Source organism: Delphinapterus leucas, chromosome 19 (assembly GCF_059928025.1).
Source record: "Delphinapterus leucas isolate spDelLeu-1000000601 "Yukka" chromosome 19, BTC_Dleu_Yukka2, whole genome shotgun sequence".
NCBI classification, from domain to species: Eukaryota; Metazoa; Chordata; class Mammalia; order Artiodactyla; family Monodontidae; genus Delphinapterus; species Delphinapterus leucas.
In genome coordinates this window covers 19,089,149-19,327,638 of record NC_143147.1, presented here as the reverse complement: position 1 = coordinate 19,327,638, position 238,490 = coordinate 19,089,149, and the positions used below count along the sequence as shown (strand labels likewise).

General features: G+C 49.5%; 2 protein-coding genes and 1 pseudogene across 9 annotated transcripts in view; 1 reads left to right on the top strand and 2 right to left on the bottom strand.

Annotated features, from left to right (window-relative positions):
* Positions 1-9,010: 9,010 nt before the first annotated feature.
* On the bottom strand, positions 9,011-10,396 carry LOC111185892 (high mobility group protein B1 pseudogene; annotated as a pseudogene).
* Positions 10,397-28,155: 17,759 nt separating this feature from the next.
* Positions 28,156-215,066, top strand: RAP1GAP2 (RAP1 GTPase activating protein 2). 7 transcript variants are annotated; one of them, XM_022595921.3, is made up of 25 exons: positions 28,156-28,329; positions 31,425-31,460; positions 110,053-110,137; positions 152,941-152,976; positions 157,586-157,630; positions 158,367-158,399; positions 158,788-159,000; positions 160,209-160,312; positions 169,627-169,705; positions 170,491-170,544; positions 173,227-173,310; positions 178,648-178,748; positions 180,840-180,969; positions 183,421-183,576; positions 188,797-188,868; positions 189,385-189,471; positions 190,826-190,960; positions 200,161-200,298; positions 202,050-202,168; positions 204,690-204,803; positions 205,060-205,171; positions 205,437-205,563; positions 209,285-209,361; positions 209,755-209,793; positions 210,682-215,066. In XM_022595921.3, exons 1-24 carry the CDS (start codon positions 28,286-28,288, stop codon positions 209,761-209,763), a joined length of 2,190 nt encoding a protein of 729 aa, XP_022451629.1. In that variant the 5' UTR covers positions 28,156-28,285; the 3' UTR covers positions 209,764-209,793; positions 210,682-215,066. The 7 variants fall into 7 exon arrangements, 6 of the variants coding, with proteins under 6 accessions (XP_022451629.1, XP_089756729.1, XP_022451628.1 ...); XM_089900603.1 differs by lacking the exon at positions 157,586-157,630 and having other exon boundaries at positions 28,157-28,329; XR_016388881.1 differs by lacking the exons at positions 28,156-28,329; positions 31,425-31,460 and adding an exon at positions 71,324-71,489 and having other exon boundaries at positions 205,442-205,563.
* Positions 215,067-234,391: 19,325 nt separating this feature from the next.
* SPATA22 (spermatogenesis associated 22) overlaps positions 234,392-238,490 on the bottom strand; it is a 17,966-nt gene continuing 13,867 nt past the window's right edge. The window contains exons 7-8 of one of the 2 annotated variants that reach the window (XM_089900617.1): positions 237,552-237,649; positions 234,392-234,721 (exon numbers count right to left, since the gene is read on the bottom strand). In XM_089900617.1, the coding sequence (XP_089756743.1) occupies positions 234,530-234,721; positions 237,552-237,649 (290 nt within the window). In that variant the 3' untranslated portion in view covers positions 234,392-234,529. The remainder of the gene's footprint in view (positions 234,722-237,551; positions 237,650-238,490) is intronic. The other variant, XM_022595796.2, reaches the window with a different exon arrangement.

Sequence of the window (238,490 nt, the reverse complement as noted above, 5' to 3'; positions counted from 1 at the left end):
TATATTTTAGAACAGTTTTTTTTAAGATTTTTTTGATGTGGACCATTTTAAAAGTCTTCATTGAATTTGTTACAGTATTGCTTCTGTTTTTATTTTTATTTTTTTTTTTATGTTTTGGTTTTTTGGCCCATGAGGCATATGGGATCTTAGCTCCCCGACCAGGGATCGAACCCGATCCTTTGCCTGCATTGGAAGGCGAAGTCTTAACCACTGGACTGCCAGGGAAGTCCCTAGAACAGTTTTAGATTTACAGAAAAATTGAGAAGATAGTACAAAGAGTTCCCGTATACCCCACACCCAGTTTCCCATATTATTAGCTTCTTACATTAGTATGGTACGTTTGTTACAGTAATGAACAAATGTCGATATATTATTTTGACTAAGTTCCATAGGTTATTTAGCTTTCTTATGTCCTTTTTCTGTTATAGGGTCCCATCCAGATACCACCTTGCATTTAGTAATTAATGTAATTCTTCTTCTCGGCTGTGACAGTTTCTTGGACTTTCCTTGTTTTTGATGACTTTGAAAGTGTTAAGGAGTCCTGGTCATATTTTGTAGAATGTGCCTCAATTGGGATTTGTCTGATGTTTTTCTCATTATTAGATTGGGGTCATGAGTTCTGGGGGAAAAAGACCACGAGGATAGAGTACCATTGTCATGCATCATATCAAGGATACATACTATCAACATAGCTTATCAATGTTGACGTTGACTTTGATCACCTGGCTGAGGTAGTATTTGTCAGTCTTCTCCACTGTAAAGTTGCTCCCCTCCCCCTTTCTATAGTGTATACTCTTTGGAAGGAAGTTACTCTGTGAAGCCCATGTCTAAGTAGAGTGGAGTTATGGTTCACCTCTTTGAGGACAGAGTGTTTCCATATATTGTTTGGAATTCTTCCGCACCCGAGATTTGTCTCTTTCCTCCCCATTTATTTAGTTATTCAATCATTTATTTATATCAGTATGCACTATTAGATATTTGTTTATTTTAACAGCACTATTAGATATTTGTTTATTTTAACAACAGCTTTATGGGAATTCATGTGCCTCACAACTTACCCAAAGTGTAAAATTCAGTGACAATATATTCACAGGGTTGTGCAAATATCACCACAGTAAATTTTAGAACATTTTCATCATCCCCCAAAGAAATCCCATAACCTTCAGCAGTCCCTCTCCTCCATTTCCTCCCACCCCACCCTCCCCCAGCCTTAAGCAACCGCTAGTCTTCTTTCTCGCTCTATGGATTTGTCTATTCTGGACATCATTTCATATAAATGGAATCCTACAGTATGTGGTCCTTTGTGACTGGCTTCTTTCACTTAGCAAAATGTTTTCAAGGTTCAGGTTTCGATGCCTGCCTGACCTTCCCCAGCGTTCAACTGAAAAAATAAGTGTAACCTGTAAAGTGCCTGACCCTTCTCTCTTTTGGTGATGGGTTGCATCCTCCTGGAGGTGTCACCCACCTCCACAACTGGGGGACTCTTACTATGAGCAACTTCTACCCCTCCCCCCCCTTTTCTCATTCCTTTTGAAATGTCCCTGACTATGCCCATGTCTTGATGCCTACTTTTCCAGGGATAATCTGAGAAGCTGGTCCTTGCTAGTGTTTTTTTTAAATTTTTAAAATTTTTGGCTGCATTGGGTCTTGGTTGCTGTGCGTTGGCTTTCTCTAGTTGCGGCGAGCAGGGGCTACTCTTCATTACGGTGCGCGGGCTTCTCATTGAGGTGGCTTCTCCTGTTGCAGAGCACGGGGTCTAGGCACAAAGGCTTCAGTTGTGGCTCACGGGCTCTAGAGCACAGGCTCAGTAGTTGTGGCGCACGGGCTTAGTTGCTCCGCGGCATGTGGGATCTTCCTGGACCAGGGCTCGAACCCGTGTCCCCTGCATTGCCAGGTGGATTCTTAACCACTGCGCCACCAGGGAAGCCCCTTGCTAAAGTTTTAATGGCTGCTCATGCCTTACAAGGTTGACCCTTTGCAGTATTTAATCTCCTTCTGTGTACTGTTCAATAGAATTTCAGGTGCAAAACAGATTAATAGGGAAGATATTTGGGGATGGATGGTGTTCTGTTTTTCCTATATTTAATGAAGTGCAGTGCAGCAAATACACTTACTAAGTTAACAAATTGGATTCATTAATGGAGATCATCTGTGTCAGAGCATTCTGTGGAAGAAACTGCCCAAGAACGTAATGAGTTGATCACTGTGGCTGTTGTGATTTTTATGGAAACTGGCTCAGTCGAACAGGGTGCTGGGTGAGGGTGTGGCAGGGATTTCAGAGAAGATCAGACACAGTCTTTGCACTCTAGCAGGGAGACAGACAGGCACATAAATAACTCACGCAGGCAGAGAGCAACGTTGTGATCAAGGTTAAGCAAAGCATCCCTGGAACCTTGGAGCAACTTTGGATTCTGGCTGGGGGCATGGGGACAGATTTTTAGAGGCAGTGTGGTTTGAGCAGTTGGGGTGGGGTAGGGCAAGACTCAGATGGAGGGAGGGCGACTGAGATCTGAGCACAGCCTGAGCAAAGGCTCCGAGGTAAGAAAAGGCAGGGCATCTCTGGAGAAGGACAAACAGATGGCGAATGCAGGGGTCTGTATGCGTGAATGTGGGCTGGGGTGGGGGGAGGCATGTAACGGTGGGAAAGGCTGGCGGGGAGCAAAGTGGGGAAGAATTAAACCTCTCAGGTGAGCTGTTTGGAGGACAGTTGATATGTAGTGGGAAACCACTAACCTTTTTGGGCAGGGGAGGAGCTGACAAGATCTGTGTTGGGAAGTGGGGGCTGGTATGGAGGAGGAAAGGATGTGTGTGTGCACGGAGGGAACTGGATGCCAGGGGCTGAAGGTGCAGAGAAGGCCTGCCTCTGTTGCTTCCTGGATGTGTGACCTTGCACAAGTTCACTTCTGTCCCCTGAGCCTCTTTTCCTCATCTCTAAAATGGGATCCACCAGTTCTGAGGGGTTTGATGTGCAGCTTGGAGGAGAGAGTGCAGGGAGTGGGTTTGTCTGTCGTCGGTGAAGCAGGTAAAGCCAGTGACTGGTGAGGACTGATGGGGATGGTGGGGAGGAAAGGAGATAATGATGACCATGTGACAGAAGCTTCCCTGGCATTATCTCATTTAATCATCTTAACAACCCTTCAGAGTGGGTGTTATTAGTACTCCCATTTTCCAGATGAGGATTCAGGGACTCACAGTGGAAAAATCAGTCACCTGAAGCTGGGAAGTAGAATCCAGGTCAGGGTGCCTGCAAAGAGTGGAGGACAGTCCCTTACACCTGCCTTGGGGAAATGGGAGTCGGGGAGAGGAGGGATGGCTATGGCAAGGACGGGGAGCGCATATCGAGGAGCCCAAGGATGGGGAAAGGCATAGAAACTCATCCTCAGAATAGGATGGGATTAATCAGGGCAGGCTTCCTGGAGGAGACAAGTCTTGAGCCAGGTTTTATAGGACAGGAGTCATCTTGGGGCAGGAAGCAGGTCATGGAGGAAGGTCATGTCCCAAACTGAAGTCATAAAGTCAGGATCTTCCCTCCCAAACTTGTCCTTGTCCAGCTTGAATGGCACTGCAGCCAGATGCCCGCACAAACCAGGAACTCAGGAACAACTTTGTTGTCTGTCTCCCCTTCACCCATGTCCAACCCATCCCCTGGACCAGTGGACACTACCTCCTTCGCTCACTTGAGTCCTCCCATTTCTCTCCATCTCCAGCACTATCCCCTGTACAAACCAACACTGTCCCACCTGGACCCCTGCAGGAACATCTAACCTGGCTACCTTGCTCTTTTCCACCAGGATGATCTTACTGAAATGCCCATCAGATCATATCGAAGAGAGTGAAGGGAGACAGGCGGGGACCAGACGTTTTGGTTTGGGAGACCATAGGAGCAATGAAAGCCCTCTGCCCTCCAGCAACCTGCATTCTGGGAAATCTCCTCCCCCAGCAGATAGCCTGTGCCCCATCGGGCAATATCAGAGCACCTGCACAACTTTTTCTTTTCATAGCACTTTATGCAGTTTGTAATTTCATAACACGGACACACACACACAATTAAACATTTGGAATAATAGGTAATACCTCTCCTGTATAAAAAGACACACTGTTAAAAAGTCACTCCCCCATCCCCACCATTCCCCCAGCTCTCCCTTACCCCCACCCAGGTAACTACTTTTATTAGCTTTTGTGTCTCCAGAATTTCTACATATGAAGATAAGCAAATAGGAATTCCTACTTTATTCTCTCCCCCTTTTTAAACATAAAGTACACATACTGCCCTTTCTGCACTTGATTTTTATTCTCTTAACAACATATCCTGGGGCTTCCCTGGTTGCACAGTGGTTAAGAATCCGCCTGCCAATGCAGGGGACATGGGTTCGAGCCCTGGTCTGGGAAGATCCCACATGCCGGGGAGCAACTAAGCCCGTGCGCCACAACTACTGAACCTGTGCTCTAGAGCCGCGAGCCACAACTAGTGAGCTCACGTGCCACAACTACTGAAGCCCACGCGCCTAGAGCCCATGCTCCGCATCAAGAGAAGCCACTGCAATGAGAAGCCCGCGTACCACAATGAAGAGTAGCCCTTGCTTGCTGCAACTGGAGAAAGCCTGTGTGCAGCAACGAAGACCCAACAGAGACAAAAATAAAAATAAATAAAATTTTTTGAAAAAAGTGTTTTAATTGAGGGCATTCTCTGTGTGCTATCATGCAAAGAGCTCCAGGATACATTGTTTTTTAATATAAATTTATTTATTTTTGGTTGCGTTGGGTCTCCGTTGCTGCGCGCAGGCTTTCTCCAGTTGCAGCAAGCAAGGGCTACTCTTCATTGCGGTGCGTGGGCTTCTCATTGCAGTGGCTTCTCTTGTTGCGGAGCATGGACTCTAGTCGTCCAGGTTTCAGTAGTTGTGGCACACAGGCTCAGTAGTTGTGGCGCACGGGCTTAGTTGCTCCCCGGCACGTGGGATCTTCCCGGACCAGGGCTCGAACCCGTGTCCCCTGCATTGGCAGGCAGATTCTTAACGACTGCGCCACCAGGGAAGTCCCTAAAACACTTTTTATGTCTGCACACTGTTTTACTGTAAGGATGCACCATAATTTATTTAACCAACCCCCTGCTGATGGGTGCTTGGGCCATTCCCTGTCTTTTGTCATAAACAGTGCCACGGATTACCTTGTCCAACATGCTAGAATCTGTAGATAAATTCTCTGAAGGGGGATCGCTGGATTACAGAGGAATTACATGTATAATTTAGACAGATGTTGTCAGGCTATACAGCAGAGGGCTTGTACCAATTGACAATCCCACTGGCAATGTATGAGAGGGCCTGTTTAAAATGATATATTGTTCATGTGATTATTTGATGGCTTCTCTCCCCACAAAACTGTAAACTCCAGGATGGCAGGATTATGTATCTTTTGCTCATTGTCGTGGGCACTCAATAAATACTGAATTAATGGACAGATTTATGATTCTACCAGGAATGGGTGGCCAGGGTGGGTGAGATCCTTTCGTGTTCACCTTGCCCAGTTCAGCTTCCCCGATCCTTGCTCTGGGCTGATTGTCGATCCAGAGGGTGGCTGGGACCCTGTGAGTGACCCTTGAGGTTCTGGAAGATCTAATCCTGACATCTGACTCATGACCCCCACTCCAGAGCAGACTTTCTCCTGCTGTGAACTTAAGAAATCCAATGTCTCAGTCTTATAAAGGGCTTGGAGAATGGACACTTGTCTGATGCTTGAATCCCCTGCCCAGCCTCTGCTTACATACCTCTGGTGACAGGGAACTCCCTCCTTCCAAGTGACTCCTTTCAACTTCAGACAACTAACTTTTTTTTTTTTTTTTTTTGCGGTACGCGGGCCTCTCACTGTTGTGGCCTCTCCCGTTGCGGAGCACAGGCTCCGGACACGCAGGCTTAGCGGCCATGGCTCACAGGCCCAGCCGCTCTGCGGCATGTGGGATCTTCCCGGACCGGGGCACGAACCTGCGTCTCCTGCATTGGCAGGTGGACTCTCAACCACTGTGCCACCAGGGAAGCCCCAGACAACTAACTTTTTAAAAATAAATTTATTTATTTTGTTTATTTATTTTTGGCTGCATTGGGTCTTCATTGCTGTGTGTGGGCTTTCTCTAGTTGCGGCGAGTGGGGGCTACTCTTTGTTGCGGAGCACGGACTCTAGGCACGTGGGCTTCAGTAGTTGTGGCGCACGGGCTTAGTTGCTCCCTGGCTGTGGGATCTTCCTGGATCAGGGATCGAAACCGTGTCCCCTGCCTTGGCAGGCAGATTCTTAACCACTGCGCCACCAGGGAAGTCCCAGACAACTAACTTGTAAAAAGTTTTTCCATCTATTGAGTTGAAACCTGCTCCCTGTAGCTGCCTCTTCTTCAGGGAATTTTAACGGCGGCTCTCTGGAAACAGGGCTTTCTGGCAGACGAGCAGGGGGTATATTTGGGGACAGGTACCTCTCATCTATCATTTTCTAGCAAGTAGGGCCAACTCCCAAAGGATCCCTGCAGAGCCCCGCCTGCCCACCTCCTCACTCTCTCCTGTCTCGCCTGCAGGTATGTGCAGGAAGGGCGGTTCCGAATTGAGGAGAGGACACTGACAGCCTTCCAGTGGCTCTACAGCCCCCAGCAGCATCGCATCCTCAGCCGTGCCGACCTTGAGTCTCCCTCCAGGTAAGGGGACCCACTGCCCTTACTCTCATCCTTCGTCCAGGCCCCTCCAGTTGGTACTTATTATATAGCCAGTCCCACACTGGTCCATAAACTCCCAGTGGGGAACCACAGTCCTCAGTGGCAGAGAGGCCTTCCAGGGTCTTTGAAAGAGTCTGTCAGCCGGGGTGCTTGTCAAGCCTAGGATGCACTGAGTGATTTGAGGCAAATCATTTTCTTTGCTTTCTCCTCCGTAAAATGGGTATGATCCTATTTTCCCTGCCTTCTATCAGGAAGATCATGAATCTCAAGTGAAATGATGCCTGGAGATCGTCAGCTGGTTCCTTTTATTTTATATTTTTTGGCCGTACCGTGTGGCATGTGGGAATCTTAATTCCCGGACCAGGGATAGAAGCTGTGCCCCCTGCAGTGGAAGCGCAGAGTCTTAACCCCTGGACTGCCAGGGAAGTCCCGCTGGTTCCTCTTTAAGAGGGAGAGTGGCTGGCATATTTGCTGGGCAGTCCCTGCTTTGACCTGGGTAGAGCCAGCCCTTCCTTTCTTGTCGCTCTCCTCCGCCATGCCAGAGAACCCAGCTGGGATCCTGAGTCCAGGTGAGGGGCACCCAGCTTCCCGCTCCCAGGCTCCTTCCCGCCCACTCTTCCTCCACACTGTGGACAGACATGAGCAGTGTTAGCAGTCTCGATGGAGATATCCCCGGGAGCCCTGCAGCTGCCACACCCCTTCCCAAGGCTTCTGCTAGACCTGACCCAGGACCTTTCTTCCCACTTTCCCCATCAAAACTTCTTTGCACCAGCTTCTAAATTAGCAGGCCCCTTGAAGGCAAGAATGAACAGGTCTTTCCTCCCAGGGGTGGAAAAGAAGAATGGAAGTGATGTCATTTGGGGGTACACCACGTGCTGGCCAGCAAGAGAACAGGGACCATGCTCTTACCGCATCTCCCCAAACCGGCCCCAGGGATAAGGTTCAGAGATGATGGGAGACTTCACCTACCCAGACATCTGCCAGGAGTCCTGTTTAGCTAAGAGCAGTGCATGTGCTCTCTCTTGTCTCAATGACGATTTCTGAAGGTACAGGAAGCAGTGAGGGGACAGGTATTCTGGATCCAGTTCTGCCCAAAGAGGAAGAATTAATTGCATGATGATGTGACGTGACAGGAACCCTGGGAAAGGTGACTCAGGCCACCTGGGAACTCTTGATATTCAGGAAATGGGAGGTCAGACAAATGCCCTAAACTCTAGAGGGCAGATTTCAGATCATGCAGAGAAAAGGCCAAAAAGGCGCTAGAGCTTGAGGCAAGAGTATCAGGAAGGGCGCGGCGATGCGATCCTGAATGTACAGTTGTGAATGCTTGCAGGGACAGAGAAGGAGGCTGTCCTGGGAACATGCTGGTGAAGCACAGACATGAAGGGCACATGGTTGGAATCAGTTTCAGGCAACGTGCAAAGCCCTATTGTGAGCCAAGCACCATCTGACGTAAAGCAGCTTCTTCCTCACCTCCTTTCCTTTCGTCAAAAGCTCTCCATGACCTGACGTTATCTTATTTGCCTATTTGTTCATTGTCTGTGGCTCCCCCGGAATGTGAGGTCCATGAGGGCAGGGCCTTTTCCCTCTTCTGTATCCCGAGGTCCTAGCCCAGAGAAGGAGCTCATTAATCAGGCACCAGGTGAAGGACAAATGAACATAATGCAGGCTCACCGGTAGGAAGGCTGGAAGGGAAGCTAGCTCCAAGACTGATGTGGGCCAGCTATACCCGCCCAAGATAACAGCCAGGGAAGAAGAGGACGGTGGGACCTCCTGCCCATGCAGGTGGCTTGAGGCTAACCTTTTTTGAGCCAAAGAACAAGAATGCTCTTCAGAGTCACAGGAGCCCAGCTGAGTCCATGGCGGAGGGAAGCAATCATAAGATAGGAAGGATGGAGTTATTCAAAATAACTTCAGCTTTCATACCTGGGAAGGCTACCTCCCAGGAGACTTGAAGAGGAAGCTGCCATAGCTCTGTGACTCAGCACTCAAAAAATTAACTATTATTCTTTTTTTTTAATAAAAAAATTGTATTTACTTAGAAGCATTCAGAATGTCAACAAAACAGCTGCAACTTTTTTTCTTTTTTTTGCAATGACAGAGTGGTATTCAGTTAACAGAACAATTATTTCATATAAGCTGCATCACAGACAACTGAAGATGAAAAAACTACCATCCCCGTATATAACTAATTTGTGCTGTGCACCAACAAGTACCTGCCTTAAATTTCCATGCCAATTTACAACCCCCATACTGTACCGGGCAAGGTTAGTGGCTATTGAAAATACCACCAGGACAGGGCTATCTAAAGACACATTCGAGGGCTTCCCTGGTGGCGCAGTGGTTGAGAGTCCGCCTGCCGATGCAGGGGACACGGGCTCGTGCCCCAGTCCGGGAGGATCCCATGTGCTGCGGAGCGGCTGGGCCCGTGAGCCATGGCCGCTGAGCCTGCGCATCCGGAGCCTGTGCTCCGCAACGGGAGAGGCCACAACAGTGAGAGGCCCGCGTACCGCAAAAAAAAAAAAAAAAAAAAAGACACATTCGGTAGTGTGTTAACTATACAAAAAAAGACACTGTACAGTTTAAAAACAAATCTTACACAGCCTTACATTTCGATTTTTTTCTTTAAAAGGAGTGAGTTGTGTACAGGGGGGTTAAATGCTTTATAGACAAGAAAAAAAAAACTGCGCTGGAACCAACTTATTCATCATCATCGTCTGTGTCTTCCTCCTCTTCCTCCTCTTCCTCCTCTTCCTTTTTCTTGCTTTTTTCAGCCTTGACGACTCCCTTGTTTGCTGCATCAGGCTTCCCTTTAGCTCGGTTTGCAGCAATATCCTTTCCGTACTTTTCCTTCAGCTTAGCAGCCGTCTTCTCCTAAGGCTGCTTGTCATCTGCAGCAGTGTTACTCCACATCCCTCCCAGTTTCTTTGCAACATCACCAATGGATAGGCCAGGATGTTCTCCTTTGAGTTTTGGAGGACACTCAGAACAAAACAAGAAAAAGGCCGAAGGAGGCCTCTTGGGTGCATTGGGATCCTTGAACTTCTTTTTTGTTTCCCCTTTAGGAAGGATAGAAGTTTTCATTTCTCTTTCATAACGGGCCTTGTCCGCCTCTGCCATGTCTTCAGACTTTCCTTTCTCTTTAGCAGACATGATCTTCCACCTCTCTGAGCACTTCTTAGAAAACTCTGAGAAGTTGACGGAAGCATCTGGGTGCTTCCTCTTGTGCTCCTCCCGGCAAGTTTGCACAAAGAACGCATATGATGACATTTTGCCTCTCGGCTTCTTAGGATCTCCTTTGCCCACGCTTAATTATTTTTCCTCCGCGAGGCACAGAGTCGCCCAGTGCCCGTCCGGCTCTCACTTGCCCCGGCGCTGTCTCTCTCAACTATTATTCTTATATCACAAAAGTTGTACTAACTTCTGTGTGTTTATTATGCGTCATGTTGTAAATGCTTCGCAGGCATAAATTGATTTAATCTTCATAACAATGCTGTGATCTAGGTACTGGACTCCCCATTTATCAGATGACAAACCTGAGGCGCAGGGTAAGTGGCAGTGCTTGCAACCACCATGCGCACTGCCTCTCAGAGAATGAGGCATGGGCCCCAAAGTGGGAGATGGCGAGGGTAATTTTTATCAGCGCAGAGGAAATAAGTTCACGAACCATAAATAAGTGAGCTTAGCATCATTCCTGGTCAGGTTTCAGAGTCTGTTATTAAAGAGATGGTTTGGGGGTACTTAGAAAAGAAAGAGATAGAGGGCCAGCATCAGTGAGTGAATTCCCTGGGAACCTATCCTGCTGGGGGAAGCTTATTTGCTTTTCTGACTGGTCTTCTAGACTAGAAGGTAGGCTGGGGGTGGTAAAGCAGGAGACAGTGGTTCTGAGTTTCAGCAAGAAATTGTTCTTTTCTTCCCATCAAAGCCTGCAGGTGACACAGAGGAATGTGGGCTGGGGGAGGGCACAGCTAGGGAGGCTGACGAGTGGGCTGCCCTTGCTGAGTCTGCTCAGTGTGTTCATGAGGGACTTGGTGAGGAAGGATGTAGACAGCATGCCGGGGACATTGCCGATGGCAGGAACCTGGGCACCATCCCAACGGACAAGATGGCACAGCTGGACCCGAAGTGCCCTGGAGGCTTGGAGTCCAGGTCCAAGTCTAGAAGGTACAGTTTAACAGAAATAAAGGAGACAATCTTGTCTGCACCTGGGCAGCAGGCTGAGGGCATCAGCTGTCTGAGAGGTTCCAGTTGACCAGAAGCTTGGGTATGGCCCCATGTTTTAAGAAAATGCTCGTGTCTTGGGGCTGCAAGAGCTCAGGCAGAGTCCAGAGCTGAGAAGGAAAGTGCTATTTTGTCTCAGACTAAGAGGGATGCTCTATCATTTCCTCATTTATTTTGTGGACAGAGATTGAGCATGTTCTTCTGCTAGTACCATGCTGACGTTACCCTTGAATGGCTGAGCAGGTTACATTTTGGGGTGATGGGCTAAGCTGCTGAAGGGACTCAGAGGGTGGGTTGGCCACCCGCCTTCCTTTTTGCTTTCCACCCTGCTCCAGGTCAGGCCCTGGGGTTACGATGCCTGGTCTTAAGGAAGACAAGGGTCCTGCCTCCAAGGGACACACATTCTAGTGGGACAGACAGACTATAGACGCATAGACAAGAGAATATCTTGAGATGACCAGAGTACTGAACAAACTGAAACAGAGCATCAGATAAAGAGCAACCAGTGGGTGTGTGGGGAGTTTGGAAGAGGTGGATGGCCTCTCTGAGAAGGTGACATTTGAGCTGAGTTCTGAAGGACTCAGGGGGCAGACCTATGGAGAAGCTGCTGGTGAGGGGTGTTGAATAAAGGCTGGGGAGGGGCACAGGAGATGGGAAGTGAAACAGCAGTTAACAAGGCCCTACCTATGTTCCAGAAGCAGGAAGCTGTTGTGGCCAGAGCAGGGTGAGGCCATGGCCAGCAGATGGAAAGGATGCAGCTTTCCATGCAATTAAATGGAGGGCTTTTTAACATTTAGAGCTGCCCGAATACAGCGTGGGCTGCCCCTGAGGGACTGGGCTTCCCATCACTGAGATGTGCAAGCCATATTCAGAGGCCGCCCTCCGTGGAGGTTAGGGAGGAAGACTCAAGCGTCTCAAAGGCTCCCTAGGGCACCCTTCCTGCCTTCAACCCCTTCAAGTTCAGGAACACCCTTGGTTTGGCCAAAGCTGGGAGGATGGCTGTGCAACGAATGAATGAAAGCTCCCGGCTGCCAGGTCGAAGGCGAGGGGGTAGAGAGGGGACGACGACGACAGTTTCAAGGACTCTGGCAGTCCCTGAAACCTCCCACTTCCAAGTCCAGATAGCACTGAACCCCCTCTCCATCCCCACCGCACGACGAGCTGGCGAGAGCCCCGGTGTCTTCCTCAATCCACCAGGGACCCGCAGATCTTTCCTCACCTCCGTTCCCCACCGGCCCGGGCCCCATTCTCCAGGAACTTCTGTGGGCCGGTGGGCTGTCCCCTCCTCCGCTCCCCTGGGTCCCTTGGGCGCGCCTGCCCCTCCCCGCGCCTTTGTTCCCGAGGAGCCGCCTCGGGCAGTCCCCTGGCGGCGGCGACTGGAGCATCCCGCGGGCGCCGCACCCCGGACTCGCCGTACCGGCCCCCCACCGCCCCCGCGCCCTCTCCTGCCGCTCGTGCCCGCCCCTCCGTCTCCCCCCCACTTTCCGGCAGCTACGCGGCTGCGGCGCGGGGCGAATCGGGTGGGCACTGCCGGAACCGGGGCGCAGACACAGGCGGCGGCGTCGTGGAGGACGGCAGGAGGGCCCCGCCTCGGCCAGGCGCGGGCTTTCCCGCGGCGAGCGCGGCTCCGGCGGCTGGGGCGCGACTGCCAGGTGTGCGCGTGGCGGCGACGGCGGCGGCGGGCAGGGGGAGCCGCTTTGTGCCCGGCGAGCCGCGGCCGGGGTGCGCGCGTGCGCGCCGCGGTGACGGTGCGCGCGGCGGGGCGGGCGGCCAGGGCAGCCCGTCGCCGAGGAGGAGGGGGCTCGCCGCCGGATGGAGAAGGGGGACGCCGCCGCCGCGGGCGCACGGGCCGAGAGAGCCGCCGCGACAGACTGTTGCCATTCCGTCCACGTCGAGGAGTGAGCCCCGGGCGCCGGCTTCACAGAAGGTCAGCGGATTCGGGGCTGGGTGGTAATCCCGTAGTCAGCAGGGATCAGGACGCGAGTCCGGGGTGGGACTGAACCCAGGGTGGAATTGGGGTGTATGTTGTGAGTGCAAATGCAGGTGTTTGCAAAGAGAAATCAGCTCGTGTGGATGCGTGTGAGCCCTGCGCTGCGATTCCACGGAACAGTTCAGCGGAGTGGGTTGTTTGGGAGGTGGGGTGGCTGTCCTCAGACACCCCTACGGGTGGGTCATGGCGCACACACATCCTGTATAGAGTGTGTAGCTGACCGAGGTGGAGCTCAGAGGTGGGGTGTTTACAGGTGGTGGCGAGAGGAAAAAGCCAGGACCCCCAGGAGGACCCTGTAGCTAGGCTGGGTTGGTTTGTTTTTTTCCGAAAGGACATAAACCCCACCCCATGCCCACTCCAACCTGTGCCTGTTGCAGGGAGGGGAGAGGATGGTGGGGTGCTGTGTGAGAGGCCTTTGTGGACCTTTGGGGCCGGGCCAGGATCAGCCTGATGCTCATTTCTGGAGGCCCTGGGTGGATGAGCGTGGGGTGCCTGCCTTGGGTGGGGGTCCAGGGCGTGCTGGGTGTCCTGACCCGGAGCTGGTTCAGGGGCACGTCCTTCTTTCTCCTCATCTGTTTTCTATAGCTCCTCTACAACCTTCTTAAGAAACCAAAGGGCATTTATATGCAAGTGGGGTTTGGGCTCTGAAGGCGGGGATCTGCCTCTGCTGAGTGGCCCCCATTGGAGCAGCCTCCATAGGGAATAATAGGGTTGTCCTGGGCTGGGCGCCAGGGCCCTCTGGTTCTTTTCATGCTTTGTGACCCTGGGGCTGTCCCTTAAGCCCCACGCGCCTCAGTTTCCCATGGAGAGGGGAGAAGGCACCGCCCCACTCCGTTCTTCCTGCTGCAGAGTGAGGAGTAAACAGAGAGCTCACAGCTGCCTGGGGCTGGGAGGCTGGGAGTGACTCAGGGCATGTGAGGTCCCCAGCAGTGTTTTCCCCCTGGAAAGTCCCAGCACGTCTTTGAGACCTGGGCAGGAGTTGGGGGAAGCTCTGCCCTCACCTCCAAGCGAGTGTGTTGGATTTTCTAAGTGTGGGTCAGGGTGGGTATCTTCTAGACCTGGATGCTCAGGCTTCCAGAAACGACCTCATGTTCCTCCTCCTTTCTAAGATGTTGAGGAATGGAGGGCGGGGGGCAGGGTGTGGGGAGGATTGGATGGGATGGGGGACTTAGAGTCCCCAAATTTCTGGGCAGAGGCGGATGCTAAAGTTGAGTAGGGCCAGGGCACAGCTAGCTGGGAACCCCGCTCAGCCCGCTCAGCCCAGGCTGTTAGGCGACTTATCGGGAGGTGGCCTCAGTTCCAGAGAAGATGACCTTGCTGCTGCAGGCATCCCGTCCCCACGCCGACCATGATCCTGTCTGGATCAAGTGTGGCTGAGCCACTGTGGTTCAGAATGACTTGAACCTCGAGGGAAGGGGACCCCAGCATGGATGGTGATGGCAGCAGCAGAGCAGACCTGGGTTGAATCCCAGCTCCACCACTGTCTGTGTTTCCACCTGTGTTTCCCCAAGGCAGAACCCGAGGATGCATTCCTTTTATCTTACTACCGCCCTGTCCTGGGAGGTCTCCTGAGAAGCCTTAAGGGATGCGTTTCAGAACTGCCCGGTTGGGGAGAGAAACAGGGACGTGTTCATCCATCAGCTCTGCTCTGTCCGTGGACATTAACTCTCACATGCTTCCAGGCCCTACGTGTGAGGTCCCAGTGGGTTCGTGTGGGCACCCCGCACTGCGGCTTCGAAGACGGTCCCGCTGGGTCCTCGAAGAAGCATTGCCATGTGGCTGCTCTCAAAGCCTGCAGGGAACCGGTCATTGCAGAAGTCGCTGGAGTAGGAAGTGGGACCGAGAGTGTCTGAAGTACGCCCTGAGGTGACCGACACTGCGTGACCTTGGGCAAATTTCCTATCTTCTCTGGGCCTCAGTTTCCTTATCTGGGGGTTATGGGTATTAAATAAACTACTATCAAGTTTTTGAACATGGTGATGGGTCCATAGCGAGAGCTCTGTGAATGGAATATTTCCGTATATTTGGGAAGACAGCACCTTCTGGGTGGCCCAGATATTCATTCACTTAAGTGGAGGAGGGGGCTGGATTAGGTGACCTCTAAAGAACCCCCTCCTAGTCAGAGACTCTTGGGCTCAGGGGCCAGACACCTGACCTGGTCATTTCCTCCTGGAGCTGTGGCCCAGTCTCCCAGAAGCCCTGAACAGCTTTGCTTCGCATTCTGTGGATTGGAGGCAACAATGCCAGCTGCTCATATGTGCCTTTCCCTGGGCTGTGTCCCCTGGAGGACATGGGAGCCTGGAGGGTGGGCAGAGGGGCGAGGGAAACAGGCAGCTCGGAAGCAGGTGTTTAAAGGACGGGTGGCGAGAGGGCAGATGCTGGCGTTTGGAGCTGCCAGACGGTCATGGGCACTGGTCTGGGCCACAGTCAGTGGGGAGGACAGGGCACAGGGGTGGGGAAGGGCGAGAGAAAATGAACAGGAAGGGAGGGGAGAGCGGGTTGGCAGAGAGTGGCCCAGAATGATGGCAGAACCGGGGTTGTGGAGTGAGTCGAGGATTGGGGGGTGTCTGGAGTGGCAGGGACAGGCTGGGCCGGTGGGAGAGCGACGGGGTGGTGTGAGGGAAGGGACAGCACTGGTTGAGGATTAGTTGGGGGGGCCCTAGGGCATAAGCCGGGGCAGGTATCCTACTTCAGGGTACAGTACCTATAAGCTCCCTCCTTTTCCTTTTTCCAGTGCATCTACCTGCTCCTCCTGGGCCACCACCCACGTTGGCAGGTGAGGTGCTGTCGGCAAATACTTGGGTCCCGTTGTGAGCGGTGATTGGAGAAGGCGAGGATGTACCTCTGCCAAGACCCGTTGCCATGGTACCACGGTGACCCTTGTCTTCCTATCCTCTCCCATCTCTGGGCAACGTGGCCCTCCCCAGGGGGAGGTCGTACAGTGGGGAAGGTGTCCAGCTGCCTCTTGCTTATGCAGGGGCAGCTCAGGCTGGCAATACAAAGGTCATGGTGTCCATCCTTCTGCCTCAGGCAAGGTCACACCTAGCCTAGGCTGGGCGGTTGCAACAGCTACTGTCTTCATTTACAGTCATTTAAAGACTCCTCTGACCTCTGTAATTTGGGACTCCTTTTGTTTTTAATAAGTTTAGTAAAAAAAAAAGAATCAGTAATGCCAGCCTATCCATCTCCTCCCTTTTTATTTTTTATTTTATTTTATTTTATTTGGCCGTGCTGTGGCATGTTTTTTTTTTTTTTTTTTTTACTGTGTTTGCCACCACGCTTTAGGCCTTATAGATAAGTTAGAAAGAGATTCCACTCTATCTTCTCAAGATGCCAAGTAGCCATTGGGGCTCCCAAGGCAGGTGGGACACCAAGGCAAGGATTGTGCTCTGGGGAGCCTGGCCTGAGACCTGGTTTGGGTTCTGAACTTTCTCCTGATCTCCGGGCTGGCTGGTGTTCCACCCCCTTCCCTAGTTCAGATCCAGGGCTGTCAGCCTCCTTCCTGGGTCATGCTGGGTGTGCTAGCTGGGCCCTACCAAGGCTGGGTGGCATCAGGTATGGGCACCTGGGGGACCCTGCCAATTAGATGACTGGTAGAGAGCAAGAGCTGGGGGGGAGTGACAGGCAGTCGGGCACAGTGAGGCACACCTGTGCGCGTGTGCGCATCTGTACACGTGGGTCCCTGGAGGGCATGTTGCGGGATCACTGTGTCTGCACATGTCTCTGTGGTTACCTGTGGTCCTCTGAGCATGTCTCTGTGTGCATTGTGGTGTGCCCCGGCTTATTCGTTTTCTTTTCTCTGGGTGTGTGAGTTGGCCATGACCTGGCGCTCTCCAGGGTCCTTGAGGGTGTGCGGGTCTGATGGCTGGTGACATTTTACCCAGCAGGATTTCCTGGCCCCCTGAGGCCCCTGAGTCTTCTGCCCTGCCCAGCTCTGCCCTCTTTCCGGGATTCCTGTCCCTGTCCCTCCCTCTGACTTGAGGAAATTGCTTCTCTCCCACTGGCTGTGTGGGTGCCCGCTGCTGTTCAGGTGGGGCCTGGGGAGAGACAACCAGTCCGATCTCCAGCCCCATCCTTCAAGCTCTGAGCTGAGGGTGACGGGTGGGTGAGCCCTGGGTGGAGGAGATGAGTCAGGATGGCTGCAGCGGGTGGCGGAAGCCAGGCTATGTGTCAGCATCTTCAGGGAGGTGTGTGCACCCCCATCCACTTCACCCATCCTCAGAGGCTTGGGCACCAGTGCAGCGGTGGGAAGGCTCCCCCACCTCCACTGTCCATATTCTCTTCCCTCGTAGCCATGCCTGGCAGTTTCTGATGGGGAGCAGAATGGTCTCTGAGGCTCCAGGCATCCCACTGGCAGCCTTGGCCTCAGCATAATCATTTAAATTTATGGAGCTCTTCCTGTGCCAGGCCCTGAACTCACAAGATACATGTATTAGCTCCTTGGCTCCTCAGAACAATCCTATGAGGTGGGTTATGAAAGCATCCCCATCTTATGAGGAAGTGGAGGCTCAGAGAGGCCGGGTCACTTCCACAAGGTCACACAGCTAGTAAGTAGTGGAGCCAGGACATGAATCTGGGTCTATTCTTGACACTTGTTGCCGTGCCCTCCACTCTTCACAAAGCTGCATCCATCTCATCCTTACAGTCTCTCCTTCAGAGAGGCCGACTCAGATCATCCCCTCTAAACAGAGCTCCCCACCCACCCCCACTCCCCTTTGAATCACATCACCCTATCGTAAATACCTGTTGTAAAGTTATCCCTCTCTTGTCCTCCACCTCTCCACCCCTAGTCCCCCCAGGGATTTGTCTGTCTTGTTCCCTGAAATACCCTCAGCCCTAGCGGAGAGCCTGGAACAAAGTAGGGATGTGATAAACATTTGATGACTGGATGAACGATTGAACACATGAAGGTATGTCTGACTCCAGACCTAAGCTCTATACCCCTTCTCTACATTGTCTTCCACAGCAGGGACCACTGCAGGGTGGCCGGGAACACAGCTCTGGAGTCAGTTCGCTTGGTTCACTGTTCTGGTTATCTGATGCTGCATAATAAACCGTCCAGAAGCTTATGGCCTGAAACAACAGTGTTGTTTATTTTGCTCAGGAATCTGCAGTTTGGGCAGGGCTTGTGGGGATACTTGTATCTGCTCTGCCATTGTCTTCTGGGGAGGCTCAAAGTCCAGGGGCGGGGATTGTCTGAAGGCTCAGCTGCTCACATGTCTGGCATGTGGTGCTGGCTGTTGGCATGAGGTCTTAGTTCCTCGCCACACGGGCCTCTCTGTGTGCCCCCGCCTGGCCAGGGAAATGATGCAGCTTCACTTCTGCCAGAGTCACAGATCCACCAGGATCCAAGAGGGGGGAGCGTGTACCCCACCGCTTAATGGAGGGGTGTTAATGTCACAGGGTAAGAAGAGCATGTGGAATGGGGATATATTATGGGATGACGGGGCCATCTTTGGAAAATACAGTCTGCCACAGCCACTTCTTTGGAGTGTGACCTTGAGCTAATTGCTTAGTCCCTCTGTGCCCCAATTTCTCCATCTATAAAGTGGGAACACCGTCAGTATGTATTGGGTTATTTCGTACTCATTGGGTTATTTAGCGGTGACTACACTTCTACCCACGGATCCCCTTGGCCTCAGGTAAGGCATTGGTCCAGGTTTTCACCGAGCTGCAGGTTCCAGCCCCAGTTCCACCCCCAACTCTCATGTAATACAGGAGGCACCTACCTGTGCAGAGTCCTTCTGGGGGTGGGGCCGGTGATGGGGAAAGAAGAGGGGACCCTGAGTGGAAAAGGGCTTTTCTGTCTCCTTTTATTATGTGATTCTAAGTCAGCCCTGCTCTCTTCAAAGGGGCAAGGGGCAGGGTTGGTGGAGATGCCACGAAGCTGGGGCTTCAGCAGGATTCCTCTGGGTCTGGAGGCACAGATCCCACGAGGAACCCCATCTTTATCCAGGGAAGTCAGGATAAGTGAATATGCTGTGTTTGAGGTGCAGGCCTATTTTTGTGTGTAGCTCCCTCCTTTTCTCTGTGCCCCTTGCCTGCCTCCGTCTGAGTCATTGTTCATCTGCCAGAAGAATGGGTCCCCAGCCTGGCTTGCCAGGCCCAGGGAGGAATCTCAGGGTTTCCTTGTCCTGGCCCAGGTTGGGGTACTCCTCAGCTGGGCATTGGCAGGGAGCCAGGGGAAATCTAGGGGTTTGCTGGAGCCCAGCCTGGCTGTATCTCACATCTAGCACTGCCCTCATTCTCTATAGAAATGGCAGAATTGTTAAAAGCAGAGGCTCTGGGTTTGAATTCTGCTGCTGCCACCTGCCAGCCCTGTGACCTTGGGCACATCTCTTAACCTTTCTGAGGCTCCATTTCCTCACCAGGATGGAGGAATTGGTTATGGTAAGGATTAAATGAAATAAAATCATGGCGTAACTGGTTCATGGGAAATACTCAAGAAATGTTGGCAGTTATTCTTTATAGATGAACAAATTGAGGTGGAGGGAGTTTAAGCGATGTCCCCACAGCCACATTTAACGTCAGAATCAGGGCTGGAACCCATGTGCTCTGACACCAGGTGGTTGTTGCTTATCTCTTGCCATACAGAGAATTCCTCCATCCCTCAATCCCTTTTGCCAGGGGGCAGTATGGCTGCCATCCTGGAAATAAAAGCAAGAAGATGCCCCCTTTTCCTCCTTGCACTACCCAGACTTGCCTGTAGAGGGCGCCGACACCTACCTTCTCTCCCACCTGGGGAGGGAAGTATCCAGGTGAGGCTCTGCAGTAGTAGGGGAGGGTGGGGAGTGACACCGCTGAATGGGGGAGAGCGAAGAGCTGGCTTTGTGATCTCCTTTGGACAGCTCCTAGTGCCGAAGCTTTCCTACAGATAACTCCAGGGCCACCAAAGATAATGGGAGTATCCTAGTGGATTTCATTCCAGTGTTTCTCACTGGATTAGAATCATCTGGGGAGTTTGTTAAAGATGCAGATTCCATGACCCCACCCCAGAACGATGGGATCCGAATTTTAGCCATTGCACTGGCTAACAGGTGTATAGCTCTGTGCCAGACACCGCTCTGAAGGCTTAACACGTATTAACTCCTATACCCCTCCCAACAACCCTATGAGGTAGGTACCATTAGTATCCCCATTTTATAGATGGGAAGTCTGGTCTGAGGCACAGAGAGGTTGAGGAACTTGCCCAAGTTCACACTGCTTGCAAGCAGCAGGGCTGGGGTTTGAACCCATGCTATTCAAGCCCCAGGTGGGTCTCACACCTGGAGCATGTGAGAACCACTATTTTATAACACTGGGCCTGTCCCCTTTCTTGCCTCCTTTTACTTCCTTTTATTTGTCGTTATGTTAAATAGCATTTATTGTGTTTTTCTAATTATAAAAGCAAAACCTGCTTATTTCAGAAAACTTAGAAAGTTCAGGAAAGCACAAAGAAGAAAAAATCATGATCTTTAATCTCACCTCCTGAACAATATAGTCCTGAGCATATTAGTTCGCCTGTTGCATTCTATTCAGAGACTTACTGTACCTTGTTTGCCCTGGCATCACATATGCAGTCGTCCCTCAGTATCCTTGGGAGATTGCTTCTGGGACTACCCCCCACCCCGCTCCCCTCCAGTATACCAAAATCCTGTGATGCTCAAGTCCCTTATATAAAATGGTGTAGAATTTGCATGTAACCTATGCCATTCTCCCTTATACTTTATTTTTTAAATTAAAAAATAATGTAAGATTATACTCCATTTAAATTTATTATAAAATATAGTTTGTACCTCTTAATTCCCTACCCCTATCTTGTCCCCCACCACCTTCCCTCTCCCCACTGGTATCCCCTGGTTTCTTCTCTATATCTGTGAGTCTGTTTCTGTTTTGTTATATTCATTCCTTTGTTTTATTTTTAGATTTGAAATATAAATGGTAACAGTCTTTCTCTGTCTGACTTGTTTCACTAAGTGTAATACCTTCCCAGGTCCACCAAGTTGTTGCAAATGGCAAAATTTCATTGTTTTTAATGGCTGAGTAGTATTCGATTGTATACATATACCGCATCGTCTTTATCCATTCATATGTTGATGGTCACTTAGGTCTCCCATATACTTTCAATCATGTCTAGATTACTTACAATACCTAATACAATGTAAATGCTACGTAACTAGTTGCCAGCATGGCAAATTCCAGTTTTGCTTTTTGGAATTTTATGGAAATTTTTTTCCTCGAATATTTTCTACCTGTGGTTGGTTGGCTGAGATGAACTGTATTGTTGAGAGATGTTGTCTTTCTCTAACCTACTCCTACTGTTGGAAATTTAGATTGTTCCCAGCATTTCATAGTTATGACAACAACGAGCTGGAGACCCTCAAAAGTACAACCTGGCACACAGCTCTGATTTTTTCCCCTTGGGATTTCTAGGTCAAAAGGTATGCATATTAAAAAAAACTTCCTATTGAAGCATAATATACATACAGAGAAGTGCACAGGTTGTAAGTGTGCAGGTTGATGGATTTTCACAGGCTTGACATACCCATGTAAAACCAACACCCAGGGCTTCCCTGGTGGCGCGGTGGTTGAGAGTCCACTTGCCGATGCAGGGGACACGGGTTCGTGCCCCGGTCCGGGAAGATCCCACATGCCGCGGAGCGGCTGGGCCCGTGAGCCATGGCTGCTGAGCCTGCGCGACTGGGGCCTGTGCTCCACAATGGGAGAGGCCACAGCAGTGAGACGCCCGCGTACCGCAAAAAAAAAAAACCAAAAACAAACCAACACCCAGATCCCCAAACTGGCCATGATCTGCACTCTAGAAGCTTCTTGGCATGAAGGTAAGGATTCCGACGTGAACTGTCAAATTTCCCCCAACAAAGTGGTATATTGGTCTCCTTGGGGTTTTCTTACTTAAGATTGAGAGACAAACTATGCTTAAAAGCAGAGTGGATGGGGAATTCCCTGGTGGTCCAGCAGTTAGGACTCTGTGCTCTCAATGCCGAGGGCCCGTGTTCAGTCCCTAGTCAGGGAACTAAGATCCCACAAGACGAGTGGCGCAGCCAAAAAACAAGACAAAACACACACAAAAAACCAACCAGAGTGTATGGAAGAACCATCTGGAGTCAGATACTGAGAGAGAGAGAGACCTGGGTTCTATCTCTCTGGGGCAAGACAGACTTACCTTCAGGGTAGAAGAGGTGATCTCAGGACTGGAATCAGCAGTCAGTTTGAACTCTAAATAGTTTAAGAAGGTTTTAAAGAAATGAGCGTTTGTAGCTTCCACCCCTCTCCTCCTCCTCTTCTCCTTCATCTTCTTTCTTCTTCTTAGCAAACCATCTGTTTAACACTTTTTCTTTAAATTATAACATGTTCTTGGTAAAAAAAAAAAAAAAATCAAGCAGCACAGGAGGACATAAAGTGAAAAGTTTCTTCCACCCGGATTTCCAGTTCCAGTCCCATTCTTCAGAGGTAACCAGTCTTGGGCCATTGCTTATGTTTCCTTCCAGAAATTGTCTAGGCATATATAAGAATTTACATATTTATTTAAACGAATGAGATCCTATTATATGAGCTGTTCTGTCTTTTTTTTTTAAATTTTATTTATTTATTTATTTTTGGCTGCGTCAGGTCTAAGTTGCAGCACGTGGGCTCTCTAGTTGAGGTGCTCGGGCTCAGTAGTTGCAGCGTGCGGGCTTAGTTGCACCGGGGCATGTGGGATCTTAGTTCCCCAACCAGGGATCGAACCCAAGTCCCCTGCATTGGGAGATGGGTTCTTAACCACTGGACCACCAGGGAAGTCCCTGTTCTGTGTCTTTTTGTTTGTTGTTTTTTAATTTTTAAAATAAATTTATTTATTTTTGGCTGTGTTGGGTCTTCGTTGCTGCACGCGGGCTTTCTCTAGTTGCGGTGAGCGGGGGCTACTCTTCATTGCAGTGCGCGGGCTTCTCATTGCGGTGGCTTCTCTTGTTGCCGAGCTTAGGCTCTAGGCGTGCGGGCTTCAGTAGTTGTGGCTTATGGGCTCTAGAGCACAGGCTCAGTAGTTGTGGTGCATGGGCTTAGTTGCTCCACGGCATGTGGGATCTTCCTGGACCAGGGATTGAACCCGTGTCCCCTGCATTGGCAGGCGGATTCTCAACCACTGTGCCACCAGGGAAGCCCCTATTTGTTGTTTTTTTAGTTTTTAGGATACCTTTATGTAGTAACACATATAAATCCTACCTCCTTCTTTTCAATGGCTACACAGTATCCCATTGTATGCTTGTTCCACAATATCGTGAAATGATGGTTATTTATGTTACTAATTGTATTTGCTATTATAAACAATGATATAGTTAATATCTGTGTGCATAGATCTTGTCAGCTTGTATGAGTTTACCAGTAGGATAAATCTCTTTTTTTTTTACGGTACGTGGGCCTCTCACTCTTGTGGCCTCTCTCGTTGTGGAGCATAGGCTCCGGACGCGCAGGCTCCGGACGCGCAGGCTCAGCGGCCATGGCTCACGGGCCCAGCCGCTCCGCGGCACGTGGGATCTTCCCGGACCGGGGCACGAACCCATGTCCCCTGCATCAGCAGGCGGACTCTCAACCACTGCGCCACCAGGGAAGCCCAGGATAAATCTCTTTTTCTTCTTCTTTTTTTTTTGGCCGTGCCATGAAAATTGTGGGATCTTAGTTCCCCAACCAGGGGTTGAACCCGGGCCCTTGGTAGTGAAAGCGCAGAGTCCTAACTACTGGACCGCCAGGGAATTCCCCAGATAAATCTCTAAAAACAGAAGTGTTGGCACAAACAGTATGTGCACTTAATATTTTAATAGATCTTGCCAAATATCTACACACTAATGGTGGGGTGCCTGTTTCCTTACATCCTCACACCATTATCAAGGTTTTTTTTTTTTTAACTTATCTGATGGGTAAAAATACTTTATTATTATTTAAAAATAATTTAAAATAATGGTACATGTTGCAGCTTCTTTAGTTCACAACCACGTTTTGCTGGGAGTTCTTTTGGAAGATAGCGTTACTGAACAAATCAGAATAAATTGCACGACTGTCATATGTTGGGGTCCCGCTCTTGGAACCGAGTTTTCACAAGCGCTTCTCTTGTAATTTTTTTGGTCATCATCTTGCTTTTCAGAACTTGTGCAATGGGAAATTAAGTCTAGCCCTTGAGGCAGCGTGAGGGGGGAAGTGATCAGGGCACTGTAAATCACAATGCAGATGTGAGATGTCATTTTTTCTCCATCCCAAGGTGTAGATTCCCAACCAGTGTGGGTCTGCTGGCTCTGAATACCATGGCACCCTGTTTTCCTGGAGATCAGGAAATACCATGGCACCCTGTTTTCCTGGTCCTTCTCTGCCACTATGCTTTGTCCTCACCTGGTTTATAAAGGAAGCAGAGGCTAATCTAGCCTCCCCTTTGAGGCAAGGTCAACTGAAGCCTCCAAAGATCACGTGACCTGCTCAAGGTGATTCAGTGGTCGAGATAGGAGGAGAGCTGAGCCTTACGGGGTCGGTACTGATGCCAGCTTATGTTGTCTGGAGTGGGGGAGGATCCAGGCTGAATGATCTAGTGCCTGCTTCTCTCAGGACATCTGTTTCCTCAGCTTCCTGTAACTGCCTCATCCCCACGCCTGGGAAGGGAGCTTGTTTCATCTTTTACCTCCTGCTGGTGGCTGCGAGGACGGAGCTGCCGAAGTGGAGGAAACCACACTGTCTCTCCCTTCCCTCCTGCCCCCAAGGGACTGCAGATATGATGGAGGGGCTCCTGGCAGGGACCTGGGCTGCCTCTCCTCCTCTGATCCCAGCCAGCTTTCTCCGCTCCGTGTTTCTCTAAAATCCAGAGAACTGGGTGGGTTCCCTGGAGCTCTGTCCCGGAGTTGGAGCTCTGTTTGGTACTTGCTCCCTCAGCTGGACCAGAAATACCCACAGGCCTCCACCAGGGAAGCCAGGGCATTGTGACTTGGTGACCCAAAGTGGGCCCTTCCTCTGTGGAAGGGCAAGGAGCAACCTCAGGTGAGAAGGACTCAGGCACGTGCTCCTTCCAGCTTCGTTGTTCTCTCCTGGCTGTTGAGCTGAGCTTTGCCTTCAGGGCCTTCGTTTCCCCATCTGTAAAATGGGCGTTGCGTGAACTGGGCATTTCTGTAGGTTCCAGAGTCAGTGGGGCAGGTTTGGTCTGATGATGCAGATCATTGTATAGAACAGTGGCTGAGAACTTGGGCTCTGGAGTCAGACCTGGCTCTGCCACCATCACGCAGGTTCCTTAACCTCTCTGTGCCTCAGTGTCACCATCTGTAAAATGGGGATAAAGTGGTGCTATCTCAGAGGTGGTTGTGAGATTGAAAGGTCAGTTCTGACCCATAGCCAACTCACAGTCACAGCGCTTCCCCTGGCCCCCCTGTCCCCATAGCTTGTCCTTATCTCCACCCTGACTGCCCACATGCTGAATCAGCTGAGGTTTGGGAGGAAGCTGGGCTGTGCTTGGTGGGGCAGGAGGGCTGGGCCTGGCACACAGCATGCTTCTCTTTTCTCTTGACTTGCAGTCCTTCCCAGAGAGCCATGGACTCCTCACTGCCCACCACCACCCAGAAGAAGAACGGAGGGGTCAGAGCAGGGGCAGCTGGAAGCTGCGTGGGACCGAGGGAGGGGGTGGAATCATAATAGATAGTACATATAACAGCTCTGGTAATGGTTTGGGAGCCCTGTGCTGTGTTTACGTTCATTTATAATCTTGTGAGGTTGGTGGCAGCCACTCCCTATTATGGAGGAGGAAACTGAGGCCTAGAGAGGTTAGGTAAGTTGCTGGAGGTCACACAGCTCCAAAGCTTGGGAGCCTCAGCACTGAGGAGGGGAGAGTGGATGAGGCTCTAGAATGACTCTCACCTCCCTCCCGAGCTTATGCAGTAAAATTGAAAGCTACCTGGGAACTTCCCTTCTCTTGCTCTGGGCCCTTACTCTGGGGGGCGAAGATGGCACCGGCCCTTCTGGACTCTCAAGTTCAAGTCCAGGCTGTGAGCTCTGTGCCCTTCCTGCTGATGCAGCCAGGCCCTTGCCGCTCCTTGGCCAGGTGTCTGAATCCCATGACGTGGTGTCTTTTGTGGCTGCCGTGCAAGGTGGGAGAATCCAGCCTGGTCTTGAAATGCTCCTCCCTGCCTGGTCCTTGGGCTGCCCTTCGGACCTTCAGATGCTTGGGCTTGGGCCTGTGTCTCCTCTGGGTCTGCGAACATTTGGCCCAGGTGGCCTCCTACCTGGGTTTTATCTGGGTGTCTTTGCAGACTATGAGGGCCTGAATCAGAGCATCTCTCAGCTGTGTCTTCCCCTGGAATATGTTGGTGGACAGTAAGCACACATGGTCACATGTGTGTACAGATAAGAATAGATAAGACGGAAGGCCGGAAGTGCCCAAGCTTACTGTGACGGCAACCCCTCCTCTCTCTCCCACATGGAAGCGTGTCAGATGATGTGCTCCAATGATGGGCTCACTAGGAACTCCCTCTAATTGATAAAAAAAGTAAGCACTTTGCAAAAGGAATGTGGGTTATTAGTTATTAGTAACCCACGTGACGCCTGGGATGAGGCTGTGGGCCGTTTCTGGCTTACCCTGGTGATCCATCCTGTGGTTCAGCAACCCTGGGGAGGAGAGGGGGGAAGCTTTGTGGGAGTGAGTCCTACTGGGTCCGATTAGGTCTCCTGCTCACTCCCAAACCAGTCACTGCAGCCAGGAGGGTGAAGCCCTGGCTGGCCAGGCCTGGCCAGGTGTCCCCCCCTGGGAGCAGATGGAGCACAGAGCTGTCTTGCTCAGAGGGAGGCCAAAAGGATGCAGGACAGGCAGGACCCAGGGGGTCCGTGGTACCTGCTGAGCATCTCCTGAGTGTGGGGTGGGTGCAGTAGGGGTGACAGATCTGGGTGTGGAGTGGACGTCCAGCGGGAAGCCGGCGGTCTATGCAACCCTAGGGAGTGGACCGCTTGATCCTTCCTTTTCTGATCAAGGTGAGGGTGGAGGGTGCAACCTGAACCAAGGACCACCAGGCTCCTGCTGAGCAGCCGGGGGGCACGGGACCCCACACTTGCCACCCCTAGTCAGGGCCCAGTGCTGCCCCCATAGGGCCTGAGGCCCCTTGTGTCCCCTGCAGTGGAGGAGTCAAGAAAATAAAAATGCCTGTGCCCTTTGTCCACAGCCTGGGGGTGGCCCGCTGGCATCCCAGCGTGGATCTAACTCCCAGCTCCGGGGAAGGTGGGCCAGTGGGAAAGGCCAATGGTGGAAGCTTCTCCACTGCTTGGTAGGGGCGGGGACCTGGCACCCCGCCCGTGACCCTCTACCCTAGGCTGCTGTATGTATGTGCCGCACTCTTCGACGGGGCTCTCGTTAGTGAGCACCTGCCGTGTACCAGGCGTGGCAGCACTGGTGCAGACAGAGATTAGGACTAGCCTGTGGGTCCAGTGGGAAAGGCAAAGACGTGCACTTCGGTGCCACCTGCCACCTCTGCCACTGCCGGCAGGAGCTCAGCACTGCTGACCTCTGTCTAGACGCTCAAGGGCATCTGAGCAGTACAGATCTGTGCCTGTGCCTGTGCCTGTGTACGTGAGGGCGCCTTGTAGGCGTGTGTGCGATCTGAGCGTGCGCCTAGGTGTGTGCACGTATGTTGATGTGTGTGAGCGTGTGTTTGTTTGGGGAGCTGCGTGTGCACGAGGCGGATGTGCAGGTGTCTTTGTAAACGTCTGCGCGCACCGGCAGGTGAGTGTGCAGTACCTGCGCGCACGTGTGTGCCGGCGTCTGCTGACGTACGTGAGCACGCACGCGCCTAGGTGTACCCGTGGGTCCTGTGCATATATGTGTGCACGTGTGTGCGCCCCTGGGCCCACGTGGGTGCACGTATACTTGTGTCCACACGCGTGTGCGTGTGGGGCAGGTTTATCTGGTACGGTGGAGGCAGAAAGCCCAAGGTCCCGCCTCCGGCAGCCCCAGGGAGTCGGTGTGGGCCCGCGTCGGCAGGGCTCCCTGAGCCTTCCAGCCAGGTCTCTCCCCCCTCCCAGGCACAATCATGGTAATCCTCGGGCCTCCTTGGGTTCCGGGCAGCCTGGGCTGTGTGGGGCAGAGCTGCCAACCCGTGCTGTGGTGCAATCTGCCGGCCGAGCCCCTTCCGGTGCTGCGGGTTCCTCCGGGTGTGGGGAAGCTGCCCTCTGCGACCTCCCCTGCCTGTCTTGGTGCGTCCTGGGGGGCAGGACACCCCTCCCACCCCGCGGCCTCACCCACAGGAAGCCGGGCTGGGGGGCAGGCATTGGGGGAGGTGCCACACCGGGCACCCCGCCCTTTGCCGGTGGCTGTCGACCCCGCTGCTCCGAGGCCGCAGCAGTCTTGCCAACAGCCTCGGGGGCATCGCTGGACCAGGGGCCCCTCCGTCACAGCCATGTTTGGCAGGAAGCGCAGTGTCTCCTTTGGGGGCTTCGGATGGTGGGTAACAGATGGGAGGGCGGGTGAAGGGGTGGGAGCGAATCTGGCCGTGAAGCCCGGTTGAGCCTGTGGCTGTGACCTGGTCTGTAGGGAGCAGTGCGGGGGACTTTCAGATGCTTGGGTGGATGGAGATGGAAGATCCTGTGGGGGGGGCACCAGGCTTTTCCTCACTGTCCCTTGGGTACAGTCTTCTAGGGAATTCAGAGGTCGGAGCTGGAGCCAGTGTGAGTGTGACTCTGGTGAACGTGGGCCTCTGTGTCATGTGTTTCCATAAATGTGTATGTGCATCTGTGATGGCTGTGAACACGTGTGTATCTGGGACTGTGTGTTTAGGTGTGCATGTCTGTGCGGCCGGGTGTGAGGTGTGTGCCTGGCTGGGTGTGTGTGCCGACGCGTGACCACGTTTGCCCTCTGCGCTTCTGAGCGGATGCCGGTCTGCGCCTCGGAGCTTCTGTACCTGTGTGTGCTCTTGTCTGTGCATGTGTGTTATGCTTCTGTCTGGGTCATCTCTGTGACTTCGTGGCCGGGAGAGTGTGTGGCCTGCTCGGCCTTTGGGCTGTCTGCTCTCTTCAGGGGTGAGCAGTGAGAGGACCGGGCAGGCCTGTCGCCAGGGGCCCCTCCCTGCCCTCCCCCTACAGCCAGTCTGAGCAGCTGGGGCTGTGCTCCAGCCTCTTGCCTGACCCTCTGGGCCACCTTTTGCTGCTAAGTTTCTGTCTGGGACAAAGGAGAGGCTCTTTCCTCCCTATGGGGCCATAAAGTGAGGAAACTGAGGTCAAAGACTTGTCTCTGGTTACCAGCTGCCGGCAGCTTCTCCTCAGCTGGGGAACGGGGTCTAGTGGTTTTCATTATCAGTTTCCTTTCAGCTTCTAGCCTTGGAGCATTGTCAAAGAAGAGGTTCCCACTGCTGAGGGGGGGAGGGTGGCCAGGGCTGTCCTGGTGTGGAAGCTGGGTGGCCAGTAGTGGGGGGCATAAGAGGTGAAGGAGAGTGGGAGGGAGCACAGGGGCTGCAAGACATGGGATGGCAGAGCTTCCTGGTGGGGCTGGAGGGTTAGGGTGGCTATCATGCGGGGATGGCTTTCAGCAGGGAAGGGATCTTGCAGTTGTTTGAGGGCTAAATTACAGATTCCTGGAGCCCTGGTCCACTCCAGACAGTGAAAAGAGTCTTGGGGGTGGTATTTTCAGAGCTCCGTTGGATGCCAGGGTGGATGTCCAGTAGCGCTGGTGGGCAAGGTGATGAGGGTGAATGGGATGCGGCAGGGCAGGGAGGAGAGAGATGGCACCCGAAGAACCTGGGGACCTTGGTTTCCTGAAAGGGGAAAGCTCAGTGTCACAGCGCTGCCCTATCTCCCCATCTCAGCCCTGCCAAGCCATAGACCCTGCCCTCCGAGGCCACACCCCCGTGGGAGCCCGGTTGACTGAGTAGGTGTGGGCGTGGGTCCCCGGACTGGGGCTGCTGTGGCCCAGGGTGTGACCCAGAGAGTTGGTGGGTGGCGGGTGGTAGGGTGAGAGGGCATGCTGGGAGACCTGGGTTAAGGCGCCGCTCCTCTTCTGCTCTTTGAGGAGCCCAGATGGGACACTTCCTCTCTCCAGGTCTCAGTTTCTCCATGTGTAAATGGGGAATTTCTGCCTTACCCACAACAAAGGGATGTTGTAAGAATTAAAAAAGATTCCTTGGGAAAATATAAAATGTAAGGGCTTATTGATAGAGGTTCCAGTTGGGTTTCTCTGGGTAACAGATGTAGCAGAGTGCAGGGATCTGCTCCTGGGTCCACCTTACTCCCATTCAGTGAGTTGAATGGGAGAGGACGAGGATCTCCATACCAGAGGGGGTTAGGAACCCAGTGAGACCCCTAGGGGCCTCGTGGAAGCACCAAGGAAGGGCCCAGGGGGCCCGTGGGGAAGAAGCTTGGAGGGGGGACCTGGGCCAGGAACCTCGGGTGTGGCTTATTTTGCTGTTGGGAAGTGAGATCGGAAGGTGCTGGGAGTTGACTCAGGGTGGAAGGATCCCACCCCCCAGCTCAAGGGCTTGGTGCTGACTCGTGATTGCTGGGGCAGCTCTGCGTCCTCACCGTGTGGCCCCTGACACAGCTCCCCTCCTCCCTGGGGCCCCAGTAGTTGCGTGTATGGGGAGCTCATGGCAGAGCTGAGCTGCTGGGCAGAGGTGGCTATAAGAACTTTCCAGGGTTTCAAGCCTCCTGGAGGTGGTGGTGATTTTGGTGGCATTAATGGCAATGATGACATGGCGCAGTGGTGACACTGATGGTGATGTGACCCTGGTATTTGTGACCCTATACAAGAGGAGACAGAGAGTGGGAATCTCGCCTACCTTTCTGTCTCTGGAGAGAGGAAGGGGCCTCTTTTACCAGCCATAAGGGCTGGCATATGCAGAGGGTAAAAATAGAAGCCTAGCAGCCCTGCCTTGTCTTCCAGCAAGGGTAGGCGCAGGCTGGGGTGGAGTTGCTGGCTGCCGGGACAGTCTGCCGCAAACGTGATCTTCCGGGCTCTGAGCTCCTGTGCCCGACAGACCCCACCTCCTGTGCACCCTGGCGCCTGCTGTCAGGTTCTGTCTCAGGAGTGGCTTATGCCTCCTTAGAGGAACTGGCAGCTCCCAGAGCAGGAGGGTCCCTGGTGCTGGAGGTTGCGGCATCTTTGTAAAGCAGAATCCCAGGAAATATCCATGCATTGATTGTCCAGCCGCTGTGACCCATGAGGCTGGGTTGCAGAGTCCTCTTCTGGAGCTTGGGTAACGAAAGCAGAGATGGCATATAAAGTGCTTTAGATCCCTGGGTCTGGAGTCAGATACTGGGATCCAGACTGGGCCAGTGACTGTATCCTCCCGAGCCTGTTTCCTCATCTCTAAAATAGGGAGAATAACAGGACCCATCTCACTGGGTTATGAGTGGCTCCGGCCCTCCCAGAGCTCCCAAGTCCTCCCTTTCTGGGCTGGAGGAGAACTTCCTTCCTCCTGAAGCAACATTGTCCACGGCCCTGCGGGGCTGGTGGTCTGGGCTGGCCCCGGGACCTGTCCCCTGCAGGTGCTAGGTGGGAGCCCTCAGCCCTGGCACTGACGGAAGCCCTTGCTTTTCTCTTGGCAGGATCGACAAGACCATGCTGGCGAGCCTGAAGGTCAAGTAAGTAGCCACTTCCTGTTACGTAAAGGTCAGAGGTAATGGCAGATGGAGCTCTTCTGGGGCCCTCATTTCCCTCCTGGTTGTGGAAAACGTGAGCGGGACTGTTGCATTTGTCAGATTCTCTGTCTCAGTCCAGGGGCTTGTGGACTTGGAGGAGGCTGGACTGGGCTTTTGATTCCCGAAGTATCCGGGAAAAGGCAGAGGCTGGGAAGCAAGCAGGGGGACCCGTGTGGTGGAAATGTGTATAGCAGTGAAACTTTCAGGCCACAACTCAAGGGTATAAGAAAGAGAATTGTATTTTCCATCACTTTAATTTTTATATTTTAGTTTTCCATCACTTGTAATCATTTTGTTTTTATATATAATTTTTGTAGCCCCAGTCCCAAGAGGCTATTTTTTTTGCCGCACTGCACAGCATGCAGACTTCCCCAACCAGGGATTGAACCCATGCCCCCCTGCAGTGGAAGTGTGGAGTCTTAAGCACTGGACCGCCAGGGAAGTCCCAGGCTGTCTTTCTGACATTCCCACCTACCTGGAAAATTGTGCCACAGAGTTCTAGGACCTGGCAGAACACCCCAGTGTGTGTGTGTTTGTGGGTGGTCAGTTGGTCATCGAGTCATCTATTACCAGACACCTGTCGTCCTGATCAGCCTGGCCCTGAGGCTCTCTGAGAATTCCAGCACCAGATTCAGGGTCTGGGGATTGATTGTCTGCCTCGGTTTACCACGTGTCTGCTCGTCTGTCTGGGGAGCCCTGAGCAGACACCCCTTTGTCCTAGAACCTCTGACTGCTCCTCTCTCATCACCTTCGTTCTTTTCCCTCTGTGTTTCTGGCCAAACCATTTTGCCTGCGCCTGGATCCTCTTTCCCCCTTGAGACTTAACAAAAGTCGGTTCCCAACTGCATCCCTCCCTTGGGCAATGAGTACTGACCAACCACCTTCTCCAATTAAGTGAGTTAAAAAGGAAGGAAATTTTAGGAGGGAAAAACAGCATTGGTCACTAGCTCAAAATATTATCCTGCAACACGTGAATTGGCTCAAGCATGAAAAATTCCTCTACTAAGTGTCCTCCTTTGGAGGCAGCCCCACCTGCTTGTAACTCCCCCATCTCAGCTGAAAGGTTTTCCAGGCTGGCCTCTCTCTGCCATGCCATTTAGTTGCCAGCACTGCCTGTGCATCCCCTGGGTACACTTCCCTGGGCAGAGCACAGCCAGTCTTGCGAGTTGGCATCTAAGGGGGGGGGGTCAAAACAAGGAAGCTTCCCACTCAGGTTTGTTTTGCTCAGAAGGGTGAGGGTGGGCAGTTAGCAGGGCAGGGATGGATGGAAAACTGTCCCTGCTCTCTGAGAGCTTTCAGTCTCTCTGTAGAGTTGATGCCAGGGATGTAGTGGGAGCAATCTTGGAAGACTGACAGGAGGAGGTAGCTTCTAAAGTAGCTCTTAAAGATGGGGCGGGACAATGGGCCTGTCTGTGCCTGTGCTGATTGGCGTGGGGTGTGCATCAGGGCAGTCCAGCGTTTAGGGCAAGTCACTCTTGGGAAAGACACTTAACTTCTCTGGACTTCAGTTTCCGTATCCTTTGTCCAGTGGGCACAGCGATGTCTGGCCTTCCTAGAGCTTCCTATCTGCGTATTGCATGAGATGCTAGGTAGGAAGCTGAGTTACTAAGGGGTGTAGAGTGGTAGGAGTGGGTTTTTTTGGTACCGTCTTGGGACATCTAGTTCAATTTCACAAGCGTTTATTGAGGGCCTGTTTGTTTTAACTAGTAAAGATGATACATGTAACCTGCAAAGGAACTAGTTACAAGGTGGAGTGAAGGGCTGGGGGCATGGGCCAGTGTTGAGACTGGGACCCCAGTGGGCTCTCTGGGTATGTGGGGGACAGTCTGAGGTCTTAGGCCTTGGGGAGGTGGTGTTGAGAGGGTTGTTTGGGACAGTGTGTAGGACTGTGTTCCTACTTGCACTTGGTTAAGATTCTTTTGATTGCAAGAAACAAAAACCCAGTGTAATCTGGTTAAGCAAAAGATGGAGTTTATGGAAAAAAATCCCAGGTGCATCAGGGAACCCAAGGGGAGGAGGTGGAGCTAGAGCTCAGGGGGCATTGAACAGGAACTGGAAATGCATCCCCATCAAAATCCCAGCTGCCTTCCTTGCGAAGATGGATAAACTGATCCTAAAATTCTTATGGAAGTTCAAGGATAATCTTGAAAAAGAAGAACAAAGTTGGAGGACTGTACTTCGTGAGTTCAAATTTACTACCAAGTGACAGTAATCAAGAGAGTTTGGTAATGGCATAGAGATAGACATACAGATCAATGGAATAGAATTCAGAGTCCAGAAATAAACCCTCACATTTGTGGTCAATTGACTTTCAACAAGTACGATATGTCATGACAATTCAATGGAGAAAAATAGTCTTTCAACAAGTGGTGCTGGGACAACTGATATCCACATGCAAAGGATGAAATTGAATCCCTGTCTCACACCGTGTACAAAAATTAACTCAAAATGGATCAAAGACCTAAATGTAAGAGCCCAAAGTATCAAACTCTTAGAAGAAAACCTAGATGAAAATCTTTGTGGCCTTGGATAAGGCATTGGTTTCTTAGGTATGACACCCAAAGCACAAGCAACAAAAACAACGAGAACAGCAAACTGATTAATTGAACTTCTTCAAAATTAAAAACTTCTGTGTTACAAAGGACACCATTAGGAAAGTAAAAAGACAATGCCCAGAATGGGAGAAAATATTTTTAAATCACATATCTGATAAGGGACTCATATCTAAACTATATAAAGAACTCTAACAACTCAATAATACAAAGACAAAAAGAATTTAAAAATGGGCAAAGACTCTGAATAAACATTTTTCCAAAGAAGTTATATAAATGGCCAATGAGCGCATGAAAAGATGTTCAACGTCATTAGCTATCAGGGACATACACATCAAAGCCTCCGTGAGATACTACTTCACACCCACTAGAATGACTATAATCAAAAAGACAGATAATAGCAAGTGTAGGTGAGGATGTAGAGAAATTGGAAGCCTTACACGCTGCTGGTGGGAGTGTAAAAGGGCGCAGCTGCTCTGGAAAACAGTTTGGCAGCTCCTCAAAGGGTTAAACGTAGAGCGACTGTATGACCAGCAATTCCATTCTTGAGTATACATCCAAGAGCAATGAAAACATATGTCCATAGAGAAACTTGTATGTGAATGTTCATAGCAACGTTATTAATAACAGCCCCAAATGGAAATAATTTTTTTTTCTGGGGTGATGAAAATGTTCTGGGACTAGTTTGTGGTAATGGTTGTACAACCTTGTGAATATACTGAAAACCATTGAATGATAGACCTAGAAATGGTGAATTCTACAGTAAATAAACTACATCTCAATAAAACTGTAAAAAAAAAAAAAGAGGGAATCTGATTGGCCCAGCATGGTCCAATCAGTTTAGCTGGAGAGATGGGGTTTATGGATAAAATATGTCTGTGGCAGCCAGCTCTCTCTGTGGGAGGGGCTAGTTCTCAGAGAAGAAGGATGAGTTGTGGGCTGGGCAGATACCATAGGAGGTTTCATCCCGTCACCCCCATGACTCTTAGGACTAAAAGGAAGATCAGTAGCTGCTCCCTCATTCTCCTCCCCACTAATACCTAAGAAGAAATTCTGCCTGGGTGCCCAGGATATGGCTCTGCTTACTGACAGGTCCTTAGGCAGCCAACTGCATGTGCTAGGGCTCTTCCAGGTACCCAGATGCTGCCTTCCTTCGGCTTCTGCTGGGTGAGACATCTTTCTGTACTAATGCAGCCCGTTGGCTTCTCCACTGAGCACCAGATACCCCTGGACTGCAGCCCATGCTCCCGATGGCCTCAGCTTCTTCCCCAGGGACCTGGTGTCCTTGACACGAAGACAGTCAGCCATACAGCTCCTGGAAGTGTCCCTGAGCTATGCAGCTCCGAAGATGGGGTTCTGGCACCACCGTTACTGAGCACTTACTATGTGCTCACTTTTCATCAGAGTTTCCCTGAGGTTTCACAGCCATCTTGGGAAGCAGCTACCACTACTGTCTGCATTTTACAGAAGAGAAAGGGAGGCTTGGGAGGTTAGGAAACTGAGTCAAGGTCATCAGGGAGTAGGTCCTGCAGCTGGGATTTGAATCCAGGTCTGTCCTTCATGGCTGGTTCAGTCCAGGCTGGAGCTAAATAGTTCTCAGCACCTCTCTCCACCCTGCTTTCCCACTCTTTTCCCGATTTAGATAGAGAGTCTGGTGCTTTGGCCCCAGAATGCACCCCTGCCTCCACAACACTGTGGATGGGAGGGCCCAGCCCCCTGCTGGAGGCCCAGGTTGAGAGGGGTCTGGGGTACCTGATGATGAAGACCCTCAGAGGCAAGGGGTGCTGGGGACCTGGAGCCACACAAGAACACTGGATAGGGGGGTGGTGGCAGCACATAGAGGAGAAAAAATTGGGAGGCGGAGACTAACAAATTGTTAACCTCTCCAAGACTCAGTTTGCCCATCTGTAAAGTGGGAGGGTTGGGCTGGTGCCCAATCTGCTCTCTTCTAGCTTTGACTTTCTGGGAGTTCACCTTCATGCCTTTTGTCCTTTTGCATTTCTCTCAGGACCTTGATGATGGTAGGTGCTCGCTGTTGACTAAGCAAATGCATGCACGAATGAATGAGTGTCTTTGAGAGCAGAGGTTCTGCATACTTCATCTCTGGCTCCCCAGAGCCTTACACCATGCTTGGCATATAGCAGGTTCTCAGTCTATATTTGCTGGATGAATTAATTCTGGGTCATCATGGTTAGCCCATCACATGAGATGGAGGGCTGGAGAGAAAGAGGCAGGGACAGCAGGTGCGGAGCGCCGCTTCACCAGCCTGCTCCCAGGCCAGCTTGGGATACGGTCTGTATTGCAGTTGTTGAACCATAGTCTGACTGGATTCCCACAGGGGGAACCTAGGTTGGCAGGGCCATGTGTTTGCTCATGGAGGTCCTTGAAGCAGCATCCAGAGAGGACGACCTGAACTGGGAGCCTCTGATACTTTTCTCCACTCTTTTTTTTGCTGCCCCTTGCCCTCCCTCTCAGAGACTCCTGCTTCTTTGCTAAAGAAAGAGGTGTGTGTGTGTGTGTGTGTGTGTGTGTGTGTCTGCTGCATGGGCCGGTAAGCCATGTTCCAGCCATCTGAGATGACTGTGATACACAGGCACTGGCCATCGTGGGACGGCGTGAGCGTGGAGATGATTCAGTGCAGCTTGTCTCTACTGCTGGGGTAGGGCATCATGCACATTCCTGATGACCGGGAAGTTAGAACCCATTGCCCTGCAGGGAAAAGAATCCAACTTTTTAATTGATGGTCCCTGCTCTTGGTCACTAGAAGTGGGCATCTCTAAATAGAGAGAAAGTGCATAAGAGCGCCCAGAGGTCACTGTGCCGTCTTATTTCTTCCTCAGGAGAAGGAGGGAGAGGGCCTGGAGGAGCTGTCTTCCCAGCAGCCTGGCTGGGGCAGCAGTTCAGCTGTCCTGTGGTTTGGTCAGAAGACACCACACAGCCATCTGTACTCTAGGTTTCAGATTTCACCAGCTAAGATTTAAAATCTTAGAAGGGAGGAGAGCACGTAGGGCAGCAGCAGACGCTGTGTCTCAGCGTAACTTCCCTTTGGCCCTGGGGTCCCTGATGGCAGCTGCTGGAGCCATTGTCCATGCAAGATGGGGGCTTGCCACATCTAGAAAGCTCAACTTCTGGCTATGTCACAGCCCTTTTAAACTCAGGGCTTCAGTCCCTATCCTATGAGGATTACGTACAAAATCTGGGCGATTCCCTGTACAGACATCTGCCTCTCCAGGTTCTCTTGGTGTTGTTAGCAAGGCTACATTCTCGGGGGGTGCGGAGAGAGCAGAGTCAGGGCCCAGGCAGCTGTGCATCAAGTCTCTGCCTCAGCTTTCCAGCCCTACCGGAAAACCCGTCCCTCCACAGTCCACCCCTTGATTCCGATGTAAAGGCCTTTTTTTTTTTTTTTTTGGCTGCATTGCAGCACATGGGATCTTAGACCAGGGATCAAACCCACAACCCCGGCATTGGAAGCACAAAGTCTTAACCACTGGACCACCAGGGAAGTCCCTGTAATGGCTTTTTTTCATGCATCAGTTGAAGGTCACGATCGCCAATTTACTTCTCCCATCTTTGACCACCAGGTCTTTGCTTACTGCGGATTACAAGACTCTTTGAGGCACAAAGGTGTTTTAGAACCTTCTGAGGCTGCCCCATCTGAGCCAGCTCATCTCCTACATATCTAGGGTGTCTGCTGAGTTTGCTGGGGTTGCCAGAGGCAGGGGGAACTTGATGTTCTGTGGGGTTAGAAGGCTGAATCAGTTAAGCTCACATTTATTGGGCACCTGCGTTTGAAGCCCAGTGCTAGGCGCTGGGGCTGGTGGGGAAGCAAAGGTGAAAAAGACACAGTCTCGGGACTTCCCTGGTGGCGCAGTGGTTAAGAATCCGCCTGCCAAGGCAGGGGACGCGAGTTCAATCCCTGGTCTGGGAAGATCCAACATGCTGCGGAGCAACTAAGCCCGTGCGCCACAACTACTGAAGCCTGTGCTCTAAAGCCCGCGAGCCACAACTACTGAAGCCCGCACGCCTAGAGCCCGTGCTCCACAGCAAGAGAAGCCACCGCAATGAGAAGCCTGCGCACCGCAGTGAAGAGTAGCCCCCACTCGCCGCAACTAGAGATCCCGCGCGTGGCAACAAAGTAAAAAAAAAAAAGACACAGTCTCTGCTCATGAAAGCTTATAGTCCCATAGGGAGACAGACAGACAGACAGTTGCAATGGAATGTGACAAGTGCTAACAGAGATGTCCTCAGAGAGGACGGAGGAGGGCTTCCTGGAGACTTGGTGATGCCTCAGCCGTCTCCAAAGGTGAACAAGCCCAGCCCGGAGGGGAGAGAGGCACCCGGGGCAGCAGCAATAGTGCACAGGCAGTGAGATGTGAATGGCGTGGGCTGGGAGGGACCTGGGTGCGGTTATGACACCAGACAGATTACTGGGTGCGACTGCGGGGTCAGGCTGGGCCTCGTCTAGGAGCGTGGGAGGGCTGTGTGGAGGGCTGGGCTTGCCCCTCTGTGTGGCCGGGAGCCATGGAAAGGCTTTAAAGCAGGGGAGTAACGTGGCCAGATTTGAGTCTGAACTCAATCTGGCTGCCATCTGCTGACTCGTTGGAGAGGCTTGAGGCCAGAGCAGGGCCAGTGGGGTTGGGGAGAGTGGACAGACTGGAGAGCTCTTGAGGAGGCGGACTCCCCAGCCTGGAGCTGGTTTGGATGTAGGAGGCGGGAGCAAGGGGAAGGGGAAGGGTGAAGACTCAAGTTTCTGGGTGAGACTTTTTTTTTTTTTTTTTTAAATTTTGGCTGTGTTGGGTCTTCGTTTCTGTGCGAGGGCTTTCTCCAGTTGCGGCAAGCGGGGGCCACTCTTCATCGCGGTGCGCAGGCCTCTCACTATCGTGGCCTCTCTTGTTGCGGAGCACAGGGTCCAGACGTTCAGGCTCAGTAGTTGTGGCTCACGGGGCCTAGTTGCTCCGCAGCATGTGGGATCTTCCCAGACCAGGGCTCGAACCCGTGTCCCCTGCATTGGCAGGCAGACTCTCAACCACTGCGCCACCAGGGAAGCCCTCTGGGTGAGCCTTTGAGTGGATGTTGGTCCCGTGTACGGAGACGGGGAGTTTGGGTAGCTTGGGGGTAGAGGGAGGGAGTAAGGCCCTGTATTACAGTCTCTGCTCCTCATTTCCCCTCTCCCCTCCCAAGTGGCTGGCTTAGGTCCTGACCTTTATACCTGCCCCCCCACCCTCCCAAAGAAGGGTACAGAGGAGAGAAGCAGCATCCTGAGGGGTGAAGGGGGTGGTCGGCCGCCGGGGAAGCAGGCTGGGCGGTGCCCTCTCCCTGGCCTTGCAGGCAGAGCTGGTGGTGGTCCCGGGGGCTCTGCACCCCCCCTCCCCCCAGCTCCAGGTGTGCCTTGGCAGGTGAGCACCAGGTGAGCCCTAGCTGGTGCCACTGCTCTTGTAACCGACAGCTGGCCACACGAGATGTGCAGGGAACCCACTTGCAGACACGTTCCAGCTGGGGCTGAAGGGCACATCCCTGTTTCTGGCTAAAGTATCAGCCCTGGTTCATTGATTCTTTAGGACGGCCCCTGAGCCTGAGAACAGTGCTGGTGCGTGTAGGTGTGTGTCGGCGTGTGTGCAAGCTTGCCCGTGCAGGTGGACATGAGCTTTGAGGGCCCATGTGGGTGACTGTGTGGTGTCTTTTTTGGCTTTAGCGAGTTCCTATGGTAACCACGAACATGCCTGTTTTGGGATCTGGAGTCGTGGGGCGTGAGTGGCTACGGGGAGAAGCAAGGCAGGCGGGTGCTTAGCCGGCGTTTGGGCTGTGGCCTGATTTCATTGCCAGGCACTGGGAGAAGCACCTAAAGGTGCCATTTGCCAGGCAGCAAACCCCAGGGATTTGTGTGCTGGCCTCATACTGGCCGGTCCCCATCATGCCCAGGAAGCCCTGGTGAGTCCCTGTTCTGATTTCTTGATGGACAAGCAGCTCCCTGGGTCTCGACCAGGTCTGGTGGGTATCTGATGATGGGCAGCAGGGAGCTGGCTGGCAGCTCTGGCCAGTAGGTACTGGGCATTGGGGCTCTTCTGAGATGGGTGCGGGATGGTGGGCAGGAGGGGCTCTGCTTATTCCTGGGGCCCCGTGGGGGTTTTTCCTCGTGGCTGGTGAGCTGAATGGTGCTTGTTGATCCCGTGGGACAGGGCTAATGGCAACAAGGGCAGGGATGCGGGGGAGCAGAATGCAGATGGGGCGGCCTGTGGCCTGCCAGCCCAGGTCCAACTAACCTGGGGGCCCCCCCTCACTCCAGCTCCCTGAAAGTCCTTGTGGACGCTCAGGGCTCTGGCCATGCCCTTGAGCTTCTTCAGAGGCCTGCTGGCCTGTCCTGGTTGGGAAGTCTCAGGGTCCTGTGAGGAGGAGGCCAGAGGGCTCTGCCTGGCTCACCGGGAGCTGGATTTCGCCAAGGCTAGGGGAGAATTGCTCCCACTGGGCTTTGGCGAGAGGCTTTGACTCCCCACGCTGTGCATGCCTTGTGCTTCCGGTCCACACACTGTGGACCCTGTGGGTGTGTCAGGACCCCTGCATCCTCTTGGAGAGGCTCCTGATGGACAGGTGCCCGGGAAATACTCAGAGGGGTCTGGAGTTGGGGGAGTGCTTGCTTCTATCGCCTTCCTCCTGCTGGTTCCTCTGGGGCTGGGAGCAGGGAGTGGGGATGGAGGTGTCAGGAGGGGATGTAGATGGCCTCTCTGGCTTGTGCTGGGAGCCCCGCTCAGGAGCTAGCTGCTCCCCCTGCCTCTGAGGGGGTGCTGGGTGAGGCTGTGCTGGGATGGGGGCTGTGTGGCAGGGGTTGCTGGGGCCTGTGGTCCTGGTGAAGGGCAAGGGGAGCAAGGAAGTAGATGTTCTATGCTTTTTCCAGACCACCTCGGCCTTCCCTCTGGAAGAGTCTAGAGCCTAATCCCCAGCACCTTTCCTTGGGAGTGCTGGAAAAGGGAGAGGGGAGCCTTCAGGAGAGATCCCCAGATCTCTGGAGTCCTCGAATCTTAGGGCTTGAAATAAAAAGGTCAAATTAGCCACTATGTGAATCCCTTGTGCCCCTAAAACTAGTCACCCAGCCTGAGCTTGGTTACCTCCAGTGACGGGGAGCTCATTATCTTGTAAGGATATTATATTGCAATAGAGCTCTGATTGTTCAAAGCTGACCATTATTTTCATCTGGAATTTCTGTAACTGCTACCGCTTGGTCACTCATCTCCCACCCCTAAACAGGGCTAATAATCCTGCTTTCTCCCGAGAGCCCCTCAGAATTTGGAAGGTGGCTCCTGTTCCCTGAGTTGTCTGTGCCCCTGGCGGGTCATCCCTGGCCTCTTTGGCTCTGTTTGGGGTTTCTCACTGCCTGGCCTGATCTTTGTTGGAAGTGTTCAGGTTTTCTAGGCTTCATTTCAAAGCCTGGCCAAAGGGATTGGCCCTGGGCAGCCTGCAGGAGGCTGATGGACATGAGGATGGACAACGAGAGATCAAGGGCTTCAGCCACCTTGTTTACAGATCAGTACAATGAGACCCCAAGTGGGGATGTTCCTGACTTGAGACGGCCCAGCTCGAAGGCAGTGGGTGCAGGACCAGGACAGCGGAGGTCGGCTGTCGGCCTCTGTGCAGTGCCTGGCCCCTTTCCTGCTTTCCTGTCAGCTCCTCCATCTTCACCACTTTCTGACTTAGGACCTGGTCTCTTCTTCCTGAAGACAGACCTGATGCCCGCAGGGATCTGGCAGGGCCTAGTACAACTGCCAGGCGGGGCCTGGGGGCACCGGCAAGCACACATCTGTGCTCTGCAGGAATGCCGCCTGTCTCCCCAGATCTTCCACGTTACAGGAGAAGCTGGAAATCTGGAGTTTGGGCAACATCTTGACAACTAGCTCAAGAATTAAAAAAAAGAAAAAAAACCAAAGCCATATGTAACCCATCCTGCAGGCCAGATTCACCCCACCTGTGCGCCGCTTCTGCTCCAGGTGTGTCAGCCCTGCGGGCCTCAGCTCCTATCTCCCTGTGGCCTACTCCCTGGTCCCTTCTCCCCAGTTCACCCCTTCCCTGGTGCTCTCGCCACTGCCTTCAGCCACTGACTGGTCATTTCCTGCTCTGGCTCCAGACTGGACTCGCTCTCAATTAATCTTTTCTCTCTTCCTAATCCAGCTCTTTCTCTGTCACTGGGTTGTGAAGCCCCCGAGTCACGGGGATTGGTCCTCTCCTGCCCTCCTCCCGGTTCAGGCCCATTATCTCCTGCCCAGATGGTGACAAAGCCTCTCTAATTAACCTCCTCCTCGGGCCTCCGCCAACTCTAATTCATCATCCCCACAGCCATCTCTAACTTCTCCAAGGAGGCCTGTATCCACAGCACCGATGGTAGACCTTGTTAGTCCTGATTCTGCATGGGCTTGTCCCTGAGACCCTGGTTGGGGACTGGGCCGTCTTTTTTTTTTTTTTTTTGAATTAACTAATTAATTAATTAATTTTATTTTGGCTGAGCTGGGTCTTTGTTGTGGCATGCGGGCTTCGCTAGTTGTGTCGCGTGGCTCTCTCTAGTTGCAGCGCGTGGGCTCTAGAGCGCGTGGGCTCAGTAGCTGCGGGGCGTGGTATGTGGGATCATAGTCCCTGATCGAACCCAGGCCCCTTGTATTGGGAGCACGGAGCCTTAACCACTGGACCACCAGGGAAGTCCCCCTGGGCAGTCTTTGTTTGTGTTTACTCCCCAATGACGTCTCTTTCTGGCATTAGAAAAACTAACTGTCCATGGTCCACAGAAGATGGTTGGATCCTCTGTGCCCTCAACCAAAGCACTGATTCTCAAGCTTTTCTGCACTTTGGTATCACCTGGGAGGCTTAAAAAAGTTCTCATGCCCAGGTCGCACCCAATTCCAGGCTTGGAAAATCAGAGTGTCTAGGGTGGGACCCAGCATCAGCACTTTTAAAAGATTCCCGGGTGATTCCAACGTGCAGCAAAATTTGGGAACCCCTGTCCCAAGGGATAAACGAGTGTGATGAATGTCAACGGCTCAGGTGGGGCTGGATGTTAAAATGGGCCGTAGGTGGGTGAGTCTCTTTAGCCCAGGGTTTCTGTTGACAATTGGGGCTGGAGAATTCTTTGTTGTGGGGACTCTCCTGTAGATGTTCAACAGCATCTCTAACCTCTGCTCATGAGATGCCAGCAACCTACCCCCTAGTAGTGACAATCAAAAACGTCTCCAGGCTTTGCTGAGTTTCCAGGGCAGGGGTATAAGAGCTCCCCCGACCCACTGAGAAACATTTTTCCCAGGCCCACCTCTACAACATTCTAAAGCGCGTGCAGAAGAAAAGGCCACCAGCCAGTGAGCCCCGTCTTAATGGTTAATTCATTGGGCTTTGGAGTCAGGCAGCTTATGTTTAAATCCTGATTCTACCAGCTGGGTGACCTTGGGCAAGTTATTTAACCTCTCTGTGCCCCAGTACATATCTAGCTGTTCCCCCCGACCCCCTTACAACTGTGTCTCCTCTTGACCTTTAGCTCCAGCCGGGTGATGGGATTTGCTGTTTCCTGGCACTTTTCAGCCTGGATGGCTGCTTATGCAGAAATGCCCGGCGTGAAATGCCTTTACTTCCTCCTCTCCCAGCAGCATCATCCCTCCTGTCCTTCCAGGACCAGCTTAGATGCTGCTTCCTCCGTGAACACCCCCTTCCCTTTGAGGACAAAGCACTCCGTTCCTTGTGCTCCTGGAGCAGCTGGAACTTCAAGGGTTCCACATTTAGCTCCTCCTGCCCTGTGCTGGTCCAGTGGTTTCTGTCTGTGTCCCTCTCCCCTTGAGGGCTGAGGCTGTGGGAGCCTCTGGGGTGCCCAGCCTGGGCTCCGTCACCGTTTGTTGTCCAGGTGAGGCGACTGACCCCTCCCTGCCTCGGGCTGAGCTGTGAACGGGTTGGGTTACGGCACTGTCATCCTCCACCCACGGCCCAGCTCATTCTGAGAGGGTGGAGTGAGCGGAAATCCGTGCCCGGCAGGCCACAAAGCCACATAACTGAATTCTGGAGCCCTGCCCTGGGTGTGTGTGTGTGTGTGTGTGTGTGTGACAGCAGCTCTTACCTCTTTCTTGGTTGCCTTGCCACCAGCTGATGCCATCTGGAGTCGAGGAGCATTGAATCACAGACTTTCCCAGGACCATTTCAGGGCTGAGGAACAGCCCCTGACCCCACCCTGCCATGCCTTATACAACCCTGTCAGTCACCTCAACCCAGGGGACCACTAGTTGTCTACCCTGGCTGCAGTGCAGACCCACCCTGGGGACTCTGCTTCCTGAGGCCTGGGTGGGGCCCAGGAAACCTGTGCGTTGTCAGGGCCAGAGGTGGTGCTTCTGATGCAGCAGGTTTTGCAGCTGTTTGGGAGCTGATGACATTTAAAGATCTCTTTTCCCCACAGTACAGATTCGGTGGTTAGGTTCGTGTGCTCTGGGAGGTCTTGGTCAAGTTATATAACCTCTCTGTGCCTTGATTTCTTTTTCTGGGGATAATAATAGTACCTATATGAAGGTACTATTGTTGTGAGGTTTAAAGGAGATAATCCGGGTGAAGCATGGAGCACAGTGCCTGCTACATTGTTAGTGCCAGGTAAGTGTTCCCTGCTTTAATATTTCTGATATTGGTAATAATAGTCCTGGGCTGGGGAGATACACGTAACCACTTGACATGCCCGCATGCATGCAAGCACACGGCCATGGGCAAACCGGAGCGATGTGCACCCACACCCAAGCCTGCTGCTGAGGACAGACGCGTGCAGGTGACAGTCACCGCAGGCTCACGCACGAACACATGGTCCCTTGATAAATATATCAGCAGGGCAGAGGTATGTGTACGCGAGGCCCGGATGATCGGGGTTTTTATTTCATTCGCGCTCTGACATTATTCCTGGAGTTAGCAGCACCTGGGCTGAGCTCGGGGAGCTCAAGGTGCCCCTTGTTTCCATAGCAACCACAATGCAGTAAAAACAGGAGGACCAGGGAAGAGATGGAAGAGGCCTGAGCCAGCTGCGAGGCTGTGGGCCTGGTCTCCATGTCCTCGACCACACGGAGCCTCCTGTTCTGTTAGTTTTTTAGAACAACGACATGGCAAACCGCTGAGGACTCATGACCCAGAATTGACAGTTGTTAACATTTTGTTGCATTTTCATCAAATCTTTTTTAAAAAAACTGTGGTGAAATACATACAGTGGCATTAAGTACATTTATCATGTTGTCCAACTATCACCACTGTCCATTTCTCGAACTTCTTCATGATCTCAGATTGAAACTCTGTACCCATTAAACAGTAACTCTCCATTCCCCGCCTCCCACCAGCCCCTGGCACCCACCATTCTGCTTTCTGTCTCTGTGAATTTGACTACCGCAGAGACCTTACATAAGTGAAATCATGCAGTATTTGCCCTTTTGTGACTGACTTCTTTTTCTTAGCGTAACGTATTCAAGGTTTATTCGTGGTGTAGCATGTGTCAGAATTACCTCCCTTTTTAAGGTTGTTTATTATTTTATTGTATGTAAATGCTGCGTTTTGTTCATCTGCTCATCCGTCAATAGATGCTTGGGTTGCTTCCACCTTTTGGCTGTTGTGAATAATACAGCTATGAACAGGGGTGTACAAATATCTGAGTCCCTGCTTTCAGTTCTTTTGGGTTATACCCAGAAGCTGAATCGCTGGATTATGTGGTAATTCTATATTTAACTTTTTTTGTGTGTGTGTGTGGTACGCGGGCCTCTCACTGCTGTGGCCTCTCCCGTTGCGGAGCACAGGCTCCAGACGCGCAGGCTCAGTGGCCATGGCTCACGGGCCCAGCCGCTCCGCGGCAATGTGGGATCTTCCCGGACCGGGGCACGAACCCGTGTCCCCTGCATCGGCAGGCGGACTCTCAACCACTGCGCCACCAGGGAAACCCTGAGCTTTGTTTTTTTAAGAAAAGAAGTAAAGCATCATAAAGTTAAGTTCCTGGAATCACTCCTTCTTGGCCCTGTTACATTGCCTCTTCCATCAGCAGAGGTGAGCTCTGTCAGCAATTTGGTATGCTTTTCTCAGTCCACATTTTTAATACTTTCACGTTCATAAGATAGGTATCTAGAAACACGATATAGTTTTTTGTGTGTATTAAAGATTCACCTGCATGATGGCCTTTTGAATTTATACGTCATGGTGGTGTTCTGGCATCAGCCTGCCGGGGTTCAGGGCTTGACTCTGCCACTTGAGAGCTGTGAGACCTCAGGCAGGTTACTTAACTTCTCTGTGCCTCAGTTTGTTCATCTGTAAATGTGAATAAGGGTAGAACCTAAAACCTTCTTGTAGGGTTATTTTGGGGATTGTGCAAATTTACATATGTCAAGTGCTTAGAACAGGGTGGGCACGTAGAGTACACTAGATGTGTTAGTTGTTACCATTATAGTTCTGCATTTGTGCCACTCCACATGGATTTTGGAATCCATCCATGGTATTAGAGACAGGTGTATCTCCTCCTTTTTAATTGCCATGCAGTATTTTTTGTTTTTCTTTTCGCATAAACATCACATTTTTTGTTTCCCCCGTTATATCCCTACTGATAGAAACTTAATGTTGTTTGCATTTTCTGATGTTGCAAACAATGCTGCAGCCCTGTCCCCTCACCTGACCCTCTCTGCATTTGTGTGAGAGGTCACCTGGAGAGGGACGTGGTGGGTGGGGCTGGTGGGTTGCAGCTCTACGGGATGCAGCCAGATTGTCCTCAAGAGAGGTTTTACCATTGACACTCCTACCAGGGATGTGTGAGAATTCTCCTAGAGTCCTCTTCCCCACGTCCTCACTGATATTTAATTTTTACATTGATGTGATGGACCACAGCACATTTTATTTTATTATTTATTATACAAACATTAATTAATTAACTCTGAATAAGTGAATGAAAACTTACATGATCTCTTTGAGTCTCTCTCCACAGACCTGGATGGAGATGCTTCTGTCCTTTTTTTCTTTGTTGTAGCACAAGCATTTTCCCATATTGGTACAATCTTTTTTTTTTTTTCCTTTTAAAACTAGCATTTTTCCTGATGATAAAAATAAGTAAGGGCTCACTGTAGATTTAGAAAATACATACAAATATTGAGATGAAAAAATAAAAAGCCATTACCCACCACCTAAAATGTTTTCACTTTGATGTGTTTCTTTATAATCTTTTTTTTTTAACATCTTTATTGGGGTATAATTGCTTTACAATGGTGTGTTAGTTTCTGCTTTATAACAAAGTGAATCAGTTATACATATACGTATGTTCCCATATCTCCTCCCTCTTGCACTTTATAATCTTTTTGTGCTTTTTAACTTCCTTTTAAAACTTACTATATAATGACATTTTGAACACCATTAAATATTCTTTAAAAACATAATTAAAAATATTGCATACCATACTATCATTATAATTTTCCATAGTTAATCACTGTTTTATTTTAAAATTTATTTATTTATTTTTGGCTGCTTTGGGTCTTCATTGCTGCACGCGGGCTTTCTCTAGCTGCAGTGAGCTGGGGCTACTCTTCGTTGTGGTGCGCGGGCTTCTCATTGCGGTGGCTTCTCTTGTTGAGGAGCACGGGCTCTGGGCACGCGGGCTTCAGTAGTTGTGGCTCTCGGGCTCTAGAGCGCAGGCTCAGTAGTTGTGGCACATGGGCTTAGTTGCTCTGTGGCGTGTGGGATCTTCCCGGACCAGGGACTGAACCCGTGTCCCCTGCATTGGCAGGCGGATTCTTAACCACTGCGCCACCAGGGAAGTCCCTTATGTTAAGGTTGTTTTTAATTTTTTAAAGAAAACACTAAAAAAATTTTTTTTTGGCTGCACCATGTGGCTTGCGATCTTAGTTCCCCAACCAGAGATTGAACCCATGCCCACAGCAGTGGCGCCAAGTCTTAACCACTGGACCGCCAGGGAAGTCCCTGTTATTATTATTATTTTTTAACATCTTTATTGGAGTATAATTGCTTACAATGGTGTGTTAGTTTCTGCTTTATAACAAAGTGAATCAGCTGTACGTATACATATATCCCCATATCTCCTCCCTCTTGCGTCTCCCTCTCACCCTCCCTATCCCACCCCTCTAGGTGGTCACAAAGCACCAAGCTGATCTCTGTGCTATGTGGCTGCTTCCCATTAGCTATCTATTTTACATTTGGTAGTATATATTAAGTCTATGCCACTCTCTCACTTTGTCCCAGCTTACCCTTCCCCCGTTATTATTATTATTTTTTTTGCGGTACGCGGGCCTCTCACTGTTGTGGCCTCTCCCGTTGCAGAGCACAGGCTCCGGACGCGCAGGCTCAGCGGCCATGGCTCACGGGCCCAGCCGCTCCGCGGCATGTGGGATCTTCCCGGACCAGGGCACGAGCCCGTGTCCCCTGCATCGGCAGGCGGACTCTCAACCACTGCACCACCAGGGAAGCCCCCCCGTTATTAGTTTTTAACTATTTTTAATGCTCAAAAACGTCCTTGAATATAAATCTTTGTGTGTATCTTTGATGATTTCCTTTGGCTACCAATAAAGGTAAAATGTTTTCACACATTTATTTTTTAATTTATTTAAGAAAATAGTTCTTAATGACTCTTGCCTATTTTTCTATTGGTATATTCATATTCTTCTTGTTGATTTCTCTCTTTTAACTAAAGCTGTTAACTCGTTGTCATTCATATTTTTATTTACAAATAATTTTTCTCAGTTTACCCTTTGCCCATAAATTTGACTCTTGTTTTTTGTTGCAAAAGTTTTCAATTTTAAGGTAGCAAAATCTGTCAATCTTTTTATTTGTGACTTCTTTTTTTTACTTTTATGCTTAGAAAAGTCCTTCTCCATTCAGAAAGTTGGTGGTTGCCTGTATGTTCTTTTTTTAAAAAAAATAGTTTTATTTCCTTTTTACATTTAACTTTTTAATCCATTTGAAATTTAGTTTGGGGTAAGATGAGAGATAAACTTACACTTTCATTTTTTCCAAATAATCAGTCAGTTGTTCTAGCACTAGACTTTAGTTTTCCATTTCTACCACTAAATTCTTACATATCCAAAGATACCTTTCTGGGCTTCTGTTTTATTCCATTGACCTGTCTCTTGAATCTTGTACGGCCCAGAGGTGAAATAGAGCAAGTTTGCTCAGGGAGTCGGTGTGGCTGGGGTCTCAGAATAATGAGGATTCAGGTCCAAAAGGTGGGGGCCTGGTTGTGCTGGTGGGCCCTGAATGTCAGACTTCAGAGTGTGTGTTCAGTTTATTGAGCTATGGGGAGATAGATGGTTGGAGGTTTTGAGTAGCGGTCTGGAGGGTCACTGTGGCTGCTAAGGTAGAGCCAATGGGACCCCACTGGAAGCAGATGGACATGGACCAGTAACCGCTCAAGAGAGAGATGAAGGTGGCTTCAGGTGTGATGTGGAAACAAGATGCTCCACGGTAGAATCTGCAAAATGTGGAGACTGGCTGGACTTGGGTTGGGGAGCCAAGGACTGTGCCCTGGTGTGGCAACCCAGATAATTGTTCTATTAATTAGTTTTTGGTTTTTTTTCCAGGCTGTAAAAACTTAGGTAATGATGGTTTGGTGTAAAGCTATGTAGGACTAATAATTATTTTAGCAAACATTGAGTGCTTATTCTGTGCATCTGTACTGTGTGAGATGCTCTTATATGCATTTTCTTAACCCTCACCCGATCCCTGTAAGATATGTGCCCTGATTCCTATTGCACAGATTAGGAAAATTAGCCTCAAAGAGGTTGTCACTTGCTTCAGGTCACACAAATGGCAGTCTGGGAACTGAACCAGATTTATCTGTCTCCAAAGCCATGCTTGTGTCTGCAGTATAAAGACACAGAAAGGCCCTGGGTAGCTCTCCAGTCATGTGGGGTCCCAGCTCCTCCAGGATTGGGGTGTGCAGCATTCTGGAAGCGTGGAGCCCTGCCTTGTACCCACTAGCAGCTCCAGGGGCGTGGGCCCTCTTCTCTTTCAGTAATAGGCTTCCTTCCTCCTGCCTTCCCTGAATGTGTTTTGTATTCATAGGCCCTAGAAGAGGACCCAGTTGGGTCAATTGTTCATCATCTGGTTGGTCAGGACTCTCGGTGGAATTGGCCAGAACCCAGGTCTCACCAGCCTATGTGAAAAGGGGGTGTCTTGGTTTTCGTAACTGGAAGGACCAGGGAGCCAGTCTATCTGCCCCGAGGCATAGCTAGATTCCAGGTCTCAAACAATCCTCCAGACCAGTGCTGTCCAGTACGGTCACGTGTGGCAATTTAAATTACTTAAAATGAAGTGCAATTAAAAATTCAGTTCCCCAGTCACACTAGCCACATTTCCAGTGCTCAATAGTCACTGTGACTGGTGCCTCCTGTATTGGACAGCACAGATACAGAACATCTCCATAATTACAGAAAATTCTGTTGGACAGCGCTGGACAGACTCCCCTGGAGATCTCCAGACAAGCTCAGAGACTCTACCCAGTCTGTGACAGGTCAAATGCTGATGTTGGGAGATATTCCCAGATCTCCAGTTCCAGAAGATGTCTGCGCTCCATAAATCCGGAGCCACTAGGTGGCGCCAAGGAGGCGGCCACAAATTTGATCTTTGGAAGCTGAGAGCTCACACCCAGCTCTTGCCTCCCTGGGCCTGAGGACAGAACTGGTACGCACCCAGTTCAAGTGTATTAAGTCGTGGGTCCTGGCTTTTGCATTCTCATTCAGACACCCCAGCCCCCCCGCCAGCCACACGCGTGCACACATACACACACACACACACACACACACACACACACACACACTAGTCGCTCTGGGCTACACTCTGAGCAACACAACCCCTAAAAGGCATGAGCTTGGTCGATGCCACCTTATGTTATAACAGCAACAAAACCAGCACCGGCTTTGTTACCTCATTCCACCCTCACCACTGTCCTGTGAAGTGGCTCCTGCTGTTCTCCCCATTTTAAAATGGAAGAAACCAGGAATTCCCTGGCGGTCCAGTGGTTAGGACTCAGCGCTTTCACTGCCGTGGCCTGGGTTCAATCCCTGGTCGGGGAACTAAGATCCCACAAGCCGCTCAGGATGGTTAAGTGACCTGCTGGGTCACATAGCTGGTATGAGATGCAGCAGGTTCCAACCAGGGTTGTCTGACTCAAGGCTCTGTCATTCTCTTCTCTTGATCATACTTAATTCTGAGCACAGGCTCAAAGGCAGACCCAGTGATCACGCTCAAGACAGGTTCAGGCGTGGAAGGGTAGAACTGTGCTCTACACTCGCACAGACACACATCGATGCCGTTGGTCCCACTGAGACTCGAGGGGCACATGGAGTAATGGAGGGAGTAGAACGGGAGTGATGGCTGCTGCTTCCAAGGGGTGCAAGGCATGGTGTGTGGAAGGTCTCCTGATGAAGTGTCAAATGTTGTAAACAGTGGTGATTGTGCCTGGGTCCGAAGTATTCAGGTGTTATGGAGATGGAGGATGGGGGTGACCTCTGACACTTTCTCTGTTTACACTTGAATCCATGACCTCCAGGTGCAGCTGTGGAATCCCTATCAGCCAGGAAGCTGGAGCCGCTCCCTCTTTCTCTTGGGACCATGTTAGTTTTTGGTCGCGTGGGTCTGGGAGGGCTGTGTTACAGAAGACACGCAAGACAGCTATGTTTTACGTGGTGTGGTGTCCCGTGCGGGGGCCTAAGTTCCTCACAGTGAATGGGACCCAGGCTTTATCAGGGGAGCCCCAGCAGTGTCTGCACGCCTGTCCCCCAAACGGCGTGGGTTCAGGAACTTGTAAGTGTCTGAGACAGGAAAACTGTTAGGATCCTAAGTCCGTTAAAAAACCATTGCTGCCTGCATCTTTTTTTTTTTAAACTTTTTATTTTATATTGGAGTATAGTTGATTAACAATGTTGTGTTAGTTTCAGGTGTACAGCAAAGTGATTCAGTTATACGTATATCTATTCTTTTTCAAATTCTTTTCCCAGTTTGGTTGTTACAGAATATTGAGCAGAGTTCCCTGTGCTATACAGTAGGTCTTTGTTGGTTATACATTTTTAAAAAAAATTATTTTATTTAATTTTTATTTTTGGCTGCGTTGGGTCTTCGTTGCTGCGTTCAGGCTTTCTCTAGTTGCGGCGAGCGGGGGCTACTCTTCGTTGCGGTGCGTGGGCTTCTCATTGCGGTGGCTTCTCTTGTTGCGGAGCACGGGCTCCAGGCACGGGCTTCAGTAGCTGTGGCTCGCGGGCTCTAGAGCGCAGGCTCAGTAGTTGTGGTGCACGGGTTAGCTGCTCCGCGGCATGTGGGATCTTCCCGGACCAGGGCTCAAACCCGTGTCACCTGCATTGGCAGTAGGATTCTTAACCACTGCGCCACCAGGGAACCCCGCATTCGTTTCTCTAAAGAATATTCACTGGGCACCTATCTTGTGTCAGGTGCTGTTTTAGGTGCTGGGGATCCTGGCTCTGCCACGCAGTAACGGGGTTACGTTGGACAAACCTCGAACCTCTCTGAGCTTCCGCGTCCCCGTCTGGAAAGTGGATGATGAGAGTTCCTTCCTCATAGGGATGCTTGAGGATTAAATAAGCCAACACATGAAAGGCACTTAGGATGGTCCTTAGTGCTCACGATTATTGCCAATACTGAAGACACTGAGAGTGGTTAGGTGATTCAGGGCCTGGCCCCTGCACCCCAAGAGCTCACAATCTATGGAGGAGACAGACATTTAACAGCCACCCACAAAGCGCAAGGCATCGCCGGTAGAGACATGGGAGGAACAGTGAATATTTCCTGGTGGAAACAGGGAAGGCTTCTTGAAGGAGGTGGCATTTGAAGTTTGAAAAGGAACCTTCTAGGAGGGGAGGGTTGCAGGGGGCATTCCAGACTGAGAAAATGGTGAGAGCAAAGGCATTGGGTGGGGGAGTGTATAAAGCTGTTTGTGTAACAGTGAGTCAGGTACTGAGGCAAGTGGAGGGTGTGCTCAGAGAGGGTCTCAAGTGTGATACTGAGGAGGTGACAGGTGCCCTGAAGACTGGGGTGGGGAACTGTCTGTCTCCTTGGTGGTTGGGGAAGGCGTCTTTGGGAGTCCTGGAGATGGATTAAGGAGGTGAGGAAACTGTCACTCTTGAGGAACTGGGAGGTGGGGACTGGGCTGGGGAGCGAGTGGGGGGAGGTCCCTCCATGGTGGGGGGCAGCCCGGCCAGGGCCGAGTGAAGGTGGAATCTCCAGGTGAGGTGTCTGATCCATGTGAGGAGAGTGAGAGGAGGAGTCCCCTAGAAACCGGGGTTTCACGCCCAGAGGATTTGCAAAGTTGTCCCTTGCGGGCACGGAGCTGGGAGCGCAGGAGAGAAGCCCCGTTTGCAGGGGAAGATAATGACTTTGGCCTTGAACAGGGTGAGTTTTGAGGAGCTTGAGGGTCATCCCTGTGGAGTCTGAAGTTCTTTGTGCTCAGGAGAGCTCAGCTGAATGACTATGGAGAGGTTCAAACAACAATGCTCATTGCCAGGGCCAGTTCTGAGTGCAAGTCATACAAAAGTGGACCATTCAGACCTGGTGGGGCCTCATGGTACATTCTAATGGGGGAGGCAGACAGGAACAGAATAAAGAATTCAGGTGGTCTCAGATAATGCCCAGACTCGCTTGTGAAGGAAACAAAATAGTGAGGTGACGGGGGAGGGGCACAGGGGCTCCTTGAGGTGGGTGGTCAGGAGCAGCCTCTCCATAGAAGTGACGTTTGAGGGCTTCCCTGGTGGCGCAGTGGTTGAGAGTCCACCTGCCGATGCAGGGGACACGGGTTCGTGCCCCGGTCCGGGAAGATCCCACATGCCGCGGAGTGGCTGGGCCCGTGAACCATGGCCGCTGAGCCTGCGCGTCCGGAGCCTGTGCTCCGCAATGGGAGAGGCCACAACAGTGAGAGGCCCGCGTACCGCAAAAAAAAAAAAAGTGACGTTTGAGCGGAGACCTGAAGAAAGAGGAAGAGCCAGTCATGAAGATATTTGGGGGAAAAGGATTCCAAGTGGTGGTAAGAGCACATAAAGAGGCCTTGAGGCGGGAACAGGCTTGGGAGGTGTGAAATGAGGAAGGGGCAGGAGAGGGGATGGGAAGTTTGCATCCCCAGGTGGCGGGTAAGATGGGAACATAGACAGTTCTCCCCAGCACCAGCAGGTGGCGATGTCAGCCCAGGACTGCCAGCTCTTGGGTGTGGCCCTTCGGGCAGGTGGGCGAGCAGGTGCTTTGACTTGAGGTTTGTAACTTGGAATGTGTACCCCTGCCCTCTGGAGAGATTGAGGTGGGCACACGTGGATGCCCTGGCCAGGGCCAGCAGACCAGGTGATCATTTCCTGACTGTTCGGCTCCCTCGGCTGTATCGTTTTCAGTGTTTCTTCGCTCATCTCTCCTCTGGCTTCTGGGTATCTGCCTCTTTTCCCTCTCTGCTTCTCTGTCTTGCTCTCCCAGTCTCTGCTCCTCCCCTCTCCCATTGCTCCCTGGTGCAGCTGGTTCCTATCTCAAAGACTAATCACTTTCCTGATGGTAGCTCTGATGGAGGGCTTGTGAGTTAGAGTCAGGAATAGACTGTCCCTAGTCTCTGTGCCTGCCTCTCCTTCCTGGGGCTTCAGTTCTCCAGGGAAGGCCAGCGCTCAGGCAGTGACCTTCATCAGAAGAGAATGTTCCTAGGACTCCTCACTCCAGGACCCCTCTGGCCTGCCTCCCAGTGCCAGGCCTGTCTTACCTCTGGCACCTCCAGCAAGCAGCCCTGGCCTCACATCATCCCTGACAGTGGGAACCAGGGCTTGAGCTGAGACCGGAGATCTGGATAGTAAAGCAGATGGCGTCAGACAGCAGAAGAGCGGTCACCTTCAGGGACTGTTATAATGGGTCATTTTAGTCGGCAAAGAGAAAGCGTCTCCCTTACCCCCGTTAGGACGTGCTTTCTGAATTATTTCTCAGTGGAGACTGAACTGGCCACAGCCTGGAGTTGACCTCCTGGCTGCTATTATCAGGGTCAAGGCTGTTGGGTGAGCACACTGGTTAAGAGCTTAGTGTTTTAAAGCTTCCTGCTGGGGGCTTCCCTGGTGGCGCAGTGGTTGAGAGTCCGCCTGCTGATGCAGGGGACACAGGTTCGTGCCCTGGTCCGGGAAGATCCCACATGCCGTGGAGCGGCTAGGCCCGTGAGCCATGGCCGCTGAGCCTGCGTGTCTGGAGCCTGTGCTCAGCAACGGGAGAGGCCATAACAGTGAGAGGCCCGCGTACCACAAAAAAAAAAAAAAAAAAAGCTCCCTGCTGGGTGGGAAGTCCAGCTCTGCACCTCTGCACCTTATCGTGGGACCCCCAGCCAAATGCTTAACCTTTCTGCCCCTTGGCTGCTTCATCTGTAAAATGGGAGCAATAGTAGTAACACCCATGTAGATTGTCATGAGGGTTGAGTCAGCATGTGTAAAGTGCTTCCCACTGCAGACATGGTAAATGCAATGAAATTGCTTGCTCTCATAACTTCATCTTTTTTAAAAATAATAAATTTATTTATTTTTGGCTGCATTGGGTCTTCGCTGCTGTGCACAGGTTTTTTCTAGTTGCGGGGAGCGGGGGCTACTCTTCGTTGCAGCGCGCGGGCTTCTCACTGAGGTGGCTTGTTGCGGAGCACGGGCTCTAGGTGCGCGGGCTTCAGTAGTTGTGGCACGCGGGCTCAGCAGTTGTGGCTCGCGGGCTCCAGAGTGCAGGCTCAGCAGTTGTGGCGCATGGGCTTAGTTGCTCCACGGCATGTGGGATCTTCCCGGACCAGGGCTTGAATCCGTGTCCCCTGATTGGCAGGCGGATTCTTAACCACTGTGCCACCAGGGAAGTCCCTACATCTTTTTTTATTAATAATTAAGACTGCATTTTTACTTACAATATATTATTAATTAATTGATGTTAATATAACAACAGCAATGGAATGGTAACATATTATTAGTATAGTATATAGAGCTTTCCGGTCTACCCCCCAGTTAAGACTGAGACATTTGCTTCCAGCAGAACTCACTCTCCCATGCTTGTACTTACATATAAAAATCATTGTCCATGCATGTGGATATCCATGCATGTCAGTGTCTTTACTGGGACGATAACGTAACCCACTGTTGAAGAAAACATGAGACAAGTGAGCCAGAAAGCTCCTGTGGTTAATCCTCCCGCTCTAACACAGAAAGTATTTACAAGTTTGCATTGACACAGAGGACAATAGTTTTCAAAGTGAACCACCTGGGGTACTTGATAAAATTCAGATTTGGGGCTTTACCCCAGACCCACGGAAGTGGAATTCGGAGGGCGGAGCCGAGGAATCTGCAACTGTCACGATGACCCGTGGTTCTGCTCAGGCACACGGAGTGTGAGGCTCAGGCTGGAAACCCTGAGTGCTGGCGGATTTCACTTGTGCCGTCAGTTATTCCATTCACCTGCACTAAATTGTCACTGTGCTGACACCCATGTTTGGCCCGTGTGTGTGTGGAGGCTGGTGTGGAGAAGAATCCCTAGGGAGCGAGCCCTGGACTGTCCAGTGGCCTTGTCGCCAGAGCGTAAATAATAAGCTGATCCCCCACTAGTGGGCATTTAGGTTGCTTCCAATTCTCCGCTATCAGAAACACCGCTGGAACGACCATCTTGGTGCATGCAGTTTCTGCACGTGCAGGGTTGATTTCCTTAGGATATATTCCCGAGAATGCGATAACCGACCCCAAGGGTCTGGCCTTCTGCTTTTATGACTATTGCTGATTGTCTCCACGATGCGATCTAATGTATTGTGGGTATCCCGACTGGTCTATTTATTTATAATTTATTTTGAATAGTAGATTTATTTACATGTATTTGGTTCAGAAACCAAAGCGATTAAAAAATATATATGGTGAGAAGACTTGCTCTTCCTCCAATCCACCTGGTCACCTCCTTCTTAAATCCTCTTATCAGGTATTTCCAGTGCTTCCGTATTCCTATATAATACGAACATTTATTCTTCTTATCTCCATTTCTTACATAAGAAGTAATACCCTACGTAGCATGGTGTTACATCTTACTTTTCTCCCTGGAGAATATATCTTGCAAATCTTTCTATAGCCGTCCATTTAAAGCCTCTTCCCCCTCCCCCTTTTTCTTATAACTGTGTATCATTTCACTATGTGGATTTACTTTTAAAAATTGATGATTCCTTTAAGAAATTTTATTCTACATTACACAAGTAATGTAAGAATATATTTTCTTTAAAAAAATCAGAACATTAAAAATACAGTCTCGGAAAAAAAAATAAAAATACAGTCTCGGGCTTCCCTGGTGGTGCAGTGGTTGAGAGTCCGCCTGCCGATGCAGGGGACACGGGCTCGTGCCCTGGTCTGGGAAGATCCCACATGCCGCGGAGCGGCTGGGCCCGTGAGCCATGGCCGCTGAGCCTGCGCGTCCGGAGCCTGTGCTCCGCAACGGGAGAGGCCAACAGTCTCTGGGCCTCGGGGAGAGATAAATTAGGAGTTTGGGATTAACATATACATACTGCTATATATAAAATAGGTAAATAAGAAGGCCCTACTGTATAGCACAGGGAACTATACTATCTTTTTTTAAAAAATAAATTTATTTTATTTATTTATTTTTGGCTGCATTGGGTCTTTGTTGCTGCGCGTGGGCTTTCTCTAGTTGTGGTGAGCGAGGGCTACTCTTCGTTGTGGTGCGTGGGCTTCTCATTGCGGTGGCTTCTCTTGTTGCGGAGCACGGGCTCTAGGCGCGTGGCTTCAGTAGTTGTGGCACACGGGCTCAGTAGTTGTGGCTTTCGGGCTCTAGAGAGCAGGCTCAGTAGTTGTGGCTCACAGGCTTAGTTGCTCCGCGGCATGTGGGATCTTCCCAGACCAGGGATTGAACCCGTGTCCCCTGCATTGGCAGGCGGATTCTTAACCACTGCGCCACCAGGGAAGTCCTATACTCACTATCTTATAATAACCTATAATGGAAAAGAATCTGAAAAAGAATAGATATATGTGTATAACTGAATCACCTTGCTGTACACTTGAAACTAACACAGCATTGTAAATTAACTATACTTCAATAAAAAAATACATATGTTACAAAAAAAAAGAAACGGTCTCCTGTGGCCACAGTGCCAGTCGCTTGTTCTCCCCAGAGTAGCCACTGTTCAGAGTTTGGTACGTATTTTTCTAAATATTAAAAAATATTTTTCCATGTATCTTAAGTAACTGTCAATGTCCATACATATAGATTTAGTTCATTCCTTCTAAACATTGTATACTATCTAGCTTATGAATATATCACATCTGCTTAGCAGTCTTCACTCTAAATGGTTGCTTCTGGTATTTTTGACTCTTTTCCGAAAGTGCCGCAGTGAACAGCCTCAGACTCATCTCTCTACACACATGCGAGTGTTTCTCTAGATTTGAGTAAATCTTAGAGGTTACATTGCTGGGTGATAGGGTGGGTGACTTTTTATCTTAATAATACTGCAAAATTGCCCTCTGGCTTCTACGCCCACCGCTAGCAGGCATGTGCATTTTGCCAGTCTGTTGGGTGAAATGCCCTCTTTGTTGTGGCTGCATTTTTCTGATTGCTCACCCCTGAGTTTCTCCAGCTGTGCGTTGCCTGCCACACCCTCTACCCCTTCCGGCACCATCATCCCTAAGTCAGTGGATTGTTGCCCTCTGAAGTTCCTGCACCTGCCTGGGATCTTTGCAGGATGGTTTTTTGCTGAGAGTATCCTCAACCTCTCCTTTTTCAGAAGCTCAGGAACCCAGAGAGCTTTATTAACTGGAGGGGTGGCCATGGATTTGTCTGTGAGACTGAATGTACTGACTTCCCCAGCCAAGTTCAGAGGGGTTGGCCTTGGCTTTTCATTGATTCACACTTGTTAAGGCACTTCTGCCCTGAGGGTCCCTTGGGCACAGCTTGGAGCCCAAATGCATTTCCTTTGCTGATTGAACCGAGAGGCCAGTTCTCACTGGGCTGGTCCTGGATATTGCCTGCTGATCTCAAACCCAAGTTCAAATTCTAAGGTTGCTTGAGAGGCCTAGAACTGGGCAATTGGGTGGGAAGGGGGTGACCTTGGAGACAGTTTCTGTCACCTACACCCACTTCCTTAGAAAGGAACCTTAAGATAGAAAAGACCATCTCATCTAGGCCTCTGGCTTCAGTTCTTAACCCCTTCACAGTACTACTCCATCCACCTAAATGCTCATACTGCATCTCATGGGTGTATATAGCATTTTCAGCCCTCATTTTACAGCTGAGAAAATAGACTAGGATAAAAGGATGTATGGATACTGAGAGGACAGGTCTGCTCCAGAGGCTGGTTCTGCTGACTCAGGCCCAGTGCTCTTTGCACACCCATCTGTTGGGTCACAGAATGCATGTACGTGTGTACATGCACGCTCCCTGCATGCATGCACATATGTGTGCAGATGTGAGGGCACGTATTGGCAAGGGTGATGTAGTTTCTTTTCAACTTTTTGTTTTGAAAATTATCAACCTATGCAACAATGAGAAGGATAATGCAATGAGCAGCTGTATTCACCCAGATTCACCACTTATTAACGTTTGCACAGGTGTTCTCATTTTCTCTGTATAATGAGAGTAAAGTAGAGGAAATAAGTGGCAGACATCAAGATACTTCATACGCTAATATTTCAGCAGGTGTCTCCCCCAAACAGTATCATTTTCTGATAGAACCACAATACCATGATCACATGTAAGAAAGTGAATATTAATTTAACAATGTAACTTAATATACAGTCCATTTCCAAATATAGTTTTCCCAAATGTAAATGTGGATTGTATATTAGATTATGTTATTGGCTTATTATTAATGGTCACTCTTTGTACTTGGTTATCACATCTCTTTAGTTTCTTTAAATGTGGAACAGCAGACCTGGCAAAGTTGTTTTTGTAGAACGTCCCACATTTTTAGAATTGTCCAAATGTTCCTTTTTTTCAGTGTTTTCCTTGAATAGCCCTTGATTTTACTGAAGAAAGATAAAATGAGTGACCCACATGTTGACAGTGAGGAGGAAGGGAGAAATTCCCGTTTTATCTTCAGGGTGGGATTTAGGCCATTCTGCCTTCCCCGAGAGTAGGGTCAAGAGGATTGTCCCCAAGCCTGTCACTCATGGGCTGGGTTGGTGCCTCCAGGTCTGTTTGGTGTTCCTAGGGGCTCCTCCTGGAAGGACTTCCCTATGCATCACTTTGAGGGCTGCTCCCCTCGGGTAAAGGAGCCATGTGCTTTTCTTACTTGTCTAAAGCTATTATTTTGCATGCCCATTGGGTAGAGATCTCCTATGTTAATTAACTCATTTACTGGTGACAGAAATCTCACTCAAACTAGTTCAAGGGGAAAAAAAAAGACACCAAAAGGAAAAACAGATCTGAGCACTGACTTCAGGAATGGCTGGATCCAGGTGGGTCAAAAAATATCATCAGTCTGTTTGTCCCTATCCCTTGGCTCTGCTTTCCTCTGCATTCACTTCCCTCACAGGCAATTCTCCTCTCATAAGACAGTTTAAACATAAGACAGCCAGCAACTTTGGAAATCCCAGGGGATAATAAGCTACTTCTTTCTATGGTGCCAGCAAAAATTCAGGTCTTCACTTGTTTGGACCTACTGGGTTTATATGCCCATCCCAGAAGCAGTCATTGTGGCCTGATGAATAGAATACATGGATTGGCCAGGCCTGGACCATGTACCCACCCTACAGCTCAGGGTGGAGAGGTTGAGAAAGGGACAGTCCCATCTGAACCACAAAAACCAAGAGTGGTGTCGGGGTATTCCCCAAGGGAAAATCAAGGCCTGTCGACCGGAAGAAGGGGCCTGAGTGTTAGGCAGGTGGAAAAGCCAACTCCAGTTTGTCTGGTGACAGGCATGGTGAGCCTCTGATTGGTTGTGTCGTCTCCTAATCCCTTGAGATCTCCATCCTCTTCATTATGAATTTTGTGGCAGTCAGGAACCATGGAGACCTGTGTCTGGGTCCCAGCTCTGCTTCTTATGAGCTGTGTGATTCTGGACAGAAGAGTTAAACCTCTCTGGGTCTTAGTTTACTCATCTGGCAAATGGGGATGATACTAATATTCCTTCTTTACAGAGTTGTGAGTATCCAATGGAATAAAAGATGTGAATGTGCTTGTAGCTGTCAAATGCTGCATCAGGGGGGTGGTGTTTATTCCCCTCTGAGGTGATTCTCCTGCTTCAGGGTGAGCAGGACCTGCCCTCGGAGCTGCTCCTTGGATACTTGGGATGGTGACCTACACAGGGCCATGGACCCTCGGAATGGGTGGGGTGATTCCTCCACAGGTGACCATAGAATGGGGCACAGCACTGTCCCCCCAGGGGACTATCTGAGCCCTTTGGTCATTCTTTGATGAGGAAGGGAAGATGGTGGAAGTAAATGGGCCGGAGGAGAGGGCTCCAAAAATACTGCATTTCCTGCCAACCCTAGAAGACTTTATTTATTTATTTATGGCTGCGTTGGGTCTTCGTTGCTGCTCGTGGGCTTTTCTCTAGTTGCGGTGAGCGGGGGCTACTCTTCGTTGCGGTGCGTGGGCTTCTCACTGCGGTGGCTTCTCTTGTTGCAGAGCACAGGCTCTAGGCACGTGGGCTTCAGTAATTGTGGCGTGCGGGCTCCGTAGTTGTGGCTCGCAGGCTCTAGAGTGCAGGCTCAGTAGTTGTGGGCTTAGTTGCTCCGCGGCATGTGGGATCTTCCAGGACCAGGGCTCGAACCCGTGTCCCCTGCATTGGCAGGCGGATTCTTAACCACTATGCCACCAGGGAAGTCCAGAAGACTTTTTAAAAGGTATTTTTAGAAAAATAAAGGAATGTAATTTGTTTCATACCCAAGGGTGAGTGGCCAAACCCCTACCTGTCACCCAAGTGTGGGCCCCAGAGTCAGACCAAGCTTGTCCAGGGTTGGCCCTAGAGAGGTCCCTCCCTTCATCTATAAACATGAGAAGGAGACTAGTACCCTCCTCCGCAGGGTTGTCTAACAGTCAGGGGGACTTTCGGGTGTCCTGAAAGAGACCTCGGAGTTGGACCCACTGATCTGAGGATTCTCCTTGCCAGACTCACGAGGCTGTGCCAGCCTGGAATGGGGCTTTCAATGAAAGCATCCTTTTAGCCACCCTATCTGAGCTTTTGCACCTGTGAGAGGGTGGAGGGTGGGTCTCCATCCCTGGAACAGCCATGTTCTGCCCTCCCGTCCAGCCAATCCAGTTCAACTCCAGGACACATGGTCCTCCTAGTGGGAATTCCCTCCCTCCCTTTCTTTCTCTCCTCCTCTCCTTCCTCACTTCCAACAATGTTTATTGAGGGTTAGAGTGCATCAGGTGCCATTCTGGGCACAGGGTGAAGAGGGAGCAGGTGATGGTGACCTCTAAGATATGTACTGTGTCTGAGCTCATGGGGTTTACAGTCCACTAGGGCAAACAGACCCAAAAAACCAGCAAACAGACAAATCGGTACCACCCGCCCTGCCCCCCCCAATCCCCTCCCTAAGCTAGAATAATTGCCACAAAGGAAACAAACCAGGGGCTAGGTGCAGAATAACTAAGGGATGTACTCTACATTTGGACAGGTCAGCAGCTTGCAAGATTAATTTCCCCATTGGATTTTGGGGGATTACACTGCTAGTTGCCCCTCCTACACTAATTCCCACGGCCTCGAGGGCTGGATGGGTTGAGACTGTTTCTGCTCCAGATTCTCCAAGAAGGGACCCTCACAAAGGTCACTGCTGGTCTTGCCTGGAGACGGTCTGACAGCATCTTCTTATGTGTCCTCTGCATGACAGGTTTGATGGATGGTGTTCACACACAGCTGGCCGCTGAGCCTAGCTCCCAATAACCTTGAAGCTGCTCTAATGCATTAAGAAGAAGGAAATAATTGGGAAATTTCGGTCCTTTAGTTATTAGCTGTGACACATGCAGCCTCATGACTATGAGTGAGGGGGGCTGGGCAGGGGAGAAAATGGATGGAAGCAAAGAGTTTGGAGCCTTGGGGAGAAAGGGAAACAGCTGGTGCAGTTTCTGAAGCTGCTTTGGGACTTGGAGGAGGGGTAAGATAGTGGGAACTAAATGGGGTTTTCCCAACAATGGAGGGAATTATTCACCAGAAGAGCTTAGATTACAACAGGAGTGCTGCAGGCTAGACAGCCGGAAGAACTTTTCCTGGTGGAAAGGGCAGAAAGGCCTCAGAAAGCAGTCCTGGCGAAAAGCTTGCAAATTGCAGACTCATAGCTGCTCTCTGGGAGGCTCAAAGCTTGGCTCCTGGCTGGGCGAAGCTCAGGGAATCTGTGTCTACAAGGAAGATAAACTTTGTGTTTGTCTTTAAGGCTAATAGGACTTAAAGTCATCACGGGAAAGAACAATGAACACATCAATGAGTTAGAGTCCAGAGTCCGTTGTGAAGCAAACTCTAGTTTGGGTTAGGTAGAAAACGTTTGATTATGGCTGCCTATAGGGGCGATTTCCCTCTAGAAAGGAGTATCCGACCCAGAGTTCTTCCGGGACCCGTAGAAGCAGGAGATTAGTTCAGATAACAGGAAAAAAAAATTAGGGTTTATTAGGAATCAGGTCAACAGGGCCACGACCTATATCACACACACACACACACACACACACACACACACACACACACACAGTTGGGCTGCACCCCGCAGGCCTGCAAGCTGTGTACTTGCCCAGCCTTGAGACGGAAGAAAGAGCCTGGAGTCAGCGAGAGAGACATCGATGGTTTAATGGACGGGGGATCTTACATGTCTGAAGCAAGGTCCTGGAGTGACAGCCCACTGTGTGAGGCAGACGAGGGCAGGACAGGGCAGCAGCCTTCACTACTGGAGGGGAGAGGGAGGTTACCAGTTATAGGGGGAATTGATGTCAGGTTGGCTCGTCAGTTACCAAGGAAACGAGCAGAGAAGCATGCCCGTCACCCCCTTTGATAAGCTACTGTACAATCAGTAGGTGGGGCCAAGGGGAAGTCTGTAGGCATTTACTGTTTAGGAAGGTCAGTCATATGAGTAGGGAGTAGATGAAGCAGGGGCTGGTAGAGCAGGGGATGGACAGAGAGCAAGAGAACAGCCGTCTTGGGTGGCCTGATCATACTCTCTTCAGGACGTGTAAGATCTGGGTGTCTGTGCAGGTAAACACTCGCCCACTTGCTGGTACCCAGGATGCTTGGCCTAATTGTCGTCAAGCTCAGTTACAGGCATACCTCATTTTACTGCACTTTGCTTTCTTGCGTTTCTCAGATATTGCGTGTTGTTTTCGTTTTGTTTTGTTTTGTTTTACAAATTGAAAGTTTGTGGCAACCCTGTGTTATCAGACGATGGCTAGCATTTTTTAGCAATAAAGTGTTTTAGAATTAAAGTATGTGCGTTGTGTTTTTAGACATCATGCTATTGCACACTTAGGAGACTACAGTATAGTGTAAACATAACTTATATATGCACTGGAAAACCAAAAAGTTCACGTGAATCGCTTTCTTGTGGTTTTTGGTTTATTGTGGTGGTCTGGAACCGAACCTGCAATATCTCCCAGGTACACCTGTATTTGTTTCCCAGGGAGCAGTCACTGTGAGCAAGGACTTAAAACAGCACAGTGAGAAAGGCCACCTAAAGAGTACCTGCGAGGTGTTTTTGCGTGCATCCTCCTTTAATTAATGATAACATCCATGTTGTTACTTATTTACAAAACTAACATGTAGTCCTTATAAATTTATAGATAGAAGAAAAGCACAAAGACAACAATAAAAATCATCATAATTCCATAGATAAACACTATTAACCTTTCTTCCCCCCACTATGAACATGTTCTTTTTACATTTTTTGGTCACGCTGTGCAGTTTGTGGGATCTTAGTTCTCCAACGAGGGGTTGAACCCCCGGCCCATGGCAGTGAAAGCGCCGAGTCCTAACCACTAGACCGCCAGGAAATTTCCTCTTTTTATTTTATATTGTGGAAAATATCAAGCATATACAAAGTAAATGGAATAGTATAATGAACACCCCCCCACACCCCAGTTATCAACATTCTGCCATTCTTTTTTTTTTTTTTTTTGCGGTACGCGGGCCTCTCACTGTTGTGGCCTCTCCCGTTGCAGAGCACAGGCTCTGGACGCGCAGGCTCAGCGGCCATGGCTCACAGGCCCAGCCGCTCTGCGGCATGTGGGATCCTCCCGACCCGGGCACAAACCCGCGTCCCCTGCATCGGCAGGCGGACTCTCAACCACTGCGCCACCAGGGAAGCCCCCTCTGCCATTCTTGTTTCATCTATACCTTTACCCACTCCACATCCTCCCTCTATTATTATTAACTTGTGTTTTGAGGGGGAATTTACATACGTTGAAATGCACAAATCTTAATTATACATTTTGGACAAATGGATCCCACCATCCTGTCCTAATAGAGAACATTTCCATCTCTCCAGAAAATCCCCCACCTCCAGAGGCAACCACTGTTCTAATTTTTTGTACCTTAGATTGTCTGTTTTAGAATGTTGTATAAATGGAATCATACAGTAAGTATTTTTTGTATCTGGCTTTTTCTCACTCCATAGTGCTTTGAAATTCAGCCATGTTGTTGCATGTGTCAGTATTTTGTTCCTTTTTATTGCTAAGTGGTCTTCCATGGTGTGGATAGACCACAGTTTGCTGATGGACCGTCTATTTTGAATAAAGCTACTACGACCATTTTCATACAAGTCTTTGTGCGGACCGTGCATGCTCATCGAAGCCTTGCAAGAACGCTAGGAGGATGGCACTGTTGTTGTGCCCATTTTACAGATGACCAAACCAGGGCTCAGAGAGATGAAATTTCTAGCCCACGGCCACACAGATAGTAAAAGCTGAGGATGGGATTCTAGCCCAAGTTCGTCTGACTGCGGGGTCTTTAAGTTTTTATTCCCTCGCTGTAGTGTCTTCGCATCACAGCTGATCGAGGTCATTAAATATAGAGACAAATGGGTCCTCACCTCAGTGACTGGTTCTTCATAACTGAGTTTTAGCTTGAGTACAGTAGGTGGTATTGATAATAATGGCTCTGAGTCACCAAGAAAAGTTTCCATTAAACCTATATTTGAAGTGGACAAAAAAATCTGTAAGACATTTTAGAGAAATTTCTAGCCAAGGTCATAACAATAAAAGCAAGCAAGCAAAGAAAAGTTTTGCTGCTCAAAACTCTGTTGTCTGGAAATCTCACTTAGCTGTAATACGTCCTCTTCCTGAGGAAGCCAGCACAGAAGGTGTTACTGGGTATATAGACTAGTATATAAATAATGCACATGTAAGAAACCACTCTGTTCTTTGTAGAGCCAAACAGAATAGGTTTTTGGAGAGTCTGCTGGTTCTTGCTTTGAAAGATGTTGCTAAGCAATGTTGCTAATATTATGGAAAGACAGCTTTCCTCCCCACTTTTCCACTCAGCCCCAGAAAGCCTAGAGTTGGAAGTGGCTCCACTGGTGGCAACAGCTAATCAGTGAGGTGGGGAACGACTGGGGACCCTGAGCATGAAATGCCTGTGCTGCAGGACACCCACCCTTGGCCCATCTGCTCCCGATTCCCTGGAGTGACCCCTGGCAGCCTCCATGCAAAATCTGCTTCCTGCTCATCAGAAATTTCACACATGGAAGAATCCTTTTGAATGTTTCTACTGTGGGAAAAATTATAGCCATGCCGTTTAGATTCATGGATTCAAAATTCCATAAATAAACCAAAAAGAAATATTTTAAATACCTTCAGTAGCCCAAGAAATAGGTGAGGAACTCCTTTCTTCTTCCTCCTACCCCCTTTTCTTGTAATTCCTGAACAGGAAATCAGCAAAGTTCTGGTTATCATCATGCATTGCAGGCTCTGGGTACTAGGTGATGTTTAGCCCAAAGGCTGGATGCCTGCCACTGAGTGGGATCTGTGGGTTTCCTCAGGCATGGTTTCCTCTCCCTGGAGCTCGGAAATGCCACACAAGTCACTGAGATCCCTTTCCCAAATCTGAGCCAGTTTCTCGGCAGATCCTCTGTTCAGTATGACATGTGTGGCTCCGGGGAAGTAGGCTGAGCTGTGGTTCCCAAGCTTGGCTTCCATGCCCAGCCTGGGCGTGGTCTGTTGCTATCCCCAAAGGAGCCTGTTGTGGTGGGAGGGACCCCTTTGGGGGCTGGTCGTGGGCTCTGAGAGGGGAGGTTAGGAGCTGGGTGGAGAGTCAACGTGTGGCAAAGATCCCTCCTGCGTCTCTCTCTCTTTTCAAAATAGAAACTGCTTCTCCACTTCAAATGACCTTCCCAATCTTTCCCTTCCCCCCGCTTTCCCTCTCCCCCTTCCTCTTTCTCCTTTTCCTCATATGGTGGTATCCCAGAGATGCAACTGTAACGTGGTCCAGCAGGGGGTGCTGACGTACCTGCCAAGAATGAATGTCAGTCTGGCTCCTTGCAAGCACAGGTGTGAGTGCTCCGCAGAGAGACATGGGGGGGCTTCTGAGTGATTTCTCTCGGAGCTGGAGCTGGTGTGTACCCCCAAAGGCATAAGAGAGTGGGGATGCTGGCCTGTCCTAAGCAGGTCTAAAGGTGTATAACTCTTGAATTGCTCCAAAGGTTGTGTGATCCATGGGAAGGCTGGGCACACTGTCCCCTGTAGAAGGGGAGAAGCAAGATATCTGAAAATAGCTGGTTTTCGTAAGAGGCCCTACCCCATAGCTCCACAGTCCCTCTTGCCTCACATCTACCCGTGATCCTAGCCAAGGAGGGTTGCAATCCTTTTGGGGAGCAGTGGAGGCACTGGTAGTGGAGGTGGGGTGGGGGGTGGGGAGGAGCGCTTGCTCTCAGACCTGGGCGCTGGCAGTGGGGCTGATTCCTGCTTTCACGCGGATGTGTCTCCTGGAGCGGCTTCCCAGGCACAGAAGGCCCTTTTCTTCAGGACCAAGCATGCGTGTCTGTCTGCTTCACCCCACTGGCCCCTTAGGAATGGGCTGTGCAGCTGTCTGCCCTCTGTTCATGATTAACTGCCCTGTCCCCTTCCCCACCCAGCTCCCACCCAGGCCCCCTCAGCCTTTGGGTTTCCCCGGATTGGGACAGAGACCCAGGCTGGCAGCTGCCCAGCACTTTGTTCTCAGGGACTGTGTGCTGGGGAGGGGGGAGGGCTGGGACAGACCTTGGAGGTCCTGTGAGCTGGGACACCGCTGAGGATAAACTGCTGCTCAGTGGCCTGGGATCCGGGAGAAGACCCCTTCTCTGACCACTGTGGTCCTCACTGACCTCACTCCCTGTGGTCTGGAAGTGTCCAGTCTTCTCCGTCCACCCCAAAGTACCCCACGGATGTGGCCCTAGAAGACCTTTGAGTCACTTACCTGAAAAATTGTTCCCTTTTGGTTCTCTTTCAAACTTGGTGATTTTTTCAAGGACAGCGTCTTCATTTGGTGCAAGTGTGTAGCTGAAAACTAATGCTTGTCTGTTTTTCTCTTTTAACGAAGGTGCTTCAGGTGCCGAGCCTTCGCCGGGCAACAGAATTGAGCTAGAATTTAATAAGTTTGTGTATGTTTGTATGGGATGAATGACAAGCAATAATAGATTTTAGGGTGGTAATCATGTTTTCTTTTAAAATTAGTTAAGAAGTGAGTGGATTTAATTAAAGCAAAGTGAATAAGTAAATAACTGAGTAGTATGGTATTAAGACATTGTGAAGGTGGTATGCAAATGGCCTGACGTGGGGGAACAGTGGCTGGGTCACATTGGATAAACTGGATAAGCCAGGAATGGGATGGTTTTGTGGTTTCATGTGTGTTAGCCCTGCTTGTTTTGAGCAAGGATGGTCTCTTACATTTCTCTTACCCTAGTTTCTTGCACAAGGCTGGATGCATCCTAATTGTTTCATGAATGTTGGTGGAATGGCCACATCTAGCAGATGGCCATTACATTCTCTGCCACTGATGGGTGTCCTTATGCTCTGGTGTTTCCTGTGTGGGGTGTGGGCAGAAGGAATGGCTCTCCCACCCCCAGAAAACTTCTACCTTTTAGGGCGCTAGGAATCAGATCAGGTTACGGTCTTTGGGGGACAACCTTATATTTTCAGCCACACGGGGGCTGGAAACATTGTGGTTGTAGATGAGTTGAGAGGGCCTGGAAGCCCAGAATAACAATGAATAAAGTTACCTGCTTGGTGGAAAGATTTTTCACTTTCATCCCAATGCCCTGTTTCTCACTGATGAACTTGATCTAAAATACCTCCCAGGCAGTGGGGCATAGGTGGGAGCCATCCACATTCACCCACCTGGGAGGGATTCAGGTCTTGCACCGAGGTGTACTCTACCTGTGTGTGGATAAAATACACCCCATGCTGGCCTAGACCTACAGCCAGTGCCTCCAGCACCCTCCTGGCCATGGAGAGGTTCTGTGTATGGCAAAGGCTGGAGGAGCCCTGGGCTGTATGTGCTGCCGCGCTGCCCTCTTACCCACTGAGGACATACTCATTTCCCCATTCTTTTTCCAGACTGATTCTCAGGTCACTTACTGGTGTAGTCCTTGAAGCCAGGGTAGCTGCAATCCCAGGGTGGGGCCTGGGACACACCTCTCTGGCTATAGATAGCCGTCCATGGCTATATCTGTGATCTCCCACCACCCAGGCAGGCTCAGGGGGGCTGAGGCCATTGCTAATGGATGCTTCATAAATAAACCAGGCACGTTTTGGCACCACTCTGGCGCTCCCTGCCCTCCCCCCAATGCCAGTGCCAGCAAGAAGCTGTGCCCACTGGAGAGGCGGAGTTGAGGTCTCAGGCCCTTGAATTCATTCGCAGCCCCACTCCCCTCTCCAGCAAGGTCCCCTTCCCTGTCTGGATTTTCTCTGCTTGCTTGAACTGCAGACTGTATAAAAAACAAGGCAAATTGCCTCAGGGGCCTCTTTGGCCCCAACAGGGCTGTTACCAAAGATGGACTAATTGGCTAGTTTTAATTCCCTCCAGTCCTCTGCCGATTCCCTTCCCTAGGGGGATGGAAGGAGAAGCAAAGCCAGTAGTTAAGCAGGGGGTGGGGGGAGGTGAGGGTGGTGAGAGGGTGCTAGGCTTCTTGGCAGCAAATGGAAGTGACTGAGTGGGGCTTAGGAGCACCCCACGCCCGTAGTAGAGACCGGGCCAGGGCCCTTTCCCCACCAACTGGCTTCTGAAGTGAAGGAGAAGCGTGCACGCGGTGTGCAGGAGGAGGGGAAGAATGCACGTTTGGGTGTGTGAGGCAGCCCGCGCTGGGGCCCCGGCTGCCGTGGAGTAGGGTCCCCCTCCCCCCCACCTGCGTCTCCCTGGCAACCTGGGACGCGAGGTGCAGGTGTAGCAGCCAGGAAATCTATCATTGACCCTCTGTTTTGTCAAACTCCCAGGGCCGGGAAAACAAATGTTAACCGGGGGACTGACCCCAGCCCACATCGATGCGGACTCTGTAGTAGATCCCTCTACCCCCGCATGACAGTCCTTTCCGGGATTTGGGGAAAGGTGAGAGGTAGCATCCGGCAGAGTCAAAACGCCAGGGATCCCTGGCCCGGGAGGGCGGGCGCCGCGCGCTGGACGCGGGATGCCCTTCTAACCGCCCGGCAGCCTGGCCCCGGGCAGAGGAGGCCTGAGGCGGTGCCCGCGCGCGAAGGCAGTTTCGCTTGGACTGAGGACGCGCGTTTCCTCTCGGTGCATGTTTTTTCTCCCTCTGTTTTAAAGACAGTGACAGCATCGGAGAAGTATCTCGGCGGGCCGGGCTGGGAAAGCGCGTCAGCCGCCTTCGCCTGGGGAGGGAGCCCGGGGCCCGGCCAGCGGGGGCGGGAGACACGGAGCGCTGAGGAGGGGACCAAGGAGAGGCGAGGGAGCCCTGGGGCCTGGCCGCCCGGCGGGACGGGAAGGAGCCGGGGCGCGGGGCAGAGGGCGAACGCGGGCGCCGAGCCCCGGGAGCGCTGAGCGCGACCCGGCCGTCTTCCTTCGGTGGCGGCCGGCCCGCTTGAACCGCCCTCAGCCGGGGCGCCCCGGGCCGGGGCCCGAGAAGCGGGTCCGGGGCGGGGTCCGGGGCGCGGGCGGCGCGTCGGAGCTACAGCCCCGGAGTCACCCGTCCGGGCCGCGCCCCTAGCGAGCCTTGGAAATGCCCGCGCTGGGGGAGCGGGCACCGGCCGCCCGGCGGGCCCCGAGGAGACACTGAAGGTCGCCGGGAAGTGAGCACCCAGTCACCTGACCCCCTGGGCGCACCTAGGCGGGGCGGGCCCATGCGAGGCGAGCAGCCGGGGACCCGGGCGCGGGCGCAGGGGCCGGGAGCGGGCGGCGCGGAGCGCGCGGAGCGGGGCTGGCGGGGGCGCGCGGCGGGCGGGCGAGGGCGCGGCCGGGCACCGCCGGCGGCCTCGCCATGTCCCAGCCCGCGGGGAGGATGCATTGCCGAAAGGCGGGGATCCGCGCCGCCGTGGTGCTCATCGGACTCCTGCACAAATCCCGAAAACAGAGTAAAGAGAAAAGGTAAAGCCTGGCAGCGCCACCTCCCCCTTCCCGCTGCTTTCGGGCTAAATTCCCGTTTTCTTTGGGGTGGACTTTTCCAAGAGGGCGTTTGGCTTCGAGCTGGATGGGGAAAAGCCTCTACTCCGGTCGCTGTCTGGGGAGCGAGTTCGGAGCTTAGCCGCCGACACTGGCTGCTATGGGAAAGCCCAGGCAGGGCATTGGCTGGGTCGGAGGGCGGCTGGGAGAACCCTTCGGACTTCATCCCCAACAGAGGGTCACCAAGTCCTTCACTCCCACTCCCCGAATTTGCCTATCGCGGCGCCCTTCCCAAAGCCTGCAGCGCGAGTAGTATTGATCCGACCCGGGCGACCGTCCCTGGCTCAGGCCCGAATGGCCCAGTACGCTGGGGATGCCATTTGCTTCTCTGCAACTTGGCTGAGCCCGCGAGGTGCCGGCCAGGTCGGGATCTGCTAGCTTTGCACAAGGTGCTGGCAGGCGAGGAGCAAGTTTGGAGGTTGCTTACCACCTCCACCCCTGCCTCCGTGTCCCTCTGTCTTTGGGTTTTTCTGTCTTTGACTCTTCACCTTTCTTGGGTTTACTCTCTTAATTGTTTGATCCTGGGTGTTGAAAATCGTTCTCTCAGGCGATTTCAGAGATAGGCTGGAGGACCTATGGGGTGAGAGATGTGGGGTTTGGGATGGACAAAGGAGCTTTTGGGGTTGCTTCCGGGGCTGCAGCCCCTAGCTACAGATGTGATGTCCACGAGACCCCAGGGAGCTGCCCACACAGGCTGGCGTAGCCTCCCTCCTCTGCTAGGGTATATGAGCCCAAAGCTTCCCAGCAACCAGGGGTCATTAGAGTTGACTGTCCACAGAGATGCTGTGGGGATTTGGGGTAATTGCTGGTGGCCCTGCTGCATCCTAATTTCCAGTGGAGTTCGGAGTTAGTGCTGCGTTCTGCATTGGACAAGGGCTAAGACAAGGGCAGTGGAGCCATAGATGCCTGGGTGGTGACTGGTGGCCCCTGGGCTTGCCCAGAAGCTGGATGTGCCTGGGGGAGGTGACGGGCAATGAACTGACTGGAGCACTTGGAGAAGCTGGCATGGGTTGCCGCTTATGGTTTGGTTGTCTCTCATCCCTCCTGTCCCACTTCCTATAACCTAGTCTAATTTGATGTTTCCCACAGTGCAGGATGAATCTTCAGTGAAGCAACTGAAGGTGGTTAAGCATGAAGTAACATTGAGTCACCTAGTGAGAAAGTTCTTCCCTTTTCCGTTCTCTGCTAATCCTTGTAATTTCTTCAAGGGGAAAGTTTTAGATTGGTGCGAGTCTGGCTTTAACACCTTTTTAACACTTGCTAATCTCCCTTTTATAGCAAAGAGAGCAGACCTCTGGCTCAGGGTCTTTAAATTGGGGAACAGTGCCTGCCTATAACTTAAGTTGTGTTTGTACTATTTATTTTTAGGATTCTCTCCTGGTTTTGGCCAGTGGTACTAATTTTCCCTCTTGCAGTGGTGATATAAAGTATCACTTTAAATTAGAAGTATCAAGTCACAAGAACGAGCCTATTTAGTAGAAACAGTAGTAATAGTACAAATGGTATAGAATATGGCAGAAATTCTGCAGGTGATCTAGGAATGACTGATGCTCAGGGCACACTTGCCTAGCAGGAAAAGCTGCTAGCAGGACTCCGGAGCTCAGGGCTCCAGGTCTGGGCCCCATTCTCCCGTAGACTTTGATTCTCATCTGTGCCGTGCCCTTTGGCATTTTATCTGTACAGGGCGGATGAACAATCCAGCCCTCTGAAGTCAGAAGGATATGGGATGGCTGTTCTGAGACAACCTGGACCTGTTTTGAGGGACGAGAAGGGAGATATGCTCCCTAGAAAGGCAGATGTATCAGAACACTCCTGTCTCTGAGCGTAGAATGCGGGAGCGTGGCAAAAGCCCTGCACAGAGGGCTAGAAGCTCTAGTCCTGGCTCCTCCCGTTGACTGTGATGTGATAGATTTCACCTCTTTGAGACTCAGTTCCTGCATCTACACAAAGGGCGTGCAAGGCTCAAGGGAGATAACGTGGGTAAACATGCATCTGAAAGGTAGGAAGTGCTGCATGGGGTTGGAGAGGTTTGATTGGAACTGCTCCCATTCTCCTCTCTCTGGGCCCATGTCCCAGAAACGAAGGTAAGATGTTTGGTGATGACAGCCCCACCAGTAGTCCAGACCAGCCATACATGGGCCGAGGAGGCAGCCAGGCAGGTGTGGGCCTGGGCAGAGATAGTCTGGGGGTGGGGGGCTGCAGTGAGGCACCGGGGAAGGACGTGGACAGGGGGCAGGAAGGGACTGGCCGGGGTGAGGACGTCCCAGGCTCAGGGTACTTGTCTTTCCTCCTGGATGCACTGTGCTCTTCCCTGCAACGCAGGCACACAGCGGTGACCCTCCTCACCTCTGCCTTTGTCCTATTCTTCTGTTGCTCCTGCCATCCTGATGGCTTTGGCCATGGATTTAACCTACCAAGGAGAGAGAGGGCTTGCTTTCATGTTTGTGCTAAATGACCTTTGCTTCCCTTGCTGTTTGTTTTCTGGAGTTCCTTTGTCTTTAAGCGTCTGAAATCCGTGCCCTGTACACAATTGACCCTTGCTCTGCAGGCACCGGCCATGGGGGGGCCTGGAGCAGGCTGCAGCTACCAGCCTCTCTTAAGCACTTCCTAAACTCCATGATGAGTGTTACATTTGCCGAGTTCCTCCTTCCTTCCCCCTCTCATCACAGGGTCAGGTCAGATTCAGGTGCCCTCCTCATCCTTCCCAGAAGGCTTGATTCACCCATCGATCTTCCCAGCACCTCTACTGACAGGCTTGTGCAGATAACGCTTGTGGCTGTTGACCATAAGGGATGTAAAATACTGTGTGTCTTGCAGTAATGGCCCAGTGGTCCTTGTCACCTTCCTGTCCTCTGCAGGCCACTTGGAGATAGTGTATATGGGGGACAGGTAGGTGTGCCAGGGAAAATGGTAACGACACAGGTAGCCCATAGGGGCTCAGAAGCAGGAGACTCCCAGGCACTCTTGGTAGGTCCTGAGAACTGTACCCAAAGCTCCAGCCTCAGTTTGCCTCCTGGAGAAATGTGGGTAGGGCTCATCAGCCTTGACCTGACGACTCTCTGGGAGCCGTGGGACAACCTGGAGGCTCTGCTTCTTTCCCACCATCTTCCAGGGATTCCCTCACCTGCGATCCTACAGAAACAATGTTGTGTTTGAGAGGGGACTGAATTTGAGCATGGTTCCAAGGAGGCACCTGAATGAAGCCTTGCTTGGAGATGACAGTTTGGAAAGCCCTGTAACGGAGAGCTCCTTTAAGGCGCTCTGCGGGTTTCCCTGGTGGCGCAGTGGTTAAGAATCCTCCTGCCAATGCAGGGGACACGGTTTGATCCCTGGTCCGGGAAGAACCCACATGCCGCAGAGCAACTGAGCCCGTGCGCCACAACTACTGGGCCTGCGCTCTAGAGCCCACAAGCCACAACTACTGAGCCCGCGTGCCACAACTCCCGAAGCCTGTGTGCCTAGAGCCCATGCTCCGCAACAAGAGAAGCCACAGCAATGAGAAGCCCGCGCACCGCAACGAAGACCCAACGCAGCCATAAATAAATAAATGTTAAAAAAAAAAATCGCTCTGATTTTCAGAGCATATAGATGTGGCAGAGCAGGGTAAGTCCAGAACATCCCTTCAGTAATAATAGAAGTAGATGGTGAGGGGAGTGGTGCCCTCTGAGGTGGAAACGGGGATCTTTAGCTGGAAAGACTGAGGTAGAGGAACACAGTCAAATTTTGTACCTTCTGAAATGTATGGGTAAAGTCCGTTGGCTGCAGGTATGACATTCTGAACTGGAGAGAGGTCAATTAGCATAAATGAAAGAGAAATCCACATTTTACAGGGGGTAGTTATTTTGGGACAACTCCCACCATGGGATTTATGAGGAGGAAAATATAAATTCACTCATCGTTCAGCAAATCACGAATGGCAGGCTGTGGGGAGGCAGAACAGTGACTTTAATGAGCCTGGACTCTCCATTGTCGGTAGGATGTCTAGTGGGTTATTCCTGTGTACGGTATTAGAAAAAGCTCATCCCTAGCTTAAAAAAAACCCCTTTATTGTGGAAATTCTCAAGTACGCTGCAAAGTGGAGAGAATAGTGTAATATAATACCCGGTTTCGACCCTTATCAACTCATGGCCAATATTGTTTCATTTATTTACCAATCCACTCCCCCACAAGATTATTTTGAAGAAATCCCAGACATTATATCGTTTCATTCTTAAATATTTCATGCATCTTAAAGATGAGAATTCTTCTAAGAAATTAGCAATGATCAGACCCCCTTAGTTAACAATAATTTCTTAATATCACATTCAATTGGTGTTCAGATTTCCCTAATTGCCTCCTAAAAGTTTTTCAAAAGTTTTTTTGGGCCAGGATTCACAAAATCCAGTGTGATTGGTGATGTGTCTCATTATAAGTTTTCTCCTCCAACTCTTTTTTCCCCCTTACGATTTCTTTATTGAAGAAACTGTGTTGCTTGTCTTGGGGAGGGTCCCAGAGTCAGAATTTTGTGGATGGAGTCTCTGAGTGTCATTTAACATGTTCTGCTGTCCCCTATGTAACTGTAAGTTGGTATTTAGTTTTAGAAGCTCCATCAGATTTGGGTTGGATTTTTTTTTTCTTTGGTAAGACCATGCCAGTGGAGGTTGTCCAGTTGTCTGCTTTTGTGATGTTAGCAGCCATTGATTGCTTTGTCCTTAGGGTTTGAAGGCTGGTGTCATGGATGATACTTAGGTTTTCACATGGGAGAGCCAGTGACAGCCCTGCAAGCTGCTTGGATGAGGGTGTCCGAGCCTCAGGAGTGTACAGGAGTCCTGATCTTGGAGTCCCAGAGTCCCAGGGCTGGAAGGGGCACAAGGCAGGAGCTAGTCTGCTCCCAGGCCCCAGAACAGATGGCTGCTTGTTCTCTTCTTAGGAGGTGGCTGGGTCCTGCCCTCTGTGGAAGGGCCTGGTACTCGCCCTCTCTTGTCTCATGTTTGACCCGGTTGGCTGTCGTTGCTTTAAAGAACAAACATCTCCCTTTAACCAGCTTCCCATTTCTAACTTCACTGCGAGTCTGAGGAGCTAAGGAACAGAATTTGAGGCATAAATGAGTTTATTAGATTCCTTTTGAGCCATTATTTTAATCTCCTATTTGGTCTCCTCGCTTCTTGTCCCCCCTTACCCATTCTCCTGATGACGGCCACAGCGGAGTTTTAAAAATTCAAATAAAATTAAGTCTGTCTACTCCGTAGGCTTCCCATTACACTTTTTTTTTTTGGTTTTGTTTTTTTTTTTTTTTAGAAAAGACCCTGATTACTTTTTAAAAATTTATTTATTTAATTTATTTATTTTTGGCTGCGTTGGATCTTTGTTGCTGTGCACAGGCTTTCTCTAGTTGTGGCAAGCGGGGGCTACTCTTCATTGCAGCATGCGGGCTTCTCATTGCGGGGGCTTGTTGCGGAGCACGGGCTCTAGGCACGCGGGCTTCAGTAGTTGTGGCACGCGGGCTCAGTAGTTGTGGCTCGCGGGCTCTAGAGCACAGGCTCAGTAGTTGTGGTGCATGGCCTTAGTTGCTCCGCGACAGGTGGGATCTTCCCGGACCAGGGCTCGAACCCGTGTTCCCTGCATTGGCAGGTGGATTCTTAACCACTGCGCCACCAGGGAAGCCCTCCATTACACTTTACTTTAAATTTTTTTTTTTTTTTTTTTTGTGGTACATGGGCCTCCCACTGTGGTGGCCTCTCCCGTCGCGGAGCACAGGCTCTGGATGCGCAGGCTCAGCGGCCATGGCTCATGGGCCTAGCCGCTTCGCAGCATGTGGGATCCTCCCGGACCGGGGCACCAACCCGCGTCCCCTGCATTGGCAGGCGGACTCTCAACAACTGCGCCACCAGGGAAGCCCCCAATTTTTTTTTTTAAATGGCTTTATTTTATTTTATTTGGCTGCATGGCATGTGGGATCTTTGTTCCCTGACCAGGGATTGAACAGCGCCCTCTGCATTGGAAGCGTGGAGTCTTAACCACTGGGCCACCAGGGAAGTCCCTCCAAGACACTTTAAATTAAATCTAAACTCTGGAGCTGGGTCTACTTCCCCTGCCTGGTTCTGTGAACCTGTCTCTTAACACTTCTCCCCTCACTCACTGTGATCACTGTACTTCTGTTGCAAAGGCCTTCTCTCTTTCTAGAACATGCCAAGCTTGCTTCTACCCCAGGCCCTTTATACATGCTCTTTACAGTGACTTTATTGACTGTGCTTCCTCATCATCGGGCTCTCAACTCAAATGTCATCTCCTCCAAAAGGACTTCTCTGACCATCCAACCTAAACAACTCACTCCAGCCATTTTTACTTTACTCTGACTCATTTCCTCCATGGCACTTATCATTAACTGATATCATCTAGCATAGGTAATAAATAATTTATTGGCCATCCCCTCCCCTAGAAGGTGAGATGTCTGAGAGCAGGGACTTCGCATTTTTCACATCATTGCCTACAATAGGAGCGCTCAGTAAATATTTGCTGAATGAATGAATGAATGAATGAACTCAGTGACTCCCCCGGCTAAATGTGCCCATTGCTTCTTACCTCGAGGTCCTCTTAATACTGCAGTGCCCTCTGACACAGGTTTCAAGATGCCCCTTTTCTTTTCTGGGATTTTCCCCCTTTCCTCTCTTCCCTTCCCTTCTGGAAGAGATTTTGGAGAGAAATGAACCTGATTGCTTGCACATGTGTATTTCCATTATTAGTCCTCTAACTCCTTCCTGCCTCTGTGTGGTTTGGGGACCAATAGATGTGAGGGTCCAGGCTGAGTCCAGCCCACACTGAAGCTGGGTCTGGGCACCAGGACTGTCCTGACTCTGGGTTCCTAGATTTGGGGTCCTGGGGCTGCTGTCTGATAGGCAGAGTCAGGTTCCCTTCATTTATGCCCAAGAGGGGCCAGTGGGCGTCTGAATTAGCGAACAGTCGCCATTAGCAAATATACATTTTTTTCTAAATGCAGCTTTATCTCTTGGAAGCCCGCGTGGTGCACAGATGGCTGGTTACCAGGATGTTGCCAAATAGAGGGCTTGCCAGGCCTGCTCGGTTAAACCAACGAAAATCACTTCTGTGCAAATGGGGCTGCTGAAGGGCGCAGGAAGTTTCTCAGTCATTTTAAGCAGATGAGGCCCTCCCCCTGCCCCTACCCCAAGACCGGCTCAACAAACGGAGTTTATTTGCCTCTCAGATGCACAAAAAGTAAAGGAGGTAGGCAAGATGATTTCAGGTGGACAAGTGCTTTTTATTTTAACAGCTATTTAAAAAAGATGAATACTGGCAAGTGACGTTTTTCCTTGTATGACAGTTACATAACATTTTTTAAAAGTAAATTTGTTTAAGTAAAAAATGGTGAGTCGGGCTTCCCTGGTGGTGCAGTGGTTGAGAGTCTGCCTGCTGATGCAGGGGACACAGGTTCGTGCCCTGGTCCGGGAAGATCCCACATGCCACGGAGCGGCTGGGTCCGTGAGCCATGGCCGCTGAGCCTGTGCATCCGGAGCCTGTGCTCCCCAATGGGAAAGGCCACAACAGTGAGAGGCCCGCGTACCGCCAAAAAAAAAAAAAATGGCGAGTCATTTAAAGAAAAGTGTTAAGAAAAGTAATAGGTGGTACATGGATTTGGGGAAAATTGGGAAGATGGTGAGGAAATGCCTACAGTTTAGGGAGCATTGTTGGCAGGAAGGGGTCACTTTTCTCGTATGTTACAATGGACCCTACGGCACCAAAGTCCCAGGTTGTTGAGGGCTGAATGATTGTAACAAGCCAACACCTTTTTTTTTTTTTTTTAATATTTATTTATTTATTTGGTTACACCGGGTCTTAGTTGCAACAGGCGGGCTCCTTAGTTGCAGCACTTGGGCTCCTTTGTTGCAGCAGGTGGGCTCCTTAGTTGCGGCTCACAGGCTCCTTAGCTGTGGTGTGCAAACTCTTAGTTGCGGCATACATGTGGGATCTAGTTCCCTGACCAAGGATCTGAACAACGGCCCCCTGCATTGGGAGCGCAGAGTTCCAGCCACTGCGCCACCAGGGAAGTCCTAGCCCACACCTTTTTTTTTTTTTTTATTCCTTTAATGTCGTATCTATTTTATTTATTTATTTTTGGCTGCATAGGGTCTTCGTTGCTGCATGAGGCCTTTCTCTAGTTGCAGCGAGCAGGGGCTACTTTTCGTTGTGGTGCGTGGGCTTCTCATTGCGGTGGCTTCTCTTGTTGAGGAGCACGGACTCTAGGCACGCGGGCTTCAGTTGTTGTGGCACGCGGGCTCAGTAGTTGTGGCTCACGAGCTCTAGAGCGCAGGCTTAGTAGTTGTGGCACACGGGCTTAGTTGCTCCGCGGCATGTGGGATCTTCCTGGTCCAGGGGTTGAACCCATGTCCCGGGAATTGGCAGGCGGATTCTTAACCACTGCACCACCAGGGAAGCCCTAGCCAACACCTTTTGAGGCTTACTGTTTTTGAGGCTCTGGGCTAAGGGCTCACGTGCACATCTATCTTAATTCTACCAGTTATTATCTTTGTTTTCCAGCTGAGGGACAGAGGCTCAGAGGTCGAGGAGCCTGCTGGGGGCAGAATCAGAGGTGGAGGAGCAGGGATTTTAACTCGCTTCTATTGCGGTCCAGAGACTGTGCTCTTAACTATTATATTATCTGGAACCCAGGATAAGCACTTATGCAGTGCCTGACTTCTGAGAAGTGCTTCCTCCATGATGTTGCTGTTATTATGAATGTAATGAAGGGTAACATCCACATAGTAAGTGCACAAGTCTTAAAGGTACAGCTCAACGAATTGCCACATATGTATCTGCCTGTGTAGACACCACCCGGATCAGATGTAGCACTTTCCAGAACCCCAGCAGGCTCCCTCAGGCCTCTCCACAGTCCAGTTATAATTACTGTGGAGTCAGGCCCAGTGCCTCGCATATGGGTGGTACCTGGGGTAGCCTTGACACCTGTGATAAAGGGAACTCATGTCATGAGGTGGTATTTCTGAGTGGGGAGTCCCAGTTCAACCGTGGTGGATGGGGTCAGACTCCACACTGGTTTCTAGGGGTGAGGGAGCCTGGTTTCACCTTCTCTTCTCCTTCCAGACGTGCTCAGTGGGGACCTGGAGCCGATGCTGTGTTTATTTGCTGCCCTTGGAGCAAGGCTAGGTTGAAAAATTGTCACTTGCTTTTAAGCTTATCAGTTATGAACACTGTTTCATGAAGGCTGGAGCTCTGGCCAAGTCCCTTCGGGGGTGGGCTGACCCTGCGGGGCCACTTCTCCAAAGGCAGGAGGGAGCCGGCTGTTGGGTAGAGCCATCCCCTCTCCTGTCCTTCTCCTCGTCCCCGCTTTTCTGTTTCTTTACTATTAAGATCTTTACCAACCACCCTGACCGTGTGTGGTAGAATCAGGGTGCTGTGCTGATACCTGTTGTCTTAAATGCTTACCCGCGGGGCTAGAACAACTCGTAACAGCCCCCGAGCAGGGTGCAGCCCTCACAGGGTTTAGAGGACAGGCCCTTGTAAGGGTGGAGGCGGGACCCGCTCATTTTTCACGGTCATGTGCTGCAATACCACAGTGTCCTGTCCTCAGAGAGTGGGGATAGCAGAACTGCTGGTACCTGGGAGTTTGTAAGCCGAGGCAGAGGTGGGAAACTGGCCCCTGCGCACTCCTCATGAAGCCTCCACTGTGTACCAGGCACTGTTGCAGGCGCTGGGGAGGCCGCAGGGGACAGCACTAAAGCCCTGCCCGTTCTCGAGCGGGCTTGTTAGACCCACATATGTTTTCTACTTTTAAGCTGATATTTTTAAATTGGAAGGTTCCATGTTACAAATGTGTGTTTCCATCTTCTCTTGAGAAATCAGAAGCTCTGGCAACATTGGCTGGGCCCGCCTTCCGCATGGCACCTACAGTGCCAGCTGCCGGCTCCATACAGGGCTGGTGCCCTCCTGCTCACCCCAGCACGCATACCTGGCTGCACCTGTGTTACCTACCCCAGCCCAGAGGGATTGGATGTACAGTGTGGGAAGCAAGAAGCTCAGGGTTGGGGAGCTCTATGTGTAATTAACTGAACGTGGAGGCTGGGGGTTGGATCTCAGCCCTGCATGCCCTTTGGGTCTCCTTGGTTTGGGGCAGGTCCATTGTGATTGGAAATGAGGGGTCCTGGCAGCCTGGCTGGGTGCCGTGCAGGAGCTGGGCTGCAGAATGGCCACTGTTAATTTGTCTGTAGATGTTCCTCCTCCCTTGTCCTCCCTAATTACCCACAAATAAAATAACAGAGGGGCTTCCCTGGTGGCGCAGTGGTTGAGAATCTGCCTGCCAATGCAGGGGACATGGGTTCGAGCCCTACTCTGGGAAGATCCCACATACCGTGGAGCAACTAAGCCCGTGAGCCACAACTACTGAGCCTGCGCATCTGGAGCCTGTGCTCCTCAACAAGAGAGGCCGCGACAGTGAGAGGCCCGCGCACCGCGATGAAGAGTGGCCCCGCTTGCCACAACTAGAGAAAGCCCTCGCACAGAAACGAAGACCCAACACAGCCAAAAATAAATAAATAAATTTATTTAAAAAAAAAATAACAGAAATTATGCGAGGCTGGGTTTTACAGAACAAAAACTCAGGAATCTCAAGAGAAGGGACAGGGAAGGGCACTAGTATTCAGCTCCACTCTGGGCATGGCACTGGGCTGGCACTTAAACCTCACTAATTTCTTTCTCTGCACGACTGATCATTGTCATCTCCATTTTTCATGGAGGAGAAAACTGATGTTCAAAAGGGGTGGCAGGGGACTTCCCTGGTGGTGCAGTGGTTAAGACTCTGTGCTCCCAGTGCAGGGGGCTGGGGTTCGATCGCTGGTCAGGGAGCTAGATCCCACACGTATGCTGCAACTAAGAGTTCACATTCCACAACTAAGGAGCCTGAGTGCTGCAACTAAGGAGCCCTCAAGCTGCAACTAAGGAGCCCATGAGCCGCAACTAAGGAGCCCACCTGCCGCAACTAAGACCCGGTGCAACCAAATATAAGTTAATAAATAAATAAAACCAAAAAACACAAAAAACAAAAGGGGTGGCATATTCATTGTCATTCAGCTTGTATAGCAGAGCTGTGATTCAAACCCAAGTCTGTTTCCTGCCAAATTCTAGGCTTTTCTCCTATCCCTATTACATGGTGACCCTGGCCAAGTTACTTGACCGCTTTGTCCTTGACTTTCACCTTCTATGAAGTGGACTGTAATGCATCTCAGGTGTATGAAATGCATACCAGGTATATGAAAAGGCTTCAGGTTATATTGAACTATGACACTTTAGCACATTGTCGTTATTTTGTAAGGAAGGGACTGGATAGGTCTCTCGGGCTGCTGGGCTTCTTTCGAACACCAGGCCTTAGCCGGGGGTGGGGTGCGCGCGGGGGACTGTGGAGCCTTAGTTGGGGGAGGGGTCTGTCCTGTCAGGCTTCAGATAAGCTGAAAGGTCTCTTGGCTGCTCTCCTCACTAATTAGAACAGAAATTCCTGCTCCTTTATGAGAACAGGAAGGTCTGGGCTGGAGCCTGGGTTACCCGTGCCATCTGTATTTTAATAGAGCATTTATTTTAATAAGACATTTAATCTGAGATGCAAAGGCAGAAACAGTATGTAAATCAAGAGGTAACTGAAACAGGCTGTTTGAAAACTCTATCTGCAAGTGTGCCAGAAAGGGCTTTTGAGTGTGACCTCAGCAAAGACCAGTTACTGATAGCTGAGAAGGTCCCCCAGGGGCACAGCCGCGCGGAGCAGGTCACAGGCTGTAGTGCAAGTGATGGGAACAAGGCCACCTGGCTTCTGCGTCTCAGGTCCTCTGACCTCTCCCTGCTTCTGGAAGGTGCTGCCACCCCCTCTGCAACATCGCCTTCTCTTTCTCCTCCGTAAATGCAAATGCAGGCGACAGTCCTGTTTCTGAATGAGTTGGGTTCCAGACATTCATTCGTGCTGTTCCAGTTCACGTCCATCACTATACGTGGAGCACCGGATGTGTACCAGGCCCTGGAAGACAGGCTCCAGGAGGAGAATGAGACACACTCCCTGCCTCTAGCAGTCTGTGTTCCCAAAGGAGAGACCAGACATGTAGTGTGAACCCAAGACCAGAGATGGTGGGTGCTGGAGAAGAGGTGCCTGGTGCCCTGGAGGCCACCTGAGGAAGGCTTCATGGAGTTGGTGTTTGAGGGCCATGGAGCCTGGACAAGATTTCTGAAGGGAGTGGTGAAGTGGGGAAGTACATTCTAGCTGAATAGGATATGTAAGCAAAGGAATGGAGGTAGGATGAGCAGGGGACATGCTCAGAACCCAGTTGGACTGTGGTGTGGATTTCATGTTGGGGAATAGTGGGAAATGAGGCTGTCAGGGTCACCTGAGTTCATTTTGTGGTTGGTGCTGAGTGTTGGGGAGAGAAGGGCAGGTTAGGCAATGGGAGGCTTCTATGCTCTGGGCCTCCCCAAAACCCACGTGGCAGTTTGGTACCCCAGTTAGCATAGAAAAGCAGAATCAGCATTACGGTTGAAATAGAGTTCTGTAATATTTGTTTTATGGCAATCTATTTAGTCAGGGGTTTGGAGCTAGAGAGTCTTTGTATTGGAGGAGAGGTGGGTGGTACCTCCAAAATGACTCTTTTGCTGGGCAATTGAGCTGAATTAGTCAGGGATCTTTTGGTTTCAAGTGACAGACCCCCATTCCAATTAACCTAAAGGAAAAAAAGAAATGTATTGATTTAGGTCAACTGGAAAGTTCAAGGGAGCACAGATTCAGGAATGGCTGGATCCATGGCTCCAGTGGTGTCCTTGGGCACCAGTTTTCTTTCTCTGTCTCTAGGCTATGTTTTTCTTTGAGTTGGCTTCGTCCTCAGGTTATCCACACTGTTGGATGATGGCCGCTTCAAGCTTACATTCTCCCAGTTTAGCAACACCAGTAGGAAGAGCGAACCTATTTCCCAATAATTTCAGCCGGAGTCCCAAGGATGACCTACTGGATACAGCGGGTCGTGTGCCCACCCCTGACTTTGGCCAGAGGGATAGGATACACTGATTAGCCAGGTCTGGGTCTTGTGCTCACTCTTGGTTCCAGAGATGGAGTTGCTTGGGCTGAGACAATAGGAGGGGTGGGTCACCTAAGGAAATTTGGTGTGTTGCTATCAGAAGGTGAGGGGATGGAAGCAGGGCAGGAAAACCGCGACAGCTGTCCACTCTCCTGGCCCTGGTATTTTAGCTGGTGGTGGCCTTGGTTCAGTCTTCGCTGGAGGCTGTAGACATCTCTTGATGCCTCCTTCCACCTCTGCAGGTGAGGTGTTCACTCTTCTTCCCTGATACAGCATATTGGATGCAGCCTTAGTAAACATGCTCCCTGGGCCACCTTTCCCCTGAGTCCATCCTGAACTTTGAGGCAGTCGGACGTGTGACTGTGCTAGACCTTGTCCCGGAGGACAGCCAGGCCTCCCTCAGGGTTGGCCCTCAGCTCTGGGGTTGGATCATGCTTTGAGTCCTCTTTTGCGGATGTTCAGTGGAGCCCAGTTGCTTCTCAACCCAGAAAGTCTGGATTCCTTGCATACAGATTGCCACTCCCTCCAGCCATGTACCCAGTAGGTGCTCTTGGTCACAAGGCCCCGGCTAAGAGTGATTCATCCCCCTGTTGGAGGCCCAGGCCCAGCAGAGGTCTCAGGTGTATGAGACGTAGGGACTCCTGGGTAACAAGGATGTAACTGCAGGAGGGCAGACGGGCAGCCAGAAGCCTCACGGAAAAACTCAGGGAAGCAACACCCGATGCATAGGGTGTTCAAACTGTGACCCTCAGTTTCCCTATCTGTGAAATGGGACTAGAACTAATGAATGATTGTCACTTGTTCTTTAATGGAATTATCTGTGTAAACAAAAATCTTATTCGGCAGTTCCATTCCTAGGTATATGCCCCAAAGAATTGAAAGCAGGGACTCAAACAGATATGGCACACCCATGTTTATAGCAGCATTAGTCACCAAAAGTGGAAGCAACCTAAGTGTCCTTCTGCTGATGAATGTATGAACAAAATGTGGCATATCCGTACAATGGGATATTATTCAGCTATAAAATGGAACGGAATTCTGATACGGCATGGATGAACCTTGAAAACATTATGCTGAGTTAACTAAGCCAGACACAAAAGGACAGAGATTGTATGATTCCACGTATACGAGGTACTTGGAATAGGTGAATTCATAGAGACAGAAAGTACAATAGAGGTTACCAGGGGTTGGGGGCTGGGGTGGGGAGAGTTATTGCTCGATGGATACAGAGTTTCTGTTAAGGGTTCTGGAAAAAGTTCTGGAAACGGATAGTGGTGATGGCTGCACGGTACTGAATTGCACACTGAAAAATGGCTACCGTGGTAAAAGAAAAAAAAATCTTATGCAGGACCCTAAAATGTAACACAGATAAAAGAGAGTATTTCCCTGGGTGGAGATGGGGTAGGCAGGTGGAGGTGTCTCTAGTCCCATCTCTGTGAAAACTGAGATGTGTGTGGAGCCAGAGTGCCTGGGGGACTCCAGGGAAGGGACAGCCCTTCCTTCCCTAACAGTCCATGTTCTAAAGTTGGAGGTCAGAACAAGGCCACTGTCCTGCCCAAGCCTCACTCCCCACTGATTGTCTTGTGGTGCTGGGGAAGGTCAGCCCAGGGGGCAGGCGCCGGAGGGACTGGGCCACCTCACGCGAGCTCTCCTTGTAGTCCTGAAGTCGACAGCGCAGGGATGGGCATTTGCCTCTGCGTTATGGGGCTCTCCTTGGAGGCTGAGGGGACCAGGGGTGGGTGGAGACTATGCGGGGGGTGCTCAGCATGAGCTGAGTATGAAGAAAGGAGCCTTGGCTCTGCGCTGACCTTGGGCCACAGACCAGAGCCCATGGCCACACCGTGGAGGGCTGGGTTTTGTGCACACAAAGCGGCCTGAGATGGGCAGCAGCCACCCCAGGGGGCGCTGACCGTGCAGAGCAGACATCTCTGCTGTTCCTGACCATGGCACGTGCTCGGAACCTGCTAGGAGTGCTCTCTGGGCTGCTTCTTGCCGATCTGATTTTTTAGAGAAACGTTTATTATATTTTTAAAATCCATGTTCCTTGCAGAAAAATTGGAAAACACAGAAAAGTACAAAGACTAAAATAAAACTCATCTGCAATCTCAGATGGGGGAATTGCAGAGATAACCACTATTAACATTTAATGTATTTTCTTTGGTCTTTTTTCGTATCCAAACACATACCCTCACACACGGTATATTTACATCTGCATCTACATCTGTTTCTCTCTATTATAACACAATTGGGATTATACTTTATATACAGTGTATTGGTCAGGACTCTTGAGGGCAAGTGACAGAAGCCCAGGTTGAATTAACTAAACAAGATCGGAGGATTTAATTGGCCGGTGTAACCTATTTGTGGAAACGGCCTCAGGAACAGCTGGATCCAGGACCATGGACAATCTCTCTTCCTCTCTGTCGCTTGTGTCTGTCTCTGTGTTGGCTTCATTCTCTTGGGCCACCTCTCCCCATGATATTGAAACCACGGTTGCAGACCACTGTGGCTTTGCATTTTAATCCCTTTTCCTCCAGAGAGGGAAAAATAGCTCCTTTCCACCAATTCCAGTTAGACAGATCCCAAGTAGGAGTTCTGATTGGCTTGGATTATGTGCCCATCTCTGCATCAGTCCCTGTATGGGGGTGAGGGTGGGGAATGATGATGGCTCCGCCTGAGTTTGGGGATCATTCCTGTGGCCATTGTGGGTATTGTACCTACAAGAGTCCTTTTCGGTGGGAGAGGATCAGATCCCTGAAGTAGGGGTGGGGAGTTTTAGTACTAGAGGAAGGGATAAGAGTGAGTTGGGCAGGTAAAGTGAGAGACAAAAGCTGCTTTGGCATTGGTTCCAGACACAAGGGCTAGCACAGTGTGTGGGGTGAGCATGTGGGCCCTCTTTCTTTTCTTTCTTTTTTTGGGGGCCCATGCCGCCTGGCACGTGGGATCTTAGTTCCCCAACCAGCGATCGAACCTGCGTTCCCTGCAGTGGAAGGGCAGAGTCTTAACCACTGGACTGCCAGGGAAGTCCTGGCCCTCTTTTTTTTTTTCTTTTTGGCTGCGTTGGGTCTTTGTTGCTGCGCGCGGGCTTTCTCTAGAGTTGCAGCGAGTGGGGGCTACTCTACGTTGGGGTGCGCGGGCTTTTCATTGCGGTGGCTGGTCTTGTTGCGGAGCACGGGCTGTAGGCGCGCGGGCTTCAGTAGTTGTGGCGCGCGTGGGCTCTAGAGCATAGGCTTAGCTGCTCCGCAGCATGTGGGATCTTCCCAGACCAGGGATCCAACCCGTGTCGCCTGCATTGGCAGACGGATTCTTAACTACTGCGCCACCAGGGAAGTCCCCGGCCCTCTTTCTTGTACCAGTTTAATGGGAGATCAATGGGTACCATCCTATAAGCAGCACAGTTTGGCAACACTTGTTATCATCATGCATGCATATGCCCTTTGACCCAGGGAACCACTTTGGGGGATTTATCCAGCATGTATATTTCCACACTTGTGGAATGGTGTAGTACAAGGTCAATTCACCACAATGTTATTTGAAATAGCAAAACGTTGGAAACAACCAAATGCCTATCAGTAGAGAACTGGTTACCTAAATTATTTCAAATTCATGCCATGGGCTACTATATTACTTAAAAAAGAATGGTGAAGCTTTCTATGTAGCGACAGAAAGTTCTTCCAAGATATTTTGAGTAAAGAAAGCAAGGTGCAGAGTGGAATGTATAATATATTAACTTTTGTGTAAAAAAAAACGGGGAAAATAGGACTCCATCTTTGTATTGGTTTATATTTGCATAAAGATGCTGCAGAAGGATGTGTAAAAACTACTTCATGGGCCAGGTGGGAACTGGACAGACTGGGACAAGGGTAAGACGAGGCCTTTCACTGTATACCTTCTAATAATTGTTGGCTTTTGGACTACACGAATGTATCACTCATTCAAAAATCAACAGGTCAGTTTCCTTTGGGGGTGATGAAAAAATTCTGGAACTAAAACCTTCCTGGTGGTCATGGTTGGACAACATTGTGAATATACCTAAAGCTACTGAATTGTATACTTTAAAATGGTCAGTATGGTAAATTTTATGTTATGTATGTTTTAACACAACTAAAAAACGTGCAAAAAGTCAGCAGACCAAAAAAAAAAAAAAAGTGGAAGAAACCGAAAAAACATGGTATGAGGGTCCTGGGGTCGGTTGCCTGGGTTTAAATCCTGACTTTGCTACTTCCTAGTTTTATGATTGGATAGATAAATTACTTAATTTTTTGGAGAATTAGTTTAGTCATTTATAAAGGGTGGATAATAAAAGACTGTATCCTGAGAACTGGATGAGAGGTGAAGGATTTAGCTGGGGAATCATAGGCCTCCCTGTGGGTTAGCTATCCAGAAAGATGAGGATTGTAAGGGCGGCCTGAGTTGTCTCCCTCCTTCTGGCTAGCTGGGACATTTGCATTTTAGTGGAGACTCTTAAAGACTAAAAACAATCAAGACTCCAAGGGAGGAATGGTTGGAATTTCAGAAAAATTTATAGTTCCCAACTGGGGAAAACGAGGTCTTTTCATTTCCTGGGCAGAGTTAAACTTTTACCTTGTCCTCACCTGTGGCCCCAGATGGATGAGTTGAAAGTAGCAGAGGTGGGCTAGGAGAAAGGAGAGAGGAGAGCTGAGGATCAGACCCAAGACTGACAGAGCTTGAACCAAGCCTAAGGTTTGAATCTGGAGAAAATGAGACAGCTCATCAATCAACCAAGAAATCGTGTCACCCCGCCACCCCCCACCCCCCCACCCCCCCACCCCAATCGCATGTCCACCTCCAGCTACTGCCCCTGGCTCTGCTCCCCACCACAGTGGCTGCTCTGGTTACCAAATCCAGTGGTTACCTTTGGGCTCTCACCTTAGTCATTTGACACTGCTTAATACTCCCTCCTTCTTAAAATGCTTTCTTCGTTTTGCACATGAAAACACCCTCCTGCTTTCCCTCCATCTCCTGGCTAGTCTGTCTCAGTCTTACCCTCCTTCTCCTACGTGGACATGTGCCTGGGCTGATCCCTCAGTGATCTCCACTTGGATGTCTGAAAGACATTCCAAACTGAACATGTCCAAAGTGGAATCCCTGGTCTCTGTCTCTCCCCCTCCCCCAAACTCATCCCTCCTGTAGCCTTCCCTGTCTCAGTTACTTAGGCCAAATTCCTTGGACCCATCCTTCATTTCTCTACATTGTCCTTATCCCACCCTCCACCCCCATCCAATCCATCAGCAAATCCCGTTGGCTCTGCCTTCATTCTCCATCCAGAGTTGGACCACTTCCCACCACCTCCACAACGGTCAATCTAGTACAAATCCATCATCAGCTCTCACCTGGGTTATTGAGGTAACGTTTTAACTGGCCTCCCTGCTCTCAGTCTTTGCCCTCTTGCAGTCTGTGCTCAGCACTGCAGCCAGAATGATCCTCTGAATCCATAAGTCAGATCACATCTCTGTTCTGCTTACAACCCTCCCTCCCATGGCTTCCCATTTCTCTGCAGTAAAAGCCAAAGTTCTTACCATGCCACAGGCCTTACATGATCTGCCCCCTGTGGTTTCTCTCCCCTCAGCTCCTATTCTTTTCTCATTGCTCACTCTGCGTCAACCACGCCAGCCTCCTTGCTATTCCTTGACCCACTAAGCTATGCTCCTACCTCAGGGCCTTTGCACTTGCTGTTCCTTCTGCCTGGAATGCTTTTCCCCCAGATATTCTCATGGAATGCTCCCTCGCTTCCTTCAGGTCTTCCCTCAGATGACAGCTTCTCACTGAAGTCTCCTCTTGGTGACCCTATTCAAATTTGCAAATGTTTTCCTGCTTTATTTTTCTTTGTAACATCTGTCACCCCTTGATAAACCTCATATTTAGAGCTTTTACATCATTCGGTATTTATTATCTCTTTTTTTCCACTAGAATATAAGCTCCACGAGGGCAGGGTTTTTCACCTGTTTTGTTCTCTGTTCTCTTTCCAATGCCTAGAGCAGTGCCTGGCACATAGAAGATACTCAATAAAAATGCAGTGAATGGATGCATGACCTTCGGTCTTCATAATGAGGGGAACTGGATGCCATTTCAAGGCCTTATGTAGGGGACTCCTTTGATCAGATTTACATTTCAAAGGGTCACTCTGTCTCCTGGGGGAGAAGGTATCAGAGTGGGGCAAGAGTGGGGCTACGGAGATTGGTTAGGAAGATGTCAGTGGCTTGAAGGTGACGGTGGAGGGGGATGGAAGGATGTGGATGGACTTGAGAGAATTGGAGGAGGCAGAATGAAAGGACTGTTGACCGTTAGAGCTGCGCTTCCTAGACTTTAATGTGCACAAAAGTCACCTGGGCGTCTTGTTGAAATGCAACTTCCTCTGCCATATGACCCAGCAATCCCACTCCTGGGCATATATCAGGAGAAAATCATGGTTCGAAAGGATACAGGCACCCCCGTGTTCATTGCGGCATTGTTTACAATAGCCAAGACATGGAAGCAACCTAAATGTCCATCGACAGATGACTGGATAAAGAAGATGTGATACATCTATACAATGGAATATTACTCAGCCATTAAAAAGAACGAAATAATGCCATTTGCAGCAAAATGGATGGACCTGGAGATTATCATACTAAGTGAAGTAAGTCAGACGGAGGAAGACAAATCTCCTATGATGTGGCTTGTGTGCAGAAACTAAAAAAAAAATGATAGAAATGAACTTATTTACAAAACAGAAATGGACTCACAGACTTAGAGAATGAACTTGTGGTTGCCGGGGATGGGGGGAAGGGTGGGGAGAAGGGATAGATTGGGAGTTTGGGATTGACATGCACACACTGCTATATTTAAAATTAAATGCCTTTCCATAAAAAAAAAAAAAAAGAAATGCAGCTTCCCATTGGTGGGTCTGGGGTGGGCCCGAGAACCTGCATTTTCAGTGAGCTTCCAGGTGATGCCCCTGCTGCAGGTCCATGGATTCACCTTGGGGTTGGCTGTCAGGCATAAGACAAGAGGAAGAGTCAGGAGTGCTCGGGGCCTTTGATTGGGAGACAGAACCCAGCAGGAGGAATAGGTCGGGGGAAATGTTGAGGTCACTTTTGGATACTTTGAGTTTGAGGTGCTGAGATCCCAGAGGAGATGTCCAGCTGGCAGTGGGATCTGAGTCTCAGAGGAGGGGCCCGAGCTGGAGGCAGGAAAGGGGGTCATCACAGGGACGGCAAAGGCAGCCCCGGCGTGGGTGAGGCTGAGTGGGGAGAGGGTGCGCTGAGGAGGGGCAGGGCTGCGGGGAGCCCTCTCCCTCCCTGGGAGATCCATTGCCAAGGGAAGGGCCTTGGTTAAGACACCCGACCGGACACTGAGCGTGGGACAGGTGTTTTCTTCACTGGGCTCATTCAGTGCCACCCTGACCTCGCTGGTTCAACAGCCCCACAAAGAAAATGGCAAGGCGGCCAGCCTGAGGGCACAGGAGGGAAGCCAGACAACTCTGGTTCTCATTGGAGGTGGGACATTCTCCAGTTTTGGTGCTGCTGTCCCAGGGGGCCTGTCCTGGAGCATTTGGGTGTCCCTGCTGCCTGGAGCCCCATTGTGGACTCAGGCAAACCTGGGCGCAGATCCCACTTCACCCCTTGGTAGCTGGGTAACCTTGGGCAAGGCACTCCACCTCTTTGGACTTTGGTTTTCTCATCTGTATGATTGGCGTGGTAACAGTGGTGGTTGTGAGGGTCAGTGAGATCGTGTGTCTAGCACGCGGAACCCAGAGGCTGGCGCCGGCCAGTGCTCAGCAAAATTATAATTATCTCCAGAGGGTGTGGCGGAGTCAGGATGGGCACTGGCTTTGCCCACTCCCTCCCTGCCTGCCCTCTGCATGCACTGGGCATGGCTCCACCTCCAAGCACTTCTCACATGGAAGGGGCCCTGCTTCCTCCTTGGTCCCTCCCCTTGGCTTGAACCCAGTCAGATCAGTCCCCATGATCTCTCTTGCTTTGAATCCCACCCCTGTTGGTGCCCATGCATTCAAGCTGGTCTCTTGTCCATTCACTTTTCCCTTCTGAGCTGACTGTAAGCTCCCTGGAGGCAGCATAATTGTCTGTCTCTCCATCCACGTCCCCCATTACATATCAGTCCTTGAGCCTGGGTAGGGGCTGAGGATCCAGCGGGGATGAGGCAGGCCTGATCACTGCCCTTTTGGAGTTCATAGTCCGGCGGGTGGAGCTGGGGAGCTGGGGAGAATGGGTGAGGGTCTGACTTGATGGGAGCCGTCAAGGGCTGAACTGGCAGCTCTGAGGGCAGTGAAGCCTATCCTGAGCTCCCCCGGCTTGGGGGGAGAGCACTTCCTGTCCGCAGGTCACTGGGATGTTAGGGCAACCGCTGCCGCTCCTCAAGGGGATGCTTTGCTCAAAGGTTTCCTCCATTCTTTTTTTTTTGCGGTACGCGGGCCTCTCACTGCTGTGGCCTCTCCCGTTGCGGAGCACAGGCTCCGGACGCACCGGCTCAGCGGCCATGGCTCACGGGCCCAGCCGCTCCGCGGCATGTGGGATCTTCCCGGATCAGGGCACGAACCCGTGTCCCCTGCATCGGCAGGCGGACTCTCAACCACTGCGCCACCAGGGAATCCCGGTTTCCTCCATTCTTGCCACTTCTTCCCAGAAAGACCTGGCCCAGCCCTTTGTGTGGTTCCACTGATGTTCCCACCACAAGCCTCAGCTCTGGGTGCCCCTGCCCCCGCCTGCTGGGGCTTCTTCAGCTCTGTGGCCTTTTAACTGATGGATTTTGGCCGTTATGGGGAGGAAAGTGTCTTCCATCTAGAAGCTTCTAAAAGCTTCCATTTTCTCTCTTCCCCCTCTCTCCACCCTGTCTTTCTTTTCTTACTCTTTTTTCATCCTCTGCCCGTCCCCTTGCCCCACCCCCAATCCCCGTTCTGTAAATTTGTAAAACAAACACATGAAAAAAAACCCAAACTCATTTACCTATTCCATCTGCAGCTCAGAGCAGGATAAAGCTGCCGCCTCCCTTGGGAGTTGGCTTTTGAGCTTCGGGCGTTAGTCAGCTCTGTTCCTGGGGCATTGGCGGAGAATCCCAGGGCCCTGCCATGTGGCCTGGGGCCTCGTCAGCCAGGCCTCAGAGGCTCTGACCCAGATAGGCGGGTGGATGGCCCTTTCACTCTGCTCCGTGCTCACCTTCTGATCTGGAGAGGGACCCAGAAAGGACAGGCAGGGGACTGGGAGGTGTCAGCCAGCCTTTTGAGCGATAGCAAAGCTAGGACAGGCTACTGCAGTCACCCCTGGTCTGTGTGGACCCTGGGCTCCTTGTCAGACCTGGCCTCTGCCTGCTGTCCTCTCCCAAGGGAGAGCTGGGGCTACAGGGATGATTTGCGGGGGGCCACCTCCACCTGATGGCTTGTGCTCCTGGCCGAGACGGACAGCACACGTGCTGCCTCAAAAAGGACACGGCCAAGTCCTTTGCTCGGCCAGACAGGAATTCATTGTTCAGCGCTGTTGGAGGTGCGGAGGGTGAGTGGTAGCTGTTAAAGAGCTCAGGGTGTGGTTCTTGGAAGCCTGCCTGGAGTTTGCACTGCGAGTGAGGACCATCCTTACCTGGCGGGATCCTGGCTGAGCAGGGAAAACCAGGTGTAGTGATTTCCGTGCTTTGCTGAGGAAAGGCAGAGGTGGGAGAGATCAGAGGGGACGCAGCCGCCCTTTCCTTCATTCTTTCCTTCGCTCATTCACTCCACACATAAACAGGAGAGCTCAGCCCACAGACCTTGAGTCATTCTTGAGTTTGAGTTCTGGTCTCTCCATTAACTCGCTGTGAGTTCTTTAGGAAATCATCCCGCCTTCTCCAGGCCTCAGCTGACTCATCTATATATAAGACGAAAACATCACGCCAAACCGTGATCTTCCCCAAACCGTGCTTGGCAGAGAAGGTGATGATAAACGTCGTCAGTGCAAATTGTTATATGAGTGTAAGGTCTTAGTGTTAACAGACAGTTTTGAGGGTCTGCAGTGCTGCCCTGGGCCCTGTGTGCTCTACGGAAGTGGCCAAGACAGTTCCCGTCCTCAGATCACTTACAGCTTAGTCTGCGAGTGGATCCATTTCTTGGAGGATCTTTCATTTCTTGGAAAGTTCTCATCGCGCTTCCTCATGGGGTACTGACCCGTCATAGCCCTCAAGCTCTTCAGCTCATTCAACAGATAGTTGCCGCGTGCCCAGAGGAGCCGGCTGATGCGTGGGGGGCAGGTTGGAGGCCAGCAAAGGGCCCTGGTGCCCCACTGAGTCTTTTCTTTTTTTAATTTATTTTTGGCTGCGTTGGGTCCTCGTTGCCGCGCGCGGGCTTTCTCTCGTTGCGGCGAGCGGGGGCTACTCTTTGTTGCGGTGCGTGGGCTTCTCACCGCGGTGGCTTCTCCTGCTGCCGAGCATGGGCTTTAGGCGCGCGGGCTCAGTAGTTGTGGCTCATGGGCTTAGTTGCTCCTCGGCGGGTGGGATCTTCCCGGACCAGGGCTCCAACCCATGTCCCCTGCATTGGCAGGCGGATTCTTAACCACTGCGCCACCAGGGAAGTCCCGCCCCACTGAGTCTTGAAGCTATGCCCGGCTCCTCTAGCAGAAAGAGCTGTGTCCTCTCCCCTTACTTGCTTCTCCCACCCCATCACACACACTACGTTCCAGCAGTGCCTATTTATCAGATGATTTTCTGGCTGGCCCAGGAGTGGCCTCTTCCTGTCTCTCTTTGGTCTACTCCTTGGGACAGGGAGATATGGGAAAGGACAGCAGAGGTCCTGGGCAGGGGCCCTTACTTCTCAGTGGCCCCAGCTGCCTGTCGAGGCTGACTTCATGCCTCCTGGGGAGAATAAGGCCATGTCCGTGGACAGACCCTTCCAGCATTATTGATGTTGATGTATCATCTTGTCACTTAAGTGACCAGGGCAGCTGGAAATGATTCAGCAGGAAAGCTGAAACAGCAGCCTTTTCTCAGCCCTGATTCCCTGTGGCAGGTGCTGGGTCTGCTCCCTGGGGCTTCGCCTGCTCTGGTTTGATGGGTTGCATCAGAAGAGCAGAAAGCAGATGTGGCAGGGCCCCTCCCTGCCCCCAGCCCACTTCATGAGATGCCTCTGGATCCTCTGAATTTGCTCCCAATGAGTTTCTATTAATATTGTTGATAAAATCTGAAAATCAGAATTAGAATGATAGGCTCTCACTCGTGGTGTCCTTTGAAACAATCCAGAATAGATTATTTGTATTTAAAGGGATATTTTTTAGGTATTTAGCAAATGAAAAGTAACTTTCTCTTAAAAAAATACTCCTCCCAGGCCCCTTGCCCAGCAGCATTGCTTTTGGACCCCAGGTTGTTGTAGGAGGGAACTTCAAGGCTCTTGAACTACTCTTTTCCCAGCAGAATGTTTAATGAATGATCCCAGTGCCCTAGCTGCCAGCTCTCAGAGGCCAGGGCTGCAGGGCTGCAGAGCTGAGTACCAGGATTGATGCTGAGGCCACCCAAGCAGGAGTGTAACAGAGGGGAGCCATCTAGAACTTGCCCGCCAGGGCCCCTTAGAATCCCAGCTTTGCTACTTACTTGCTGTTGGACCTTCCACAAGTCACTTAACCTCCCTGAGTCTCAGTTTCTTCATCTGTAAAATGACAGAAAAATTCTGTATCTACCCCATAGGGTTGTTGAAAAGATGAAATGAAATAATGCATGTAAAGAGCTTCACGTGGTACTAAATACATCTTAGCTGGTATGATGGGAATGATAGTGATGATGAAGGATGCTTCTTTCATGTCCACTCTCCATGTCCAGAGGAGTAATCCAAGCTCGGAAGCTTAGTAACATGACATGAGCTTAGTAACAGATCTAACTGGTGGGGAATGGGTTAACTGTGTCTCAGACTCTTGAGCAGGGCGTTGAGGTCAGTTGAAGCCACAACAGTGAATAGACCAGATTGTAGTGGAGATAGCAGCCTCCTGCCCCATGCTGCTCTAACTTAGCCCTCTAGGTCTGAAGGTCTATGAGTTTCTCATTTTCTTATTCTGAACTCTTATTGAGTTCATTCAGTGCCAGCTGCTATGCTGGGAATGGGCTGGTGGGCAGGGTACATGTTAGAGACCTGTGAAGGGGCCAGACAGAGGTGGCTTCTGTTCTCACTGATTCAGGAGGTGGGCCTGGCCTGGGAAGTAGGTTTTTGCTCATCACTTGGGGCTCTTGGTTATCCAGGGGTGCTCCAGGCTGCCAAGCCCTTCTTCTGAACCTTCCAGTCATAGAATACTGCAAGGATCACACCCAGGTTCTGGGATGCTCCTGGAGGCTCTCACAATTATCCTTCCTTTCCTAGTGTCCACTAGAGAGAAGCCAGTGCTGGGAGGAGGCAAGAGGTTTGATTTTGCTGGGTTTGGTTCATCTGCTTGGGTTCTGTAGGCAGGGTCAGAGCATGTTGTTGGTAAGATGAGATTGTAGCCCTCACTCCTGTGGGCTGAGTCAGCTATGGTGGATTTCTTGGCCGCAGGGGGATCCCTCTTGTCCTGGACATTCATCTCCCAGTGGTGCAAGGATGAGGGTGGGCCATGTGCCCTGTCTCGGTCCTGGAAAACAGCTCCAAGCATCTGTCTTTCTAATGAGTGAAATTTTCAGATAGGGAATGACATTATTAATTGAAAAGATCAGGCATACTTACCCTGAAATGCTATGATCTCTCCCCACTGAGACTATCATTTAGTTTGAACCATCCTTAATCTGGTGTATCACCAAGTAATAACTTACTCGGAAGAGTTAAGAATTAAGAGGCAGAGTCTTGGAGTGATAGCTTAGCTGGGAGGCTGGTTTGCTCTGTGATAGGGTGACTCCTAATGCCAACAGACTGCTGGGTGGTTTCTTAGCATGGATGGTTTAAAACACCCCTGTGTTGGGCACTCTGGAGGTGGGATCAGGGGGTGCTCCTTCCTTCCCAGGTTTTACCAGGAATTCAGCCAAGACCTGGGTCCACTTAATGCGCAGTGTATCCTTCCACTAGCACCATTTTTTTTGTTGTTTGTTGTTCAATTCAATAGTCCATGTTTACTTATTGTAACTGTGTAAATATTATTTATTTTTGAGCCAAAGAGGGTGCTATAATTGTGTTTCCCTTCTTGTATAACCTTTCATTTTTCCTAGAGTTAATGAGCAACTCATGTTTCCCCCATTAGTGCCGTTTTCTATATACCTATCTTTATTTTTCTTTTACTATTTTAATTTATTCTACCATAATTTCTTTAATAGCTTTTCTTCCCCCACCCCAAAGCTTATGGCCACTGCATATCCTGTCAGTTCTACTCTTTCTAACAGGAGACCTCACTTCCAGAAGCTTTCTAGCTTCTGTTGGATTGATTGCTGCTTTTTAACAGTAGCCTTCCAAGAAAGGGTGCAAGGTGGTAAATTTTGGGGGGCTTTTGCATGTTTCAGAATATCTTTGTTCTTGATAGTTGCTTGATAGTTGCTTGATAGTTTGCCTGGGTATAAAATGTTAGGTTGAAAATAATTTTCCTTCAGAGTTTTGAAGGTATTATATCATTGTTTATACTAGATTCTGTAATTGCTGTTGAAAAGTCTGACGATATGCTGATTTACATCCCTTTGTCTATGGTGTGTTTTTGTATTTCCTTTTTGGAATTGTTGATGATTTTTCATTTACCTAGGCATTCTGAAATTCCCTGACAATGTTTGGGGTGGATCCTTTGTCATTTACTGTGCTGGGTGCTCAGTGGACCCAGAGACTCAGGTCCTTCCTTCAGTTCTAGGAAGTGTTCTTGTACTGATTCTCTGATAAATTTCTCCTGTTAAGGTGAAACAACAACCATTTTAATATGCTCAAACTCTGTGTGTTAGGATTTTCGGTAGTGCACATTGCTGATGGATGGCTTATCTCTGCTCCACTATGTTTGAGGCCTCATCTTGGGTGGCTCAGATGGCTGGAGATGGCTGGGATGCTCAGCTGGGGCCATATGTCTGGGGCCTTGGTTCTGGCTTGGTTCCTCAGTTCTTTGCATGTGCTGGGGGCGAAATGTCCAAGATGGTTTCTTCACTTGTATGGACTGAGATGTCTGGGATATCTAAGAGCTGGCTGGGTGTCTCTCCATGCAACCTCTCCATGTGTTAGCCATAGCATGGCAATCTCAGTATAGTCAAACTTCTTACATGCTGGCTTGCTTTCCCTAGAGCAAATGTTCCTAGAGATAGAGGTGGAACCTTCAAGGGTTCCTATGACTCAGCCTTGGAAGTTAAGTAATATTATTTCTTTCCCATTCTGTCAGTCAAAACTGAGTCACAGGGCCAGCCCAGATTCAAGGCGGCAGCAGGGACGGTACAAGTGCATCAATACCAAGAGATATACTCACTGGGAGGCCACCTTTGGAGACTAGCTACCACAACTCCCCTCTCTCTTCTCTATTACCTCTTTCTGGAAACTTTATTGGTCAGATATTGGATCCTCTGATGTTTTTACCTTTTCTCTTTCATTTTCCATACTTTTATCTTCCTGTCCTACTTTTTGGGAGACTTCCTCAGCTTAGCCTTCCAATCATATTTCTCTTTTCTGAGATCTCTTTCTTTCCTGATCATTCCATTTTTACAGTGTTCTCTCCTTGTGTTGTGCATGTAAAATCTTGTCTTATATCTGAGGCTATATTATTACTTTATAGTATATTTTGAATTTTCCATTGGTTCCTTGCAGTGTCTGTTTCTTTCAGGTTCCTCTTGTTTATTTTGATGTCTCTTGCTTATGTTGGAGGCTTTCCTCAAATGTCTGGCCACCCTTAGCTGTCCCTCGGTCCTTAAGAGCGAGGTACTGAAAGTGGGTTGGGAGCCCTGTGTGCTTGGGCTGGCGTGCACCTGGGGGTTTCCATGCAGGGTGACGATTGGGTAGTAAGCTGCTCTTTTCACTGGAGGAACCTAGACGTTGCCTTATCTTAGGGATGGTCCAGTTTCTCGTGGTGGTGGTGGCGGTTGATGAGGTCATGTGGTTGGTGAGGAAGTGAAAGGTTGGGGGATGGGGTCCAAAGACTGAGTGTCTCAAGTATCAAAGACTCCCCCAGGTCATCCATCCCCCATCCTTCTTCCAGGTGCTTGTAATCTCTTCTAGGCTGAATTTTCTTCTTCCATTGCATTTGCTTGTGTCATTTCACACTTTTTTTTTTTTTTTTTTGGCGGTACGCGGGCCTCCTACCGCCGCGGCCTCTCCCGTTGCGGAGCGCAGGCTCCGGACGCGCAGGCTCAGCGGCCATGGCTCACGGGCCCAGCCGCTCCGCGGCATGTGGGATCTTTCCGGACCGGGGCACGAACCCGTGTCCCCTGCATCGGCAGGCGGACTCTCAACCACTGCACCACCAGGGAAGCCCAACAATTATTTTTTATTGTGATACATGTCCTATGTCCAAACTGAAGCGTGAAATGAGCACCCATATACTTGCTATCCCAGTCAGGAAATCCGCACAGGTTGGGAAAATGCTGATATTCTGTGCCTTTGTGACTCCGTGGCTTTATGGTTTTGATTCTGAAGCTGTCTGGGGCTGTGACCTTGTGAGCTGGCTGCCTTTGCTCTGACCATGATGTAGCTCCCTCAATTGAGGCCAGGCAGTGCTAAGCAGAACCGCTGACCTCGTGAGGGAAGCTGCTCACTCAGCAGTTTTCAAGTGATGCAGTACATTAGGGGCTGGATGACAGGCAGGTAGGCTATTTCCTCAGTGCTGTGGACATGGAGCCTCTTGGACAATGGGGTGACTTGCCCACCATCGCTTCCTTGGCACTTGCCCTTCGCTTGGCTTCCAAACTCCATCTGGGCATGGTCCTCCCTCTCTCACCTCTTCTTACCTGCCCTGCTGAAGGCTTCTGTTCCTTTTTGCTTTTTCAGCCCTACCTGTTCTCCCTGGGGGCCTCCTTTCCTCTCATGGCCTCAGCTCCTGCCTTTGTTTTCCTTACACCTGTGTCTCTGTTTAGGCTGCAGTTCTTTTCTGATCCCACCTGGGGACCCCAGGGCCTCCTGAGCTGCAGCACACCCAGAATGAACGCTTTATCGTCTGCCTCTGCAAACCCAGTTCTCCTCCTTCGTCTGTGTCATGCTTGAAGCATCACTCAGTTTTCTGAAACCCTAGTCTTTTCACGTTTTTGGCTGTCTCTTCCTCCTTTTCTCTTAGTCACCAAGTGCCCTTCATTTTGGCTATGAAATGCCTGATGGATTGGACCCTTCCCTTTCATTTTTGTGACCATAAGCAGAATGGAGCCCCTCCCATGCTGTTCCTCCCTTCGTCCCTCCCCTTCCAGTCACTGCGTCCTCCGCTCTGCTGCCTGGGGTCCTCCAGCAAAACCCTGCAGGTCAGCCACCTGCCTTCCACGTCCACGCCCCCCTTTGCCCATGAGACAGAGTTCAGCTTGCTCAGTGCCTGTTTCCCAAACCACCTTCAGTGCTTCTGTCATGTCTGTGTGACACCTGGATCCGTTACTTAATAGTTTTCTTTAACTGGCTCAGTTTTAAAAACTTGAATGAACTCGTTTTAGAAGGTGACGGTATGTCACTAGCATAAAGGGAAGATCAGGGTGGCCTGCCACACGTAGAAGATCAATATGCGATTATTGCAATAAAGGGCACCCAGATCACCTCAGGTGCCCGCAGGAAAGCGTGCCCCCCACTCTGGGAAAGTGCGGTGTGGCTGCTTTTCCTGAGCGGGCTCTAGCTCTTCCTGGCAGGCAGGGTGGCACCGTGGTTAACATCGTGCACTGTGGAGCCAGACTGCGTGGGTCCAAGCTTTGCTCTGCTACTTTCCTGCTGTGGGAACTTGGGCGAATAACTTAACCTCTCTGAGTGTCAGTTTCCCCATCTGTGAAGTGGGGTTAATGATATTGGCTTCAAAGGGCTGTTGTGAGTATGAAACGAGATAGGATATGTGGGTCACTTCCAACAGTACCTGGTACATGAGAAACCCTGAGGCCTCCTTGCTAGTTTTCTCTTTTCCTTTTTGAGGGCCTGTTAAGTGCCATGCATGTGTTTCCTCTGCGGCCCCCTAGTGCTCCTTGCTTTCACTCCTCTGTGCCTCTGTTCAGCGCCTTTCCCCTTCCTCTTTCTCTCCCAGACAGATGCTGGCCTTTCCCTCCAGGTCTGGCTTAGCTGTCACCTCCTCGGTAACCTTAGCTGATCTCCCAAGGAGACCTGGCCCCCTCTTTATTCTGTATCTGTTTTAACCCATAACCCACAGTGCACACTTGGCAGATGGGTCTTTCACGTGGGTGCGCTGTGCCTCCAGTATGGCTTCTGCAATTTCACTTCTCCCTCCCGGATTGTCTTCTCAGAGGCGTGTAAATAATCCTGACGTCACCGCCCACGCTAAGACACACAGCGCATCCTTGGTCCCCCGAGAGCTCAAGCTTAAAGGACGTGGAAGCTGCTGGCCAGTGTTCTCCTTTCAGATGCCGCTGTGGCCCTTGGGCCCGGCAGAGCTGGCTTTCTCATTGTGACTGGAAGGAACCATGGAAGTGGAGTCGGAGATCTTGGGGTTGAGGCCCGACTCTCCAGTTTTCTGACTCTGTGACCCTCAGGCCCACATGGAACCCCCCTGAGTCTCCACTTCCTCATGTGTGAACCCTACGGCCTGAGTCAGTTCTAAAGCTTATGTGTTCAGTAAAGGCATATTTTCCCGGGAGTGTGGAGGTTTGTCCTTGTGGACGGGTTGGTCCATCACCTCTGAGTTGTAATGCCGGAGGGAGGCTGTGTCCCCCGCCCCAGGCGGGGGCCACAGCTGGTTCTCATGGCTGGTTTGCCCTGTCGTGTGCTGCGCCTCCTGAAACCTGCCCTTTCTCCCACCCCTGGCCCAGTTTAGGGATTCAGGGTCCTCCAGGGAGGGGCAGTGCCATCCTCCCCCTACGCACCCAGAGAGACGCCGGCATGTTCTTTGCAGCTGCAGGCACGGAGCATCGCCCCGGCCTCCCCTTGGTCCCACGTGCTGGCCTGTGGCTGAGTCACACCTGGCACACCTGCGCAGTCGTAGACCCGTAGATCCCCGGGGCCCCTGCCCCACCTTCCCCTCACACAGGGCCCCGACACTCATGCTTTATAAATGTTTGTCCATAAACCAGCCGTGCTTCCTCAGGTTCTTCCTGAGATGTCGTGACCTGCTCACCTCCCACGTTCATGCTGAGGTGACGGGGGAGCCGCAGCTCTTCTCAGGAGAAGAAGAGAGAGGCTCGCTGTGGGGTTTGGGCATCTCCCTCGGCCCCTTTGGGCCTCAATGTCCTCGTCACCAGGATCAGGCTGTCGGGTGGCTTCTGTTGGTTTCTCCCGGCTCTGCTGGCCTCTGCGTCTGTGAACCCTGGGGTTGGGTGGGCACGGTGGGGTGGGATTGGGGTTGCATTCCCTGGGGAGTTTTGCATCCTTGAAGGTCCAGAGCTGTGCTCTGAGTCTCCTGGATCCTCTTAGGGTGTGCATGGCAATGGGATGTGTCACCAGAGCCGGCCCTGCCAGGTGCGGACAGGTGAGCAGCACCTGCTCCTTCCCAAGTGGCTCTCCAAGGTGGGCATCGGGACTCAATCCCTCCACGTGTTGGAGCCTCTCATTCCTGAATCCCGTGTCTCCTTCCCTCCCTCCGTTCCCCCGCCCGTTCTGCTGGGCTGGCATCCTTCTCCCCTTGTACACTGGCCCCAGCAGAGTGTGGACAGTAATGTCTTCACCTTCACCTCCATGTCTGGGCCCTTGGGGCTTGGGATCAAGCCATGTGCACAAACCCAGGACCCGGCGGCCCACACGCAGTGGCTGGACTCTCCTGTCTTAAATATGTGGGCATCCAGGTTCCCTCGGATTTGAAGCCGTCCCTGCCTCCTCTCTGCTCTCTGATTGGCTTTCTGCCTTTGTGTCCCCGCCACCATGCCCATTCCCTCCAGCTTATCTGACGGCAGCCTTGGCAATGACAATGGCGGCCAGGTATTATGTTTTTGCTGTGGACCAGGCACTGTGCTAAGTGCTTTACAGGCCTTATTCAGACCACCCAAGGAGGTGAGTATTATTATACCATTTTACAGATGAGGACGCCGAGGTGGGGAGAGGTGAAGTAACTTGGTCACGGTCACACAGCTAATCAGGGGTGGCACCGGAATTCAAATCCAGGTCTGTTGGAGCAGAACGCCAGGGCTTTTGATCCACTGTACACGCTGCCTGCCCACCTCCCTCGAGGCTGGAGGCTGGCCCTCTACTCCAGCATCTGCCAGGCTGTCCTGCCATGATGGACAGAACTTCTCGGACATGTTTCCAACCACAGGGATGCCCCAGCACTGCTGGCTGCTGGAATGAGGGCTACGTGATTGTGCCTGTGGCCTTGGGTCTCTGTAGACAGCAAGGTGGATTCCTCTGGGCTGGGACCCCCAGCCCATGCCCAGCCCGGTCCCTCCTCGTCCTTCCCCCTGGCCCGGCTTGCCCAATGACCACACAATTCTCTGCCACCACGAAAACTGTCTTAAGACTCTAGTCATATTGAAGAGTTGAGCGCAATTTTCCGAGTCCAGTGCAGGGAGCAGGAGTTGGGGGTTAGCCTGCCCATCCTGCAGAGGGGAAAGCAGAGATAATAAGACTCTGAGGGTCCAGCTTGTCACGGCTAGAGCTGGTGGGAGCCAGTCCTGGCTTCTAATTCCCTTTTCTTCCCATCGTATCTCCTTCTTATGATGATTTCTCTGGAAACTTTTAAATTTCATTTTGTTTTATTTTATTTCCTATCGTTTATGGTCTAGTTGGTTATGCAGGGTTTGGAAATGTGAAAAGTTGGAACTCCAAGACCCTCTCCTAAGTTCTTAAGTACTATGCTGTAAGTACTTAAGAATGCTGGGGGTGGGGAAGAAAGGCACTGCTTTCACCAGGTGGGATCAGTCAGGAAACCATACACAGCATCTCCACAATGCAAGACCCTGCACACAGCCCGGGGCCCCGGGGCCACCAGAAGGCAGCCAGAGAAGAAAATTAAGCAGCAGGAATGACAGAAATGGAGCCCATTCAGCCCCTTCATCCTTACTTCTTTCTAAAAAGTTGAGGTATAGGGCTTCCCTGGTGGCGCAGTGGTTGAGTGTCCGCCTGCCGATGCAGGAGACGTGGGTTCGTGCCCCGGTCCGGGAGGATCCCACATGCCGCGGAGCGGCTGGGCCCGTGAGCCATGGCCGCTGAGCCTGCGCGTCCGGAGCCTGTGCTCCACGGCGGGAGAGGCCACAACAGTGAGAGGCCCGCGTACCGCAAAAAAAAAAAAAAAAAAAAAAAAAATTTTGAGGTATGATTTACATACCATGAGATTCACCCTTTTGAAGTGTACGATTCAATGGGTTTTAGTATATTCACAAAGCTGTACCATCACCACTGCATAGTTCCAGAACATTTTTATCACCTCCAAAGAAACCCCGGACCCACGAGCAGACCCTCCCTGCCCCTTCTCCTTCTGCCCCCGCCCCCAGGCAACCACTCATCTGCTTCCTGTCTTGGATTTGCCTATTCTGGACATTTCGTATAAATGGAATCATGTAATAGGTGGCCTTTTGTTTCTGGCTTTTGTCATTTAGCATGTTTTTGAGGTTCATCCATGTTGTAGCATGTATCAGTACTTCATTCCTTTTTATGGCTGAATAATATTCCATTGTGTGGAGGGACCGTGTTGATTATCCATCCATCGGTTGATGGCTGCTTGGGTTATTTCCACCTTTTGGCTGTTGTGATGATGTGTCTCGTTCCTTTTGGTTTGGTTTCCCTGGGAAGCTCTTCATAGCGGCCAGCTGTGTGCATTTCTCTAGCTTGGCTACTTGGAAAGCAAGAGAAAGCGGGGCCGAACATGGCAGGGTGGCTGGGGAACTGGTGTAGTGGGAGATGCAGACAAGGGGAGTGTGTAGGTTTGGGAGAAACTCTGTGCCAGAGGGAGGGCTTAAACCTGGCCCCAGAGCCATCTGCTGTTACAGGGGATTTTTCCTGTTGTTGGTTATTAACCGATGGTTATGATCCTGACAGTAGATCCCCGGGGCTAGAACTGGTGCTTATTTGAGATGCCAGGAATGTTTTCAAAGACACGTAAACAGCCCTGGACCCTTGCTTCTCTCTTTCCACTTGGAAACCTGATCACCATTTTATGAGTTATAATAATAATGGTCTACATTTGTATAGGACTTTATATTTTATTTCACAGCCATTATGTTTAAATCCTCAGAACATTATCACCCCCATCTTTGCAGAGGAAGGAACTGGGACACAGAGAAGTGAGGTAACTTAACCAAGGTCACACAGTGGGGTAGCAAGTAGAGACAAACTTGAACCCAGGAATCTCTTGATTCTTAATATAGGTCCTTTTCATAGAAATGTGGGAGAGATGATAGCTGCAATGACTTCAAATGGTCTGGGACAGAGACACTGGAGGCTGGAGGCAAGGACCCTGGAGGCCTGGGTACTGTAAGTGGGGTCTTTGCCTGGAGATCTGCCCAGTTCCCTGTGAACAGCCCCATCTGGGTGAATCATCCCCCGGCTTTCTCAGCTTCCTCTCCCGGCTCTTTGATCATTTCCTCCTGAGATTTACATTTGGCTAAAGCCAGATAGGACCTCTCCCGGCCTCCCTGAGCCCTCCCAGCTGGGGAAAGAATCCCAGAGTAGAGAACCTCAGTGCCAGGCAGCTCTGGGGCAGAGGGAAGCTGAGTGGGCTGCGCCTCCAGGACCCCAGAGGCGGGAGGCTCTTCTGACCTGCTCATTCACACCTGCTCTTACCACCCTTCTCTTTTAGCTGATTGTGTAATCTCCCTGCTTCCCTCCTCTGCCTCTGTCACCAGCCCCTCTTCTTCTGGGTTCCTGGGTAGGTCTGGGACCCTGCGGCCTTAGAGCTGCCTGTGGGCTGGCTTGGCTTGAGAGGCAGTTTTCAACCTTAGTGCCATGACCCATGTCAAGATCACTGTGGGTTACAAGAAAGTCATTACAAATAAGAGGGAGGTTACCATTTCTGCTAATAATTTACCTTTTGCTTATAATAAATTAGAGCAGATTCAAGGTTATCTCTTGAGATAATCATGTCACTTTCACCACTCAGTAAGTGTGATGTGTTTGGCTGAGAAAGGGCTAGAATTGCATTGAGCACCATGTTCTTACTCTGTCTTATCTTAGCACCAGCTGGTGGCTAGGCTGGGCCTGGCTGTCCTTGGGAGGGTGGCTCACACGCAAATGTCATTGGTTGTGAGGTCTGGGGCAGGGCGAGGTTGAGCCCAGCTGACCATGGCAGGGGTGGTGAGGCTGAAGCAGGGATTTCATCCTTTTGGGTTTTGGTCTTCCAATTACAAAGCCAAGGCTAGAACATGGGACTTGGGCAGTGTATTTGTTTCCTAGGGCTGTTCTAACCAAGTACTAGAAACCAGGCAGCTTAAAACAACAGACATTTATTGTCTCAGTTCTGGAGGTGAGAAGTCCAAAATCAAGCTGTCAGTATGGCCATGCTCCTCTTGAAGGCTCCAGGGAAGAATCTTCCTTGCCTCTTGTAGCTTCTGATGGTGGCCTGCAATCCTTGGCCTTCCTTGGTGCTCCAGGTGCATCATTCCAACCTCTGCCCCTGTTGTCACATGGCATTCTCCCTGTGTGTCTGTGTCTTCAGGTGACCACCTTCTCCTCTTATAAGGACACTAGTCATATTGAATTAAGGGGTCACCTTAATGACCATATCTTAACTTGGGTACATCTACGAAGACCCTATTTCCAAACGAGGTCACATTCACAAGTAGGTGAAGACTTCAAAATATCTTGGGACTTCCCTGGCGGTCCAGTTGTTAAGACTCTGTGCTTCCAATGCAGGGGGTGCGGGTTCGATCCCCGGTCAGGGAGCTAAGATCCCAAATGCCGCACAGCGCGGCCAAAAAAAAAAGACTTCAAAATATCTTTAAGGCAGTTCATGATTCAATCCGTAACAGGCAGTCAGCTCTTAAATAAGTACCTTTGGCTCCTAGGAGGGAGGGCTGAAGTCCAGAGTAGGGTTTGGTGCCATGTGGCCCATCCCCTCCCATAAAGCCATTCCAAACTATCTAGGTACCAAGGCAGGGTAGTTTCTGATTTGCGGCCATCGGTGTGCATGTGCTCTGGGTTCTGATCTTTTTGAGGGCAGTGGTCATGCCTTCTGCCCAGCCTGGTGTCCCCTCTGGAGTCTTGGACAGGGCCCTGGAGCTAGCAGGAGGCCGGTAGCCACTCGTGCTCCTTCCTGCTCCAGCACCTTCCGGGCTCCAAGCATCCTTTGGGAAATTATTCTGGCAGATGCCCCGTGCTCCCATGTGATAGCCCTCACCAGCTCCTGGAGACTGGTCCAGGGAGAACAGACTGGCTCAGGGGAGAGAGGCTTAGTCCACGAAGGACTGGGTACGAGGGCCCTTTGCCTGGGACTCAGGGACCTTGGTAATAATCTCAGCTGCTCTGGTCCTGCGAGCGTGGACATATTCCACCTTATGGAGAGAACCGGACAGTGTGACTATGTATATGAGGGTCTCCCGATCACTGATATGAAAAACCTGCTGGCATGGCCCTCCTGTAGGGTTTGTGTTCCCAGAGAGCCAAGGCGGCTACTGGTCAAGTTTGCCCACAAGCCATCTCCAGGGGAGTAAGCCAGAGGTCCTCAGCTAACCCCACACAGTCCTGTAGACTCTGGGTGGGGGCTTGCCTCCCCTCCCTTCCCTGCATGGTTTTCCCTTCCAGGCTCCCAGACCCACCCAGGAACTGCCCTGCCCGTCCTCACCTCAGGGGACCTGAGGGTGATGCTCCCGTCTCTGAACATCTTTCCTCCCTTCCTTTTCCATCATCATGAGTCTTGGGCTGCAGGCCCACTGAGGAGGAACAGTGCCTGCTTGGAAAGGGTAAAGTGGCTAGGGGAAGCAAGCTTGTTTCCCACCCAGCTCTGTTGGATCCACAGGCAGGCGAGGGCCAGAGCAGCCGGACGTTACCCACAATGGTACCATCCAAGGCCATAAATGCAAGGGGAGGCCGGTGGCTCTGACTGAGAAGTAGGAGGAGCTGCGTCCGTTCCTTTGTGTGTGACCGCGTGTGTGCGCACGTCTTGAGTGTTGAGTCTTGGCCCTTTGGTTTTTGTGTTAGTTACAGCCTGGATCAGGAGGGAGGGGACCCCACTCTCCAGTCATCGGAGTGAGTCCAAGGTCCAGGAATAAAGGAGGAGGGAGGCAGATGGAGGTGCAGAAAGGGGGATTGGCAGGGTTGAGGTTAGTGGGGTCACGTGGATCCTCCACCAAGCCAGACGTTCACGCAGCCTCCTTACCTGGCTCCCTGGAGGACAGGTGACAGGGACAGGCAGGGGCTGTACCAGGGTAGCTGGGCCTGCCTGGGCTGAGGGGAGCCAGGCTGGGGTGGTGTCTGAGCCCCAGGGCCAGGGTTTCCTCTGGAAAGACGGTTCCCTCTGTAGGGAACATGGCTTCTCTCACGAAGGGGGGCTTGGGGTTGGAGCTGTCACCCCCATTGGCAGGACATGGGCTGGAACAAAGTACAGAAGCATTCTCTCCAGGTGGCAGTGGGGGTCCTTTGGTCATTTAAGTGGGACCAGGTTGGGGGCTGACTCTTGGCTGCTTCAGGGTGGGGCTCTGGAGAAGCAAACAGTTGCAAAATTGGGGGCTTTGTGGCTCAGCCTGGTCTTCTTAGGCTCTTAATTCTGTTATCCTTGCCTCTCCCTCCTGTCCCAGGATATAGCCAGGGCACGTCCTGGACACCAGAGTCCCTCGTCCGGAGACTCCCCCAGGCTCTGCCCAGCTGGCCCTGTGCGTGACCATCGCTCTGAAGGCTTTTCCGTGACACACATTCTCCCTACTGATTGGACTGTACACTAGCGCTCCCTGGTCACCAGCAAGGGCCAGATGGAAAGTGGGGAGTGTGTGAGAGCAGCGGACTTGTCGCAATCGTGTTGTCATGGTGACACAACTCTGTTTAGCTGCCTCTCCACGGTCCTAGCCCACATGGACTAAAATAAGCTTTACCTGCAGCGTACACAGCAGGCAGCCCTGTCTTCCCAAAGTCTGACCAGGGCGTGTGTGTGTGTGTGTGTGTGTGTGTGTGTGTGTGTTTAGGGACAAAGGGGTCCCCCCAGGGAGGATGAACTGAAAACGTTTACCCCTCTCCCCTTCTTTTCCTTCCCAGTCCTGTATCTCTTTAGACCTGTGGTTCTCAGACCTCAGCATCACAGTCACCTGGAGAGATGGTTAAAACACAGATTCCTGGGCCCCATCACCCGGGAGTCTGGCGTGCACCTGAGAATGTGCATTTCTAACAAGTTTCTGGGTGATGCTGTGGTGCAGGAACCTAAGATTTGAGCACATCCTGGCAAAGAAATGCACTGGCTCTATTTTCTGCATGTGTTAGACTGTGTCCTTAAGCCCAGCTGCTGTTCGAGGAGAGAGGGGAGGGGCAGACAGGCCCCCACTCACCTCTTCTGTGTTCTGTGGCCTAACAGGAAGCAGGAGCTGGCCAACAGCTCGGATGTGACCCTCCCGGACCGGCCGCTGTCCCCTCCTCTCACTGCGCCTCCCACCATGAAGGTAAGAGGCTTCCGGCTGGTAAATGGGGAGGGGAAGTGCGCGGGGAAAGTGCTGTTGCTTTGGCCCCTGGCCCGGCTGCTTCTGTCCCCATGGGGGCCTTGGAATGTCTCCACACCTCTGAAGGCAGCGTCCACTTGAGATTACCAGTGTAGGAGGAAAGTGTGATTGTGAGGTTCGGGGGTGTCAAGGGGCAGTGAGGAAATAGACTGGGGCTGAATGGGGTGGGCGGGATGCTTGGTGATTAGCGAGAGGCCTTGTGGAGCTGTAGGTTCCGGCACAAGGGGCCCAGGCGGGAGTAAGTGGGGACACTCAGAATGCAGCTGGGAGCCTTACGGGGCTACTGCCCAGAAGGGCTGCCTGGGGCTGGGGGTGGGGAAGGAGGGGTCCTGTGGGCTGGGACCCTCCTGGGACTTGAATGGCACTTGTGTGCTGCTCTACCTGCCTCTGACTGGCCTCCTGGGCTGGCCCTGTCACCCTAATCTCTGTGGGAGAGTTGCCTTGGGGGTTCTGGGAGCCAGTAATTCTTTCCCTATTAGCACTTCATTCACAAGTCTCTCTCCTGGGAGACTACATCCCAGGACCCTGAGGGGGCTACATCCTCCCTACACCGAGCTCTCCCCCTTTACTGTTCAGTCTTCCTGGCAGGGTGGCCACATGGGCCTGAGCTGGCCCTCAGGGAGGACTTTGGTTCAGCCAGTAATCCTGCCTAGGCAGCAGTGCACCTCCCTCACACTTTGCCAGGTGAGGACTAGGTCTGAAGACGTCACCTGAGTCATCTGAGGTCCTGGGGTTCTGCTACAAGGTGACTCACAGGGAAATAATTAGGTATCTCTTTCCTGGGAGTCCCTGTTGTGCCCCCTCTTCCCTGACCTAATCTGTTGCAAAGTGATACCCTCAAAGGAGGTAGATAAAAGCCATCTTCCCATTGTCATCCCACACTGAATGCCCATCACACACAGAACTGAGGGGGAATATCACAGAATGGCAGTCAGAGCCTGTCCTGGCTGAATTAGGAATGCAGGAGTAGGTAGGATGCAGGGCTGACCTAGAAGACAGCTCTGCTCTCCTGGTGGGGTACCCAGGGGCATTGAAAGCCAGACCACCTTCATCAGCCTAGTCACAGTGCTGGCATCCGAGTCAGGTGCTGGGGTGGCTTGTTTGCACAGGGTATTACTGAGACATGTCGCCATTCTGAGTTTTAGTCCCTTGGTCTGCAGAGTTGGGTGTGGGATGCTTGTCTCTTTGCTCATGGATGGCGGGAGTTTGCAGGGAGGAATTCTGAAAGTCTCCTAGGAGGAGTCACTGAGTTCTCTTGGCAGGCTTTACTTATGTGCTCATTTAATTTACCCAACACCCAATATTTATTTGAATGTTGTGTTAGTCAAGACTCTTGGTGGCAAGTGACAGAAACATAACTCGCTTTGGCTTAAGCATAAAAGAAAATTTATTGCCTTCGTAATGGCAAGTATAGACTCCAGGCACGGCTGCATCCACGAAATCCGTCTCTTACCATTTCTCTTCTGTGTTTCATCCTTTGTCAAGCTCTGGCTCTGTGGTGGCAGATGGTGACAGTAGCTCCTACTTGCTAAGTAACTCCAGTGGAAAGAAGAGTATCATTTTTCCCCCAGTAGTTCTAACAAAAGTCCCAGGGAGGAAGCTCATTGGCTGGGCTTAGGTCACATGTCTATCTCAGAGATGGAAGGCTCTGATTGGCCAGACCTGGGTCTCTTGCCCACCGTGTAAACCAGCGGTCCCCAACTTTTTTGGCACCAGGCACCGGTTTCGTAGAAGACAATTTTTCCACAGACTGGCGGTGGGGTGGTGGTGGTGGTGGAATGGTTTCGGGATGATTCAAGTGCATTTCATTTATTGTGCACTTTATTTCTATTATTACTACATTGTAATATATAATGAAATAATTATACAGCTCACCATAATGCTGACAGGAGGTGGAGCTCAGGTGGTAATGCGAGTGATGGAAAGCAGCTGTAAATACAGATGAAGCTTTGCCTGCCACTCACCTCCTGTGGTGCGGCCCGATTCCGAACAGGCCGCGGACCGGTACCGGTCCACGGCCCGGGGGCTGGGGACCCCTGGTCTAAACTGTAAGAACGGATAATGGGGGAGGGGTGGCGGTTTGAAGGAAAATTGAAGATGCTACAATGAGAGGAAGAGGAAACGGATGCAGGGCAGGCAAGACCAACAGCTTTCTACTACACGTGCTGACCATGTGCCAGGTCTAGTGCTGAGCACTGGGCACCTAGTAGCAACAAGGCAGTATGATCCCTGTTCTCTTGGAGTTTGTCATCCAGCTATGGAGACAAAAGTTGAAAAAATAATTTCAAGAATGAAGGATGGACAGTTAGGTGTGATGAATGTTCCAAAGGAGAAGCACAGCATAGCTCAGACAATATAAGGTCTGTGGAGGGGAGATCTAATCGAGCCTTGGAGAGGGTCAGGGAGGGCTTTGAGGAAGTGGTGCTTAAGCTGAACCCTGAGAGTGGAGTAGGACTTAGTGAAGCAGAAGTGCAGTCAAGGTGGAGGAGAGTGTTCTAGATGCTTATCACTCAGAGTGAGGCCAAGAGACCAGCTGCACCTGCCTCATTTGGGAGCTCCTTAGAAATGCAGACTCTCAGGCCTCACTGCAGACCGCTGAATCAGGATCTGCATTTTACCAACATTTCCTAGTGATTCACATGCACATTACAGCTCCAGAAGCACTGCTGTAGGTTCCGTCCTCCCTGAGGCAGGAGAGAAGTTTATTCTCGAGGAACAAGAATGGCTAGAAGAGGGAGACGCAAGAGGGAAGAGATATCGACATATGTATATGTATAACTGATTCACTTTGTTATGAAGCAGAAACTAACACACCATTGTAAAGCAATTATACTCCAATAAAGATGTAAAAAAAAAGAATGGCTAGAGCACTCACAGTTAGGGACCAAGAGGCAGACCCTTGGGATTTTTGCCTAAGATTTTGGGCTTTATCCTAACTAGGGGCATCGAAGTCATTGAAGATTTTAGTCAGAGGAGTAAGGTGACAGGACTTTTGCAAAGTCACCCTGGCTCGTATGGAGGATGTGTGGGATGGAACGGAGTGGAAGTGGGATGAGTGGGGAGGCCACTGCAGGAGTCCAGTGGGAGAGGACTGACTCTGAAGGGCCTGTGACCACCTGGAAGTGGTCAGATCTCAGAGATCTCCCAGGAGGTGGATTGGTGAGATATGAGGATTTGGGGAGAGGTAGGAAGCAAGAATGGTCCCAGGTTTGGATCAACCGGATAAACGATACAGCCATTCTCTGAGAGGGGATGACCCAGGAGGGAGGATGAGACTTTAAGTTCTAAGTGCTGAGTTGGACATGCTTGAGGCACCAATGGGGGTGTCACTGAGCAGCTGGGTATTTGGGGGCCAGGCTCAGAAGAAGGGTGTGACTGGAGATAAAAATCTGGAGTCTTTTTTGTAGAGATGGGAATTGAAGCTGGGGGTGGAGGGGTGGGTGGGTTGGTGAACTCTCCAGGGAGAGGATGGAGTGGGAAGATGGGAGATTCCGGGGATGGCCTCCCCAGGGAAAGGCTGGTGTGGACGAGGCTGGGGACATGGTGAGAGGGATGGGCAGATGTGTCAACTACGGTGGAGAGACCAAGTACTATGTGGAGCTTATGGTGGCCTCTGGGGTTAGTGTCCTGGTGGCTACTTAAAGCTATGATGCTCATTTACCTCTCCGCAGCCTGCTCAGCACAGAGGGAGCAGCCGTGTCGGGACTGCATTTACCAAGTCACGTTGTTAGGCCAACGCGTCCCTGCATTGAGTTCAGGGCAGCAACTGCGTCCTGTTCTGTGGGTTCCTAGTTCTGGTCGATGTTTATGGTGCGTTGACCATGCTGGAATCCAGGTTGGAGGAGCAGGCACTTCCCTTCCACTCCTCTGGTTTTGTCTGAATCTCCTATCCCAGCAGACCCTCTTTCTCCAGGTAATACTCTTCTAAATTAAGCCAGAATACAGGGACTTCCCTGGTCGTCCAGTGGTTAATCTCTGCGCTTCCACTGCAGTGGCCACAGTTTCGATCCCTGGTCGGGGAAGTTCGCATGCTGCACGGTGCGGCCAAAAAAAAGCCTGAATACACGTGTTCTTCAGGATGTGGACTGAAGCCCCCTCCTTCCCTATCACTTTCACCTGTGGAGTCACCTGTGCAGGTCTGGGCTCCCGCCTGCGATGTCCTCTCCAGGGTGGGATTAGGCCTCTGCTTTGCTGATACCTCCCAACTTCCCCAGGTTATTACTGCACATCGAGGTCTGAGACACTGAGGGTGGAGGTTGGAATCTCTCCAGGGTCACTGGCCCTGGAGTTCCATCAGCCCCTCCTCCCTCCCAGCATCTGGGCAGTGGAGGAGGGTCTCATTTGGTTCTCTTGGCAGTGCAGGCTTGGGTTAGGGGTGGCAGTGAAACCCCTTTGGTATTGAGTAGCTTGGGAGTCACAAAATGTCAGGGATGGGTGATCCATTTCCTTTTTAGGGAAGCTGGAGGCCAGGAGGTAGGAAATGACTTGGCCAAGGTCCCATTGAAGATAGGTGTGTTCCTCCTGTAGTCATAGAGTAAGTTCAGTTCTAAGACCCAAACCATTTTTGATAAGATGCTCTCATCCCACCCCACACACCAGGGACAACCTCCTCTAGTTGCTTCCCCCATTGGGAAGGGACTGCTGGAGCAGAAGCTGGCCTCCAGCCCGAGAAGCGCCCTCCACTCCCCAGGCCCCTGCCCCCCACTGGCATGCCTGCTGCAACTGGTCCTTTACGCCCCCTTCTCCACCTCGTTGTGTTTGTGGTTTTCAAGGGAATTTTTTTTTTCTCACTAATATGAAACTGAGGAAAAGCCACCAAAGAGATGCCGAGCAGATGGGCAGAATGAGAGCCCAGTTCCCAACCAGAATTCAAGCTGTGGATGGTGCAGGGTGGGCTGGGAGAGGGGTTTGGGGCTGTCTCCTTGGGAATGCTGTGAATTGTTTCCCCACATCTTTTATGATCTGGTTTTCATGCCCAAATGGATCACCAGGCACCAAGGAGAGCGGGTGTGTGCCCAGCATTGCGCTAGGCCCCGTGTAGTCAAACTGAGGCTGCCGTCCTCGTTCCTCAAAGAACCTGCTGTCTTCGGTGGGCCTTAACAGAGCAGAAGAAACCATATGGCTGAGCATGTGACAAGCTGCAGTGTGTCATCTCAGTGGGGGGGAGAGGAGTGAGGATGGCTTCATGGGGAGGTGGGTGGGGGAGTTGGAAGGGACCCTAATGGCAAGCACGGGGGTTGAGTGACCCCCTGGGACCGACCATACAACAGCCTTTTGGGCGTGAAGGGGTTGGGATTGACCCTCGTGATTCTTTTCCAGCTCACAGTAAGTGCACGGGGCGTTCTATTGAAGGTGGTGATGCTGGGACTTGGTGTGTCCTTGATCTGAATTGTCACACTCGTCTCTGGAGCCCCACCAGGGCTGGGCTGGCCCGGTCAGCTGGGAGGTGACCCTTTCTCAGCCTTCTCCATCCCTCTTTGTGCCAGTCTGAGGACAGCCTCCTCCACCCCAGACCTTCTCCTTTCCCAAAGAGAACAGGGAGGGCTGGGGTGCCCGCTGTGGGGGGAGCAGAGAGTCTTATGCCTGCTTTGCCCCCCTGGTCCTTTGCTCTCCATCACTCACCGATGCCCTCGAAACCCTCAGTGATGGGTCAGGCAGGTGCAAAGTCCCCACATGTTGGGGAAGAAAGTGGAGGTCAGAGGTGCCTTCTCTGCACTTCCTTCATTCCCTTTGGACAGAGCTGTGCTGGGTCTCGGCCTCCTACCCTCCCAGGCTCCCGAACTGCCCACCAGCCACTTTCTGGCCTGGGTGGGGAGGCGCTGGGGTTTCCTTTCCAGCTTGTAGCACTGCCCCAGGCCCGATGCCATCTCTTGCTTTGCCTGTGGTTCCTGCCCCCTGTCTCCTGTTCTCACTGGGAAAAGAGATCACCCACCTGCCTCTGTCAGGGTTGAGTGAGGGGGTGTCAGCCCCTGTCACATCTACCAAGTTTGTATGGATGAGATGAGGAGGCGTTTGTGGGAAGGATGTTGGGACCCCTCTTGGGAGGAGGCAAGAAGGGCTCAAGGACACCAGCAAGGGGGTTTGGTTTCCCCTGTTCAAGAAAGCTCGGCAGTTGGGGGCATGACAGTTGGGACAAGCGTTTGTTGCGGCCCATGACCACCGCTGCAGGAGGTTTAGCTGGCTTTCTTGTTGGCGCTCCTAGGAGAGCTGTCTCTGGTCCCCACGCAGACCCTATTTATGTCGCTGGTCCAGATGCTATCTCCTCAGGAACCACTTCCCAGGAGGCCTCTGATTTCATACAGGCCAGTGGACAGGGGAGCCCAAGGGCAGTGTAGATGCGAGGGGAGCTTAATCTGGCTGTGCATCTGTTGGGGGGCACCTTGGAGGCTTAGAGAGCTGGGAGATGTCTGTGTGTGCACCACCTGCATGAACCCACCCCTCTATTGTACCTGATTTTGTTCATTTTTTTTTTTTTTTTTTTTGCGGTATGCGGGCCTCTCACTGTTGTGGCCTCTCCCATCGTGGAGCACAGGCTCTGGACGCGCAGGCTCAGCGGCCATGGCTCACAGGCCCAGCCGCTCCGCGGCATGTGGGATCTTCCCGGACCGGGCACGAACCCGTGTCCCCTGCATCTGTTCATTGTTTTAAGGCCAACTAACCTACACTTCTTGCAAATTACTTTAGGTGTAACCGGATTTTAAAAATTTACATACATTGAAATGCATAAATCTTGACTGTGTACTTTTATTAATGGATACACCCATGGGACCCATACTCTGATTCAGATAGGGGACCTTTCTCTTCCCCCAGAATGTTCCACTATGTCCCTTCCTAGTCAATCCCAACCCCCTCCCCTCGGGAAGCAACCAGTATTCTGATTTTTTTTTTCCACTGTAAATTAGTTTTGCCTGTTCTAGAACTGAATTTAAAAGGAGTCACGGGGACTTCCCTGGTGGTCCAGTGGTTAAGACTCTGTTTCCAGTGAGGGAGGCACGAGTTGGATCCCTGGTCAGGGAACTAGATAAAAAAGAAAAAAAAAAGATAAAAGGAATCACATAATCTGTACTTGTTTGTGTCCAGCTCAGCATAATATCTGTGAGATTCACCCATGATGTAGAGCGTATCAGTAGTCTGTTCCTTTTTATCCCCACTGTATGAATACAACACAGTTTATTTTCCTGTTGAGCGACATTTGGCTTGTTTCCAGTTTTGAGCTATAATGAATAACCAAATGCTCTGAATGTTCTGGTGTAAGTTTTGTTTTGTTTCGGACATGTGTTTTCACTTCTCTTAGGTAAATACCTAGAGGGAAATGGCTGGGTCAAAGGGGAGGTGAATGTTTAACTTGATGTGAAACCGCCAAACTTTTAGCCAGGTGGTTGTGCCATTTCATGTCCCTACCAGCAGTGTTGTGAGAGCTCTGACTGCTTCACATCCTTGTCAACGTTTGCCATTGTCAGTCTATTTAATTTTAGCCACTTGAGTGGGTGTGTAGGGAGGGATATTTCATTGTGGCTTTAATTTGCATTTGTCTGATGACTAATGACGTTGAACACTTTCTCATACGCTTGTGGACCATTCTTACAGTTCCTTTGTCCCTCCTCCCCCTTTAAAATGGAGTTGTTTGTCTTCCTGTAGGCATTCTTTACATATTCTAGATACAAGCTCATTCCTTGTCTTAACAGCGTCTTTGATGAACAGAAGTTTTGATTTTGATGATGTCCAATTTATGGACTTTTTTTTTCATTTTGTGTCTGTAGCTTTCTTTGCTTATTCCATATCACAAAGATTTTCTTCCATATTTTCTTCTAGAAGCTGTCTAGTTTGAGCTATAGATCTAAGATCCATCTCAATTTAATTTAATTGTGTGGCATGATATAGGCATTGTCGGGCAGCAAGCCTTATACTTGCCCAGCCTCGAGACAGAAAGCCTCGAGAAGGAAGAGCCCAGAGTCGGTGACAGAGACATTGATGGTTTAATGGACAGGGGATCTTACATGTCTGAAGCAAGGTCCTGGAGTGACACCGCACTGTGTGAGGCAGACGAGGGCAGGACAGGGCAGCAGTCTTCACTACTGGAGGGGAGAGGGAGGATACCCGTTATAGTGGGAATTGACATCAGGTTGGCTCATTGGTTCCCAGGGAAGCCAGCAGAGGAGCACGTCCTTCACCGCGCCTTTGCGCCTTTGATACGCTATCATGGTGGAGGTGTTCTGATCTAAAGACGAGAACCAGCTGGGTCGGAGTGGGGGGCAAGTATGTAGGCCTCTATGACTAAGAGGGAAAGTCTGTCAGGTGAGTAGGGTATAGGTGAGGCAGGGACCAGTTGAGCAGGGGGATGTATAGTGAGCAAGAGAATAGCCATCTTGAGTGGCCTGATGGTACCGGTATCTAGGTCCATTTATTCCCATATGGATATCCAGTCATTGAAAAGACTTAGGGTTGCTTTGGTACCTTAGTCAAAAATCCGCTGGCTATGTACATGCACCCATGCACGTGTATGGTTGTCTCTGTAAGCCGTGATGTTTCTCCAGATCAGGGCTGGCAAATGTGTGACACTTGGGCCGCCCCACCAGCCTTCTGCCCCTATGGCAGTTGTTAGTAATGATCATGGCACCCTTGCCCATGAGTTTAGATGTGGATTCAGAGTCCTCTCCAGCAAAGCCCTGCAGGTAGGCACCGCCAGTCATTTGAGCTGACACTTGAGATTAATTGCTTCTGGCATCTCTGATTGAACTTGGCGGAAGAGGTTAAGTTGTTTGCTCCATGTCCCACAGCTGGTGAGGGCAGGGCCGGGATTTGGACTCAGGTCTGTCTGTGTGGCTCGGAAGCCGGTACTATCTTAACCACACTCCGGACTGCTTTCCGTGAGTCATGTGAGCATGTTACTTAATCTCCCTGACCTCCAGTTTCTTCCCCTGTAGAATGAGGACAATGGCCACCTGGAGGAGCGGGTGTGAGGAGTAATGAGGTAAACCATGACGCAGCTAGTGGGGTGCTTAACACATAGTGGGGGCCCAGTAAGTGGTTGTGATAATAATGATGATAATTATGATGGTGATGACGGTGATGGTGATGGTGGTGATGTTGATGACGATGTAGTTCTTGCCCTTGAGAAACATACAGAGGGCTTCTCTCTAGGGAACTGGGAGCCACCAGCACGTGAGAGTCCTTTGCCTGTTCCCATGGAGCCTTCTGAACTGGAGGCCCCGGGGGGGCGCCCTGCCTCCTAGCAATTGCTAATGGAGCCCAAACCTCAGGCTTTGGCCTAGGCATCCAGTTCACTAGGGCCTTATTCCTTCTCTCCTTTGTTTCAGGGGCACAGGCCAGCTGGGCTTCCAGAATGGTCTCTCTGGGAACCCTACCTCTCTCCTTTGATTCTCCAGCCCATCTCCCTTTCCTTCTGACAGGCCACATGGTCTCCCCCATCAGGGAGGTTAATCCAGTTCCTTTGACCTGGACCCAGATCCCTTTGAGGCTCTTTCTCAAAAAGGTGACACATATGGAGTAGGAGTTAAGAACACAGTTTCTGGAGCCAGCTTGCCTGGTGTAAGGCTTTGCCATTTCCTAGCTGTGTACCGTCTCTGGGCCTCAGTTCCCTCATTTGTAGAGTAGGGATATGAGAGTACCTGCCACGTGTGGTTGTAATGGGGATTAATAGAGATGATGTACGTTTATCACTTAGAGGCACGTGACGTGTGCTGCAGAAATGTTAGTACTTATTATTCCTCCAGAGAACAGCAATGCTCAGAGGGAAGGTCTGGAAGGAAGTACACTGATTTTTCTATTGCTAATATAGTTCCTCCTCAGGACTCCCTGATGCCCTGCCTGATACCCAGGACTGAGGTGCCTCTCCATAACGAATGAACAAAAATTGAAATTGCATTTTGTGTGATTGGCCCCACCTGAGCCCTGTCTACCAGACCCAAAACCCTGCCTGATAAGTATGGATGACAGTAAGGGTATTGGAAAAAGGCCCAAACCAAAGATCCTGCCCAACAAACTCAGATGGACCTAGGGGAGGGGTCTTTAGGGAGGAAGCATCCCTCTGGATCATGTTCCCATCACTTGAAGTCAGGCTGCCCTGAGCTAATCAGTGTTCACAGACCAGGTGGTCCCCATGGTGATAGGGAGAAACTGTAAGGCCGTTGTCCTCATGAAGGATTTTGGGATTGGACTGAGCGGAGATCTGGATAATTCAAGGCCATGGAGTGTCCTGGGGTTGGCCTTGGAATGCATTTTATAATCTGTTTGTTCCCATCAGAAGGTTCCTTCCTAATTCCTTTTGCCTGCGGCTAGTATTGAAACGAGTCTATATTTCTAGACAGATACTGACCGTGTGCCCTGATAGAGCACTTGGCATTCAGGGCGTCTCCTTGGGGATGCTTCGCATGCTGCTGTAGCCCTAGTCATGCCACCTGCCTTTGAAGGCCTGGCAGCTGTCCTACCCCATAACTTAGCCTCTAGTTTACAACATCCCTGCTTGTTTTGGTCCTGCCTTCCCCGATGGACAACCCTGGGTCTGGCACACAGAGCCCGGGCCTGGCCCTGGGCCTTAGTAACAACTGTGTGACATTGTGCAGTTCGGTCATCTCCTAGGAACCTCAGTTCCTTCATTTGTGGGACTAAGCCCACCCCGTAGGGTTGCTGTGAGGATTACAGGAGGAAGCGGGTGGGCAAGGGCTTCATGCCAATATAACGCCACCCAGGTGTTATATTGGTATGTGGTGGATACTCGTGGTTTTTATCGTGGGCAGTGAGCTAAATACTTGTGTGGTGGTTTCATTGATTATCCCACTCCTCTTCTGGCTACCATAGACACTTCTGCACTGAGACCGGCTCTGGAGTGGGGTCTTGCCAGATTCCATGCCCCGCCTCGCATCCCCACCCCATGCATGCTTAGGGGTCATGTCATTGACCTGACACTCAAGCCCGGTGTGTCTGGTGCTTTGTGGGACAGTGGACAGTGGGTTTTGTGTTTGTTCCTGGAGGGAGTCACCCCTGCAATATGAGTCCCGTAGGTACCTCCTGTGTGTCCCCCTCCTGTTGGCTTTTTTCCCCTGGACCCCTAGTAGATTCCCTGTTCTTGGATGAGTGTGGAGATGGTGTTTCAGGCCTTAGGGTGTCTATTCATTTCCTGGGGCCACTGTAACAAATTACCACAAACTTCGTGGCTTAAGACAACAGAAATTTATTCTCTCACAGTTCTGGAGGCTAGAAGTCTGAAATCAAGGTGTCGGCAGGGCTGCGCTCCCTCCAAAGGCACTAGAGGAGGCAGATCCTTGCTTGTTTCTTCCTGTAGGCCTGTAGGTGGCTATAGGCATTCCTGTGGTTTGGGGCTGCATGATTCCACTCTGCCTCCGTCTTCACATGGCCTTCTTGTCTCCCTGGGCCTGTGGGTCTCTTATAAGGATTTAGGGCCCACCTGGATCCACCTGGCTCTCATCTCAAGATGCTTAATTATGCCTGCAAAGACCGTTTTTCCAAATCGGGTCACATTCACAGATTCTTGGGTGGACATATCTTTTTTGGGGGGCACCATTTAACCCACTATAGGGTGTGAGCGGCCCTCTTTCAGGAGCCCCCGATGGGAGGCTGGTGAGGCCCAGAAGCTATGCCAGCACCTGCTTACTTTTGTGTAGTTGGAGGTCATTCAGGTGTGACTGCAGGTGTGTGTATGTGTGTGATGGGGCAGGGCGTTGCTGGAGCAGGGCTGGGAGGAACTGGCCCAATGCAGCCCCAGCTCCATGGCCCGAGGGGACAGGACATGTTCTCCTATCCTTGTTGTCACAGGGCCTGGTACATAAGGGGCCCAGAGCAGGTGCTTCATAAACGCTTAGTGGTCGGTGCTTAATGCATACTCATAATAGGTGATTTATGAATTCTCATCAATTGATCCAGCCTTGAGAATGTGGCATTGAACTAAAAAAGCCCACTATTTTCTTGGAGAATTTTTCTTTTTTTAATAAATTTATTTATTTATTTATTTTTGGCTGCGTTGGGTCTTCGTTCCTGCACGCGGGCTTTCTCTAGTTGTGGCAAGCCGGGGCTACTCTTCATTGCAGTGCGCGGGCTTCTCACTGTGGTGGCTTCTCTTGTTGCGGAGCACGGGCTCTAGGCACGTGGGCTTCAGTAGTTGTGGCACGCAGGCTCAGTAGTTGTGGCTCACGGGCTCTAGAGCACAGGCTCAGTAGTTGTGGTGCATGGCCTTAGTTGCTCCAGGGCATGTGGGATCTTCCTGGACCAGGGCTCGAACCCATGTCCCCTGCATTGGCAGGCGGATTCTTAACCACTGCACTACCAGGGAAGCCCCATCTTGGAGAAATTTTTTAAGATATATATTTTTTTGCAAGTGAACAACAACCCCTCACCCCACACCCTATTTTAAATAAAGTGTTACATGCTTCTTATAAAAAAATGTAAGCAATTGTAAAGTATAAAGTAAAAAAATCCAAAACAAAACTCTAGTAATAATCCCACCATCCAGCCATATTCATCATTACCATTTGCTAAGCCTCGAGACATCTCGGTGTCATGCACACAGACAGAGGCATAAATAAATGGGATCTGACTTACTTCACTCTGTATGACAGACTCTAGGTCCATCCACCTCACTACAAATAACTCATTTCGTTTCTTTTTATGGCTGAGTAATATTCCATTGTATATATGTGCCACATCTTCTTTATCCATTCATCTGTTGATGGACACTTAGGTTGCTTCCATGTCCTGGCTATTGTAAATAGAGCTGCAATGAACATTGTGGTACATGACTCTTTTTGAATTCTGGTTTTCTTAGGGTATATGCCCAGTAGTGGGATTGCTGGGTCGTATGGTAGTTCTATTTTTAGTTTTTTAAGGAGCCTCCATACTGTTCTCCATAGTGTCTGTATCAATTTACATTCCCACCAACCGTGCAAGAGGGTTCCCATTTCTCCACACCCTTCAAAGTGAGAGAGTGGCATGGACATATATACACTACCAAATGTAAAATCGATAGCTAGTGGGAAGCAGCCGCATAGCACAGGGAGATCAGCTCAGTGCTTTGTGACCACCTAGAGGGGTGGGATAGGGAGGGTGGGAGGGAGACACAAGAGGGAAGATATATGGGAACATATGTATATGTATAACTGATTCACTTTGTTATAAAGCGGAAACTAACACAGCATTGTAAAGCAATTATACTCCAATAAAGATGTTAAAAAAAAGAAATTGCAATAAATAAATAAATAAATAGGATTGTACCATTTGTGCTCACTTGTAATAAAAAAGAGTTAAATTCTATTTTATTTGCATTTAATTAGTGAAGAGAAAACCAGGTGGCTCAGAAGGAATCACTGAAGTTTAGATAAATTTTTCTGCTCCAGAAGAGATAGTAACCCCTGTAAGAGTCCTCTAAAGATGAGGTAAATTATTCTATTAAATTATTTTATTAAAAAAATACAGACAAATTTTTGGTTTTTTTTTTTTGGCTGTGTTGAGTCTTCGTTGCTGTGTGCGGGCTTTCTGTAGTTGTGGTGAGCGGGGGCTACTCTTCGTTGCGGTGCGCAGGCTTCTCATTGCGGTGGCTTCTCTTGTTGCGGAGCACGGGCTCTAGGCGCGTGGGCTTCAGTAGTTGTGGCATGCAGGCTCAGTAGTTGTGGCTCACAGGCTCTAGAGCGCAGGCTCAGGAGTGGTGGTGCACGGGCTTAGTTGCTCCACGGCCATGTGGGATCTTCCCGGACCAGGGCTTGAACCTGTGTCCCCTGCATTGGCAGGCAGATTCTCAACCACTGTGCCACCAGGGAAGTCCCCAAACAAATCTTTGAGGGTGGTGACATTAATTTTTTTAAAATAAATTATTTCCACTTTATACATAGTGTTTGGCTCCCTTCTTTGGGATATGAGAACTAGGTGATTTTGGAGGAGCGGTAGTGCCGTCTATGAACGGCGTGGCTCGCTCCTTTTGAGGGAAACTGCCATGCCCTTACCAGCAGCCTGGGCTGCCAGGGTCTGCATCTCCAGGTATGTGGAGAGGTGGAGGGGAGCCTTTCAAGAGCTCCAGCCCAGGTCCACGTGGAAATTAAGCAGAACCTGTTGCGGGAGTGAATTGGGTTTGCCAGCAAATGACACAGCTGAGCTGATTTGATTTGGCAGCAGGACCGAGAAGCTTCTGAAATGTCAGATGTTAATATGATGGCTGGTTGGCTCTAAATGGGAAGCCAGGAGTGAGGGGTGGGTGGCCTGGTGACGTCCTCTGCTGTGGAAGGGGAGATAGGAGGGGGGAGGGGAGGGAAGAGGAGAGGGAAGGAGGGAAAGCAGGTGGGAACAGGCAGGAGGGGGATGAAGGAGGTCAGGTGGATGGGCTGGGTTTGCTTCTTTGAGGATCGCTAGCTGGTAGGCCTGGGCCCAGTTTGCTTTGTTTGACCAACATGGTATTAAAAAATTAATTTCCGTACTATTGGGAGGGATGTGCTCTCTCCAACTATTTTGCCTTATATCCTCCCTGTGTCTAAGGGCATCCAGGTTTAGGACCTTTTCCAGATGCTCTGCTACTGTTTCTAGAGTTTTCCCTTCCCAGGGACTCACCCTGGTGGGTGGCCTGGGCCCAGAGGAGACCAGCATTGCATCTCGCCCCAGAGATGATGATTCTGAAAATCCACTGGACCCCTGATGGCTCCCAGCATCGCTGCCTTGTGGATGTCCAGTTGGGTTTCAGGACAGCATTTGAGGGTCCCTTTGGGGTGGTTATTCCATGGTCGGGAGAGCCAGGCGGTGAGATGTAGGAGACAGGAGCTACGCCTTGTGTAGCTCCGTCTCCTCATGCTTGATGGCCCTGTGTTGAACTGGGAAGATGTGATGTCCACCCTTTGAGGGTATGATGGCTGCGAGGAGGCCAAGCCCCAGAAACCATCTCAGAGAGTGACCCAAGAAGGGACATGACCTCCACTGAGTGGTCTGGTGGTCCCTGCTTGGGTGTGGAAGCAAGGGTGGCCTGGGTATGCTCAGAAAAGCAGAAAATCCTTGGAAGATCCTCTCCCTGTCACTTCCCCGTGAGGGGATGCGTCCTGGGGTCTGGGGTGGGGGGGAGAGTGGGTCCCTCAAACATTAGAATAGTGAAGGAGAAAGCAGGTCAGGAACCATGGTGAGATCTGAAGAGCAGGAAGGTGGGTCTTCAAAGCCTGGGAGGATTCAGTAAGTGTCAGGGATGGGCCTTGTCACCCCAAGAGCAAAGCTGAGCCACAGATCCAGAGCCTGGGGGTACCTGAGGTTAGTGCTGGCAGCGGCGGTGGGAACCTTGAAACCCAGGCCTCCCAGGTCATCAGTCCAGCCTGAGTTGTCATGGACGGGTGGGGTCCCAGGTCCTGCTGGCATGGCATGGTCCTCTGTCATCTCCTGGTCAGCCTTTCTCCTTGCTTGTGGGTCCCAGGCCCAGTGAAGGTCAGGAATCCACACCTGGTTTCCTGAAGATCAGCAAAGAGCTTCAAGGCAGTTATCAAAATACCGTTCATCCCAGACTGTGACTATGTGTCACAGAACATTTCAGTTATGCAGAGCAGGGGCGTGGTGCTCGAGCATCAGAGTTCCTTCCTGCCCATGGTTACATTGGACTTGTATCTGTCGAGAGGTCTGTGTTAGTGTCTTATGGCTGCTGAGACAGGTGTTGACAAACGTAGTAGCTTAAGACAGCACAGATTTATCATCTCAGAGTTCTGGAGGTCAGAAGTCTGCAATGGGTCTCACTGGGCTAAAATCGAGGTGTCCATGGGGACGCATTCCTTCTGGAGGCTCTAGGAGAGAATTTACTTCGTTGCCTTTTCCAGATTCTAGAAGGCCACCCGCATTCCTTGGCTCCCAGCCCCATTCCACCATCTTCAAAGGCAGCAACATTGATTGGGCCAGGTCCTTCCCACACTGCCATCGCTCTCATTCTCTCTCTTCTGCCTCCTTCTATTATAAGGACTCTTTTGTTTATATTGGGCCTACGTGGATAATCCAGGATCCTCCTGTCACCTCAGGGCCAGCTGATCAGCAACCTTAATTCCCTCTGTCACCATTAACCTCACATATTCACAGGTTCTGAGGATTAAGGACAAGAACGTCTTTTGTAGGTGGGTGTTATTCGGCTGTGACTAGCTCAGGCCACCTTCATGGTTCAGTAGGAGAGGCTGGGTCTTGTTAGAACTGGGTTCCTTATCTGTAAAATGGGGGAGATTTTTTTACCCCTAGTGGAAACCCTAGAGGCCCAGCACACAGTAGGTCTTCCATCTGTGGGATCCTATGATTCTATGACTGATAATTTGCTTGCCTGATTTCATTGCTTTGTGAGCCCATGACTGATTATATGATTTCAAATGTCCTCCCCTGACCATGGGGTTCGGAGGGTAGGCATGTCACATGTCCCTAAACTTTTCCACGGAGAAAAGAAGGTCACACAGTGCTCACGTCGTCAATCCAGAGCTGAGATGTGACCTTGATTTTGTTACCTTCAGTCAGCAACTTGCCGATCTCCCATCCAGGTGGAAAGATAACCCCTCATAGAGGAAAAAAATGACACACGTGAGCTTCCAGCCCTGATTTGGCGTTGTCCAGTCTTCCCTTGGAAGGAGGTGCCATGGCCTGTCTCCGTTCATACGTGTTCATCTTCCTCCCATCTAGCCTGAACCTTTCTTCTTGCAAGTTCAGCCTGCTGGCTCTCAGTTTGGCTGGCAGGGAAACAGCAAAGCTGGCCACGAGGTTGATAATGACACCAAATCCCAGTGATCTGCTTCTAACAGATCCCATTCCAAAGTGTCACCACTTCCGTCGCAGGACCACCGTCTGCTTCTTGCTGTTAGAGCGGACTGTGTGTTGTGGGTGTGAGGTCACCTGGGGGCTGAGGGGGGGGAAGGAGTGGGAGGGGAGAGAGGCACTTCATTGTGCGGAGACTAGCCGTGCTTAGATAACCCTCCCCAGGCGACCTGCCTGGCATGGAAAGTGCCCCTCCTGGTCCCCCAGGTCAGATAGTGTTGCCTGGCTACGGGGTAGCCAGCAAGGCTCTGGCAGGGAGAGTAAACAGGCACACACGTTTAAAATTTAATATCCCCGGGAGGGTAAACACTCGAGCAGGGCCTTACAGTGCACCGATAATCTCTAATTCTCCGTGCTCCGTGAGTGTGTGTGTGTGTTGGGGGTGAGGCATCACCAAGACCCAGATGGTCTCTTCTGGGAATCGGCCATCAGCTGTTGTGAGGGACGGGCAGGGGTGGGCAAGTTACAGCTTCAGCCCCATGACGACTGTCACCCTGGTCACCTGGGCAAGACTCCTGGGACACCCTGGCGTAGCCTGGACTCCTCTGCTGGGATGGAGCGTTGAGGGCACGGGGATCTGGGGGCGGCTGCTCCAGATTCTGCCTTGGACTGCAAAGAGATCGCTATGGTGGGCCAGGCCCCCGTGGAAGGCATGGACCACACGGGGCACCCAACATCAGGGATGAGTGGGGGCTGAAATCGGCAATCTGCTGGCCAACTTGGTATCTTGTGAGGGGCTGTCTGACGAGAGGGAAGGATGCCTTTTTCCAGTTGGTTCACCCAGAGGGGTGCCCTGTTCTAATTCCCACAAAGGCACTTCGCAGGCAAGCCTTGGTCCTGCTAAAAGGAAAGTCATTATGCTGGTTGAGGCCCAGAGACCACTTTCAGGGTGCCAAGCATCACAGGGCTTGTTTCCAGGCAGCTCCCTTCTCTCCTGAGGAGGCGCAGGGGTCCCAGCAGCTGTGGGACATGGGGGAGGTGGGCAGACTCACCCTCTCTGTGTGGGGTGGGAAAGTAGGCTAGCATCCTCTTAGCTGGAGGTGCACAAATGGCTGCTTGGGGCATCTTCCGGCACTTGGTTGGGGAGACCCTGGGGTGGTGTCCTAGTAAGGTCATTCCCGGCAGGGATCATTTGACAGCAGTGGGTGGTCTACAGCCAGTGAGGCTGATTATTTTCCTGGTATGTGCTTCGTGCTTGCTCCTCTTCCGTTGCTTGGGCTTCTTCCTCACCCCCCACACCGCAGCCTCCCTCCTTCTTTCTAAATCTCCTCACTCAAAGGTGCAGCTTGGATGCCACCTCCCCCATGAAGCCTTCCCTGAACTCCTCCAGCAGGAGTTTGTATTACTTGGTCTTCTGCACAAGAACACCTTACACGTGGAAGTGCCAGTGAAATCCCTTCATTTACTTGGCTAGTATTTATTGGTCACCTGCCATGGACTAAGGACTGCTTTAGGGCCTGGGGACACAGCAGGGAAGCCAGCAGACACGATTCCTGTGGACACGGAGCTTACTGTCCAGTGAGGGAGATGGACGGTAGTTAAGAAAGCCATCAGACAACAGTAGCTTCTGATCAGTGCCCCGAAGAGAGACACAAACATGGTGTTTGGGGAGGGGCATCATTTCGAGGGTGCTATTTGAGAATATTGTGTCTGTGGCAGGGAGAAATGGCTTTGCCAGGGGGCTCAAGAAAGGCCTGGAGGAGGTAACATTTTAGCTGAGCCCTGAAAGGTGAGAAGGAATGGCCGTGTGAAGAGCTGGGGGTGTGTCTGGGTGCCAGATATAACAAGTGCAAAGGCACCGAGGCAGGGAAGAATCTGTTCTTTTTTTTTTTTCTTCTTTTCTTCTTTTTATTGAAGTATAGTTGATTTACAGTGTTGTGTTAGTTTCAGGTGTACAGCACAGTGATTCAGTTATACATAAATATGGGGTTGGCCAAAAAGTTCGTTCGGGTTTTTCCGTAATATGTTACAGAAAAACCCGAACGAGCTTTTTGGCCAACCCTGTATGTATATATGTGTGTATGTGTGTGTATATATATATATATATATATATATATTCTTTTTATTTTTTTTAATTTTATTTTTGGCTGTATTGGGTCTTCGATGCTGCTCACAGCCTTTCTCTAGTTGTGGCGAGTGGGGGCTATTCTTCTTGCGGCGCCTGGGCTTCTCATTGCGGCAGCTTCTCTTGTTGCGGAGCACAGGCTCTAGGCGCGTAGGCTTCAGTGGTTGTGGCACGTGGGCTCCGTAGTTGTGGCTCGCGGGCTGTAGAGCGCAGGCTCAGTAGCTGTGGCGCACGGGCTTAGTTGCTCCGCGGCATGTGGGATCTTCCCGGACCGGGGCTCGAACCCGTGTCCCCTGAATTGGCAGGCAGATTCTTAACCATTGCGCCACCAGGGAAGTCCTAGATATGTTCTTTTTCAGATTCCTTTCCATTATAGGTTATTACAAGATACTGAATATAGCTCCCCGTGCTGTACAGTAGGTCCTTGTTATTTGTGTGTCTATGCTTTGGAAGAACAGAAAGGAGGCCTGTGCAGCTGGAGTAGGGTGAGCGAGGCGGGAGGTTGCCGAGAGGCAAAGCATCCAGGCCTGTGGGTCTTGGGAAGGATCCTGATCAGCAGAGTGATGTGATTCATCTCTGGCTGCCACGTGGAGAATGGGCTATAGATCAGCAGAAGGGGAAGGTGGGAGCCCAGATGGGAGGCTGTGGCTCTAGTCCGGGCAAAAAGCGAAGGGGGCTTGAACCCGGGAGGGTGTTGGCAGTGGAGATGGAGAGATATGGATGGATTAGGGTTATGGTGATGAAGTCGAGACGACAGGAGGTGTGGTGGATTGGACCTAGGAGGTGAGGGAAAGGGAGGAATCTAGATGTCTCATCATCCTAGATGAGACTTGAGCAATGGGTGGGTTTGGGTCCCATTTTTCTGAGGAGGAGCCTGCGGAGAGACAGGTTCAGGATGGAAGATCAGGGACTCTATTTTGGACATGCCAAGTTTGAGATCCCCGTGAGACAGCAAAGTGTAAAAATCAAGTATGCATTTGGAGATGCTAATTTGGAGGTCCAAGGAGAGGTCAAGGTTGGAGATATTCATGTAGGGGAAGCAGCATGGAGATGGAATTAAATTCAGGGGAATGGATGGGTACCCTGGGAAGGCAGCAGAGACAGAGATGAGGGAAGGTCCCAGGCTGAGCCTTGAGGGTCTCTACAGAGGAAGGAACCTACGAGGAGAGCTGAAGGAAACCCCAGAATGCTGCAGGGAGGAGGAAGTGGTGCTAAGGGATGAAGATGAGGGGAGAAGTTCTTCTGGGATTTGGCAACATGGAGGTCACTGGTGACCTTGACAAGAGCAATTTTAGGGGAGCTGCGGGGCCAGATTTATCGACTGATGGAGGCAGGAAGACTCTGTTGCTTAAGGTGTGCAGAATTCCACAGCTGACCAGAGTGGCCAAGCGTAGGAAGACCGTGACTCTGTCTGCTCCAGCTGGAGGTGGGGTCTCCCATGTGTACAGTCAGGCTACCCTCCTGGTAGCTAGGACCCCATGACCACACCACACCTGCTCCTCGAAGGCACCAGGCTTCCTTCACAACTCGGCACACGGTTTCCTTGGGCAGAACAGATCCAGCTGCTTGGTGGTTCTAGGAGGGGATGGTCATGAGGGTGAGTGCCCAGCCTGAGCCATGTGGGTTCAGCCAAAATCACGAATGCATCTTCCTTCTGCATGACTTATCCTTTAGGCCTGGGAGAGCAGGGTCATGATTTCACCTCCTGGTGGCCCTTTCAGACTGGCCACTCCCTGGGCTCCAACTCACCCTTCCCTCTGCATAGCCATGTGGCCAAAGGAACTCCCAATTCAGTGTAAACGGGGCTGTGTCTTGGGACCAGAGCATGCCACCTGCCCTTTGGGGAGCTGAAAGGAGCCTGGAAGTGTGTCTGGGACTGGAAGAGGCCAGAGCTCTCTCGAGATAGATCTGCTTTGCAATCATCTGTCTTGGCCGCATCCATCCACATAGCAGGGAACTACCTGGATCTCCACCTGTGGGTCTGGAACTTCCATATGGCTCACCTGGCCCCCTTGTGGCTTATACCATCAACACCAGACGGTAGGCTGGGGGGAACTGGGGAGCAGTGACAAGCCCACCAGCTGCCTGCTAAGCAATCTGGGCAGACCCAGGGGGTGAGGCTGCCAGGAGCTGGAGCCCCACCACTGTGCCCACTTCCATCCTCCCCACTTGGGTGTCCCTGGAGACCTCCTTAGGGGAGACCAGGCCTGGGTCAGAATGTGTCCCGTGTTCCCAGCCTCACAGGCTCCTCTGCTGTTTCAGTCCTGCCCAGCCTACAGCTTCAGGGAAGGTCTGAAAGGTGACACAAGCTCTCTGAGCCAGGCACCAGCACCACTTCCAAAACGTCTACTGGGGACTTCCCTGGTGGCACAGTGGTTAAGAATCCACCTGCCAATGCAGGGAACATGGGTTCAAGCCCTGCTCTGGGAAGATCCCACATGCTGCAGAGCAGCTAAGCCCGTGCGCCACAACTACTGAGCCTGCACTCTAGAGCCCGCGAGCCACAACTACTGAGCCCACATGCCTAGAGCCCATGCTCCGCAACAAGAGAAGCCACCGCAATGAGAAGCCCGCGCACCGCAATGAAGAGTAGCCCACGCCTGCCGCAACTAGAGAAAGCCTGCGCGCAGCAACGAAGACCCAATGCAGCCAAAACTAACTAAATAAAATAAATAAATTTTAAAAAAGTGTCTACTGGACGCACGGATCTCTTTTGGTGGAAAAGGGACGGATTGTGAGAAGCAGGCTGAGGTCTCAACTTCGTGCCTCCTTCCCTCTGCGCGCCTCCTTTGTTGTCTGCCTGCTTTTGAGGAGGGGACCACTGGGCAGGCAGATTGCAAACAGCAAGAGATGATAGCTGTTTATAGCAGGAGGGCGTGTGCAGCTGGCTAACGGTCCTTGCCTTGGTGGCCCATAAGCCCCCCGAGGACTAGGTGTGTGTGTTTGCCTGAATGTTTACGTGGGGTGAATGTGAATGTCTGGGTAGCTCTTTGTTGTACCATCGTGCCTTTGGGGGGACTGTTCGGAGGTGGGCGCTGTGGGACTCTGCGTTGGTGGGAGTGTTTGCCCCCGAATGCTTCCCCAGCCAGGATAGCTTGGCTTGGGACAGGCAGCCCAACGGCCCTACCCCAGACCTTGTGAGGGCCTGCATTTGCCCCAGCACCCCGTTCATTAGCCCCAGCACCCCCGTTCATCAGCCCCAGCTGGCGAAAGGGGGCAGGGCAGTCGTGTTAGCTGACATATGGTTTATGGGGAAGAGAGCTGTTCAGCGTCACAGTCCCCCGTGCTGTGTATGTATAATTAGGCTGTTGGAGATCGGGGACCCACTGTTAGAATCACTTGGGACCGAAGCATTTATTTAGGTGATCATTAACTAGAAGATGGGGAAGGAAAAGAACGTGCAATTTGCAAACATCCCCTTCCTGAAGGTTAGTCTGAAGTGAAACCCTCTGCGTCCTTCCTCCTGCCATCTCCTGCCATCTGGGGAGGGGCAGGTTGGGGGCTGCCCAGGGCTGAGTTGGGATGCCTCAGATGGCATCTCCCAGGCACATCTGGGAGCGTGAGCCCCCAAAGTTGCCAGTTCCCCATGACTTCTTTTCTGATACTGCCCTTTGCTCAGCCAAGCACAAAGCACGTATTGATTTATTCAGTTCTCAGCCTGGTACATCTGATGAGAATCGGCTATGTGCTAGGCAAGGGACTGGCCCCAGTGAAATCCCAGTAACCTATTGTCCTGGGTGGAGGCGAGCACAGACCATTGAAATTCTGACTCAGATAATCTCTAAACCTTGTTTCTGCCACTTACTAACAGTGCTGATGCGGGCATGGGGGGTGGGGAGCTTTGTTTTTCTTCATCTTATAATAGAAGTGGTGCATTTGGGACATTTCGTAGGCAGCAGGGTGTTGGGAGCAGCAAACAGCTTGCTGCTGGCTATAGGGCACCTAGTGATCTCTCTGGGGCGACAGCTCAGCCCTGATGTAGGGGAAGGGAGAGCGGCTACCTTGCATACTCCGTAATGAGTGTGGAAACTGAGGCACAGAGACGGTAGAGGCCCGTGGAGAAGGTATGTTGGTATATGCTATATGTCTTGGTATGTGGCACCTCCTACTTTAGAAATGTGTGAGGTTGCGTCCTTGCACTCACTCAGTCTTGCCCAAACTGCCCTAGGGGTGAGCTGGGTAGTGAGAATAGGACGAACATTTGTTTTGGAGATGAGTCAGCTGAGCCGCGATCACAGCCACGTGACTGGCAGCATGAGGACACCTCCCCAGCGGTAGCCGGGTATGTTCATGGGTCCCTGAGATGACACTAGACTCTGCCAAGAGGACAGGGACACTCCCATGGGTGGGGGCACCTGGAGGGGGGAGGCTTGGGCGGCTTCTGGGATCAAGGAAGAGGAGCAGGGTCTGCTGGGGGGCCCCAGGTTCCACATTCATTCTGTGATGGGTTCTCTGTGAGTGGCAAACCCAGGAGCTTCTGCAGCTTCTTTTCTCTCCCAGGCACACATCAGGGCCAGGATTAGGGGAGGAGGCTAATCGGTCCCAGGGTCCTTAGTGCTTGGTTATTTTATTTTTTTCACTGAAGTATAGTTGATTTACAATATTGTGTTAGTTTCACGTGTACAGCAAAGTAATTCAGATACACACACACACACACACACACATATACACACATATTCATATTCTTTGGTTCTTAAAACTTGTTTTGTGGAGGGAGAGGTGGAGAGGTGGTGGCTGGGCTTCTGCTGCTCTTGCTGCAAACCCAGGGTCCAGGCGCGCTGGTAGCATGGCTGCAGTTTCTACCCTCAAAGAGCCAGCAGGAAAGTGGGCAGAATTGGGAGGGGAAGGGAGAGGGAGAGGGGAAGGAAGTGCAGTAATGTGCGAGGATAAGTCGGAAGGACGCTGGCTATGCAGGAACCTTGCCTGGGGAACAAGGGCCACCAAGGTGTGATGGAGGGAGGGAACCGTGCCTCTGACACTCAGCTAGACACCCACCCACCCATGCCAGTTAGGAGAGACACAGCTGTGGAGCACCAGCCATTGCATTTCAGGGACAAGGGGGCTGGGAGTGAAGCAGAGAATTTTCTGGGAGGCCAACACTGCTCTTTGGTCCTACCTTCTCAGCCTCAGTGTTGCTTTATTTCCTATTCCTCTGGACAGATGCAAGCAGGGGGACCTGGGCCTCTTGCCTGGGCCACAGGTATGGCCACTGGTGAGACCAAAGCCAGACTCACCTCCTCCTCACTTTTCTGTCACCAAGCCTTTGTTGAGGCTGTTGCTGCCCCCAGGGTCCCTAACCCTCCAGTTCACCCTGTTGCAGACCCAGCAAGGTTTATTTCAAATAACCTGATGAGGTTCATAGGCTCTTTTTCCAGTCCCCCCACGGTGAGGCTCAGGCCTGAAGCTGAGCCCAACTCTGTTGGAAGACTGGAAGTTTCAGGCCACAGACTGGATCAGAAGCAGAAGCTCTGCCAACTGGCACCCCAGAGCCTGGCTTGGAGAACCTCCATGGTGTGCACACCGTGACTTCTTGACCAGTGCTGGGCTGGGGTCTAGTGGTTCCAAGGTAGGGACAGCTTGGAAGCAGCAATACCAGTTATTTCCTAGAAGACAGGGCTGGATTGCTCCAGGGCAGCCACACGCTCACAGAGCCTCTTGCAAACACACACAGGGTCTGCTGGTGTCTCTCATAACCGCTGAGGGTGCCTATCATCTCCTCTTCATGCCGTTTACACTGTAGGTTGGTACAGTACTTTACAGCTTATAAAGCACTTTCTTGAACTCACTGTGGTTCTCACAGCCACAATGGAAGAGAACTAGAGAAATGCAGCCCTCTCCCCTTAGCCAGCTGGTAAGACACAAACCTGAGGCTTGTGATTTCAAGTTAGCATTCTTTCTCCTACCCTGAGAAATAATTACTGAGTACAAATAATTACTGAGTATCTACTACTATATTTCATCGCTGTGAAGACATACTTCCACCCGCGCCCCGCCCGCCCGTCTCATTTAACATCTCTGAAATCAGGCTGCATTTCACTAGCAATAGTGCCATAGTTTGTAATTGGTGGTGTTTTTGCTTTGTTAGTGGTACATAAAATAATATGTATCTTATGATGGGTGTCATTCAAAATTTGAGGAAATGTGGGATGTGTACAACTCTGGGGTGTGCAGACATGGCTTCTGCCTGCCAGGAGTTTTCAGTTAAGGGGAAAGATCAGACAGTCCTAGTAGCCATTCAGATAAAACAGAAGATAAGGAGAATTCCCTGGCAGTCCAGTGGTTAGGACTTGGTGCTTCCGCTGCTGTGGGCCCGGGTTCAATCCCTGGCCGGGGAACTAAGATCCTGCAAAACGTGTGGCACGGCTGAAAAAAACCAAACAGACAAAAAACCCCAAACCGAATATGATACCCAAGTCGAGTCACGTGCTCTGGGAATTCTGACTGAGGGGTTTCAGAAAGACTTGAGGGAGGATGGGTGGGATTTGAGCATCCTGCTTCATGTGGGCCAATCAGGTGCTCTGAACAACATGTCCAAGCCCTGTTAGTGTGGTGGTTCAACGCTTGGATGCTGTGTTTGTGTCGCTGATGCCACCTATTGACTAGTTTTTTAACTCCCTTCTCAGTTTTCACGCCTGAGAGTGGGGATGGTAATAGTGACCGCCTCGTGGGTGCTCATGGGGATTAGATAAGAGGATGCACGTAAAGTACTTTGTCAAGGGCCTGGCACCCATAGTGAGAGTTCAGTAAATGTCAGCTGCTCCCGTCACAAAATTAATCCCATAAATCCAACAGATTTAGAGCCAGCTGACATTTGTTGATCAATTGTTGTCCCTGTGTTAGGTGCATTCTCATTTGTCATCTCACTTCATTGTCAACAGGAAGGTGGGGGTCATTATTCCAACTTTACAAATGACGAGAATGGGGCCTGAGGTCACAGCTGGCCAGAGGCTGAGCTGGGATGTGGATGCTGGTCTGTCTGATTCCCAGTCCCGTGCTCTTTTTACCGGACCACAGCTGCTGGTGAAAAATTACAGGCAGGGAAGGGAAACCCTGCTGATCCCAGTGGCCTTGCTGCAGGCAGGGTTTTTTATAATCAAATTACTGTTGGGCATTCTTAACTGTGGGTTTCCTGGTGTTGAAGGAAGAGAGGTCTCATTCAGAGGCTTGGAGGCTAATTTAACAGAGGGGAAATATGTTCAGACCATAATCTCTCCTTCCCATCTCCCAGTGGTCAGTGGGCACTTTTGCCCCACCAGAACGGCTGTTGGTCTCTCTGGCCCTCGTTCCTTCTTCTGTGCTTGCCTGTCCTCAGGCTCACTTTCCTGGCATGTGCACTCCCCTACCCCTCGCCCACCCTGGAGAGGCCGCCAGTGTGGGGTCATGCTACCACCGCTGCTCATGACGCTGCCAAGGGCTGTGGGCCTCCTCACCTGGAGTCTCCTTCCTGCCCCCTGAGTTTAGCACAAACACACGTACCTTCTCTCCCTCCCTGTCCCCCCTCTTCCTCTCCATTTTTCTCCACCGCATCCCATCTTTCACCTAGAACACTTGGCTCTGCTACTAACAGGCTGTGTGACCTGAAGCAGGTCAGTTGACATCTCTGAGCTTCATTTCTCACCTCCTCCCCACCTGGATTATCATAAAGGTCAGGTGGGAGGTAGTGGGAATGAATCCTGGGCCTGGATATTCACTCCTCCTCTACCACTGTGTGTCCTGAGATGCAGGACTTGATTTTCTTGTACCTCCACGGCCTTATCTGCAAAATAGGGAGAGTAGCCCCTTTCGGAAGGTCCCTCCCTTGCAGCACAGCCATTGTCCACTCCTCTTTGGGTCCATACAGGCGTTGGCACTCCCATTACTGTTCCTATTTTATTGAGTTCTAATTATTTATTTCTGTGATTGTCTTAGTCTTTAGATGGAAGTCAGTTCCTTTATTCAGTCCTTCATTCAGCAAGTATTTATTGAACATCTATGTGCCAGGTGCTGAGGTTAACAGATGGAGTGGGGGAAACAGACAATTAAATGAGAAATTATAATGCAGAGAGATAAGTGACTCGATAGGGTATATGCAGGATACTATGGGAGTACTACCTGGGGGAGGGGTGGATGCCAGGAAGGCTTCCTGGAGGAGGTGACCTTCAAGCTAAGGCCTAAAGGACAAGTAGGAGTCAACCAAGTAAAGGGGAGTAGGTAGGAGGAGAGGGACTGAGGCTGATCTTCCCAGGGTCCCCAGCCCCAAGCCAGTGCCTGGCCCAGAGGGAATCAGTGTGTTAGTTGCCTATCTCTCTTCTTCCTCGCCGCCTCTGAATGTGTTCCTGTGCAGAGGCAGGGGCTTGAACCACAAGGCTTCGTGGACCCTGGTGTGCTGTGGCCAAGGGCCTTGCAGAAGTGTTCTGGATGTGGCATGTCCTGGAGAGCTTGGCTGCAAGGGTGGGGTGGTGGGGTGGGGCCCTGGTATTGACTCGGTGGCCCAGAGCAGGAATGCAGAAGAGCCAGAAGCAGGTGTGGGAGGGAGCAGGGAGGATACTGAGGATGCAGGAGCCTTATCCAGGGTTCCTTTCTCCCGGGGAAGGAGAGAAGGGCTCGTTAGGGACAGCCCAGTGGGACCCCTTTGGGGGCAGGGAGGCTGGTGAGCTTGATCACATCCCTTCTACTAACATGATCTTTTATATCAGAATTGTAAGAGCTGGAATGGACATTGCCAGCCTTCTCTGTAGCCAGGGTTTCCTCTAGCATGTGACTCCTCCAAATGTGTGAGATGGCTCAGTTCACATCCCCCCTTCCCTGACCTTCACTGTCACTTGAAGCCCCCAGGGATGGACTCATGCCAAGACCTTCTTTGACCTCGATTGAGCTGTGCCTTCCCCCAGTCCCTGGGGACATTTCCTGGCCTCTCTGATCTCCCACTGATGCTCTTGTGGTTTCTGGGGCTCAAACAAGCGCAGGATGGGGCTGCGCTGGACAGAGGGGGTGGGCTGTGTGTCTGGCGGCAGGCTGGGCTGGAGGAGGGAAAGCAGAGACAAGATCGGCTTCCTGGGTTTGGCTGAGCAGGTGGTGGGGTACTTTTCACACTGTCTTGGGGGCCGGGGCATGAAGAGTGAGTACGGAGCCTGCACTGGGATAAAGGAATGAAGATCATCATAGTTGCCATTTACTGAGGGTATTTGTGCCCCACCCTCCCTGGACATATTATATACACCATACCTTATCCTACAACCACTGTGCAGAGGGGGTCAGATTTTTCCATTTTACAGATGTGGAAACTAAGGCTCAGAGGCTGAGTAACCAGCCTTGCACAGCTTGTAAGGTGCAGAGCCGTGGGTTAAAACCTTGTCTGCTGAACAGTAAGTCCAGGGCTATTTCTTCCACAGCATGCTGCCTTCTTTTGAGGGATTTAAAAATTCATTCCTTTCCTTTTGAGCTGGGACATTGCTTTTCTCCCAAAGCTGGAACAGGACCGAGGGTCGTGGATAGATATTAAATGTGATGTGTTTATTAGTGTTGGAAGAGACTCCAAGACCCAGGTGAGCCCTGGGCTGAGCTCTGGGGCCTGGTTTCTCCCTCTTGTTAATAGCACATCACTCGGTGCTCTGGGCCCTGGGCCGTAGATGGAGTATGAGTTTTCCCAAGCCATTTGCTTTATTTATTTTTAATTTTCCTTGTGGGAGAGCCACAGGACGTGAGGATCGCTCTCTTTTTTAAGGCACATTAAAAATTTTTTTAAACCAAAGTAATACATGCAGTGATTAAAGAACAAAACCCAGGCTGTTTTGTGAAAGAAAGCAGTTCACCTTGCCTCTGCCCCCTCCTACAAGCCCCACCTGCAAAGGAACCATGTCTTACTCTTTTAGCTGTTTCTTCAAACCTTTGAGTAGGAAGTTTTGGGCTCTGTGAGGGCCATGTGAATGCCTTTAAAGGTGCAGGCACCTGTTTTCTTTCTTCTACTTCGTTTTTATTCTCCTGACACATGGAGCTTCTCAATTCGCAGATGGAAAATTGAGGTCCCAGCCTTGAGTCCCACAGCATCCCGTGCCCCAGCCTTTCCTCTCGTCACGCATCACAGGCCAGCAGCATCGAGGGCTCACTCGAGATAAGAATGGAGGGACTTCCCTGGCGGTCCAGTGGTTAAGACTGTGCTTCCACTGCAAGGGGCATGGGTTTGATCCCTGATCAGGGAACTAAGATCCCACATGCTGCATGGCGGGACCAAAAAAAAAAAAAAAAAAAAAGTTAGGGATGGAAGGACAGGAATGCTTCCTGCACCCTGACTTTCCCACACCCCTAAATGGGTCTCCCCTTACAACCTGCTGGCATGGTGCCTCTCCCCTGGGATGGGCCCCTTGCCCTTACTACGTATGACGTGTGGTGGCTCCACCAGCCCTGGGCTCCCTAGAAAAACAGCACTGGCAAAGGAGGGGTCAAAGGTCAGGTCTAGTCAGTGTGGAATAATAGCTCCGGGCGGACACCCAAATCCTGCAGTTCCTTGTTTAATCTTAAGGAAGTTGTTCAACGTCAGCAGCAGCGGCAGCTGGGGTGGTAGCAGCCACAGCCACAGTGCTGCTCAGACAGACAGTCAGGGCCCCCTGACTTGCCAGGGAAGGCACTAGTGGAAGATGATGGATTTCTTAAAGAACGTTTTGGTGAGTGCACCCGGGCTATGGGGCAGTGCCTGTCCACACAGGTGGCCTGGAGTGGCTGGGTCAGGGAGGAGCCAGGACCCCTCCTGCTGTCACCTGGCAGGGAGCCCCTGGTGCCTGCTGGCCTATCGTGGGGTATGGAAGCCACCTGTCACTCAGGGGAAGGAGGAACAGAGATTAGGGACAGAGGGGACTGTGTGTGTGGAGGGGACATGGGAGGGCGTGGGACAGAATCGGGGACCAGAGCCTTTCCTCCCTGGTGTGGCGGTCCTGGCATGAGGCTGGGCAGAGCTCACCTCTGTGCTCCTCTGTCAAGGCTTCCTGATGCTGGGTGAGGGCCTGAGGGGACCCTCAGCCAACTGCAGGCTGTGCCAGGTGGGGTGCCAGGGTGAGAGAGGGAGGGACTCTGTAGCTGGGCTTCCGCCTGGCTCCAGGCACTCGGAGCTGGCGGGCCAGCCCTGTGGGTCCAGCCCTCTCCCCTTTGTGCTGTGTGCCTGGGATGGCCCTGGCAGGGGACTCCGTCCTGTCACAGAGCCTCCGAGCTGTGCTGTTAGTGTGACACTTGGGAGTGCTGTGTGTGACATTCCTGCTGGCCTGGGAGTTAAGGTCCTTTCCTGCCAAGTCAGACAGTCCCTGGAGGCTCTGTGGGCCCCCCTGTTTCATCTGTGCCAGGCCCCTGTGCGCATGGGCGCCCAGGCTGACTCGGCCAGGTTGGAACTGCTGGCCTCTTCTCATTCACGACCTACCTGCTGCAGGTGGGTGTGGGCTGTGTTCTTTCCTTTCTTTCCCTTCCCGGGCTGTGACAGTTTAGGGATGAGTGTGGGGAGTGATAGGACACTTGTTAGCGGGTTGGACCAAGGAGTCCCCCAATCTCAGGCTGTGCTACCACTGGCTCCGGAATGGGGGGCAGGGTGTGAGCCTGGTGACACTGTTACAAACCGAAATGGCCTGATGCCCCTGGACCTTGGCAGGATATGGAGTGGTGCACTGGAGGGTCTTAAGGTGGATACGGATGTCATCTGATTTATCTTTCAGAAAGACCGTGTGGCTGTTGTCCGGGGGGTTGATTAGGAAGGCATTGGTGTGCAGGCCGGGAGGCTGCTACATGGTCCTGATGCGGGGCAGTGAGAGCTGATGGAGGTGGGGGAGCTGCTGAGACGTGCTCAGACTTGGGATATGTTTTGATAGTGGACTTGCAGGTCTGTTGCGTGTGGGGAATGAGGAAGAAATCAGTGATAATCCTGGGGGTTTTCTCCTGAGCGTCAGGATGGGTGGACGATGGGGAGACTGGCTAAGGTGGAGGAAAGTTTTTGAGGGAAAGAGTTAATGATTAAAAAAAAGAGTTAAGGAGTGTTGTATTGGGCCTAGTTAAGTCTGAGATGTCTGTCAGACACGCACGTTGAGATGTGGAGTTGGCAAACTCAGATAGATCTGGACCTGAATCTGGCTTCTGCCTTTTACTAAGTGTGTTCACTTTGGGCAAGTTGCTTAATCACTCAACCCCTTCCACCCCTCTAACCATCCCTCCCTGGGACTAATGGGGTGGCATTTGTACTAATGGGGTGGCACTGATTCAGTGCCCCAGTGCCTGGCATGTCACGTGTGCCCAAAAGAGGATACCTTGGGGCTCCCTACACTTGCCTTACATCTTCTCATTTTCCAGCTCAGGAACATTCAATGGCTCCCTGTTGTGCAGAGCAGAGCTTGGAAATTGTGTCTTGTGGACTGACTTGGCTCATAGATGAATTTTGTTTGGTCTACGTAGAGATTTTAAAAACTTTTTTTTTTTTGCGGTACATGGGCCTCTCACTGTTGTGGCCTCTCCCGTTGCGGAGCACAGGCTCCGGACACGCAGGCTCAGCGGCCATGGCTCACGGGCCCAGCCGCTCCGCGGCATGTGGGATCTTCCCGGACCGGGGCACAAACCCGCGTCCCCTGCATCGGCAGGCGGACTCTCAACCACTGTGCCACCAGGGAAGTCCTAAAAACTTTTCATTGGTTATCAATGCATAGAAGTTGGGAGAGTTTACCTACAAATTTGGATTTCTGGCTTATCCTGAAAAGTTGAAAACTCTGGTAACATCGAGCTTGCATTTCCTCTTGCAGCCTGGCAGAGATGAGCAGCAGTTGCCTCTTCTGGAAGGAGCATGTCCTCTTCAGTTTACCATTGTTTCGGTCCCCCAACTCTTGTTGTTGTTGAGGGAAAATTTTCACAATGTAAAATTAATCATTTAAACTGAATAATTCGGGACTTCCCTGGCGATCCAGTGGTTGAGACTTCGCCTTCCACTGCAGGGGGTTCGGGTTCGATCCCTGGTCGGGGAGCTAAGTTCCCATGTACTTCGGGGCCAAAAAACACAAAACATAAAACAGAAGCAATAGTGTAACAAATTCAATAAAGACTTTAAAAATGGTCCACATCAAAAATAAATAAATAAAGTGTATAATTCAGTGGCATTTAGTACATTCACAATATTTTGCAACCATCACCTCTACCTAGTTTTAAACTATTTCCATCACCTCCAAATAAAATCCCATTAAGCTGCTGCTCTCCATTCTCCCTCAACTCCAGCCCCTGGCAACCACCCATCTGCTTTCTGTCTCTATGGATTGATTTACCTATTCCAGATATTTTACAGAGATGGAATCATACAGTATGTGACCTTTTGTCTCTGGCATCTTTCACATGGGATGTTTCTGAGGTTCATTCACATTGAAACATTTATTAGCACTTCACTCATTTTTATGCCTGAATGATATTCCGTTGTGTGGATACACCACAGTTTGTTTATTCATCCAACAATTGATGGACATTTGGGTTGTTTCCACCTTTTGGCAAGTGTGAATAGTGCGGCTCTTTAGTGTACAAGTGGAAAACATTCTTGTGCAACTATTTGTTTGGGTACCTGTTTTCAGTTCTTTGGGTATCTACCTAGGAATGGAATTGCTGGGTCATATGGCAGCTCTATGTTTAACTTATTGAGGAACCGCCAAATTGTTTTCCACAGCAGCTGTACCATTTTACATTCCCACCAGCAATGTATGAGGGTTCCAGTTTTTCCACATGCTTGCCAACACCTGTTATTTTCTATTTTTTGATTATAGCCATTCTAGTGGGTATGAAAGTGGTATCTCATTGTGGTTTTGATTTGCATTTCCCCATGACTAATGACGTGGAGCATTTTTTTTATGTGCCTATTGTCAATTTGTATATCTTCTTTGGAGAAACGTCTATTCAAGTTTTTTGCCCATTTTTAAATTGGGTTGTTTGTCTTTTTGTTAAGTTGTAAGAGTTCTTTATATATTCTGGATGCTAGGTGCTTATCAGATATATGATTTACAAATATTTTCTCCCATTATGTTGGTTGTCTTTTTACTTTCTTGATAGTGTCCATTAAAGCACAAAAGTTTTAAATTTTGATGAAGTTCAGTAATTTATATTTCCTTTTTTATTGGTGTCATATTTAAGAATCCATTACCAAATCTAAGATCGTGAAGATTTAACTTATGTTTTCTTCTAAGAGTTTTACAGTTTTAGCTCTTAGGTTTAGGTTGTTGCTTTTTGTATTTTTGTATATGGTTTGAGGTATAGGTGTCCAACTTCATTTCTTTTGCATGTGGGTATCCAGTTTTCTAGCACCATTTGTTGAAAAGACTGTTCTTTCCCCATCGATTAGTCTTGACCCCTTGTCAAAAGTCAGTTGACCATAAATGCATGGATTTATCTCTGGACTCTAAATTCTATTCCATTGGTCTATATGTCTATCCTTATGCTAGTACCACAGTGTTTTGATCACTGTAACTTTGTAGTAAGTTTTGGAATTGGGAATTGTGAGTTCTTTTTCAAGAACGTTTTGGCTTTCTGAGTTCCTTGAGTTCCCACATCCATTTTAGGATAAGCTTTTCAATTTCTGCAAAGAAATCCAGCTGGGATTTTGATAGGGATTGGATTGAATCTGTAGATCACTTTGGGTGATTACTGCCATCTTAGCAGTATTGAGTCTTCCAACCCATGAATAAGGAATGTCATACCATTTATTTAAGTCTTCTTTAATTTCTTTCATCAAAGTCTTCTAGTTTTCAGTGTGTGAATCTTTTACCTCCGTGTTGAAATTGTTCTAGGTATTTTCTTCTTTTTGATGTTCTTGCAAATGGAATTGTTTTCTTAATTTTATTTTCAGATTGTTCATAGCTGGTGTATAGAAATACAAATGACTTTTGTATGTTGATCTTGTACTCTGCAATCTTGCTGGCTTCCTTTATTAGCTCTAGTAGTGTTTTTGTGGATTCTTTTGTGTTTTCTATATTGGATTATGTCATCTGCAAATAGAGATAGTTTTATTTTTCCTTTTCAATATGAATGCCTTTCATTTCTTTCTCTAATTGCTCTGGCTAGAACTTTCAGTACACTGAATAGTAGTGGTGAAAGTGGGCATCCTTGTTTTGTTCCTGGTCTTAGGGGAAAAGCTTTCAGTATCATTGAGCATGATGTTAGCTGTGGATTAAAAAAAAAAGCCCTTTATCATGTTGAGGAAGTTCCTTTCTATTCCTAGTGTTCCGGGTGTTTTTATCAAGAAAGGGTATTAGATTGTGTCAAGTGCTCTTTCTGCATCAGCTGAGATGATTATGTGGTTTTTCCCTTCATTCTATGAATGTGATATATTACATTGATTGATTTCCTTATGTTGAATCAAGCTTGCATTCCTGGGATAAATCCCACCTGGTCACAATGTATAATGTGCTGTTGGATTTGGTTTGCTAGTATTTTGTTGAGAACGTTTACATCTATATCCATTAAGGATATTGATCTGTAGTTTTGTTTCCTTGTCGTTTCTTAGTATAGTTTTGGTAATGCTGGCCTCGCAGAATGAATTAAGACGTGTTCCTTCCTCTTCAATTTTTTGAAAGAGTTTATGTAGGATTAGTGCTAATTCTTCTTTAAATGTTTGGTGAAATTTACCATGAAGCCATCTGATCCTGGACTTTTCTTTGCTGGGAGGTTTTGGATTACCGATTCAATCTCTTATTATCTCTTCATTCTTTTATGTTACTTGCCTGGTACTTGTAGTCATTTGCATTTTCAAATCCTCTCTTACAGATTTAAATATAAATCTGCATAATTTTTAAGTTGTCCTATAAAAACCAGCCATCCTCCCACCCTGCTTCCCTGCCCAATCTCTGCTCTGGCCAGGTTGATCCCTTTCATACACCCCCTGCATTAAACATTATAATTCCATAGGTCAGTGGTTCTCACAGTGTAGTCCCTGGATAAGGAGTATCCATATCACCTGGGAATGTGTTAGAAATTCAGATTCCCTAGGGCTGGGGCCAGGAACCTGTGTTTTAACACGCTCTCCTGGTAATTCCGTTGTATCACCATTGCCATAGGTAATAGAGAGCCTTGTATGCTCCTGGCCCAAGTTGACATAGTTGAAGCTGTGCCTCTGCAGGCCTCAAGCAGCTGAGGAGCTATGTTCAGTGTGAGTTGGTATGAAGGCAGACCAAAGAAGGGACGGAGAAGCATGAAGGTTGCACAGGGGAGAGGGGGGAAGGAGGCTTGGTTGGAATAGGACCTGGATGCAACTGTTGGCTGTCCAGGGTGAGGGGTACAGTCTGTGGCCAGAGAAGAGACAGCCCTTACTAGCACATGCATTGGCCTGTCCTGCCCTGACTGTAGCCATCCTGAGGAGATAGCCCCGGCCACCCACAGGCCTAGGAGTCAGTCTCCCCTGCCCAATTCATTCTCATTCATTCAGGAAATGTTTCTGGAGCATCTACCCTGTGCCAGGCAGTTGTACATCCAGGGATATAGCAGTGAACAAAATAATCAGAGCCCTCCCCTCAAGGACCTTCTATTCTAGTGAACCGCCCTTTGCCTTCTTCTGCAGGTTCCAGCAACCAGAGTGGCGGCCAGCTGGCCCTCATCCTGATGTCCTCTGGATGGGGGCCTCTGAGCCAGCAGCAGAGCCAGGGCTGCGCAGCATGTACTGTGCTTGGGTGGCCTTGGGACACATCCGGTCTGGCTCCTGATGGGGTGTGTGCTCTGGGTTCCCAGCTCTCCCAGCTTTCCAAAAATCTCTACAAAACTCTCCAGAAATCCTTTTCTTTTGTGGTGTCTTCCTTCTCTGTATAATGAGGAAACCTTCTCAGACACATTTTCTTCCTCTCCTCAGCACCACCCAGCCCACATCTCCATCCCATTCTCCTGGGACTGTGGGGGGGGGGAGAAGACACCTTGTCCTCCATCCTCGTCTTGTTTTACCGTTTCTGGTTGCTGTTGACATGCCTTGGCCTCCTCATGCATGCCCTGGCTTGAGGTGGGATAAGGAGACACTTGCTGCTGTGCACGGAGCGAGTTCTGCGTTGGGTGCTGTGTCTGGCTCTGCAGACTGGCTCACGTTATCCCACCACAGCCCTGTGAGTCGGTGCCGTTTTGAGCCTTGTTCCAAGGTGCAGGCGCTCAGATGGCCTCGTCCTGTGTGTGAGCAGTGGGCGTGTGGTACCTTCTGGGCAGACTGCTCACACACAAATACAGCCTGCCTGCAGGAGGGAAGCAGAGGAGGCCAGAGCTAGGGCAGGACCCCCCGCAGGGATCTGGTGGGCAGCAGATGGATGGCAGTGGGTGCGACTTCAACTAGGGTCAGAAAGAGAGGGGTGTGTGCTGGTGGGGGCCCTTCCTGTGATGCAGCAAGAAGGAGAGGACAGGTGGCCACCCATCTGCCAGGAAAGGTCACGTCCACGTGTAGAGCTGCTGTGGACCAGAGAGAGGCAGGCCAGGCCGCTCCTGCCCGCGGGAAGGGCACAGGGTGCTGAGATGGGGTGGTGGCCCTGCTATACTCGCACATGCTCTATCCCTTCCATTGCTTCTACTTCTTCACCACCTGGGCAGGGGGCTCGCACCAGAGTGAACAAGTAGGGGCATCGGGAAGATTCCTCAAGACTGACCTTGCAGTTCCTGTTCACTTCTGTTCCTGCTGTGTCGGACCTCCTCTGGCCTTCTCCCCGCAAGGACGCATTTTGTCCTTCTGAAGGAAGACTGGTCGGTTTCTATACTGAGAGGTGGGAGGACACGGCTTGAACCCGGACCGAACCTTGGGGCCCAGCCTGTGGTTTCCCCGGCTGGGTGCTGGCTCTCGGTGATGATTTCACATCCTACTTGACTGACTGTTAAAGCAGAGCCCAAGGGGAAATGCTGGCCGCTGCTCTGATTTGGGTGTTGATGGCTGTTGCTAATAATAAATTAGACAGCTGGGCCGCTATTGATGAGAAGGCTGAATTACATTTCTCTGTGAAAATCCAGCGCCTGGCTTCCCAATGGAGGGGGATCCCCTTCCGAAGAATGCTTTAGGCTTTCTCTCCTAAAGGGCCTGTGGGACGATGCCAGTGAGTCAGTGAGCATTTACTGAGTGCCTGCTGTGCGCCCTTGGCCGCGTGAAGCAACCTCACAGGGTGTGGACAAGGGTGGGACTCAGTGGCCGGAGCTGCTGTTCCAGGCTGGCCTGAGTCACCCTGCTTCTGGGTGGAAAAGGAGACTTGCTCTTTGCCAAGGTTGGAACTGTCCCATTGGAAAGTTCAACAAGTCACCATGAAGTGGGGCTAGGCCAGCTGGGGCCGAGTTGCCACTGGCTGATTTCTGCTCCTGGACACTGTCCACGCAGCAATTGTCCACCCAGTGTGTTACTCAGGGCTGAGGCTGAATCACAGCCCTTTCATCTCACCACCTGTGCCAGCCCTGAGGCCACGGAGCATCTTCATTCGGGAAATAGACCCATTTTTAACAGTAATCTAAACACGCTGCCTCTGGGAAGACCAATGAGGTCAAGAAAAGCTAAATCAGGAAAAGCTAACTGTCCTGAAGGTACTAGACCATCTCCCAACAGGCAAAGCTTGTTTCCAGAGTGAACTTTCTAATAGTTCCTTATAGTAGTTGCTGTTTACTGAGCGCTGGCCATGGACCAGGCCCTGGCACTTCTTGTCCACGTTCTTACTTCAGCCTCACATGAGCCCTGAAAGGCAGGGGCTGATCCCGCTTTCAGGTGAGGGAAGTAAGAGAGATTGAATCACGTGCCTTGTACCACGCAGCCGGCCAGTAGCAGGTCGGTCACTTCCCATACCTGGCTTTGACCACTGGATTCTACTCCCTCCTGTTGAGTTGGCCTTCTGTATCCACGGGTTCTGCATCCACAGATTCAACTAAAGATTTCGATTTTGATCCCCAGTTGGTGGAACCTGCGGATAAAGGGGGATAAAGGGGACAACTGTGCTATTCCATTTTAAATAAGGGACTTGAGCATCCTCAGATATTTACAGGGGTCCTGGAACCAATCCCCCACAGGTACTGTGGACGACTTTATCTTTCTATTGTACCCAAACCTCAGTAGCTCTCCAGCGCCTTCCAGATTAAGCCTGAATTCTTGGCGTTTGGAATCTCTCAGGCCTAGACCCCAGCCCTCCTTTCCAGTCTGAACTTAAGGATGTTGACCCAGAGGCCTCAGGCAGCCAGGTTCATCCACTCACCATTCACTGAGTACACACCGTGCTTCTCCACCTTTGCCCTCACAGTTACCACCGCCTGTAATGCCCTCTCCACCCTCTCTATCAAGTGATTTCTGTTTATCTTTTAAGGTCTGGTTAGAATCCAGCCTCTTACAAGAAGACTTCCTTGATGTGGTAGTTTTAAAATATGTCCACAAGCTCTTTGATACTTTTCTCCTTCAGAACCTAATTCCCCTCCCCTTGAGTGAGGGCTGGTCGTGGACACTAGCTTCTAAAGAATAGGATAAAAGGGAAAGGAAGGTGTAAAGGTAGTATAGCTTCCTTCATGCTTTCTCTCTTGGATCACTTGCTCCGGGGGAGTCAGCCGCCACATTTTGAGGATACTCAAGCAACCGATGGAGAGGTCTGTGTGATGGGGAACTGGGCCCTCCTGCTGACAGCTTTGTGAGTGCGCCATCTTGGAAGCAGATCCTCCAATCCCAATCTAGCCTTCAGGTGATGCAGCCTCTGCTGACATTCTGAATGCAACCGCCGGAGCCAGAACTGACCAACGAAGCCACTTTTGAATTCCTGACCCATGGACGTTGTTGCGAGTCACCAAGTTTTGGGGTAATTTGTTCTACAGCAGTACAGAACTAGTATCCTTACCTCCCAGCAAGAAGTGCTTCATGCCTCCTCTGAACCACTGGTCATCTGTAACATAACCCTGTGTAACTTTGTCTCATAATTAAGGTCAAGTACCCTAGAAATGGAGCCCTTGCCTAGTACTTCCAGTGACCAGTCCATGCCTTGCCAGCACTTAATCATTTGGGGTTAATAGATTAACCAACACAAGGAACATTGTGTAGGAACACACCTAAGGTATTTTGGTTGCCAGTTTACATGGATCCCAGGGGGTAAGCTGGATATGGGGGTGAGTCTTAGTCTATAACACCCAGGGCCATGGTTAGACCTGGAAATGAATTGGCCTGAATTCAGGGGCTTTCTGTGGGCACAAAAGGCTGTATAACTTGGGTCCTTGGGCACAGCGTCTTATGAGGGTACAGGAAGGGCATGTAGCAGGAGTTGGGAGAAGCAAAAAAAGGCATGCCAGAGCCTCTGCTTATGTGTTGAAATCTTTGCAGTTGATTAACTGCAAAAATAATTTATAATTGTTATAGAAAATTTAAAAAATACTTAAAAGCAAAAAGGAAAAAAATTATCCTTAACTTATAACTCATTTTGACATATATCCTTCAAGATATTTTTCTCTGGAGGGGTGATGTGTGTATTCAACATGAAGACATATATGTTGAGAAAAAAGGGGTCACATTGTTCTAAACCCTACTTTTCTCACTTAAGGGTACAACGTGAATCTTCCTAGTAGCATAATCAACACAGATCTCCTCTTAGAGTATTTTATTGTACGGGCATACTTCCTTGTATGATTTATTCTTTCCCTCATTGATGGGTACTTCGGCTCTTTCCACTTTTTTTTACCCATAAACAGTGTTTCGACAGATATCCTTGTATACATATCTTTGTGTAGTTGCCCAAATATTGGTTTTGGGTAAATTCCTTTAAGTGGGTTTATGGGCCAAAATACATGAACGTTTTTCAGGCTTTGGACACATAGTACCAAACTGCCCTTCAGAAAGTACCAGGTGCACACTTAACCTACAGTCCTTGCCAACACTGGATTTTCTTTTTAATTGTGGCCAATCTGATAGGTGAAAGATGTTATCTTACTATTAGCTTAATTTCTTTCATAACTTGGGAGGTTGGGCATGTTCCAATTGTTTATTGGTCATTTTATATTTCTCCTTTAGCAAGTTGTTTGTTCCTGTCCTTTGCACATTTTTCTGTTTTCCTTTCCAAAACTTATTTCTTTGAAATTGAATTATGCCAGTAATGTAGGTCTACCTGCTTGTGAAGCAGGCCATGTATAAAGCAAACCCCCCTTCACTATTCTCTCCGCCTTCTCAATATAATCACTTTTTGATAGTGTGAGGTATCTTCTGTATTATTTTCTATGCATTTATATACATACATATAGGTCTTTTTAGGTTTTGTTTTTATTAAAAGGGGATCGTATTCTATGTGATGTTCTGATTTGCACCCCCCCTTAATATATCTTGGAGAGCACCTCATATAAGCAATATAGATCTACTGCTTTCTTTTTGAATAACTGAGTAGTTTTTCTTTTTGAACAGCTTTATTGAGATAGAATTCAGTACCATAAAGGCACCCATTTAAAGTTCACAGCTTAATGGCTTTTAGTATATTTACAGAATTCTGTAACCGTTACCCACAGTCAATTTTAGAACATTTTCATCAGCTCAGAAAGAAACCATATATCCTTTAGTTATCACCTTCCAAATCCCCCATTTCCCTCAGCCCTAAGCAACCACAAATCTACTTTTTGTCTCTTTAGATTTGCCTATTTTGGATATCTTATATTAATGGAATCACGTGGCTTTTTGTGTCTGGCTTTTACTTAGCATAATGTTTTCAACGTTTTTGCATGTTGTAGCATGAGCCAGTACTTCATTCTTTTTTTTTTTTGTTAATGGCTGAATACTATTCCATTGATGGATGTGCTATAATTTGTTTATTCAAAAGTTGATGGACTTTTTGGGTTGTTTCCGCTTTTGGGGTATTATGAATATTGCTGTTGTGAACATGAGCGTACAAGTTTTTGAGACATATGTTTTAAATATATGTTTTCATTTCTCTTGGGGGTATATACCTAGGGGTGGAATTGCTGGGTCAAATGGTAGTTCTTTTTATGTTGCTGGATTCAGTTTGCTAGAATTTTGTTGAGAATTTTTGCATCTCTTTTCATAAGCTATATTGGTCTGTAGTTTTCTTTTCTTGTGATGTTAATTTTGGTGTCAATGTAGTACTAACCTTATGGGATAAGTTGAGAAGCATTCCCTCTTCTATCTTTGGGAGAGTTTGTGAGGAATTAGTATTACTTCTTCTTTAAGGGGTAGAATTCACAACTGAAGCCATTTGGACCTGGGCTTCTCTTTGTGGGTAGTTTTTTGATTACTAATTCAATCTCTTTATTTAATATGGGTCTTTTTAGATTTTCTGTTTCTTCCCAAGTCAGTTTTGGTAGTTTGTGTATTGCTAGGAATTGTTCATTTCATCTCAGTTATTGGCACACAGTCTTTCGTAGTATTTGTATTTTATTCTATGTAGCTTATTCTAGCCAATTTCCTACATTTAAGTTGTTTCCATTTTTTGCTGTTACAAAAAATGCTGCAATGGCCATTATATTGTATCTGTCTTTGTGTTCACGTGTAAGTGTGTTTATAGTACACATTCTTCGAAGAGGAATTGTTGGGTCAGAGGTCTGTGTATTTAAAATGCTGATTGTTTCTACCTCCTTGTTCTCTTTTTGCTCATCTTTCTAGCCTTACTGATCTGAATAAGTTCTTTATGTCTATTAGTCTTGGTATCCTGGAGACTGGAGTCGGTAAGAATACCCAGAACGAGTGGGAAGGATAGGTTTGAGAGCTGGGTGTTTGATGGCTGCTTCTGGTCAAGGGTGCTTGATGTGGGTGACCCAAGCTTGTCCTCAACCCTGTACATTCACAAGTGGGGTTTCCAGACCCTGGAACCTGAACTGCTGGGGGGTCAGAGACTCTTTGCCTCTGATGGGCCACCTTTAGCCTGGGAGAAGTCACTTGGAGTCTGCAGCAGGGCCAGGTTTCTGCAGGTGACTCCACAAGGTCCTTTCCATGGTGGTTCTCCTCTGAGAATGCTAAGGGTGACGGGGCTGCAGGCAGTTCTGGTCCATTGGTGCCTGCAGAGGAAAGCAGGGTGGATGCCCTGCCTCTGCATGAAGAAGTGACAAGGACATGCTTCCTTTTCACTGCTTTCTTTTGTTTCCTATTCATCTGGGGACTGTCTCTTCTGGGCGCTCATTAACTCGTGGCTTGCCAGTGCCCTGATGTGGGCAGTGATCTTATGACAAAAAAGTGTAGCCGTTTTTACAGAACGGGAAGTGGGGACACTTCTGGGGCAACCTCTGCATGTGTTTATTAGGGTAGAGCTTTCAGTCCCTCACCCTTTCATTCCACTTTTTCCTCCTTTTGGTCTTACCTGGAGTTTACAAGGGTGGCACCAAAGTAGGTTAAAAGTTTGGACTTACGTAGTTTACGATTTTAAAAATAACCCATCCAGGCCACTGGAGGCTGCAGTTCAATGGTTTTTAGGTTTTGCTCACCAGTTCTTGGGTCCCAAAAGGTGCCTTGGGGACAGGGGACAGGGACAGGCAGAGGTGGCACATCAGGGGCTCTGCCTTGGCCAGAGCAGCTGTGCTTTTACTGGTTTTGTATGTTGGAGTTCTAAGTGAGACTTCTGTGAGAAGACAGAAGAGCTGTGTGTTGCCACAAAAGTTGGAAAACTACTTGTGTGGGACATCTTGGCCTCACTGTTGGGCTGAAAACATCCCAAACACGAATCCTGCTGGAGGCTGAATCCCAGGGCTTTTGGAGACCTTGGCTTTTCCCAGGGACCCGTCCCTCTTGACAGAGACTGAGTAACTGTTCTCCCCAGGGCCATTTGCCAGGCCAGGCATGCTTTTCTCCCCCTCTTGTTGTATGGGGTATTCTGGCCCTCCAGCCCTGCAAAGGCAAGATCAAATTATCTTCTCTCTTGATCCAAATGAATTTTGTCCCTGGGGAAGCCCTGGGTTGAACTTCCAGACAGTCAATGGAGAGGCTTTCTCAGCAGACCTCCTGGCTGACGCCCCATCTTTCTCTCCCCGCCCTCTTTGTGTCTTTCAGTCAGCGGAGTTCTTTGAGATGCTGGAGAAAATGCAGGTGAGCATCCTCATTGTCGGGGAGCCAGGCACCGGGTGGGGATGCTGCAGTGACCTCAGCGGACACGACACCAGCAGAACCCACAGGCAAAACTCGGGTGCTTGGAGGGAGGGCAGAGAAGAGAGAACTCACAGTCCTGATGGCCTGGAGCACCTGAGGCCATTTCCATGTCGAACGGCACAGAGGATTCTGGGACGGCTCCCGCCTGAAGGATGGAAAGAAGACAAACAGAACCTGCCAGCAGGGCAGACGGATGTGGGGAGGGTTTGAGGGGGTCCGTTGTCCCTGCAATGGGTTGGAAAGAAAGCCCCTTCTTAGGGAACTCATCTCACGTCTGCGAGGCAGAGCAGCGGAGTGGGAGACAGACCTGAGTTCAAATCCTGCATCTAATACTCGCTAGCACTAGTTCCTTCCCTTTTCTAAGCTTCTCGCTCCTGTTTTCTGTCTACTCACAGCACTGTTCTCACCTCACTCTGACACCAGACATGTGGCAGTTTTCCCACACTAAACAGTTCTGCGAAACCAGCTGGGTGCCCTACAGTTTCACTCAGTTCTGAGACTGTCTACCTGGAGATAGGGTCAGATCCCACAGGTGAAGGGCTCAGTCTCACAAGACCACCCTCCTCCCCTGACTTCAACACCAATCCCAAGTCCAGGTTGACACCTGTGCTTCTGACTCACTGGCTACAAATCGGAGGTTCCCACGACCCCCTCCTCGGGTCCAATTAATTTGCTAGAGTGGCTCACAGAACTCAGGAAAAGAGTTTACTACTAGATTATCAGTTTATTATAAAAAGCTGTAACTCAGGAACAGCCAGATGGAAGAATGGCCTAGGGCAAGGTATGTGGGAAGGGATGCAAGCTTCTCTGCCTTCTTTGGGCACAGCATGTGTTCAACAACCAGGAAGTTCCCAAAACCCTGTCCTTTTGGGTTTTTGTGGAGGCTTCTTTACATGGGCATGATTGATTAAATCATTGGCTATTGGTGATTGATTGAATCTCCAGCCCCTCTCCCCTCTCTGGAGGTTGGGGGTGGGGCTAAAAGTTCCAACCCTCTAATCGGGGTTGGTTCCCCTGGCAACAAGCCTCCATCCTTAGGGGGGCTTCCCAAAAGTTACCTCATTAACATAAACTTATAACAAGACACTCCTTTCACCTTTATGGCTCTGGAGCTGTTTTAGGAATCAAGGACAAAAGTCCAAATGCTATAACAAAAGATTGCTCTTATCACCTAGGAAATTCCAAGCGTTTTAGGAGCTCTGTGCCTCAAATTGCATGAAGACCAAATATATATTTCTTATTATAAATCACAATATCACGGCTTCTATAAATAAGAACGCCCGCTTACATGTAAAATACCCACTTACGTGGTTGTTGGGATGAAATGAGAAATATGTAAATACTTTGTAGGCATTGCACAAAAATCAGTGTTCAGTGTTGGGGGTCCTTTATAATCACCCCTCACCAAGGGGTGAGGGCTCACAAATGAGAACCACTGCCCTAGGGAATATGGGGGGAGGTCCAGAAGGCTTAATAAATGTAGATGGGAAGAAGATGCTGATAATAGCCCACGTATTTCAAGCACTTCTTGGGCTCAGAGACTGACAGGCGTTATCTCATGTCTTCCTGACAAGGCCCACAGGAAGTAGGCATATTATTATTATCCCCATTTCACAGGTGAGAAAACTGAGGCACAGAGATATTAAATAAAACACTTAAGGGCTCAGGGCTAGTACATAGCTTCAAGGCTTAGCCACTATATTATGGTAGCTGCTGCAGGCTCCAGGAGGGAGGATCCGGTAGTGATGGAAGCTCTAGGAGGAGAGGCAGAGAGCGTGCCCACAACGGGCCTGAGATGCAGGTGGAGATGCTGAGAAGGCAGCTGCTACCAGCAAGCGTGGTCCTCATGGGAAAGCCAGGTCTCCCTAAGGGGGGAGGGGGAGGGACTGTTTGAGGGAAAACTATTATTAGTGGTTGTGTCATTATCACGAGCAAGTTATTAAAATCCTGCTCTGTGCCCAGCAGTGTGTGGACTACAAACTGATTTATGTGCGTTTAGGGAACGTACAGTCAAGTTGCGGAAACAGGGAGGGCACCGGCCTTCACAGTGAGTAATGGGAGGCAGTGTGTAATAGGTGCTCAGTAAAGCTGGGATCTTCACCTCGAGCCACGGAATCCCCGCACTCTGGCAAGCTGGCGGGGAGTTTGCGGCTCACCCTGCCTTCTCTCTGGTTGCTCCCACGATCCACTCACCCCTCACCGCTAGCCGGGGCCCCTGGCCTCCCCAACAAAAGGCTTCTCTGAGCACAGACTCCAGCCCCACTTAACTGGCCTCACTGTCCTCGTGTTTCGAGGCTGCTGGGTTCTCCTCTCAACTAGATTGGGAGCCTGGCAAGGACAGGGGTCTTTTTTTTTTTTAGCCGCGCTATGCAGCTTGTGGGATCTTAGTTCCCCGACCAGGGATTGAACCCGCGCCCTCTGCAGTGAAAACGTGGAGTCTTAACCACTGGACCACCAGGGAAGTGCCAGGGTTCTGGTTGCTTCCTGTGTGTCTCCACGGCAGGCGGCTGACACCCTTGGGCGGTGGGTCAATTTCATCTCAGTTGAGATTGCTGGTGGCTGAAACCGGACTTCCCAGTGCTTGGGCCTCTACCACGTGCCCACTGGGTCCCAGCCTCCTAGGGGCCACAGTTTCCAACTCCTCTGCCTGTATGAAACTCACATGGAAAGCGGCTTCTATGAAGTGTGGCTGGAGTCTGTCCTTGAGTGTGGGCGCCCTCTCTCATGCTGCGGGCGTGAAGACTGAGCCTCAGAGCAGTGAAGCATCCAGGGCACTCTGAGAGTTGTGAAGAGCTGAAACTAAGATCCAGGACTCCTGACCTCCCGGACCAAGAGTCTAGGGATTTGAAGAAGGGCACAATCCCTGTGAAGCAACAGGGGCCGAGTGCACAAGCTTTGGATCCCTTTGGTTCTAGGTTCACGTTCTATCTGAGTATCCTTGGTCAAGTCACTGTACCTCTCTGAGCCTCAGTGTCTTCATGGCTGGGGATGGGGGAGGGGGGCATAATCATAACACCTGTTGCAAAGGATGACACCCAGAGACGGCCCAGTGCTGCGTGGTGGCTCTGTCGTGGGGGAAGGCACAGGAGGAGGTTTGCTGTCCTGCCCAGGGGCTGTTCCCAGGCAGGGATGACTAGTGCAGGACAAACAAAACAAACTCCTGACATCACCCCCATCCCCATCCGCCCAGTTTGCCTCCCTGGACAGGGTCTGCTGGCCACTCAGGTGGTTTTTATCCCTGTGTGTGGAAAGGAGCACCTGTCCAGCGGGAGGGGGCCCTCCCATGCCCTCTTGAACAACGCCGCAGGTGACTCAGCCCAGCCAAGTCTGGAGAAGCCCAAGTCTAAATCCACCCAGTTAGCAGGAGTCTTGGGCTCTGAGAGCTGTGGGATAGGACCATGCACTTGTAGACACACTTGTAGACACACAGTCCAGCTTCAAATCCAGGTGCTGTCACTCACAAGCTTTGTGACGTTAGGCCAGCAACCTACTCCCTGGGCCTCAGTTTCCTCGTTGGTAAATAGGTGCTGAGGGCTTCAAAGGAGACAACAGAGGGAGCGCCATGGAAGGCCAAGATCCTGATGTGTATTATGATCAGGAAGCGGCCGCTTCTGGACACTCCTCTCTAGAGGGGACCTGTTTCTCCTAGTGTGTCCCAGCGTCTCACACCCTCATTGGATTTATTCAAACAATCTTGGGAACACCATGTGCCCCCCTCCCTGAAAACCTAGTTAATTCAGAATATGACTGTAGGACCGGGCCCTGCTCCCCAGAAGAGCATTTTCCAGATAACTGCAGATGATCCCCTTTAATCCAGGCCCGGTCATGGTGCCTGTCCCTTGCAGCGACACATCTGTGAGGCGGGAAGATGGGTGTTAGAATCCTCATTTTGCAGATGAAGCCATGGAGGCTGCAAGAGGCTCAACTTTGTCAAGGGTCGTGGATAGTACGACAGCGGCAGAATGAGGACCAGGTGGCCTGCCTGTCACCCTTGGACCTTCCCACCAGGGAGGGGTGGAGCTGGTGTGGCATGAGGTCCAACATGTGGGCATCGATGACACCCGAAGATGCAGGCTCCCATTCTCACCCCTCACCTACTGGCTTTGAGAGAGCCTGGTGGAGATATTTAAGCACCAAGATGAAAATGCTGCCTATCTGTAGTTTTACTATATAGTGATCAGTCTTCCAAGGGCGTAACACACTCTCAACATTTAATCTTCACCACAAGAGTAGGCGACGTTTTCGTTCCCATTTTACAGATGGGAACACCGAGCTACAGAGAGGTTTTGTGACTTGCCCATGGTCATCAGGTCATAAGCGGCAGTGTTGGGATTTGAATCCTGGTGATCTGGCTTGAGTCCACGCTCTTAACCCCCTACGCTGCTGCCTTGCCTGAGGCCTGAGTGTGTAAGGGCCCAGCACATGCCAGCTGTTGTTGCTGTTGTTACTAACCCCCAGCTAAGGCAGCTGCTCCTGATAGACTCCTCTGTTTGGCCTGTCTTCTGTGACCTTTGCTTTTCCATGGATCCTCTTTTCCTTGTTTCTGCAGGGGATCAAGCTTGAAGAGCAGAAGCCGGGACCCCAGAAGAACAAGGTGGGCTGGGCGGGTGACAGGCAGGGCACAGAGCTGGCATGCTGGGGTCTGCTATCTTACACTGTCTAACTCTTATTTTCACCAAGAGCCACTTAAGTGGCCACACGGTGTTGACCGGTACACGGTGGGAAGCAAGGGGGGCCCTGGCTTGACACCTTTGGGGCAGCTTCAGGGTGTGCTGGGGTGGAGGCCTTGGTGAGACAAGGCTTGTGGCTCAGCTTGGCTTCTCTGCACCTGCTCCTGCAAACAGACCGCATGCAGCACGTAGGGGTGTCAGGCTCTATGCTCCAGGCTCCGGAGGCATCAGCTCTCAGCTTCAGCTTCCATTGCCAAGGCCCAGGCATGCAGCTTATCACTTAGAGGTTAACCCCCTTTCCTGGAGGGGGCTAGGTGGGACCAGAGGTCATCTTCCTGTTACAGCATCCTAGGGTGAGAAGCTGGATCACAAGAGTGTGGCACTCCGCGCTCTGCGTACTGCATCTTCAGCTGGCAGGGTTTGCACTCAGGTTCTGTCAGTTTGGGGAAGAACTCAAGCCACATCCCAGAGCTGCCTCTAGGCTGTTCTGTCCGGTGTTCTTCCCACTGATGCTCCCAAAGCCCTGGTGCAGCCTGCCAGGCCCCCCAGCCTATTCCTTACCCCATCTGGAGTAAGGAGTGGAGAGGGGAATGGAAACAGTAATCAAACTTTCTGGGCATTGCCGGGACTAATGGTGACATTGTCTGGTTTGTCTTGCAGGACGACTACATTCCGTACCCCAGCATCGATGAGGTAGGAATCCCCCTGGCCGCACGGCAGCTCTGGGTCCTGTCTTTGCCGGGGGGTGGGGGGCGGCGGGCCGGGGGAGCTGACGGTGATGATGTTGATGGTCCCTGCCCCACCCCACGTGGGAGAGAACCCTTGCCCTGGTACTTGAGGGCTTGAGGCCTTTTGCCACCTTTCCCTTTGTTTAAATTGGGGGTACCCATCCAAGCTTTGCACCTCTGAAACTACAGGGTTGGTGAAGCTGGAGACGGTGTAGGGCTTAGGGGAGGGGTTCATGTTGCTGCGTTTGGCCTCAAAGACGGGATGCCCTCCTTGGAGCAGTTCAGAAGTTGGAGGGCACACCTCCTGCAGACCCAGGGCAGGCTGCAGTGCAAGACCCTCCCTCTGCCTCTAGGTGGTGGAGAAGGGAGGCCCATACCCCCTGATCGTCCTGCCCCAGTTTGGGGGCTATTGGATTGAGGACCCTGAGAACGTGAGCACGCCGACCTCCCTGGGCAGCAGCATCTGTGAGGAGGAGGAAGAGGACAGCCTCAGCCCCAGCACGTTTGGCTACAAGCTCGAGTGCAAGGGTGAAGCCAGGGCCTACCGCAGGCACTTCCTGGGGAAGGTGAGGCCCAGGGGGCCCGGGGGCAAAAATAGCTTCTGGAGGGGGAGGGCCCCAGGAACCCAGCATTCCTCTCCAGTTGCCCCTTTATCTCTGTCTGTCCTCTTCAAAGTCGCCCTCCCTGTCCTTGCTGCCTGCCTGTGTCCTCGTTGGAGAGGTCTGACTGGCTGTGCTCCTGGGCAGGGATGGGGTGGACAGAGGGTGTGCAGAAGTTAGGAAGGCTCTTGGTGTGATGAGTCTGGGTGGGGATCTCCCCCAACAAATATCTTCGGAGGTGATGGAATGGGTAGTGTTTGGGGGTGGAGGAGGGTGGAAGGGACAAATACATTCTCACACCTTGGAAGTCTGTTTCTGTCAAAATGGTACAAGTCTCTCGTGTCCTCATTCAAGCAGGTCCCCCTGAGTACTTGTACTGGATGATGTGCTGTGAGCCTCTGATGGCTTAAAAAGTGACAAAGTTACATTTCTTTAAATATATTCTGCCCATTAGACTTGGCAGGTTCTGGAAGTCCCGAAGGCAGATTCCAGAAATCTCCGGCCTAAGGCAGCTTTGCAGTCTTAGGAGCTGCATCAGAACCCCCTGGGGAATGTGTTAAAGTGCAGATTCGAGGGCTGCATCCTGATATGGCCTGTCTGGTATGGGCTCCCTGGGCCAGGAGGAGACCCACTGTCCAGAGGACCTCCTGGCTCCCCTTGGGTGGAGGTGCCAGTGAACCTCCTGGCTTTATTCCCACAAGTAGTCTGAATTGGCAAGCGTTGCCCCTGGAAGCAAGGAAGTGGACTCGATATCTTGTGGTGAAGAACTTGGGCTTTGGTCAAGACAGGTGTGGGTTTGAACCCTGGATCTTTCACTATTAGTTGTGTGACCCTGGACAGTTAACAACTCTGAACTTGGTTTACCCATCTGTGAAATGGGGATGATGATGTTTCCCCCTGCATAAAGTTGTAGTCAGGGTTAAAGGAGATGAGGGCTCTTAGGCCCTCAGCCCAGTGCCTGGCACATCCTGGGACTCAGTTGGGCCTCTTACTGTGACCCTTCTCCTTCTTCCCCTCCTCCGCCCCCCCCCATCATCACCAGTAGTAGCCACAGCAGTAGCATCCTTCTCTTCCTCATTGCTATGGGGCTTCTGACTCCTGGTGAAGGAGGTGACTTGGGGGAACATGTCCGGAAGGTCCCCTCCTCCCCGCTAACACCTGATTTCTGTCTCTAGGATCATCTAAACTTCTACTGTACCGGCAGCAGTCTGGGGAACTTGCTCTTGTCCATCAAGTGTGAGGAGACGGATGGTATTGAGTACCTTCGGATCATTCTCAGGTGGGGCTTCTGCACTGTTAGAGGCCACGCCTCTAGTGGCCAGGACCCAGAAATACCAGTCTGACCAGTCTGCTCTGGGTGTGCTGGGGAAACAGACCTGGCTGGAACCTTGGGGCTTTGTCTGAGTTGCCAGGCAGGGAGACCAGGTGTTTATGCCTGGGGCTGATCGTGGGAGTCAGAGTGGTGTCTGGTTCAAGGTCACCCCAACCTGCCTCTCTTGTGGGGACTGGGACTCTGAGGAAGATGGCTTATCCTGCTGAGATGCAACTCCAACCTGTCCCGGGAGAGGGTTTGCCAGAATACTACCTATGGTGTGCAGCCAGGGAAAATAGATCCCAAAGCATCTGTGTGCACCCGAGACGTGGTCACAACAGGAGCACTGATTCACAGCTAAGCTGGGGACCTCTCTCTGGAATATGACCTCCTCAAGGGCAGGAACTGGAACTGGTTTCTGTTTGGTGTGACTAACGTGTTTTGTAGAACCTCCTTTGCAATAATGACAGAGGGATGGTCTGTGTTCTCTGTAGGCTTATGGTCTAATGGAGAGGAACACGGAGGAGTTTAATATGTGGCGCAGGTATTATTTTAGTGATTTACACTGGACGCTGTGGGAGCACAGAGTCTGTCTTATTTATCTCTGTCCCTGGTGGGCTGGTGGAGAAGCCAGGAAGACCAGTGCTGGTGTTTAGCCATGAGCCTGTCACGCTCCCAGTCCATATTTGTGAATCTAATTGGAAGTCCTTGAAGGTATTTGGAAAAGAGCAATAACATTTTTTTTTTCTGCCCAGATTTTGAGATAAATTTGGGATGGACAGGGACACATAGCCTTGCTATAGGAGAGGTGAGGCGGGGGGGCTGGTACAAGGAAGTTGTCAGCACTCATCCAATTTTGGTTTGCTCTTTATTAAGAAAGGAAGCAATTTTCTTTGCTGAGGTTCACCTGGCTAGAAATGATGTTTGCAAGGCAAGGAAGAGTCCATTAAATCGCTAGAGCCAGTTTTCTGAGGGAGTAATACCTGGATCCCCATCTCCTGATAGGATTTCGAGCTAGGTGAACCTCTGTAAAGAAAATTACTTCCTTTCTTAATAAAAATCAGACCCAGGTTGGGTAGAATTTCTGAGTAAGAAGATAACTGAACACAAGGATCTAACCCTCTTTTTCTAGTATATAGCCTATCTGAAATGCTGCACCTGAGCTAAAAATAAGAGAAAGATGCCCAGCACGCAATGTACTTTGATGATTTTTTTTTTTTTTGTCATCTGTGGGGTAGTTAGGACTGTAATGTAGGTGATATTGAGAGTTGAACCCCATTGCTTCTTCCTTAGAAAGCAATGTAGTGTGGGAATATATGAAATTGGAGATTTGGGGACAATTCTGTGCTGTTTAGAACTAAGGGTGAGCCCTGGAACAGTCAGGGGTCTTTCTACGTGGAACCACTTTTGTTGTTTGGGGTCAATAGCATTTGAAATCAGTGCCCTGGGGAGCCCAAGCTCAAATGTGGCTCTCCCAAACAGAAATCCAGCGAGTGGGGTGGCAGAGAGAAGCCATTCACCAGCTAGGAAGTTGGATAATCACATCGTGTACCCAGAGTAATGGCCAAATTGAAAACCAGACATAAAAAAATTGGTCCCACAGCCTAGTAACTTTACCAGGCACAAAGAAGAAATTATGCAGAGATGAAATTCCTCTGCTGGCAGTGACTCCTGTCCCAGCTTCTTCCTCATTCCCTGTAGGCTTCTGGATTATTTAATTGATGTCTTATAACAACCAGCTCTCTAGCCTAAAATCTGAGGAGAGTATTCTAACAGCATCTGTGTGTGCCATGAGAGTTGCCAAGGAGAATCTACTAACAGTTAATAACAGATAAATAACAGATAAATAACAGATAAAAAACAGTTACTAACAGATAAATAACAAGCCTGAGTAGATGTCTCCATTTTCAAGTTGGGATATAAAAAGAAGAAGGAGAGGGGAAAAAAAAAACCCTCATAGTCTGGTGAAAGAAAAGATTCTGCATCTAAAAAAGTATAACCTAGCATTTAGAAGGTAGGGAAATAACCAAGCTTTGAAAAGGATTTGTTATAAAAAGCCAAGTAAAATTTAGATACGTTAACTTTGTGTTTTCGGCAGACTTCTAGAAAAAAATTAACTGTTTTAAAGACAAAAGATTAAATAAGGCAATAGAATGATATGAAGAACGTGCTGGTTAAATTAAGGAAATAATATAAAAAAACTAAAAATGGCCAAGAAGAATTCTAAATGATATTACAAACAGTAAAGAGCAGAATCTACTTTGTGGAAACCCAGTTAGTAATATTTAGAATAAGCTTAAGAAGCTCTCACATAATTCAAAGGTAAACACAACAACTATAAAATGATAAGCAAAATTATAATGAATGTGGAGGATAGTGAACAGGAATTAAACATGTGGATAATGGATGTTCTTAAGCTGATTGAAGACTTAAATCTGAAGATCAAAATGACTCACCAGGGCTCCCCTGGTGGCACAGTGGTTGAGAGTCCGCCTGCCGATGCAGGGGACACGGGTTCGTGCCCCAGTCTGGGAAGATCCCACATGCCGCGGAGCGGCTGGGCCCGTGAGCCATGGGCGCTGAGCCTGCGCGTCCGGAGCCTGTGCTCTGCAACGGGAGAGACCACAACAGTGAGAGGCCCACGTACCGCAAAAAAAAAAAAAAAAAAGACTCACCAAATATCAGATAAAATCAATGACAAAGAAAACGTACCCATTATAGAAAAAGAGAGAAAATAGAGGAATCATAAATAAATAAATATGATAATGGAAATAAGTCTGAGTACATAGATGATGTATAATAAATGTAAATTAGTTAAATTCCACTATTACACAGAAAAGATTCTCAGTTTGGGTCATCTCTCCAAAGGGAAAAAAAAATCAATCAATTAATTTTATTAAAGAAAGTAACTGTATATTTAAAAAGAAAAGTGTTGAGAAAAAGTTATAACAATCAAATCTGAAAAGAAAGCAGAGTGGGCAATATTAATATGGAAAAACAGAATTTAAGGCAAAGCAATCAGTGTGACAAAGAGGGCCATTGTCTATTTGTGAAAGATAAAATCCACAGCAAAGATATCTTATGAACCTTTTTGTTGTTAATGGTATATATTTTAACATAATATATGTGTGTATATATATATATATATACACACACACATATATATATAGTGATTAAAATATGGAGAAATTGGCAGAATACAATTGTAGTGGTAGATTTTAACATACTTCTTACCACTTGACATCAACTAGGGTAGGGAATGAGAGGGTATGGATAATCTCATTAATATTATTTATGTCAATTGTATATATGTATCTTTATATGTATCTGTACCTATACTTGGCTATCAAACTTTGATCCTCTCATGGAGATCTCTGCTTCTTTTCAAGTGTCTATGGAATATTTACACAAATTGATCATAAGGTAGATAGGGCTTTAAAACAAAACCTAGACTTCTAGGCTCCAACCATTTAAAAAAATAACAAATTGTTATACATATATAACAATTATATATATAATTGTTATATATGTATAACATATACACATATATATAACAATTATATATAACATATGTATAATATATATACACATATATATGTGTTATATACACATATATAACACATACATACATATATATATTTGAATATAAATATGTAATATATATAAAGACATGAATAACTGTATATCTTCCCATTTCCTCATTTCCCTAGCATTCTGTAGAACCTAGTGTTCTGTAACTTGCACCTGTTAACAATATATCTAGAGTTCTTTCCATATTAGTACATAAAGAGTTTCTTAATTCCTTTTACTGCTGCATAGTATTCTATCACCTGAATGTGAAATAATTTATTTAATAGATCCCCTATTAATGGCCATTGTCAGTCTTTCAGTATCACAAATAATGCTGCAACCTTGTACAAATGTTAATTTGTATGGACTAAAATAATTTCTCAGAAGTAAAATAGCTGGGTCAAAACATAAATGCGGGCTTCCCTGGTGGCGCAGTGGTTGAGAGTCCGCCTGCCGATGCAGGGGACACGGGTGCGTGCCCCGGTCCGGGAAGATCCCACATGCCGCGGAGCAGCTGGGCCCGTGAGCCATGGTCGCTGGGCCTGTGCCTCCGGAGCCTGTGCTCTGCAACGGGAGAGGCCACAACAGTGAGAGGCCCGCGTACCGCAAAAAAACAAAACAAAACAAAAACCATAAATGCACGTGTATTTTAATAGATTTGCCAAATTGCCTTCGGTAGGAGCTGTATAAATTTGAACTTGGATTTTTGCCAATCTGATAGTTGAAAATGGTATTTTAGTATAGTTTAAATTCATAATAATTTAATTGAATTATGTTGGGCATCCTTCATATATTTAAGGATCACATGTATTTATTTTCTGTGAACTGTCTGTTCATAAGCTTTGCTCCTTTTTTTATAAAAAAGGATTGTTAGCCCAAATTTCTATTTTTAAAAATCTTACAGATCATTCTTGACAGCAGTAGATTTAGGAACCAGAGTTTTGAGCCACAGAGTAAATCTAAATAAATTTTAAAAATCAGACACTTCGCTGGATATATTTGCTTACAATTTGACAGTAAAACTACAAATTAATAACAGTAATGTTTAAAAAACTCACTTAACCACTTAGAAGTAGGTTATCTCAACACTTTCCTAAATAACTGTTGGGCCAAAGAGGAAATCAAAGCTGAAGTTATAGAATATTTATAAAATAATGACATTTAAAATATTACATCTAAAAGCTTATGGGTTGTGTCCAAAGCTATACTTAGAAGAAAATTAATTGCCTTAAAAAGTTCCTTATTCAAAAAGAAAGAATCATATTTGTAAGTTGTTGTTAGTAACCTGTCTGTGCCTCAGTTTGTTTATCCGTGAAACGGTGATGGTAGTATCCACCTTAAAATTATTGAATGCATATTTTGTGTCAGAACCTGATACATTGTAGCTACTCAAGAATGGTAGCTGCTATTATTATCAATATTATTACTTAAAGTAAGAGGAAGGAATTAACAAAGATTAAAGTTGAAACAAATAAATTAGAAATAAAAAACCTCATGAGATTTGATAAGTAAATCTAAACTACAGATTTATTTATAGCCTAGAAAAAGATAAACTTCTGTTGAGGGAATAAAATAGGTAACTATTCAGCTAGTCAAATACAGATAAAAAGAGAAAATAAAAATACACAAAATTAGGCATTAAGAAGGCATATAACCACAGATGTAAAGAAGATCAAACAATTTAACAATAGATGTTAATAGATATTATGTTCAACCAATGCTATTATATTGAAAATTTTATTTGAAGCAGATGCCTTTCTGGGAAAGTATGCATTACTAAATTTAACACGAGGTGAAAAACCTGACCGGCTCAATAATAATAATGGAATAAATTGAAAAAGTTCTCAAAGAATGATCTCTCCAAAAGTTTCTAGATCTAAAAAAAAAAAAAGTTTCTAGATCTAGATGGTTTGTAGGTAGTTATTTGAAACTTGTAAGGAACAGATTTCCTTAGAACTTCAAAGATAAATAGGAAATTTTAAAGATACTTAAGGATAAAGACAGATTATTTGTGAATGACAGCTAGGCTGAGAGCAGACTTCTTATCAGCCGTGGGACAATGGGACAATATCCTTAAAGTGGCGGTAGACAGCTGTTTCAGATATTTTTAAAAAATGAAGGGAATATATCAGTTACAGACTCTTCCTGAAAGAATTACTAAAGGATGTACTTCAGCTAGAAGAAAAGAGAAACCAAAAGGAAAGATGCAACTAAAAAGTGAGAAGAAATAGGTAAACTATGTTGATGAGTTTAATTACTGACTGGAGAAAGGAAGTATTTTTTTTTAAAAAAAGGATTCTTGAATTACATTTATAAACAAATGTAGGAAGGACAGTGGGAGGGAAGAGTTCAGTAGCTATTGTGTCCCCTCCTTCCTCAGGAGAGAGATAGCAAGTAAGTTTAGAGTTCATTGGAAAAATATAAATACGTGTATTAAAAGTTACAGAAACTTATGTAAAAAGAAAACACAGGGTTATTAAAAACACACAATGATAAAAAGTAATTCTAAGTACATTAGAAATCACAAGTATAAATTAGCCTATGAAAATATCAGGCTATCAGATTGAACTAAAAATGCAGCTATACTCTACTTGATAAGAGACATGTCTAAAGAAAAACGACATGGAAAGATTTAAAATAAAGAAATAAGAAGAGATATGCTGGAGAAATACTAACGAAGAAAGCTGGTGAGCAACAGACAAAATAGAGTTTTAGGGGAAAAGTGTTAATAGGGATAAAAGGAACACTCCTTTGTAACTTGGGAATCCTTCCCTACTCCTGATTTTCTTGCTCTGTGAAGGGAACACTTCTGTGTGGCACCCCTGGCTCTCTTCACCCCCTTGATACAAGGCTAAATTTGGGAGTAAGAACTTGATGTGTATAGCTGTGTTCTTTTCCCTTTCCCTCTTGGAGCTAGCTGCCCTCAGGGCATTCCCCCTGCTCCCTGTACTGTAAGTCCCACCTGAGCAGACCCCACAAGAGGAGGCTTGCCCCTGCCCAGCACTGCCTGTGGGTGTGGGTAACTCTGGGGTGTAGTCAGAAGACCCACTGCACCTTCACAGTAAGCTCATGTGCTTCCTCTTCACCTTTATCAGTGCCAAAGGAGTTATTTTAATTCCCAAATTACTTTTAATTTCTCTTTTCTGTATTTGTCCACAACTTGGGCAGAGAAGGATGCCCTTTACTGGACCCCTCAGAGGCCTCAGCCTACATGATGATCAAAAGAACAGTCCACCTGGAAGATCTAACAGTCATGAACTTGCATTTAGTAACATAGTCTTGAATTTAAAAAGGCAAAAACTGATAGGAATATAAGAAGCAGACAAATCCTTATAGTGGGAGATTTCAGTAACATCTCTCAGATGCCAATGGACCAAGCAGACAAAGACTTGTGAGGATATAGAAGATTTGAACAACACAGTTAACAAATTTGATCTTGTAACATACATTCCTGAACTCAACAAAAGAGAAAAAGATACATTCTTTTTCAAGCTCAGATGGAACATGAAAAAAAAGTCCACGTATCAAGTCAGCAAATTTCAAATAATTAATATATAGGGTATGTTCCCTGAATAAACAAAAATTAAACTAGAAATCAACAATGAAAATACTGAAAGATAAAACTCATATATTTGGAAAGTTAAAAAAATAAAGAAAACCCTTTAAAATAACTGAGGTGCTGAAGGGGAAATCGCAGAAAACTGACAAAATATTTAGAACTAAGTGACAATGAAAATACTACCTATCAATGTGTGGGATGCAATTAAAGTGGTACTTAGGGAGAGATATATAGTTTTATATGCATTTGTAAAAAAGAAGAAAGATTCAGTGTGTAAGCATGCAGGTCAGGATGTTAGGAAAAGAATAGTAGAAAAAAAAACCCAAAGAAAATAGAAGGAAAGAAATAAAAAAGGCAAGAATAAGCTAGTGAAGTAGAAAGCAAAAATAAAAAAAGAATAGAGGTCATAGACAAAACCAAAAGCTATCTCTTTGAAAAGATTAATAAACTAAACCCCCAGCAAGGGCTGACTAAGGAAAACAGAGAAAAGATACAAACAGATACTATTTCCACAATGAAGGAAGGGACACGACTGCAAATAGAAATGAAGCCTTAAGAGAATACCAAAAACAACTTTATATCAATGCATTTGATGGATAATTTTATAGAAAAAAACCATAAATTCCGAAAAGTGACTCAATAAGGAGTAGAAAACCTCAATGTTCACCATTAAAGAACCAAATTGGGGGACTTCCCTGGTGGTGCAATGGTTAAGAATCCACCTGCCAATGCAGGGTACACGGGTTCGAGCCCTGGTCCAGGAAGATCCCACATGCCGCAGAGCAACTAAACCTGTGTGCCACAACTACTGAGCCCACGTGCCTAGAGCCTGTGCTCTGCAACAAGTGAAGCCACCGCAGTGAGAAGCCCGCGCACTGCAACAAGGGTGCCTCCCTGCCCCCCGCTCGCCACAGCTAAAGAAACACTGCGCAGCAACGAAGACCGAAAGCAGCCAAAAAAAAAAAAAAGAACCGAATTGATAGCCACAGGTATCCTCCCAACGAAGAACAGCAGGCCCAGAGATTTGTCTGTGACATCTCAGACAAATTTTAGCAAACCTTTAAGGGACAGAAAATTCCTATGGTATACAAACTATTTCAAAGGATGAGATGCTCACCAGCCGTTTTACGAGGCTGGAGTAACACCTGGATATCAAAACCTGAAAAGGGAAGTACAAGAAAATAAAATAGGCCAGTGTTGCTATTGAACATAGATATGAAACTCTAAATAAAATATCAATAAATTGGGCTTCCCTGGTGGCACAGTGGTTGAGAGTCTGCCTGCCGATGCAGAGGACACGGGTTCGTGCCCCGGTCCGGGAAGATCCCACATGCCGCAGAGCGGCTGGGCCCGTGAGCCATGGCTGCTGAGCCTGCGCGTCCAGAGCCTGTGCTCCGCAATGGGAGAGGCCACAATAGTGAGAGGCCCGCGTACCGCCAAAAAAAAAAAAAAAAAAAAAAAAAAAAAATCAATAAATTAAATTCAGCAGGATATGAAAAAAATAATACATCGTAAGCAAGAGGAGTTTTACCCGTGGATTGAAAATATAGCTCAACAGAAATGTAATCCACCAGGTTAACAGATTAAAAACCATATGATTATCTCAGCAGATGCAGAAAATCATTCAGTAGAATTCAACACTTCCATAATGTGCTGAATGAATCAGGGGAACAGGCTAAACTTAGCCTTATGGTGAATCCCTTTATAAAGCAACTTTCATCTCATCTATATTTTACGTGAATACAGATTTTCAAATATTAGTTTTTCTTTTCATAAAGGTTTAATTGCATGTCAGACCCAAATATGTCCAGAAGCTCTGCCCAGTTCTTCTGGAGAACACAAAAAACCCACAAAGAAACAAAAAAGTAATGTCGAACTTGAAGGTAGCTATTTGCATTTTCTGTATTTCAGTTGCAGTCAGCTGTACCAGGCAGGTTCTTTGAGTATCCATTTCCCATGGGGTCCCTAAGTAGCATTCCATTTTCCAGTTTGAGTGCAGCGCCCAATGCCTGGGTTGGGCGGAATGAGGCAGGTCTGACCCAGGGTGATGTGAAGCAAGTACCTGCCTTGTGGCCTGGCGTGACCTCAGCCACCTTCCTCATTGACTCCATTTCTGTGGACACCCCTTTCTCATCCTCATCCATGTGTGCAGGTCCAAAGTGAAGACAGTACATGAGCGGATCCCCTTGGCCGGACTGAGCAAGTTGCCCAGTGTCCCTCAGATTGCAAAGGTAAAAGGTGACACTGAGAGGAGGTGGCTTCCTCTTTTAGGCCAGGTCTGGCCTCTGGGGTGGGGGCGGAGGCTCGTCCTGGGTGGGCTCTGCCCTTGGGGAGGGGAAGGCCATTGTCCTCTTGGGCCCTTGACTGCATGGATGCGGTTGGGGGGAGTGGTTGGCGGATGCCCCCCTTTCCTCTACACCTTGCCCATCTCATCCTCACTGCTGAGGCTGATCAGGGAACAGGATAATCCATGGTCTCTGCCCCCAAGTTCACAGCTAGTTCAGGAGACAAGAGAAATGGAGAGACAGGGTTGGAGAATAGAGGAGGAGGGAGGGGAGGGGGCAGCTGGGGAGACTTCACAGCCGAGGACGGTTGGGTTGAGGGATGACCGGGCTGTTGATTGAGATGGAGGGGCCCCCCCAGGTAAGGAGCCATCAGCTGGTGGAGGGGCCCATGTCACTTCTCTGGGGTCCTGGGAACTTGGAAACTGAGTGATCAAAGTGGGGTGAGAAGGATGGTCAGCTGGGTGGGGTTGGACCCACACTCTGGGAGTGGGAATGCCAGGCAGAACTGTGTCGGATACCTTCGGTGGCCTCACTTCAGCAGGAAACCCCAGGAAGGTCCCTTGACTTTCCCGACCACATGCGAGTGAGCAGTAGTAGCACCAGGATCTGACCCCAGGCCGCCTGAGCCCCGCAGGTCTTGGCCTCACGCTCTTTTTCTTGGTGGGCAGAGGAGCGCAGGTGCCCTCCGTGGACGTGGCCCCTGAGCTGTGTGTTTCTCTCTCCGTGCTTAGGCTTTCTGTGACGACGCAGTGGGGCTGAAATTCAACCCTGTCCTGTACCCCAAGGTGAGGACCTCCCCCCCCCCTTGCTCAGGGCTCTGCCATTTGGCACGGATTTGCACGCCTGGGGCTCTGTGGGAAGTTCTCTGCATCTTGGGGGGTTTTGCGGGGTCTCCGTGATACACCTCCATGTCTCCCCCTCTCCCTGCCCACCCCTTCACAAACTGATCTGCTGGGAACCCGTCCTCAGCCATGCCTGGGTCCCCAGCCCACTAGAATTGGTCCCCAGCTGTGTGGAGGTGGCAGACGGGTAGCAGTGGTGCAGCTTCTCAGTCTGGTTGTACCTGCCTGAGGCCAGTGCTGGGCTGGGGAGTGATTCTGCCTCTAGCTGGGGGGCTGCTGCAGACCTGGTCAGCCATCAGGAAGGGGGCGAGGCGGGCAGAAGACAGAACCCCACTAAGAAATAAAAGGCCAGACCTCGGCTCCCTGTTGCCAACATTACTACAGGTCTGAGGCCTTACAAGCCTCCGCCGGCCTCCTAGTTAATAAACTTGGCTGATTCTCTGTTAACAGTTTCCTTAGGCTTGGCCTGAACTTGACCCCAGTTCTGATGTCGGGGTGTGGGTGGGGAGAAGAGCGATAATAACAAAACAAACTCCCAAGCCCGCTCAAGAGCAATTATGCCATGAGAGGACTTAATCACCCATGGACAGTGAATCGCTTTAAATAGGCCGTAGGAAGAGACCCAGGGCACTGGCTGCTGCTTCACGAGCCTGCAGGGCCTGGGGAGAGGCTGTGGAAGCAGGGCAGCGCTTCCGAGCATCCACCGTGGGCCGGCTGGGGCTCGCTGGGGCAGGCTGGCTGGCGCTGATTCAGTCCATTCCGAGTCCCGGTTCTGACAGCCAGGAACCAGGAGGTGAGACGTTTGATGAGGGGAGAGGGGTCCTGTCCTGGCTGGGATACCCAGAACCCCCTGGAATGAAGCCTCATATCTTCACAATTGGGCTTGACACACTATTTGGCCCCATGCGGGGGCTGAGCTAATGGCAGGGTCCTCTCCTGCACAGAGAATGTGCCAGAGCCCTTCTCTCAGACGCCTCTTCCCCCCCCCACCCACCGAACATCTGTAGGCGCTTCCCAGTAAGATGCTGTGCTCCATGAAATATTTTCTATCATTCAGACTGCCCTCCCCTTTATAATTAAAGCTGAATTTGTGAGGTTTAACCAAACATCAAAACCCCATCATAAAGCCCTAACTTAACTACAAGTTTGGCAATTTTTGTTGTCAAATCACAGCCACTGAGAGAACCCGATGACTCTCATTTTTGCAGTTTTCTCTATAGCTTGGAAAGCCTCCGGCTCTGGTAATAATGGGAGAGCAGCTGTATTTTCATGTTTTCTAGATTGGAAGGACTGCTTCGTCCGGCTGGGATGTTAATCTGGCTGAGATGTGTGTGTGTTTTTACAATTCACAGAGTTTAGAATGTTCCTTGGAAGGTGTCCATGACCAGGTGCCTCTTCCCGGGCAGGGCAACTGCTCCAAGCCTTTGACTCATCCCAGGCGGGAGTGGGGGGCGCCCTTTGGGGTCGGGCAGCGCTGTTCTTCCAGGGGGAGCTGAGAAGTGTCCATTCCCTCAGGCAGCTGAGAGCCACACAGAGATATGTCAGGGGTGACAACCTGACATGGGCCACATACTCTGGCCAAAAAGTCATGCCTGGTTTGTTCTTCCTGTAGCAAAACACGTGGTCGAATCCCTCCTTTTTATTGCAGAGACCATCCCAATAGTCCCCAACTCTTGTGTTTCCTAACAAGCTGGTCCAACCCTGATCTTTCTGGAGGGTTTACATAGATGACGATGATAGCTGCCGTGTGCTCAGCACTTCATGTGCTTGATCTCACTGAATCTTCACAGCCACACGTCTTCATTGAACAGGTGAGGTGGGACTTCCCTGGTGGTCCAGTGGTTAAGACTCCACGCTTCCAATGCAGGGGGCACAGGTTCGATCCCTGGTCGGGGAACTAAGATCCCGCATGCTGCGCAGCATGGCAAAATAATAATAATAATAAAGAAACAGATGAGGAAACTGAGGCCCAGGGAAGTTAAGTGGCTCACTCAAAGCTGCACAGGTGAAAGCGGTGGATTCAAAATGAGAGCTTAGTGTTTCTGACCAACTCTTTGAAGCACAATAGAAAATTCGATGGAACCAGTGGTCAGGGTTTTTTTGTTTGTTTTTTCTTTGCATATTGAATTAGCGTATGTTCCGCCTTAGAGACCTCTTATTTTATGGATAAAGGGGATTGACGTCTGGGCAGGAGCAGTGCCTTGCTCAAAATCACACTGCTGCTTAGAGGTGGAATTGGAGCCAGCATCATCCTCGCTGACCGGTTTTGGGGTCCCAGCTGCACTTTTTACTCCCCAGATAGAACACTGGGGTAAAGTCAGTTCCCCGCATCCTGCTGGACTGCCTGTGTGTCCAGGCCTTGACTGGCATATCTGGAGGGAAATGGAATGGGTGATCCAGAGGTTTGGTCACCACTGGCGGAAGCCCAGGGGCTGGGAACAGCTGAGACCTTTGGAGTTGCATCTCGACCGTGTACTTTGGACTTCACCCTTTCTCTTCCTCCCTGTGTGGATGTTTCATATCAGGGGGGCATGTTCTCCACCAAAATGGGTGCTTCCCCTTCCACTTGCCTCCTCATTTTGCCTCCAAGTTAATAATCTGATTTCTTCTTCCCACATTTTCCAGGCCTCCCAAATGATCGTGTCCTACGATGAGCATGACGTCAACAACACCTTCAAATTTGGGGTCATTTATCAAAAAGCCAGGCAGGTAAGCATCACGAATCCATACTGGTCACTAGATCCTGTGGTTTCTCCCTGGGGACTTTTGTTTTCCCATCCCCCAAGCACAGGAGCCCTGCATTACGTTCTTAAATACTCTGAACACAGCGACCACATTTCATATATGAATTAGACTGGAGGTGGTAGAATCTTCAAGGTGGGCTGCTGCTCTCAAAAAGGCCTGCAGATCCCTTAAATGGTAATGTAGCTTTTCATGCAGTGAATCCTAATTCTTCCTGGCTCCCTCCGCTTATATTTAACAATGAGCTGTTCGTCACAAGAAAAGTCGGACTGGGTGGAGGGAATGCATGAGCACAGGCTGCTTTCTCCTTGCCCACCGCTCTCCTGGCTGGGAATTAGCTTTTGCTCCCCAGACTTGAGTAGTGTCCTGGCATCAGCTGTATGCTCTCTGCCCAGCTCTGTGTTCATTGATGTCACCCTGGTAGCTTGAAATCAGCCACGATGGAAGTATTCACACCATGGAAATGGGCAAACACCAGGGCTTCTGTTTTCTGTCTTTGGAGAGGAGGTTGTTAAAAATTTTGCCAGTACATAGTACTCCTCTATCTCTTGTAGCATTCACGTGCTGCTTTGGTGCCAGTTGACCAGAATGGTGTTTCTCAAAGTGCGTTCCATGAGACACTAGTCCAGTGAGGTACTCTGTGAACAGATGAGTTCCAGGGAGGTGGGTGTGGTCAGTTGTGTGGGAACATTTTAAAGGTTCTAAGAACCGCCAGAGTAGAGAACTCTTTATAACTTTGTTGAACTCCGTGTTTCCCATACATATTTGACCACAAACTTCCTATCCTCCTGCCATGAACTTTTATTAGCATCCTGAGAAGTGGTCTAGCTGGACACACCGGTATTTCCTCATCTGGGTTGTATGCAAGAAGGTTCCACACCTATTTCATCTTTGTATCATCCAAGAACCTAGCATGGGGTGTTTATATAAATACACTCAATTTTTTGTTATGTGAATGAATGAATGAATAAAAGTTTTGACCCTGTGAGTGGTAGGTCGATAATATCTTTCAATATTATCTGTGTCATCTTTTTTGTGTGACAGTGTGTTTCTCAGCTGGATGATAGCGGACTTCCTTGTCTGAAGATATGAGACCACAAGAGGCATGTGTTCACTTAAAAACACTCTAATGAATGAAGGCTTGTGGAGCTGAAAGACCAGCACAGATAAATCTTATAATTTAAGGGAATTATTCAAGTAGCCACTCTAATTATTTTCACATACTGCATTTTTATTTTGTACAGCTCTGATAATACAGTCCCACTAATTAAAGTTCTTTGCTTGTGAAATTTACCAAAGCAGATCTCATAAGGTGATTACAGTCCAATATTCCAGCAGAGTTATAATTACTGAACATTAACCATCCACCTCTGAGAAGGAGTCTGAAGGAGTCTGTATGTTCTTTATGTACCTGACACCGCTGAGGCAAGGTGGGGTCGCCCCGGCAGATAAAAGCCTTTTCTTAAAATATTTGGATTGTTGTTTTGCAAACCTACATTGGGGGGATTATATATGAACATTTGTTGCGTGAAAGCCCTATGCTGGTTTTAGGATATAAATAAGCCCCATCTAACTCTCTGTTTGTCAGGCACTTTGCTAAGCCTGTGGAGGATACAGTAACGACTAAGAACATTTCCCCTGAGTCCATGGTCACGTTCAAGGCCAGTATAAAAATAAAGACAGTAATACCAATCTGGGTGTAATTCCTAGAGAGAGGTGCACACCCCAGAGCATAAGCTGGATTGTTTTCTCAGGAGAAGATGTATGTTGCTTAGAAGCAGCTATTCTCCCGAACCCTAGCTTCATGACCTGGGGCATACAGCATGCTGGACTAGAGTTGGGATGCCTTCGTGGCACGTGACAGATCAGGCATCAGGAAACCTTTTCTGTAAAGGGCCAGATAGTAAATATTTTAGACTTCACGGGCCATACTGTTTGTGTTGCAACTATTCAACCCTGCCTTTGCAGTTCAAAAGCAGCCGTAGACAATACTAAATGAATTGGTCTGGCCATGTTCCAATAAAACTTTATTTATAAAAATAGGCAGTGGGCCCAATTTGGCCCCCAGGCCATAGTTTGCTGACCCCTGCTAGAAAGCAGTGTTTCCCAAATTTTAGACGTTCACAAACCACATCCAAGATCATGTCATTCTACCCTTACATTTTTTTATTGCACCTATACCACTAACTACTTACTTTTCTTTAAAGTTTTCTTTCACCTTAAATTCAATTTTTAAAGGATATTTTATGTCACTACTCTTACTGGGAAATTAGTATCACTTGCATGAAATGAAGGTAATTCTAAAAAGAAATACTGTAAAAAAACAAAATTAAGTTATTGAAATCTAGCTAGACTCTGTTTCCTATTGAAGGCTTAGAACCTGAGGTCTGTTCTTTCTTCTTATAAAGCAGGCATTAAGGAGATGTTAAAGAATCACCTATTAGAGACTTCCTCCTTAAAGGGATTGCACAGACTGGAGTGTCTTTGTGTCATCTTCAGCTGTTCATTGCCATCTATGGGTGTTTGCAGAGCCTTCAGCTGTTTGCAGAGCCTGCCACTGTGGGTAGAACCTTTTGATCAGGCAGGGCCACTCAGTGTTTTAAGCCTGTCACGATTGCAGAGCTTGCTACTGTTTTCAGCTTTGCTTTCTATTTTTAAAAAAATGATTAAACTTTTAATTTTTTGATATTTGTAAATTTCCATGCTGTTGTATTAATAAGAAATAATACAGAGAGATCTTGTGTACCCTTCATGCAGTTTCCCCCAAAGGTAATGTCTTATAAAATGATAGTACAGTATCACAGCTGGGATACTGATGGTGATACAATCCACAGATCTTATTCAGATTTCCCCAATTTTATACATACTCATTTGTGGCATGTCTGTGAATTATATTCCATTGTATGGATATATCACATTTTGTTTATCCATTTGTTAGTCATCGTATATAATTTTATCACACATGTAGGTTCCACAGTCAAGATACGGAAGAGTTCCACCAACACTAGGATCCTGGTGTGGCTCATGCTTTTATAACCATGCTAACCTCCCTCCTGCCTCCACGCTCCCTTCCCCGGCTCCAGTCCCTAACCCCTGGCAACCGCTGATCTGTTCTCCAATTTCTAGAACTTTGTCATTTCAAAAATGTTGTATAAAAGGAATCATACAATATATAACCTTTGGGGATTGGCTTTTCTCCACTCAGCGAGATTCATCCACGTTTCTGAGTGTATCAATGGTTTGTTCCTTTTCATTGCTGAGTAGTGTTCCATGGTATACCTAGACGTACCACAGTCTGTGTAACCATTCACCTATTGAGGGATAGACATCTGGATTGTCTCCAGTTTGGGGCTATTATGGATAAAGCCACTGTGAACATTTATATACAGGTTTTTATGTGAGCAGAAGTTTTCATTTCTCTGGGATAAATACTTAGGAGTGCCGTTGCCTGGTTGTGTGGTGATTATATGTTTAGTTTTGTAAGAAACTGCCACGCTGTTTTCTGGCGTGGTTGCTCCATTTTACATTCCCACCAGCAATGTGTGAGTGATCCATTTCCTCTACAGCCTTGCCACCATTTGGCGTGGTTACTATTTTTCATTTTAGCTATTCTGATAGATGTGTAGTGAGATCTCATTATGGTTTTAATTTGCATTTCTCTAACAGCTAATGCCATTGAACATCTTTTCTAATTGAACATCCTACTTGCCATTTGCATATCCTCTTGAGTGAAATGACTGTTCATGTCTTTTGACCATTTTCTAATTGGGTTTTTTTTTACTGTTGAGTTTAAAATTTTTAAATAACAGCTTTATTGAGGTATAACTGACATACCATACAATTCACAATTGCATGTGATTTATATCTCAATAAAGTGTACAATTTAGTGGTTTGTAGTATGTTCACAGAAGTGTGCAACTATCACCGCTAACTTCAGAAAATTTTCACCACCCCTAAAAGAAACTCCATTCCCATTAGCAGTCACTCCCATCACCCTCATACTCTGTAGCTCCTGTCAGCCACAAATCTATTTCTGTCTCTGTGGATTTGCCTGTTCTGGACATTTCATATAAATGGAATCATAATATGTGGCCTTCAATGTCTAGTTCTTTTACTTAGCATAATGTTTTCAAGGTTCATTCATGTTGTGCAATGAATCAGAACTTTATTCTTTTTTATGGATGAATTATATTCCATTGTATGGATATATCACATTTTGTTTATCCATTTGTTAGTTAATGGACATTTTGATTGTTTCTACTTTGGGGCTATTATGAATAATGCTGATACTAATATTCGTGTACAAGTTTTTTTTGTATGGACTTTTGTTTTCATTTCTCTTGAGTATATTCTTTGGAGTGGAATTGCTGGATCATATGGTAACTCTATGCTTAGTTTTTTTTTTTGCGGTACGCGGGCCTCTCACTCTTGCGGCCTCTCCCGTTGCGGAGCACAGGCTCCGGACGCGCAGGCTTAGCGGCCATGGCTCACGGGCCCAGCCGCTCTGCGGCATGTGAGATCTTCCCGGACCGGGGCACGAACCCGTGTCCCCTGCATCGGCAGGCGGACTCTCAACCACTGCGCCACCAGGGAAGCCCTATGCTTAGTTTTTGGAGGAACTGCCAGGTTATTTTCCAAAGAGATGGCACCATTTTACATTCCCACCAGCAACGTAAGCGGGTTTTGATTTTTCCACATCCTCACTGACACGTCTTATTGTCTTTCGTTTTGATTATGGTGTGAGTGGTATCTCATTATGGTTTTTTTTTTTTTTGTCTGTTTGTTTTTGGCTGCACCTCGTGGCACACGGTATCTTAGTTCCCCAACCAGGGATCAAACCCGTGCCCCCTGCATTGGAAGTGTGGAGTCCTAACCACTGGACCGCCAGGGAAGTCCCTCATTGTGGTTTTGATTACTATTGCGTTTTCAGAGTTCTTTATGTATTTTAGATACTAGTCCTTTGTCAGAAGTCCAACCATTAATTTTTCATTTTTGGATTGGTTTTTGGTATCAAGTCTAAGAATTCTTTGCTTCAGCTTTGCCTTTTTTTTTGTTTTTTAAACCGAGCAGCAGCTTTGGTTCAAATAGAAAGTCCTCATTAACCAGCCCCCCAAATCCAGCTCTGTTGAGTGAGCCTCTATTAGTCCTTCCTCCTGTGGATGACAGAGCCACTGGATGGCAAATGAGGGGGATGGGGAAAGGAAGAAAGGGACCAGGTATCTGGACAATCACATTCCTTCTCTTGGCGGCAACGAGAAGGCTTATTTTTCTGAACTTCTGCCCCTTATTCTGTTTCTCTTTCAGACCCTGGAGGAGGAGCTTTTTGGGAACAGTGAGGAGAGCCCAGCTTTCAAGGAGTTCTTAGATCTGCTGGGAGACACCATCACGCTGCAGGACTTCAAAGGGTGGGTTTTAGCCAAGTGATGGCTCTGCCCCTATTGATGAGGCCCTAGAGGAAGGGGGGAGGACTGACTGCAGAGTTTCAGGGGGTTGCATGTGAGAGTTAACAACACGCACAAGGAACATGGGATTATTTTTCAGCAAATGATCAACACTCATTGATTGCATCTTGAGATTGCATCTCGTGGTACAGGGGATAATCCTGAATGGCAGATGGTCTGAAAGGCATTGACTTTGGCCCTTAGGATGCATGATGAAATCGTTCCACCTGAGATTTGCCTTCCTAATTACAGTTGGCTCAGACTGAGAGTGAAATGAATCCACCTTCCCTTCCAGGTGAGCAGGTCACTCACCTGCTAGGCATTCCGGAAAGAGGACCCTATGTAGTTTTGGGGGAAATGACCCATTTTAGATAAGACACAAAAAGAATGGTTAATTAAGAGTTTTGGTGCAAATACCGTAATCCCTCTGGCAGGAACCTATGCAACAGTGTGTGGTTCTCTAAGCGGACAGAAAGAATATTGGAGCTATTTCTTGGAAAGCTCTGGCCTTTGATGTTCCTTGACAAAGGCAACACTTGGGGAGGGCCTTCGGACCTGGCCAGCCTGTTCTCTGCCTTGTGGCTGGCACACGGCTGAGCCCTCAGAGTTTCCCACCTCAGCAGCCGCAGGATGTCCTAACATGTGTGAACGCACTAGCTCTGTGTCTGGCATGCAGTAGGTGCTTGATAATCACTTATTTCCTCTGCTCCCTTCTCTCCTCCTCTTCCTCCCCCTTCAAGGTCATCACTGCTGTCTGGAGCCAGTCACACATGGGTCAAAATCCCATCTCTGCCACTAATTAGCTCTATGACTTTGAACAAGTGACTTAGCCTCTGCAAGCCTCAGTTTCCTTGTCTGTAAAAAGGGAGATAAAGATAGTACTGACCCCACAAGCCTGCTGGAGAATTGAAATAGATAATGCACGTGACGCACTTAGGCCAGTGCCACGCAGAGTAAGCACTGGTCGTCATTGTTATTGTTCTTATTATACCACCTTCCATTGGCTCTGAGATGCCATCCTTATAAGATATATCCTGATTTCAGAGAGGTTAAAATGGGAAAAAATGTTCCATCTTGCAACTGATGAAATAAAGTATATTAAAACCAGGAAGGACCCCAGAGGTCATGTAATCCTATCCCTTTATTTTCAAGAGAAAGGAAACTGAGGCCTGGAAGAGATTAAGTGATATGCCCGAGGTCGTGTGCTGACTTAGCGGCAGAAGCTGGTCTAGAACCTGAATGGACCTAACTCCTGGCCACATGTGTTTTCCGCCATGTGGGGCTGAGCACATTTCTGGCTTGTATTATAGTGCTTGAGGTTGGGGGGACCTGATGTTCAGGACCTGTTTTATTTCATTTTCTTAAAGGAACATGTATCCCACTCTCCTTGCTGAAGAAGATGAGCCATGGCTAGCAGCCATGTTTCTATAAGGGAAGGAGGGGCAGCTCTGAGAAGCCCACCCATTCCTTAATATTTTTTTTTTCCTGCCTGCAAGGAGGTAGCCAGAGAAGGGACCTCCTTGGATACCTCCCAGCTGCTGTGGTGGGGTCTCCATATCCGGGACTGGCTGGGTAGAAGTCAAGCATCTGTCCCTTCTTCTCGCTGACTCCGGATACTCCTGTGGGGCTCACCACCATCCAAAAGGATGGACGGCTGCCCTGGCTCTGGGCTGAGGACCTGGACACAGCCTTGCAGAGATCAAAGGCTTACGCCCAGCCTTGGGGGCCACTAGCAGCTGGGACGGCATTCGTCTGGGGTTGTGGATGGATGGACGACCTCTTTTCCCATGGAGTGGAGGGGACACAGCCAAGGCTTGGAATGGAGGTCCTGCCTTTGTCTTTGAAATAGTAATTTACGGTTAGAAGTCAGGGCTCATCTGCTCAGAAGAGGAGCCTTATCTGCTTTCCCAGAATCATAGTCTCTCTGCCCTCAACTCTTCCACATCTTCTCTCATTCTCCTGCCCCCGTGTCCTTAGGGAAGGTTGTACCAAGTTGCCCACTTCCCTTCTCTCTCTTCTCTCTCTTCCCCTGGCACTTTCCCGTTCCCCTGACAGTTTCCGAGGAGGCCTGGATGTGACCCATGGACAGACGGGGGTGGAATCAGTGTACACGATATTCCGGGACAGGGAGATCATGTTTCACGTCTCCACAAAGCTGCCGTTTACCGAGGGAGACACCCAGCAGGTAACCGGGTTCAGGATGGCTTCAGGAGCCTGGGGCGTGTGAGGTGAAAGCCTGCGTCTGGTCTCCCTGGAGAACCGAGGCCGCCTTCCCCATTTTCATAATCAAGAAGCCAGTCTGTTCAACTTTGTTCCTTTTATCAAAACCTGAACTACTGTGTTATTCCACCAAGGCCGCGGGTCAGCAGCCTGTGTGGGAGGCGGGACGGGGCTCCTGGTTACCCCACTGTGACTGATGCAGAAACAGTGGCTAAAAGACTGTTTCCCAGGTGATCAGGGGCAGAGCTGTGAGCAGAGCCCAGCTGCCCTGATCGTGTAGGCTGGTGATAAAGAGTACATGACGTGGCCTGCAGGTGGTGGCTTGAAGCCAGCTCTGCCACTGAGGGGTATGTGACTCTGGGCAAGCTGGTAGTCTTGTGTCCTCATTTGCCTCATCTGTAAAATGGGGATAACACCACGTACATTAGAGGGTTGTGGTGGGGATCACATAAGGTTCTGATTGTAGGGCTCAGTACGATGCCCGGCTTGTGGCAGGCTTCCTACCTCATGTCTGTTCACTGTCCAGGCCACTCTTCCTGGCCCAGAGACGTCAAGCTGGTTATTGCACGTGACACCCCCACACCCCTCTCCAGCTTGTCTAGTCATACAGCCTTACCTCTTAGGACACCTGCCGTGGGCAGGAATCCAGCCTTTTCCTTGACTGGAGAACCCTGAGTGAGACCTCTGCTTCCAGTGTATTCCTCCTTTCCCTCTCATTTGCTGCTTCTGACAGCTGCACGTCCCCGGGGAGGACCTGGCTTCTTTTTCTCATCGAGCCCTGAAACCAGCAGCTGGTCCCTGGCTGTGGTCCCATTTGCCCTGTCCCACTCTTTGTACCATTTCAGTCTCCAGGAAGATAAGGAAGGAAGCTAGGCCTTTCACCAAACTCGGACCCATTTGTTTCTGAGCAGGGAGCCCAGGAGGGAGCACAGATGTAATATTGTAAACATAGTGCCTAGCTTCTTAGGAAAAAAGGAAATTGGCAAAGGAGACTGCATTTTGGCTCTAAAATAACTACTGAATGTTCCAGAAACAAATAGGAGCAGGATTCCTTTTGTGCCCAAAGTAGGTTTTCTCGCAGTGTTTTACCTTCAGCTCTTTTCCCTCACGGCCTCCCTCACCCGCTGCCCCAGCCTAAGACTGAGGACCGTTCTCTACCTGGCTTGTTCTCAGTGTCACCTGTTAAGTGGGATGTGCACAGAGCTTGGCTCTCAGCAAGGACTGAATACATGTTAATTTCTCTTCCTAAGAAATGGGATGATGTGTGTGCCATAAGTGAGACAATTTGTAAAAGTGCCCAGCACAGGGCTTAGTATACAGCAGGTGCTCAGTAAGTGAGAAACTCAGTGGGAAACAGAGCTTACGTGCAGTAGGTGTTTAATAAAGGAACAAAGTGTAGGTAAGCACCTAGCCTGGATTTGGTATACAAGAGGGCCTTAACATTTGAAATCTTGCATGGGAACAGCCCAGTATGATTCCTGGCACACAGTAGGTGCTTGGGGACTGAGATCACCTGTGACAGCACCTGGCCGAGCTTGGGATGCTGAATCGGGGTTGTATTTCTCTCTCCCCCATGACCTCCACCAAGCCAGGTTGCCCGTATTTCTCTGAGCATGGTTCTTCTCCCTTCTGGTATAGGATGATCTGCCCCCTCCTTCCTGATCATCCACATTTCCATCAAGTGCTCCCTTCTCTCCCAGTCTCCTCTTCCAGGAAGCCCTCTCAGATTGCTACCAGGCCTTTGATTTTGCCCTCTTCTCTGCCCCCATAGTGTCAGGCACTTTGTGGGTAGTGGCTGATTTAGCATTTGCTGGCTGGTGGCTTTGTTAGTGTTCTCAGGTGGCTCCACCTGTGTTTGTGTCTCTCCCAGATCAATTACAAGCTCTCCCAGGGCAAAACCCGGCCTCACTTTTTTTTTTTTTTTTTTTTTGTGGTACGCGGGCCTCTCACTGCTGTGGCCTCTCCCGTTGCAGAGCACAGGCTCCGGACGCGCAGGCTCAGCGGCCATGGCTTACGGGCCTAGCCGCTCCGCGGCATGTGGGATCTTCCCGGACCAGGACACAAACCTGCGTCCCCTGCATTGGCAGGTGGACTCTCAACCACTGCGCCACCAGGGAAGCCCCCGGCCTCACTTTTTAACTAGTCTCCGCGAGTCCTGAGTCAGGGCTACCTCTACGTACTATAGAGCTCAGTAAGAAGCTTGCCAGCCTCTTCCTGACAACGTAGACATTTTCCTCATTTTTTTTCCTTTTTAGTGGCTTCTAGAGATTGAAAGAAAAAGCTCCTTGGAGAGAGAGGTCTCAGTGTTCTGGGGTTTATGTATAACGATAGAATAATGAGGAATTTCCTATATAGACCTATTCTGTTTTCAGGATGTTCCTAACTGGCTTATAACAATGGAACACTTTCTGATTAGCTCCAGAGAAAGAGACACATTGGGAATGACATTGTGGCCATCATCTTCCAAGAAGAAAACACACCGTTTGTCCCAGATATGATTGCCTCCAACTTCTTACATGCCTACATTGTTGTGCAGGCTGAGAACGAGGGCACAGAGACCCCATCCTACAAGGTAAGGAGAAAGTCCCGTCGGAGGAGGTGGTGGGCCCAGGCACCTCACCACACTTCATGGAATCAGCGACATCGAGCAACACCACGTCTCAGTGGCTCCTCAGACCATCCTCCGAAACGTGATAGATTTCCCACGAGTTCTCGGGTTTCTGGGGTTTGCGAGCTAGATTCTTGGAGAGCGCCTTCTGAGGTCACCTCATCCATCTTGCTGCCTTCAGGTTCCCAGCCTCTAACTCAAGGGTTGAGAAGCACCCCGTGTCCCTACGTGGAATCTGGTAATGCCATTTGCTAGAGCGAGGCAGAGCCAGAGGAGAGCAGAAAAGAGAAAGTGGAGAGGACTGTCAGGAAAGAGGAGAGGAAGAAAGCAGTGACAAACGAAGGAAGGAAAGGGAGAGATGTTCATGGTGAGAAGGGTGGAGAGCAGGGTAGACCCTGGCCGCTGGGTGGGCCCCTCTGGTTTAGCCATTCTGGGCAAATGATCTTAATTTGAAGACTCCCAGGGAGGTGGGGTTGTGAGCACCTGGGTCTAAACCTCCTGACCCATTTAGTGGGCTTTCACACTGGCTCAGAATCTTCACGGATGTAGATGAGTGTCAGCTGCCCTCACCCTGTCCCTTCCTGATGGCTGTGTCGCTAACCCTCTCCTTTGCTTCTCCATGAGGAACAATTCCAACCTCTTGGGTAACAGTTTCTCTGTATCACAGTGGTGTTGGGGGGCGTGGGATCCAAGGGAGATAGACTGAGGCAGGGTTTTTAAAGTGGATGTTAGATAGGTTTTGTTATGTATTCCTTGTAGATAAGTGCAAAATGTGGAGTTCCCATGCTTCTTTGTGTTTTCTGGGGAGAGAAGCCATAGCTCACATTCTCAGAGAACTCCCTGTTCCCCACAGTGTTAGGAACCACTTTTGTAAGGGAGAGAGAAAAGGAGCCTGGAAGAGGAAACCATAGGCCTGAAATGTTTCCTATATAATAACTTAGGCCAGTGCTGGTCCCTGGGGTTCATGAGGCCATACCACTTCATAGCCATCTTTCCAGCATATCAATTTTGCTTGAATATTTTCGGAAAGAAAAATGATGTTATATAATTGTTATATCAGCACAAACCCAGGTGTATGAAGTGCAAAATTCACATCAGCTTTAAAGCCAAATGGGAGGCTTCCAAAACAGAACAAAAAAACCCCACTCTCTCTTGTTGAGGACAGGTGATTCCTTTATATGCCCACGTTCATCCTCCTCTGTCACTGAGCAGTCTTAGCTGAAAAGTTGGAGAAGCCATGGTTTGGGTGTTTCCTTCAAGGCTTTCAGCAACGGGGACATTCATTTCAAACAACGGGTTGATTAATTCGTTGGTGGAAGCAAGTGTCCTCATTCAGTGCCTACTGTGTGGGCACTTGGAAGTGACATAAAGAACCAGCTTCAGGGAAGGGGCAGAAGAGGCTGTGAGGCGGTTCAGCCAGTGGGTCACTCAGACAGCCACCTGGTTCTTTTAACAGCCAGCGGTGGCAGAGACGGATCCTCAGAGTAAAGCTGTGTGATAGGAGGGCACCCAAGGCCTTCCAGGCAGTCATGTATGTACGTGTGGCTCATCTGCTGGGCCTCTGCCGGCAGAATGAGGCCTCTTGTGGACGTCTAGTATTTGCTTTTAGTTCCTGATAGGAAATGGAGTTCAGCTAACTGCCTCTCCACTTTCCAAGAGCTTTTGTAGAGTAGGAAAATACGAAAGAGAAAAATCAGAGATCCAAGAAAGCACCACCCCACCTCCAGCGTTGATGCCGGAAGTCTTTACCAAGTCTCCCTAGCCACCGTTTCTGGTCCAGGGGAAAGCACTGTCCTCAGAGAGGTGGTGAGAAGCAGAGCTCACAGGGAGAGCGGGGCTGTCCCTGTGATGTGGGACCTTGGGCTCCGCCTGCCAGGCAAACATCGAAGCTGGAGGGCAAGACTGTGAGTGGGGCTGGGTCGGGGGGCAGAGGGCAGGGAGGGAGATCAGCCTTTCAAGGTGCTCCCCAGAGCTCTGTCCATCCACGGCCCCAGCAGCACCCCAGTGATGGGCAGGCTGAGGAGGACGTGGTTAGATCCCTCGGGGGGCTCCAGGTGACACGGGACCTTAGCTGACCCCTGCGCGCTTAGGGGCTATGGCAAAGGAGGGCGAGATTTCCTTGGGGGCTGGGCAGTGCCCCAGGGGGCCCCCAGTGGGGAGGACAAACAACAGGGAAGAAGAGGAAGGGTGTGAAGAACAGGGGTGGGAATGTGCAGGAAAGTGTCCCAGACCGAGAGGCTCCGGAATCTGGGGTTCTGGTCCTGACCCTGCCTCTGACTGCTGTGTGACCTTGGGCCAGTTCCTTCCCTCTCCGGGCTTCTGTTGCCTTCTGTGTGAAATGAGGAAATTGGAGTAGGCAATCTCTGAGCTCTTTCCAGTTCTGACATGCTGAGGAGGGGAAGGAAGGGGAGTTGAGAAAGAGGGGTGTGTGTGTGTGTGTGTGTGTGTGTGTGTGTGGATTAGAAAGTGGTTTGGGGGAACTCTAGTATTTCAGGTGTACTTTATTAGGTGCAGGTCAGCAGGGAAAATAAAAAAACATTGAGTGACAGTGGTTACCTCTTATTTGATCTGCGTTGGACACTGTGCTAGGCCCTTATGAGCAGTCTTCTTGAATTCTCCCAAGCCTCTGGCCAGGCAGGCCTCCACTGGCCCTGTTTACAGGGGAGCAAATTGAGGCTGAGAGCTTAAGTTTCTTTTTTTTTTCTTTTTTCTTTTTTTTTGCGGTACGCGGGCCTCACTGTTGTGGCCTCTCCCGTTGCGGGGCACAGGCTCCGGACGCGCAGGCTCAGCGGCCATGGCTCAGGGGCCCAGCCGCTCCACGGCATGTGGGATCCTCCCGGACCGGGGCACGAACCCGCGTCCCCTGCATCGGCAGGCGGACTCCCAACCACTGTGCCACCAGGGAAGCCCAGAGCTTAAGTTTCTTAAGGCCCGAGGCCACGGAGCCCAGAAACAGTGGAACCAGGGTCCTGTCCAGGTCTGACTGTGGTCTTCATCACAGAGCTGTCAGAGCAGGTGGGAACTTGGACCCACGATCTGGGGTGTGCATGAAACATCGCATCGAACTATGTTTCAGATGTGAATTTCATCCCCATCCTGCTAGCTTGGAAGGAAATTACAGCAGAGTCATCGCTAGGACCCTCTCCCCACCCTGTCTGAGCTCATCCTACCCCGACTCCTCAAGTTCTGCAAAGGTGTCAGGAATCTTACGCGAAGCAGACCCCGGAGGCGGGTTCCTGTCCAGGTGCCCTCTTTCCCTCACTACTGGTCTGCTGCTTGAGCAACCTTGTGGTTCTCTAAGGCTTCCAGGCCATGCTTGGACAGACGTGGGGATCTTATGAAGTCTGGAGTCCTCAGAGGCTCCCCGCCTCCCTGGTGTATTCTTATTACTTACACACCCCTGTCTCCTTCCGCTTTCCAGTTCTTGAAGAGTCTCTTCCCCAGAGTCACCTGCTGCCTCTGTCTTTCTAAGCCCTGCCCCCACCCCTGCTGGGAGGCCTTGGCTGGATTTAGAAAACAGGAAGGTGAGGTTGTGTTCAAGCAGCTTCTGCTTTCAGCTCGGCAGCCCAACCGTCCCCAAGAGGAGGGAACAACAAAGGCCCAGGTGTTTCGCTGGAAAGGGGTCAGGAGAGGGAGCGCGTGGGGATAGAGAGTCGCCATCAGAGGAAGGATCCTGTCTCCCGCCTGTCTGACCCGGCTGCTGCAGTGGGCGCGTGGGCGCGTCTGGCTGGGAGACTCGGGTGGATTTAAGAGCTTATCTGCAGCTCCTTACCCGGTCGGCACAGACTACTCCAATGCGAGCCTGAGAAGGAAGGGGCATCGGGGTGGGAAGAGGGGAGAGCTGGGCCTGGCCTCTGGCCTCATCCTTGCCAGCAGCCGGTCAGTGGCCTTCCCCCTCCCTCTCCCCCAATTTTGGCTCCTTGGGTGGAATTCTTGACTTGTGCCACGGGTGCACGGTGGGTGGTGGAGGGGGAACTGTTTGGCAGCTGGAACCAGCCAGAAATCACGTCAGCCAAGCACGTACCATTTCCTGACTCCGGGCACTGCCGTGTGGGCCATGGGGACAGTCTTGCACTTGGGGAGAGAAAGTCATGTAGACCAGCCCTCTCCCGCTCCCTTTCCCTGCAGACCCTGGCTGGCCTTTCCTTGGCCTGGCTCCGAGCTGCCTGCTCACCCGGTCTGGCAGACTCTGCATCTGCCCTACTTCACAGGCTGGGGAGGCTGGCGGCATGCCAGGGCTGGGCTCGCGTCAGCAGCCACCGGGGAAGGGAGAGGGCAGAGTCTCCAGAGAGGCCTGCAGCCTCGGGGGCTGAGAACAGGTGACACCAGGGCACCTCCGTGCAGAGAGGAAAAAGGGAGGTGTGGGGCCTGTCCTGAGCCTGGGAGACCCTCACACAGAGCGCCTTGGTGTCCTTCCACCCCCAATTCCCAGGCCGGGCCCTGGCGCTCTGTTAGTTCCAGCCTTGCCCGGCCTGACCGACCCTTTGTGTCTGAGACCAGGGCTCCCAAACACCAGTCCACTGACCGCACAGAAGCTCTCAGGTGCGTTTAATGGTTGCAGATTCCTGGCTCCACCCCAAAGCTGCTGATTCAGTAGGTTTGGGGTGGAGCCCACGCAATCGATATTTATTTTTAAACACTTGAAGTGATTCTGACGTCTGGCCATGTTTGGGAGTCAGTGTTGTTGGAAAGAATCCCAGAGCGGGGTCGGGGTGCTCTGGACTCTCAGTTCATCTCCGGGGCTGATCTCCTGTGTGCCTTTGAGGCTCCACGGCTCTGGGCATCTGTTTCCTCATCAGGAATCCAGGGCTAATGATTCTGCTGGTGCCTTCTCTGTAGGATTAGCATCCCAGTCGAATGAGGTAATGCGATAGCATCTCCTGGGCTCTTGTACTACATTAGAATTAGGGTTTCCAGGCTGCTCTTCAGCCCTGTCCGGTCGTCTTGCCAAACTTGCTTCCGGCCTCCAGGAATGCAGATGAGGGTATGGGGATGGCTCCATGCCATCCAGCCCCACTTCTAGGAACAGTGACTCGGGTGTGCCAATGATGGTCCTTTATTTGTATTCCGGGAAGGGGAGGAGGGAGAAGGGGAGTAGGTCCCCTAGGACCAGGGCTCGGAACTCTTGTCATCCTCAGCTTGGGTCTCCTCCCTCCTGGCCCACACCGAGCTTCTGCGTTTCAGGTCGCAGTCACCGCACGGGAAGACGTGCCGGCCTTCGGCCCACCTCTGCCCAGCCCCCCTGTTTTCCAGAAGGTAAGAAATTCTCCTTTCTGCTCCTCTCATGTCCGAGACTCCAGGTTTTCACACCTGAGTGTCAGCGGCTGCAGGGGCGCTGAATTGGACTAGAGCTTTAGGAGAACCTTCAGCAGGGTTGGGGAATCTCCTCACTTGGGGTCTCTCCCCACCTCTCCCGGTGCCGCCAGCCTGGCCCAGCACAGGGCCTTTTGTCAGGGTGTTTGATACTGGGGTTGCCTTTCTGCTAAAAGAAGGGTTTTTATGCCATGCTCCAGTCCCAGGAGGCTTGGGCACAGATGGGCTTCCAGTCATGGAAATGCCACTGTGGGTGTGGAGGGTTGGTTTTCCCAGCACCAGGGAAGCTGGTGTCCATGTTAGCGTCTTAGCAGGTGGGCTTAGGCTGGGCTAGAACTGATGAAATGTCGGAAGGGGACCTTTCAGGGGCTCTCCCAAGACCCCCTCTTCTGCCTACCTCTTCCTGTGGCTGAAGCCCTTTGGGCAACAGCTAAGGGTGGGGTGTCTTGTCTGTTCCAGGGCCCGGAGTTCAGGGAGTTTCTCCTCACCAAGCTCACCAACGCAGAGAATGCTTGCTGCAAGTCAGACAAGTTTGCAAAGCTGGAGGTGAGAGCGCGGTTTCTGATCTTCCTCCTGCCCTCCTGGACAGCCTTTCCTGGAGGCCTATTCTTGGGGGCTGTTTAAGGTGGGGAAGCACCATCTTTGCCCTTCTGAGCCTTCAACCTTGTGTTGATATGGAGCTCTTTCTTCTTGCGGGAATTCCTTCCAAACTTTAGGTCTAGTCAACCATTCACCAATCATTTATTGAGACTAGGTGTACTAGGCTCTGTTCTGTTCCCTGGGATACTGGGATATGTGAGGCACAGTATCTGCCCTTATAGAGCTCATAGGCTGATGGGAGACAGGTATGATGCCGTGAGCTGGACTGTGATGGAGACCAGCACAGAGGCTGCTTCTGCTGACGGGGAATGGAGGGTGTGTTCAGGGAAGGCTTCTTGGAAGAGGTGGCCCTTGAGCTGCTGAGTCTGGATATCTGATGAACCTTTTGCCAGGAGGAAAGAGTGGGGAGGGTTATTCCAGGCATGAGAAACAGCATGAGCAAAGGCCAGGCAGATTCAGAGTGTGACTTTGTGAGGGAGCTGCAGAGGGTTGGATGTGGCCTAAGAAGGATTCATGTGAGGCCTGGAATGGTGGGAGGCCCACCTAGAGATGCTAGTTGGGTCAGATCAACTAGAGCTAGAGGTGATGAGTCCCTAATAAAGTTCAGGAGGAGGTGGGAGAGAGGGTAGATTGAAGGCGAGAAGGGCAGGAAGCGTGACCAGTTAGAAGCTATTACAGGAGTCCAAAAGAGACAGTGACAGTGCGCTTACACCAGGCACAGGAAATGGTCAGAATCAGGAAGACCTGATGGACTCCAGTATATAAGGGTAGGGGTAAGTGGGATTGGTGGGGTGGCTCTTGGGCCTTTGTCTTGGGCTCTTTGCTGACATGGGGACCGCTGGAGATGAGTTCTGTTTGGACCTGCTGATTGGAGGTGCCTGCAAAGGCTGGGTTGTGGAAAGGGCTGGTCCTGGTCTGTGTGAATGGCGCCCCCTGGAGGCTGTATACATAGCCCTGGACGCACATCTGGATGGAGAATAGCTGCGGGCAGTTGGGTACGTGGAGGCGGCACCCGGAGCAGAGATCTGGGCTAGGAGTCATCAGGGCAGAGCCATGGGAGGGCAGGATGGCCCAGGGAGAAGAGGCAGAGGGAAGAGCGCAGAGGGCCTGGCCCGGAGCTGTAGTGTTAGCTGCAGCATTTGTGAGAGTGGATCTCAGCCTGGATATCGGTCCATACCATTGCCGGGATGCAGCTGGCCAGAAGAACAGCCCTTGGGCCAGGTGTCGGGAGCCCCCCAGGGAGAGGGCACAGCTCTGTCGTCAGTGCCAGCTTCACAGCCCCCACCCTCTTCCCTTCCAGGACCGGACGAGGGCCGCCCTCCTGGACAACCTTCACGATGAACTCCACGCCCACACTCAGGCCATGCTGGGACTGGGCCCAGAAGAGGACAAGTTTGAGAATGGGGGCCATGGGGGATTCCTGGAGTCTTTTAAGGTACGGGCACAAGAGCGGCCGGGGATTGCTAGGGCAGGGAGGCGGGGGCCAAACAAGGGACGACAGCAGGGCAAAGTCCACGTGACCCTGAGACCAGAGCCCGAGTGCCAGCCAGCGGTGGCAGGACCGGCAGGGGCATCACAGATGTTTGCAGAGGGCAGGGGTCTCAGGAAGTGTGAGCGGTCAGAGCAGCCGACAGTGTCTCTGGCATCTTCCACATCCTGTCTTTGATCTGGATCATCTCCTCATCAGACTCCTGGAGTCTGGTAAGAAGGAACAGGGGAAGAGTTAGTAGCAGGAGAGGAGCCCGTGCAAGCCAAGAACATTCTTGCTTTCATCTGCCTCTTTCTGTGGTTGGGGAGCCCAGGGCAGGATGGCAGGAGCAAGGAAACCAGCCTTAGGAATCTTCAGCAGCCGGTGTGGGAGACTGCAAGGATCATTCTCAGTTGCCAGGGCAGTGGAGGACCTGGCCAGGGCTGGTGGGATGGAGTTACAGGCAAGTCCTCGGGGACTTTGCCAAGGGAAGAGCTTTCTAACCAGAGTGAGCTACTAAAATAAGTAGTGAGCTTTCTGTCCCTGGAAGTATTCAAGTAGAGCTTGGACAGACACTTAGCTGGCGTGGGGTAAAAAAGGTTCATCATCACATGCTTGCCAAGTGCATGCTGGTCCACCCAGCACTTAACACCCGGCATCCGATTTGAGGCTGGTTGTAATCCTGTGCAGTTGGCAGAACTTGGGTCTTGTTATTTTTCACTCACACACGGGGGGATAGGCTGAGAGAGGCGGAAGGGCTGCTCAAAACGTTACACCTGCAGGAGAGGTAGAACCTTGTTTCAAACCCAGGTTTTCTGATCTTTAGGTCAGTGTTCTGCTGGATTGCCCATTGCAAAATGATTTGTAAAGCTACCCTTTTGGTGGCGGTATGTGTGGGGTGAGGGTTAGACCTGCCTATATTAGAATCCCAGCTCTGTGCGATCCTGGGCATGGTCTTTAAAGTCTCTGAGCTACGGATTTCTTTTCTTCCTTTTTTTTTTTTGCATCTTTATTGAAGTATAATCGCTTTACAATGGTGTGTTAGTTTCTGCTGTACAACAAAGTGAATCAGCTCTATGTATGCATATATCCCCAAATTCCCTCCCTCTTGAGCCTCCCTCCCACCTTCCCTATCCCACCCCTCTAGGCTGTCATAAAACATCGAGCTGATCTCCCTGTGCTATGCGGCTGCTTCCCGCTAGCCATGCATTTTACATTTGGTAGTGTGTATATGTCAATTGAGCGACAGATTTCTTATCTACAGCACAGGGGTGATCCATAGGACCTCTGTCATGGAATCAGTGGGAAGACTCCTTGAAATAATGCCTGGAAAAGTACATGTGGCCTGGAATACAAGAAATGCTCAGTAGAAGTGTTAGCTGTTATTACTGTTTTCGTGGAAAGTGAAAGCTTAACATACATTATTCCATTGAAAGCCTCATGACTGCCCTCTGTGCCCTGTGAGAAAGGCTATTATTATGGGCATAATAATTTTGGTATGATAATTCATACCCAATTTTAATAATGATGGGTGTGATTTTACATGCGAGGAAACTAAGACTCAAAGAGACAAAGCAATTTGTCCCAAGTCACCCAGCAGACAGGGGAGTTGAATCCAGGTTTGCCAGATTCCAGAGCCTGCGTTCTTAACAGCTACATGACACTGCCTCCTGGTTCCTGACTCCATTAAGATTCCACCCATGCTAGCCCAGCCTGGGCAAGCCTGGGGTCCGTCCCTCGCTGCCAGGCTGGACCACAGAGAGCAGGGCAGAGCTCTGATGGCCTAGTTGGGGTCAGCTGCTGAGATTCCTCATGGGAGTGGGGGTAGGGGCTGAGCTGCTCGCCTAGGCTGGTGGGAGATTCCTGGGGCATCTGTTTCAGTTGTGATGGACAGTGGCAGCCAGGGTGAAATAGAAATTGGGAAATCAAGAAGAAAGGGGGATGAGGGATAAGAGACGAGATGAAAGGGGAGGAAAGAGGGAGCCGGGTTGGCTAGCCCAGCCGAGAGAGGGGTGAACGTGACACCTGGTCATTAGGAAAACCTTTGTAGGCTCTGCCCCCCATCATAGCAAGTGTATCAAACCGTTCCTGCATCCCACAGTCAATGTAATTTATGTAAGACTTGAGCTCCAGTTGACTAGCTAACCTCATGTTATATTTTGCAGACATGTAAGGAAGCAAATTGCTTTCAGTTTTGCAGGTTTCTTTCTGTATTTGGGAGTTAATAATGATTTTTTTCAGATTTCAAATATTTTTATAACCTGGAAAAGCTTGTAGGCTGTGGACAGTGGATAAAATAGCCCAGCAGCTGCAGACAGGTTGTGAGTCTAAGGGCCATTTGTCCAGGCCCTTCCCTCCAGCAGGAGAAGCAGTTGATCTGTCCTTGACTCCACAGGGTCTGACTAAAGGGCTTTCCAAGAGAGATGCTTCAAAACTTTATCATCGCTTGTCTTTGATCCTATAATCCAGGGAACTCATCTTTTCAACCCTAAATCCTTCCATCTGTAGGCTGAAGATAGACCCACTTCTGCATTCTGCTTCCCTGCTTATCTCCGAGGTAGCACTGCGGGGCGAGGGAGGGGATGGTCACAGTCACGCAGTCACGGTCATGGTCAGTCACACAGAGTAAGCCTTCAGAGCTCTGCCGGTTATGATCAGCTTTTCTGCAAACACTGCTGGGCTTACTCTTTTGCCCTGTCCCTTCCGTCATTGCCCTCACGTCTCCCAAGCTGGGGGCAGGCCAGGCTTAGCAGCATGGAACCCAGTGGCTTGAGGGATTCTGATGTTTGGGTCTTGCCTGTGGCCAGGCCTGTGGTCTGACCCAGCTCAGGAAACTGTTTCTAGTTTTGGTATTTCTTCGTAGGCCCCTAGGATGGCGCTGTGTGTCAGAATCATTGGCATTCCCTTGGAGTTCCTCACCCAGACCTCCATGGGATCCCACTTGTAGGAATGGTGCATGAAGTGACTCCAGGAGGAAAAGTTGCACGTTTCATCTCGTTCCTGTCAAATTTTCATCTCACAGGTTCAGGGAAACATAACTAAGAATTCCCAGGACTAAAAGTGATCTCAGCCATCTCTGCCCTTGCCTCTGTGACTGTTCTGCCCCCACTATCCAGGGCAGTGACCCTCTGTCTCTGTCCCAAGAAGCAGACCCATCACTGCCGTGGGCTGTGCTACCTGGCACCTCACACTACTTAGATTAGCTCTTTGCATCTTACTTCAATCCCACTGGCTCTAATTTAAGCTTTTCTCTCATGAGAAACAGAACCATTGGTTTATGGACATCTACACCTGCTTCTCAAACTGAGGTGTTTGGAGATATTCTCAGGAATCTGCCAGTTCTACGAACAGTTTAAAGTTTAGCATTTTTACTTTGGATGATAATCTAAATATATATTTAGATTAAATATATATTTGCCATTAAACTCACAATTAAAAGACATTTCTATGGAATAAGTAGGTTTATTGCAAATGCAGTCCATGGGACCACTGCTGTTGGAGGTCCGTGGACATACTTTTGGAGTCTTGCAAGAAGAGTTTTCTATATGAAGAAGTGTACATTACTCACCTTTGAAAAATACTGATCTCTAGACAGTTGTTCTCAAATGTCATTCTCAGGCACTGCCAGCCGTTCATGGTGTTTTTATTGGTCCGTAATGAAATGAGTGATGCTACTTGATGTATCCACACGCTTTGTACCTAAAACAAATGTGAGCCATGTCTTAAGAAACACTGAGCTAGCCCTGTCCTCTGCTGACCTCATCATGCAGAAAGGGGATGCAGGCCCAGGGAGGGGAAGGTCACCCAGTGTCATTGGAACTGGGACCACGGCAAGCAGGGAGTCGTCAGGTGACTTTCTCTAGCATCTGAGGGACTGTGATAGTTGATGCATTGGTCTGATCTGACCCCTAGTGGCAGGAAAGGAGCACCAGGCTGCAGAAATCCCTGCAGAAGTACCTGCAGGCAGGCCAGCCCTGGAGCTCATGGATTGGAGCTCTGGTCTTTCGGGGTGGAGATGCAGAGGGATAGTTCCTTCTCCCGTTGGGCTGCTAGAGGGACAGAAGACCCTGTTCTGGACCTAGTACTTCCTGATTAGGAGCCATCTCAGCAGGACAGCAATTAGCATCTTTCTCTCCAAGGGCCCCTGCCTCTGTTGCTTGCCTGGTACCGATAGGCATGTCCCCTTCAGTGCTCATCCCTGTGCACTGTGTCCCTTAAGTTGAGTTTGTTAAATTGAAACACTCAGGAAACCCATTTAAGCAAGCGAGGTTTGTGGTTGACCCAGAGGATGCGTGCTCCCTCGATGATACCAACGGGTGCTCATTCCCCCTGGGTGAAATGAAGTGACATAGCAGGTACCGAGAAAGTGACTCCCTCTCTCTTTTCTGACTCTCCCAAAGGAGAACTCTTTCGAACGTAAGCCGGGAGGTGAGCTGAGGGCAGGGAAACCCTGGTGACTGGGGTTGGTGATTGGCTGGGAGGAGGGCAGACTGTGAGGACAGGTAGGGACAGCTGTGTGAAATGTGGAATAGACAAGTCTAAGACTCCAGGGGCCAGAAATGGTAAGATTTCAGGTCAGTGCACTGAAGACCTTTCCAAAGGTCAGGCTGTCCGCTGCTGGAACAGGCAGCCTTGAAAGCAGTGAGCAGCCTGCCCCTGGGAAGATGCGAGCAGAGGAGTGGTGCATCATGGCCTGGATGTACAGGGGCTGAGTGGGAGCGGGCCCAGATGGTCCCTGCAGAGCTGATGCCCCTGCGAAGGCTTCACATGCCTTTTCCCTCTTCCCTGCCCTCCGTTCTTGTCTTCACCCTTTACCTGATCTGCCCAGCTTGAAAAGGCTGGTACTTCCAGCTCTATATCACATTGAAACGTGGAATACCTGAGACCTTGTCACTGGGTGATTTTGTCCAAATCAAGCATTATTTTAGGATTTTGAAGTAGCCATAGTCTCTCTCTCCTTTGGTCCCTAAGCGTGGGGGAGGAGGGCTGACCCTGAACAAGCAGGTAACACACCAGGTGTCCTGTCTCATGTCATCCTCGTGTTTACAGACGAGGGGACTGTCTCCAAAAGGTTCACATAGTGTGCTTGGAAGAACCAGCATTCAAACCCCTTCCTGCTTGCTTTGAGCAGCAGATGGCTCCCCTGCACATCCCTGGAATTCCATGTCAGCCCATTATCTCCTCCAACTTATCTAGTTGACTCAGACAGCAGCACCAAGGGCATTCAAGAAGATTCTTCCCAGACTGCTGGAGATGTTTGGGGGGAGAGGTGCTGAAGCTCCATGGTTTCTGGTCACCCTTAGTCCATCAACCAGTTGAACTCTATGTTCAATATGAACCACTTTTGGGGATCCTGGGACCCTTCTATCTGGGGCCCAGGTTCTGATTTGGGTCCTGGCTCCATCTCTTACCTGAGGCGTGACCTGGGTAATCTTTTACCTTTAGGGACCTTTTCTTTTATTTATTTATTTTTGGCTGCATGTGGTCTCTGTTGCTGCACGCGGGCTTTCTCTACCTGCGGCGAGCGGGGGCTACTCTTCGTTGCAGTGCGCGGGCTTCTCATTGCAGTGGCTTCTCTTGTTGCGGAGCACGGGCTCCAGGCACATGGGCTTCAGTAATTGAGGCACGTGGGCTCAGTAGCTGTGGCTCGCGGGCTCTAGAGCACAGGCTCAGTAGTTGTGGTGCATGGGCTTAGTTGCTCCGTGGCCTGTGGGATCTTCCCAGACCAGGGCTCGAACCCATGTCCCGGGTACTGGCAGGCGGATTCTTAACCACTGCGCCACCAGGGAAGTCCTGGGACCTTTTCTATCAGTGCCATCCTCTCTGCATCTCAGAGTGGCAGGATTTAATAAGATCATGTATGTGGAGCTCAGTAGACCGGATACCATCACACAGGGCTTATGACCCATGTCAAATCTTCTCTGGAAAGAGACATCGAGGAACAGATTACAATATAAATGATTAATTAACATGTCATTGTTGATGACTATAGCGGGGGCAGCACATGAGGACACCAATGGAATGAAATGATGCTGAGATTTATGGAGCACTTGACTCATTTAAGGAACCTTGATGTTTATCCAGGGACCCCTCAGAGTGGTACCCCACCTCTCCTGCCCTCAGTTCTCCAAAGGGTTTGTGACTTAATGATCTTTGCAGGATGAAATGAATAGAATGTGCTGGCTATTTTAACCATGTTGCAGGAAACTGTTGCTAGGGGACTCTGTTCTGTGGTCTAGAAAGGGAGAGAGAGGGAGAGAGATGAGGTCCCTTAAGGGGTGTCTTTGGCTCAGACGGGAGAGCCTAGGTGACATCAGGAATACAAGGCTGGTAGGCTCCATGCTTATTTGCAAACAGTCCTCCTTTCTGAATCAGCTTCCCTCGTCAGGACAGAAAGGCAGGCGGGTTGTGGTCCTTGGCTGGGTCAGAGATTAGAGAATTCCTGACCTTGGGGAGAGAGCCCAGGGGTATCTGCTATTTGGGTTGGGAGCAACATTCGTGCTAATTTCTTGGGGCCACCTTGCCATAGACCAAGCTCTTCTCTCGATACTTCAAGGGAGGGAAGGAGGTTAGTTCTTCCACACGAGACCATCTGGAGGTTGGCACGTGGAGTGTGTAAGCCGACGCGTGTGTGCGAGTGCGGGAGTGAACCCAGTAAGGATGAGAGCAGCGTCCTTCTACGTCAGTTTTCTGGAGCTGAGGTTCTGCTGGCTCACACAATAAGGGAAATCCATTAGTTCCCTTCAAGTAGGGCCCAGGGTGGCTCGTGGTCACCCGGCCTCCTTCCCCTTTCCCCTCTGCCGTCCCCTGCTCATCAACTTTACCTCTCAGGCCTGACCCCTCACGGCCCCAAGGTGGCTGCTACGGTTTCAGGAGCAGACAAGTCACATCCCTTTTGGGAACAGCCCCCAGCAGATGTCCCTTCATGTTCCAGTGGCAAGGGGATGGGTGATGTGACTACCTTAGATGGATCATGATTTACTCCTTTGTCTCTTGGAGGAAGAGAGGGACATTGGATCAACAGTGGCTCTGCCAGCAAGGGATGTGGGGGGAGGGGGAGGGCAGCTGTATGTGAGCAACTGGTGATATCCGCATCCTTGTGTCTTTGCACGTGGACCTGAGGCCCTGGGGCCTCGGATGACTAATGAATGCAGAGGGCGCACCCGCGGGCCCTGGGTCTTTAGCATTGCCCTACTTGCAGGAACGTGTCTTGTTCCCCCAGCTGACTTGTATGTTCCTTGGAGGTAGGTGTCTTCCACTCCTTTGACTCCCTTCCCGTTATTCTCCCAGTTCCTGGCACAGTGCCGGGCACACGAGAAGTTCGCAGCAAATGCTTCTGATCAACAATAAGAATAGCCACGTTTATGGGGTACTTGCGATGTGCCGGGCCCTCTGCTAAGAGCCCTACATGGATGCTCACCACAGCCCCACAGGGTAGATTTCCTCCATCCCATCTCACAAGCAAGTCTCAGAAAAGATGAGGAACCTACCAGGGGCACCAGCTAATGGGTGATGGAGCAGAGACCCCAGATATAAATTCTGGCAGTTGGACCCTGGCACTCCATGCTTGTGACTGCTAAGCTGCATTGCCACCTGGCTGCATTATTATTATTATTATTATTTTGCGGTACGCGGGCCTCTCACTGTTGTGGCCTCTCCCGTTGCGGAGCACAGGCTCCGGACGCGCAGGCTCAGCGGCCATGGCTCACGGGCCCAGCCGCTCCGCGGCATGTGGGATCCTCCCGGACCGGGCCACGAACCGGTGTCCCCTGAATCGGCAGGCGGACTCTCAACCACTGCGCCACCAACAGGAAGCCCCCTGGCTGTATTACTGAGTGGCCGAATGAGTGATTAAAGGGAAGTGATGGGAGGGTTTGGGGGTTACTAGAGAGAAACTTCCCTTCCTAGACTCTCAGGTCATCTTTGAAGGCCTCCAGAACCACGGAGCATCATCCACATGGTAGGTAGGATCCTGTGGGACTTCCCTTGTCAGGAAATCCTCCCTTGGGTCGATCTGAGAACTGCCACTGCCCTTGGGTCCAGTTCCAGACCAACGTAGGCCTGCAGGTCCCTCCCTGCTGCTGGCTCAGCAATCTTGATTTTAGCTCTTCTCATTCTTGCATGCTCTGTGACAAGCCCCTGACCTCCTGGACACTTCAGTGTTTGCCCACGTACCCTTTGCTCTTCAGTGGCCCTAAGTGGGCCTAAGCAGTTCTGTGCTCCGAGACCCCACGCCTCCGCCCGGTCTGAGTGTGCATCTCCTCCACTAGCAGCTGTGCCAGGTTTCGGGCTTGTCTTCACAACTTCTTAAGCCTCTGCAAGTGTGCGGGAAGGCTTGATGCACAGAATAGTAAGAGCCCCGTATGGTTCAGCAAGGTGAGCATATTCCACGTTGCACAAAGTGCACTTCGGGATGACGGCAGAAGGGCTATCCAGTGTTTAAACACAGAAGCACACTTAGCTTTCTGCAAAGAAAAGAGTCAAATTGGGGGATCCGGGCTTCCTTGGTGGCGCAGTGGTTGAGAGTCCGCCTGCCGATGCCGCGGACACGGGTTCGTGCCCCGGTCCGGGAAGATCCCACATGCCGCGGAGCGGCTGGGCCCGTGAGCCATGGCCGCTGAGCCTGCGCGTCCGGAGCCTGTGCTCCGTAACGCAACGGGAGAGGCCACAACAGTGAGAGGCCCGCGTACCGCAACCATTTTAGTTGAGGAAGCTGTAGCTTGGAGAGGTGGTAACTAGACCCGGGTCACCTGGGTTTAGTGAGCTGTCCAAACCTCACTCTCCTCACCTGTAAGATGAGGATAACAGCCTTTGCCCACCTTGCTGGGAGCTGGGGCACTGACCCCTCAGACTCCCCCTGGCCGGTGTCCTCCCTCACCTCTGCCTGCAAAGAGCCACCCATTCCCAGAGCATAGGATGGAATATGTGAAAATTCTCTGCAAACTGTAGTGACTGTAGTGTGGGCCACTGAGAGAGAGAGAGAGAGAGAGAGAGAGAGAGAGAGAGAAAGAGAGAGAGAGAGAGTGTGTGTATGTGTGTGTGTGTGTGTGTGTGAATATGTGTGCACAGGCTGAAGGCTGTGTCTGCAGACCCTGTCAAGTGGGACAAGGTCATCGAGAGGGACCAGACTCCAACCCTTAGGCCCCTGTCACCTGCTCTCCCCACAGAGGGCCATCCGTGTGCGCAGCCACTCCATGGAGACCATGGTGAGCAGCCAGAAGAAGCAGCATGGCGGGGGCATCCCCGGCAGCCTCAGCGGGGGCATCTCCCATAACAGCACGGAGGTCACCAAGACTACCTTCTCGGTGAGAGCCGCAGGCCCTGGGGCAGCGCGTGGGTCCCAGGGGGGTCCCCAGGCCTCAGTAGGGGAGGCTTGGGCCAGGCGATGAGACCAGTGATGACAGAGGGAAACTGAGGCTGTTTTGGGGGCTGAGCCCAGGCCCTGCCCTCTGAAATGGAGCCTCCATCCCAGGGAGCGCCTGGGGCTGGCCCTGCCTAGAGGCCCTCCCGTTGTCCTGTTCTCTGAGTTTCCTCAACAACTGGGCCTCCTCCTGAAGGCCAACCCTGCAAAATGGGCCCGAAGCGAGTTTCTTTGCTTGGGAGCTTGGGACCCGTGACTGTGAGAAGGGTGTCCTTGCTTTGTTATTATTAATGATAACAGTAGCTGCCCTCCACTTGCTGTGCACCAGGCACTGAGCTATGTCACGGACCTTATCTCATCCGATCCTGTGACAGCTGTCTGAGGTAGGTATTGATGTGTTTGTTCTCCATTCCTCCTTGAGGAAAAGGAGGCCCAGAGGTTTTAAGTAACTTGCTACAGGTCACCCAGGTAAGCTGAAGAGCTGAGATTTGAATGCAGGTTTCCCTGATCCAAAGTCGAAGCTCTTAGTCACTGTGTAGACGGTTCCCAAGGAGAGAGCCTGGCAGGTCTGTGGGTTCAAGTGTGGTCTGCTCACACCAGGGGCTGGCCAGGGAAGGAACCAGTCAGTCCTTTTAAAAAGCAAAGTGACTTTGGATTTGTATAGACTAGTCTTTTCTTTCTTTTTTTCTTTTTTCTCTTCTCTTCCTTTCCTTTCCCCTCTTTTCTTTTCATAGTGGAACACATCCATCATGATACCAACGATTAGTATTTTAAATGGTCTTGCATAATTCATTTAACTTACCAAGTATTTTCATAGCTATTATCTGGTTCCTCCCAGAACGTCTATGAAGTGAGCAGGGCAGAGCAGTTATCTTCATTCTGTGGGTGAAGAGACTGAGGCCCAGAGAGTTTTGTCACTTACCCAAGGTTGCACAGCATGTGGATGGCAGAAGTTGGGGCCTGGGTTAGAAGCCTGGTGGGCTCTAGAGATTGGCTGTAGGCTCTTGTCTCCCCGTCCTCAGTCTCTCACCTCTCCATGGTCCCCCTGTGTGTGGCTGAAGCAGGGCCATGTTCTTGGGCGGCTCCCCCTTTGCCCGGGGCTGCGTGTGGACCTGGTTCTGCGGCTCCTGATCTGTCTTATTATTGTGACACCAGCTTGGACCCATTTCTTTGTGAGCAGCTGATGGAGAGTCAGGAGCCCTGGGCTCTTGTGCTCACCTGCTGGTGATTTGCTATTATGACCTTGGCCGAGTCTCCTCGCCCCTTGCCCCTCGGCTCCACGGCTTTTTCGTTGGTAAAGCGTGAGGCTGGACCTGGTCTCTCCCTGGGCTCTCAGCTTTGTGGTTCTCAGTCTGTGACCCCGAGTCATCCTGTCCTTATAAATATGCAGGGCTCTCCTGAGGGTGGCCCCGACCCCATGTTCCTCCAAGAATTCTGGTCTTTGGTAGATTGTTACCTGGGGCCATGAGGTTTGGCTCAAGAACCCAGGAAAACATGCTGCAGGTGGCTTGAATCTTAGGGTCCCAGATCCCATTACTAGATCCCAACCTTCCTGGCTGGCTCGCTGTTTTCTGGGATCTCCTCCAGGCCAGCTGGGGATTGCAGGACCTATTGTAGACCAGAAAGGGGGCTGAGAGGAAGGAGAGCCGCGTTTGGGGGCGTGGTCAGCACTCATTCTGGCGGTTTCTTTGACAGCCTCCGGTGGCAGTGGCAACAGCGAAGAACCAGTCACGGAGCCCCATCAAGCGGAGGTCGGGGCTCTTCCCCCGTCTGCACACGGGCTCTGAAGGCCAAGGGGACAGCCGGACACGATGGTAACTGGGCCTTGTGGGGGTTGTCAGCTCTCACCACTGCTGCAGCCGTCAGGTGCCATCCTTGGGGAGGGCTTTGCGTAGGTTCAGGAGATGCCTTCCTTTTGACCCTGTTCCCTCCTCCAGGAACCTGCACACCCCCCGTCACCCACTCAGCTCCTTATCCACCGAGGCACATTTGCCTGGTCTCTGCATGGGACTTTCCAAAGTTGTCCTTGTTGCCTTTTGACCCAAACTAGAAACATTGCTTGGATTCTTTTTTTTTCTTTGCCTCCTTTTTCAGTGCTTACTCAAATGTCCGCTCTTATGGAAACCTTCCCTGATTCTACCAGGCAGAGTTCATCAAACTTTCCTCTGGGCTTCTAGAATGTTCTCTCTCTCTCTTTTTTAAAGCAACTCTCATATTGCATCATACTTAACCAGTTCCAGCTAATGGACTTTCTGATCCTTTAATCACTGAGCCCTCTTGTCATTTAATTTGGCAAGCAGCATCGCTGAGTGCCTGCCGTGTGCTGGGCTCAGTGCTCTGACAGAGCTACAGAAGATGCAAACCTGCCTTCCAGAAGCTTACAGTCTTGTGAGGGAAAGGGAGGCTTTTAGGCTGATGTCCAGGCCTCCAAGTTGTCTGTCTGCAGCCCTGGATGGCCCCATCCCCTGAGCTTGGGCGTGCAGGACCAGGGGCAGGTTTATGGAGGGGGATGAAAAGCTGTTTGTACACGTGAGTGAGTCTTTGTGGGCCCCCCAGGAGAGAAGGGCAGAATTGGGGGTGGTCAGAACTGCAGGTCTTGAGCTTAGGAGAGAGACCTTGACTGGAGAAGAAGAGATGGGAGTCCCTGGGGGTGGAGGTGGTGTTTAGAGAGGGACCAAGGAATACAACCACACAGGGGGTTGTATAGAATGCCTGGGGAAGACCTGCGTTTAAGGGCAAGTGGAGAGAGAAGAGCCGGTGAAGAAGACTGGGAAGAAGATGAGAGAGGAGAGAGCCTGGAGGTGTAGGGGTGAGGGGGTGGATCTTAGAGGCCAGGAGAGGAGGCGTTCCAGGAGGGAGGGGCAGCTGTGTCAGGCACGCAGAGAAGTCCAGCTCAATGACCCAAACCCCTGCTCGGGTTGACAATTAGGAGGTCATTAGCAACCTCATTAAAAGTGCATTGAGGCACCTCTTGGCCCTGGGGTGTCTATAAAACAAAAAGATAAATAATAACACGTGCTGGGAAGGATGTGGAGGATTTGGAACCCTCATGCATAGCTGGTGGGAATGTAAAATGGTGCAACTGCTTGGGAAAACAGTCTGGCAGTTCACCAGAGGGTTGAACAGAGAGTTACCGGATGTCCCAGCAATTCCACTCCTAGGTATGTACCCGAGAGAAAGAATACATGTGTCTACATAAAAACTAGCACACAGATGTTCACAGCAGCATTCTTCATAATAGCCGAAAGTGGAGGCAGTCCAAATGTTCATCACTCATTGAGTGGGTAAATAAAATGTGCTATATCCATAGAATGGAATATTATTTTGCAACAAAAAGGAGTGAAGTACTGATACCTACTACAACATAGATGAACCTTGAAAACACTATGCTAAGTGAAAGAAGTCAGTCACAAAAAGACCACACCACATTGTATGATTCCATTTATATGGAGTGTCCCAAATGGGAAAATCCATAGAGACAGAAAGCAGACAAGTGGTTGCCAGGGGCCAGGGGGAGGGGAGAATGGGCAGTGATTGTGAGTGGGTCCAGAGTTTCTTTTAGGGGGGACTAAAATGTTCTAAAATTAGATCACGGTGATGGTTGTACAACTCTGTGGATATACTAAAAACCATTGAATTGCACACTTTAAATGGGTAAATTGTATGTGGATTATATCTCAATAAAGCTGTTATAAAAATAGAAGTGCATCGAGGACAGGCCCATCATGTCCCCAGCAGCGGGCACCGGCTAAACAGTGGGTGTCAGTGCATGGTCTTTGGTAAACTAGAGGAGGAGGAACCCCTGGAGCTCCGGGCCGAGAGTGGCCCACGTCCCAGCACAAGGGCCGGATCCAGAACGTTCATCACCCGGATCCAGAGCGTTCATTTTACAGTCTGTGTGAAGTGTGTCCCCTGGAGTTAAGCAGTGGGTGGCCTGGCCAGCACCCTGAGGAACCCATGTGTACTGGGTTGTTTCCCTGTTGGGTGGATGTCCCAGACCCCTTCCATTCCCTCTGTGGCCTGCCCTTGACCTGGAGCTCTGCTGGGTGGGATGGCCAGCTTGGGTGGGGGGTGGACTTGGGTTCAGGGACATCAAGCCAGGACTCTTGCTTGATAGGTGTTGACTCTCACCGAGGAGCCTGGAGTAGCCCCTGATGGAGCAGAGAATTCTGTTGTCTGTTGCAGTGTCTGAGGGGGGCTCGGGTGGGAATGGAGGTCCAGTGGCCGTGCTCTGACAGGGGCACTATGCCCCACAGGTCCCCATGGTGCTGAGTGCTGGGGGTGCGTGGGGGGCTGGGCCCAGGGCCTCACTCCTCTTCATCCTCACTTCCTCAGCGACAGTGCATCCAGCAACCCGAAGACCCCAGAGGGCGGACACTCTTCTCAGGAGATAAAGTCTGAGACCTCATCCAATCCCAGCTCTCCGGAAATCTGCCCCAGCAAGGAAAAGTAAGAGAGTGGGGGTGGGGAGGGGCTGGCTTTAGCCACCGGGGCCAGGAATATGTGCTTTGCTCCAGGCAAGCTGAGAGGCGGAGTCTCTTGCCTTGGGAACCCTCCGGAACGCAAAAGTCCACCAGCAGGTGCACGCGGGGGGCTGCTGGTGGGCGAGCTCAGGCCTGCTGGGCCTGCCTCGTCCTCAGTCCCGGGAGGGCCGTGGCGGGGGTCTCGGCGTGTGAGCAGAGCCTGCCTTCCTGTTCCCCCGCAGGCCCTTCATAAAGTTGAAGGAGAATGGCCGAGCCAACATCTCCCGCTCCTCCTCCAGCACGAGCAGCAGCACGGCCGGGGAGGGCGAGGTCATGGAGGAGTGTGACAGTGGGGTAGGTGTGGCCGCGTCCAACGCTGGGGAGCGGGGTCTGGGGGGGACACCCTGGGCCCAGCCGGATACCGCTCCGTGCATTAACATAGCTACTGTGGGCAGAGCCCCCTGCAGGCTCTGCAGATAAAAGGGGAAGCGTGGAAACAGGAGAGGGCCCAGTCGGCCATCGCCACCCTCTGGGAGCGCCCGGGGTGGGGCAGTGGACGGCTGCCTGTCTCAGGCTGCCGAGGGTGGAGCTGCGTCACTCGCCCAGCCTCTCTCCCCAGAGCAGCCAGCCGTCCACAACCTCTCCCTTCAAGCAGGAGGTGTTTGTCTACAGCCCGTCCCCAAGCAGCGAGAGCCCCAGCCTGGGGGCAGCCGCCACCCCCATCATCATGAGCCGGAGTCCGACAGGTCAGTGGCATCCTGTGGGCGGTGTGTACCGTGTGCCCAGCGGAGGCGGGGCTGTGGCCTGACCGTTGTTGGTGGGGCACATGCCCCAGGCACGCGGAACTGGCCTGTTTCTATTTCAGCCCCAAAGTATTAGGGCCTCCAGCGCTGCCAGCTCACCGCATCGGTTCATCACGCTTCAGAGGCCTGTGTTCTCATCCCCTCCTTACTCGTGGGGAAACTGAGGCTCAGAGAGTGCAATGATTTGCCAGAGGAGCTGGGCTTGTGTGATTGGAAAGCTGAGGCTCTTTCCCTGACCTCTCGCCTCACCCCATCACCGACCCAGGGCCCCTTTGTCACAGCGACCATCCTGATAATACAGAGATAAGAGGTAGGAAGAGTGTTGCAGGTGGACAGAGCAACAGTAGAAAGGCCTGGGGGGAATCCAGAGACTGTGTTCTGGACACGCACGTGGTTCAGTGCGGCTGGAGTGCACGGAGGGGACCCGTGAGAGAGGAGACAGTGGTTAGGACCACAGGCTGGGGCTGCCACGGGGACCCTGGTGAGCATTTTGCATTATCCTGCCAGCAGTGGAAGCCGTTGGAGGGCTTTCAGTCTTTGAAGGTCCTTTAGGTATAGAAGCGCCATCTGAAGGAGAGAGACCGTTTTTGTGGCTGCAGCTGGCTGAACAGAAAGGATTGCTGGGGAGTGGGCACAGGGAGGGAGAGCAGTGAGGGGCCACAGTGGCTGGTGAGGGGTGACAGGGCCATGGATCTGGGGGGCTGTCTGGGGCAGTGGGAGAAGGACGTGGATTCAAGGGATGTACAGGCTCACTAGTGGAGGCTCAAGGAAGGCAAGGAGTCCGGGCCTTTCAGAGTTCTGTGATCCCTGCAGTCGGGCAGAGAAGGCGGAGCCAGCTCTGGGGAGAGGGCGAGGGGTTGGAGCCTGAGGGGCGTCCAAGCGGACATGTGCTGTAGGCACCACTGGGTGTTGGGGGTGCCTGGAAATCAGAGCCTTGGTCCTGCCCTCGAGGAGAGCAGCGTAGTATGGGGCAGGACTCTGGAGCCTGGGTCTAAATCCTGGATCTTCCACTTACTAGTGATGAGCCAATGGGCAGGTTACTGAGTCTTTCTGTGCCTCAGTTTCCCCAAGTGAAAAATGGAGGGAGGGGACTAGTTTCTACCTCGTATGGTTGGTTGTGTGAAGAGTAAAAGAGAGACTTATAAGAGCCTTAGAGCTGTTAACCTAAGTATTTGTTACACAACGAGAATAAAACAGTAGTGCCATCAGTGGTTCTCAACGGGGGCGACGTTGCTCCCCAGGGCACGTTTGGCAGTGTCTGGAGGATTTTTGATTTGCATGATTGGGGGAAGGGAGGGTGCTGCTGGCATCTAGTGGGCAGAGGTCAGGGATGCTGCTAAGCATCCCACAGTGCACAGGGCAGTCCCCACGACCTGGCCCAAAATGTCAGGCTGAGGTTGAGGAGCTCCAGTCGAAATGATAGAAACACGGGGCCAGTGGGCCCACAGGGTGGTTTAAGCCACAGTGCTTCTGGGGTTCTCATGGTGAAGGAATGTTGACAAAAGGCGACATGTGATATTGGGGATAAGGGGAAGGCCTGGTTCACAAGCAAACAATCGCTTGTGTAGTACGGCAACCCCCGCCGTGGCTGGTCAGCTGTGGAGCTGGGTTCTAATCCTGGTGCACCATTGGCAGCCCCACCTCTCTGAACCTCAGTTTCCTCATCTGTAAAGTGGGGTAGTAATACAAATTCCCTGGTTGTTTTTTTTTTTAACATGGCTTAATTAAATATTGAAAGAATGAAAGAATCTATAATCAAGCCTGGCTCTGACTTAGTATTAAATAAATATCAAAATAAATAAGGTTTCAAGTAAAAGGAGGTTTAGAGTATGACTTGCCGAAGGTCACCCAGGGCAGAAGGGGACCTACAACGGGTCTGTAACACCTGCCCAGTGCTTACTGCGACCCCACCTCCTATGGAGTATTTAACCCTGAGGAGCTGCCTCTTACCCCCAGCCCCACAGGAGTTATGCTTTGTACCCGCAGGACCAGGGTGGGTTTGCGGAGATCTGGAAACCTGTTTTAGGGGGAGAGACAGGGCCAAGGAGAGGGAGATGGCTGGGAGGGCCTGACATCTGATCCTCCATAATCTCCGATGCCCTGGTCATTGGTCATTTCACACCTGGGCTCCCTGGGGCCCTGAGGGGGGCTGGTGGGTCACACCGAGAGGTAATCCTAGTGCTGAGTGGAACCCTTGAATACGAAGCATCAAGACTAAATCAGCAGCCTCCGGGTGGAGTGTACTGAGCTGTAGATTCTCTCAGCCAGAGGAAAATCAGAAAGCCAAGGGGCCCCCCAGCCAGTGGTATGCTGGTAAATGTTTAACAACCGGTTCTCCCACCATACACATACACACAACACACACGCACGCACACACGCACACTCACACACGCACGCACACACACACACACGCACGCACACACGTGTTTACTGTAAATTTTACTGATATAAAGGATCTGAAGCACACAATTTATAAATAATGATAAAATATACAACATTCTTTTTTTTACATCTTTATTGGAGTATAATTGCTTTACAATGGTGTGTTAGTTTCTGCTTTATAACAAATGTCCATCGACAGATGAATGGATAAAGAAGATGTGGCACATATATACCATGGAATATTATTACTCAGCCATAAAAAGAAACGAAATTGAGTTATTTGTAGTGAGGTGGATGGACCTAGAGTCTGTCGTACAGAGTGAAGTCAGTCAGAAAGAGAAAAACAAATACCGTATGCTAACACACATATATGGAATCTAAAAAAAAAAAAAAAAAAAAACATGGTTCTGAAGAAGAACCTAGGGGCAGGATAGGAATAATGACGCAGATGTAGAGAATGGACTTGAGGACACAGGGAGGGGGGAAGGGTAAGCTGGAACGAAATATACAATATTCTTTACTATAAGTCGACAGAGCCAACTGGTTCTCACAAAGCACCTTTACTAGTATTTGCCCAACCTTTGTATCCGTAGACACCGCAAGGTTCCAAGTGACGAACAAGTGTAGTTCCGACATGAATGATGACTGATATTATTTTGTCAGGGACGTGAGCAACTCCTCTGCTGAATCAGATAACAGTTTTCAAATACTGGAAGAGTATTTTCTCAGTTTTTTGTGCCATTCACAATGTAATGGCTATAGACAAACACATTTTCAAGTCTGATCTATATTATTAACGTTTTCTCCATGAGTTTCTTAAGTCTAGACAAGAAAACAATTATTCAAGCTCTGATTTATACCACTTGCTGATTTCTCTGGTGTGAGTACTCCTGGCTGATCTCAAGCGCCCAATGTGACATGGAGTTGGGAAGTACTACCGGACAGATATAATAGACGTAAATAACCTTAGGAGAATAAATAATAGTAAAATGTAGTGAAATAACTAGGAAATGATAACTTCTGAGTATTTATTACCTTTGGGGAATATAACTTGTTTAATTGTAAGCTTATATAATTAAGAAAAAATAACTGTGTGTAACAACCAGCTCACAACATTTCTGAAAATTTGAGAGTTGGCTCTCGTGAATCGGTGCAGGTCAGCTAAAGTGCCTAGTGGAGAGGAGGCCCCCCTTCTCCTGGCCTCCGTATCCAGCGCCCACCCTGGAGCCCCAGTGACCTCTGCAGCCCCACCTCCTCTCAAGGGCTTCCTTCTTTTTCCTAGATGTCAAAAGCAGAAACTCCCCGAGGTCAAACCTGAAATTCCGCTTTGATAAGCTCAGCCATGCCAGCTCCAGTGCGGTGAGGATCTAGGGGTGTGAGGGTAGCAGGGGGAGCCTCCCACCTCCCACGTTCCAGCCTCGGCCATCCTTCCTGGGGGTGGAGGAAGAGGGCGCCTCACACCTCACATGGGGGGAGATGGGGAGAAGCCCTGGTCAGATCTGGGGGTGCCGTTGGTTCCCGCACGGTGCAGGCATCAGCCTGGGGCTCGCCAGCCACCTTGGCCATGCTTCCTGTGTTAGAGCCACACCCTTGGACACAGGCAGGTTCCAGTTGGGAACTGTTGCTCCTGGGGTCTCATGTCCCTTCCTGGGCTCTCCAGAGAGCTGAGCACTGAATATACAGAAGCTGTAGTTGGTGGAGATTATGTTGTCTAGTTATTTAAAACTCTCATACGGATTTTTCTTGAAACAGGGTCACTAATGTGAAAGAGGAGTCCTTCGCTTGTCAAAGGTGGGTCAGGTGTTAGTCCTGCTGTGGCCACAAGGGAGGGTGTGTTACTAAGATCGGGGCACTTGTGGCCTGATAATGTGAGAATGGCCAGAGAGATCCTGACCGCCGCGTGGGCTAGTCACCTCTTCCCTGGAGCCTCTATGATGGGGCCCAGCTCTAGATGAGGAAGAGGGCAGATGGTCTCGGGTGCCGATGGGAAGGTTTGCCTGATAGGATTGGGCCAGACTCGCTGAGTGGGTCTCCCTTCCCCACAGGAGCTTGTTCCAGCAGGCAGAGGGCAGCAGCCCAGAGCCCTCCTTCCTCACTTGGCCCCCTTGCCTCCCTGTTACGGCAGCCTTTCCCTCCTTGTGTCTTTGGCCAGGGCTCGGGGCTGAGATGTGTCCTCCTTGTGCGTCCAGAGATGCTCTGGTCCCCTAAATATTGTGCGGGATGAGCCCAGGGAGGACCCTGCTCCCAGCCCCCAGCCAGGGGTGCATGAGGTTTACAGCAGAGCAGGGCATGGGTCCAGCACTCCACCACCAAGGCCTGGCCTCCTGCTAGGGCAGTTACTAGAGACCCTTCTGACTTCCCAGCCCTCTCCCTGCCATGGGGCTCCCAGGGGTGTGAGTCACATTTGGAACCAAGGGGAGGGGCACAGCTGAGCCCATATTATGTAACCCTGATCTATGTAAATGGGAATGTTGACACTCACTCCGACTCCCATCATGTACTTCAGATGTCTGGTTCACCAAAGCAATGTTTCTGCCCAACTTCTCGGGCTGTAGAAAGTCTGCACCCTTGTATTTGAGAGCCTCCCATCCTAAGAATATGTAGTCATGGGCACATATGTCTCCTCTCTTCCTTTACCTACTATTTGGTCATCATCTCCCTTCTCCTTGTTTCTTCCAGGGAAGCCCGATTCTGTCTTGGAGAAGGCTCCTATCCCAGCAGTTTGGGGGTGCCGTCCACTACTCTGAGTGTCACAGGCCTGCTTCTCCACTGGCCACCTGCCCACCAGACCAGCTGTCTGTCCCAGTGTCCTGACCTGGCCACAGCCCTGCCCATCCCTGCCAGCGCCTCCCCCTGTCTGGACAAGGCCTCTTTCCTCCAGGCCCCCCTGCTCCTGACCGCCTGATGTGATGTGTGTCTGGGTCATTTGTCATCTTGTTTTGTCTGCAGGGGAGCGAGTTGGGCAAGGGGGGATCTGGGTACCAGTCAGAGTCCAGAGAAGTAGAGAGAGTGGTGAGGTGGGCAGCAGGTTGCTGCACCCAGGCAGGGGCAGCACCGTGTCCTGGACATGGCAGGAAGGAGGCTGTAGCCACAGCAAATGCATTTAATGGTGGCGGAGGGACCATTTTTCCAGGAACCCAGATTTGTAGCCATCCTCGAAGGTGTCCTGATAGAAGTCGGTTCTGCTGCTCCCACATGTCTGGAGCTCCCAAACATCTGTTTCCTTCTGTGCTGGGAGTTTCTTATCCATCTGCTGACATCAGGCCCAGGTTGCCTCTGTCCCTGCTGCCTGTGTATCTTGAGCCACGAGGCCGGTTGAAGCTGAGACCCGGCTGCGGGTAAGCGGGAGCGGGCGCCGGGTTCTTCCTGGACGTCCTCATTTCCCACAGGCTCCTGATGTGGTGGCGGTGGGAGAAGCCATCAGTCTTTCCCCTCTGAGCAGACGCTTTTCCCTTGAAGGGGTGGGCAACGGGAGTGGGAAGGCATTCAGGGAGAGCCAGCAGCAAGTCCTGGGCACTTGGCCGAGGAAAACCTCAGGGCCCAGGGCTAGGCCGGGATCCAGGTCTCTGCTGGTGGTGGAGGTTCGTGGGAGATGTAGAGAGTTACTTCAGCCCACCCACTTAGGCGGGAGCCTGAGAGAGGGGTAGGTGGGCCCCCTAAGAAACAGACCTGAGAAGTGGCCTCTACCCTCTGTTTGCTAATGGGGGTGCTCTGGGCAGGATCTGAAATGTGAGGGACAACTGGTCAGGTTGGTTGGGCCATGTGTGGGTGTAGATCTTAGGTGTGGGAAGGGGTGGTGTCCTTCTGCAGTTTATGTGCCTGGCCTCTGCGGGGGGCCCAGTGCTCTGGGGGGCTCTCTCCAGCTACCAAGCCCTTTGGTCCTAGCAGGGCTTGATCCCTCCACCCCCCATCCCTAAGTCCTTCTCTTCCCCTCTCCTGCCACAAGGAGTCCGTAGGCATTTGTCACATCGGTGGGATTCCTGCAACCTGGGTCCCAGCTGGGTGCAGTTCAGGCACTGCCTGTGGCTGGGCTGAGCCAGCTTGCTCTCTAAGAAGTGGCCCCTCCTCCCTTCTCACCCATCTGAGTCTGCAGTGCGGCAGGTCATTTCTGCTGACTGGCCGTGGTGGGGTTTAAGGCGAGGTATCCTCCAAGTTAAACAGAGTCTGAAGAGCAGACCCTTGCGGTGCTACAGCTCCAAGCGTGTATGAGGCCTTAGTGACTCGGGGCTGCCAGGGTGACACAGGCTGGGCACCTGCTTTACTGAGCAGAGGACAAGGATTTCCAACCAAATGCTTTATTTGCATTGGGATCTGGGCCTATTCCCAAGGCAAGACGTAGAAATGTTACGCTTGTTTTTGACTGATGTGACCATTTCCCTGTTGTTTTTGCTTTTAGAGCAAAACCTTGATCCTTCATCCCCGACTCACGTGGACTTTGTGGGATCCTATTTACAGGCTGGGTGGACCTCTTCCCTCATGCTAGAAATGTGTTTGCTTAAAGTACTAGTCCGGTAAGATTTATTCTAGTTAGAAGGTCAACAAATGTCTGTTTAGCTTTTATTAAAAATCCCTGTAGCAGCACCACTGCTAGGCCTGCAGATTCTGGAGGCGTTCTGTTGGCTGAGTTTCTGAAGGAACTTGAAAGGTCAAACTGCATTTCTTTAAAAACTGTTCCAGGTTCTGGCTCGCTTCTCTGGGTAGCTGGTATTTACAGCTGCCTGGTGGTTGTGCTGTGCTGTGTTTGTCGTGGTCTGGGGGTCCTCTGGGGTTTTTAGGTTGTCTCCATTCTGTCCGACTTGAGAACCTTACAGCCACCTTCCCCCACTGCTCTGGTTGCTCTCCCTGCAGGCCCCACCTCTTGGGAGGGCTTTGCCCCCTGCCTCTGAGCTAGTGGCCAGGATGGCTGGGTGTGTCCAGAGAAACTGAGAGGCGCAGGTTGGGCCCCCTAAGAAACAGACCTGAGAAGTGGCCTCTACCCTCTGTTTGCTAATGGGGATGCTCTGGGCAGGATCTGAAATGTCCCTCCCTCTGGGTCCTGCCTCACCACATCTAGAAAGTTCATTCTGGTCGTTCTGGCTTCCAGACCAGCCCCCGTGAAGTCCCAGGGCTGAGAGGCAGGGGGAGAACAAGGACAGGCCGGTCTCCCTTTGCCCCTCTGGACCATGGGACAGGCAGCTTGCGTTCCTGGAGCCTGCTTTTCCATCCCCCTCTTGCATCTGCTTTGCTCCAAAATGTCTTTCCTTTTATTGCCCCATCCAGTCTTGGGGCTCCAGGGTTGCTCAGGCCTCATCAGACCTTGTGACTAGACTCATCTTGATGGCGCTCTTGCTGGTATTTGAGGTGTTTCCTCATAGGAGAAGTGTTTCCTGGACGTAGCTCTGGCTCTGGGACCTGCCTGACTCACGGAAGAAACTATACTTTTCAGGCTCTGTTGGGCATCCATGTGCCTCTGCTGAGTTGATGCTTAAAAACAGATGCAGAAAGAGCTAGAGAGAGAAGGTCTCAGCTAGAGTTTCTGTCTATGCTAATGAATGGAAATGGTGTTTTGTGAAAAATATTCTGTGGTTCAGCCTTGTCAGCTTCATCTCCATGTCCAAGCCTTCCGGGCCCCTTCTCAGCATCTAATCCAACCGTGTCACCTTCCAGATGGGAAACTTCAGCTCCAGTGAAGGGAAAACAACTTGCTTGAGGTCACATAGCCAGCTGGTGACAAAGCTGGGATGAGAACCCACAAGCAGGGCCCTTTCTTTGGCACCACCTATGAGGTTGGTGGAACAAGTGACTGCATTTACTGCATTTGGAGAAAGCCAGTGAGCGGGTGCCTCGGCACTGGCTGGGAGGTGTCAGCAGCCAACGGTGCTGGTGGGCCTCAGTCTCTGTTCTTTTCATCAGGAGGGATGTTCCCTGGGATTTTTTAGGGAGAGCCGTGCGGTTTTGGCTGCGGCTTGGGCAAAGAAAACAAAGAGGGAAAGAGATTCCCAGGGACTGTTCCTCGGTGACATCAGTTCTTCTTCAACCCTTGTCTGTAATGGGAGTGGAGACCAGGGGAGAGATGCAGTTAACCAAACCTCGCTTTCCCCTTTTTAAGTTAAGGAGAAAAGTGGTAAAAGAAAAAACTCTTTGACTCTCCCTGATCCTTAAACAAAGGTGGTCAGTAAAAACCTAGGCTCAAGGGCCAAGAGCCGGTTTCATGTTCCTACCCTAACTGTTTAAGGTGCCAACTCAAACACTACCTTCATTCAATTCTGAGTCAACAGAGACAGGTCTGTTGCGGGGGAATGATCAGGGTTCAAGTAGATCTTATGGCTACCCGTGGCCAGCAAGGACTCCACAGTTCCTCCCCCAGACACCAGGTACCCCTCTCTCAGAGGCAGGGTGAGTCAGCAGTTCGCCAGGGCTGTCCCTGCAGCCTGGGGGCCCGGCTGGGACATTTTGCCAGCCTCTGATGGCTGTTTTGCCACCAGCTCCTTACCCACTGCCATCCCACAGCTCCGTCCTTTCAGCTTTGGGAGAAAGGAGACAACCCCCACTCAGGCCAAGGACAGAAGAGCCCTGCCTAGTGAGAGACTCTTGGGGGCAGGGGCACTGCCCTGTGCCTTATCAACCCCAGGGGGAGGCTGTTTGGCTGGAAGACTGGAATTTAAATGCCATCGTTTCTGCTTTTGTGACATTTCTGCTTGGAAGTGTCAATCGCCCCTTCCCGCTCCTTAGCATGTGTGCCAGCTCTCCCCTGCCCCGGGCATTGTCTTTCCACACTCCAGCCTGGGTAGTGCTGTTGTTTAAGTGTGAAGAGATTCCTCTGTGTGCTAGAACCTGCAAAGTGTAGCTTGGAAATGATGATCCGTGTGATGATGACTTTTCTGTCTTTCCTCTTCGAGAGGAGGTGATTCATAGACCCCCCCCGACTGCGTATGTAATGTAAATAGTGTACATTTAATTTATTGCTATGGTAGCACATTGTATTTGTTAATGTATAAAACAAATTCTAAAAGGTTGACAAATGTATATTTTGTTGCTTAAATGTGTCTTTGCAGAAATTCACAATAAATAGGATATTTTGTGTCCATCAGAGTTCAGACTTCTTTGCTTGGGATCCCAGGCCTGAGCATCGCCTTTCAGGTCACCAGAGGTTGAGTCCATTTTCCCATGGGCTGCATCTGGCCTGTAGATGTGTTTATCAAGAATCCTACCCACTCTGACCACCCCCCCCCCCGCCCCCGCAGTCTTCATCCTCGATATCCAATGAAGTTGCTCTTGCCTCACCCTTGATAGCTAACCAAGTTCCTGTCAATAATTTTCCATCCAATTCCTCACCCTGCCATGGGCTAGAAATCCCCATTTGTCCCTGTTGTATTTGGAGTTGAGTTCAATCTCTCTCCTCTCTCACAGTAACCTCAAATAAAGTCTTCCTTGCCTTTTGAACTCTGGGGCAATTTTTCTTTGACAGGTATCTAACATGCTCCCCTGCCCCAGCCCCTCTTTCTCGTCTACAGGTCCACACCAGTGTTGGATGGGGGAAGAGGGAGGCAGAAGACAGGAATAAGACATTTATTAGGCAAAAGGTCTGTGAAAAAAAATGGGGAGGGAGCTGAAGAGCTGTCAGACTGCGATGCAGGTCTGACCCCGAGTGAAGGGGAGATGGGAGGAAGCAAGGTGGGGTGGAGGCATCTTTTGATGTCAGTTCATTTCTAAGAAAATTCTAAGCAAGATGATTGCGGAGTCCCCTAGCCAAAGTCACTCCCCAGAGGAGTCCTGCGTATCACAAGAATGAGTCTAAAATCACTATCCCTGCCACACCCAGGCACTGGGTGGGAGGAAGCCTGTGGGAAGTCTGGCTTTGGTGCCAACCATGGAACACAGCGATGGCTCTCAGAATGCAGCAGCTGGGACCATTGGTCAGTGATGCCCCCTGCAGCTGGAGACTGGAGAGGCACATTCTTGTGGTCACCATATAAACTCGCCCCAGTTTTGGCTGGTTACAATTTCCCCTTATTTGTGGATAGGGCCACCTTAGCACAGGGGGTGGTTATAGCCTCCTTTCTCTTGGTTCTCTCTGCCTCTGTGTCTGATATAAATCCTCCGTTGGTTCCTTGTGCTTGGCAGGCATTCAAATGCTGCTGTTTCGTCATAAAGCCCAGGATGAGAGAAATCTACATGCAGCCTTTGCTTAATGGTGTAAGAATTTCAAGCTCTGCTACCTCCTTGGTGTCCACTCAACTCTCAGCTTGGTCCCTTATCCTCACCACCCACGCAGGTACCAATGTCTGCTGCTCTGTGCCATATCCTAGCACTCTTTCTCTTCATTCAGCATTTACCTTCTCCTTTCTCCAGACCCTAGCAGTGACAGGTGGTCTTGGCAATGTTAAGACAATCACCGTGCTTTGACTCATTGGAGGATATGTTTGTAGGACCCTCAATCTTGTAGGAATAGAGAGGGACAAGCCAAATGCTCTCCTCTCATGGAGCCAGTCCCCCGCCCCCGCCTTATATCGCCTGGGGAATGAAGTGGGGTGTTGGTTTTATTGCTGGTTCTAATGAAATGGTACCTCTCTGCAAGCCTGGAGGGGCTCCATGGCTGACTCCAGCGATCCAATGGTTCTCTGAATTTGCAGTGTGGACTTGGTGGGTCACTGCTATGACTGATTCAAGCATCTGCCCTCAAACATTTAATGGTACCCCTGTGCTGCCATGGCAGACGCTGTTTATGGGAACCAGAGTGAAGTTCCAGAGAGAAACTCTGAGACGTAGTTATGACACCTAAGGGCAGTGATCCTCCACAGGGTACCCCCAGTCTCCATTTCTTCAGGCAGAGATAATACCTGTTGGGAGGATCAGGGTGTGGAAAAACCTTGTAGAAGCTCATCCCCACTTCAGACCAGCTCCCTCTACTCTCAGAACAGAAAATTGCTCTCATCTGGGGATGGCTTCTTAGGCATTTTTGCTTTAGGGTTCATAAAAGTCATCTGGAGAGACTGTTAAGATGCAGATTTCAGGCAGCATTCCAGAGGTTAGAATTCGATTGGGCTGGGTGGGTCCCAGGAATCTTCATTTTTAATGAGCACATGAAGAATTCTGATGCAGTCTTTCACTTTGGGAACCACGGATCCAGTCTGTAGTCTCTATATATGTCCCTCTCCTATTACAATAGTCTCAGGCCCAGTGAGAAAGGGATAGGGAACAGTGAAGGTGTGAGGGGTTTGAGAGGTGCCAGTCCCCCACCTAAGGGGATTGTCATTATCATTATCACAAATGTGGGAGAAATGTCTGTCCCAGCAAGACACAGACTCTTACAGGAAAATGAAAGGGAATCACTAGAGAGAACAGAATAGAGAAAGATAAATAAAACATGAAACTTGTAAGGAAAAGCTTAACATGAAAATGCATCATGGCTGCATGAATGACCAGGGCACCTTGTAATAAGAAACACTGGGAGAAAAGATGAGGTCACGCATGAAGCAGAGAGAAGGAATTTGGTGAAAAGAAAAAAAAAAGTCAGAATTAAAAATTAAAATACAGCTAGAGCCTCTTTCTCCAATCCAATACACATTATCAGATGAGAGATGTGATGTGAGACTTCAGAAACCCACTAGCAATCTAGGAACAAAACAGCTGCTGGAAAGGGCTGCAGACAGCACCCCTGGGTGACGTGTTCCCGGTCACTAAGGCTGTTAGAGGCAAAGTAATCTAGTAACTTCAGTAGGTAAACAAAAGGATGTGGTTGATGAATGGACTCCATCAAGGGGGATAATAACACGAAACAGCCCGTATGAAAGAACGAGCAGAAACAAGCTGCCACATAAATGGCTCCACACGAAGACATACGAATGATTAGACAGACATAAGTGAGACTGTGTTACAGAAAAATGCAGACACTTTATGAGATAGACTGTGGAAAACGTGCTTGAATTATTAGATCGGATGAATTTTACGAATCACCTAAAAGACATTATATTAACATTTTTTTAAAATATAAGAGTAACAGGGAAGTCTTCATAGCCTTGCTCTAAAATATCGGTAGGTTTTACAAGAACTTATCACTAATAAGGAATCTGAGGAAAAATCCAGGGAAAACAGACAACAAAGCCCAGATGAAATCCAGCTATGCCACTTAGTATAAAAGTGAATGTAACGGAAAAGGACTGTAACTTGTTTAATTATAGAATTTTCTTTTTTTTTTTTTGGCTGCACCGCGTGGCTTGCGGGATCTTAGTTCCCCGACCAGGGATCTAACCCAGGCCCATGGCAATGACAGCACCAAGTCATAACCACTGGACGGCTAGGGAATTCACTAGAATTTTCTACAAAGGAAGAGAGTTTCCAAAAACTAGAAAGGATAAATTTCCAGCAGATACTAAGAACTGGAATCTAGTACAAGGATTCAGCAATGATAAAATTATGATCTAAGATTTTAATTCAGTGACTAACGAATGCTAGCCCGTGTTGACTAGGATGACTCTGCGGGGCGTGAAGCCAGTTCAAACTAGTTTAAGCTGAACTTAAACTGGTTCAGCTTAACTAGATGGATGGTAGTTCCGAGCCACCTGCCTTTCTCCTCAGAGAGCTCTGTGTGAGCTGGAGGGCTGGGTATTGGCATGTCCTCATGGAGGGCCGTCTTTCTGTTTGATGAACACACGGATCACAAAGCATTTCTGTCGTGTTAGCTTCATCTGTGGAAGGAGGAGGACTCAGCCTCTGGCATTTCACCTCAGAGAGAGCTGTCTCCCCGTCTGAATAAGAGAGCTGGACATTTGTCTTTTCTTCACAGAGCTCTTTCTTCTGTCCGAAGAACACGGCCGGCCGTTTGGGATTTCTCCTCGTAAACAGGTGTCTCCTTTCTAAGGTGGAGTGCTGGCAATCTGGCATTTCTCCTCAGAGTGTGGTCTCTCTTTCTGAGGTGGAGAACCGGCCATCGGGTACTTTGTGTCACAGGGTTTTGTCCCTCTGTCTGAAAAAGGCAGATGGCCATCAGGAATTTCGCCTCCCAGTGCGCTGTGTTTGTTTGAAGAAGAAGCCTGGCTCTCCAGCACTTCACCTCCTAGAGACCGTCTCTGACTGGATGGTAGGTCAGAGTTTCCTGTTTTTCTCCTCAGAGAGCTCTCTTTCTCTGTATGAGCCGAGCGCTAGCCTTCGGGCATTTCTCCTCAGAGTGTGTTGTTTCTGTCTGAGTTGGAGACCCCGCTGTCAGGCACTTCTCGTCTCAGAGCTCTTTCTCTGTCAGGAAAAGTGAACTGCTTGCCCCGAATGTCTCCTCACAGGGCGCTGTGTCTGACTGAAATGAGGTCAGAGTCCGCGCCATTCTTTTTCCAGCGCACTCTTTTTTGGTCTGAGGTAGAGCCCAGGTAGCTTGCATTTCTCTCCCTCCAGTGCGGTCTCTCTGTCGGAGGTGGAGTTCTCACCACTCAGACTGTCTCCTCATAGAGCCCCGTCTCTCTGTTAAAAGAGGAGGGTCGACTTCCCGCGATTTCTTTGCATAGGACACCGTCTCTGTGTCGGAGGAGGAGGCCAGCGCTTTGCCGTTTCTCCTCCTAGCCAGCTGTCTCTCTGGAAAAGAGTGCCTGCTGGCCACCCAGCATTTCTCCTCATAGGGGGTTTTCTCTCTGTCTGAAAGAGGGAGCCGGCCGGCCAGCATTTCTCTTCATAGAGCGCTGCCTCTGTCTTAAAAGGAGGGCCGACACTCAGGCATATCACCTCACAGAGCACTGTTTCTCTTTCTGAAATAGAAGGCTGGCGTTTGTCATTTCTCCTCATCGTGCTCTGTAAAGCAACAATACTCCAATAAAAATTAAAAAATAAAAAAATAAAGTGGGTCAACCCTTCGGCACTGCTCCTCATGGAGCTCTGTCACTGTGGAGGCCAAGAAGGCCTGGGCATCCGGCATAATCTCCTCAGGAAGCTCTCTCCCTCTCTCTCTTTCAAGTGGAGTGCCGGCCACCTGGCATTTCTCCTCATAGTGCGCTGTGTTTATTTCTAGGTGCTGGGCTGTCCATGGGGGCATTCCTCTTCCTGGAGGGCTGTCTTTCTGGTTCTTCTGCGTGCGCTCGGCAAGCTCTCAGGCCTCACTCGGCAAAGCCTTGGAGCGTAGGCGCATGCGTCGGCTCCAGGTTCGGCTTCCGCGGGACCTGGCGCAGGCGCGGAACACGCAGGGCGGTCAGGCTGTGCTCGTCGCGTCCGAGGAGCAGTCCGAGGTGTTCACGCTGCCGAAGATGAGCGCCAAGACCGAGTTCAAGCTGACGGCCCACGAGGGCTGCTGCGTGTGCAAGGTGGCCCTGGCCACGTTTGCTAGCGTGGCCTGCGACGACTACGCCGCGGCCTGCCTGGCCTGCCTCACCAACCTGGGCGACGTCCTAGTTTTCCCGGCACCGGATGCTTGCAGCGCGCACAGCTTCTCCAGTGCCCGGGGCCTGCGGTGCGTGACGGCCAGCAGCACCCAGTGGCCAGTGGCTTCTCCCAGCGACAGCCTCTTCTTGCACTTGCTGGTTCATCCCCTCCAGAGTTTGCCGTGAAGTCTGAAACTGGCACCCTCTACGTGGAGGGCAAGGAGAGACCGAAGAAAGAGGCAGACCACTCCAGATTGGTAGGTGCAGGTTTAATAAGCAAGGGAACTTACTCCCGAGGTTTATCTTGGGTGGCCGCGAGAGAAGTAGATCTCTGCACCTGCCTGGCGGAACCTTAAAAGTTTATACAGGGGGCTTCCCTGGTGGTGCAGTGGTTGAGAGTCCGCCTGCCGATGCAGGGGACACGGGTTCGTGCCCCGGTCCGGGAAGATCCCACATGCCGCGGAGCGGCTGGGCCCGTGAGCCATGGCCGCTGAGCCTGCGCGTCCGGAGCCTGTGCTCCGCAACGGGAGAGGCCCGCGGTACCGCAAAAAAAAGAAAAAAGTGTATACAGAGGTCCTAACTCGGTTCAGCCATGTACAGCCAGACCTCTCAGCTACACATTACTATCTCAAGGCCGTGTACCTGAGGCAGCTTCTAGCAGGGAAGGCAGCAGGAGCGGAGGGTGAGAAACCTCAGATTTCTTTGGTCCAGCTCTTGGGTCTGCCAGTGGTTAGGTCCCCTCGGTGGCCTCCTCCATCTCCCCTCTCCTGCCTCCCCCAGTGCCAGGTGGTTTATAGCCTTGTGCCTCCAGTGAAACACTTCCCTGAGAACAGAGGGTGGGTTTCCAGCAAGTTCTGCTGGTGTGGGACCACGGTGACTCCTTTTCTTTTTCCATCGAGTGACCCAAGGCCAACAGGCTCTGGGTCTCAGGCCTAGGGGGAGCCCCTTCCTCAGGCGCTAGATCTCTGCCCCAGGGGTGGTGGCTGCTCCTTACTTCTGCTATTCCTGTATTCTTCAGCGTTCTCTTCACTTCCCAGCAGTCAATCCCTCATTACTCCAACCCCGTTATAGTTAATAATTCTTTTTCTTAAACTTTCCTTATTCAGGCTACTATGTGGTTTCTCTCTCCTGATTGGACCCAGATGGATAGACCAGGTTTCTTATTTTCTCTGCTAAAAACCTTTCCATAGCACACAAGCCCACATCACTCTCATTAAAGAGTCAGTCCAGGGCCAGTATTTAGTTCTATTCAGAGTCCCATGAGGGAGAATCTGATTGGCCCAAGAAGGTCAGGTGATAACCTCCTAGTCCAATCAACTAAAGCCAGGGGATTGGGACATGTGGCCACCACAAAGAGCAGTTAAAGGGTCGTTGGGACCTGGGCAGGTTCCCAGCAGGTGTCTACTACAGAACCCTGTTTATTAAAGATAAATGAGTGTATGGAAACCTGGGACATGCTGATAACCTAAAAATACCTGGCCATTTAATGAATGTGGAAAAATTAATAATGATGCTGGAGAAATATTGATACTGTACATGTTCTTACTGACCTTTTTCCTACTGACTTTAAAAAACAGCTTTATTAAGGTATAATTGACAAATAAAAATTGTAGTATATATTTAAGGTATACAACTCAATGTTTTAATATATGTGTATATTGTGAGATGATCACCACAATCAAGCTAATTAACATTTTTGTGGCCTCACATAGTTACCATTTCCTCCTCCGCCCCCTCCTCTTCCTCCTTCTCCCCCTGCTCTTCCACCACCTCCTCCTTCTCTTCCTTCTTCTTTCTCTCCTTCTTCTTGGTGAGAATACTTAAGATCCACTCTTAGCAAATTTCAAATACACAATACAGCACTGTTAACTATATTACTATACTGTACCTTAGATCTCCAGAAGTTATTCAAGCTTCGTACCATTTGACAAATATCACCTCATTCACTAACCCTCTCCCTACCATCTGGCAACCACCATTATATCCCTGCTTCTATGAGTTTGAATATTTTATTTTATTGAAGTATAGTTGATTTACAATATTTTATTAGTTTCAGGTATACAACATAGTGATTTGATATTTTTGTAGATTATACTCCATATAAAGTTATTATAAAATATTGGCTATACTCCCTGTGCTGTGCAATATATCCTTGTAGCTTATTTATTTTATACATAGTAGTTTATGGCATTTAATCCCCTACCCCTTCCCTCTCCCCACTGGTTTGTTCTCTATATCTGTGAGTCTGCTTCTTTTTGTTTCATTCATTCGTTTTATTTTTTTTAGATTCTACATATAAGTGAAAACATACAGTATTTGACTTTCTTTGACTTATTCTACTAAGTGTAATACCTTGCAGGTCCATCTATGTTGTTGCAAATGACAAAATTTCATTCTTTTTTATGGCTGAGTAATATTCCATCGTATATATGTGAATATATATATGTATATCTCATATCTTCTTTATCTATTGATCTGTTGATAAACACTTAAGTTGCTTCCATATCTTGGCTATTGCACATAATGCTGCTATGAACATTGGGGTACATGTATCTTTTTGAATTAGTGTTTTTGTTTTCCTTGGATATACATCCAGGCATGGAATTGTTGGATCATATGTTAGTTCTATTTTTAGTTTTTTAAGGAAACTCCAGAGTCTTTTCCATAATGGCTGCACCAATTTACATTCCGACCAACAGTGTGCTAGGGTTTGCTTTTCTCCACATCCTCACCAGCATTTGTTATTTGTAATCTTTTTGATGATAGCCATTCTGAGAGGTGTGAGGTGATATCTCATTGTGGTTTTTATTTGCATCTCTCTGATAATTAGTGATGTTGAGCATCTTTTCATGTGCCTGTTGGCTATCTTCTTTGGAAAAATGTCTATTCAGGTCTTCTGCCCATTTTTTAAATGGGCTTTTTTTAAAATTGAGTTGTATGAACTGTGTATATATTTTGGATATTAACCTCTTATCAGTCATATGATTTGCAAATATTTTCTCCCATTCAGTAGGTTGTCTTTTCATTTTGTCACTGGTTTCCTTTGCTGTGCAAAAGCTTTTAAGTTTAATTAGGTCCCATTTGTTTATTTTTGCTTTTGTTTCCTTTGCCTTAGGAGACAGATCCAAAAAAAATATTGCTATGATTTAGGTCAAAGAGTGTTCTGCCTGTGTTTTCTTCTAGGAGTTTTATGGTCTCCGGTCTTTCATTTATGTCTTTAATCCATTTTGAGTTTATTTTTGTATTAGTTGTGAGGAAATGTTTTAATTTCATTCTTTTACATGAATTTGACTATTTTAGATTCCACATGCAAGTGAGATCATGCAGTATTTGTTTTTCTGCGTCTGGCTTATTTCCGTTAGTATAATGTCTTCCAGGTTCATCCATGTTGTTGCAAATGGCAGGATTTCCTTCTTTTTTCAAAAGCCTTAATAATATTGCATTTTATATATATACCACATTCTCTTTATCCATTCATCTATTCATGGCCATTTATTGTGAATAATGCTGTAGTAAACATGGGAGCACAGATATCTCTTCAATATTCCGATTTCAGTTCCTCTGGTGATATACCCAGAAATGAGATTGCTGGATCATATAGCAGTTCTATTTTTAATTTTTAAGGAAACTTCATACCGTTTTCCATAATGGCTGTATCAGTTTATATTTCCAACAACTGTGGATAAAATTGGACCCTTATTTCACACCACATAAAAAATCAATTCAAGGGCTTCCCTGGTGGCGCAGTGGTTGAGTGTCTGCCTACCGATGCAGGGGACACGGGTTCGTGCCCTGGTCCGGGAAGATCCCACATGCCGCAGAGCGGCTGGGCCCGTGAGCCATGGCCGCTGAGCCTGCGCGTCTGGAGCCTGTGCTCCGCAACGGGAGAGGCCGCAACAGTGAGAGGCCCGCGTACCTCAAAAAAAAAAAAAAAAATCAATTCAAAATGGATTAGACTTAAATGTAACACCTGAAACCTTAAAAACTAATCTAAGAAAACACAGGGAAAAGGCAACAATTATTTTGGATATGACAGTAAAAGCATAGGCAACAGAAGCAAACAAGTGGGATTACATCAAACTAAAAAGCTGCACAGCAAAGGAAACAATCAACACAGCAAACAGGGAACCTATCGAATGGGTTTTGTGAGCCACGTACCTGATATGATGTAATGTCCAAAATGTATAAGGAATTTATACAACTTAATAGCAGAAACCCAAATCGCCCAATTACAAAATGGGCAAAGGGACCTGAATAAACATTTCTCAGATGAATAGTTACAAATGGCCGATAGGTACAAGAAAAAGTGCTCAACATGACTAATCATCAGGGAAATGCAAATCAAAACCACAGTGACTTGGCACCTCACACCTGTTAGGATGGCTCTTATCATAAAGCAAAAGATTATACAAGTGTTGGCAGGAATGTGGAGAACGGGGAACCCTCCCACTGACTTCTAATAATACTACTCTACCCCATTATTTAAATGGTTGTATAGTATTCCATTTTATGTATGTTTGAATGATTATTTAACCAGTCTTTTGCAACTGCAAGCAGTGCTACAAGGAATATTCTTCTACATAAGTCTTTGTGTTTACAGTCAAGTATATCTACAGGATTAATGCCTGAAGTATTATTGTAACAAGGGGAATGTGCATTTTGCATTTTGATCGGTTCTGCCAAGCTGCCCTTAACACAGCCTACATTAATTTACCACTCTACAAGAATGTATGAAACTACCTTATTTCCTTCACTATCAATAAACTCCTATACTTTTGCCTTTCTGATAGGTGAACTATAATATTACATTATAGTTTTAATTTACATTTTTCAAAACTCATGAGTGTGATTGAGCATCTTCCCTATGTTTAGAAGGTATTTGCATTTCTTTTTCTGTGAATTGTTAATGCCCTTTGTCATTTTCTCTTGGGTTGTTGGTCCTTTTCATTCTGGTTTGATTTTTTAATATTAAGGAAATTAGTCCTTTGGCATTCATGTTGGCAGTGTTCCTTCAGTTTGTTCTCATCTTTTGGCTCCTTTTATGCTGTGCAAAGTTAAAGTTTTTTAAGTTTAGTCAAATTTATCAGTTCTATCAGCTAGGAATATATTCAGCTACAGGAAATAAAAAGCCAACTAACAATGGCTTGAAAAGATGGGAGAATATTTGTTACCTGTGACATGCAGGGAAAAATTAGGGCATCAGTGGAAAACTGCATTGTCTAGAACACAATGGGTTATTCTGATTCTATCGGATTTATTTTACAACTTTGTAAGTTTTAGATAACTGATAGCAAAACAAAATAATTCTAGTCTATAGACATACAAATGAATTATGCCCAGTAGAGGGATAACTCTCCTCTACTGTCCCCCTCAATGGAAAAACCAGTTTGTTTGTACATTTCAATATTCCTCATCTAAATATGTATCTGTTCTTTGGACTGTAACACCTTGGCAGTGTTAAAATCTTTAACACAAGTTCATTTTTATAATATATGAAAGCCATGATTTTACCTTACTTTGAAAATTATCTTTTAACAAATATGAAGTCTGAAGGTAGGCAGTTTAGGGGCTCAGTGATGCCATCAGGGAACCAGGGTTTCGCCATTTTTTTCTGCCTCACTATCGTTTTTTTAAAAATTAATTAATTTTATTTTTGGCTGCGTTGGGTCTTCGTTGCTGGGCGTGGGCTTTCTCTAGTTGCAGCGAGCAGGGGCTACTCTTTGTTGTGGTGCGTGGGCTTCTCATTGTGGTGGCTTCTCTTGTGGAGCACGGGCTCTAGGCGCGTGGGCTTCAATAGCTGTGGCTCACAGGCTCAGTAGTTGTGGTGCACAGGCTTAGTTGCTCCGCGGCATGTGGGATCTTCCCCGACCAGGGATCGAACCCGTGTCCTCTGCATTGGCAGGCGGATTCTTAACCACTGTGCCACCAGGGAAGTCCCGGCAATCACTTTTAACTCCTTAAGCATTTAACCCCCCTGGTTGTTCCTGCCATATTGTTTGATGATATCCTTATATGGATATTTATTGATCAATTTTAGTATATTTAGTGTCTTTCTCTAAGGACAGAATCAAGTAGTTCTCTTAACCCTCCTTCCCTCTTTCATCAGTATTTTCAGTTATGTGAGCAATCAAGGTGTACTAGTCATTATAATGATATAAATTTTGCTCACTATAAAGTAGAATTTCATTTTCTTTCTTATACAGCTTTATGTTTTTCCCCAGAGAGAATAGTTACCTCAGTTGTAACTTACCTACTTTCTCATATACAGTCTCATTGCCTTCTTGAAGTCCTATTGAGTTTACTTTTTTCCTGGCAAAAAGCTTTGTCTTTTTGCTCCAATTTGTCCTGGTTGCTTTCTAGGTTTACCTGTACAACCATTATACAGGGATTTCTGTTTTGCTGCTCTCCTGGGTTAAACCTGTGCTTTTCTGGATCCCATGAACTCCTTGTTCTTGATTTAACCCTTGATTTTGCTGGGGCTGGTACCTCCAGGAGCTTCTTAAGAAAGAATGGAGACAACCTTTTTGAGTCCTTTCATATCTGAAAATGTCTCTATTCTGCCTGTACACTAGATTACCATTTTGACTGGAAATTCTGGATTGTAAGTATTTATTTCCACAGAAATTTGAAGGCATTACTCCACTGTCTTCTAGCAATCAGAATAACCATTCTGATTCTTGAGCTTTTACAGTTGATTATATTTCTTTTCTTGAAGAGTTTATGATCTTCATATACAATTGATGTGAAATTTCTTTTTTTTTTTTTTGGCTGCGCCATGTGGCACATGGGAACTTAGTTCCCCGACTAGGGATCGAACCTGTGCCCCCTGCATTGGGATCACAGAGTCTTATCCACTGCGCCAGCAGGGAAGTCCCCTACACTATCCTCTTATTGTTATTAATAGTTTCAATTGACTCTTTTTATGTTTCCAAGTATACATTTATCTCCATATAACAAAAATTTTGTCTCCCCTTTTCTGGTGAATGGGATCTTCTTTTCCTCCACAACATCTTTTAAGTCTTTGATGCTAGAATATAGGAAAGCCATAGCCTTCTTTCATTTCTTTCCCTCTTTCTTTCTGTATACCCGTACGTGACACATTCTGCACACAAATATATCTTTCTTCTAAATACCGTACTGAATTCTTTAGTTTTTAGTGGATTTTTCAGGTTTTTCAGCTATAAATCATTTTACCTGACATACTGATAGTTTCTTTCTTACTTTTTTCTTTCCAGTTAACTGCCCTGCCCCCTCTAAAGTCTTATAGCTTGGTCAGGCTCTCCAAAACTTTAAATGAAATTGATGAGAGTAAATTGATGAGAGTAGGGGTATTAATATCTGTCTCGACTTTAACAGGAATTCTTCTGGTGTATCACACAGTCTGAGATTCATTGTGGTCTTCCGAGTCTTTATTAAATTAAGGTTTCTTTGAATACCTAGTTTACTGAGAATTTTTTTAAACTCAGTAATCGATGTTAAATTTATCAGTGCCTTTGTTCGTTTAACGGTCTGACTGTTGTCATTGCGCATTGTTTAAAAAAAATGTAATCCTGGACTTAATCTGCTCGTATTTTATTTAGAAATTTTGAATCAAACGCCTTCACAAAGGAGAGAGCCCGGGCAGTGGGAGCGGGCGCCTGGTGCTCGTGGGAAAGAATTACTTAGTTTTAAGGAAGAATAAGAGGGTCCGGGACTGTTTGCTCTCCAGTGGACCGGGAGGGTCAACAGGGATATCCTTTCTTCTGAGCTTGGGGAACACTACGAAGGTAGGAAGCAGATTTTAAGTTTCTAATAATGACGCTGAGATCTCTGCCAGACCGCCACTGGATGGCGCGCGCAACCAGCGGAACCAGCGGGCGTCGCTCCGCGGCGTTTGGGGAAGGATAATTAGAGCGCTCCTCCGAGCTTTTCATTAGCTAGTTCTGCAGGAGTCCCGCCTTTCCGGTCTCCTCATTGGCTGTCGGCCCAGGAGGGGTGTGCGTCTTTGGTCAGCCCCTCCTGGGGTCTTGAAAGGGGTGAAGGACCGACCGAGAGGTCCGGATTTACAAGGACCTATCAACCAGGGCCTCCCGTTGGTCAATCAAACAGGAGGCCCTCCCCCGCAAGACTTCCCATTGGCTTCTGCGCCGCGCCTGTCGCTTTGGCTTTGGAGTGGCTGAGGTTCTCCTTAGCACTTTAGCCGGGCTTCCTTGGCGGAGCCGATGCACTTCGGATGGATTTTATCCCTCTTTGGTGCTGTTTGCCTTAGACCCGCGGCACACAGGGATGGACGAGCTTCGGGAGACAGCTGGAACTGGGGCGGAGTTAGGGGGCTGATCAGTGCCTCCCTCAGTAGAAAACGGCTGGAGCGGGGGAAGCGATGTCTTTCCTATGGGCTAGAGATCTGGAGTATGGGGTAGAGTCCTGAATGGGGAAGGAGATCATTGTGGGCAGCTCCTACCCTTTCCTGCCAGAGCTGGGAAGGCGTGTTCCTTCACTTGTGTCTATCCCTAATAAACACATTACACTCCAAACTCCATCTCAGCAGCTGCTTCTGGAGAACGCAACCTGTGACACTGCCCTGATGGCATCATCGCTCACCACTCTAATTATTTCAGACTGCCTAAAACTCTGCATATACCGTGCTGTTTAAAGTTCCTGTGCTTTTATTCATACCATTCCCTTTGCCGGTTTTCCTTCTTACTTTCTTTTTTTATCAACATAATTCCTTCTTCCTGTCCTTCCAGACCCAGCTCAGGGGATATCTCCTCCTTGGCTTCTGTCCCTTGGTTTGGTTTGCCTATCTATGCTCTCCCACCTCCCTGTGTTACAGGATACTACTTACCTGGTGGGTGCAGTATGAGGTGTGTCTTGGACTCTAGAGCAAGAAGGGACCCAGGACTGCCTGACAGGGTGATTGTGGTTCTGCAGTGAGAGCAGCAATAGTGTAACTCCTTTGGGTCAGGTAGCAGTGAGGGGGTTATTTGCCTGCAGGTGGGGGGGACAAAGTATGGAAGGTCATGTTGGAGACAGAGAAGTGCCCTGAGTTGCTAGTGAAATCTGGGGAAAACAAGGAACACTCATACCCAGAGGAACCAGCTGCTGCAGTCCCTTATCCTGGTAAAAATTCTTATTTAGACCTAACTCTTACCGAAAACAGTGCAGAATGCAGGCCTCCATTTTAACTTCACCCTCACCCAAGCCAGTGATATACAGAGACAAAGGATAGTTAAATAGGGAATCTCAGCTACAAACAGAAGTGCATACATCAGGAATCACCAGCTATTTCAAAAACATAAAATCATGGATGTATGATGATGAATAGAGAACTAAACAAAAGGAAGAACTTACACCCAAGGAAATAGACCAAACTGAGGAAGAACAAGACCTCCAGATAATTATAAGAGTATCTTCAGAGAAATATCGCAGGGTAGCAATCCATGAAACAAGGACAGTTGTGTAAAAGAACCAGTTGGAGTTCTTGCAAATGAAAAATGTAATTGTTAAAATAAAAAAATTGAATAAATGTTCCAAGTAGCAGAATGTTCAGGTCTAACATCTGAAGTGAGGTAAAAGGTCAGCCTGATGATTTTTCCTAAGTCATGGCACATAGGGATAAGGAGATGTGAAATATGAAAGGCTCGAGGGCAGGGAGTTCACTTCCAGCTATGACTTTGGGTCAGAGGGTGGAAACTTCCCAGGTTCCATTCAGGTCTTTTATTTTTCATGCACAGGAAGTCCAGTTCTACTTCCCACTGAGATGAGTCCTCTGACTTCAACTCCTGGCTTGATGGGAGGTAAAATCCCAAACCCCTAAGCTTCCCAGTAGTCCCGGAGGCCACCAGTTCAACTCCTTACTGCTAAGGGTTCACTTTCCACCTCTGGTATCTGATCATTTTTCCTTCTAGTCTTTCAAAAGACTATTTTTAAATTAAAAATATATCATCCAGATCTTCTTTGTGTTTAGAGAGAAAATACATGTGTTTCCCACATTTTGATCAAACCCAATGGCAAATCATACTTTCAGATCATTTAAAAATTTAAAAAATTAGGAATAATTTCAAGCATACACTATAATATGGTGAACAATTTTAGATGCATATGTACTCTCTACAAAAATTAAATTATATTATTTTGTTACCTTATTGTGTCACTTCTCTCTCAAAAAAAATTTAAAATGTTATAAATACCACTAAAGCACCATCCCAGTTCCTTTCTCAAAGGAACCATCTTCCTGAATTTGATGTGAATCATTTTCATGTATGTTTGTATTTTAGGACAACATATCTCAAACTTTTGGTTTCAGGATACATTTACATTCTTAAAATTTTGAAGACCCCCAAAGAGCTTTGGTTTTTGTGATTTGTAAGCGTATTTATTAATTAAATAAAAAACCAATAATGTGCCTTTTATATGTTATCATAAGAAGGATTTTATTATTATTTTTAATAGATCTTTATTGGAGTATAATTGCTTCACAATACTGCGTTAGTTTCTGTTGTACAACAAAGTGAACCAGCCATATGCATACATATATCTCCATATCCCCTTCCTCTTGAGCCTCCCTCCCGCCCTCCCTATCCCACCTCTCTAGGTCATTGCAAAGCACTGAGCTGATCTCCCTGTGCTATGCTGCTGCTTCCCACTAGCTATTTTACATTCAGTAGTGTATATATGTCGATGCTATTCTCACTTCGCCACAGCTTCCCCCTCCCCGCTCCACCGTGTCCTCAAGTCCATTCTCTATGTCTACGTCTTTATTCCCACCCTGCCACTAGGTTCATCAGTTCCTTTTTTTTTTTTTAAGATTCCATAGATATGCGTTAGCATATGGTATTTGTTTTTCTCTTTCTGACTTACTTCACTCTGTATGGCAGACTCTAGGTCCATCCACTTCACTACAAATAACTCAATTTTGTTTCTTTTTATGGCTGAGTAATATTCCATTGTATATATGTGCCACATCTTCTTTATCCATTCATCTGTTGATGGACACTTAGGTTGCTTCCATGTCCTGGCTATTGTGAATAGAGCTGCAATGAACATTGTGGTACATGACTCTTTTTGAATTCTGGTTTTCTCAGGGTATATGCCCAGTAGTGGGATTGCTGGGTCGTATGGTAGTTCTATTTTTAGTTTTTTAAGGAACCTCCATACTGTTCTCCATAGTGGCTGTATCAATTTACATTCCCACCAACAGTGCAAGAGGGTTCCCTTTTCTCCACACCCTCTCCAGCATTTATTGTTTCTAGATTTTTTGATGATGGCCATTCTGACCGGTGTGAGATGATATCTCATTGTAGTTTTGATTTGCATTTCTCTAATGGTTAATGATGTTGAACATTCTTCCATGTGTTTGTTGGCAGTCTGTATATCTTCTTTGGAGAAATGTCTACTTAGGTCTTCTGCCCATTTTTGGATTGGGTTGTTTTTTTGATATTGAGCTGCATGAGCTGCTTGTAAATTTTGGAGATTAATCCTTTGTCAGTTGCTTCATTTGCAAATATTTTCTGCCATTCTGAGGTTTGTCTTTTCGTCTTGTTTATGGTTTCCTTCAATCATTCTTGAAGTCCAAAAAAGCATTAATCATTTTTAAGACTGCTAAATTTGCCTGCATTAAAATTTAAAATCTCTACTCATCATAGATGAGTAATTTCTAACTTTTTTAAAGTGAAAAGACAGTTACAAATTAAAAGAGATTGGCATCATACAGAGCTATCCTGGAGTATCCAAAATATATCCTAAACTTCTACAATCAATTAAAAACAAATACAAGGGGGCTTCCCTGGTGGCACAGTGGTTGAGAGTCCGCCTGCCGATGCAGGGGACACAGGTTCGTGCCCCGGTCTGGGAAGATTGCACATGCCGCGGAGCGGCTGGGCCCGTGAGCCATGGCTGCTGAGCCTGCGCGTCTGGAGACAGGTATATAAAAATATAAGTAAAAATATATAAAAATATAAGTAATTTTTAATTTTGTCATGAGGTAACAAGGAATCTAGTCTTGAGAATGTAATAGAATATCAATGTATTAGACAAGATCATTGCACAAATTGGGGCTAGAAACTACTCAGGATATAGGACAAAAATCAGAGATGTAGAGACTTGGTTGCATTATTATTTACAATGGTGATAAACTGGAAACTAAATACCCAGTGGTTAAGTGAATGTTGGCAAATGCAAATGATAGATATTAGAAAGTTATTATAAAATTTTTTTTTTTTTTTTTTTTGCAGTACGCGGGCCTCTCACTGTTGTGGCCTCTCCCGTTGTGAGGCACAGGCTCCAGACGTGCAGGCTCAGCAGCCATGGCTCACGGGCCCAGCCGCTCCGCGGCATGTGGGATCTTCCCAGACTGGGGCACGAACCCGTGTCCCCTGCATCGGCAGGCGGACTCTCAACCACTGCGCCACCAGGGAAGCCCTATACTTTTTAAAGTTAATTAATTATTTATTTATTTGGTTGCACCGGGTCTTAGTTGTGGCACGTGAGATCTATTTCCTGGACCAGGCACAGAACCCGGGCCCCCTGCATTGGAAGCATGGAGTCTTAACCACTGGACCACCAGGGAAGTCCCAGTTTTGTACTTTAAATTCTGTTTTATTGTCCTGTCTATTCATGAACCAGTACCATATTTTACATGAATATTTAAATATGCCTTCATAATATGTATTTAGTTTTTTAATGCCTGCCATTACTTTGACACTCTTTCCTTCAAATGGTGGAGCCTAATTTCCCTCCTCCTAAATGTGGTCCATACTTAATGACTCACTTCCAGCAAACAGAATGTAGTGGAGGTGATGCTATGTGGCTTCCTAGGCTAGGTCATATAAAGGATAGCTCCACCTAGCTAACTCACTATTGGATTACTTGCTCTAGGGGAAGCTAGCTACCATGTCATGAGGACACTTAGGCAGCCCTTTGGAAAGGCCCACATATAAGTCACTGAATCCTCCTTCCAGCAGAAAGCACCCACTTGGCAATCATGTGCATCAGCCACCCTGGAGGTGAGTCCTCCTAACAGATCCCAAGCCAGAGCTGCCTAGCCAGTCCACTTATGAAATCCTGGCCCACTGAAACTGTGAGAGAGAATAAATGCTTGTCATTTAAAGCCACTAATTTGGTGGGTAATTGGTTATGCAACAATAATAATATATGTTTAAGGCTTTATAATATTTGATAAAACTATCCTCTATTGTTCTTTTTCACAGTTTTCCTGACTATTCTCATTTTTTGATATCTATAACCTTTAGTATTCATTTGGTTAATGTGTGTGTGTGTGGTTTGTATTCATACCGAAAGAGAGAAAGAAATGTTATAAATTAATTTTAGAAAAATCAACATCTTTGTCTTCCTATCAAAGAAAATGATTTATTTTTCCATTTGTCCAAGTCTTCTTTTGTGTCCTTCATTAGTATGTATTTTAAAGTTTTGTTCATATACTTTCCACATTTATCACTTAGTATTGGTTAGTCTTAGATATTTTTTTAAATGATATCTTTATCCATTTCACACTCTAATGGTTTGGGTCATATAAATAACACCTACTGATGATTTCTGCATATTAAAATAGTTTTCTATTTTAGTGCCTTTACCAAATTATCTCATTTTACAGTAGTTTCTTGGTTGATTTTCTTAGGTTTCCCATATGTGCAATTATATCATCTACCAATAGCAGTAATTATTATACCCCAAATATTTCTCTTTTGTCTAATATATTCTGTGGGTCCCAGAATATAAATACCATAAATGCAGAGATTTTTGTTACTTTGTAACCTGCTTTGTTAACAAACAAGCACATGAAATAGTGCTTGGCACAGAGCATATGCCCACTATCTGAAGTAATTAAATGAACTGCATGGACTAGGAGCTCCAGTATAGGGCACCCTGACCTTGTTCCTGACTTTAGTGTGAATGTCTCTATATTTCCCCATTAAGCTTGATGTTGGCTTTTAGGCTGACTCAAATGTACTATTATCCCATGTTAAATAAGTATGTGCCTATTCTTATTATATTGAGCATTTTTATCTGAAATGGTTTTTTAGTTTTAGCAAATGCACCATTTTTATAATAACAGTAAAATTATTTTTCAAAAATTCTTTCCACATTAAAAGGATTTAAATATTTTAATTCAACAAGTGAAATACAGAAGAACAGTAGCCATAAAACCATGGAGATGGTAATTTAAACAAGAACAGAAAAATGCTTAATTTTTACTATTTAAACTTCACTACTTAAATTTCACTCATTACATTAGTATAATATCTCATTTCAGCATCTACAATTTTAACAAATGCTTGGAAAGTTTTTTGTTCAGAAACAGATGCTGGTCTGACAGAAACACATTTAAACATATTCTTTTTCTGGTCATAGTTTCCAACACACCTATGAACTCGGCCTCTAATCAGTCTTGGAAGTTCACGATCCTGTTTTTTAAAAAATAAATATCAATAAAGTTATTTATTACTTCATTTGAATTTCAATTTTTTAAACTAATAATATGATCAACTAAATATGAATCACTCCAAAATGCTGTAATTCCCTTACCTCATTTAGGGCCCCATTGCGACAAGACCATAATAGCTAGTCGTAAATGGGTGCCCTGACACAGAAGACCTTCACTTTGGCAGGGCTTCTTACAAGCTAGTGAGCTGCTGCTTCTTAAAAGACTGAATAATTCCCAATATAATGGCACATGAATATTCACTTCTATTAGACTTCCAGAGTTCTACTTTCAGTAGATGACAGACTAGGTAGTTCAGACCAACTTTCCCACTGAAAACAACTAGAACACCTGGATAGAATATTTATTTAAAAATATCCTCATAGACACCAGAGAGATAAAAGGCAGTGAGGAGTTACAGAGACCCCATCTGGGAGAGGACAGGAGTCCAGAATGGGGCCTGATATTTGGGGATGCTTTACCCCCTGAGGTATCTGCTAATTACAGTCAAGGCAATTTGAGAGTGTAAGAGACTTAGCAGAGCTTCTGACAACTCATAGGGCTAGAGAAAAAATGGACTGCAGGGTCCCCCAAAGAAAAGAGATTCTGGTAACCACCCCACCCCCACCCCAGGCTTAGGGTTGGGAGACTCAAAAGGGTTGTGCCCTAATGGGACTAGTAAGCCAGAAAAAGACCAGCCAGCTCCAAATCCTCTCAGTCATGAATAAAATTATTCTGAGAGTTCTTTCGCTAAACAGTCATTAAAAAGCACTAACTATAAAGGAAAATGTTGATAATTGCTAAAGGACCATATTAAAGTGAAGATTTTCTTTTCCTCAAAAGCCACTACTAAGACTGAAAAAGCAAACCACAGAGTATGAGAAGATATTTGCAATGTACATAATAGAGAAAGAACTTGTACTCAGAATAGTTTTTTCAAAAACTCCTATAAATCAATAAGGAAAAAATATAATTCAACAGAAAAAAATTAGAAGAGGCCTGAACAGATTTTTCAAAAGACGATATCTAAATGGCCAGTAAACAACAAAAGTGCTGAACCTCATTAGTCACCAGGGAATTGGAGAGAAATGAGATAGCACTAAACTTACCCACTAGAATGGCTAAAATAAAAAACAATGACTACTAAATGTTGATAAGAATGCAGAGAAACTACAACTCTCCTATGCTGATCGTGAGTACGTAAACTGTTACAACCCTTTGGAAAATCCTTTGGCAATAACTACTGTATTAGAACATACAAATGCACTACAATTCAGGAATTTTACTTCTAGGTATATACCCAACAGAAAGGCATGCATGTGCACAAGAGACATATATAAGAATGTTCACAGAGTATTATTCATAATAAAAAAAAAACCAAGAAACAACCAAGATGCCCACCAACAGTAGAACAGAAAACTAAATTGTGATATATTCATACAAAAGAATATTGTACATAGAAATATAAATAAATGAACTTTAGCTACATGCCACAACACAGATGAATCTTACGTTGTGCTGAATGAAAGAAACCAGACATAAAACAAGACGTACCACATGATACTATTTATATAAAGTTCAAAAACAGGCAGAATTAATTTATGATATTAAAAGTCACAGTAGTGGTTACTTGTAGGCAGAAAACAAGAGGGAGTGAAGGGGAAGAGGCACAAGGATGCTAGGGTGATAGCAATGTTCTATTTCTTAACCTTGGTAATGTTCACTTTGTGATACCTTCATAGAATTGTACAGTTATGATTTGTGCATTTTTCTGTATATGTTATATTTTAATAAAAGTTTTTTTAAAACTTATCAGACTAGAGAAAAATAATCTTTCAAGATATTATAAAAATTAATAACATGACAGCTACTATTTCTTGCTTATCTGCTATGTGTCAGATGCTATACATTCATATATTTTATTATCTAATCTCCAAAACAACCTTTCAAAGTAGGAATTAGTCTCCCCAATTTACAGATTAAAAAACTGATGCTCAAGAAGTTTAAGGAGCTTACTCAAGGTCATACAGCTCATAAATGGTGGAGTACAAATTGGAATCCAAGTGTGATTTCAGAATTAAGCCCAATTTCAGAATTAATGCCAAACTATTTTACAAAGTATGTAAGTCTTATAAGGTTTCCAGCCTCCTTTGTTACCAAGCTCTTCCCTACATCCCAGCCCACTCTCTCTGCATTCCCCCAAGTTCATAACCACTACCCTTACCCCCATCACTTACTAACTCTGCACTCCGGTAATTGTAAACTACTTGCAGTTTCCTGAACAATCCAGGCTCTATCTGAGCTTCATGTCTTTACATGTGCTGCTCCCTCACCTTAGAATGTGTTCCTCCAACCTCTTCCCCCACCTCCCAACACTTTGGCTTAATTCATTAGACCTTAAATATCTAAGACAAGACTACATTCTTCAAAAATCTTCCCCTGATCTGACCCATCCTCCCTATCTACTTCTATAGCACCCTGCACACACCACTTGTCATACCATTTATCAAACCACAGTGTAACATTTATGTTTCCGTCTTTCTACCTGAGATTATAAACTCTTTGAGAGAAAGAGCCATTTACCACTTTTATTCCACTTTGTATCCCCTGCATCTAGCACAGCACCTGGCATATAGTAGCCCTCCATTTTAGTTGAACAAATAAATAATTTTAAAATCATAATTAAAACCAAACAAAATGTTGAAAGTACCACTAAATCATTAACAGAATTTCTACTACAGTTGAATTATAGCCTGCATTTGTATGTTTTTGTTGGCATAGGCTTTGCAAAGAATACTTAAACAGATACTCACTATTTCATAAAATACACAAGGCAGAGTATTTTTCCCATCTCTCAGAAGAAAAGTCTTTGAACAATATGGGCCAGGTGTAACAGCTGAATCGAGAACAGCTAAGCAACATTGAAATAGAGGGGGAAAAAATCAGTGTTGGTAAAATGCAAATAAAGTTTAACAAAGAGAAGTTGATATTTAAATAGCTATTCCCACACCAACCTCTCATAGTTTTGTTTATACATTGATAAGAAAACATCTTAAGAGGGAAAGATATTTCTGAAACTTTTATTCTAAGGAAAGCAAAATTTCTGGCCCTCTCCAACCTAGGATCAGGTTATATGACAAAGTTTATACAACTGACAATAGCTGGCCATCTGAAGCTTTTTTCTTTGAATGTGTTTGATTGAGTGGTTAAATCCTCAGACCAGTCTACTACATTATAGTGAACAAAATACACAAGTATAACAAATAAACATCATGGTTTAATGAAAAAAAAAAGCATTGAATTAGAATCAGAAGTCATGCAATTGAGTCTCAGTTCTTCAACTTACTAAATCGAACAACTGTTTAACCTCTTTCAAATCTGTTTCATCTATAAAATTCAAATGATAATTCATGTTTATCTCAAGAAATTACTATCAAATGAGACCACTATTCATTCCTTTAATAACCATCTATTAGGTACTGATACTGAACATTTGTTACTTTGAGGTCAGCCTCCATTTCCCCTAATAATACCCAGATTTTCCTTTAGGAAATCTCCCCTATGCCATTCTTAGCCATATGATTTGGATGGGATTTGTCCCCACCCCTAGACCCAGGAGTAACCTGAGACTGATATAAGCCGTCAGTGTACCCCCTTCCTCAGCTACAGAGCTCAGGGTTGCAGTGATGGGCTTGTTGCCCAGTCAGAAACAATGATATGCAAGGGGTCATTTGCTAGTTTCTGGGAAAGAG

Bases quoted from the DNA above. Each gene is read 5' to 3' on its own strand.
- RAP1GAP2 (XM_022595920.3), top strand. From the start codon at position 71,383: ATGTCCCAGCCCGCGGGGAGGATGCATTGCCGAAAGGCGGGGATCCGC. The intron at 157,631-158,366 runs GTGGGCTGGGCG...TTTGTCTTGCAG, and splicing joins CGGGACCCCAGAAGAACAAG to GACGACTACATTCCGTACCC. The intron at 160,313-169,626 runs GTGGGGCTTCTG...CCATGTGTGCAG, and splicing joins TACCTTCGGATCATTCTCAG to GTCCAAAGTGAAGACAGTAC.